This window comes from Phaseolus vulgaris, chromosome 9, assembly GCF_000499845.2.
Source record: "Phaseolus vulgaris cultivar G19833 chromosome 9, P. vulgaris v2.0, whole genome shotgun sequence".
Lineage (NCBI taxonomy): Eukaryota > Viridiplantae > Streptophyta > Magnoliopsida > Fabales > Fabaceae > Phaseolus > Phaseolus vulgaris.
In genome coordinates this window covers 32,881,404-33,136,128 of record NC_023751.2, presented here as the reverse complement: position 1 = coordinate 33,136,128, position 254,725 = coordinate 32,881,404, and the positions used below count along the sequence as shown (strand labels likewise).

Genomic DNA, 254,725 nt, shown 5'->3' with positions numbered 1-254,725 from the left:
TGATCAATTCTTTGTGTTATAACATTTTATAACTATATTATGAAATACGTAATTTGATATTGATTTATATTACTTAATAAAAATCATATTCTAAATTGTGTAATCGTGTTTTGAATTAAGTAATTTGACATACTGTTATAAATTACATTATTCATAATCATATTCTTAATTATATAATCTTTGTTATCAATTACACAATTCAAAATTATCTAAAATACATTTTAGATTATATAATATAAAATAGTAATATTCTGAATTACTTAATTCAAAACTATATTATGGACTAAGTAATATGAAAATAGATAATCTTGTTGCAAATTACATAATTTAAGATATTATTATAGATTACTTGATTCAAAACCATATTTTGAATTGGATAATTATACAATCTGGTAGTGTTATAGATTACATAATAAAAATAGTATTTCAGATTATACAATATAAAATTATATAATTTGAATATTTTATATTTCATAATTTAAAACACATTTAAGATATATTATGATAATAAGAGTTAGTAGGCTTGTGTATTATTTAAAATACATTTCGGATATATTATGATAATGTGAGTTAGTAAACTTGTATACTATGTAGATAAGAGAGATAAAAAAATATATAGAAGTGGAGGGAGAAAAACCCCATATTTTGAGTCTATGGGCTTTCATATGTGACTGTTTCTTCCTGCACCTCCATACCTTATTCTCTCACCTCCATATATTTTCAAATTTCCAAAAATGCCTTTCTATATTATTCCAAATTACATAATCTGGAAGTCATTTTTCAAATTTGTAATTAGTTTCTGGATTACATAATTCGGAAGCCTTTTTTCATATGCATAATTAATTTTTGAATTACATAATCCAGAAGTCTTATTTACCTTCCGGATTATGTAATCTGGAAGTCTTTTTTCAAATGAGTTTTCGGATTACATAATCCGGAAACTACTATATGAGAATGACATAAGAAGGATAAAAATGTATTTTCATGTTGTATATGGAGGTGGCAGAAGAAGATATGGAGGTGCAGGAAGAAACAGTCTTCATATGTTGGTATTTATGTGTGTCTTGATCCAATTTTTTTGAAGGTTGTTTCTTTTTGAACTTTCATAACTTCTCCTAGGATCCCACAGATAAGGTGAAAAGACTGTTTTGTCTTAAAAAAATAAATTTTGAATTCAACAATCCAGAAATATTTTTTTTTTCTATTTATATCTCTTGAATTATAAAAAATGTATTTCCAGATCCAGAATACTTTTCGGATCTAACAGTCCAAAATATTTTATTTTCTTAAAAAAAAAATACATTATGGATTACAGAATTCATAAGGTATTATTGGATCCAAAAATATCTAAAAATACCTTCTAGATTCTATAATCTAAAAATATCTTATAGAAATTCATTTTAAAACTCATAATGTATTTTTTAGAAAAACTCATTCTAAAATATATAATCTGAAAATGCCTTCCAAATTTTATAATTTAGAGTTTTTCCCAATCACTCATTTTAAAATAAAAATATATTAATAGAATAAAAAATATTTTTAATATTTTAAGAAATATGAGGGTGTCACAAGTAGCTACAAGTAGCTATGTAGCTATGAAGACAGTGGAAGAAAGAACTTTAGAATGTATTTTTGAAGTAGAGTAAGTTCTATATTAAATTTAGGTCTTTTTCTTCCTCTATCCTACACCACTTCTTACTCCCAAAATATTATGTTTCATTAATTATTTTATATTACTTTGCAAGTATGATATTTTGATTATAAAGTGTGTACTTTTAAAAAGCTAAGTTTATCTGAAAAAAAATTCATAATTATTTATTTTATAATTATTGTTTATTGTTTCACTATATCCATTAATCACACTATCTAAAAATTATGGTAAAAGATAATTTAAATATATTTTTTTTCTTAAATTTTTTTAAATTTAATAGATTTTAAGTCGGAACAATTATATTTACACATTTTGAAAATATAATATAGTGTGTCTAAAAAACTGTTTTTCGAAATAGGTATCTTCAATAAATAAAACTCATCTGGAAAGTGTTTTAGAATACCTCGTTCTCAGCATATTTAAAATATGATTAGGGTTTTGATAATTTAAAAGGAAAAATAGCTAAACAGAAAAACACACATGCAAAAGTTAATTAGTTTAAAAAATTTGAAAATTATGATTAGATTTTCCTGTTGAAGTAAAAAACAATCAGATATTATTACAAGGTGGATTTTAAGTTTAACTCAATCTCATAAAACTAGTTTATATTGTAAGGTTTGCACTAACTTATATACAATGGAATATCCTAATCTTTAGTCGATGTGGGATCTCCAACACACCCCTCACGACGAGAGTGACAACTTGTACGTGGGATAACATATTATGGGTGGTCCGATAACGGTCTGATAGCGGGTGACCTAATAAACCAACAAACACTCGCTATAATAGGTTCGAAATGACTCTGATACCATATAACAAAGTGGACTTTAAGCCTAACTCAACCCATAAAACCGGCTCATGAGGTGAGGTTTGCACCCATTTATATACAATGAAATGTCCTAATTGCAAAAAGTTGCACTAGTTAAGAAAAAAATACACGTCCTTTTAATGTTGAATTAATCTTAATAATATTATAACTTTTCTTTTATATAATTTTTATTTTTTATAAACAAAATTTAATAAAAGTTTAGACAAAAGGGCTTTTGAAGCACAAATGTTATAACAATCGAATATAAAAAACAAAAAGAAATATAAATTTTGATATTGAAACTTATAGTAGCCTAGTGTGCTACCATCCCTATCTACACGTGTTATCAATTATGGAGAGACTTGAGCTCAATGATGTAGTTTGAACGCGAGGTTGATGCCCTACACGTGTAGGACCATGTACTAAAAGTTAAGGATTTGTTTGGTGAGTGGGGTGACCAATACCATTATTATAGACCAAGAAAAAAGTCTTAGTACAAAATAATGTGAAGTCAAGTACTATCACTTACGTTTGGATGGGGGAGTTTACAAAGAAAGAAAAGGAAGAACTTAATTATTTTACTTTTAGTCAATGTTTAAATATTTCAACTAAAACAAAATATAAAAGAAGATAATATCATGAACCTTCTAATAATCATCTCTTATTTTCCAAAATAATAATAATTGTAAGTTTTAAATTTTCTAAAAGGTTTATGATAAAAAAATTCTAAAATTTTGAAAGTGTTACCTAAACTGGCCAAACACAACCCTAAAGAAAAGGACATGCTCAATTTAATAAGGGAGGGCTTGAATAGATTGGGCAGGGTTAATGAAGGACATGGGGAAAATCCTATTTACCAATTTTCTTAGGACAATTTTTTATACCAAGTGACAAATTCAAAAAACTAGTGCAATGACAATGAAATCAAGAAAATTTTACCATTTATTTTGTCTAGACTATATAACCAAAACATATAAATGCATATAAATAATAGTTTCTAGTGGATCAATTTTCTAAACAAAGTTATTTTTATCAAATTATAAAAAAAAAACTTCCTAGATCAAACCTAAGTTAATTAATCATATTCTTAATGGATAATATGGCTATAACCAAGACTAACTTTCTAGTAAGGTTATAAAATTATTTGAAACTGAATTTAGTATATAAAATTAACTTTTAATTAATATTTGTGTTAACATATATTTTATTTTAGTCATATGTTTAAATTGTGTAAGATACACCATAAAAAAAATCATTAAATAGAAATTAATTTTAGAGATAAAAAATAATTAGTTGTTATATTGATTAAATTAGATATTATTTTAGAGAATAAAAAACATAATTGGTATCTAAATTAGTTTCTATAATTGATAAATATAGTTTTTAAATTGATATCTAATTATCAATAAAATATTGATAAAATATCGAATCTAAATAATTTGTAGCTAAAATATTGGTAGCTAATTATATACCCATTTAAAAATTACTTCAGATACCAATAATTTTTGTAGTATCTAATTTAGTCAACATAACAATTAATTATTTTTGTCTCTAAAATTGGTTTTTATTTAACGATTTTATAGTAACAATAGGTTCAATAATACATTTAATTTCAAATGTGAAATTAAATATTTATATAACATTTTAATCATATTCCTAAATCATATTTAATAACTAACTTGAGTGCATATTCTAAAGGATGTGATGGAATATATGTGAATGTTTGAATTTGTGCACTCACATGTACAAAGGACTTCTAACTTAATCTAAATCTTAAATTTTAAATTCAAAAGTGTCCTTCACGAGAGTGAGTTTTCAATCTCTTCACAATGATGATTTGTTGCCACTAACTCATGATATTTACTCTAAATAGTTCTCCATATTTTCTGTTTTCGATTATCTAATAAATCACTTAATGAAAGTAGACTCTCTTTCCATCAACCTCTCCAAAAATATTTTAATGTCTAAGTGAATGTTTGGATGTGCATCTAAGTAACCAAAATTTGTGAAAAAATTAGTCAATTTGATTGTATGACTTGACTTAGTCATTGTAATAGGTATCTCATTTCATCATATTAGGAACTATCATGAAAAATGTGACATATATAAGGAACACATAATTTAACAAGTGGTAAAAATAACAAGTAGGTTAGAGGCACATAAATGACTTATACACCCATTTAATATGGATCAATAACTCATTGACTTTGAGTTTGTTAGTGCCAATTTATAACTGTGTAGGGCAATGTCTAAAAAAAAGAAAAAGAAAAAAAGAAGGGTCAATCTAAGTAGAATAAAAATTGTAGCCTAATATTTTTTGTAATGTTTTTGACATATGCATTAAAGAGAGGTAAGTTGAGAAGACTGGATTTTGGAAGTTGAGGTGGAGGAAAGTGATGTAAGGAATCATTTATAATGATATTTCAACTACCAGATGATAGAGTTTATAAAACCGATAAGGCTCTTGGGCTATTTGGATCACGTGAATCCATATGACGTGTGTTTGATGTTGAAACAAATTTCTTTTGTAGGATTACTACGAATAACTTTTTATAAAAACGTTAAAATATCTCTTAAATACTCTTATTTATTATTTTTTGTCATTAATGATAAAAAAAGAGTATATGAAATATGTTTACATAAATTAAATTAAATGAAAGAAACAACACTTTGAATTTGTGCAAAACAATATGATTAGTTTCCATTTGTAAGAAAGTATCCTTAACATAATCTTCCTTTAACATGAAATTTTGTTTATATAGAGACAAGTTTAGCATCATTTAAATAAATTAGTTGTTGGTTATGTATATGATTAATTTGATGATAGGTAGTAAATAGTTTGGAGTTTGGTCTTTAGGTTTAGGTTTTGTAAGAAGAAAGAGATAGAGAGGAGGAAGAATTGTAGGACAAAGATGAGGTCCACATTAGGAAAGAGGCAATGTCTTTGATAGCAAGCACATGAGGTGCCAACCATTGGGCTTGGGGACCACAAATAGAGTACCATATTACACACACAACACACTATTTTGCTTCCATTCTCAATGGCTTTGGCTTGGGTACAATATTTATGTATTTGTACAAACCCCACCTTCCATTCAATCACTTATTGACACAATGACACTTAGCTTTGTCTTTGGGTTTGGGTGGGTGGGGACTACCAATCCTAACTCACTAAAGCCTTCCATTCAAAGGGAACCACAACCATCATACGTTGAATTTATATATGTGTGTAAGTATATTTGTGTGTATTAGAGGGAAAGAACCATCTAAATTATAAATAATATTTGGCATGGGTTGACACACACTCTTGATCTTAACTTGGTTGAGCTTTTCTAATCCAAAGAGAGGTGTGAGGATGGATTTAGTTTTACATTACATTCACTCTTATATTATTCAAATTTTTATGGATCTCATATATAAAGTTTACATTAATTTAAAATAATTAATATCTTATTTATGTATATCAAAATTAATATAATTTATACTTTAAAAATATATGAAAATAACTTATTTTAGTCATTATTATTGTTTTTGTTTATTGTTATAAGGTTTGGCATAAATAATCTAGACATTGTATAACTATAATTCAAAATAAAATACTATTTAAAAAATAATTTAATAATAATTAATTTTAGAGATAAAAAATAATTAATCAATAAATAAGTTAGATACTATATAAACTAAAAAAATTACTGTGATATGTAAAATAATTTTTATTATTAATAAAAATTTATAAAATAGTTTTTAAATTGATATTTAAGAGATTTTAATTATTAATTATTTAAAATTTTAAATTAAATTATTATTTAAAACTATAGACAAACATATTATTGATATATTTTTACCCATTATGTTTCCATCAGTAATTTTTATTTATCGATAAATTTTTGACATTATGAATGGTAAAACTATTTTTTTTTACACAATCATATCCAATCCAATATTAAAACTCTTATTACTTTATCATTCATTTATTTATTGGATCCAATACCTATTATTGTAAAAAAATTATAATTAATAATCAAGTCAATTCTTTTTAGTTAAACTTCAACATTTCCATTATAACTTGACTTTTGTTATTGGATATATAGTGTAATAATTTTCTCCTAACAACAAAATTTTTCCATTTAGAATCTACTTTAATTCTAATACTAATTATTGAAAATGTTATCTACAAATTATTGAGTCCAATATTAATTTCGTAGTTGAGGTCTTACTTTGTATTTATTACAGTGTAAGTAAATATGACCACCTAACCTGAAATTAGGAATATAATTTACTCGAACTTTTGAGTTTATTTTTTTAATTATATTACACTTGATTTTTTTTTTAAAATTAACGAGATTTTGATATTGAGAATTAAATGCATGTTTTCACTACATGTCCTTGTTATCAATTCATCATTAAAAAAATATAATAAATTCTAATTATAAAATTTACATAATTTGAATATTAACAATTATTTTTATTTTTTTCACTTTTTTATAAAAGTGTTTTAAGCTAGAGTTGTTCTACAAAATATTTTAGATTTGTCTAGCAATTTTGGGCTATAAAAGAAGTTAACCAATTTTTAGATCTTGTTTTTATACTTTCTTTTATAGGATTTGGTGATTGTGGATTTAGGGTTTTTGTTTAGCTTTTTTCTTCTTAATCTTTGTAACTCAAGGTTTTTTTTATATGGATTGATGGATTATATTTATTAAATTTGATAGGTGAATATTGAGTGAGATTATGAGGTAGTAAATATTTTGGTTAATTATATTTTTCGTCATGTATTGTAATATGAGATTGATTTCTGTTTTTGGTCTAAACTTTAGACCATTCATGTACTTGCTTGTAATATGAAAATCATTAGGATGTATCATTTTGTATGCAGAATTAATTTAATTCAAGGTTCAATTCCATCAATCCATTGGAAGTAGTTATAATGAGCATGTGTTTGCAATTAAAATAATAATGAATTTTGAAAAAAATTAACATTTTTTTTAATAAAACTAAGAATCATTTCACATATACAAAAGCATCCATTCCAATCATTTCCATATTATAGGTACTTGAATGGTTTAAAATTTGAACCGAGGACAAAAATTAATTACATGTTATGTAACATCCTGAAAATGCATTTAACTATTACAATACAGGTTCTACATATTTCTATAAAAACTTAGAGTTTTTTTTTTAAAATTCTTAATACATGATTAGGACTTGTAGAAATAAAAATATTTACAAATCCATTGCTCGTAGTACAATCATCGCATTTCAGACACAACTAGAAAAACAAGGGTAAACTAATGTGAAGAACTTCTATAGCATAATTCATGCAAAAAGAACCAATTAGACTAATAATTTATGAACATTTCTTTAAATGTTTCATATAAAATTTCAATACTAATACCATCTTTCATATAGACCACACATGAATCTATTTTCAATCACAATCATTATATTTCATTTCAATCTCACTTCGTCTTCCAGAAGACTTATTAAGTATGTTCCTACCAGAGACTAACACATGATCCAAAGATTACCAGCGAATCTAAGAGAAAGGATCAGGGTAAGTTCAAACATCCAATACTGAATATCTACAGCGGGACCCGGTGTGTATGAACTCCCTCTCAGCTTCTCACCACCTGATATCTTAGTCTATATGACTTAGATCATCAGTGAAGTTAGATGATCTTTGTTAAACATAGTCTTTTCATACTTAATGCCATCAAACAACAACTCATACATTATCCCAAATGTATGACATCAGTTTCATACCATTTTCATTATTCATAAATAATACATATCATTCAATAACATAACATTTAAAAATTTATACCATTCATGAACTTTTCCAACATAAAAAATAATATTTAACTTTCAAACTATCGAAATATAATATTTATACATGTTCACACAACATAAAATCAAACATTTTTATCAACTAACATCACTGCAAGAGAAATTGAAACTTGGGATCACGTCTCCTCCACATTTAAATCTTCTAACCTAGGGTACCATTGAAAATTAAAGTGAGTTTCTCTTACCTGAAATTTCACTGATGGAAATTCTACCTCAAACAGGAAAAACACTCCAAAATTTAGGAACCTATAGCAAGTTATCTAAATATTATCAAATTTTAGTATGAGCTTAATCAAGTTGAGAGAAACACTTTTCTCAACTGGCCCCACTAATATTAATGACTAAATCATAGAGAAAAACAGATAGTAAGAGAACTTTAGAATAAAATAAACTTACTTTGTTTAAAAATCTGATCGGTAGAAATGTAGCAGCATGATTTCTCAGCTACTGTAGAGTGTAATCAAATTTTAAAATATATGAGGAATGAAAGAGAAATTGAAGAAAGAAAAAAGAGATATTAATGGAGAGATAGTGTTCACGGAATTACATGTTATAGTAGCGAAAAAAAACATATTTAACTTTAAATATTTTTATAAACCTTTTCTTCATGCCATTTTCTTTTATTCCTTAATAAAATAGAACATCCCCTTTTAACAAAAGGAATCAATCATAATTGAACCCTAAAGGTGATCAAATATATTATTGTAAAATGTAAAATGACTATACCTTTACCCAAAACCTTCACTTTTGCACAAAGAGTTTGATTAATGCACTAGAAACAAACAAAAATGACAAAATCAAAATCTTAATAACTTCCAAATCTATGCACTACCAATCTTTCTTTCTTTTATTTTTTTAATCCTGCCACTGGTGCTTATATTATTCTCAATTGGAGACCATGTCCCAATTTGACAATTTCATATTCCATTCTCAAATTGTAACTCACTATAAAAATCAATTACTCTCCTTTTCAAAATAATAATAATTTACAACATACTGATTAAAACTACTTAATTAATATAAATTTAAATATATATATATATATTAATTACTTTTGTATCTCATTTTCAATATAAATCACATTGTATTATTTATTCTTAATTATATGTAGGGGTATAGTTAAAAATATAATTTACAAAATTAAAAAGAGTACACTTTTAGAAAAAAAATAAAAAACTAAAGTGAACAAAAAGTATTATGGTACATATGGTGAGTAATCGCATCTGCTTTTAAACCCTTTTTCTCAATTATCTCTTCCACTGTTCTTGCACATGCATGAACCAAATCACAAATGAAATTTTGGAGTGGTTCCTGATTTTGTGCAAACCCAAAAAGTTGAAGAAACTTGTCTGGAATCATTCCTGGTGCAATCAACACTTGATTGGAGGTAAATTTTAATAATAAGATATTTTGTCTTTCAGAAATATATTTTTTTAAGTTATTTAAGAGGCTAAAATTAACTTTGAAATGGATAAAAAATAAACTTACATACAAAACCCTAAGTACGGTTATGTTGATGATGTTGTTTAGTTATGGATATGTCTGTTTAAATTTTTCTTTTGAAAAAAATGTTTTTTTTTCGTAAAATAATCAGTTATGAAGTAAGAAAAAAAGAGTAAATGAGATAGATGAGAATTTTTTCTTAGAAAATACGGAAAATGTGATTATGATTTTTATTCAATAAAATTATTCTTAAAAATTCTTTAGCGTGTTATAATATTTTTCTCAATTCTCTTATTTTAATAAATGCATTTTTAGAAAGTTACTCCCTCCTTTTTTTTGGTATGATTTCAATGTAATTGGTTACCCAATTGGCATGCATAACGAGAATATCGACATAGAAGCTATCACGTATTTATATAAGTGAGATTGTTAGGTTATATGAAGTACTAGCTAACATTGTATCTTATAAAGATTGTGAAGATTTTGACAAATGTTATCAGAAACTTTGTAAACTAGTTTAAACTAACTTATCATTAGTCATCGGAAGATTATTTTTAGGATTTTATTTGATCATTTGGGTAATTGGGATGTCATTTTTTTTTTGGTGGAGTTCACTTACAGCAACGACTAAACAAGTTTTAGAATGATACCATATGAAGCTTTATACAACACAAAATTGCAGAACACCTTTTGTTGCTATAAAAATGGGGAGAGCATATTTGTTAAATAAAAGTTGTTACACGAGACCACTAAGAAGGTCAAATTAATACATGAGGGAACGAATACCTCTTTGAATGGACAAAAGTCTTATGCAAAATAAGCATCTTTGGAGTTTTCTAGGGGAGAACATGTATTCCTTAGAGTTTCACCCTACATTTGTGTAAGAAAGGTTATCAAGTCAATGAAGTTGACTTCTAAGTTCTTTGGATCCATCACATTATCAGGAAAATAGGTCCAACAACTTATGAAATTGCCCTTCCTTTTCTTTTGGCATGTCTTTCATAATTGAGGAAGTATATACATAACCCATTGTTGAAAATTTGGGCAAAAGCCTATGAACCCTCATCATAATCGCAACTCACATGGTACAAGTTACTCATATCCTATGTAGAAAAAGGACAACCACAAGGCAACCACTTGTATTAGGTTTTAAATTTTGTGCTAAGATTACATTTAGCTTTTCCTTGACGATGAAGAGTTCAACATCGAAGGTGGATGCTCCTCCACCTCCTTCTACTCTGATTCGCATCTAACTTTCATGTCTCACTACCACCACTGCCTCCACATCTTGAAAGAGGTTTTATAAGTTTTGATTTTAAGATGTAACACCTCAAATATTTCCTACAGTAGACTATAAACCCCTTAAAGGGTCTTATAAATCTTATAGTAATTCTAATATAAACTTAACCATATACATCATATATGTATATATAAATTCAAATCTTTACGAGAGGGAGAACAAAATATAATAAAAGTATGTATTCTTTTGCCGCTTTTGCACCTGTACGCATATATGTTTGTGTACATAGTATAGTCATCTATTGTTGGAGAATTTGAAGGTTTCATATACACATTTTCCAAATTATGTTTCAAGTAAGTGAAAAATTCTAAACATCTATTACCCAAGAATGGAGTTATGAAAAAAACATTGAGAAGTTGAGAACATATTCAAGACTCGTTTAAAGAGTTTGAAAGAGTAGAGTAAGATGAAATAAATCAATTCGATTGTACATTATGCAATGAGCATCCCATGTATGTACTAATATCTGTAATATATACTTTAGTAAACGTCTAACTATATTGTGTTTTTCTTTTAAGAGTTTTTAAATTTTAATGATCAATTTTTGATTCAATGCTTTCATCTTTATAAACATGCATTTACATATTATTTAACTACAATTTTACATAGGAAGGGTACATGTGAGCAAAATTCAGGGTAGAGTGCCTTATTCCCCTGAACGTAATAGAGTTCTCCACTACATTTATATTCCAACAGTCTCTCAAAAATTAGGTGCATCCATTTTATTTTCCTTTAAATTGATATTTGTTTTGTATGTGTCAAAAAAAGAAGATAGGAAGGTGATATATAAATATTATATAAATAAAATTGCATCAAAACAATAACTGAATAAAACAATTTATTTTTGTTTTTAAAATAATTTTGAATGAAACACTGCGTCAAAATCGATGAATAGTATAGCAAAACATGTAAAGTACAGTAAAAATCAATGAAAATTACAGTAAAACTAGTAAACTCACAGTACTGTAATTTCAGAAATTTGAAATATGTTTTTACTCTTTTTCTTTCTTCTCCTTATATTTCTCAGTGTTTTCCTGTGTTAAGATTGCAACTCATATCCTTATTTATAAGGTGTTTTGTAAAAATTGCTTATGCTTCCATTTGAATTGCTTAGTGTGGAATTTAATTAGATCTTATTAGTTAGTTTTTTATTTACCTAATTGTGAAGTTGAGATGACATGGTAAAAGCTAATGTGGCATGGTGAAATGATTTAAAAAGTTTTCTACATCAATAAATTTTATTTTTAAATTTATCTTCTCTTTTAAAAAGAATAAGTAAAATCTGATATAACATAGTACAATGATGAGAAATGAGATCAATTACCTACAAAGCTTATTTTATCTCTTAAGAGAGAAGTCCCTTCTATTAATCGTTATACATATTTGTAATTTTATATTTCAAACAAAAACTTTTGTTCTTATTCCATTATTATTTTTTACTTCTATAGTAATAATAATGTAACTATTACACAAATTTGTATTTATATAAAACATAAACCATTATATATATATATATATATATACTAATTATAGGTGGCGTGATTGATTAACTATCATTTTTTATTTATTTCTTTTATCATATTTTTCCCACACGTTCAAGATTTTTGGTAAATTTAATAGATTCAATATCATTTTTCTTCATATGAACTTCAACCTTTTATCATTAAAAATGCTTTTGAATCATTGTCTTGATAGTCAAAATCTTTTCTAATTATATTATTTAGAAATCCTTTTGAGTTTGTATTTTGAAAATCATTTCAAGTTTTTCAAAAAAGTATTTTTAAGAGAATACTAATCACATCAAACAATAAAAATAATTAATTATTATTTGATTAAATTAGAGATCATTTTATAAACTAAAACAACTATGGGTATCTAAGGTAGTTTCTATTATTAATAAAAAATTATAAAATGGTTTCAAAATTGGTATCTAACCATTAACTACCAAAGTTTTAACTATTTACTATTTTATATTCTAAATTAGTCTATATTAGTCTTTTAGAAAATAATTTAGAATCTAAAATATTAGTCTCTAAAACTTAAGTAACAAATTTACATACAAATTTAGAAATCATTTTATAAATTTTTATAACACTTTAGATATGAATATTTTTTAGTCTCTAAATTAGTATCTAATTTAGATAATATAGTAACTAATTATTTTTGTTTCTAAAATTGATTACTATATTTTCTTGTAGTGTTCCTTTAATTTGAAAATACACCACTTTTGATTTCAAATGTATTTTTAGCAAAAATGTTAGGTATAATAATTTTAAAAAACAAATTTAAAGTTTGAGAAAAAATAATGATTTTTTTAAAAAGAGTAAAACCATATTTTAATTTTTTTAATGAGACAAAAACATGCTTTGCCCACAAAACAAAATCTTACTTGTGAAATGGAATCCACCTCCTTGATGTGAATTTGGTTGAACCCTAATATGCCATCACCTTTTTTTGCTTAGTCAAAAAGTTGGATTAATTTTACTTTGATGCTTTTCCCGAATCACGATTGTGTAATGAGAGAAAAAACGTGGTTGACATTGAGTTTTGTGGAAAAGAAGTCAAAAAGTGAGCAGTAAAAATGAAGGAAAATTGTTAGAAGCATTAATGGTGGCTGTCCAAACACAACGAACAACGACAAACAAACACTCACAATCAAAAGTTCCATATTCGTGTGCCATCATCTTACACAAATTCTATCTTCCTCTTCATTTCTTTCCATCTCCAACAATACTTCACAATAATTATCAATAAATACAATTTATATGTATATTATGAATGAGTATATTCAGAGTTTAAATAAAAATAAATAAATAAAAATAAGAAGACAAATAAAAGAATATTATTTAAAAGGAATGAATGATTAAATGTCAAATATCAAATCATATTGATCTATTTGCATATAATGTCCATAATAAAACTTGGTGATAATTACACACCAATACTTTTTCTTAAGTTGACCTATTTTGGATGTTTTTATTGACTTTTACTTCAGTTTTAGGAAGATGTCTCAATTTCTTACATGTTTGTACTTATTATTCGTTTTTACTTAATGATTCATCTTTATCTTTTTAACCCAAACTTAATTATCAAATAATTTTTTTTTAAAAAACTATCAGTCAGGATAATATTCGTTGTTAAGATGGCTAGGCATGACTCACGAGCTTCTTGATAATCTTTTGAAAAAGATTCAAAACAATTTTACAATGTTAAATTATGAGAAACAATTTTACAATGTCAAATCATGAATAATAATTTTAAAAGTAACATCACTACAAGAAAAACGCGAATTACATTCCTTCAGCAACCCTTTAGCAACCAAAGAAAATTTAACCACTACACCAAACAAATTCTTTAGTTTTATTATGATTTTTATTATACTTATTATTATTATTAATATTAATATTAATAATACTAACAATATTAACAATATTAATAATACTAACAATATTAACAATATTAATAATACTAACAATATTAACAATATTAATAATACTAACAATATTAACAATATTAATAATACTAACAATATTAATAATACTAACAATATTAACATATGAATCACATTTAATTTATCTATAATCTACTTGAATCTAAACATAATTTATTATATTATCTATTAGTATGAATCACATTTAATATATGTCATACTCATAGTCATCATATTACCTATTACATTAAAATCAACTATCATACTAATTATTATTTTACGATCATATTGACTTAATTAAGTTCATTATAGGTAGTTGGTTTTATTTGTGTGTTATAGTAAAGAATATTGTCAACAAACAATATTATCTTTTAACTTAGAATGATGACTTTTACATTAACTATTAATTAAATCTCTAATACAGATTACTAGTTAGCTTATCATTATAGTTTAAACTATATTAATTATTCCATAAATCTATGTAAAAAGTTGTTACTAAATAACCTTTTCTACTAATATATAAATCATAATGACAAAGTGATTAAATAACTTATAATTTAAAATATTTTAAAAATTATACATTATATCAATTTTAATCTATGTAAGTAAATATTTGAAAATAAGATTTTTTTTATCGACAAAGAATAAAAAAAATTAAAGGAAACATTTTAAGGATATTTCAATCCTTATACAAGAATCTCAAATCAGAAAAGAAGTGTAAGATACAAGCACCTATATAGCCATCTAACAAAAACTTCACAACTACCTATAATAACCTATATTTGAAAATAAGATATCAAATAATTTTATATTAATATATATATATATAATATAAAAGTAAATTTAAATTTAACCATGAGTTTTAAAAAATTAATGATTAAATAAAAATATATATTAATCAATATATATGTATTTATAGTATTAAAGTTATATTAATATTATATAATTTCTTCCTTTTTCTCTCTATCTATCTATATCCGGATAAAAGTAATATTACTCCAGTCAAATAAAACTACTATACACACACAATAAATATCTAAATGTATATTTATATCAAAATTAATATTAATTATATGAATATAATATTGATAATATGAATAATATAAATATAATATTAATAATATGAATATAATTTATTTTATTATTATTAATATAAATTATATTAATATGTATAAATTATATTAACATGTATAAATTATATTAACATGTATAAGTATAATAAAAATGATAATATGACTAAAGAATTTGTTTGGTCTAGTGATCAATGCTTCTTTGGTCACTGCAAAGACTTGGATTCGAATCCTAGTTGGTTTTGCTAGGTGGAGATATTTTCCGTATGAGAAAATTTATTGGTGCTTTTTCAGCATTTATGAATAGGTTGTATAGTGATGATTAACATAAACCGTGAAAGATAAGAGATATTCTTTATTTAATGTTTATGTAAAAACAGGTGAAGTCAATTACAATTAAAGTCTTACCCTTTGAAATAAGAAGAGAGTTAGAATATGACTAAATCTATTATAACTTTTTAATATAACGATAAATACTAATCTAATAATTGATGTCATAATAAAGATTATGAATTCAATTTTTTAAAAATATTATAATTCTTTATGTGATGATAAATATTCAATTTAACAATTCATATCATAATAAAATTAAGAATTTAACTTCTAAAATAAAATGTTATAATTTTGATGTAATCATAATCAATATTATTATTACTAAAAAATTATTAAATAGAAATTAATTTTAGAGACAAAATATAATTAGTTTCTAGATTTATAAACTAGTTTCTAAATTGATATCTAATTTGCTACCAATGTTTTAGCTATCAATCTTAGAATATAAATTAGTTGGTAGTTAAAACCTTGGAAACTAATTAGATACCAATTTAGAAACTAATTTATAAATTTTATTAATAATAGAAACTACTTTAGACACCAATAATTTTGTAATCTCGAAAATATTATCTAATTTAGTTAATATCATGATATTTCTGATATCTAAAATTGGTTTATATTCAATGATTTTCTTGCAAAGTAATTTTTCTAATTTTGCGAAAAGGGAATCTAACTTGGTTATGAGATTATCTTTTCTAGCTTACTTTGACATTGATTGTTATGTTGCTAAGAGATTTGATTGTTTTAAAATGAGGAATGATATATTGATACTCTGCTCTACTATACAACCTCTAATTGATGATATAAAAAATGATATTTTTATTATTTCATAAAAAAATGAAATTTTAGAAAGAAAAAAAAAATTATATACGGAAGCAAGATTGTCAATGTATTTTTTTATTTTAAAATAAGTGAAAAGCTCAAACAAGGAGTTCAAAAGTTCTATGAATGAAAGTTTAAGAGAGATATCATATAATTTTTCTCTCCGATCAGGTATTGATATTTGAGTGTCAATATTTGAATACTTTAATCACTCTCTTAAAAAATGCACTCAAGTTAGAACAACTCATGTTGATAGAAACATTATTTTCTTTTTATTTAATGAGTATGTTATTATAAGTTGTGGTTTCCATTATGTTTAATATGAAGTGTGGTGTTTATGAAAAATAAAAATAAGATAGGATAAATAATAGTGTAGATATAGGTGATTTAATATGAATCGGTTATTATCAAAAGGGTAAAATTATGTTTGTAATATCATATAAATACTAAGTTACTTTGCAGAATTACACAATTTTACAATTACTAATAATCCTAATCATAATTATAAATATAGTACTGTTACATTTGTAAATATTTATGTAAATACCAAGTTACTTATTACATAATTATAAAATTCCATATTTTCACTTGTAACCTTAATGAAACATTCAAATTGCCAACATTAAAAAGATAATTCAAGCATCTCTCATACCTTAAAGATGATGAAAAACAATAAACATACATTTAATGCTACAGGAAAAGTTTCTCTCTCTTGATGGAATTTAAAGAAAAATAAGTAAAGAATAGCCCAAATCTCCATCATGCTACATAGTAGTTTTTTTGGGACAACCTATATGTATAGTCTCTCATGTCTTTTATCTAATCAAGTCATAAAAGTGTATCCTTTAGGTTGGGAATACTTTGATTATTGTTTGATAAAGTCAATAAAAGTGACATATGAAATAATACTTTTGTATTAGATCAAGATTTAATAGTTATCAAGAACTAGACAAATTTCAATGTAATGAGAGAAATAAATTTCAATGTGTTAAGAGAAATAAATATAAAAATTGTTGTACCTTTATTCTATTATTGTTTTTAAAAAGTATATAGAAAAATATAATTTATGAGTCAAGGTTAAGGATAATTTAAATATATATTTTTTTTTAATTTCACTAAGTCATCTACTTACTGTTATTATGGTATGGTATTAATGGTCAGTTTACAAGGATGTTAATATTCCTATTTTATAGCTACTAGTAATTATAATTTTATTATTTATATTTTATTATGTTCAATCAGTTTCTATAATCTTTGTCTTCTGTTATTTCCTTCAACTAGTTTCAACAACTGATACGTATATTAAAAACAAAACTGTGACGGACTCACGAAACAGACAATATTTCAAATGCAGTGATTGATTCTAACAATACTATCAGAATGAAATTGAGATCAGAATCATAGCATATATAAGTGAATATACATTTTATCTTATAATTTTATAAAGATGACTTAAACTTCAACCGAACTTGCCTTATAAATTCATTAAAATTGAAATTATTGTTTTTTCAAAGTACAAGATAATGAGTTAGAAAATGTTATAATTGGAAGGTGACATGACCCTTTGAGGAATAAAAATTGGGCTAGACTTTGAAGGAGTGGACAGGAACAGAAAGATTCATGGAAAGTGTTGGACATGTATAGTTTTTGGATGATAGAAGATTGGAAGAACAAATGCTTTTGCATGGACACTGTTTGTTGTAATGACAATTTTCGACTTTCACGTGAGACGTTGAGTTTGCAGTGTTAATAGTAGCACACACATTGAGGAATAGCAGAGAGAGACCTTGCATTTCATTTGTCAGAGAACAAAAACAGAATATATAAGTGAACTGTCACTTAAAACCCAATAATTTTATTATTATTCTCATAAAGAATCAAAGAAAAAGTTTGCTTTTAGGAGATATAATGATTTCTGATAACTATAGTAAGTTTTGCACATACTATAAGGACATTTTAAAAAAAATTTAGAGTCAATTATATATTTTATCATTTAATTATTATTATTATTAGTTTATCATCTAAGTTAATTTTCACGTATTTTATTATTATTTTTTTAAAATTGACTAGTAAAAGGCATAAAAATTGAATACTTAAAATGTATTAAACAAACTAGAATGGTAAAATTAATAAAATAATGGGAGTTAAATAATAAGATGTATAATTAATTTTAAAATATATAACATGTTGAAGAACTTTTTTTTACTATGTAATGATGAAACTATGTATCTCAAAAAGAGAAATAAGAGTAATGGCATGTCTTTATGATTAGTAAATAATATATTTTATTAGAAACAAACAAACTAAAATAGATAATAATTTTAAAATTAAGGATTTTTTTAAAATAAATTATTTAATGTAAAGCACATTTTTATATTTATTAACATGATTTTTCAAAATTTAAAATTAAATTATAAAATAAGTTTTCAATTCAAAATGTAATACCCAAAAAATATCCTCTACACTATACTATAAACCCATATATTATTAAAAGAAATGTTTTTTTATAAAAGATATGCACAAAACTTATAATAATTTAAAATACAAGGTATTACACAATTTATTGAAAAAATATCCAATTTGATATATAAAAGATTGAGACATTGACTTATAAGTCAATGAATAATATTTTCGTCATGTATTTAAGCTCTTTTTTTAGTAAACTTTTAACAAACGTTCATATATTATACACTTAAATACACATAAATGTCAATGTATAATGACTCTCACTCTTATCTTGTTGTCCCGTGAAACACAATAAAAATAAGCTTAAATATATGTAAATAGGATTTTTAAATAATTTATTATTTTGTATTTAAGTTATTCTAATTTATAAAATGTTGTTCACTATTTCATTTCATACAAACCCTTCCCTCTTCCCTGTTAGCAAAAATTAAGGAAGAAACAATAAAAAAACTCAAAGAAACATAAATGAACCACACCAGTAATAATTTCATTCCACACAAACATTTAATGTCAGGGGAAGTCAAGCAAGAGTGATATGCTTTCTCCCCTTCTTTTATATTTTGAGTCCCAATTTTTTGAATTGTTTTTTTTTTTAATTATTAAAAAAAACTGTCAACAAACTTTATTATTTTGTTTTCTATTTAGTGAATCTTTTACTTCATTATTCAACTGTTCTTTGTGGGTTCAATATCTATTTTTAGAGAAAAATTATTATTTCTGACAACACAGTGAGTGCATTTGCCGTAAAGTAGTCATCAACATCCATGATCAGACCAAAGATGGACAGTCGAAATGTCAGGAATATATGTAATTTGAATATTAATAATAGACTATTGCATTACACTTTTGTGCGCATCTTGAGTCTGCGAGCCAACAATTTTTCTCAAGTATTGGATGAAGACATTTTTATATTGAGACATGAAAAATAATATATTGATTAATTGACCTCATTGCATCATGGAAAATGATGAAATGTTGAGACAATAACATACCTCTTTCTAACGACATTTTCATTACACAAATCATGACTCAGTACGACGTGGACTTATCCATCGATGCAATTGTGAAACTAGGGTGATCACATTATTTCTGAACAAAAACCTTGAACAAGTATAATACCTTTCAAGTGAACAGTGTCTGGCAACATGATAGAGATCACCATGACAATGAACAAGACCCACCAATACTCGATGACCATGTTGAAGATATAGCATCTCAACCCCAAATTTCTCATGATACTCAAATATATTCACAAATTTGGGGTGATATTCAGGACTTGCAGCCAGGATTAAATAATTTGACCATCAATACGAATAGAGGTTTTGATAGGTTCATAAAAGAATTAACCAATTGCAACAAAGATTTAATGACTTTCAGAACTCTTTCAAGGATAATTGTGATCATATAATTATTGTTTTTTTAATTCTTATTATTATAATTCTACTATTTTTTCCATTATATTGCATTTTACATTGATATATTCAATTATTAATAATAATTAGGCGTTGAATGTTGATAACAATTTTAATATATTTTATTAAATTTAACTACACTCATAATTTTTTATTAAATCTATTTCAATTATTAATATTTAAATATTATTTAATTTTATCAAAATCCATTTTCAACAATAATTGTATCTATCCACAATGGCAATATTTTTTTCAATTGAATTCTTCAACCGTAACGTAATGAAAATGACGTTTTAACCTCAATAACTTCCATACTGTGGGGATATCGTGTGTGGAAACGTGATAATTTCAATCAAAGATTATGAGAAATTAAAGTAACAAGAAAAATAAGAATGATACCATAATTTTTTTAGGTAAAAAACCCCTTTAAATAGAGGCAAAAAGATCACCGGTGAGAGAGTCAAACACTTACAAATGGTACTGGGAGTACAATGAATCCCTCTTAGACTAATAGATAAATAGTCTCAAAACAAATTCTCTCTATAAGGGTTAAACACTTACACCCAAGAAATGAAAAGAAATAAAGAGTAAATGAAAGGAGAGAGAAACAAATGTATGTTGTTATTTGTTGTGTGTTACATTGCTTAAAGGAAACTACTGGTTCTAGAAAACCACAATAATAATTAAAAAACAATTAAAGGAAAATGATAAGTAACCTCTTTGATAACAATTAACTGTGAACCCCGTAAATCATTTTTCTTTGATAACAATTAATTATGAATGGTAAGTAAATTTTCTTTAATTTCTTTGAATATGCTACTTTCAAGAAAACGGCAAAAAAGTGAGTTATATCCCCCACATACATAAATAGTTAATCAAATTTTATTTTCAATTAATTTTAATAACTATATCAAAATTCTAATCTTCCTTTTTATCAATTAATTTTTTTTATAGATCACGACACTTATTTCGTACTTATTCCATGACAGACAAATTTTCATTAATTTTTCCTTCAAAATTTTCCTTAACTTTTAACTATCTTCCTCTAATTTCAAACCATTTATTTCTCTAAAAAATTCATTATTTTAGTTTCCATGTTGAAATGGAAAACATGAGTAGTATGAAGATGGTGGAAAAACATGGTGGCAACGTATGAACATGACTAGTAGTCAGTAGTTACCATCCCCAGACAGTGTCTGTACAATTTGTTTCGTACTTTTGACCATTTTTTGATTTCAGTTTTACCAGAGAAAAAGTGAATTTATAACCTCTAAGATTCCTTTACCATGGCATCACACACAAATTAAGAGAGAGAAAGCGGCACTGTCTGAGCACAGAAACAGCATTTTCATCACATTCCTTCCTAACCTTTTCCTAATTTCCCTCTGTTTGACGCATGCTTTCTGTGGCCACCTCCTATATTCTTCTTTCTCCCCATCTCTCTCCACTTCCCATTTTGCTTCTTTTCTCTCCCTTTCAATTTTTCTTCACTTTTGATGCAAACTTCTCCCAACCTTCAAATCCTTTGACATTGAGCTATTGGTCCACGTGAAATCATGCTGCAAGTTTCGATTTTTCAATTATGGGTTACTTCCCATGGTTTAAGGGTTGATTCTGGCATCTTTGCTGGTTTTGGGTATGTAGCTGTTGTTGGATCCATGTGACTTGGGTTTGCTTTTGGGGTTTGTTGTTCCTTTTTTTGGTGTTTCTAGGTGGTTAAAGTTAGTGTTTTTGGAGGAAGGGTTTAAAGTCGTTGTGGTTATGCTGTAATTTCTGCAATTGGGTGTTGTGTTCTGGTGGACTTGGAATCTGGGTGTTTGGGATTTTGTTGATTTTTTTTCCTGGGGTGTTTGGATTCATGGAGGCTCAATTAGAGGGTAAAAATCAGTATTTGTATGGACCTGTGGTGCCAGAGATGAAGAGTGTTGGGAAGAGAAGTTTGGAGTGGGATTTGAATGATTGGAAGTGGGATGGGGATCTTTTCACTGCTACGCAACTGAATTCAGTGCCATCAGATTGTAGGAGTCGCCAGCCGTTTCCTGCTGATCCTGAAATTCTTGCAATTGGTGGTGCTTCTAACAATTTGTCTTCTGCTCATGATGATGTTAACCTTGCGGAAGGAAGGAGAGAATTGGAGAAGAGGAGGAGAGGTGTTGCTGATGAAGGAGGGGTGGAGATGAATGATGGAGCTGGTTCTCTTAATTTGAACCTTGGGGTCCAAGTATACCCTATCATAGAAGGGGAGGAAAAAAGTGGAAAGAAGACAAAGATAACTGGGAGTACTTTGAACCGGGCTGTTTGTCAGGTGGAAGATTGTAGGGCTGATCTTAGTAGTGCGAAGGATTATCACCGCCGCCACAAAGTTTGTGATATGCATTCTAAGGCAAGCAAGGCACTAGTTGGAAATGTTATGCAGAGATTCTGTCAACAGTGTAGCAGGTCAGTTAGGTTATGAAATGATAGTTTATGGGGGAGCTCCTTTCATATTATCGTTTGTTCATCACACTAACTTTTTGGAACATATTCTAAAGAGAAAGATAATTATTTGGGGTTTGTGTGGGGTAATGTTTTTAACTCTATTAGCCCTCCTATCACTTGCGGTTGATTATTTGAAACCTGCTCTATTTGCATTTTGTAGTTTCCTGAACCTTTTCTTTAGCACCCCAGTTAGTACAATTTGTTAAAACTATGGCAGGTTTCATGTTCTTCAAGAATTTGATGAAGGGAAGAGAAGTTGTCGAAGGCGTCTTGCAGGCCACAATAAGAGAAGGAGAAAAACGCATCCTGATGCTAGTGTAGTTAATGACGGCTCTGTAAATGAAGAAAAGGGCAGTAGCTATCTGTTAATGAGTCTGCTAAGGATACTGTCCAATATGCATTGTGAGTTTGTGTATGTTTAGAAATTTATCTACTTGGCATTCTTCTCGACCACAATTTATGTATTTTGGCTGCTTATTGTATTGTTTGGTCTGTGTATCCTCTGCATGGGACAAAGTGTGATCATCATAATTTTTCTAAAAAAGGTGGAAGCTTCTGCAGATGATACCTTGCTGGCAGGCATTAATTGATATCTTTGAACTTGTGATTTATGCTTTAATGCCGAAAATATTGTACCATAAATAAATTTTTTGAAGAGGTAAAATGAAATAACTAATTATTATCTTCAAGAAATGGCACCTTTGTATATAGCTTACAATTTTGAACTTCCAAGTTTGATGGGAATTGAAAGTCAAAACAACTAACCTTCTTGCGCTTTTGGGTGGATAATTCTCTTGAAATATTGCAAGGTGTCCTATCCTATCCTATGTGATTTTAAGAGGCTTATGATCACAACTGAAATTTTAATGTCCTTTGGCACCACAGAAGTTCACACTTAATTCCTATCCTAGGATTATTTTTCAAGATATATATGTGGAAACTTCTCCTTTGCATTTGTTTGGGTGATATTTTCTCTGAGATGAAGAGTAGAATGACTTGTTCTTAACAATAGAAGTTAAAGGGCATTCCTTTGCTTGGGTAGAGATAATCTCATGTGCACCATTTTATGTACCTAATGGCAACTTTGGTTAGTCCATGTAATCGTCATAAAAGGCAAAGTCCACCCTATTGACATAATTTTTTATGTTTATTTAAATCTCATTGCAAATCAATGGTAAATGCCTTAGGATTCATTTGAACAATAAAATTACTATTGATGCTTGGAATTATAATTTTTATTGAACAATGAATTGAGTACGTTAGGCACTATTTGGGGTTTGGGAGAGGTCAAATGTATGCGGCCTTACTCTCATCAGTGGCAAGGTCATTTTGGTTACTGGAAGCCATGCCCACCAAGTGACTTGGTAGTAACCTTGCTATTGTGCCAAAGCACAATAAATTATAGTCTGAGCTCAGCTCTAGTTTTCTTGTTTGATATATGAATTACATAGTAAACTCAATTTTTAATTAATTAATAATATGGTGAAGCAGATTGGATAGCAGCTGTGCAGGTATCCAAGTAGTGGTGGCAATAAATGGTGGCTGTTCAGGTGATGGTTGTTGAAGTATTGAAGTTAGGTGGCTGGAGGTGTTATACGACATATGTGTGATGTAGATTGCATTTTTTTTATTCTTTTTTCTTGGAAATAAAGTTGCTGTTTAGGTTAAGAGTTGATTTATTCCCTAGAAATCATCATTCAGAATTAGGTCTAATTCTGAAACTGAAATGCATAACAAAAATGAAATTTAGAACTGGCCCTGCTTTAATTTTAAGCACCAATGGGGTCCTTTAGATCGGTTGTCTCATTGATTGTTTTTCTAATTTTGCTAACTAGAATATAAAAGTAGTGTATATGTACAAAAAATCAGAAAAATTTAACATAATTCTTGGTATTTATAAAGTTCCTTCTATTGTTTGATATGATTTGATTATTTTTTTCCAGCATTGGCTTTCTGAGCTTGAATCTCTGTATTTAGTAATAATTAGGTTATCAATAGCAGATGACGGCCTATGGTTGCAATATATATGTTGAAAGGATTAGTGACAAAATAGGTCATGCAGGATATACCGCTTCGGTACCATGTTGAGAAGAAACCAGCTCCATGTGTTGTATACATGAGTATTCTTATTTATGATGAAGAGATACAAACTACAGTACTAAGGAACACAAACAATATCTAATAATCGGAAATATTTAAGAGCATATTTCCCTATCAAATCATATCTCTAACACAATCAAATAATATCTTTAAAAATATTAATATCTGATTATATATATATATATATATGTATATATAAATTAAAAGAAATTCAGAAGAACATAGAACTTGATTTTGGGTGCCTGACATTGTCTAAAAGTGAAAAAGAATTGGGAACAACATTTTTGTTTTAATACAAAAATAGCATAGAACATAACATGATTATGAAATTTTAAAAACAACTAAAAATTCTCTAATTCTATAAGACAACTAAATTTTAAATTTTGAAAAAATAGAGCCCAGAAATATTCAACTGATGAAGAACAAGAACAAAGAGAGAAAACAAAGAAAAGGGAAAAAGAGATGAAGAATATCTGAAAAATGAAAAAGAAGAGAAAGAAGAAAAAGAAATGGTAGGAAGAACAAAAAAACAAAAACAAAGAAAAAAACCTGTTATGGTTTGCCGGATTTGTTCACAGGAAAAGCTTGCCAGAGCTCGGGTGGTGGCTACAGTTATGGTTGGCCGTGGCTTAGAAGGTTCACAAGAGTGGACAAGTGAAATCCTAGGTTTTACACTTTCATGAGATTGATGAGAGAGAAATACACATTGAAATTGGTGTTTGTCTGTGGGGGGGTTAACCGTTAAAACTTTTGGTAGTAGTAATACCTTAAAAGTGTTGTTTAAAATCGAAAATAAAAGGAAATAGGGGGAAGTTCTGTCATGGATGCTGCTGCATGCTGGGTGCCATGGTTGACAATAACGCCATACAACAGAAAATAATGGATAGCAAATGGCAAAGTGATTCAAAAGGGCCATGTTATAGTGTTATGGTGGCACCATAACTGTTAATTAACAACGTAGTAGTAATCGAGCATTACTGTAACTAGTGAGTTTAGACTCCTAACATTCATGAATTGAAGGTGTAATAGTAAAGTCTTGACGGCAATTTAGTGCTGAATTGACAATGATAATGGGGATGATTTGGGATGTGTTATCTTGTGTTATGAATATAATATAATGTGTGACCTGATTGTAGTGACAATTTAATGATGCTAACATGGGTTATTTAAATGAAGAACTTGCTTAGTTGCCATGATGATTTCAAGAGTTCTTTTTTTCTAATGATGCTGTAGGTTTTCTTCACCCAAAAAACTCTACCTGAAATATAGGTGGTTTTCTTGAACAATTTAGCTTGACTCCTTTTCTCTGTTATAGATTTTTCATTGCCAAAAGGATGGGAAAATAATTTGGGAATGAAAGTTACTCTGCCTGGATTGATCATTAGAATAATGATTCAGTGTGCTGTCATTATCATTTCATTTTTGTTATGGTTTCCCATGGGCACATGAATACTGGATCACTAAAAAGTTGGAAGTTTTAGCCTTCTAGGGAGTGTGTTTCTGCTGAAATATTTCTTTGAAAGATAAACTTTTCTTTTGAGCCTATTCTAATTATCTATGCTATGCTGGATTTCATTATTGGTATACTTATTTGACTCGATATAATTGCAGCAAATGGCTCAGATAATATGACAAGCCAGGATGTTCTATCTCATCTGCTGAGGAACCTGGCAAGTGTGGCTGGTACAATTAATGGGAGAAATATAGTGTCTTTATTGGAGGGATCTCAAGATTTGGTTAAAGCTGGAACTTCTGGAACTGCACATAATGTTCCCAACACAAATTCTAGTGGTCCTGAAACGTCCAGACCTTTTGATACTTCTACCAAGATGGATAATGGTCTAATCAGTCAGGACCCTCCAGAGTCTATGGTACAATGTGAGATGACTCCTGCTAATGGTATGACTAAAAGATTTATAGCTTCGGGCAGTGATGGGGTAGGAAGTTCAAAATATCCTTCATTACCACAGCCATCAAATGTACTTCTGTCACAGGATAGTCTTCCACCCCATTCAGTCTCAGCAGAGCCTACGGTTGGAAGAATTGGATTAAGTAATATTGACCTGAATAGTGCGTATGATGATGTACAGGATTATGTTGAGAACACGAGAAATTCTCGTCCTCCGTTGCCTTCAGGGAACGGGTCCCTTGATCATCCTTTATGGGTTCAATGTGATTCTCTCAAGTCAAGTCCACCACAGACGAGTAGAAACTCAGATTCAACCTCTACACAGTCACCATCTAGTTCTAGTGGAGAAGCTCAGGTATATTATTTTAGTGATTGAAATTCATTTCCTTATTACTCTATAAAGTGATAATCTTCCTATTTCTTCTGTATCAAAGAAGAGGTAAGGTAAGTTAATTTATCATGTAGACTATAATGTGTGCTTGGATGGCTATATTAGTTTATTTGGGAAACGACCTTATGATTCATTTTAGTTTTTTTTTGTTTCCATTTGTTTATCAACTAATAGATTTCTCAGCTATTGCAAATCCATGGAATTGGTTATCTGATGTAAACTTTTTGAAGTTATATATTTGTCAAACTTGTGTATAATAGATGTTATGATTGATTCATTTCTTATTGATTGATAAAGTAATGCATTCAGTTCAATGTTCATTTAAGTCATAGTCTACTTAGAGATAGAGTGTTCCTCCTCCACCTCAAGTATAAACTTTGTTTTCTTGTGGCTGTCAAGATTGTATTTGTTGGCATTTTATTTATATTTTCTGTTTGCAGAGTCGCACAGATCGAATTGTTTTCAAACTATTTGGCAAGGCTCCAAATGATTTCCCCCATGCTCTCCGATCACAGGTACTTTATCTTTGCCTTAAAATTGGTATAAACAATTTCACCGAACTGTTTTTTTATATGTTTGATTTATGTTTTTCTTTGAATGTCAGATCCTTAACTGGTTATCCCATAGTCCCACTGAGATAGAGAGCTATATAAGGCCTGGCTGTATCATATTAACTGTATATCTCCGTCTAGAAAATTCCGCTTGGGAAGAGGTATAATTTGATATAATATGATATATTAGTTGCCTACTGGAATCATGGGAACAGTCATAGAATGTCTAAATGTTTATATGTTACTATTTCATAATGCAGCTATGCTATAATCTAGGATCCAGCTTGAGAAAACTTGCTACGCCGAATGATTCTTTTTGGAGAACAGGATGGATATATACAAGAGTGCAGCACTCAGTAGCTTTTCTGTATAATGGTTTGTTCTCTCACTGTGTTGTGTTCATTCTTCTCATGTGATTGTATATCAATTATCATTAGGATTTTATCTCATCTTACTTAGGTAACAACAATCTATTTTATGTCATAAATCTCTCCTGCAGGTCAGGTGGTCATAGATGTACCATTGCGATTCAAAAGTCCACAGAATTGTCAGATTTTTTGTGTTAAACCACTTGCTGTTTCTTCAAGTTCTTGTGTTCAATTTATTGTGAAAGGATTCAACCTTTTGCTGTCCAACACCAGGTAAATCTCTATATGCCTGATGATTCAAATCTGTTCAGTTGAGACTTAGGTAATGTTGTTAAATGGTGTGGCTGTGCCAGAATGACATGGTGGAATTTTCACCAACCGCCATAGACAGTTTGTTGAGGGAGGCCTATTATGGTAGTGCTATAGGCTGCACTGGTGTGTTTATATAGTGGAATTTTTACCTCTACCATATTCCACCATCTGCCATTGATAACAGTGTGCTTATTTCAGTTATTATACTGCAGGGCATACTAAGTCATCCGAAGAAGTTAGGAAAAAACAAAATATATAATGTTTTTGTTGCTCGTTGTAGATACATCATTTGCCTTAGACTTAGGGCAATATGATAAGATAGGATTTTCAGAGAAGTACGACTTCTATGCAATACTTTTCCAGGCCCTGACATTGTTTCAAAGTTGGATGAGAGAGATACACTACTTAAATGTCTAGGGTATAGTTTTTCCTTACTAGTATATCACTTGTCAGTTGTATGGTCAAATTAAATTAAAAATAACTAAAATATAAAAGATGTGAAATTATATTTTTTGATAATTTTTGAAGAAGATATTACAAGAAAAGGAAGATACATACATACTTAAATAAATGTATTCTTTCGTTAAAATAAAATACTTTTGTCTTAATACTTATTTTTTAAGTAATTAATAGTATCTGAGAGTTTGTACTTAATGCATTTTAAATCATGCTCCAAATTTACAGTATAAAAAAAGTGTGTATAGACTAGATTAGGTTAATTAGATCTTATCTAAATATCAAATAAATATTTTTGTCTTTTTGGCATAGTTAGTTGTTGATATTTAAAATCACGTCTGTAATTGAAATGATTTTTTCTAATCATTTCCCCTAATTAATTTTTATAATATAATAATACTCGAACATCATTTCCTATCTGAATAATGTATGATTTTATTCCACAATTTATTTGACTTGTTTATTCTTCTAAGTAACATCTTATAAATGATTGCTTTTGTTAGTTACATAAATCCAATATAGATAGATTTGTGAAGGAAGGGAAATCTGTGGTCTGGATTTTGTTTGCTGCAATTGGACCTGAAGCTAATCCATTTCTCTTGATTTCAGGTTGCTCTGTGCACTTGAAGGGAAGTATCTGGTACAAGAAAGTTGTTATGATTTGGTTGATGCTGATGCTGCCATTGGACGTCATGAGCTTCAGCATCTGAGCTTCTCTTGTTGTATACCAAATGTGGCTGGAAGAGGGTTTATTGAGGTGGTGTACTTGTACTCATAGAAAAAAATATTCTTTTTGCACTGGCCTTCTCTTCAGCAAAATTTATGAAGTAATTTTTTATTTTTTCAATGTGAACTTTTGTAGCTTAGCTTAGAATTAGATGATGACTGCCACTTGGTGACTTTAGCTTTAATAAACTTTGAAGGTCCTCCATAGTTTTAGATTTTATGAACAATTGAAAACCATTCAATAAATGAGACTGAGTCATAGGTTGACATCACCCATTCTCCTTTTTCCTGTCTTGAGACATTGATTTATTATGTAATTATGTGGCTTTTCCCTTGGCGAAACTAGTTATGTAAGTGATACTTTATTCCTGAAACCAACAGATTTTCAAATGGTTTAAGAAAAGGCTGAATGGAGCCAAGTAACCTATCCATGCAAAAATGCATTTAGATAGTTTCTGCTGTTGAAGCGGAGAATTGTCAAGTGTTAGATTCAGATAAAAGATATTCTGCACAAATAGGATTTCACTTTCTCTTGCTTTTAAAGCTATATTTTCATATCTGATATGATAGATAATCTTGACTCAGGTGGAAGATAATGGTCTTAGCAGCTGTTCCTTTCCATTCATAGTTGCAGAGCAAGAAATTTGTTCAGAGATATGTAAGCTGGAGAATGTCATTGAGACAGCTGAGACTGCTGATGACATCCAAATGAAAACTAAACGAATGGAAGAAAAGACTCAAGCATTGTATTTCATACAGGAAATGGGTTGGCTCCTTCACAGAAACCGTATGAAAGTTCGGCTAGGTCCTGTGGCACCTGTACAAGATTGCTTCCATTTCAATCGGTTCATGTGGCTTGTTGGCTTCTCTATGGACCATGACTGGTGTGCTGTGATGAAAAAGCTCTTGAACATTATCTTTGAGGACACTGTTGATATAGGAGAGCATACCTCAGTTGAGTTAGCATTGTTAGAGATGGATCTTCTGCACAAAGCGGTAAAAAGAAATTGCAGGCCTATGGTGGAACTACTGTTAAAATTTGTGCCAGTTAATGCTTCAGATGGTGGAAACAGTAAAGAGCAGCAAGTCAGCAAGTCCCCTAACAGATTCATATTCAGACCTGATTCAGTTGGGCCGGCTGGGTTGACTCCCCTTCATGTTGCAGCAAGTATACATGGTTCGGATAATGTATTGGATGCATTAACTGATGATCCAGGACTGGTAATTCCTTTCTTCTCTGTATGCATCATACGTCTTCAGTTACTTTTTTAACTATTACAAACTCCAGGTTTTAGAATTTGGGTTTGGGTCTGCTTAAGATGACAAAAGTTAGCTCATATGATGAGGACTGCCCCTCATTTATATACACTATTTTGATCGTATCACTAGTGAATGTGAGATTTCCAACAATTCCTATATACCAAGACTAGATATCTTGCACGTAAGTTGTGTTTAATTAGACATTTTTGGATGATCCGATAAGAATCTCATAACAAGTGGTTCGGCCAACTATCTCTAGGATAGACTGTGGTACTATCTTAAGGATCACCCTCATTGGATAAGGGCCGACTCCTGGTATAAGGATCAGCCTCATTCATATATACTATTTGGCCATATCAGTAATTAATATGGGATCTCCAATGCAACGGATGGGAGATGTGTATGGAGATTACAGTTAAACTATTAGTAATTATGGAACATTTGGGTAAACAAAAGCAATTTTTAAATGAGTATATCAGATGAGTTTATTTTTTAAGTTTCACTATGAAATTTATTGAAATTTTTACAAGGCTCATAAGCCACTTTTACGAGCTTTCAAATGCCTTTTTAGAGCTTAAGATGTGATATGCTCATATACGATCCAAGCTCTTCCAAACGCTCCTTTATTTCTGATAATACTTAAAGCATTCTTCCTGTTCCCCACTTTTCACCTTCTTTAGCTAGTTCCTGTGCAGGATTTAGTTAACTGGCTATTCTTAATTGAATTACATGTGGCAGGGTGTAGTAAAAAATATTTAACTCCTTTGTTTTCCATGTTCAGGTGGGAATTGAGGCATGGAAAAGTGCTCAGGACACTACAGGTTTGACCCCTTATGACCATGCATCCCTGCGAGGCCACTACTCCTACATTCAACTTGTCCAGAGGAAAATAAGCAACACATGCAAAAGTGAACATGTGCTTAATATCCCAGGCACTCTTGTAGATAGTAACATAAAGCAGAAGCAATCAGATGGACATAAATCATCAAAAGTTTCAAGTTTGCAAACTGAGAAGATTGAAACAACAGCAATGCTGCGACATTGTGGGCTATGCCAGCACAAGTTGGCGTATGGTGGTGTGAAAACTGCACTGGTTTATAGGCCAGCAATGCTGTCAATGGTTGCCATTGCAGCTGTGTGTGTTTGCGTGGCTTTGCTCTTCAAAAGCTCACCCAAAGTCTATTATGTATTCCAGCCATTCAGTTGGGAATCATTGGAATATGGGTCCATGTAATGTTGTATATCAGATATTCTTTGCTGTAGGCCTGGACTTTTTTTTTTTTTGAAGTGTGAAAGTATTAGTTCTGGGTATATACATCTGTGGTAGTTGCTGTCATCAAAATATGTAGGGAAGGTTTACCTTCACTTCAGATGTTCAGCACAAAATGTTCACTGTGCTATCTAATGTTAGGTAGATGGTGTTATTAGTTCATGTATATGCAAAGATAATAGGGTCAGTTCGCGGGCATTTAGGAGGGTATTTGTATCAATCAATAATTATACAAGTTTTACTACAGGTGAGTACCCTTTAATATTATCTTGATTTATTTATGACAATTATATAAGCAACTAGATTTAGTTTACTTGTAACCAGAGAATCATGTAACTTGCAGGCAACTTTAGATTGAATTTTGGTGCCATTAATATCTTTCTTTCTCTTGATTACTTTGAATTTGATTTCTTTCTCTCTTTTAATATTTTCTTTTGGAGGTAATCTTACTTGAGATACCATTAAATGTTGACAAATTCTTTTAATGAAAATTCAAACTTTGGTACGTCAAGTTGTGCAGAATTAGTCCTTTCTACTAGAGCTAATTGACTTACAATGAGAGATTGTAATTTCAATCTCTTGCGTTCAAATGATTATATCAAAATTGTACAAAAATACAATATGGTATCACTAGTTTTGTACGCAAGAGGTATGGCAAGAAAATACAATATAGTAAAGTAAAGTGGTGCTTGGAGAGAGCTTGACTACTCAATTCAGAGACTGAGTAATGGATGGAAGAGTTTTATTAAGACTGATAAAACTGATAAAATAAAGTGATGTTCCTGTTCCTGCATGTTAGAGTTGAAAACATAATGAAGGGATCATTTTCTCTTGCCAAACTGTATAAAGAGAAATATGCCACAAGATCCAAACCAAACACTACCAGCCATTTCAGTAAACCAACCAGTTTTTCCAATAACCTGACCATGAACCAAACATTAAAAACCACTAGCCTTCCACTTTTACTACCTACTCCACCACAACATACTTTTCCACCCAACCAAGATGAGTAATGTTCGAAAGATGACACCAACTGAGATGCAATTGCAGAGAGATAAGGGATTGTGCTATACTTGTGATGAGAAATTCTCTCCAAGTCATAGATGTCCAAACAAGCAGTACTTGTGGTTAGAACTGGAAGAGGAAGATTATCAGGCTCAAGAATTGGATCCCCCTAATGCATCGGATACTACAGAATTACCCTCTGACCAAGAACATCATTTGTCATATAATGCTCTTGATGGATCCTCAGGAGTGGGAACAATGAGATTTCAAGGGTCTATCAATGGTATGATGGTTCAAATATTGTTAGAAATGGAAGTTCTGACAACTGCTTACAACCTTCAATTTCTCATTGTTTGAAACTTCTGATTGCCCCTATTCCTAATTTAGTGTTAGTGAGTAATAGGAATGCCCTGGTTGCGGAAGGACTAGTTCAAGATTTGGAAGTAAAGGTTCAAGCACATTCATTAACTTTGTTGGTATACTTGTTACCAGTTGCAGGTGCTGACTTAGTGCTTGGTGCAACTTGGCTTTCCACTTTGGGACCACATATCTCAGACTATAATGCCTTGACTGTTAAGTTCCAATTAGAGGATCACTTTGTTACTTTATACGGAGAGAAACCAAAGCTGCCTAGTCCTGCCCAGTTTCATCATTTGAGCAGAATGCACCACACTTCTCCCATTTATGAAGTTTTTACCTTACATGTTCAACATCATGATTGCCCTGCAGATCAGTGGTTTGGCATTCCTACTGACATTGCAGTTTTGCTACGTACTTACAAAGTTGTTTTTGATATTCCATCTGACTTTCCTCCTCCTAGTTCACATAATCATACTGTTTCCTTGTTGCCTGAAAGTGGACCTGTGAAGGTAAGGCCTTATAGATACCCTCATAATAAAAAACAGTAAATTGAAATTATGGTGTCAGATATGTTGAAGGAAGAACTTATAGTTCCTAGCACAAGCCCGTTTCCTCTCTTATCATCTTGGTTAAGAAGAAATATGGTATTTGGAGATTATACTGATTATGGCTTTAAATGCTACTACTATAAAAGATAGTTCCCTATCCCAACTATTGATGAGTTTCTTAATGATTCGGAGCCAAATATTTCCCTAAGTTGGATATAAGGTCAGGATATCATTCTTTACCCTGGGATAAACATAAAACTGTTTTTAGAACTCATCAAAGTCATTATTAATTGCTTGTGATGCTTTTTTGGCTCACTAATGCCCCCCTGCTACTTTCGAGAGTCTAATGAACCAAGTTTTTCAAGGACTTGAAGAAAGTTTTGTACTTGTGTCTTTTGATGACATATTAGTCTATAGTCCATCTTGGTCTTCACATTTGTATCATTTGGAGGTAGTGTTACAGATTCTAAAATAGAACAAGCTATTTCTATCTAAGTGTTCTTTTGGTCTACAACAATCTTGGTCATATAGTTTCAGGTACTGGAGTTGCTATGGATCAAGTGAAAGTAGAAGCAGTTTTAAATTGGCCTATTCCTCTTAATCTGAAGCAGTTTAGAAGTTTTTTTTTGGCATAACTGGTTACTATAGATTTATCAGGGGTTATGCTTCATCGGTTGCACCAATGTTCAGAGTTTTTATTCCCAGGGATCCAAAATTGAAGCATATCCTTGAGTTATGCAACACATGATCAACTTTTTATAACATTTTTTATATCAGTTAAAATCTTACTCAAAAAAATAAATATTTATTATGTCGATTTTAATTAAAACTGATAATAATAAATTTTAACATTATTTACTTTATTACTACATTCCAACTTATTAAGTATGGATTAACTTTATCATAGTAATTCCTGATTAATTCTATCTTTATATTAGTGTGTACTATTTTCTATATAACCCATGCTTTCATTATATAGTCGAGTGCTATTCACTTCAATAATCGTAATTGGTATGTTATTCTATTTTTTTTATGTGTCTTTTTTTAGTTTTATAACTTTTTAAATGAATTGTGAATTTTATCTAATACAGTGTATAAAAATAGTCCTATATTAATTATTTTCATATTAATTACAGGTTTACCGTGCATGGTGTTGTAATGACCCTAAGTTTAGTTTATATTTCCAACATGCAAAAACTAAATATTCCTCCTCTATTCATTTTTATTAAAGTTTTTTTTTTAGAAATCAATAAATATAATAATTTTTTAATTATAATAAAATAGTTGTACACTTTTCTATTTTCCTCATTTTTGTCTCCATCTAACAGAATAATACGTGTATGAATTAGAAAATAGGTATAAAAATAACAAAATAATAAATATAATTTTGAACTTCTAAAATGGCATATGAAATTAAATAATTATTTTTCAGAAAGAGAGTATTAAAAAAATGTTTTGAGGGAGCTTTTGTGAAATGAGTTTTCAAAGTCATTGATGATAAATTTTAATGAGTGCATTAAGATAATAATATTACACAAACATCCTTGTGTTATTAGTGGAACATTTAATTAAAAGAATCGCTATTTTTATTTAATATTTTGTTGTCAAAATATAAAAAACTAAAACTAATTTACGAAAACAAATTATAAATTATTTAGTGTATTCTACATGTAAATGGACCAACACTATAAAAATTAATATGACAACAATGAAATACAAAAACAAACACACAAAAGTTCAAAGTTCAGAGAAACAAAGTTATCTGTGTATGTTTCCTTTCCATGGTTTCAATGTCCCTTTGTCTTTCTTCTTCCATTATTCCTTCTCCCATTCCCCATTCCAAATTTCCCACAACCCAAGATCCGTTTTTTCGGGTCACCCGCTTCTCGGTTCCTGCTGCATCAAAAACCAGTGTCTCTGGCTATTCTACCAGAAAACCAGCTCCAAAAACCAAAACCAGAAACCCAAAAGATAAGGAATTTTCCCAAACACTGTTCTTTGAGGGTATGGAGGAGACACCCATCAAGAAGAAGAAGAAGAAAAAGAAGGAGAAAAGGAAGAGTGATAAGTTCTGGGTACACACTCTCCCTGAAGTCTTGAACTATCACATTCATAAGAAGGACTGGGTTATTGCCCTTGAGGTCAGTCATCACCCCCTTCTGTTTCAAAAACTTCATCTTTTTTCTTTTTAGGCTGAAAACTATGATTGTTGATGAATACTTGGATTTTTATACTCTTATGTCTAATTAATTGAGGGTCTTTTGGTTTATGTTGATTTAATTGGGTTGCTACATTAGTATGCCACTACTACCTTTAATACTAGTTTTGAAAGTTCAAAAATGATCCATGGATAGCCTTTGTTCCTATACACATAGAGAGAGAAGTGCTGATGTGATAAATCAACAAAGAAAGTGATAAAATAATTCATTTTTAAGTGACTATTGTATCAGAAGAAACTGATATGTGTTTGTTTACATGATTCAAAAACATTGGTTTAATTAAAAACAAATTAGTAAGGGAAGAGGAGGAGGGTAACCCTATAGAAGGATAAACTGCCATCACCAAATGTCTGGGTACTTTTTTGTCCCAAAATTGTCATAAAACAACACTCCATGTTTTTTCAACTTTCTTCTATCTTCTACTGCTTATTTAAATAAGTCTATCCAAACATGTAAGCATTACTAATAAGTGATTATTTTATTTAAAAATGTACTTTTTTCTTAACAAAGTTTAAACAAACAGACATAATGTCATGTGAAAAGGACATAGTCACATAAAAATGAGAGGTTTTAATGAAGAGTTTGCACTATAGGCTATAGCAGATGTTATTGAATTTTGAAGGTAGTTGGTATAAAAATCTGCAAAATTTGTCTTACACAGTGATTTTACAATTGCAATACTTAAGTTTATTTTCTCATAATAAAATTTAGATCGAGTTTGGACAGTTAGAAGTAATTCTTCGAGTGCATAAGAGCATCTTACGTAAGATTATCTTCTTTTCTCATGAGTTTAATACTCAAATCTCAATTAGTATTTTTAATGCACAGTTATTTGACATGCTTAGAGGCCAACCCTATTACCAACCCAGACAAGATACTTACATGAAACTCATTGTGTTGCTTGGAAAATCTGGCCAACCCCATCGTGCCAATGAGCTTTTTAACTCTATACATGAAGATGGTTGCCAAAGTACTGAACTTTACACGGCCTTAATTATAGCTTATTGTCGAAATAATTTGGTTGATGAGGCATTGTCGATTCTTGATGAGATGATGAACATCCCCGATTGCCAGCCTGATATTTTAACTTACAGTACCTTGATGAAAGCTCTTGTGGATGCTTTGAAGTTTGAAATGGTTGAGTTGGTGTATGATAAAATGGTAGAAAGATCTATCATGCCAACCACTCTCACCCAGAACCTCCTCCTGAGTGGTTTAGGTAAGGCCGGGAGGTTTGATGAGATGGAGAAAATAGTGTCAAGTATGCTGGAGAGCACTACCTGCAAGCCTGATGTTTGGACAATGAACGCGGTCATCGGCATCTTTCGTGATGAGGGTCAGATCGAGATGATGGAGAAATGGTATGAGAAATTTTGTAGTTTTGGGATACAGCCACAAAGGAGCACTTTCAACATTTTAATGGGAGCTTATAGTAAAAATAGAATGTATGAGAAAATGTCATCAGTGATGCAGTGTATGCACAAGGAAAAATGTCCATGGACAACCCCAACTTACAACTTCGTGATTGAGGCGTTTGCAGATGCAGGTGATGCTGCAAACATGGAACGTGCATTTGATCAAATGGCTGCTGAGGGTTTGAAAGCAGATACCAAGACTATCTGCTGCCTTATCAATGGCTATGCCAAGGCAGGAATCTTCTATAAAGTAATGAGTAGTGTTGTTTTGGCTAAGAAGCTTCAGATACATATGAATACTTCATTGTACAATGCAGTTATATCTGCCTGTGCCAAGGAGGATTCTTTGATTGAAATGGAAAGATTTTTCAATCGTATGAAAGAAAAAGAATGTCAACCAGATGAAACAACATACTCTGTCATGATTGAAGCATACAGAAAAGCAAATATGAACGATAAAATACACTATTTGGAGCAAGAAAAACAGATGATGATATCTGATGAGAAAAGTTTGAATGAGCCTCAGGAGACAATCTTTGATTGATCTGTTGTTTAAATACAAGTCCGAGTGCTAATTCATCTGCCACCATCCTCTTGAAGAAGCAGTTGGTAGTTGTTTTAAATTGACATGAAAGAATCAATCACTTGGGTAGTTTTGCTTCATTTTTTCATAGTGAATGATAACTACTACCTAACTTGATGTATGTTTATAGTATATATTGTTGGCATCATTTTTGGTGTTTTGATGCCAATAGATGTATGGTCCTTCAAAGATACAATGGAATCTTGAGCACCTCAATGACAATAATATTTTGGTGGCATTGAAATTTCTTTTGAAAGCTGGCCTTTAACAGGGATTAGATCACTCAAAGGGTTTTCTGTTCATGGATTTCAATTCAATTTTTTCATCAGTAAGAAGGCTATGAAACTCCTGCAGTTTGAAATATTTCTTTTTCCCTTGTGATAAACATAGCAGAAAATTTGTGGCGTTTTTAGGTTGTTGTATTTGGATGACACTTGTAATTAACCTAGATTTTACTTTATATAAACGGGAGCATTTATATCAATTGTTTACAACTTTGTCATTGCTTCTTCTTAAGAGTTTTCCATAACATAGTCCTCATATATTTATATGCACTCACTATTTCTGCCTTAGAATTGTTCAGTCTCTTCTTTTTCTCTTTTTCTGTTGTCATCTTGAAAATTTCTTCCATTTAAAATATTGTAATTAAATATAAAATATTGTTATTTATTTAAAGTTATTTATATTTTTTTAATTCAAAATATAATTGTCTATAATATTTTTTAGTTACATATGATTATATTAAGCAAAATCCATGAAATTTTATTTCAAATCTTAATTCAAAGATATAAATTAAGAGATATATTTTTTATTTATTTATTTTTATGTTTCTTTGTATGCAGCGGATCAAATAAGTGAAATAATGTTTTCATCCCCTTCACCAGCTTGTTTTCATTCTTTTTACAATTGCATACGGTTCGATATATGATATACATATGTAATTGCTGCAGCTCTCGTATCAGTTATCAGATTGATATTTTAGCTCAGTTCTGAATAACTAATTGACTAGGGTTGTTTCTTCTCAAGGTTAAAAAGGTGCAACTATGGTCCAATTACATCATTTACATCAGAAAAAATTATGTTTCTATTCATTTCTTTTTCTTTTTCCTTCATCTTTTGAGGCAGTTTTACATTGCATGCAGTCCAATTTACCAATGCTGCAGCTTTAATGAACAGTGATGAGCATTTTGGTCAGCTTGCAACTCTTCCTACCTTTTTCATAATGAAGTCCTGGTTTCACCAACATTAGCCTTCGTAAGTTATATTGGTGCATTCATCATGTTTGTTTACTTTCAGATCCAGATATAACAGATGAGGCTTTCAGTTGTTCCAGCTTCTTTCGAAGATAGGCTTGTTTAAGTTTCTCACGATGAGCAGCCACCTGCTCCTGCCTCCGAAGTTTAATTTCAGAAGCCTTCTCTCTAGCTCGATTAACTTCTTCATGAACTTCCCTACAAATCAAGATCAACTGAAGTATTAGGATTAACCAAAAACTCGCCATTTTAGTGAGATAATTAACCAAGAAAAATCATGAAAATATTAAAACATAGCAGAAGCCTACCTTGCCCTCAAAATTTTAAATCAAAAATAAAATTTATAGAACCTTATTCATTTGTAGGCCCCATGTCTATCTCAAACGGACCAAACGGGGTCATCTTTGTACTCTATTTATTCAACAGGCTCAAGCTGGGAAGAATTGATACTTACATGCACTACTACTAACCTTAATATATTATAACACTACATCATAATTATTACAAATTTCTAATATTCTCTCTTCAATGTAGTTTAATCCAATAAGTGAACATGGGCCATGGCCAGTCTACAACTCACCCAGCCCAAGCTAGCAAAAACAAAATATAACTCTGGAACAGTCTACAATTTCAGCACAAAAGTTTAGTTTGGTTATCAATCTCGGATAGCAGCACGTAGTGGCCAACTCTAACAATGCACGACTTTAAATGTTATAATACAAACTAATAGTATATACACTATATAAATACTAAAAAAACAAAAAAAATACCCAAATTTCAAGAAATTCATGATAAATAATAAGTCAGTTTGCACACATAATCACCATCAATATAGGAGCAAGAAGAAGAACAAAAGTACTAAGAATAAACGATGGCGGTGAAATTAATAAAAGAAGAATATGACAAACTAGATCAAAGTTTGCAAAGTCGATATGAAGAACAGAACAGAACACATGGCTAAAAAAGTCTTATTGAGTGTGATGGAACAAGAGTCAAATCAAAGATAACTTTTTTGTAGAATATTTTACCCCGAAAAAAGAACAAACAATGGTGTTCCAGGGTTAAACTGGGTTTTTGGAGGCTATATCATGGATGCGCCACTACATCATGGACAAAATAAAGCCATATGCATCTTGAACAAAACATACAAGTAAATACCAATGACCAACTATTATCTTCTAAATCCAAATCATCCTCATCCTTTACATCTAAAAACTCATTTTTGGAAATTGAAATCTCCATAGTAGCTCCCCAGAAGGTCCTAATAGTCTATGTTCAGAGGGCTCTTCTGCATCAAAAGATGGTGCCACTACACCTGCTATCGGACCATTATTTGATCTGCTGAGCCACAACACTAAACCACTCCCCTACAGCAGCCCCTGTAAGGGGCAGGTGCTGCTCTGCTTTAAAACCCTTCTTATAATACTGCCATAGTTTTCTTATTCTAGTTTTGATGGGAGTGAGAATTCATGAAAAAGAAACTCCGTAAGGCAAATCCATTGCCTACCAATAAATAGGGTGTTTGGTTAAGAATTAGAACCATACAATAGGGATCTAAAACATGAAAACTGGAAGCTAATATATAAATCTTCCATTGGGCTAGGGTATCAAATCAAACGTGAAAATTCATTGAGACACAATCCAAAACACATCCCTTGTACACTGAATACTTCTCCAAGTAACTTACAGGAGAGAATTAAGAACCTGGTGAATACAGTTTCACTTTCACGCCCTAATTCTAACGGTAATTATCATCTAAAGCGCTTCACATGGAATCCGTCCAAACTATCTGGCGTCCGTTTGAACAAGTTTTTCCATGTTCACTTCTAAGAGAGAAAAATAAGAAAATAATGAAATGTTCATAACTTAAAACTAGCTTATTGTAAAAGTTCTCTCATATAGCTTCACAAAATTATTATTTTTAACTTGTGAATATAAAGTAATTGTAATTTGTAGCTGACAGAGAAGCTCATTTCCTTTTTTTTCTTGTTTTGCTCAGACAGAAGAAGTGCTTATAAAGAAATTTGTCCAAACAAACCCCTAATCAAGAACATAGACATTCAATCACATAATGTAACAGAAAAACAAACCCCATACCTAATATTGCGTTTATAATCAGCAGTGTCAAAAGCTCCAACCGTTCGCCCAGGCCCAACAGGCTTCAAGTTAAACTGCAACGAAGCATCACTATCATCATCCTTAACAGCACCATCATCATTTTCTAGCAACACATTGCAGCCCGGTGGCGGCGGCGGCGGCGGTGGCAACTCATCATGCTCAGTGCCCTTACGAAAAAAGTCCACACAATACTTCTCTTGATCCTCTTCGTCGGACAACTCTCCCTTCACCAACTTCTCATACAGCTCAGCCTTCCTCTCCAGCGCAGCATAGCTCGCCGTGCCATCACGCACTGCTTTCAACTCCAGCTTGTCCCTGACACCAAAATCACCATAATTTTTAAATAATCATCAAATCACTGAATAAATAAGAACAGAAAACAATGAGAGAGTAATGCAATGATACGATACTTGTGAGCGCGTGCATCGACGCCACGGTTTTTGACAGATAAGAGGTCTTTGGGAGCGATTATGTTCTTGGCGCGTTGATACTCCACATCAGGACCTGACAATTCTCGTGACTTTCTGGAATCTTCCTGAGACTTGTAGAGTTCGGCCTTCAATTCAACGATTGAGGAGGCGCCAACGCCCTCTATGGCTCGGTGCTTCTTCGGCATTATCGACGATTCCGTTAGCCATCCCAGCGATTCCGTCACCACCCTCTTCTTCCCACCTCCCTCTTCACCCGCCATGGTTTTTCTGCACACAATTTTTCTCGTTAGGGTTTCTGTTCTATTTCGGTTATCAATTTAGATGCAAACGTAATAATAATAATAATAATAATAATAATACATGTGTTCTATTAAAAAAAATTATAATTTTAACTTTATATATTTTACATTTATTTTCTTATTATTTTATGCATAGTAAAATACTAATGAATAGTTTTCTAATTTAATAGGTGTAGACCATCAATATAAAAATATTCTACATTATTATTAAACAATTATCAAGAAATTTTTATTTTACTTTTGAAGTTATCACTGTGCAAGATGAGAATGGTTATGGTTATTATGCAAGTTAGTAATGGTGTAGAATATTAAGCTTAATTCGATTTTGCAATTGAAATATTTTACTTTATGCTAATATTGATATGCTCTATGAAAAGTCATTTAAAAAATATTCAACTAGTTAAAATAAATTTAATTTAATTTAATATGATCTTATCATGGTCACATTAATCTAGTTTTTGTTAATTAAGAATGTATAGAGTTGGAATTAAATTATATATAGATAAATTAATCATTAACTCAATAAAAAAAACTTTTGGTTAGATTAGGTTTATGTTTATTTTTTTGCTAAGATCAATCCAACTGAACAACTCTTAATTGTCAGTTAAATCGTAAGTTATAATTTTATTTTTCGTTTGATAAAATGCGTAATTTCGAAACACTTTTTTATTAGATTTTTTATAATGACTTTTAAAATAATAAATTATATTATTTCACATTAAAATAATTAAGTAATTATTATTATTATTTAATAATTTCAGTTAGATTGAATATCAAATTAAAAATATAAAACTCATCAAAGATTAAATTAAATTTTGATCTAATAGCAAAAAAATGTATAATTCATAAGATTAAATTGTATCCTACAAGTTCAATCAACACTCTCATAGTGCCAATAACATTCAAAATAGTAAAAAAATACATGAAAATATTTCAGCAAACTTTCCAACCTTTTTTCTTTGAGACAAACTTTTTAAGTGAAATTCAATTAATTTCCATCAAATATCATCATCCATTCGATGAATCACATTCTAAACTACAAGCATTTCCACCATTGATTAAGAAAGAAAAAATTCAAAACGAGGATTTGAGAAGAAATTCATCAAATATTCCTTAATAACATAAACTTGCTAGAGTAAAAGTACCACAAGAGAATGAACATGGTGGTGATGCAGAAGAATCAGGCACTGATCACATTTATCTATCTATACAAGAACCTTTAACTTCTTTACATGATAATGAATGAAAAAATAGCCAATACATCTTTGGACTCAAGAAAAGCAAAAAGAAAACAAATACTAAACAGAAACACATAAAAATCAGAATGAAGAACAAAAACTAAGATGAATCCTAGACAGTTTCAATGTTACTCTCGTATCAGACTATAATTCTGATTCAGGAATAACATCAAAAGCATCTAAAAACCACTACCTAAATTTTTCCTCAAAATGAATCAGTGAATACCCAGTTAGCTTGTAGTGGTGTTAGATGAGATTGTAACCATGATTGAAATTGGAATGTTTAGCACATGACCTTGATTCCCAAACAGCCCAATTCTCCCAAAGCTGGAAACAGAGCTGTTAACTGTTGCATTCAAGAACACAGACAATACCTGCCTCTCACCACTGCCAATGCAGAAGTGAGTTGGAGACACTTTCAATGAAACCCCATAAGGAGCAGTCCAACCAACACTGTATGATTCATTTTGAGCAGTGTTTTGAACTGTTCTCAGCACTATTCTAGATTTGTTCAGCTTTGATATAGTGATTGAGGGAAGGTTCAGATCAGGACCATAAACAGTGGAATTGTAGAGTCCACAATTTTGACCAGTGTAGTTTAGCACCACAGGAGCTGAACCATTGATACCACAGAGAAATGACATATAATCATCATAACCTACAAAGAAACATAAACATAACACTTCCACATTAAGTTTAGTTTACATAAACCAGAGAAAGTTAAAGATTAAGTACAAGTGAACAGTTGCAGTTACATTATCCACTCCACTTTCAATTATTGCACAATTTGAAACTTGAAATGCTGAAGTGACTTACTGGAATCAAAAATCAAACCCGGATTCAGTGCTCCACTTGCATTCACAAAACCACTTCCCATGTCAAAAGGAGTTGCCGGAGACTCGTTTAGTTCAGGAGAGGCATACGATCGCTGAGCCATTATTGGCCCACCACTCTTGTCATACAGAGAAGCTGTAGTGGAAAGTGCAGATCCAATTGCTGCAGGACTAAAATTTGGGAACTTTTGCCTAATTAGTGCAGCAAGACCTGCAACATGAGGAGCGGCCATGCTTGTGCCAGACATCAATGCAAAATTCTCACCTGTTGGCAGTGCAGAAATGAGAATTGCATTTTGACATTATGAACATGAATTGAAAACAAAAACATATCAGATTATTCCTTAAAAAGATGTTGTGTGACATATGAAAAGAGCTCCTTAAACTAGTGTAAACTTGTATCCATTACAAACCTAGGAATTCAACGGAATCGGTGCCAACAGAACTCCAAGCAGCCCATATAAAACTTCCAGGAGCTAACAAGTTGGGTTTCAAAATGTCTGCTTGGTGAGGAAGACCGTCTTCTGGATCTGGTCCTCTGGCAGAGTAATACATAACCTTGGGGGCAACACTGCCATAGTTTGCTTTTAGTCCACCACATATACGGGCAATGGCCCCAAATTTCACGATTTTCTTTGAAACTGCATCTATTTCCAACGAAGAATTGTAGTATTGCATTAAAATCTGACCATGTCAAAAAACCAGGAAACTGTCAGGGAATTATTCCTCATGCACATACACAAGTTACCTAACACATTGGCCAAATTGATGCATTGTTTTTTACAAAGACAGCAGGATGCTTTTAAGTAAAACACTGCATCAAAATATGCCATATATTGTAAAATGCAAGCCCAAGAAAAATGGACCATACAAAATGAACATGACATCAAGGAAGTACACACACACGCTTCAAAACAGTAGTCAAATTATCCACATCAGACCCATTCAGGTCAGACATTTTAAATACTTCTCCAGCAGTATATTATAATTCTTTTACTTTTATTTAGTTAAACTTTTATGCCAATACAAATCAGAATGGCATTAGATAACTGATAGCAGTTTAGTATATAATGACTCGTGCTCACTTTTAACATTTGTTTTATGTTCACTTTATACGAATTTTTATGTCGTATTTTAGACATGTATTGTGCCAAGAACACAAGTTTAAATTCCATGTCCTTTCCCTCTGTTCCCCAGATAATCAAGTCCATATAAGACGGAGAAGGTAAATGGATAACACGGCACCTTGGAATCATTTGTGGATGCAAGTATTATGCCTGGCATTTTCATTGGTACAGGGTTAAGCTGAAAACCAATCACATAGGGATCCATATAGAAGACAACACCAGCTGCACTAAGATTTTTGGCTGTTTCTGAGGCTCGTTTGATGGTGGAGAGTCCCAGCACAAATCGAATTGAATAGCTGCACATCAAGAGGTTCCCCTTTATCAAATCCTTGTTGAACTTATTTGCATCTTGGCACTCACCAACATACATATCATCAGCAACCGTTGTGTCATTGCTCAATGCATGATGTGCATGAATCAGTTTATAAAGTTTGCTTTCATCTGTGCCAGCTGAGGAAAATAATGATAATAATAATAAATGAAAAAAAGAGGGTCATATAAATTAATCCCAGCAAAGACGACAAAGAAATAATAAACTCCTATATTAACAATTGAATAATCTAACATTCTTGAGCAGAAATCCTTGACAGCAACAAAAACTGATTGACCACAATATAATGAGTGACAACAATAGATCTTAAGATTTTTTTTCTCTTGTTTGAGGTTCATGTCTAGTGAAGTATAATAAATTAAAAGTGCAACAGTTTGAGAGTTAATTCAAGCATAAAAAATCCCAATAACACAGTGAATCCTAACTCCTTTGTCCAATCCAACCCTCATTAACGTTATATATTTTCCACTTAATTTTATCACTAGTGAAAAATGCACAACAGTCTCATAGAAGCTCTTCACTGCCTGGATAACCCAAGGAGGAAATCCAATCATCAGAGTACGTAATATTACCCCCTGTGGCTAGTTAGTCTACAATAACTTTTTATATCATTAACCAGGAATAGAGAAACAGAAACTTACGTGCAAGACCAACTCCAGGTATGGTCACATTATTTCCAAGAAATATGGAGTTGCTATAAACTCGGTCATGAGAGGCAGCACCAACAGTAAAGATCCATGGACTGAAGGAGAACATACTTGTTGGTGATGGTCCAGTATTTCCTGCTGCTTGCACAACAAAAATACCGGCTTTCACAGCCGACAGCAGAGCCATGTCTATTGGATTGAAGAAAGTTGCCACACCAGGAGGACGTCTATTAGGAGTAATTGACAAGCTTATTATGTCAACCCCATCCTGAGCTGCCTGCAACATCATACTATTAATCTTACAAGAAAAGCAAATTGAAAGGAATTTTAGATAAATAGATTGTAAAGGCAACAAGTGTGTAAATGACAGGGATCCTAAGAGCTTAATAAAAATCCTAAAACAGTGTGAAAGAGTGCTCTTCACCACTATTGAGGTAGGGGCCAAATGGAATACAATGCTAAAAACAAGCCCTTGAAAAATGGATAACAGTTATATACTTTATTAGGGAATTGTAGTATTTTATACAAACATCTAGGGGGAATCAAAGACAGAGAAGGGAAAAAAATTAACCTGCTCAAATAATTATTTGCACAACAATGTATGACTTGTCTGAAAAATTAAAAATGTACCTGGTCAATAGCTGCAACAACATCTGCAGCAAATCCTCCAAAGCTCTTGTATAATGCCTTGTAAACAGCAATGCTGTAAAAGATTGAAACGCGACACAAGCATAAATTGTCTTTTTAAAGAAAAGGAAACTAATTAAGGTAGAATGAAATAACTAAATAGATAAAAACAAAGCTAACCAGACATAATTTCTATAGTTTTTTATAAACTTTCAAAGATAACCTATTTAAAAAGGCCTAGCTGTTTGTTGTTGTCAGAAAACAAAGTTATAAATGATAGAGATATTAATATAAAATCATTCATGTCTTTATTGTATTTAAGCTTTTGGAATGGTTGTTTCTGACAATGTGGTAAATCCCTTTTGCCCCCACTCTTTTAATAAAAAGTTTGATTTCAGTACAAGATATGGGACCTACGGAAGATTCACAATTCAACCCCGAAGAGCTCAAGTAAGGGGCACACTAAAAATGTAGTATAAAATAATTCTAGTCACTTTTGCTGGAAATATGGCCCTTATAAGATTTGGCAATCCTTCTTTCTTCAACTAACTTTGTGGTTGAGCTAGGTCCAATGGATTACTCGATGGGATTTTTCTATACTTTCAAAATTGGTCAGTAGCAATTTCAGAAAAATTGTATGAGAACTAATTCTAGATTTCACTCTATTATCCCCTTTCAAGTTTTAACAGTTTTGGACTGTAAGGATATACAAACCAAGTCAATAGGAAAAAAGCTTTTTTCTAATAGAAAAAAATAGTAAAACATCTGTGGGACAACACTAACGAACTACTAACATAACCAGTTAAGCACTATAGCGCGAAAAATAATATGCACAATTTCATACTTTTGCAAGATCTGTCCCTTAATCATGACACTCCAGAAGCATGTAATTTACATATCACTAAGGTTGGTTTAAAGAAACAAAACACGAAATGAAGCAGAATAATGCACAAGTCGTAGCATCATGCATGTCGATAGATCCAACATATTTCTACTCGGGTAAAGATAATGATACACAAATAAAATAAAATAACTAAGAAATGGTTCCAGATTATTTACTGTGAACGAGGAGCCATCCCACTAGCATTTCCAAAGTGATGTCCAGCAACAATCACTGGAATCCCATGGTTTCCTGCTGCAACAGCAGCTGTATGCCTGTGTATTTTAGTTACATCAGAATGGGCATTTAGTTAAAAGAGAAGTAAAGATAACTAATTACGTTGTGATTAAAAGCAATTTTGGGGACAATCCAATATGAAAACATAAGTTCAGTTTCAAGTCATATTTTAAAAATCATTTAGGGCTATAACAATTCCAATTTCCAGAACAAGCTCAACACTCCAAGGAACAGGAGAAAACACATTACTGTTAAGGTTCTGATGGATAGATATAAGCTGTGATGTGACATAATTCATCAATGTTGAAAGAAAGAGAAAACGTGAAAACCAAAATTAAGGTACAGTAAAAAAATTGATTGATAACATGTGGTAAGGGTAGACCAGTAGTTGTAGACAAAGGCTGACAGCTTAGAGTTTGTCATTGTGGACTGGCCATGGTAAAGCAGATGCCAACAAACAAGCCATATATCCCAATTATGTATCCAATTAGCGGTTGGATGAAATCAAGAGTATGGACCATGTAAGATACTACAACCAAACATAACACTCATAGAGAAAAGCCAAGAACTCACGTGCCATGGCCATCACCATCAAAAGGAGAAGCATAGTCCTGAGTTGAATTAAATATTCCTCTGGTTATGGCAGAAGCAGCAAAGTGACGGGCCCCAACAAGCTTCCTATTGCATGAACCAGAAGGAAAGTCGCGAGTAACCTCACAGATGCCAGAAAAATGAGCAGGAACAGGATATAGATGATTAGATTTACTATCACCAAAACTTGGATGTGTTGGATCTATGCCAGTGTCAACAAACCCAATAACAACTCCTTCTCCAGCAGTTTCAAACCCACCATCTTGAAACCATGCTCCCTGTGGCAGACCCAAAAACTGTGGCGTATGTGTAGTCGCAGTCCTCACAGAAAAATCCAAAACCACATTGGACACTTCACTGCTCCTTGCTAATTTCCCTGCCTTCATGATTCAGTAATTATCAATCAACAGCTCAGAATGTGTTCACTTGCAGTAAATTAATGAGGAATAGTTGTAACTTTTAAACATGGAGGAGCACCGACACATGAAGCCAAATCATCAATAGAAAGAAACAACACATAAATGTATCTGGTCATATTTTTCTTAGCTAAGAGCATGATCACGATGAAGAAAACAAATATCATACCTGTTTCTGGGTAACCAGCACAGCGAATCCATTTATCAGGTAATGGTAGCTATAGAGCTTCAGATATTTCTCTCCGTTTAACACTTTCTTCAACAGAGAATCATGAACTCGGGAAACGTAAGAGCCATATCTCTTATCCGTCTTAGTAGCATTGTCATACCTTCAAAACAAAAGGATAATAAAATGAACAGGACCACATCTGTCAAATTAACCCACCACATTTCATAAACAATCTCAAAACTCTCTAAATTGGAAGAAAAGGAAAAGAAAGGATGAAACACGGCACTGAGAATTGAGAACATCATTGACAAATATAATGCATGTTTCAAACAAACAACCGATCATCTCTAAATGATAAGCAATCATTTATCTAAATACTTTTCATCTTACTCAAAACACAGCTTCCACAAGAAGCCTTAATGATTTGAGACCAAATAAAAATAAAGGAAAAGTTAAAAAAAAAAACATCTGACTTCAAAAGAATCCAGCACAATAGAACACCATCCAACACTTCACAAAAAAGAAATAAGCAATTCCTTTCCATAAAACAACAAAGAAAAGCAAGAGACCCATCAGCACCCTCAACCCCACAGAAAACCTTCAAACCAAGCTTGTGTTAGTGTGAGGGGATACCTTCTTGGTTTGTTAAATTGAGTTCTCCCAGGAGCAGGAGCAGCATCTTTGAAGCCATTAACCTCTCTTCTCAACTCACCATAGTAATGAGAAACAGGAGCATGTCTCAGGGTAACAACATACACAGCAGCGGTGTCATCATCATCTGAATCACCTTGACACAAACAAGGTAAAAACACCCCCAGGAGAAACACCACCACCATCAAATGTGCCACATAAATGTTCCCCATAAGGATTTCTAGGGAAACAAAAACACAAAAGCTGAAGACCCAGTTGGATCCAAAACCACCCCAGCAAGAATGAACAGCAACAATTCCTCAACAACCCACTTGCTCCATTCTCAAGCTCAAGACTTTCCCTTTGGTGTTTTCAGTTCAGTAAAGAAAATGAGACACCCCAAGTGAGAGACAGTGATAAAGCAAGGACCTTTTGGGTTAGTGAAGAACCCTTTGGTGAGTGAGAGAGTGTTTCAGTATTAATAGCTGGAGTAAGAGAATCAGCAAGCAAAAGCCTTCTTCTTGGGGTGTGTGAATTTGAACGTTTTGTTTATTTCGAAGAAGAAAAAAGTAGAAATAAAAAAAGTATGTTGTGTGAGAATAGAATGAGAAAATGAACGTTTTATTTGGTTTTATTCGGCTTTGGACATTTCCGTTCAGGTCGTTGGCTGTCAATATGTGTGAACATTGGAGTTTTCATGTGACTTCTGTAATGACAACAACATTGTACTTTTCTTCTTCTTCTTTTCTTTTCTTTATTTTATTTTATCTTATTTTTCCTCCTTCTAAATATTTCATTTTTAGTATCTATTATCATTTATGAAATTTATTGTTTACATTTACTTTTTCACCTTGTATTATCAATTTTATAATTTTTTTGCAAATTTTATACATTTCTAAGGTTGTAATGATATATCACAAAGAAATAAAGAAAAAAAAAATCAAAATGGTTGCTAATTTAGTGTTAATTTTTTTCTAATATTTTTCTATGTTCAAATAAAAAATTAAATTTTTTTAAGATAAAATACATGAAAAAAGAAGTTAATCATAAAAATTACAATAGAATGATAAGATTTGTAATTATTAATTAAGCTTATAAAAAATTATAGAGAGAGAATAAGTAAATTCAATAATAATTTAATGTATTAATTTAATCATGCAAAATTAATATCATTTATATTTCCCATGATGAGGGTATATAAAATAAATAATCCTATACAGATTAAAAACTCTTATTTTTTATTTTTTTGCAAGTACCTGGTACTCTTGTACTTTCTAGCTTTATACATAAAGTCTTACTTTTTCTTTTATTTTACAAAGGGAGGTGGAATTAATTTTGAAAATATTTATCAAATTTTGCTTGTGAAAAAAAAAACTATTTCACAAATAGTTATGAACAGTAGCACAAGAGCTACACTGAACTCCAAGTTTACCATAAAAAGATAAACTCCAAACAAAATTATCAATAGCATGAATAGTTGAATATTTATCTTCTTTAAGATTGTGTGCACTATATAGAATGTTATTAACATTTTATTCTTGATTATGTGTAAAAAATAATTTTTTGAAAAATAAAACTATTTTATTACATCTTCATAATGTCTAGCTATCAATCTAAAGATATTTTAAAAATCAATTAGTAGGAGTTTTTTTCCATAAATGCTTTTTTTAAATTATAAATGAAATAAAAGTCTAACATTTATTGTAATGTACTCACAAAAATGTTCTAATGCAATTGATTTAATTAACTTGGCTTCTATATTTAGGATCATTAAATAATATGCCAAGTTAATTATTGTCTCTTGACAAATTTTTCCTTTTTTTAGAAAAAAAAAACATTTTAGTCCGTGCCAATTAACAAAGTTAAAGTTTTGAAGCTAAGAGTATTTTTTATCTTAAATGTTTGAGGTGAAAAGTATTTATTATACTATTAAATGTGTATATTATTTTGTGGGAAAAAAGTGTGTGCATACCTTAACTGTAAATAAACCCACACAGTAGTATTTTAATATTTGTTTTTTAAATTTAAAAGCATTTAAATAAAATGGTGATACATTTTTTATATGAGAAAAGAAAATACATAAAAGTCACCTAGTAAATTGAACACTCATATTATTAACTTTTAAGGTGAGAGAGTAATTAGGGAAGAAGATAATCATTACATTCATGACAATCTAATAAATTACTATTTTAATTATATTTATTTTATTTTTCAATTTAAAATATTATTATAAATAGGTTTTCAAATAAGTCTAATTTAATTTATCCAATAGATGAACAATACCAATTGGAATGAGTTGGATTACCTGTTTTATCAATCTTAAATACATAATAATAAAATATTTTTATTAAAAAATATATTTTTTTTTAGTTTCCTCTCCTAAAATGTTTTGAATTCAAATTTCTTAGTTTGTGATTCAACATGCAATGCAAATGCATTCCACTAAATAAGTTAAGTTGGCGTGTGATGTGATGGGAGGAGCCAAAAGTTTCAATAGAGAATTAAATTGTGAACATAAAAACGTGATCATAATCAATTGCTTTTTTCCTCTTAATAATTAATGCACTTCTCAATTTAATGCTTCCTAATTTGCTACCATTTTTAATAAATAATTGCTTTCAATTTCAATAGTCTTTTTACTGATAATTTTAATTTTAATATAAATTCAAAATAATTTTTAATTTATATATCTACTCATTTTGTCACACTTTTTGTGAAAGCATTCATTCTTTTATTTCTGTGTTAGTTTTAATTTTGCTTTCAATAGAGCTAATAAAAATTATAGCTTTTCTGTTCTACTAAACTTTAACCCAATTATAAATGTTAAATCTAAAATCAGCATAAAAGTATATTAATTGCAATATTTATCTGAAAAATATTTTAATAAAACAATACTTTTATATACTATATTGAAGATTCAAGTAGATTTAATGATGTTTTATTGTATAAATTTTATAGTAGATATGTTGATGAGATGTTTGTTTAGTATGTGTTATAATTTTGGTGTTTAATATGTTATAAATAAGTTATCTTTATTAGTTTTGATATAAATATTTTTCAGAAGGGTTAAGAGCTCTTCTTGAAATGTTAACTTTCTTTTAATTGATTAAAAATAGTTTTAATAAGTTCTAGAATCTGTTAGATTTTTAAACTATAACATTTTAGTAAAATAGATTTTTGTTTTATTTAAGTAATTTTAACCAATTTTCATTAAAATAATTTCACATTCTAGAAAACATTTCTTAGAGTTATTCACTAAGAAGCATTGAATTAATATAGTAGTTTGATTATTTTTACGTTGATGACTACTTACTTATTTTTTTCCAATTTTGACCTAAGAATTTTAGGTGATTTTTTTTTTATATTTCTATTATTATGTGTTGATTGTTTCTTTATTAGGGTCATTAGGATATTCTTGTGATAGAGTTTTACAAGAGTTATTGTGATAAAATTTCATAAGATATATTTTAGGATTTAAGATCTTATTGTAGGTTAATTTTCTTGTTTTTTTAAGAGTCTTGTAAAACTTGAAATTGGTGAATTGATTTAATAACATTTACACTAAGTTTAGGAGTTATTTTTTAGTTCAATTAAACTCTTCTATTAAACTTAGTCTTTAATTCTAACACATACTCCTATTTATTTAACAACTCCAATAAAAAATTCTTATAAGAGTTTTCTATCAATTTTTTTTTTAATATAGACTCTACTGACATAAATCATTAAAATTGAATAAACTTATGTTTGTACAATCTACAATAAAACAATATTTTTATTTATTATAAATTATTGTAAAAATCTCTCATTAAATATATTCTAACATTTTTTAAACGAAATTAGTTGTAAATTGTATTATTTTAGTAGACATAAATTAATTTATTAATTTGGATTGATTCAAATAAATTAAAAATGGGTTTCGTAAGAAGATAAAAATAATGAGTGTAGAACGAGTTAGATGAACTAAACATTAAGTTTAGGCTTACCTATTAGAAATTTAACCCAATAATTAAGTTGTGTGTGTATATAAGAAAATAATGTTGTAGTTTGGAGGGTTTCTAATACATATAATAAAAAATAGGGTTTATCAATATGAAAAAAAAAAAACTAAAAACTATTTAGGTTTATTAATATCGAAAAAAAAAACTAAAAACTGATTTATATTATTTGAATAGTAAATCTATAATAAAAACAAATACATATATAATTTTTTTTATAGGTTTTAGCTTTATTTTGGTTCAATATTTTTTTATATTCTATTATTATGATACTTTTTAAAAAATATTTTTAATTTATTTTTTTTAAATGGGTTAATGTAATTTTTTCCATCAAATTAGTAGTGATGACTATATATGATATTGGTTCTCTGTGCCATTCATAAGTAAAAAAATTAATTAATACTAACAACTTTAAAAGTAAATATTGTGTAAATTATATATTAATTATAATAAATTAACTATAATTTTACTTTGGCATATAGTTGATGTGAGATTTTAACTCTCTTTTTCTAATACATTCCCTTATGATAATCATCACAAATATCATGATTATATTTTTTTGATAGAATCTAAAATTAAAGTAACACATACATCTATGGTAGAGAATTTTTTTAAAAAATTATTATATTTTAGGTAAAATTTGAAATTTTATAATTTCAATTAATCCAATTACTCTTATCAAATTCCAATTTTTAAATTTTTTTTACCCTAATAACATATTTTATCTTAGATCATTTCAATTTTTTTATAAATAAATTATTCTCTTAAAATTACATGTTCAAATTTAATATTGAAGTAACGATAAAAATTGAGAATGGTCCTTTATAAAATCAATGATTGTGATATACGTGTGATGTTTATTTAAGGACATACACATTATTAGTGAGTTTTACAAGTTCCTAATTATTACATTATCAAAACATTGGTGTTATTGCCTCAACATTTCTTCCTTTGTATTCCCATTAAATAATTCTATCATTGACATTTATTTTGGACTATGATAACAAACACAACTATAATAACCAATTAATTCCACATTTAAATTAAACATATCATTCCAAGAAGAAAATATCAAATAGAAATTAATTTTTAGAAACCAAAATAATTAGTTGCAATATTAACTAAATTAGAGACCATTTTAGAAACTATTTTTTTTTTTATTTCTAAATTAGTTTCTATTATTGTTAAATACTTTATAAATTTATATCTAATTAGCTACCAAAGTTTTAACTACCAATTATTTAGTTTTTAATTTAATAGGAATAGAAACTAATTTAGAAATCAAAAATTTATTTAGTCCCTGAAATGGTCTCTAATTTAGTCACTATAACAACTAATTATTTTTTGTTTCTAAAATTGGTTTCTATTTCATGATTTTCTTGTAGTATATTAGTGTTATGAAATATATTTTTCTTATTGAATTCCTTAATTTGTTACTAGTTAATATGCTATAAAAATCACATAATGTTAAAATTTTAGAGAAATTACTGTGTTATGGTTTTGAGACATTGAACCAAATAATCATTATTAAAGTTCGAGACTAAAGTAATTTTAATAAAAAGATAGTCTAATGTAATATTAGTTAATTACAATTACATTATAGTAATGAAGGTTGTTTTGAGTTATTAAACTAAATATTCTTCTATGAAGGGTAATTTTGTTATTAAATGAAATTGAGTTTTGAAAAATATTATGAAAAAAGTGATTTTTATATTAGGACAAATTATTAAATATTCACTGCAAATTCTAGGTTTGTGTTGAAAGTGGGAAATAAATCAATGATGAAGAGGTCAATTGTATGAGAATTCAACCTAAATTATTTAGGAAATCAAATTAAATCAAATTCATTTTTGCAAAAATAAAATAAGGGTTATTGATATAGAATTTTTTATAAACATCGACTTATGATATTTTGACAACCAAACCACCACCAAAATACAACCACAACAAATATTAATATTTACAACAGAAAAAAATAAATAAAAAGAAAAAAACCTTTAATGAAAATACACGCAAAACATAAAAAGTTATAATTTTTTTCAAAATTGACAAAATTATGAATTTTTATGAATAATTAAAATATTAATATTTATTAGGTTATAGGGTGGATCACGGTTGTCAAATAAACATTAATCACAAACATCTTATGTATGCTATTAGATATTTATGGATGTTCAAATAACAACTTGATAACAGGTAGCACAATAAGTCAAACAAACATTGTTGGTATAAACTCTAATATTATGTTAGAAAGTAAGTCTAAGTCTAATCTAAATTAGATACTAATTTAAAGAATAAAAAGTTATTCATATCTAAAGTGATTTCTATTATTAATAAAAATTTATAAAATATTTTTAAATTTGTATCTAAATTAACTACGTAAGTTTTAATGACTAATATTCTATATTTTAAATTAGTTTCTAAAAGACTAATAGAGACTAATTTAGAATATAAAGTAATAAGTAGTTAAAATAGTTAGATACCAATTTAGAAATCCTTTTATAATTTTTTATTAATAATAGAAATTACTTTAGATATAATAACTTTTTTAGTTTATAAAATGATATATAATTTAATCAAATAGTAACCAATTACTTCTGTCTCTAAAATTAATTTATATTTCATATTTTTCTTGTAGTAATAAATAATTATATTTTATTTTTTATTTTGTAAAATATATTACATTAGAATCACCAAATCTAAACTCTAATAAGAAATGTAATGTGAACATAAATTTGTGGTCCATGATAAACCTTATGTTATATACTTGGCTACATTAACCTTTGGAAGAAATGTAGAAAAAAAAATCTTCCCTTCTTTGTTGTTTCAACATCTATGATGAAACAAAATTAGAATATTTTTTGTCTTTAGGGATAGAAAGAAGGTGAGGTAGGAAGCTAGGGCAAAAATGGTGGTGGGTCTCTAACAAAAACAAAATCATGGAAGGTTTGGTGACTCTTCTCTTGCGGTTAGTGTTCTCCACCAACCACAACATTTCAAACATTTTATTCATTTAAAAAAAATACTTATTTATAATATTATACTTTTAATATTGTATTTTTATTTTCATTCATCTCTCAATTTTTTTTAAACTTGTTTTTTTTTATCCTCAACTTATATATATACTATCCACAATTACTCAATAATTTAGGTCATATAATACATGTTTGACACTAGTAAATGTGACTTATGAAACACCATGAATTTATACCAAACTTTAACTTTTCAACTTTCATTTTTTTTTTAAAAAATATTAGGTGCTTAAAGCAAAAATTGGTCATATATTAAAAAAGTAAAACTTATTATTTTATATTTGTTGATTTTAGTGGGTTTTTATTCATTTTATATATATTTTTTCATTGGTAACCTTCAAACTCGAAGTGTTAGAAGAATAGAATAAATCAACTTCTGAAATAATTACCCATTTTCTCAATTACTAGTTTTCGTTGAAGAATATGACTAATTCCTTTTTTTAAAAATTTAAATAAGTTGAAAGTTTATATTAAAAAATCAATAATATATAAAAAGAAAAATCCATAAATTCATTACCTTAAAATTTCGAGTTGAAATCAGTGTCTTAATTTTACAATTAATTAGAAAAAACTATTTTTCTTCTAAAACGTTTTTACTAAAAAATTTGGAAAAAAATTCACAAATTTAGTGTGTTAAATAAATTTTTAAACTAAAAATAGTATCTAATTTTTTTATATGAATTTATTTATTTTCACTATAAATTGTTAGAGAAAAAAAGGCTATATTAGTGTCTAACGACTTCTTGGTAGATCCCTTTAATTTAAGGGTGAGTGTCACTCACTTTGTTCTCTTCCCTTTTCCTTTTTTTTTTTTTTTGTTGAGAGAAAAAAAAAACATTATGGGACGGTGGCACGTGATTGGTGGTGACTTTGCGCACATGTGAAAGTGAGTTAGCACTCAACAAAATAAAGTGTTCTATTATGATGCCATTGTTAAATAGCATCTTCTTCCGAATCTTTTTCTTTCTAGATTACTCATAATTCTCTCTTTCTTTTACTATGCTAAATCACTTTCTTCTAATTACACTATTATTATATGCAATTTTCTCAATTCAAAACTTACCAAATGATTCATAAATTTTGTAGTTATTTTAATATTGATCACAAATAGATCAATCGGAAATTATTTTAAAAAATGTTTTAAAAGTAATGTAATTATTTTTTATATTATTCAATAAATATTTGAGTAGGTAGAAATCAGTGTCATATCATATTGTCGTTCTTGTTGAACAGTGTAATAACGTAATTTAGTTTAGTTAAAATGTAATTTTAGGTAATTTTGATTTTTTTTTCTTTTGCAATTTTAGTTTTCTACTTTTACAAATTTCATATTTCTATCTGTTTTTTTTTTTTACATATTTTTATTTAATTAAACCTTACATCTATAATATTCATTTAAGATAGGTAGAAAAATAGTTAATTAAAAAAAAGTTAACAATTAATTTATTTTCTCCGATCGTATTCTCCGTCTTTTCTCTTTCTCTTCTAGTGTTTGAGTTTCGACTTTCGATCGAGAGTGTATTTGCTATAGTTCGTATTGTCTAATTTTTTACAATTCAATTAATGTTAATATGAACTTTAATTAACATGTTCACTTCTATGTCATTTTGTTGGTATTTAGTACATCCTCGAATCATTCGGTCATAAACTACAAATAGAAATAAATGTATGGAAAATTAAATATTACAGGAGAGTTGTAGATTTTCTAAGACTAAAATCTAAAGGAATAAAGAGTTATGATGTTAAAAGAAACCAAAATTGCCTTTTATTCATCTATTTTTTTTATGAGATACACTTGGTTGGTTGTTAATTGATAGATGAATTTTTATTATAATTATCTAAGAAAAATGGTTAGTTATATAATTGGAATGAGATGAAAAAGTGAAGATAGTAAATTGTGTAAGACTTTGTGAAAGTTGTAGGACATGGTGTAGTGGTAGCATGATGTTAGGGGACAAATCATAGGACATAGTCGTTAAAGGGTTTCTTGGTGTCCTAAAAGAACCCAATTCCACAATCATTTGCATCACTTTTCTCTTTCCTATTAGCTCATCATCATTTTCAGCATGTCCTATTCAAAACTACAAAAGTCAATCACCATGATCAAGTTTGAGCACCACACAATAGAAAATAAGTATATTGCAAACAATTTTTATGTCTGTTAATATCAAAATTGTTAGGTAGAAATCATGTTTATTAAGACTTGGATAACTTTTATAGTTTTTTTATTAAGATTAAAAGATAAACAATTTATAAATATTCAAAAATAATAATATTTGACAAATATTATATGTTAATTTATTAAAATTAGCATGCTTTTAGTTAATGTTTATTTGAAAGAAATAAAAGAAATAATTGTTAAAATATAATTAAATAACAACTAAATTTAGAGATAAAAATAATTAGTTATTATATTAGTTAAATTAAATATTATTTTTTAGACTAAAAGATTATTGATATATAGTAATTTTTATTATTAATAAAAAATTATAAAATAATTTATAAATTAATATTTAAATTAGCTATCAAGTTTTAACTATTAATATTTTAAATTTTAAATTAGTCTTTAAAATTGATAGAAACTAATTTAGAGTATAAAGTAGCTAATAATCAGATATAATTTTAAAAATTACTTTATAATTTTTTATTAATATAAAAACTACTTTAAATATCAATAATTTTTTAAATTTATAAAATATCATTAATTTAGTTAATATAATAAATAATTTAGTTAATATAGTAAATAATTATTTTGGTTTTCATCTAATTTTCTTATAGTAAAAAAATAAAAGATTTAGATTTTTAAATTGACTAGACAATAAATAAAGATTTAAATATGTATTAAGTTCCTAACTAAGTTTTTTTTATTATAATTCGTATATATTTTTTAGTTTTTAGAACTAAAATTCATTTAAAGTTAGGTAAAAAAACATTTGTTTCATAAATCTTACTTTTTAAAAAAGTATTAAATGTCAACATTATATTACAAACACCAGTGTGCCTTGTTAATTTATCTTTCAACACATGAACAATTAACAACAACCATTTAATACTAAGAATAAAATTAATGATTTTCAATTTTTAGACAAAAAATATTTTTTTTACAAACACTAAGCATATTTAAGTCTAAAAGTGAAAAATAATATAAGAAAAAAGAAAAATTTAATAAAATTTAAATAAAAACAAATTTAAGAATGTTTTTTCGAAAGCAAAGTATGTCCTGTTTGTAGTGATCTTTCTCACGGGTTGTTTAAGACATGACAAATTTGATTTTTCAAAAATATAATTCGGAGAACATTTGTTTTCTTGTTTACTTTGTTAGTTAAAAAGAATAACAATTTTAGGATTTTTTTTGTGGGGAATTTTTTCAGGCGCATTTTCACAAATTTGCTTGTACATTAATTATGTTAAATAATTAAATTATATATTTTTTACTAAACACAAATGACAAATCTTTAAATAAAAAATGACTATATTGAATGTGCAAACAAATTATGATTCCACTATAATTCTATGGTTTCTTTTTCCTTTTTCACTTCTGACTTTCCATTTGCACAATCCAAGTGTTAAAGTATTGATATGCACTGAACGAGAAATGCATGGTACATTTCTTATCTCATATACCACAAAAGTTGTTTGGATATGATCTGGATACTGACCCATGACAAACCCATTGAAGAGAAGAGAAAATAAAGATGAATTTTGTGATGATTCTGCAAACATGACAGTGTGATTAAAAAGTATCATGGACCACACTGGTTACTGACAACTTGATCTACACAAATTCAGTTCATTCGTAGCCTCAGAAAATTATTCAATATTATTTAGCTTCATTTATCTCTTTTCACTTCTGTGTCCCTGAAGAAAAATGTTATCTAAACCACTTTAAAAATAAATAAAAATATCAGTATTATCAGCAAACTGAGAAGAAACATGGAAGAATTATGCAGAAAAAGAGTATCAGTATTTTACGAGCAATGGAAAGTTCAGAACAGTGTTATCAGGAATAACCAAAAGCACTAAAGCATTGACAGATGACAGCAATTCCAGTAGGTGACAGTGTAAGAACAACATCAATGAAATGTGCATTTCTAATACCATAATGTTTTTGAGGATGTGAATGTGATTATGGTGATGACCCTGATCAACAACTTGAATTAAGACTATACCATTAATAAAGTTACCATAACACTTCAGAGCATGGCAAGATTGTAACAGTAACTCTGCATAAAGTTTTCTCAAACACAAAACAACTTAAAAGAATTACTTTCCATCGCTAATCATTGGATGCTTTTCAGAATTTTTTCTCTTTTTCTAAAAAATATCTTTAATTAATTGACCTGCTTTTATTAAAAAATTAATAAAAATATAAGTCTTTACATATATTAAAGTCTGACTCAACTACTTTACTTTTAAATATAATAAAATAATTTTAGAACAATAAAATAATTTGCTCATTAAATTGGCAACTTCTTTCTTTACCTCCATATTTTCCTCATCCACCTTGGTACTTTATTTTTTTAATTTCAATAATAGATTTATAAGTACGAGAGTATCATGTTTTCTTTTCTATTTTAAAAAATGATGGCTATTTTCAAATGATGGTTGTGGTGGTTGATATAAGTTTTGTAATGTTATTATTAGTGGTGGTTGTATTTTTGACTTATTTTTCTATTTTCTTGAAAACCACAAAATTCAGTAAAAAAAATGAGGTGTAAAAATGAAATACAAAACTAAAAAAGAAATTATCTTCACGTTTGAAAACATTTCTCGTCAACCCTCACACACGCTCGAATGATGAAACTACTATCTCAAACACAATGACGGGAGAAGAATAGAAATGTTACACTTAGAATGGAGGTATAGGGGTGCAATACAATTGAGATTATTAAAAAATTGTGAGATTATGTTGTATTTGAATTGAAGGTAAGGCAGAAAGTATGAATGTGGTGGGAGAATTTGACATTAAGTTTAACTAATTTCCTTAAAAAAAGCTGAATTAGTTAAAAAGTCTTATACATTTTTTTTGAAAGGTCAATATTGGACTGTGAATTTTATGCATTACCCAAATTTTGAAAAAGACTATTTTATTCTTTTGTTTTCTCTCTCTTATATACTTGTAAGAGAGTTCCATACGGTGGCTCATGTGGATGAAAATAATATACTAGTTATAGAAGAGGAAATAATTTAATAAAGGTTTAAATTATTTTGGATTTTTTCAAGAAATTTGTAGATCCCTATAAATAAAAAGATTATCATGCAGAATGTACACAATCTGTTGTAGAAAATTAGAGTACTTTGCATGCTTTACTCACTTAAGTTAGGAAGTGTTAAGATTATATACCTAAAAAGAGTGCAACATACTTTGTGAAGATATTTTTAAGCAAAAAAAAAATTGTTTGTACATTCTTTGATTTGCGAGTAATTGAAGACTTATGTTTTTCTTTTTACCTCAAATGTAAATAGATCATACTAGAATCATTATTTAATTAGTGTAATCATTTACAATTTTGTAATAGATAATTCTATATAATTTAGTGTTAGAGTGAACCAAAGTAAAACTGAAGTGTCTCATAATAATAATAATAATAATAATAAAATATGCAGGGATTATATATTATTTAATTAAAATTGTAATATGATATAAAACAGAAATTGATTACCTTGCATATTGATCAACTTGTCAACTCCTGAACCAGGGACACAAGGTTCTTGTAAGATGACCCGTCTTCTATAAGCGCGCTTTTACACTTCTCACTCATCTCTTTCACCTTTCTTCTAATCTCATCACTACCCTCCATCAGAGACCTTACACCTTTCTCCACTGCTTCCGCCCGCACAAGATCCCCACCCACCCTACAATCCGTGCTAATCTCCACCGCTAATCCCAGCTCCTTAATCATCTGAAACGCGTTCAGATGCTGCTCCGCGTACACCGGCCACGTGGCAATCACCACGCCATGCCACAAACTCTCCAGTATGGAGTTCCAACCACAGTGCGACACGAATCCCCCAATAGCCTCATGACTTAGCACCTTCGCTTGCGGGACCCACCCACACACCAAACCCATCCCAGCCGTTCGTTTCAAAAATCCATCTGGTAGAACATCCACCTCGTTTAAGTAATCAGTCGGGTCTTCTAATTGGGCCTTCGGAGGCTCCCGCAGGACCCACAGGAATCTAAACCCGGCCCGTTCAAGCCCAATCGCTATCTCCTCGACCTGGTTTGCCCTCATGCTTCCCATGCTGCCAAAGCAGAGTAAAACCACAGAACCCGCAGGCTGGCGGTCGAGCCACTCCATGATTCGCTTATACTGGACCGGGTTCGGATCCCATTGGGCCGATCCAGCAAGGTCAAGAACAGGCCCAATCGGGTAAACGCGTGGCAAAAGCGAATCGTCGTGGAGAGATTGAAGCGCGTGGGGTTCAAGCTCTCCAAGCGTGTTCACCACGATACCTTTCGTCTCCCTGTATCTTCGCGCGTGGTAAGAGAACCAGGAGGAGGCGTCGTTCGCATCCAGCACGAGGTTGGGCAAAGCAGATCGCGGCAAGGGGTTTTCGAAACACGGAATGGAGAACTCCTCCGAGTCGAGCGAGTCGGCTCGGGGGAGGTGGAGAGTCAAGCCGAGGAAGCTCGCGGGCGACGCGAAGTAGAGGTAGCACGGGACGGCGAGCTCGGCGGCGACGTCGATGAGAGTGGTGCAGAACATGTCGACGAAGACGGCGGCGAGTCGAACCGAGTCGGTGGAGTTGGAGTCGGAGGGAAGAAGGCTAAGGATTGCATTCTTGACGTGGTGTTTGTGGTTTTGTATGTGGAGGGAGAGGAAGGCGATGGAGGATTGGTACTGATCGGGTGGGGGCGGGTCGACGGTAGGGAGGTGGAGGATTCGGAGATTGGAGGGTGAGGAGGCGCGTGCTTGGACGTAGGCGTTGATGCGGGGTCGTTGTGGCATGAAAATGGTGAGAACGGTTGCAGAGAATCGAGGATCGTGTTTGGTTAGAAGGTTAGCGAATTGGACGAGTGGAACGAGATTACCTAGGGCTGGGGTAGCGATGAAAACGACTTCGTATCTGGTCATGTTTAGAAGATGAAGAAGCTCTGAATCTGGTTCACGTTGGCGCACACTACTAGTAAACGAAGGTCAAATATGGATAACTATTATTTAATATTAATTATGCCCCCACGTAACAATGCATTTCTATTATATTAATATAATATTTTGAATGTCTTGTAATGGGTGGGTATGTACCACTAATATCATGGGCTAACCCATATCATATATCCAATTACATTTAAATTGATTTAGTGAACTTAATTTATAATTAAGAGTTAAGGAATGTATACATGATTCAACTTCTCTAATTTGTTCTAGTAGAAAGATTTATCATAATAATATAAATAACACAATTTTAAAAATCAAGTACGTTATTATACTGTATTTAGAATATCGAGTATTGAATACTTAATAAATCTGACATGAGCGTCAGAGTGCATTTTGCCGGTATCACCGAGTTTGAGCTATGTGAAAATCGAGGAGTGAGACGAGTGGAGGAAAGAAAGGAGCTTGTAGGAAAAGGAACTGAAGTGCAATCCAACCGACCGAGGAAGAAGAGGAATAACTCCAAAACTCACTAGAAGGATGGAGAACTTAGAAAAATCCCACAAAACTCTGAAGGCTTACATAAACTCTTCTAAAAGAACAAAGATGGGTATGATCATGTAAGATTTGAATTTGATAAAGAATAACATGGAAAACTTTGTTGTAATGAATGAAGAGAGACTAATGAGAGTGCAAAATAGTAGCATTCAAGGGAATATGGTAGTTGCTACTACATTCCCACCTCATGTTTTATAAAGTCAAGGAACCCAAGAAAGCTAGACATATATTTTCCTCCAATATGGTTTCCTCTTGATCGCACCTTCCAAAAGAAAAATTATTTTGAGGAAGGGTCAAGCTATGCTTACCATAATCCAAAAAAACATTACGATGTCTTAGATGAGCACTCATGGGCCAAATCAAATTGTAATTCATGCTCATGTGTCCAAAAACCATATGTCTTTGAACTATGTTACATGAGGAAATATGTTTGGAACGACCGCTTTCACAAAACTTCAAGTTACTATTTGGCTTAAAGTTCTATATTTAATGGTGGGAGACATTTTAGATGAAATCATTATCTAATCTACTATAAATCAAAAGATTAACAATTAAAACTATAGTCAAAATTTTATTCTTTCATATATCTGAGTCCACCTTAATGATCTTGATGAAGAGTAGAATATTTCTATTTACTCATAAATTATTTTTGAGTAAGTTTCTTCTTTTTTTTCATGTGGGTGAAAGGATGTCATAAGAGCTTGGAAAATGAAGTGCTAACAAGAGTTTGATGTGCTTGAAAAAAAAATAAGAGATATTACTCTTAAAGTGAAAGAGAACGTTGGAGGTAGTCATAGGCAATGGTTGAAAGAAAGAGTTCAAATAATTAGATTACCATTTCCAAATGACAGAATGTTGATGGAGAAGAAGTTGAACAACCTATAAGCAATAAAGAAAAAATTAGAACTAAAGGCTTTAGAGAACATGGAAGTTGAAAAAATAAAAAGCTTAAAAAAAGTAAAAAATGGTTAAAAGAAAAAATAAACAGTTATAAAGTGAGAATTTTGTTAAATAATTTTTTTTATATCTTTAATTTGTTTAACAATAAAATCTTTGGTCTTTATATCATCAGATTCATGTATTGACTTCAAAAGTATTTGTTTATCCTCAATGGTATAACTATAAAATTGATAAGTGATCTTCTTTGCACACCACACTCATCACTAATAATTGTCACACATGTTTGATTTCGTGAGTTTCTTATTTGTTGTCAAATTTCTTTTGAAAGTAAATGATCTTTCAATTTATTATATACTGACGTACATATTTATCAAGATTAAAAATATTAGTTGCATAAGAAAGAAAATGCAAATGAGTACTTTTTCTTCTTGCTAAATAAAATGGTATCTCCAAACAATAAAACATTCTCACAATACAATAATGAAGAGTATCTCTCACTTAATACAGAAAGAAACTTGAGTTTTGGGTTAACATTGTTAGTCTGATTTCCTTCGTAAAATGCATGTGATAGAGAGACTTTTTTTTCTTCTATTTCAATGTTATTCATTATCTAATTTGTTTAACTCAACAAAATTTGACCACATCACGACAAATTGTAATTTCTCCTAGTGTAACTTTTAACAAATGAATTCTTACAAATCACATAGACTATATTTGATAATTGTTTTCACAACTTTTTCTTAACTTTAAAACAAATATATTTTTTTTTCATCTTTTTGTTAGATAGAATATATTTATCTTAATTTTCCATAACAAAAATAAATTAAATATAAAAAAATTCCTTAAATATAAAAATAAAATAAATTCATCTATCTAACATAAACTAATTTGTTTTTATCATAAATCAGTAAAATAATAAACTATTAATATAATAATATAAATTTTTATCGTAGTAAAACATGTTTGAATAAAATAATTAAAAAACTTTGTTTAAAGTTTTCGCTTCTTGTTTTTTTTTTCTGCAACTACTCCATTTTCTTCATCTTCCAGCGTCATTATTTTTACTCGGTCTAAGCATTTGGATATGATAACTCGATTTTAAACTTAAAAGGTGAATCACGAATTCAACTTGGTAGTCAGTTCAAAATAGATAATTAAAATTAAAGAGAATATTCAGATTTGTTATCCAAATAATTCATAAAATACAATTTTGGTTGCTATATATATTACAACTTTCAAATCACTTATTTTAGTCTAAATCTTAAGATTAAGGTAATGATTATTATAGTATATTTTGATAGATAATTTTTAGAATGTAGTTATTTTTTATAAGAAATTTGAAATGTTTTATAAAAAAATATGTTAATCATGAAATAAATTGAAATTCTAAGAATTATGAAAGTAATTTGATTATTTATAAATTAGGCAATTACAAGAATTAAAGATGAACGGTTGGTATTAATACTCTGATTATAACCAAAATATTTTAACCATCTTTTAGCCTTGGCTTACCAATTATTACATTATTCTTAGTTGTAGTCATTACAAATGCCCACAGCTCCTTTTTTTTTTCTTTTGTTTATCTTCGATATTTGATATTTCATGAATATCATTTTTAAACCTAAGTCACGAAAATGAGATGTTTTTACCAAAAAAATATAATTTCATAAATTAATTATTAAAATAAATATCAACATTTTAAAAAATTATCAAAATAAATAACTAATATTAAATAATATAATTTTAACATAATTAAATTTTAACTTAAATAATGTAAATTTGACACGAATTCAATATTAGACGACACCATTTATCTATTTTAATAATTTTTTAAAATTTATTTATTTTAGTAATTAAACTATAAAATTATTTTACTAAAAAAAAAAATCAGAAAATGGGTATAATTAGAAAACTCATTTTCTTTTAACAGCAGCATGAATACAGTGCAGGGTGTTCTTTCTGTTCCTAACTCAGTATCCATTACTCCTGTTTCAGTTCTGTCTCAGAAACCCCTTCGGTTCTGACATAATAAAAAGGTATCACAACAAATTATTATTAACAAAATAACTATATTCAAATAATAATATTTTAATAATTTTATTCAGATAAGATGCTTATTAATAGGTATATTATTAATAAAAGTATTTTATAGCTTTTAATTTTCTAAAATTAAAAAAAAAAACTAAATTATTAAAGTGGCAATAATCCTTGTACAAGTTTTAAGCTTATAAATTTTTTTTAGAAATTTTAGTATCATTTTAAATTATTATTCTCTGCGTAAGAATAAGATTAAATATTAAGATTTTAACAAAAAGAGACTAATTAAAATTCATAAATAAATTAAAAGAAATAAAATATATTTGTTTCTGGGGAGTGAAATTTCTTCAACATTATAGTGATTGCTATATATGAGTTGGTAGGTCTTTGTGATTAATGCAATAATTTGATCTGAAGGAACACTCAAACTTATAAATGGTTTTGTTATTAATTCATTGCTATTTTCTTAAATTTTAGAATATTCATGCAAAAACCAACAAAGTTTAAGAGAATTTAAAATCACAATTCACAAAAAACCTAATTAACACCACTTTTTTAGATATGGTAAAAGAGAGTAAAGAGCCATAACATAATAGCTATTAAAGAAAGTAGCCATAAAACTAACACAAACTGAAACATGTTTTATTCAACAGACATGGTTTTCTGAAAACAACACACATAAACTTAAACATGTTTTATTACACACATGACACACATAAACTGAAACACAGACACCATGCACACAACTTTAAGCAAACCCTAATAACATAGGAAGCAAGTAGATTTCCCTGCATGTACTCAGGTAGGTGGAGAAGGTGCAGGAAAGTGAGCATCAGTGATTGGTACAGGAGGAAATGGAAGTGAAGGAGGTCTTGGCCATGGTAACCCTGGAACTGGTGTTGGAAGTGGAAACGATGGAGGTAATGGAAGAGGAGGAAGTGGAATTATGGGTGGAAAAAGCTGGTTCTTATCATATTTTTCTTCTTTCTTTTCCACTTTATAGTTGCTTCTTGGATCTGCTTCAACTTTCTGATGATGTTCATCTTCAATGCTAGTTACCACTTCAGGTGAAGTAGTACTCTTGAGTTTCCTTGCACTGCTTGGAACAGCTCCATTGTTCATCACTGCAACAAAACAGAACAAAAGCATAAGATTAAAGGCCATTTTCAAAAGTGGCTTTGGTGAGCTGTGTTGCTAGAGCACATATGTTACATATATATACAAGAACAAAGTAAATTAAATAATAAAATTGTGAGTTTTAAAAAGACTTCAATGCTTTTATTTCCGTAAAAAATTGTAGATTTTAATTTTGGGTATTCTTAAAAAAAATTGAAAATTACTATTTTTTATCTTGAATATTACATGATACTAGATAATTGTTTATCTATTAAAAAAAGTTCAATTGACTATTTTAAATAACACATAAGCAGTGTGATAGAATGAAAATAAGTGATCTTTAAATAAAAAGTCTTATATATTATAAAATGTTATTTATTATTTTAAAATGAATAAGAAGAAAGTAATTTAAGATTTTAGAGACATGAAAATAAATAAAATATTGAAACCAAATATATATATTTTCATAAGGACTAAAAGTATAATTTCAAATTTCATAATGATGAAAAAAATAATTTTTTTTCTCTAAACCAAAATCCAAACTTATTGATTTTATAGGAACTCAAAGTATTTAAAAATTTAACCAATTTAATATACAAAGTGTATTATTAATAGAAAATATGAATTAAAAATCCACAAGAACACCAATTGATATTGGATAGCGAAGCTTGCTAATCGAAAGATTCCTCATTTGGAAGAGAAGCTTTTTCATCAATGAAGCTTAATTTAGAGTTATGGCTCTTAATTTAGAGTTAATTGAAGTCATTGATTAGATTAGTAGGTGAAACAAAGAACTTATATCTCTTAGCAATGATGTATTGGTTAGAAGATTCATTTTCTTTTACGATTTGCCAAAAACAAAAATCAAATATTTGGTTGAATATACAACTTACCATCTTATTATATAGAGGATCTATTATTGCTATAATGAAATAAAGAAAATAAAAATTATTTGTACTAGCAAATATATTTGGATTTGTAAGCCAAAATATATTTGTTGTCTAACATTACTTAATACAACAGTAAGGAGAACAAGTTTTCTTACTTTTCTTCAATTACAATAAAATAAAAACTTTCTTACTTTCTTCAATATTTTCAAAATTATAGTTTATAAAAAAAATATTAAATATGATATAAAATGTTATATATACATATACTTTTTAAGATTAAATATATTTTTATTCCTTGTATATTATTATATGAAATTGATTTTTTTAGATTTTTATATACTTATAGTATTAAAACTATTAAATATAAATTAGGATATTAAAATATTTCATATTAATTTAATGGTATAATATTATAATTCACGGTTTGTTTCTTATACCTAAAAAATATCAATAAAGACATATTTTAATAATTTTTTATTACAAATATAAATAAAATCTAAAGCTTAATTATGCGGATAAAAACTAATTTTGCATAATAATATAAGACAATAAATATATTTAACTATTAAATAAAATTTACTAAAAATTATAAAAAAATTGTGATATAAAATTGGTTCAGTTTACTCTCTCCAATTCTTAAATATGAGACATTTTAAACATAATTATACATATCAATTTTAATTTAATTGTTAGCTTTTAAAATAATGTTACTAAATGATTAAATTTATCCTTTTATATACTTGTATAAGATTTTTATTTTCATTATTTATTAATAAAAACATATAATAGTTTTCCTTAAAGAAATAATTGTCTGTGGCTGCAGAAACTGATATAACATGTTCAATGTTATCCATATACATTTAATAAGCAGTAAATGGAAATAGAGTATCCAATTGACACGATAACACTATTCTGTGAAGGTTGCTGAAGAACCTAGATGCTTCAGAACAGTGCCACCGTTTCGACATAAATTCACTCACCATAATCTCATTCATTAACAAAATTAATGCTTCTCTAACCACAATTTTAAGATTTTTTTTTTTTACTTTTAACTAATTATTTAATAAATCTTATAAAACACTTGTTTCGGTATCCAAATAAATAATCTCATAAAAATCAGCAAAATTGGAAATAGATAATGTTTTAAATATAATTAACCTTAATACTTGAGAGGTACAAGATCCTAAACCAAATAGTAGTACTTAGGAGAGTTAATTAATAGCATTAAATGAGCATTAAATAAACATTAAATAAAGAGCATAAGAAAAGATGATGATCCGTAGCATTTGACAGAAATGATTAAATCACCGATTGTAAAGCCATGCATGTAAGGCACGTACGTACCAAACCCTGCTTCCATGGAACATGCAATCATTTTTACTTTTTACTATTTTTATTTATTTATTGAATGTATTAATTTTTAAATATTAACTAAGAAAAGATGTGAAAAGATATTTTGGTAAAACAATTAATCTTTTTTTTTTTTTTTTTTACTTTTGTATTCAATGTTCATTGATATGTGGCTTATTCCTTTAAATTTGTCTTTGTACTTTAGACAACAATTATAATATTTTTTAAATGTATAGTTTATTCTTTTAGACACAAATATAATAAACACTGTTGTTATTGTAATGTGAAAATATGGTAAATTATACAAACAATTAAAATTCTAGGAGATTCAATGAGAATTCAATAACATTTGAAGTACTTCTATCTACGAAGAGAAAAAGAAACTACAACGTTGTTTAGATGCTTTAATTTTGTTTCTCTAAAAAAATAACATCCCTATAACATTTACATTACTACTAATTATCACAAGATAAATAAACATATATCTAATATTCATATTACACTTCATAAAATAATATTTTCTCCTTAATTTTTTTTTACTCTCCTTTACTTGTCCTTATTGAGATTTTCTTTATGAAATATCATTTGTTCTCTTATAACCCCTTAATCATTGTAATAATTTAAAAATATAAGACGTAGAATTGGTATTTTAAAACCCCACGTATATATATATATATATATATATATATATATAATATAATTCACATCATTTATGTCATCTTTTAGTAACATTATATCATAGACATTTAATACGTGGATTGAATTAGCTTAGGAGAATTTTATTTATCATATCACCTTCATTAAGTTGTTTTACACAACAAAACTACATAATAAAAGCTTATATTATTCACTCATGTAAATAAGAGAAGTGATATCCAAAAATTATCCAAAAAGATAAATATAAGTATTTTTATAATAAAAAACTAGTAAAATAAAAATGTTATTCTTTTTATAAAGAAATCAAATGTTTAAAAATATACATTTTGGGTTTTTCTCTATCATTTATTTTTTAATTCTCGTTTTTTAGAAAAATAAAAAAACAAAAATTCAGGCCCAGCCCATTAAGATTTTACCGTAAAAAAAAGATGGCAGTTTCTTCCTGCACCCCAAATTTTTCTTCCTACACCCAATAATGTTATGCAAAGACAAATTTTTCCCTAATATTTTATGAAAACCTCAAAATGCACATAACACCCATACTATACTCTTTCTTCTTCCTTTGCACACAAACAAACTCCATTATCTCTAAACGACGGTGCTTCTCTATCTCTTAGCACATGAAGGCGTTTCTGTTGTTGGTGGTTGGTTGTGTCAGCACGACTTGGTGGTGGTTCGGTGGTAAGTACTACTTGGCGGTTCTCTCCTCGGAGAAGAAGGTAAGTAAATTTTTTTTCGTTTTCAAATTTGTAGTTCCATTTTTTTGGCGAATTTTTTGTTTTCGCAATTCATATGTTATAGTTTCAAACAATGCAGTCCGCTAGGTTTACAAAACAGATAATCCACACTTTATTTTTAGCATTCTAAAATACTGAATCTGCATTATGTAAATTAATTTTTATAAAGTGACTCACATGACTTAGAGTTTGGGCTTTGGGCCCAAATATGATTTAATAATAATAATAGAATTAAAGGTCCATTGGTTAATGTGAGAAATATATATCTGATGATATACCTAATGGAAAACCTACATCTGATGGAGATTGGGAACTAAAGGCTATAGGGTTCTGTCTCTGCAAATAATAGTTGTCTCATTGTTAACCATCACGAAAGTGTGTGACAAATACGGAATTGCTAAGAGATAGATTGGGACAAAGGAGATAAAGTAACTGCTCAATTAGGATCACTCATGGATAAAGGTAAAATGCCTATTCCTTCTTGATTGTATGATTAAGTGAGAATCATGATATGATAAGATCTATTTGTGAACATAATTGTATGTGTTCAATTTACGTTTATTCATGTTTTAAACTTACACATAAATCCTGAATTGAGACATCTGTAAATCTTCCAGATTAAAGAGTCGGTAAGTTTCCAGATTGAAGGATTCGTAGTTGTCCTTGGTCTAGAGGTCGGGTTAGATCAGGTTTCAAATCTAGGAAACAGTTTCTCTACTTGTGGGGTTAAGGATATGACATCTACCCATCTCAATCCCACCAAGCAGGAGCATTGTACATTGGACCGTCCTTTTATTTTTGAGATGCAGAGACATATACTTCATCCAAATGCAGAACCTGACTCTCTTGAAGAATAATTATGAATCAATGGGATGAGAACAACTTGACATGTATGATCTATGTATAAAAAAATAGAGAAAATTCAGCATTCTTAAGTGTTCATGTTTTCACTTAAAAAGTCATGTTTTCACTTAAAAAGTCACTTCTCTTATCTGTAGGATATCTATAGATACTATTGTTAGATTGATGGATCCACCAATTCGAAATTCAAAACATGCATTATGGATTCATAAATTCATAAGTCAAAATAACTTCCAAATCCATTAATCCTTAACATAAATTTGGCTTCTAGACTCAGAAATCCATAAGTCAATAATTTATTACAAATTTGCTTCCAGAACACTCCTTATCCGAAAAACAAAATGATTTACTTACAGAACGACAAATCTGGAAATTCCATTTTCACTTTCAGATTGATCAATCCGTACTATAATCCTGGATCCCAATTTGGTAACCACAAAAACTCCCAAAAAAGATAAAAAGAAAAAAAAAAGAATGAAGCACAAAAAGCAATGAAAAAGTAGAATGACAAAAAAAAAATATTAAAAAGGAGAAAACTAGAGTCAATTTCTTTCTTCAACTCCATAGTTTCTTCATACATCTCCATGATTATTGAAAGGAGAAGAGGGTGGGGTATATGATATTTGCATGTAAATGAAAATTATTGTTTCCAATGACTACCTATTTTCACTACATTCTTTTCTCCTTTTTCTTGAAATTTTAAAATTGTTAAATATCAACCTAACATGTTTATGACTACATTCCTTTGGCAATATCCCAAAGAATATGATCAATAATAATACCTTTTTTTTATATGTTTATAATTATCTATGTCTATCTTTTTTTCCGTCACTACTAAATCCATACCCTTTCATACATGAACAAACTCAATCATTGAGAAATGAGTTACATCACTTAATAAAACATAGTTAATTTAATTATTATATTAAATGCTGTCCCAATATTGATATTAGCATAATAATTCATGCTAACATCGATCTAATTCTAACATAGAAAGTTTACTACATTCTATAAATATGCACATCATTCAATATAAAAATATGTTTTGAACATTACTTATTATCTCCGATCACTATATTTTAAATACTAATTTAGACATTAAATACTTTTTCAGATACACCGTCTCACCCGAGACCAATTACCAAGAGTTGTACAACCCCAATAAGAACATTCGAAAAGATCAAAACCTTTATGACCATAAAAAAAAGTTCATTTCTCAAGCACCTTTAATTTCTATCGTGTCTACCTAACAAAAAGTTGACCATTTTTTTAATTAAGCATGTACATTTTATGAAAAAAAAAATTATTGGTGTTTGCAAAGATGATTATGGTTGATAACACTCTTTTTATCATCTAAGCCTTTGATCGATCAAACTTTAGACAACATTTCAGTCTCTACATTTCCATAGTTCGAAACTGAGACTATGTTTCTTCTCAACTCCTAGTCAACTTACGAATGCCATTTTGATCATTGCAGTTTCAATCATTCGAGCTTGACAACAATAATGGAAATGTTATGTTGTTATTAAGATAAGTTTAACAAACTATGAACATCAACAATACTACTACTACTTAAAAGATAATAGATAAGGATGACATATTTGACAAGAGAATAACAACATAAAAAAAAAGTAATGGTGAAGTAATTATAAGAACCCTTTTGCAACCATTACAGTGTAGTAGTAGTTTCTTTAATCTTGATAATGGTAATGATACAAATTATTGATAGTGGGAAAATGGAGACCTACACAATGAGTTTGAACAATTGAATATGGACTTCATGGCTCTGCAATATTTTGTTCATGTGGAATTGGATGAAGCAGGGCTGAAGAAGAAGGTCTTGATGGTGAAGAAGGAAAGCAAGGCATAGGCAGAAGCGGAAGAGGGGGCAGAGGAGGTAATTTGGGGAGAGGTGGCAACATTGGAAGTGAAAATGCTGAAGGGTTGAGAGACCCACCAAGTGTTTGTTGGAATGACAAAGGGTTGAGAACATTTTTACTTTTAGGCTTTGAGAACAGTGGTGCAGATGAAGGTGAATTTGCTACCAAAGGCTGTGTTGGAGGCTTGTTTTTATGCAGTAACAAACGACTTGCAGATGAAATCTGAATGTTGTTGGTGTAGAGAAACATAAGAACAAATGTGATTAGTTGAAGCTTGGTGAAATTGAAAGCCATCATGTGATGTTTGATATATTAGTGCCAATGAAACTGAGATTTATAGCAGATGAAGAGTAATACATGAAGATATATTTTTTTTCTCCATAGAGAAATGTTGAGGGTACATTGGGTTTTTCCACTTGAGATTCATCTTTCATGGTATTTCTACTTAGCACCTAATTTTAAGATTGTGCTAGGTGTGAGTTTCACTTCATACATCAAAGTAGTTACTTTATAGGATTGATTAATGGTGATAGCACCTACAAACTACATGTGTTTTTGCTAAATTAAATTTGAGTAATAATAATAAAAATATATAATAGGATATGATATGGTCGAACACAAAGTGTAGTGGTTAATAGATTTTATGTTTACTTATATGAAAAATGTTAATAATAAAAAATACAATTAATAAAAAAATATAATAAAGAGTAAATTTAAAATTAAAGTGATATAAAAATTATTAAAATAATAGTTTTGTGAATTGTACGGTGGTATAATAAGCTTGCATCTAGTCTGTTCTTAAATTTTTTTATTAATAGGTATAGTCTATCTATATATCTTTGGTCTAGTCCCCCATATTTTTGTATTTTCTTTATTTTATTTTTTTTAATAATATTTTTTTCATATGATGGCAAGTGATTGTTGTTACTTGAGGTGTATAGCTTAGATGTCAAGTAACATATAAAAAAAAAAAATTGTAGAATGCGTGTAGAAAATAAATGGATTTCAAATAAAAAATATGATAAAATACAATTTTATTTAACCTTTATAATTATTATAAAATACTATTTCTGTCCTTTATAATTATATTACTCAAATCATTTATAATTTTTAAATAACTATAACATTAACTTTTGTTCATTTAATGATTAAATTCGCACCTATTTACAATGAAAGATCATTTACCTACTTAATAATTAAATAATGATGTAAGAAATTAAAGAAGAATTAGTGTATAATAAACTAGTGGTATTTAAATTCTGTGTATAATAAACTAGTGGTATTTAAATTCCGTGTACTTAAGCGTATAATAAACTAGTGTATAATAAACTAGTGGTATAATAATTAATAAACTTTAGTCTTTAAAAAATCAATAAATTTGATTTAGTCCTAAAAAGTGTATCCCATTGTTAAATTCTGTGAAATCATATTAAATTGTAATGTTTAACATCTAATTTGACACTAATTTATATTTTAGTATGATGGATTTGACGATTAATTTCAAAGTTTAGAAATCAATTATTCTTTTTGCACAACAATAATTGAATCATGTTATTTTCTTTGTTTGCTATATTCTCATGAATTTTACAAAATTGAAGAATAAATTATTAATAATTAAATATTTTAATTGGTTCAAATTTATTAAACTTTTTTTTCTGCATAAAATTTGTTAATTTGTTATAGGACCGAAGTACGTAATTTATTTAATAAAGTGTGCCACGTGGTAGGATGTGTGTGGACCCAAAGAAGCGTGTTCGCTGGGTGAGTTGGCTCGCACACTTGAATCGGAGGGACTGAAGAAGACGCACGCAAGCTCTCAATCGACCAACCATGGCGGCTTCTGATCCCAACAAGTTGCTCACCAAAGCTGATAAACTGTCTGTTCATCTTCTCTTTCCATTGCCTTTTCCTTGTTTTCTGTTCAAATCAATTTCGCAATTTCATTTTCAAATGCCACTGTCGATTTCGCTGCAGCTAGGTTTAATTTTTAAATCGTCTGGGTTTTCGCTGCAGCAATCTTATATAATCTGTGTTTTTTTCACTTCGATGATATAAATTGATGCAGCAGCAGTACACAATTTTGTTTCTTAGGATGATTTGTCCTAATGATGTTGAAATCATAGTGATGATGAAATTGCTATTGATCAAGTCTTTGTTCTTGAGGATTTCATTAATTTGATTCTGTTTTTAAGTTATTTGAGTTAATCAGCTCTCACCATTGTACTTACTTCTTATTCTCAATATGATTTAACTGTGGTTAAGCCCGTTGATTCTAGGACATTGTAGTTATGTTTTTTTTTTATCCATGTTGTTACCTTTCTTTTTCAATGCAGAACAACACTCAGTCTCACGAGGTGGAGTGCGGATTGGAAAAGTGCTACTGCTCTTTATGAGCAAGCAGGTAAAGTATTCAAGCTTCCTTAATATTTGATTATTTGTGATAAAGGAAATTTGGGGAGAAGATTGGTTAGGGGTAATCTGATAAACTCTTTTTCTGTTTCAGCTAATGGGTTTCGAGTTGGCAGGAACTATGAGAAAGCCAAAATATCATATGAGAAAGCTTCAAAAGGACAAGAGATGCTTTCATCGTATCCTTATATCATATGATTTATGGTTTCGTTCTTCGATTTGTTCCATTAAGGAGAAAAACAATATTACTTTACTGTATAGTATTATTAGATTCACTCTGTTAATCTGTCTATATGTCTTTCCTTGACAAGTAAACCAGACCTTGGGATGCAGCTAAGCACATGGAATCTGCCGCTGCTTTGGCAAAGGATCTAAGTAACTGGCAGGAAGTTGGGGACTTCTATCGAAGGGCATCTGAATTGTACATGGAGTGTGGGAGACCACAACCTGCTTCAGATGCCCTTGCAAAGGGAGCCCGGTAAACAGATTGTTTCCTTTACCCTCGTGTTTTGCAACAAAATTCTATGTTTCATTGTAGTTGTTATTATTATCAACCAACTCGCCACCAACTTCTTAAGAAATTCATAATGTGAAAGCCCTAACGGTAACTTGCATCTATCCCTTGGGAACATATAGGATGCTAAAACCTTGTTGTAGTATGTTGTAAATATCGGATTATTAAGATAAAAATCTCCACAGTGATTAAGAGAAAATATCTTTAGAATCTTTCTATTTGTTTCAACATATTTTTATTTCTTTATTTTAAAGTGTTTGATTGTTATAAGTAGAGGAGATGGAAGTGTAATCGGCATGGTTGTTATCAATAAAATAATTCTTTATTTTCTTACATAGTTATAGTTATACAAGTAAGAACAAAACTCACTTTTCAAGTTGATTTTATGAGACTGAGTTAAACATAAAGTCTAATTTAAAGACGAAATTAGAGCCTTTTCTAGTAAGATTTGACCTATTGTGTCACTTGCTATTAAACTACTGACTAGTATATAGTTCTATGCAGGAGAGTTTAGTTCTTTGTGTGGGATGTGTTGAGGTCCCATATCCACTAGAAATATGGGCAAATTATATTATATAAAAACAAACCTTGTCTCGCAAACTGGTTTTGTGATGTCGAATTATACTTAAAGTTTACTTCCTAAGATAGTGGGTATTTTACAGAGTCCTTTGGTAAATATTTTTTGTAGTTTATATATGAAGGCTAAAATATGTTTAATTTATAAAGCCTTAGTCACTTTCGAAAATTTGCTTCTATCGCATTTGGATTGCTTTGGGATGAATTTTTATGCCGTAGCTGTTTCTGAAGGGCTTTCATTTCAGATACGAAAAGGATTGGGAAGCATTCCTGCTTTCATGATCTTTTCAACCTCTCAACTTGTTTCCTTTAGTCTTAAATCACAGCTGTGTTCCCTCCCTTTTTCTCTTTAATAAAATTCCTTTCTACTAAGGAAGAGTTGGCATCAAACTTTTTTTTTTTCAGTTGATGGCTATTACAACAAAACATTTATTTTAGTCAATAGAAATTATTAGAAGTCATGCAAACAAGTCTGTTAAATTCAACACATCATGATGGCTCTCATATCATATTTATCTCATTATGTACTGCAGTTCAGCAGAATGCAGATGCTGTACGTAAAAAACATAATTAGTGTATATATTACATCTATATTTACAATACTGTATGAGTATGATGTCTATATATATTATTTCACCACAATCAATAAGTTTCATAATACCTTCCCCCCCTCTGTAGTGCTTTGGAAGATAGCATGCCTGAAGAAGCTATTCAGCTATATACAGATGCTTGTACAATTCTTGAGGATGATGGAAGAGAACAAATGGCCTTTGACCTATATCGTGCTGCGACTAATGTTTATGTAAAACTTGAAAAGTAAGTTTTTAATTAGAACTTAAAAGTTGAGGCATTACATTTTGATGGTACTTAGAATATGATGAAGTAAACTTATCTTCCACTGTTTTTCCATAAATTTGTTTTACTTTTGTATATTGGCATTGCTGACACGGCATAAGTTGGATACTATAGTTGACTCTTAAAAACACAATGTAACATGGATGGAGTTTGGTATTGCATTTAATGAGGAGCTCTACTCTAGAAAGATCCATAAGTACAAGGCCCTGTGCATCGATTTTTTCCTATCATGTACATATATGTCAATATCCTGCAGAAATGTCTATATTTTCATTCTGTTAATTTCATCCCTATTAATGTTCAACTTGTTGCATGTGATGTACTATACATGTTATTGAGCTGTTTTAATGAAATTGAAATAGAACGGTAAATTAATTAAATAATTTAAGGCCCAAAAGTTGGGGTCTGGGAATCAGATGAATTGGAGTTTCAAAGTATGTAAGGCTTTCAGTCACTTTCTAGCAATGATGTGATGATAAAGTGACAATTTGGCAGTTTGGGTGCTGTGAATAGCAATGTTTAGCTTCTCAAACTCTTCATTCAAACAATCACTGGTTGAAAGAAGACTTATTTTGCCTGAATTCTAAACCAGTCAAGAATGAAGACATTTATCAGAGGAAAAATAAAACTCATTACACATGAAGATTTTTCACAGTATAGACTCTGGTTTCAACTAAACTGAGGGCCACCACTATTTTTTGAATTCACACCCAACTGAAACAACTAATCAATATCTAATCTAAGAAATTTGCTAAAATAACATGAAAAACAAAAAATCAAGAAGACTAGAAGTTTATTTAACCACACCAAGCACATCTGACACCAACAACATACTACTGGGATGTAAAAATAGTTTATCAAAGAGTTGAATGGTTATCTTGCATTAAAATGAGGTCATAATACTTTTCTTCCTACCTTAAGCTTATTATTTTCTTTACCCACTTGCATCTTGCTTTTTCTCTTTTCTATAATTGTGTCTTTGTTCAACACTTAGTTTGGTACTTTGAATTTTCTGGAGTTTTGGGTGAGTTCTAGATTCTTGGACCAGCTCTTGTTGATTACCTTTTCTAGCTTTGGTAGAAGTAAATAAACAGTTTTTTTAGGGAAATATGAAATGTATGCTAATGCTTGGGGCATTTGGCTATGTGTGCGCGCATCTTTTATGGAGATTTCTTTGAATGAGTAATTTCTCTAGGAGAAGATTAGTCATTTGGTTTCTACTTGATGTAAGGCTTGTAATCTTCTAAGAGGGGCTTTCCTTACAGATAGGGACTGGGAAACTCTATTTGTTGATTTTCCCCTTTTTTCCTCCCAGGAGGGATTCTTATAGAAATCTTTTCTCTTTTCTTTTTGTATAAAAAGAAATATGGCAACCAGTTAGGCAAGAACCACTAGTTTTGGAAGCTAAATTGATGTTTTTTGCAGAATGTTAATACACCGATTATTTTCACAAGTGCAAATTCTGAACATTTCAATTCTTGTATGTTGACTTGCATATTTCATCGGGTTTGCTTTCTTAATACACAGATATACAGATGCAGCATCTTTCTTGTTGAGATTGGGCTTGGCAGCTGACAAGTGTAATGCTACCAATAGCCAGAGCAAGGTTTGGAATGTTTTTTATTTTGTTTTCTGTATCATAAGTCATATCTTATAATCAGAGACTTGAAAAAGAAAATAATTGGTAATAGGTAGGCCTTCTGAACAGATATGCTGGAACTTTGTAAGTATGACAAAAAGTACTGAAGACTATGATGTGGCAGTTTTGGTGTTTTAAGTAAGAGTGTCTGCTTTATTGTGTTTTATTTATTTGGAAGACTATATTAATAATATCTGTTCATAGTGGCATTAATTATGCCTGTGGCATTTGGAACTTGAATCTATAGAAAAAGTGGAGCACTGGGATGGTAACTTTTAAGCTTTAATTTGATATTAATTTTGGTCAATGTTGGAGTTGGAGTTGGAGGTTTGAAGCAATGCATTTGCTACCAAAAGAATTAATAATCCTCTAAACTGGTTTTACAGAGCAGTATTTCAAAAAATGTATGGAGGTAGCTTAATGTGATAGTTTGGTATTACTGAGGAATCTATTATGCTTGGGGGGTAGGGGGTTCTTTTTTCTTTCTTTCAGTGTATTTTTTTTCCTTTCTTGAGAGGATATGTCATCCTTTCTGATTATATGTGTTCCTATAATGAAATATATATATAGTATTAACTATTAAGTAATTAGGACACTGTTGAGTGTTTAAGTACTTAGTTTACTTTGATGCACCCAGGATAAACTGTATTCTCCTTTATGGTTTCATATAGTATTATTATTAAATATGTTCTCTGTCATATCTCCTTAGTTTTCTGTATGTACCCAAGATAAACTGCATTTGTGTCTTTATGTCGACATTTTATTAAGTAGAGCTACAGGGTCAACTTATTTACTAAACCATAGTGAGTAATGATTTAAATGTGTTTCCTTTCTGTCACATCTCTGTTTTCTCATTTCTCTGTCCCTAAAATTCTAGTTATTTTCAAGAAATTTGATCCTCAAAGAACCTTACTGGTGGCGCACTTGTGCAGTGAGTTAAAGAAATCATTACCAAGCTCAAGTAAAATAATTTTTTATTTTATTTCTTTAAATAAACAGAATTTATAAAGAAAGAAGAGAAAGATATAGCTAAAGACGAAAGAAATCATCGAGAGAAAAAGATGACAACAAAATAAAGTTTAAGGGGGTGTTTGGCCCGGCATTTTTCCTCCTTAAAAGAAGTTAGGCAGCCACACACTCTTTTCATAAAAGTACTTAAAAATATAAACTGCCTATTTTTTTAGAAGAAACATGGAAAATAAAGGAGCTTTTATAAAGGTGACCCTGGTCGCCTTTTTTAACTTACACAGAATTTTTCCTGATGACCTACTTCCAATCTGGTCATGCATATATTGTTTAATTAGTTATCCAAGTGCCTTCCTACGTTCATATTGTTATTCCGTCATGCGTATAGATTTTTCCATTTTTAAAAATTATAAGTTTTAAACATTTGTATATTGATATTTTTATTATCTTTAAATCAAACTATGTAAATTATACTAATTTTACACATTTTTTATTTTATAAATATACTTTTTTTACTTATGAGATAATTGGTTTTAGAACAAAACTACATTTTTATATTCTTTTACCAAATAGCTTTTAACATAAAAGAAACTTTTAAATTAAAAGAGAAATTAACAAACAATTTTTAGAGAACTTAAAAGTAGATTTTAAGTAAAAAAATTGGGTGAAATGAACCTTAAAATGAAATAAAAAAAGGCTGAAAAAAAGCTCAAGTAAACTAATATTTTAAACTTTTAACTCCAAATTGGTTTTGGACCATTAGCTGTCTGTCAGAAGCTTTAGATTGCATGCATTGTGTTTCTTTTTGGCTTCATCTCTCCAAGTTTAATCCTTCACTAATAAAATCTGAGGCTAAATTTTATGTTGCAAAGTCTGGGCAACAGTCATACTCTACCATGAAATGTGCTTAGCATTGTTGTAATCTTTTAGGTTCTCCAGAACTCATTGCATGATGAATTTCAAATATCTAGAATTAGAGCAGCCGGCACTGTTATTCATCATTGTTGATTGTATTAAGAACATATAAATTAGCACTTGGAAACTTGGATGCAAGTTGAAGGCAATGGATAAGCATCCTTTGTTCGAATATTGTTGACTAAAAATTATTTCCTTGAAACTCTTCGTGTTGTGCTTGGTTTTGTTCCACATGTTTACATGGCCAGGTCCAAGGCTAGAAATAAGAGAGTTGTGTCGGACAGTAGAAGGCACAATTTCTCATATATTAATTTGTGATAAACTTTCTCATATACCTTGTCATAATGCAGGCATATCTCAGTGCAATTGTTATCTACCTTTATGCTCATGACTTTAAGCAAGCTGAGAAGTGCTATAACGACTGTTCTCAGTAAGTTTCTGACTCCTTGTAATTCTGCTAAGTAGCTGCAAACTCGAACAGTGTGTGTGTGTGATATGGATCATTGTTGCATTGAATTTGTCATCATTGTTTTTGTTGGTGTACCTGTTATTGGCTTTTCTTCTTTTGATTTCTAACTCTAATTTTCTCTTGTTCCTAGCATAAATTGCATGGTAAAGTTTCTGCTTTTAAAAAATGGAGACTTTTTTGTTTTATCCTCAGCTATATTGAATTTGATTAAATCGATGAATAAATGGGCATAAATGTTTTTGGTACTCTAGGGTTGATGCTTTTCTCAAAAGTGACCAGAATCGTTGTGCTAGCAAGCTACTTGCTGCCTACACAGATGGAGATATTGAAGAAATCAAACGTATTGCTCAGTCGAGTGGTATTTCACATCTTGACCATGTGGTAAGTGATTTAGTACATAAGTTCTTATGGAACCAGAGTTAAGTGAAAGTAAAACATAATGAATACAATCTAGCTGTAGAAACTTGAGGGTTGTTGTCATGATGTTAGGTTTTCCTCTGATTGAATCCATAAATTAAATAGATCCCAGATCCAATCCAATTTTTTATTTTCCAGTTGGTTTCAAGGGTTACCTGCTATAGTGACTCGATGATCTTGTTGCCCTGCACATTACTTTGCTTAAAATCTCTTAACCCTAAAATGTATAATTCGTGGTAACAATATGTCGTTAGACTTGTTTTATAGCATAACCAGATTATCAGATCTAAAGTAAATGTAAGGGGGAAAGATCTGATACCTGTTGTCTGTTCTGAGAATTCCTGGCATGGCTTCAGATCTTTTTCTTTTTGTAAACTCTAGCAATTCTGAGGAATACGGCCGTCCTGCTATGTTGCAAGCTGCCTCGGTTCTTGACATACAACTTCAGTCTCCTCAGTTTATTTATTAAACCTCCTAATCATTGTTTCTTTCTTAACTCTATCTGTATCCTCCTATAACCCATGGAGCACAATGCATCTGTAAACTACTTTGACGATGACTCAGCTCAACATTGATTCTCTTACTGTTTACACAATCTGTCAGTTCTCCTAGGACTTTTTCATAACAAGAAAACCTTACTTTTCAAGAAGCTTCTCATGGTTTCAGCTCTTGTTATTTCTTTCTGTGCTTTCACCAGTCCTCTTGTTTTAACCTGCCTCTTATTTGACATCCTATTTTGCCATTGTCAACTGCTTGCAAATTTTATGCGACATACGCAATCTTCAACCAGTAGCTACTGATTCTATTACTTTTATTGATGGGGTTTATATATGTGGACTCAACTTTTCATGACACTTTGGAGTGCATTGTCTGCAGATCATTAAGCTTGCGAGGAAACTTCCAACAGGTGATGTGAGTGCATTCAAGGCCAACAATGCTGCTGAAGAAGATGATGACCCACTTGATGAAGACGACCTGACTTAAACTCTGATTGTGTTCTTATATGTGTCCATTTATAGGAGTGTTGATGAACCCATTTCAATTTTATGAGTAAATTGAATTGATCAGTATATATTGGTTTTTGTATAAAATATTTTGTTTTCTTGCGTGTAATGCAGTGCAGGTAATAAGAGGAGAGCTTCTTTTTTTCGTAAGCGTATTTTTATTTATGCGTGTAATGTTAATCCTTCAAATTAGACATCTCATGACTCAAATGTCACTTTTATTACTAAGATGAATTTATGCAATTGAAACTTAAAATCTCATATTTTTATCCGTGAGAATCTAATTTTGATTCAGTTGAAACCCTAAACCTAAAATTTGATAGTTAAAAAGACAGTTTAATTAAGCTAATTTTAAATTCAATCATGGGTACTGTCATTGTAAATATGTTGTCTAATAAAATAGTACTTTGCTATTTATTTTCTATTTATAGTTATATATTAACGAAAACACATGTACTTTTATTTATATTTTTATTATATTAAAAATATATATAATTTTATTACTTTTATGAATAATTAATTAAGAAAAGAAAAATAATACAATTTAATATATATATATATATTATATAATTTTGTAAGCAGTATTAAAAAATATATAGTTATTATTTTTGAAAAGAAAAATCATTTAGTTATTTTGAAATGAAGGTTATTCAATTACTTATTTATTAAATAAAATTATTTTTTATTTATTAAAGAGTGAAATTCTTCGATGACACTAAAAGTAGTTACCAAATATTAATGGTATAAATATGGGAAAATAGTTAAAAAAAACTAAATAATTAAGCTAATACCAAATTTAACTTAAGCAATCCCTTTGAAAATAAAGGATAAAAAGAAACTTCAATATGATCATTGAAATAATTATAAAAGTTATAAAAACATAGAAAAAAATTTGTAGATAAAGTTTCTTAAATATTTATTAGTATTTTTCAATAAGAATCATAACTTCACTTCCTTAACTTAAATTTGATTTTAACACAAAATTAGTAAGATTGATACAAATAAATAAAAACTATCTAACAAATTGCATTTAAGTGTTGCTAAAAGTATTAAGCAGTTGTTGGGAAAAATTGAATCAGCAACTGGGTTATTGAAGAAGCATATAGAACTAGAATTTGAGTGCTCCATTTTTGCTAAGGAAAAGAGAGAACTCTTATTCTTTCTTCTTTCTTCTTTCCAAGAAACACACTCTTCCACTTCCTCTTCCTCTTGCTCACAATGATGCAAAACCTCATCTTCTTCATCTTTATCCTCATAATGGTGAACCACACCACTTCAACACCCGTTCCACCACCACCCTCTCCACCGAGGCAACAAGTCAACAACATTCTCGACGCGTTGATAGGCGCCGGCGACTTCAGCACCTGGGTCTCAATCCTCTCCTCCCCCAACGCCACCATCCTTCCGGTCAGCGCCACGCTCTTCGTCCCACGCGACGCCGCCGTCGACCGTCCTCCACCCGATCCCCTCCTACTCCCCTACCACGTTGTCCCCCAGCGCCTCCCCTTCTCCGACCTCCTCCTCCTCCCCCGCCGCGCCCGCCTCCCTACCCTCCTCGCCGACAAAACCATCTCCGTCACCGACAACTCCCCCGCCAACTTCTCCCTCGACCACACCCCCCTCACCCACCCCGACCTCTTCTCCTCCCCCTCCCTTGCCGTCCACGGCGTCCAGTCCTTCCTCGACTACTCCCTCTTCGGCGACGGCCTCCCGCCTCCTCCGCCCTTCCTCCCCGGCGGCCACACCATCGGCTCCGCCCGGAACCCAGGTGCGTCCTCCTCCCGCCTCAACGTCGTCGTTTTGGTTCCCCTCTTCTCTTTCGTTGTTCCACTGCTACTATCCTAGGGTTATTCAATCTCTTCATTTCAAGAAAATTGAAAGAAATTGAGTGAGCTTTCCAACATTTCTTACTAATTTCAACCATTTTTCTTTCCTTTTTTTAGATTTTTATTACACGTTACGCATTCCATTCTTTCGTTCTGCATGCGCTGCACTTTTTTGTGGGTCCCTCTTTCATCTCAACGACGTCGTTCTATCAAACCTAATTCAAACAACTTTTAACTAATACGTCTCTGTTAAGTCATTTACTTTTTTCAATTTTTAATTCTCTAATGAATTTACATGAATTCTTGTATGAAATTCAATATTTTTTTTTTAATTTTACCTATATTTAATTTATTTTAGAGTACTGATGTGTTGATATATCGTATTATAATTAGAAAAAAAATATTTTATTAAAATAAAACAATTTTAAAATTACATTCATCAAATCATAATTATAAATCAGCACATTTTGAATATAGTGTCAAAGTATCATTTTTTTTTTCTATTATCTTTTGACGCGATTTTGATACGTTGTAATAACTCACTTTTAATTTTATTTTAGTAAACAACTTAGTTTCACTTACAGTATTCATGATGTGATTTGATTTTTAATAAAAAATATATTTAAATTAAATATAAAAATTATGTGGTTTGATTTAAGATATTAATTTTTTTTGTAATCAAGCCAATTTGATTTTATTAGGATTAGTTTTATAGTTTTTTTTTATATATTTTTTTTATCGAATTTAGATTATGTAATATTATATTATATATCATGATTAATACTTTTATTTATATTTGATTTTAAGTAATTAAATGTGTACTTTCTTTAACATTGTGTACATTATTTAATAATTTGTTTAAACACATTGTAATTTTTTTACTAGAAAATAAAGTAAAATAAAATATAAAGTTACTGGCCGTCCTTTTAAAGTATTACACGAAATTCAGAATAAAAACATTAAAATTAATTTCTCTATATCGTTTTTTATCAGAAATATTTTATTTTATTTTAAAAAATAAATAAATTAATAACCTAACATTCAGACTATTAATTTAACTTTTACTCCAGTTCATTTATATGTTAAATATATTAGTATAGTGCACAAATTTAAGACATGATATTAAATTTGTTTGTACCCATGTCTTATCTATAAGTGAAATAATAATTAATATAATAGTATTTAAGTGAAATAATAAGTAATGTAAAAATAAACTAAACCAAACACTCAATTCTAAAAAATAATCCAAATTGATATAAAAATTTCCAATTTTAATAGGTTCTAAATTTATTTTATTGATTACTGCGTAAAATTATCTCACTTAATTTATAAGACATTGGCCAAAAAATAAACAAACTTTAATATATATATATATATATATATAATTATATACAAAATATTATTAAAGTATTTTACTCAATAACTTATATTCACGTAAAATTTTCTTATATTCTTGTAAATATATTTTAAAAAAATTACTTTGACAAGTGTATATATTGAAAACATAAGTTTACACTTATAATATAATACAATAGAATTACAAAATTGCTTCATTTCAATAAAAAAAATCTCTTTAGTTATAATTTAATGCATGATTGTTAATAAAAGAACACTTTTGATTGTCTCACTCTTTTTAACCCACAATATGTTTTCCTTCTAATATAAGTTATTTCTTTTTATCTATAAAATTTAAATTGTTCTTTAAAGTTATCTGTTCTAACAATTTCACACACTATATAAACTTGTTATAAATTTACTAAGAAAAGTTATAAAATTTGAGATGTTAAATAAGTGAATCCAATGACAACGTATTATTACTTGGATTACCTATGAGTTTTAGCATGAGAAGTTGTAAAACCACTCATTATTGCTAATATTCAACTCTAGCTCAAAATAAAATAAAAATAGTATCAAAGTCAATATCTAAGTTTTTTCAAAGTAACACGACAAAAGCTAATGTTTTTAACAGAAGGAAAATATTATTTTCTAAAAAAGACACACCGCAAACAAATTATTAAATAAAAATTATATATTAATTAAATTAAATATTATTTTAAATTTTTTTAAAAATTATTAGTATCTAAAATATTTTTCATTATCAATAAATAGTTTTTAAATTAATAGTTAGTATCAATTTAAGAATTATTTATTAGTAATAAAAAATATTTTAAATAACAATAATTTTTTAATCTTTAAAATAGTATCTAATTTAGTTAGTATATTAATTTTATTTTTAGAATTAATTTATATTTAATGGAGGAAATATGTTTATAATTGTTTAAAAAACAACATTTATAGAAAATAATGTTTCTCAGGATTTTGGTTAAATTTCTTACGGAAACATTCACATTGATTGGCAAATTTTCCGTGTTAACATTAAACCTTTATTGAAAAAATACCATGTTATCCTTATTAAATCATTTAAATGTGTTTATAACTTAAAGTTTTTAGTTAAAGCAAAATTACTTTTTAATCTCTAGAAAATTTATATAAATATTTCAAATGATACTTTTGACCAATCAAATAAAACTTAATCATTTCTAGCAATCATAGTTCGCAATACTTTTAATTCTCACAAATCATAATTTCTCAGTATGAAAAAAAAATCTGGTACAAAACGTCCCCTTAGGTGTATTCGAAAAAATAAATATATGTTAATTATTTTTTGGTAGATAATTATATAATCACGATCAAGTAATAGAAGTATGAAAAAAAGTTGAGACATGAAATTCAATCTGTCTATCGGCTTTCAAAAAGATGAATCTATTAACAGTGGAATTAAATGTGTAATTTTCCGTCAAAATTCAAAGAAATGAGTGAATTCAAGAATACCCTTTACATTATATATACATTTTTCTTAAATAACATTTGATTCTCTCATGATATCCCATTGTATTATCACTGAAGAACTCAGCTAAAATATTCATTATAAAAAAATTATTAAATAAAAAATAATTTTAAATACTAAAATAATTAATTATTATTTGACTATATTAGGGATATTTTATAAACTAAAAAAATTATTGATATCTAAAATACTTTTTATTATTAATTAAAAATTATAAAATAGTTTTTAAATTGTTATCTAACCATTAACTACCATTAATTACCGCATATGTAGCATTGACACTGACACATACGACATTGACAGAGAGATACGCATACAATGTAGAACACGGAGACACAAATTTATATATTATATAATTATGAATTATATAAATACACAATAAAGATTTATGTTTCAGTTCTTTTTAACATAAAAATGTTTATTATGATTTGTTCCTTATTTTTATAATCATAATAAAATTTTATGCAATAAGTTTGAGTTTTTAGAAAATTGTTGGAGACTCCATGTCGACTAGAGATTAGAGCATTTCATAGTATATAAGTGGGTGCAAACCTCACCTCATAAGCCGATTTTATGAGGTTGAGTTAGGCTTAAAGTCCACTTCTTAATAAAAATTAATGTATTTCTCCTTTTTAAAATTGTGTTAGAATTGTCTAAAGTCCAACAAATATTTTATGAATTGGATATTTCACCAATACATGTCCTACAAGTATCGTACGAGTGTCGATATCGGATACGTGTATCCGACATGGACACACCATTTAAGAGGCGTGTCCGAGTCTCATAGTCTTTCACATTTTTAGTTACTTACTACTTTATATTTTAAATTAGTCTTCTTCTAGAAACTAATAACTAATTTAGAAATCATTTTATAATTTTTCATTAATAATATAAATCAATTTAAATACGAAATCACTTTAAATACAAATAATGTTTTAATCTATAAAATAATATTTAATTTAGTGATTAGTTATTTTTATTTTTGTCTCAAAATTTGGTTGCTATTGTATATATTCAACATTATCTTTTCTAAAACTATTTTCTCTATCTATTTTCATCATATTTATCCCACATATATTTCCTGCTCACAATAATTGGGTCACAATTTTTTAAATGGTTACATAATTAATGATTATTTGACGTTTGGCAATTTATCACTCATTAAATTGTGGGATTTTTTTATTAAAACCCTTTATGTTCTAAGTAAGATGCAAGGATTTATGTACGCATTGCGTTTTACCTGAGACTAAGATCATACATTCAAAATTTTGAGCTGAAGCAATTGCATTTGAGTATCAGATGTCCCCATGAATTTTCCCCACCTTCTATCATTTATTGTAACACCAGCATTTTTTTCTAAGTATATACAGAAACTTTTAGAGAAAAGGAAAATAATGTAAACCTAAATGCAGCTACAGCTGATGGCTGACCTGAAATGGGTCAATGGATTTTTCCATCTGTGTATAGGTCACTGATGAAGGGCAAGTAGCAAAAATTTATCTCCGCTTCACCCAGAAAAACTCTTCACTTTAACTTTTCTTTGAAAGAATGGATCTAACTATAATGACTAAATCAAATATAACTATCCAGACTCAGAAAGAATTGAGATCTTCATGTTTCATTGACAAGCTTTTCGGATCTCATCCATCAGTGCCATTAATGTCAATTTCCACTCACAGCACCTTGCATCAGAGCTCAGTAACTTATGCAGTGTGCTTAACTCATCAGGGGTTGCCCTTTGTAGTATTGGTTTCATGTCTCCAAGGAAGCTATGCTTAATCAAATTGATACCAAAAATTTTGGTATTGGTATTACCGAAAGGGCTTCTGGAACCGTAGGTGAAGTTATCAACAACACTGCCTGAAGGGGCAACTTTGTGATTCCAGTACTCTACACACATATGACAGGGATCTTGAACTTCGATGGCCTGAGAAAGTATCAAGATGTAATAGAACATCAGAAGCAAGAACATAATTCCAGAGGAATATTCTACAAGAGTCAAGTTTTACCAAATTGTCTCCAAATAAGTTCGGTATCATTCAACAAAATTGGCCATAGTTAAGCTTGTTAATTTAGTTCAACACAATTTGGTAAATTATGGGAATTAGTTTTACATTAGATAATAAACTACACATAAAAGATATTAGTAGCTCAAGTTGGGCTAAAATATAAGATTTATTTGTTTATGTTACCTGAATAATAGATGGTAAAAGGAAGCCAAACATTCTATGACCATTAATGCTTTTCAGGAGCTCTAAGGTAGGAAGTTCTAGTTCACCTAGACTCCTCCGCCTCTTGATTTCATGATGTAATCTCTTCAGAACTGATTCCCAGCAATTATCTGATGAGATATCGGTGAAAGCCTCACTAGGATATTCTTCCATGGTAACCTGAAATACATTTGATGGAACAAGATAGAAATACACATCAATTGAAATCATTTAAATGCAAATAAATTCTACCATAAAGACTCGGATATAGTTAACTAAGTAGTGGTATATAGTAATGTGATTGAGTTTCTTAACCTAAAGAAACAAAAGATTGTCACTATTTATCAGATTCAATAATTTGAGACAATGATGCCACTTCATTTAACATCTAATTATGGAAAAATTAGCAGCCACATTATCCCACCAAGACATAAAGCAATCATACAATATATTTCAAGATGATTTCATGAAGAAAAGTACATAAGGGAAAAGAAATCTTCCTAGATCAAATTATTCTTCACGTTGAATCTACATTCGGGACTAAGAAACTTTGTGTTTTAATTAATATTGGGCAAAATGCATATGGAAATGGAAATGGGCATCTAAAAATGTAAACTACATGGATTCTAATATTACCAAAAAACAGTACCTTGCAAATATATTTTGTTTTCAAAACTAAAACAGAGGTCAGCAACGATACCTTGAAAAGAGGTCCAAGAAATCCAGCATCAATGACTTCAGAAATATAGCTACAGATTATCGTTGGATCAAGAATGCTAAAGAAGAGAACTCTACTCTTGAATCCTTCAAAAGTATATACCATAAAGTAGACATGTTAATTTACAGAAAAATAAATAATCAAAGGTAAAATATAACCCAGAAAAGAACATACGTACATACCCTTTGGATATATTGCCTGCTTACTGCACCACAGCTTTCCATGAACAACAGATCCCAAACTTACAGGCTCGACAGAAGTACTAAACATTCGCACCAAGCAGCTTTCATCTGTCAAATCCATGGGAGTATCTGCAGTGTCTATGGCTCCTTTTGTAAATAGATTGTTGTGAAGTTTCCCTGAATCTGTTTGCAGATCCAGCTCAATTTTTCCACCATCAAATGTACAATAATTGTGAACACCCCTTGAACTTGACGAGAAATCTCTGTTTAGAACAGAAAACGAGTTTGACAAGTTACCCTCCCCACAAAGTTCCATGCTGTCTTCTTCCTTTTTGGCCTCTGAACAGCATACTTTTTGCTCTACTGAAACACCTTGGTTGTGATGATTATCAGCAATATCCAGCACATGATTTTCATTTTCACCAGAGAAAATATCAAGATTCAAATCCAGATAGCCATCCTGATCCATTTTATCTTCCTTGTCAGTGTCGGACTTTTTATCACTATTATTGTCATTGTGACTATCTATACTGTCATATGTTGCACTAGAAGTTACAGGGTGAGACTCAGACTGCACTATCTCAGAAGTAATATGACTATTAGGACTACATGATGTGTTTAAATTTGACCTATCCTTGGTTCTTTCACAGCCAGATAAGCTATCCATTTCTTCACAATTATTGGTTTTGTAGATATCTTTCTCAACGTTTGATTTATCTACGCAAACCTCACTGACATTGGCAGAAACCATTCCGCAGTTTTTATTTGCCCACACCTTAATAGCATGTGATTCTCCTTCTAATGCTTCAAGCAGTTTAGTTAGCTCATTTCTAGTATATCGTAGCAGAACAATTTTTTTCTCCATTCCACATGAGCAGAACAAATTAGCATGCTTAAGACAAGAATATCTGTCAGGAGAGCACTCACAACCCACGGCAGATAGGTGCAAGTCATAGAAGCAAGAGAAACATTCTCTTTCTGTGTGCAAATCAAAGTCACTATTCATCTTGAGCAACTTAAGATTTGTTGGAAGACAATCTAGCCTTTCATCTTCCATCTTTATCCTTGCCTATCACAATAAGGTAACAGAGAAAATAAGTACAGGATAAAATATTTGCATGGTAGCAAAAACTGTAAAATAAACCAAACTTTATGGAGCTTTCAGCATTTGTGGAAGTGGTATGATCGAGTGGAGTGAGGGTGAGAGAATCATTACCTTAACTGCCTTCGTAAGATCTCCATCTTTCCCACAGACACTTTTCCATTTCAAATTTTTTGGAGATTCATTTCCAAGAGCTAGCTCTGTAATGGCCCGTACAGCTTCCAGTGCTGATCCAAATAACAGCTTGTCATGGGACAATGATGTCTTACGGCATTGTAAACTGTAAAGCTCGACAGCATTCTGTCCATGCATTAACCAATCAATAGGAGCCACATTCACTGCCTCAGCACAATTGAAGCCACAATTGAAGCCAGAATGATATGCCCTTGGAAACGTAATAACAAATTCCCCAGAATGCTGAACTGTGCGATACACAGGCACTCCCTCAGATTTAAGAATAGAAGGAGAAAACTGGGTAACCTGCTCAAAGACGAAAATCAAAACCATTAGAATCCCAGTACTTTCCCAAACAGTAAGGTCCAATAACAGCACATCTTATAGCTGTATGATGGCTGTTATTATAATTAGGGATTTGATTTGCATTCAAGACTGACTCCCATTGTACTTTACTTTGTTACTATACATAGTACACATGAGCATACCACTAAAATGCACAACATTAAGATATATTTTTTCTCCATAGAAACAGTAAGGTCCAATAACTTAACATACAACAGTCAATGAGTGAATGCAACAAAGAAAGTACAGGCAGTATATTATACCAGTTCATTTAGTAGATTTGGTTGTTCCTCAAATAAATCAGGCAAGTGGTTCCTCATTGCATTTTCCAAGGCTGATGCCTGGCTTCCAGGTACTCCATACCATACTTTAGGGTCACCCCAGTGCAAATAGTTTAGTGAGTAAAGGTGATGGTCCTCAACATGCTGTTCCAAGAAGCAGGAAAAGACCATAATGTGTTATCTTTCAAGGAAACAGTTAGGATTTAAAAGGAAAGAAATGCAAAATTCAAGATCAAGACAGGTTATTAGATTTATAGTTCAAATATCAAATATATCAACATAAGTAGAATTCAAAATATTGCAAGGGTAAACATTCTTAGTATTCTATTAAATTAAATTATTTAATGAAGAAGAAGCAGCATGTAGCAACCCACTTCATTCTCTATTACTTTTACTTATTTATTTGGTCACCTATAACTAAATGAGAAGTGATCTAAACTAAATAAAAGATGTTAAAAATTTAAGCAAACTTTCATGAAAAATAACTTAAACTTTTCACGTCATGTCATGACAAAAAATTGGCAATATTCCAACTCATGTCTTAACACTTCACCTTATTCATAAATTCAGAGTTGGAAAAAACTTCTCACCACTTACCCAGCAAAATGATGAAAAACACATGCCAACATACAGCCACGGCACTAGAACTCCTGATATGTCACTTCCTTCATAGCTTAGTACAGAACCTGGCAGTCGTGGGAAATTGTTCAGATTCCAACCAGACAGGGCATATTGAGCTGAGTCACTCGTAGTTATGGATGATGCCTTAGGAAAACCACTTCCAAGTGCTCCAGTTTCCAAGTCAGCTCCATAATACACCTACAAAACAATATCACACAGTAACATATATACTGTTTGCACAGTTCTGTAGCAATAAAGACTAATATAGTAGTCAATAGACCATGATTAATACCTCAACCTCATCACTTGGTTGCCCAACAATTCGCCAGTATTCACCTTCAATTTCTTCCTCAGAGGGCTCCCATCTCTTCTGATGATTACTGTCACTAACTGTTCTGTCTCTATCGGCATCTTTCAACCCAAAATAGCATTCCTTAAAATAATCAGCGTAATGCTGAAAGTCTTTAAGCGTGAAGTCCGATCCTGATTGGAACCCAAATTTCTCCTCAGAATCAGACGCATTCTTAGCTTGAGAAGCTGCATTGGCAGGCTTCCTCCTACATGTGCCTGTTTTGGAGAGCCTTCTACGTTTTCGCTTCCTTCCCCTGCACTTTTTCCTCATAGGTTCCCTATTTTGAAGCAAATCAATTTGCTGAATGCGGGTGGGAAATTCAGCATTTTCCCATAGATCTTTCTCCTTAAGAGGACAGGGTGGAACCCAGCAAGCTGGAGGAACAATTCTACATATGCCATGGGGTTCAGCTAGGGGTCGTATCTTTGCTATGTAACTGAGTGTGTCTTCAAATTCCTAATTCAAAAGAGTAATAATAAGAAATCAAATTACTCAAAATACAATATTAGTATACCACAAATATGAAGATGGCTCTAATAGTAACAAGTACTTCGAGAGTCGGATAAAAAACAGGTGCTTCTTCAATTATAGGCCGACATGCTCCTACTGGATCCCATCGAGCTGATACCTGCAACATGCAACAAAAATCCAATTTATGAATAAAAAAGAAAAACAAATCTCTCTCACTCACTCTCTTATACATAGTCATTAATAGTAGGTTTTCATTGCACTATTTTCTTCGATACTAAAAGAAATATGTTAGAAAAACTGAATTTAGTGGTTGACTTGACTTAATTGATATTCCATAACACTTTCAATAAGATCGGTATCGGATTATTGAAGTTAGACTCACCTCGTGGTTAACTAGACAAGTATAGATAGCTCAAAAGAATGCCAAGGAAAATACAAAGTATTGTTCATGGACCGTCAAAGCATTATTCGTTCTCACAATGTAGGACCTTATTGCATACCTTTCTATTTCTCAGACTGTCAGAAGACTCAAGTGCATTGCTATTTTTTGGCTTGCTCCCCAAAGGGTTATCCTGAAAAATATGATTGATAAAGTTGATAAAACTAGCAGCCCCACTAAAAGTAATCAAGGTAAACAATGAATTCAAGCAAAATATAACTAATAATGTTACAAGCCAAATATTGCCAAAGAAATTGGTACAATCAGGTGTAACAGTTTAATGTCAGAGATAAAAATAACCAATGCCACACTGGTGTATGCAATTCCAAAAAGCTAAACAGAGGCAGTACTAGTCATCACCATTTGATGAAAACTTCCTAATCTTCCCAAACCCCGTGAAAGAAAGGAACCATATAGAAAAAAAGTCAGGGTACAGAAAAAAAGTTAAGCAATTACGGAAGGAAATTAACAATTTAAATCATCCTTCTGAGCAGCAGAAGTTAGCTCATCAACTAAACTGCAAGTGTTGAACAACAATAGCTCTCACAAGTGAACAAACAATGTTATGAGCAGAATAAGAAAAGAAGAAGAAAAATCAAGAATAAGATCACCAGCAATTGTGATCCGTAAAAACAGAATAGAAGATTCGAACAGACACGCAAGATAATATAATATTCCAAACAGGCTTCAGAAAATAAAAAAGATGTGTGATACATTGCTAGGGTTTGAAAATTTAACCTCTTTGGCGTCAGAATTTGTAGCCAATTTCAACTGCTCCATTGAGTGCAATATTATGATATGAAAAGACCAATTGAATAATAATGCCTGCAACAAAAACCAGATACCCCTTTTTCATTAGAGTTCACAAAAGATCAAGGGGATAACCCAGAAACAGTTTTCTACTTCTCTACAAGCAAACTAACTGTCAGAAAAAAAAAACGTTAAAAACAGTAAAAAGAATTAATAAAGAAAATTAAGAGGGGAAAAAGGAAGAACAAATGCAGAACATCAAAATACTCACCCAATGCAGCAAATGATAGTTGGGTTCCTTTCACGTTGTGATTGCGTACAAATGAATTAAACTATAAATTCCTTCAGAGATCAACACAGTGAAGAAAACCTAAATGCAAATTCAATTTGCATGTGTATGCAAATTTCTGTGAAACCCCCTAACAATTACCTACAAATTTAAAACAGTACAAAATCCTATGAATCTTGGAATCATATGAAATGCTCAAAAATTCAAACAGTTCCCACAAAATGAAGACAAAACAAAATTAAAAGGAGAAACAGAAACAACAATTGACTGAGTAAATCTCTTTAATTTATTTTGACAGGTGGACTGGGAAACAAAACTATCAAATTAATAATCAATAAAAAGAAATAATGGGAAAGATATATCTCCTCAACAAAAAGTAAAATCCCAATACTTTTCAAAATATTCTATTTAATTCCCTTTATTATTCTACTAAAACCAAAACCATTTTTATTATTTTAGAGAAAAAATATATATTATAGCCTACAAAAAAAATATATACCTTGCATATGACAGAGAGAAAGAGAGAGGTTAAGATACTTCTTTCAAAGGTGCCTTTGCTTCTTCAACTCTTCCACTCCTTTTATTATAACAGTTTTTTTTCTTTCTTTAAAAAATATTATCAAATTCCCTTTTTTTCTATGAACCTAGAAATAAAAAATAAATTTTTAATGTGATAATATAAGAATTAAAAGATATTAAAATAGTATGCAATATCTATTAGGAATCAATAGATTAAAATTGCATACCTATAAAGACTAAATAAATCATCAAATAAATGTTTAATTATAATTTAATGCGCATTTGAATTGAAAAAAATAATCAGATAAAAGAGTAATTATGTTATTGATGCAAAGTATTTATCTTTCACATGTGAGTAATATTCTATTATCTAAATATGAATATATAATACATTTGTGATAGACTAGTTAATTTTTATAATTAATAATAATTTCAAAAGTTATGGTAGCAAGTACTTTGACCAGTTAACAGTATAAAACTCTTTTATATTAAAAGTCCATAATGACTAAATTATAAAATAATTGAATGAATAAAAAATGAAAACCCAAGAAACCATTGATAGCAGGGTAAGTATAAAGATAAAAAAATATATAAAAAAAAAGATAAATAAATGAATAAATAATAAAGATAAAAAGTAGGAGAGAGTAAGAAAGTGAAATGAAGCCGCTCTAACGCACACAGTATTAACGGAAAGTTGTGAAACCAACCAACCAACTCTGTGTACTCTCTCTGCAAACAAAAACACATTCACACAAACTATCTCAACCTAAAAACTGTGGGTCCATTTTTTATTTTTGTTTTTCTCTAAATTAACATCAAACAAAAAACACAAATAACCACCTATTTCATTCTACTTCCTCTAAAAAAAAGCATAATTATTGTAGATGCATGAATGATACATAGCTAATGTTGTAATGACACCACCTGCTGACGTGGTCGAATATTTACTTAGATTGATCTTACACGAATGATATGAGAGAGTCCGATTATTAAGGAATCAGTAATTAATATTTTGAATGGTACAATTAACATCATCATAGGTATAAAATGAGATTAACTTTGCGGTCTACCTTAATACAGGTTATAATCAATGGTTCATTAGAATCCTATAAATATGCACTACATCTAAAATAAACGTACGTGTTATTAAATAATATTTATTACTTTCATTTATCATATATTGAATCCTAATTACAAGTATTCGTTCTAGTTATTCATGATCGAATAGAGTACCATAAGTGACAACATGTACAATTAGCAACATAAATACCTCCGACCCATAAAAAACAGTTATGTATGCTTTTTTTATGTAAATTTGGAGGCACTAACAACTTACTACAACCTATCAAAAAAAAAATTATACCTAATTAGTATAATTTTTAATTTAATATGTTTTCTCCATTTAAACACAATGTTCTTCTTTTATTTTGGGTATAAAAAATTATATTGAAAAAAAATAGTCATATGGTATGTATTTAAGGTTTTAAAAAATATTTAATACACCATTTAAAAAATAAACTTTTTCACTACAAATATTTATGAAGTTAGGTTTATAATATGTAGAGAAGTTAAATAAGCGTTTGATAATTGACTATTGGACACCTTCAAACCTTAGTGAATGCAAGTTGATGGGAGAACTTACGTGGTTGTATTGTAAGTGTGACTTTAGTATCTATAAAGCATGTAATATTTTCTATTCAAAATTATTTTGTTGTTTTGTTTGTTATTTTTTAATTTATGGCTTCGCACTATAGTCAATTTATTTCTTGGTTATTTTAATTTTTATAAAATTATAAATAATTTTCTTGTTCAAGAAGAAAAGTTTATTTTAGTTTTTTTTTTTCTTTGGACAAATTATCTAGACAATAAATATCAAACTTATTTCTTTATATGTCTTAATCAGTTAATGAGTGAGTGAGAATTCTAATATTAAATGTTGTATTATAAATGCTTGTGGTAGGCTTTAAAAAAAAATATTTGAATTATTTGTAATAGTTACATGTAGTTTGGTTTGATAAAGTTTAATATAAATTAATTTGAATCAAACTAAATCAAATTTTTTATTTGATTTAGATTGATTTTGTAGTTTTGTTTTGTGTGTATATATATATATATTATATTTCATTAAAAAATTAATAATTAAAAATTAATTTTAGAGACAAAAAAAAAGTTGTTATGTTATATTATTTTAGAAACTAAAAAAAGTATTGATATCGAAATTAGTTTTTATTATTGATAAATAGTTTATAAATTGGTATCTAATTAGCTACAAAAGTTTTAGCTATCAACTTTAAAATTTAAATAGTTGGTAAGTTAAGACCTTGATAGCTAATTAGATACCAATTTAGAAATTATCTATTAATAAGATATCAATAATTTGTTTAGTCTTTAAAATAGTATATAATTTAGTTAATATATCAACTAATTATTTTTTGTCTCTAAAATTAGTTTTTATTTAATGATTTTCTAGTAGTGGTTTGTGCTATTTTTATTTTTATGATATGATAATGCAATGTTATATTATGATGAATAGTTTCCTTGTATATTACATACTCGTTTCTTGAATATTTTATATAGTATTAAACAATTTGTTTATACAAATTAATAATTTTTTCTTTTTTTATTCATAAAAGAACTAGACTAAAATATAATAGTAATTTGAGTCAAGAGTTGTTACATTTCAAATAATACTTGATATTTTAGTTAAGAGTGATTATGTGTAATATTATTCAGGTTGTTTTAGTCAAGAGTGACTGAAGTTCAAAGAACACTCACTTGTATATTTGGAATATTAATTTGCTTAGTGAAACTTGATCAAGTTGATAAAAAAAATTAGACTTAATCTGCCATTTACAAAATGAGTCAATATAAAAATATTAAGAATAAATCATTTTTCTCCTTAATCTTTTGTTATATTTATATTGCATATTATTTATTTGTAACTAATGTAAGGAGAAACTTGTGAAAAAGTCTTTTAAAAAGTCTTTGTAGATAATGTCTATGTCCTATTAAAGTTGCATTTAATGACGTTTCATCATATACAATTTTTAACAAATTCACTTGATAAGGCATTTGTTCAACTTTTAACTTTGTCAAAACTTTGCAAAAAGTTTTTAAAGTTTTTAAAACATAATTCAAATCATCTCTTGTGTTTTTTTACATATTTTCACACTTAGTCTTTGTTCCGACCTCAAGTCGTTGGGCAGCATCGCTAGGGTCAATCACCGCATTCGAGGTATTGTCTGCTTTGGAGGTCGGTGCTCCGTCACGGTTTTGTCCTTAAAAGGCGCCTCGAAGGGTGAAAGGAGGAGGGAGTATATAAACTGCCCTTGGCCTCGATTCCTGAACGATGTGGAACTGTATTGGCATACGGGAACAGTCTTAATTAGGAGTGACTACATTCCAAATAATACTCAATCTTAACTAATAATGGTTGTTGTCCAAACAATTTTTAATTTACCCAAAAATGTAAGATATAAAGAATACTCACTTTGTATTTACAGTGATAGTTTATCTAATGAAACTTAATTAAATTGATTAAAAATGCAACATTATTTGAGTTTAAAACTAACCATTGTAAAAACATTAAAATGTAAATATTTATTTACTCTCAACTTTATTAGCGTGCATGCCATTTATATGCTATCTAACTCTAAAGAAAGAAAGTATGAGGAATTATATTTGTAAAAATATCTTGCCAGTGCACCTATCAACATAAAATTGTATTTGATTGTTTTAATAAAATATTGATCTTATGAAAACATCTTAACAATGAGTCTATAAATTTAAAACATTGTATTACTATTTTCATCAAGCTCTGCTATTTCAAAATACTACAAATTGTTAATTACAATAAAATCATTGAATAAAAACCAATTTTAAAAATAAAAAATAATTAGTTATTATATTAACTAAATTATAAATAATTTTAGAGATTAAAAAATTTATTGGGTTCCAAATTAGTTTCTATTATTGATAAATAGTTTCTAAATTGGTATCTAATTAGCTACCAAAGTTTTTGCTACCAAATTTAGAATGTAAACAATTGGTAATTAAAACCTTGATAGCTAATTAAATACCAATTTAGAAACTATTTACCAAAATTAGAAACTAATTTTGAAACCAAGTTTTTAGTCTCTAAAATATTTTCTAATTTAGTCAATATAGCAATTAATTATTTTTTGTCTCAAAAATTGATTTTTATTTAATAATTTTCTTGTAGTATTTTCATTACATAATTGAACCTTTCCTACTATTTTTCACATTAACTAAGATGGTAAAAAACTATCAAACATTTTTTTTAAGAAAACCAACACACACACACAAAAAAATTTGAAACTAAACTTTAAGTTTTATTAACTTACTGAGAATATAAATATAGAGAACATAACTTGGTTTCAAGTGATAAATGTGTTGGTAAAATGGAAGCATCACATACAAGAAGATCCCAACTAAGAGTACTATTACAAATTTTTAAAGAGATGACAATGATATGAAATTTGTTTGTCACCAAATCCTTTTTAGGAGATGTCATAAGAGAGAATTAGTTAGTAATTAACTTACCATTTTTAGTAAGTTATTAGAAAATAGTTGGATATAAAGATAACTATTTTTGTTGATTTTGTAGTTAGTTTTTTTGTATTCATTGTGATTCTTTCTTCTTCCCAATAACATTCCATTCAAAACTTTTATCGAGGTTTTCTATTCTTTTGATTCTTCTATTATTGGTAGTCCTCGTTGTGTGTATGCCACATACACATTTACAACTATTCAAAAATATACACACATACCACTCACATGTGTTTTAAATTCAAATAATATTTCTTTTATAATGTATATGAATTGATATATGTTTGCACAAATTTTTCAAAACTTAACATTAATATTTTATAAAATATTTTTTTTCTTCATAAATTAAAAAATTAAATTTTAAAGTAATTATATAAAAAAATTACAAATTAATTTATGGTGCATAAACTAATTTTACTTAAAAAAATATTTCATTTTTTATATTTTTAAAATCTCACTACAAAAAAATCATGAAATAGAAACCAATTTTAGAGACAAAAAATAGTTAGTTGTTATAGTGATTAAATTAGAGATCATTTTAGAAAAAAAAAATTGGTTTCTAAATTAGTTTCTATTATTAAATAGTTTCTAAATTGGTATCTAATTAGCTACCAAGGTTTTAACTACCAATTATTTAGATTATAAATTTGGTAGCAAAAACTTTGGTTGCTATTTAACAATAATAGAAACTAATTTAGAAAAAAAAAATATTTTTAGTCTCTAAAATAATATTTAATTTAGCTACTGTAACAACTATTTTTTTTTATCATAGAATTTTTTTTAATGATATATATCATATACTACTTAATGGTTTTATTTTAAAAAGATGTTTGAATAAATTTTTTTATGAAAAAGTTTATTGGACTCATCTTACCCACTATCATACTATTCATAAATATGTAATCTTATGACATACGTGTTCATAAGTCTTGACATCAATTTTGTAAGATTGAGCTAATTAAAATTCACTTTTTAATATAAAAAAATTAATTTTTATATAACTTCAAATTAGTTAGGTTATGCATAATTTAATCATAATTGTATGCTCTTTTTCATGTATGTTGCAACGCAATTTTTTTTGTTCAATTTGGAATTTCCTGTTTTTAAATTTTGGAATAAAAAATCTAATATAAATAATAAAAGAAGACTACTATTAATGTTGAGCGTGATGTATATATATATATATATATATATATATATATATATATATATATATATATTATTTTTTATTTTTTTATTTTTTATTTTTTGCATACGTAAATTCTAGTTGTAAAAATAGGTAGTTTTATTTTCCGAAAATGAAGAAAAAGTAAAAAAAATATATGGTTAGTATAAAAAATGGTCTACTAAGAAAATGCGAAAGTGAATGATATCGAAAAGTAATGAATTATAAATTAAGGAACAAGTTCCAATTCCATAAAGAATATAGAGAATAATAAAAAAAAGACTTTCTTTGTCCAAATTAATTTTTCAAAATAGCTGAAGTAAGCTTAAGATTTCAATAATCGAAAGTTGATAAGCAAGTAAGTAAACAATTAAAGAGAATTGGTTCAATAATACCAAAAAATTGGAATACTAATTTCTTTAAATATTTACTTTTTAATATGTACATAAGCTAAATTGATTTAAAGGAGCTATTTGTTATTTTATTTTTATTCTTCGTTTTTTAAATATTTTATAGGAAAAATTGTCTACATATGTTTTAAAAATAATACTTCATCATATATTGTATATGTAAGTTTTAAGAATATGCAAGAGTTATATTCAAGTCATGATTTTAAAACCTAAATCTATAAGACCTCTCTATAAGAAAGTACCTCTTTCATAAAAAAATAAATAAAAAGTATAAAAGTTGGGTCTAATAAAATCATTGAAATAAAAAGTATAAAAGTTGGGTCTAATAAAATCATTGAAATAAAAGTTGTAAAAATGTTTTTATAAATAATATAATACATTTACATTCAGACAAATAAATTAAAACTTCATGTAATAATCAATTCTTATATTATAAATGACTTAAGTGAAGGAAATATCATGTTTGTTTACCTTCAAAAGACACAAAAATAATATAAGAAACTACACATTTTTGTAGTGCATGTGGTCAACAAAATAAAAAAAAATAATTAATTATGTTTGCACATAATTCATTGTATTCGCATATAATTCATTGTGTTGTTTTTATTTTACTCTTTTACATTCAAAACCGTGATAGAATTAATAATCTTGTAAATTTATTTTCTTAATTTTTTTAACATATTTTAAAGATAATAAGAGTAATACATAATTAATGAGAGATATGATAAAAAATTTAAGACGTTCGGTTTAAATAATAATCAAGATTATATAAATAAAAAAATATTATTTCATCTTAAAATATCTCTTCTATCAACAATTAAATGAAAAAGTATTAAAGTGTGATTCTTATAAAATCTGTATTTAAAAAATTATAAAAAATCTTACAAAGGACCTATAGAGTTGTGCTATATTAAAACTCACAAAAAGTTATATTAGTATCTCATGTGATGGTGTTTGCATTAGAGACATGCTTTATTTATAATGTGTTATTTTTAACTCAATCGTATAAAATCATCTTATAAAGTGAAGTTTCTACTCATTTATATACTATAAAATGTTTTTATTTTTAATCCATGTGAGATCTCCAACACACATCGTCACGTTGAAACTACCAATTCGTACGTGAGATTATATATTTATAAATGATTCAATAACAGGTGGCATGATAAGAACTTGATAATGAGCAAAAACTTTAGGCTTTTGGATGATCTTCTTGTTCACATTTTTGTTTCTCAGTGAATCTAGTTCAAGAAGGAATACCATTCACATGGAACATCTTACTTTGATTCTTAAACGATTGACTTAATTCCTATGAACTTTGTCTAAGGTTGGAAGTACATGTGTTATTTTAATTCTAAATATACCCAATGTTTTTAGGATGGATTCTAAATATACCCAATGTTTTTAGGATGGAATGCTGAACATGAAGATTTTGATACTATAGTAGAGTTATTATAATTGAAAGTCCTAATCCACATATGACATACCGTCTATCATTAAGTCAACTTTGACAAAAGTCGATTTCATAAAATTCAATTAAATTTAAAGTCTAATTTTTAATATAATATCAACCTAACTCAATCTTACAAAATCAACTTAAAGTTAAGTTACATATTATAAAATATTATTATTTTTAGTTAATATAGATTTTCTAACCACATCTATACACATTTCTTCTTCAAATAATCACAAATTCACTTTCTATTTTTATTCTATCATCCAAATTAATCATTATTAATATTAAGGGTATATTTACTTTCGTTGATGGAAGAAAGAGGATAAGGAAAGCAGTGATGTGACACTATACAACCCTCTTTAAACAAAAGTTAAAAAAAAGCACACATTTGTTTTGTCTGTACAAAATATAAGAAAATAATTGACATTTTTATTATATAACTGACTACGTTTTTATTTATTTATTTATGTTGAATAATACAATATAATCTTATCTCATAAATTTAAATATAAATAATATAATAATAGAAGTATATAAATAATAAAATAAATAAATAAAAGAATATTATAACAAAAATATTCTCTTATCATTTTTCTCTATCTTTTCTACTTAAAACAGGTTTTATTTTCACTTATTTTTTTTTCTTTCTATTTTTGAATCTAAATAAAACATAGTTGTAGAGGGTTAGTGGTTACGAGTGTAGGGTCGGTCCTATAAATGTAGGTTGTGGTATTAAAGTGTCCTTATAATAGAAAGGTTATTAGGTCTAACCAAATGCCTTGTGATAGGTGATAGTATTCAGGAATATGGTTGGACCATATTTTCATGCCATAACTTTTTTCAATGAATTTTTAAAATAATAAGAAATTTATTTAAGACCTGAAAACTACATCTTCATAAATACTTACAAAACATTACACTTATTTTACTTGAAAAAGATTAATGATTGTGATTTTTAAATGAGGAATATTAATTTGTTTCACTTAATTAAAACCTATAACTTATTTTGTGGCTAAAAAGAGAGGACATACAATAACATATTATCTTGAGTAGATAACATATCATAATTTTATTTTATATTTTATTATCTTATTACCATCTTACCTATAGCCTTAAAGACAATTATAATATAATTACATATTCTAGGAAGAATAGGTAAATTATTTTTTAAAACTATAATTATCAATTTCATCTATTAATTATTCTTCTTCTTATTATTTATTGTGAGTGTTATAAATACACATTGGTGCAGAAAAACAAAACGAGTGCAACTATTTTACATTTATAAGGGCGGCTATATAACCGCATTTGATGAACATGCATTTGTAAATGGAATAGATAAGAATGCGGCTATATATATAGTCGCATTCGTAATAGTCGCATTTATAAATCGCATTTACGAGAGGCATTTAGGGTTTATTTTCTTTTTCGTTGTTGATTGAGTTTTTAATCAAAGTTATCAACTTTGATCTTTTCCGAATAACATGGTCATTATTTTAGCATTTCTTTTGATCTCTTGGTGCATCCATATTATACATTTTAGTATTTCATCCCAATGGAAGTCCAAAATATGCAAATAAAAATTCTCTAATGAAACGCAAATATATGACGGAGCAAGGCGGCAACAACGACGAGGAAGGCACAACAGAAAGTGCAAACAAAAACCTTCCCAAGCATGACCTTAGCAATAACATAAGACAAAACATAAGAGAAATGCAAAACATACAAAAATCAATGGTGAAGAAGAAGAGAGGAAGACAATGCTTACCAATGGCACGAAGACAATGCAAAGAAGAGATGAAGAAAAGAGGAAACACAGTTAATGGATGAAGCACATAAGAGAAACGAAGCATAAGAAAAAGGAGAGTATTAAAACATAAGTGACGCTGTACAAATAACCGCTCTTGTAAATTCAAACGTTTGATTTACAAATGCGGCTTTACTAATAGCCACACTTGTAAATGAACTTAATTACAACAATGACACTACATTTTTTATAAAAGCGTGTTTGAACGCAAAACCGCACTAAATAAATCACATTTGTTTATACATTGCACTAGTGACATTAACTCTGAAAACAATAATTACACCTAGAGTTATTAAAATTGATTTTATCAGAAAGTCAAAAAAATCAATCACCATATCCCAATCCATACTTTTGTGATTTAGGTTTATAGGTTTAGTTTAAGCAACACCCATTTTTATAGCTTTATACATCATTAAATAAATTATTAGATTATTGGATTTTAACTTTTTAATTTTTGACCATGTCATTCATAAAATTAAAACAAGTTTTTAACTAATGTTATTAATAATAAATGACAAAAATAACTAATGTTATTAATAATAAATGACAAAAAAAAAGGTTGAGAGTTTAAAATGTGTGATAGAGAACAATTCATAATAAATATATGACTTCTGCATAATAAGTACAAAACATATATATTTAGAAGTTCATAAGTAAAAAAAAATAAGTTGAATATTTCTTAAAAGAATGTCCCAGAAAAAATCGATCAATATTTTTTTTATCAGCTAGAAGATACCATATATTATGTTGGAATAGTACATTCCAGTTGGTTTAAGTAGAAATAATATAAAATAAAGTTATGTTTTCTCTATCATATTTATAATAAGTTTGACATGTAAACTTTAAGTGTATTATGAATTATAAATATGAAAATAAATAAAATTATTATTATTCAAATATTAAAAATACTAATAAATATCTGAATAAGAATTATAATTAATTATTATATAAATTTTTATAATTTAAAAATAATTTGAATTAACACAATAATAATATTTATTTTATTATTAAGATCAAAGTATATTATTATTTTATTGTATCATATTTTATTTTACTTTTATATTAAATTAATAAAAAAATTTAATTATGATTTATTCAAGATAAATTAGTATAACCTCGCTACTTTAGTTACCAATTTGACCTAAAAATATTTTGTATTAAATTTTAAGAGACAATTTCACCTGAAATTGTTAAATTTTTCTTCTCTTTTCAAATACATCATATTTCAAAATGTTTTATAAGCTTTATTCAAATATATGTTTCTGAACTTTTTATTTTAGTTGGTAGTAGAGTTAGTTTCATAGGATTAATTATTCCTTTTGAAAATTTTGGATGATATGGTTGTCACATTGATATGGCGAGTGTGGTAAAAATATGAAGATATTTTTAGTTTTTGATCAAAATAATATTGTTTAGATTCAAAAGTGCGGAATTATAAATAAGCACATTTCTAACATCCTAACAATACATCTAACTATTATAATACAGGTTCTACATATTTTTATACAAGCTTGAGTTTTTCAAAACATTCCTAATACATGATTAAGACTTATAGAAATACAAATATTTACAATATAAAGTTCAAAAGAAATCCTAAAGCTTTCCGGGACCTCCAACACCTATATGATCATTTGCTTGTGTACATATAGTACTGTCATTGTAGTTCACAACACAATAAGAAAAGTAAGGGTAAGCTAGTGAAAATAAAATTTATAATATACACAATTAAATCAAAAGAAAAAACCAAATTACATGAATCAATTTCTCAATTATTCAATCTTCTTCAAATCCCAACATAAAAAATCATATAAATCTCACATGGATCTACACATTTAGGATATTCAACAAACAAAATAATATTTGACGTCTTTTGGAAGACCCGTATTAAGTAAGTTCTACCAGAGACTAACACCTGATCCAAATATTATCAGCGAATCCAACAAAAAGGACCGAAGTAAGTTCAATACAACCCAAGACGTGTATCTCATACGTCACAGTGTGCATGAACTCCCACATTAGCTTTTCACAACTTGATATCACTAGTATAGAATAACTCATTAATGACGGTTAAAAATGATATATAAAGACGGTTCCCAAACCGTTGTTATTGCGTGTGTCATTATAAATCATCGGTTTATAACGACGGTTCTAGAACCGTCATTATAAACCCACATAAACGTGCAAGTAAAAAAAAGTAAATAAATTAAAAAATAAAAAATACACTTATAATGACGATTTTAGTCTGGAACCGTCGTTATAACTGCCTATGAAGGCTTTTAAAGTCGATTTCAGTGGGAACCGTCGTTATAAGTGTATTTTTTTAAAGAAATATTTTTTATTATATAATCTCTCTAATATTGCATAAAATATCAAATTCCTAGAACATATCAAAATTTCCAGATCAATAATGCAAGTAATATCACCACCTCGTATCATAACTTAAATATTAAAGTGTACAAAAAGTTCTATAAATATATTGAAAAGGTTTACGTCATTATAAAGTGTTATATATGGTTATCTTAAGGTGCATCCAAGTGAGTTTCTTTCCATTTGCACTTGCACTTCTCCCCCCACTCAACATGTTATATCTAAGAATAAGTACTGAAATAATAAGATTTCATGTTAGAACACACATAACAAATTTGTGAGTAATGTATACGAATGTAATGCAATGTAATTATAGTGGTTTGATAAATCTCTAATTTATACTAAAAAAATGATGAAAATTTTTAGAATTTTCTGATAAGTGTAAGTATGAGAACTAAAACATCAAAATATCTAAAAAAAATACCTAAATATACTAAAAAATAAAAAAAATGATAGTAAATGATGGATTTTTGGAATTTAGTGATATAAAAATTTACTTATATCACTAAAAAAAAATCATGAAATAGAAATCAATTTTAGAAACAAAAAATAATTAGTTGTTATAGTGACTAAATTAGTTGTTATAGACAATTTTAGATACTAAAAAAAATTTTGGTTTCTAAATTAGTTTCTATTATTGTTAAATAGTTTCTAAATTGGTATCTAATTAGCTACTAAGATTTTAACTACCAATTATTTAGATTCTAAATTTGGTAGCAAAAACCTTGGAAGCTAATTAGATACCAATTTAGATACCATTTAACAATAATAGAAATTAATTTAGAAACCAAAAGTTTTTTCGTTTCTAAAATGGTTTTTAATTTAGTCATTATAGCAACTAATTGTTTTTGGTCTCTAAAATTGGTTTTTATTTCATGATTTTATTGTAGTGTACGTAATAAATTGATAACTCTCTCACTTATCATATCTTTAATATTACTCAAAAGAAAGCTCAAAATGTTCACAACACTTTTTAGAATGAATAAATAAGTATTGAAAACAAAGTTAGGAATATTCAACATAGTTTTTGAATATTCTAATGCTTTGCATATTTGGAGTTGAGTTCAACAAATTTTTACTTTTCATTTATCTAATAAGGATGATCTTCTTTCTTTTATTAAGAGTGATGGTAGTCCTTTGGTTAAATTGATTAAACTTGTTGTGATAACTTTTTCTATTTGAATTATATGACGTTTGATGAATTATGCTAGATTTCAGGTTAAGATTGAGGTTTCTAAGGTTATTTCTGTAATTAAAGATTTAACTTGTCTAGTGGGAAATTTCGTCTAAAGCTTCAATGAAGAATGATATTTTGGATTTCAACGTGATTAAGTTTTTCGATATTAATACTCGTAGTGGTAAAGTTCTTCGTCCTCTTCCTGTTAGATGGGTTAAAATCCATCAGGCTGAGTTAAAATTAACACTGATGAGGCAGCTAGGGGTATCATAGTCTTGCTACTTGTGGATGTATTTTCCATGGGAGTGTGAAGGAGTTTATTGGTGCTTTCTCTGCGTTTCTTGAAGTTCAAACTGCTATGGTTGCTGAGTTTTATGGAGTTATACATACTATGGAGGAAACTCAAAAGATGAAACTTATTAATGTCTGACTTGAATGTGATTTTGCCTTGGTTTGTGCTGCGTTTACTGCTAGGAATGCGTTTATTGGTAGGACTAATGTTCTGTGAATGCTTCGAAATCGATGAAATACTTGTCTTAAGTATTGTGAGAAATCAGGTTTAGGGTTACTCATATTTTTTGTGAAGGGAATGCATGTGCTGATAAGTTGACTAATTTAACATTTATTCATAGAGACATTGGTATAATAGGCCTTCCATCTAGTTTGTTCTTAGAATTATTTATGAATAGGTATAGTCTATCTATGTATCATTTTTGTTAACATATGAGTTTTGGTCTAGTCCCCCATATTTTTGTATTTTTTTTTAATAATAATACTTTTTTCATGTGATGGTAGATGATTGTTGTTACTATCACCAAAATGTCAAGTTGTATAGTAATGTCTAACATAAAAGTTTTTATAAAAAAAAATTAAAAATATAAAGAAAAACAATGTCATAAATAGAAGGACTAAAAAGAAAACTGATAGAAACTATTTAAAGCAGGGAAGCCAACATATGATATAGAAAAAAGTTACAGAAGCAAGCAACATGTTTATTTGTTGTATACGATGATGTGTGATGTTATGGAGAGGCATGGTTAATGCGATTAGGCTTGAGCAATTTGATGATGGACATGACTGAAATAATGAGGAGGAGAATGAAGCCAAGGAAAGAGACAGCAAGAGCAGCAGCACTTCTGTTGCAATAGCTTTCAAATTTGTCACATATCTTGTCCCATCTTGCATGTGAATTCCCATTTTTTCCCAATTCAGACATGAATGCTGCTGCACCATCTCCAGCTGAGGCCACAGCCATTGCCATCTTCACCAAAATTATAACACATCATTTTTCATTCACTACTTTCAAACAACAAACATTTTCAATAATAATATAATAAAGAACAGGTTTACACAGTACCATGTCTAATATTGCAATGAGCACAAGCCTGAGTCCTTTATAATCATATTGGGGTCCCAAGACCTCCATTGCTATCATCACCAAGTTATGCAGACTGGCATTTGCATTGGCTACAACAAAGAACCTGCATCACCACCAATCATCTCATCATCACAACAAATATGCAACATGAAAATAAACTGTAATAAAAATTTAGGTCAAATTACGTATTTTAAGTCTAACTCAATCTTATAAAAACAATTCGTAAAATGATAAGATCGACAAACTATAACTGTGATATATATATTCTAAATGGTTGTGATATCATATTAAAAAATAAACTTAACCAAGTTTAGTTAAATCCTATAAAACTTTCTTAGAACGTGAAATTTGTATTTATTTATACTACAGAATATTTTTATCTTCTAGTCCATTAGGAATCTTTGAATATAGTAAAAAACATTTACACAGAGAGTTTCAAAGCTAATTGAGAATAGAATGATAGGTTTAAGTGATTGCAGACTTACACAAAAGCTGGAGTTTGGTTAAACTTTGCAGCAAGAGATGCTCTTATTGGGGTGGTACCAACGGTGGCAACTACGAAGCTTTTGGTCTGTTTGTTGAGAGCCATGACAAGTGTTGCAGAAGCAGTGGCCAAAAATGCAACCACTCTGAGGGACAAAACAACCCAATCCTTCTTCTTTGCCTTTGCCTCTGCAACTGCACTCAAACCAACCTCAACTTTTTCTCCATTTTCTGAGGCCATTCTGCTAATTAAACACTCACAAAATTATACTGATTATGTGATGATGCTAAGGTTATTATATAGACAGGGACAGTGAAATTGGTCAACCATATAATTTGTTAAGTCTAAGAAGCGAAGTGAGGGTTCTTTGTGAGGATTTCTTGGGTGGTGTAACCAACACAAAACTTCAGGTGGTTGCTGGTTGGTGAAGAAATACTACACATTGCACCAAAAATTAATCATTTAACTTTCACCTTTTCGGAACTATTTACCTTAATTTAACACAAAACATTATTCTATTCCAATTCGTAGGTAAAGAAGGTTTTCCTACCACATGTTTTCTGCAACTATCATAGCTTACACAGTAAAAATTTAACTTTTTCATTACCAAAAATCATCATCCGAACATCATAAAATAAAAACTAATTTTAGAAATAAAAAATAATAATCACTATATTAGACATTATTTTATAAATTAAAAAAAATATGTTTTAAATTAATTTTTATTATTGTTAAATAGTTTCTAAATTGGTATCTAATTAGTTACAAGGTTTTAACTACAAATTATTTAGATTCTAAATTTGGTAGCAAAAACTTTGGTTGTTAATTAGATACCAATTTATAAACCATTTAATAATAATAGAAATTAATTTAGAAAACAAAAATATTTTTAGTCTTTAAAATAATTTTTAATTTAATCATTATAACAACTAATTATTTTTTATTTCTAAAACTAGTTTCTATTTCATGATTTTCTTGTATTGATCATCTTCTCAAAATGTTATCATATTAAAAAATCACTAAGAAAAAATTAATTTTAAAAACAAAACTAATTAATTGTTATATTAATTATATTAAATACTATTTTAAAAACAAAAAATTATTAATATTAAATTAATTTCTATTATTGATAAATAAATTTTAAATTAATATTTATTAACATTTTAAAAGCTAATTTAATAATTATATAAAAATCAATTCGATTCGATAGCATGAAATGAATAACCTTTTTACAAGATCTATTTGAAGACCTCGAATTTTCATTCTAAAATAATATCAGGCAAATGACTTCTCCAATAGTATTCTTTTCATTCTAAAATAAGATAAAATGAGTGTTTATAATTTTGAAATATACTAGTTGGGGTAATGAACCAATTTTATGTTTTTTTTTTGCAAATTTTTTTTGTCTTAGTCGTTTTAATTTTTTTATTTTTTTTATAGTTTAGAAATATATTACTTTTAGTCCGTCAAATGTTATTTAAATTACTTTTCTTTCGTTTATAAAGTTTTGTATGAATAATTTCAAAGACTAAAAGTCTTGCATTTTAAAATTAGAGAAACTAATAATAAATAACTTATAGGAACTACCAAACTTTGAAAATTAGAAGGATAAAACAATATTTTACCTTCTAAAATATTACCATTTAAGGATATAATATATTAAATAAGAAATATTGAAGCAGGAAAGAGGTCAATACAGTTGTCTGTACTTTTTATTAATTCAATTGTCGAATTCAAAGTATGTCTGGGGAAGACTGGTTTTCCAGATTTTAGTAATTTGTTAGATTAAAAGGTTGTTATTTTTTTTATAATAGTTGAAATTTGTATAAAAAATTTATTTTAAAAAATAAATTATTCTTATAAATCTAAACATTTGTTCACAACTAAAAAATTATTAAATAAAACTAATAATTTTTTAAAATAATAATAAATTACTATGACTAAATTTGATATTATTTTATAAACTAAAAAATTATTAATATTTAATAATTTTTTATTAAATTTATAAAAAATTAAATAACTAAATTATTAATTTAAAAATTTATAACTTTTTATTAATAATATAAACTACTTTAGATAATAATAATTTTTAGTTTATAAAATAATATATAATTTAGTTAATATGTTAGTTTCTAATTTTCATACTTTGAAATAATTTTTTTTTCTTTTAACTTAATAATACTTATTTTTCTTCCATAAATTTGATTTTTTTTTAATTTTTTCAAATAAAATTAAATATAAACCTGAAAGGCTAATCTTGTTAGTTTTATAGTAATTTTTTTATTTTTATTTTCAGTTATGTATTTTAGCAGTTATTATATACAAGGTATGATGGCATACCATTGTTAGGTTTTTGTGAGCAATTATTATGTCAAATTTGTATAGAAAATGTTCCCTAATAAAGAACTGGGTAGCAGGTCGTTTCACAGACTTGTTCTTGGTCACAATTTCTGCTTTGATTTTCTGTTTAATCAATATTTATCATGTTTAAATAAAAAGTAATCATTACAAGAAATAATAACATATTTATATATAAAATAATACACTGAAAATGCTTTTAATATAATATAATTTAATATATTTAAATTGATGAATATATAACTATTGGTCGAAAAGTAATTTTGTAGCACATTTTTTGTTGAATTAAAATAATATTCGTGTTTTATTCTTATGTTGATTGTCCATTGTTTTTATTACATATATATCTTCAGGAGTTACGTAGCTACATTGTGTTATAATTTTTAATGTTTTTAAAATAAATAAATAAATAAAATATATAAATTATTATTTAAAATATAGTTAAAAATGAAATTAAGCAATCAGTACTTAAAAAAAAACAGTATGCTCTGCTAAGAACCAAATAATCTCTTGTAAGATAGATATTATTTTTTAAGGTCAAAATGTCCTATTTCTGTTATGAGTTTGTGTATAAGAACATATATGGGAATTGAATGGTAATAGAAACAAAATATGTACACCACTGGATGATAAAATGAAGCAGATATGTTATTTATGACTCATGAAAGCAACTTCAGCTGCATCTAGGCATGATTAAAAAAAGTTAAGATTTCATTTATTTAGTTACATGGTAAGAAAAATACAAATAAGTATGTAGCTACTCATTTATTTATCAAAATTAAAAGTTCAACATATAACGATTAGGAAGTATGTTAACAGTTTGACATTCCTAAAATGAGAGTGAAATAATATTTTCATGAGTTTTATCACCTACTTATTACATCCAATGAAGAAACATGAGTCAATGTGAGTAATAATGGATGAATTAAAGAAGACTACACATATTCTACCTATGGAAAAGAATTATATGCTTGAGATTGTGCATATAATTGTGTGAGCTAAGAGATCTCAATTTGACAAAAGTGGTGAAAAGATAGCATTGGGTACGGTAACGATTGTTAAGGAAGTTTTTGCTTGGGTGAGTTATGCTTATCTTTTCATAAAGGTGAGGACGAATCATTTAGCTTGTGGTATTGGGTGGACTGAGATGATGGTAGATTCTACTCTTAATTCTAAGCAGATGTCTCTAGTAATTGGTGTTACACGTTTTTCTGAATATAAGAATATTATCGTTCGAGATGAAGAAATAAATGAGCTAGTGATGTTGACACCCACATCATGAGCATTAGAAAGTAAAATAGGCTCTTCCAATAAATATGAGAAGAATCCATTTTGATTTAGTTATACATATTTCAAGGTTCTATGAATTCCATTTCTTTGGTATTTGATTTTTGTAACGACACTTTTTTTATAAAAAGTAGAAACAGTGTGCCCACTATCACTTTCTTCTTCATTCTTCCAAACCACTTTCTCTCTCTCTCTCCAATTCTCTTCTCTCCCTCTCTCTTAATTTCTCTCCCAATCTTCATCTATTTTAGAATCTGATCATACCACGCTGTAGCAGAGGAATTAAGGAACATTTCTACCCGATCAGATTTTCAAACAGAGTAAGTTCATTTTTACTCTAAATATCCTGTGTTCTCTGTTTTTCCTTAGGATTTAGTCATCAATTTTGGTGGGGTCAGTTGAGAAGTTTAATCCTCTCAACTTATTCTATTATATACTGAAATTTTGTTCTGTTTGGATAATTTGCATTAGGCCCGTAAATCTTGAAGCTTATCCAAACGGTGGGGAATAAAATTCTAAAAGTTGCTTGGAAAGCAAGCAATTGAGGTAAGGGAAGTTAAATTTAATTTTTAATAGCACCCTAGGATAGAAGATCTGAATGCGGAAGGGACGTGGTCCCAATATTGAATTTCTCTTACATGGGTGTTATTTGTTTATATATTGTGTGTTTGTTTATATATTATTTAAATTTGTGGAAATATTGGGTTTTGATGATTTAGTATTAAAGTGTATTTTTTTTATGTCAAATAAACTTTTGAATATTGTGGATAACTTTTGAAATAATATTGTATGTCGAAATGGTATGAAATTGAATTCATACATTTGGGATAATGTATGGACTGATGTTTGTTGTGTATTAAGTATTGATGCCTATGTGGTAACAGAGATCTCCGAGCTTCACTGATGATCTAAGTCACATAGACTAAGATATCAGGTGGTGAGAAGCTGATGGGGGAGTTCATGCACACCGTGACATATGAGATGCATGACTTGGGTTGTATTGAACTTACCCTGATCCTTTCTGTTGGATTCGCTGGTAATCTTTGGATCAGGTGTTAGTCTCTGGTAGGACTTACTTAATACGGGTCTTCCGGAAGACGTTGTTTGTTGAATATTCTGGATGTGTAGATCCATGTGAGATCTATGTGATTGTTTTAATGTTGGGATTTGAAGAAGATTGTGTAATTTGTGAAATTGATCATGTAACTTGGTTTTCTCTTTGGATTTAAGTGTGTATATTATAAAATTCTATTTTCAGTAGCTTACCCTTGCTTTTCTTGCTGTGTTTGAACTGCGATGACTGTACTATGTACACGAGCAGATGACCATATAGGTGCAGGAGAGCCTTAGAGGTTACAGAGTTTTATTTTGAGCTGTGGATATGTAAATATTTGTATTTCTATAAATCCTAATCATGTATTAGGAATGTTTTGAAAAACTCCAAGTTTGTATAGAAACTGGTAGAACTTTTATTGTAATAGTTATATGTAAATTATGGGGTGTTACAATTTTGCCTATATTGGTATAAGCTTGGATCGAATAACATGAGCATTATTTGAGATATGCTTGCGAATAGGCTGGTATGAGAAGTCTTTGTTCCTGTTGGAAAACAACAAAGTCGTGGATTATTGAGTTTGGTCACATCAACATCTCTTAGGCAATTTGAATATAACCTTTCAACATAAATATTGTGAAATACTATGAGATCATGGGGTTGACCCAGATCGTCTATTTGAGATGGAAGATAAAGACATCGAAGCATTCATTGGTATGCAATAGGAGAAAGTTAGTCAAACAAAACTTAGTGTATTTTTTTATCACTTCAGTTATCAACAACTATGAGTCAAATTTTGAGAACTGTGATGATTGAAGACATCTTTGAGCAAGAAAAAATCTTATGCAGATAAAGGAAAAATACTTTTAGGTTTCTCTATGGACAAACATGATTTTGTGAAAGTTACACCATTCACTGCTCCCGTGTGTGTAATTACACGATCATCACAGATTAAAGAAAACAACCACAAAACAAAGGAAATGGTAAACTAGCTATTTTTAAAACTTCTAATATAAATATAACTTGAAATATCAACATAAAGTCATCAATTCTCATACAATTTCACAAACTCTCAAGTGTCTATCAAATTCATAAATCATCTTTCACATGCCAGACTTCTACCAACTCAAAATACATAGACACTTGACTCTACTTCGTGAAGACTCGTGTATTGAAATTAGCATTCATAGACCTGCACTTGCCATACTACTCACTGTGAATCCACACAGTCATGCACATAATCAATCTCAATATCTCATCATCTCAGGGTAAATCCATTAGATCTGCTCTGATAAGTTCTTTCAAACCTCAGATTCAGCCAAATGAACCTCCTTCGACTCTCACGAACTGAATAACTTCATCTATGTGATTCCATTATATCAGTAGAGTCAGGATCATCTCATTCACAGGACACTCACAAATCAATACACCCTAAAAACAATTTCAATACGATATTTCCTTTCCTGAAAAATACTATGTCTTGATCACACTTTCCACTCATTACATACATCATTTAACCCATCAATGCACCATTAAATCACATAATAGTTTAAACTTTATAAACAATCCAAATATATCTCAAAATTCACTTAAACGCATAACTAAGTTCCAAATATACGCTCTTTAAATCAATCATCATCTAAAATCAAACAACCACTTCTCATCAAACATCTCATTTAAGTAATTAAACAAAATATTCAAAAACAGTTCAACTCATTTATATTATCATTCAAACACTTTCAATTCTCAATCACAAAAACTTTCAACTCTCAATCACAAAAACTTTCAACTCTCAATCACAAACACTTTCTTATGGGAAAAACGTACGCAGAAGCAACACACACAATCACGAATCTGTTGATAAAGAGTGATCAAGTGCTTTGAAGAATCCAAATCCTTCGTGTTTGATGCAAGACTGTGTTGTTGTTGTGTTTTGGGAGGGATGTAGGTAGTTTTATTTGTAATCCATTCCTTTGTTGAATATAAAGCTAATGTGTTTTAAATCCTTTTTTGAAATAAAGTGTTTTTCAAACTAAGTGAAAAACAACCTGTTGTTTTGTCGAATCAACCGGTTGTTTTACTCTTAGGAGTTTTTGAAAAGATTGAAAACTGTTTGAGTTTGGTTAACCTGTCAAACCAAACAATTGGTTGTTTCGTGGTTTCAACCGATTGTTTCTTTGAAAATCCTAACAAAATTCTGTTTTGGTGGTTGGATGTGCTTTAAATGATTTCCAACTGAATACGCCCATTCATTAAATGCTTTGACCAATCTTTGGAAAATATAAATAGTTTGTTTATGTTTTCAAATACGAAAGAGAAACAAATTTGATTTTTTCAGTTGTGAAAGAGTTGATTCAAGATTTGAACATTCACATCAAAGCTTTGAGTTTTCTAAGAGAGTGAAATATTATTGCATTTGTATTGATTTCAGATTGTTTTGTAAACAAGTGTAATCTCTTCTCAACCTTCTGTATTTCTGGTGTTGTGTTGCCAAGGAGTGTTGTGTGCTCTTGAGGTGGTCAAGATCAATACTCTTGGTGTGTGATTTGCCAAAGTGAGTGTGTTTCTTGAAGGGTTCAAGGTCACTGCTTTGATGGATTGTGTGTTGTAATCTGGTTTGATTACTTAGTGGATTACTCAGTGGTTTTCTGGGGACTGGATGTAGCTCTTGGTTTAAGAGTGAACTAGTATAAACTGTTGGTGTATCTTTCTCTTACCCTTAAACTCATTTACATTTTGTTTCTCTACTGCTTTGCTGTTTTATTGATCTTGTTCTTGGCTAACCTGATTTCTGTTCTGGATTCATACAAAGAATTTTGTTAAACTTTAAAAAAAATTCAAAAACTTCTCTTAAACAATTCACCCCCCTCTAGTTTAAGGCCATATATTCTAACAGAATCAACTGCAGAAAATAAACAATACATGATTTAACGTGGTTCGGTTGCCAATCTGCAACCTACGTTCACGGGTAACTAATTAGGTTTTCATTCTGTTGGTTACAATTTTATTACAAGCACAAAGATCTCTTAAATAAAGATTATAGAGGGGACACAATAATTAAGCCTATTCACTAAAACATGGTGTCTAGTCTGCCCAACCCAATTGGTCCTGACTTCACACTCAACACTTTTAACAACTTATTCACCTTAAAATCAATATAAAATATTCAAAATCAACCATTTCAGCCATTATATTACTTTACTCTTCAAAAGAGATAATCCTGCAAACAAAAATTGGAATTGGTGACCATGTCACCCCCACATCCAGAATTGAAAAGAATAAGACTAGCTTTCCTTACCTGAACTTGAGCAGATGTTCCCTAAGAGCTCCAAATTGCCAAAAGCTTAAGGGTAGCCTAACCTGCACCACAGAGTCATAATAAAAAATCTAACTATACTACTAGGATTCTGAAGATAAAAGCATCACATGCAAGCTTAAACTGAAGACAAATCTAACCAGATTAAAACTAATTCAAGGGAAAATGAGTCAAGAATGAACTTACTCTATCTGAGATTTTAATCAAGCAATCTTGTAGAGTTCACTATCAGGAGTCCAATGACAGACTGCGATCGTCAAACTGATAAGCAAGGAGATTAGAATCTTAGAGAGAAAGGAGAAGAAGAAGGGAAAAAGGAACAAAAATGAGTTCTTTGTATCAAAGATTCTGATCCGGGCAGTCTTGTAGTCTTCACTGCCAGGAGTCTAATGACGTACTCTGATGGTCAAACTGATGAGCGAGGTGTGATCAGAATCTTAAAAAGAAGGCAGAGAAAAAGAAAATAAAATTTTTAGAGAGATAATGGTTCTTTTAAAATGAAACCTGACTGAATTTCTATTTATATATTTTTTTAAATTTAATAATAAAATATTCAAATGTCATTTTAATTATACTACTTCTACCCTAAAACTATTTTTCTCATTCTTTACAAGATTAAACTCAAATTCACACTTAATTTATAACTAATACTTTTTTTTGCATAAGATAAATTCCATTTTATTAAAAATACAAAGAAAATGAACATATATTTTTAAAATATAAAAAAGTAAATATCTTTTAAAAACTAGCAAAAATTAATGATTATTTTAATAAAATTTTAAGAAAAGCTAGTAATTATTTTAAAATTTTAAAATGTCCAACTGTAATTTAACAAAACCTAAAAGAAGATAAGTGTAACTTTTCATAAATTATGGCTAATAATAATTAAAAAAATATGTTCAAATGCTTGGTAGTAGAAAACTTGAGTTTTACACAAGAAATAATAGATTTGTTTCTCAGGTGGATTTATAAAAAAAATTATAGTCTAATATTAATTCAAAACAAAAGCATATTTAATTTTAAAAAATCACACAAGCCCCCTTAAACAATAATAATAATAATAATAGTAATAATTTTGTCCTGCACATGTGCCTAACTCCATTGCAGATACTCTGTTCCGTTCTGTATTCTCTTCTGCTCTTCAATTCAGCATCTCAGTTTCAACCAATAACAAGAAACAAACAAGCCTCAGAAGAGAAGAGAACAGAAGAGATGCAGTTTCCTTACGCGATGGTGTGTTCTTCGAACCAGAACAGGAGCATGGAGGCTCATTCCCTGCTCAAGAGGGAGGGTTTCGACGTGTCTTCTTACGGCACTGGTGCCCACGTGAAGCTCCCGGGTCCCTCCCTCAGGGAACCCAATGTCTACGAATTCGGAACCCCTTACAAGTATATGTACGATGACCTCCGCAGAAAAGACACTGATCTGTATCCTCTTCTCTCTTTTTCTTCGTTTTTCTTTCTACCCTTTCTCTCTCTTTACCCCAAAATCAAATCCCCAGCTCGTGGGGTTGCTTCAACTAAAAAAAGATTCCACCTTTTCAGCTTCAACATTTCACTCTCACGAGTTTTGTTCATTTCAATTTTGTTCATAAACTTGGATTTTGTGCTCTTTTGTGTGAGTTTTATTTAAATGGGTGTATAGGGTTTTTTCTAGTGAACTTACGATGAGTGTATTGACTTTTATAATTATTATCATTGAAGTTCTACTTGTACGATTTTTTATTGGTTGGCAATATAGAGTTTTTTTTATGCTAACAGACATAGAAATTAAACTGGTGTTTATTTGGGGCAATTGAAGCAAAACAAAAGAAAATCAGTTCCTTTAAATATTTTTTTTTTTGAATTAGTTGTTTTGTATTTGCTGCACTAGGTGGGGATAGTTTTGATGGAGTGAGTAACTTATCTTCACCGTGATACCAAGTGGAGGGAATTTTTTGTAGGGGTTGAAGGAGCAAATGGGCTAGTATTGTTAAGTTCTTATTTGATTGTGTGTTGTTTGGGTTTATAGAGTAAGATATTGAGTTAAGGCGGTCAAATGGTGGTGGTTTGGATAGTTTGCATGGGGTCATAGGTATACGTTTCATTGTTGTCATTGTATGCACAAGAAAAGACTAAGATACTGAGTTGATGATCGCATTAATTTATGTTATGTATGCCTATCTGTTTTTATACTTACACGCATGTTGGGTAATGAGTTTACTCTGCACTCGCATTAAGTTCTTCCAAATGTCTCCCATTTAAGTTCTGGTTTTGAGCATTAGCCAGCTTGCTAAACCACTTGTGTTGTAAGACTCTGCTACTTTATTTATTTCAATTGTCAGAATGTTTTCTTGAGGTCGAAATTACTCTCTACAATCGTGAAGAACATACATCATAATGCTGGCAGTTCCATCTATTATAATGCCTCATCCACTAGGTTGGGATTTTTCTCTAGTAGATGGTTTTTGATGTTATTATTATTATTGCCTTTGAACTTTACTGTTGTTTTGTCTTTGATATGGCCAAGCTAAGTTAATTTAATTTGCAATTTTCTATGTAATGCTGAATTTATCACTTGTAAAGTTTGCTATCTAAATGCTTGGTCACTCTTAATTTTCAGGTTATGTTCTGATATCCGAAATTCTGGCCTGTGTTGATTGCCATTCAAATTGTAACAGGTCTACATCTCAAGTGTCTTTGTTTCTGTGTTCTGACTCCACCAATAGAAGAAATGGCCTGCTTGGTGGACCACTTTGTGTGAACCCTTCTGGCAGGAGAAACCTAGTTGGTCCAGCTTCTTATTCTGTGGAGACAAGTGCTTATGATGTGGCTGCCTTAGAACCTCCTACGCATGTTGCTGAAGAAAAAGTTGGTGTGCTACTTCTCAATCTTGGAGGACCAGAGACATTGAATGACGTTCAACCTTTTCTGTTTAATCTTTTTGCAGATCCTGTATGTTAAGTTTGTTTGTGTTTTTTCTACGGTTGGTTATTTTATTCTGTTCCTGTAAATTCCATAGTGGCCTTAGTACATTCATATAATTTGAATGCTATGTGCTTCTTGTATTGCAACAGGACATCATTCGTCTTCCAAGATTGTTTAGGTTTCTCCAGCGACCACTGGCAAAATTGATTTCTGTACTTCGGGCTCCTAAATCTAAGGAAGGGTATGCTGCTATTGGTGGTGGCTCTCCTTTACGCAAAATTACAGATGACCAGGTAGAGTTCAATTTTTTTGGTTTTACCATTATATGCCGCACTGTTTTTCTGCAACAAGAATTCTTTGTTGGCCCTTTTCCTGTTACAATCAATAAAAGTTATCTGCATGGGTAATTTTTCTGGAACTAATGAAGCTTAATTCATTGTGCTTGTGCAGGCACTTGCAATAAAAAAGGCTTTGGAAACGAAGGGCCTCTCTTCAAATGTTTACGTGGGGATGCGGTACTGGTATCCATTCACCGAGGAAGCAATTCAGCAAGTCAGTTTTTCTCCTGCTTTTTTGCCTTTCTTCATTATTCTCCCACACATCCATTTTCTCTTTTCATAACTAAATAACATACTGGACAATTAATTATGAATTATATTATTCTGGGCTCAAGTGGCTCACCTTTTACTTGAGTCTAAAATCAAAGCTTGTCTTGCATGACAGATTAAGAGGGACAGAATAACAAGGCTTGTGGTACTACCTCTTTATCCGCAATTTTCTATATCCACAACTGGATCAAGCATCCGCATTCTTGAGCAAGCATTCAGGTATTGCTTATTCACACTTCATGATGAATGCCCTTAGTGATTCTAGGATTATTCTTTTATCAACTGATATCATTTAATTCAGGGAGGATGCCTATTTGTCTACTCTTCCTGTTTCCATTATAAACTCTTGGTATCAACGAGAAGCTTACATTAAGTCAATGGCTGACTTAATTGAGAAAGAGCTCCAAAGCTTTTCTGAACCAAAAGAGGTAGATTATTATTGTGTTGAATGCTTTCAACTTGCCTCTTACATAAATTGAAGGCTGCGTGATGTATTTTACTGCAGTCTGAACCATAGTTTTTTTCTGTGTAGGCAATGATATTTTTCAGTGCCCACGGTGTACCTGTCAGTTACGTTGAGGATGCTGGGGATCCGTACCAGAGATCAAATGGAGGATTGCATTTTCTTGATCATGCAAGAGTTGAAAGCTAGAGGAGTTAGTAATGAGCACACTCTTGCTTATCAGGTTCCTTTTGATTATGAACCCTTTGAACTTAACTTTTCTGGCATCTTGAGTTAAATGGAGATTTCATATTTTAATGCTGGCTTGTATTCTTGTTGGATGAATTTTCAGAGTCGTGTGGGTCCTGTACAGTGGCTGAAACCATATACGGATGAAGTTCTTGTTGAGCTTGGCAAAAAAGGTGTAAGGAGTCTTTTGGCTGTTCCCGTGAGGTACACTATTATTATGAGTAGTGTCTAAAGTTATGAATATACGAAGAGAGTAAAAGTAATCATGTGTTATTTTATCCCAGCTTTGTGAGTGAGCATATTGAAACTCTTGAAGAAATTGACATGGAGTACAAGGATTTGGCTCTTGAATCTGGCATCAAGAATTGGGCACAACCCCTTCCTTCATCACTGATTTGGCTGATGCAGTAATAGAAGCTCTCCCGTCGGCAAAAGCAATGTATCCACGTATCAGCACTTCTGAAGATGTTGACCATGACCATGACCCTCTCAAATATTTCATCAAGTTCTTCTTTGGTTCATTCTTGGCATTCATCTTCTTCTTCTCACCCAAAATGATCATGGCATTCAAGAATCATGTTATTTAGAAGGAATAGAATCTGCTTCCTGAATTCCATCCGCAAGCATATACAGATGAATAGCAAAAATAGTTTGATTGAGAATAAGTACAAAATATATAAAATATTCACTTAAATATAAATTGTATTCATTGTTGATGAAATACATAATTTCAGCAAGTCCAGAATACAAGAATTATCAATTAAAAAGATACATAAATAATATATAAACATTAATGTCATTACAATTTTTTAGTCTATATATCTCAAATAATCGTGTATAATTATTATCCTTCATTAACAATAGTTACATCTCATAAATATACTAATGGTTGTAAAATATGTGTTGTTACACTGATAGAAAAAGAATTAATAAAATTTATTCAGTCAAATTTGTTAAGACAATTATGGATTGTTTGTTAGTTGTTGTTCTCATCAATAAATATTATTCATATGATATTTTATTAACTGATTTAAAATTAAAACAAAATCAAATTGGGATCATGTTTAAAACAATAAAATAAAATTTAAAATTATTGTAATAAATAAATAAAATAAAGTTATTAAACCCAAAATGATTAATAGTGACGTTTTTTTTTCAGATAAACACGTTTTAAAAAAGTTATCCAAATAAATTTCTCTTCATTTTAACTTTGAAACCATATTTGTTTACCATTATAAAAAAGTCAACATAATCAATAATGTAGTATTTTTAAACAAGAATTAGTATAGAAAAAAATGAAATCACCGATTATGTAGTAATTTTTGAGCATGAATTGTAAGGAAAAACATGAGTGTGTCAACTTTTACTATATATATATTTCACTTCATTCTTGGATGGAAATCACTTGCATTGAATTTTGCGCTGTCTCTTTTTTTCACATAATCAGTCTCTTTCTTTCATATAAAAAATAAGCCAGAAAAAAATATTTATAAAACACCCACATACACATTTACAAATTCCCAAATTTTAATAAAGTTTTGGAACAGTCTAAAATATCCAGTATATTTTTACCAGTTCTTCATGTCCAAACACAAGCGCATGAATTTTTTAAATTATATTAGGTGCAATAGTATAATCTCTGCATTGCTATAGTGTATACAACGATTTGTACATTAAGAAACACATAGGTGAGCAACTGTAGCAGATATTTATATTCTTCGAAGAGAAGCCAATCTCTTTTCAAGTTCTTCAACATCTTTGGATTCTTCTGATCTGCATCCAGAAAGAAATTTTTCTCTTAAAGTACCAGTCAACTCAACAAAAGAAAGTGTTTTAAAAGTTTTAACTGAAAGATCGAACAAGTTGAAGGATAATCTAACACAAAACAGTGCAGTATAAAAGGTTAAAATGTACCTTGGAGCAACATTTTCAGTATTCCTTGAAGCAATTCGCCCTTTTGGAGCAGAAGATAACTAGCATCATAAGAGACCAACATCAGGCTCAACATTCAGAAAACTAAAGTAATGAAAAAATTAGTGCAAAGACAATGCTGTGTCCAAAACCAACCTGGGATGCAATATCCACTCCAATCTCATCAAGAACCTGTCATGAATAAAATGAAAATGTTAGAAAAAGGGAATACTTGTAATAGCAGGCTGTATAATTAAGAAGTTGGTTATTTATATTCACCTGGTTAGTGAGCTCTTCCGTTTCTTCCTCAGCTTCATCTTTGTCTAAAGTTTCATCAATAGATTCTGACATCATCTCAATCTGCAAATATTATAGATTATGTTATAAACTTATGAAGCAAAGGAAAATATCGTCAAATGCCATCAGGCAGGCATCACAACTGTTTGCCAAGGATGCCTTTTGTTTTGAAAATTTATGTTTTGTTTTTAATAAAAAAAAAGTGCACTCTAAAATAATCCTTTCCAGCTCCATAGTCCTCAGCTTCATTGTTTTCGTTCCTATTTGGTTACATGTTTTTCTTCATTCAACTGTTATTTTATTGTTGTTCCTTCAATCAATCTTCTAGTTAAATATATTGATATTAGATATTGATAATGAAATTGACATATTCTCTATTAACCACCGTGCCCTTGGATGGACCAAGCCAGAGTGACACCATTGAAAAAACACTGAACAGAGAATTTAAATAACAGTAATTTATGCTGAAGTGAAAAACAAATAACTTATTCAATTTTTAGTGTGCAAAACCCTCTTTCATGAACTGAGAGTTGCTATTGTAATGCCAACCAATAGACACCAATGTTGATCCTTCTAACAACGTAACAATAATGACAAGTTGTTCAGGCAACTGGGTTAAATGCTACCTAATGAAGACTAAACTGGATCATAGTTTAAAATAAAAAGCTACCACTAATGCATGAGAACACATAAGAAATCTTGGTTAGAAGGGTAAATTACCGTCATGTCCAATTGTGCTGATTGCTTTTGGAATTCTCTGATCACTTTCACCTGTTTTGCCGGTGCCATTTGCTGAGAAGAAAAGATAACGCATCGATTTTAGTCATGTCTGGAAAAAATCCATCAATTTCACAAAAGAATCTCACATATATGAACTTTTGATTCAGTGACAACGTAAAATTGCTGAGAGAAGCCACTGTAGGTTACAGTCAACACAGCCAACGGGAGCTAGGTAACTTTTAACACAGGGTCTTATTATGCTCAGTTCGCTTCCTTGGCAATGGCATGTCAAGTTCAAGACATTTTGGCCTTTAAATATTCAAGTCTATATTAAGATTGTTTTACTGCCAAGGAAAGGGAGCTTGAATAACAAACTGACTGCATTGCACATTTAGTACCAATGAATAAAAGAATTGCATTCCATAATTTGAGTGATATGATGTAGAATCAGTTTGGGTAATATACCTTATTCATTGCCACCATTGCTTTAGTTGCACCCTTCATTCCTGTGGAGATTGAAGTGCTTGCATATAATGCCTGCAAAAGAAATTTGGAAATTGTGAAAAATTAAAAATCCTGTTATCGTTAAAATTAAATCACATACCTGCGTGTGAGTTGCTACACCCCTGATCTGAGCACGACTTCCCTGCAAATTGGTTATCTGTTGACGTAACCTAACCAGTTGACGAGCTAAGATTTTGGTGGCAGCCTGTAACCCAACACTTCTTTATTCAGTATTGCTATGTTGCTAATATCATGAATATCAAATCAAACATGTTTATACACACAAAACACACACACATAACAGTATCATAGAAATAGGTAAATGATGTTACTTATGAAGCTCAAATTAACGTATAAATTAGGCTGTTGAATGACATAAACTAATATACTATCATTCCCCGCAGACAAATGGTGGAGAATACACCAGTGAACTGGAAATCCAAAGTGAGATGAGATGAAACCACAGATATACAACAGATTAAAAGATTATTATCAATATGATCTGTGGAGCACATAGACACAAAACAAGCATGGTTTTATGGCACATAAGCAATTGTGGAGGAGATGCATTTAGATGAGAAACGTACTTCATTTCCTGTTTTTGCTTCTCTCTTAATTTCTGCAACCAATTTTTTTTCCTGCAATTAACAAGGTGGTGAAGCACTAAAAGGAAATATGAAACAGAAAGAAAATCACTAAGAATGTCACTGTTATCATTATGTACCTCCATCTGAAGTGATGTTATCTCTCTTTCAATTCCTACAAGGGCAAATAAAAGAAAAAGGAAACAAACATAAGTGTTGCCTTATGGAAATATGAACTAAATTTGAAACCAACCAATACCTTTAAATGTACATCCCAAAGATAAAAATAACAAGAAAATGAAGAGAAGAAAACAGAGAAGAACAATACACATGAGTGCCACTACATTAAAATTAGAAAACAATATCGAATGTCAAGCCTTACTAATTACTACTAATATTTTTAAAAGTACAGCCACATATGATATAGACCATTAGTGACACCCAACCTATGTTGATGCCAATGTTTGGAAAGAAATCCTTTAAGAAGAAATACATATGTAATTTGAGTATTATTTTGGTGTCCATCTTTTCTGTTGATCCTAGCCATCAAGCATTTCATTTGCTTCTAGTTTTTTTTTTTTTTTTAATTTGAATGGAATTTTAAACATATATTATGGAATTAGCCATTAATAATGTTTGAGAAATCACATCAACTAGAGATATGACCAAGTTATGGTATATAAGTGGGTGTTAATCTCACCTTACAAATCACTTTTGTGAGATTAAGTGAAGCTTAAAGTCCATTTTCTAAAATGCCATCAGAACTTATTCTAGTTAGGTATGTTGAGTCTATTGTGCCATCCATTATCGGCCCTTTCTAATCCCACACTCAAGATTCTAGTCTTCCGCATGAGGGAGTACGTTGGAAATCTCAAAACGACCAAAGATATAACCAAATTATAGTTTATGAGTAGGTGTAAACCTTACCTTACAAGTTAGTTTTGTGAGGTTGAGTTAAGCTTAAAGTATACTTCCTAAGAAATAATAACAAGTATCATACCCATCAAGCACAAACCTCCTTCCAAAAATATTAAACTATACATGCAGGAAATTATAAAAATCATAGCACAGGCAAACAATATAAGGAAACAAAAATGATTGGTCAAAATTCAAGGCAAGGGTTTTAAAGGAAAACCATTAGGGAGATATAGATTACAAGAAACCATTAAGGTAAAGAGTGAGCTACTTAGGAGCAAGGAGTAAGGACAAAATTAAAGTTGAGAAACAGAAATATTGTTGAAAGTTGAGGTAGCCTGGACTTATGTATATCAGCCTGAATATTTTCTACTAAAAATTAACACGGGCTAATCAAATGGAACTACCAATTGGTCTATTGGTAGGCACGGGAACCAACTGAAAACAAATATAATGTTAGGATTTAAGATTATGACCTTCACAATAAATCAGTAGTATTTCTGTTTGATTTATATAAACAATTATGGTGGTTGAGAAGCAAAAGGTAGACAACAATTAGCAACTTTTCCTTTTCACAAATATTAAAGAAAATAATATTTGAAAAGATCAACCAAAATAGTTTGCACGGGAAATTTTAGTTGTACACTTGCATAAAATTGTTTGCTACATTCTCCTATAACTAAATGATTTAACTACTTCTAGCCATCCCAACTATTTTATCACATGAAGTATGTTTGCCTCGCACGATATACATTATATTCAAAAAGGAAATTCACTAGCATTAACACAAAAAGTATTCTTGTAATTCATTAATTGCCAGTGTACATGATCTGGGTCTCGCAGCTGAATTCATAAATTGATTTTATTTTTGTAATTACGCGAATCCTATGTGGTTCCAAGTTTATTCTATTCGAGGAAATCAAGAGTGAGGGAGAGATTACACACAGAAGTAAGGCACAGATTGGATGAAAGTACCATTGTACTCAAGGCAAGCAAGTTAATTATTTACTATTTGGAAAAAATACACATCTCAACGAAGCAATCCCCATTACAAGAGTTATACAAGCAGATAGTGAATGTACAACTTCTGAATCAGCAACCATTCAAGTAATTACCTCTGGTCGCAACAGCCATTTCCCTCTTACTTGACCGCAGAGCTTCTGTCATAAAAAACAAAACAGACGCAAATGAGTGCCACTACCCACACAATAAGAAATTCAACTCTGCAACTTCCTTTACAACTTTCATCAAATTCAAACAATACCACAAAATATGGACCAAAAAAAATGACACCAATTCTACAAAATTAGCAGCACAAAACCCATAACGTTTTAAAAATTCTAAAGACCCGGGTGTATCTTCCCAAAAAAAACTAGATCCAATTCTGAGAGGAAAGGAAAGTTCGAATTCTGAACGCAAATCCAAAGCTTTACGGTAAAAGGGAAATAAAACAATGTGGAAAATTTTGAAAGATAAAAAGAGAAAGAAAAAGGGGTGCACCTTTGGGAGAGGTTTTCTTCTTGAATATGTTCATGTTGGCGTTGATCTTGGAGATGAGAAACCCTAATTGAAGAGGGAGCAGAGTAGAAGGAGACACAGTGCAGAGTGTGAAGTGATTGTAGCAAACAGAAAGAAAGTGAAGAGAAGAAAGGAAAAAAGATGCTTCGAGGAGCGTGCCACGTGTCCACATATCTAACGGTTCTCCTCTAACTAGCCGTTACACCTTTGGTTGAGTCAAGTGCAAATCGCGTTTCGAGTTTTTTATTACATTTTTTAGTCCGTTACGAATGCTTTGATGTTATTGAACTATATGATACTTCCTCAATTTAATTATTATTTTTCAGATGCTTAATTTAATTATTATTTATGAGAGTGCTCAATTTAATTATTAGTGTAACGATAATATAATTTTTTTATATTGTATAACAATCGTAGTTTACTATATGTAATGTTGTTAATTTTATAATTACTATTTTAAAAATTATTGGCATGATGATTTTAAATTAATTGTTGATATAAATCATTTATACTGACGAATAATGAAAAACAGAATTAGTTTTCTATAAAAAAGATTATACATTTAATACATAATCACTATTTATAAACAAGTGTGTATATATATTTGTGTCCGATATTTTTTTTATTAATTTTATCATTTATTAATATAGAATTAGTGTTCTTTGATAAATTTAATATAATAACAATTGATATTCACTTTTGAAGACCTAACCACATATAGTATTATATTAAAAGTAATATAATAATACTTTTATTGAATTCCTACCTTCAGAATTTCAGAATATTAGGAAGGATTGATGTTCAACTTTGTAGGATTATTAAATTTACTATTTACACTTCTCTCAAAAGTAGTTTGAAGTGAGCTTCAAGCCTTTTATACCAATGACACAATGTGCACCAAGATCTCTTTAACATTTATTGTTTTATAAAGTCTTAAGTGTCATTTCTATGTTTATCTTGGGTTGCTTCTTATTGCTTTACATGATTTTATTGAGTTCCTTCCTTTATCTATAAATATAAAGATTTTCTATTATATAAGATATTAATTATCCGGTGGTGGAGGTTAGGTGGTCAAAGTCACACTCGAATTATTACACTTGGGTTGACACACTCTTAAGTGGAAAGAGTTGCATCCTGACGATCAGTTATAACTTTTGACCTAGTGATACGTGTTTGATTCAACAATTGGTGCAAGAGTTAAGTTCAGGAGTTTGATTTCCAACAAAATAATTGTTGAGGGAAAAGTTGTTGTAGGTGACATCAATTGCTTGTGGTGAAAACCAAGTGAAACAAGTCACAATCGAATCATGAAACTTGGATTGGTACTCTCTTAAGTAGGAAGTGTTATACCCTAATTATTAATTATAAATTTTGACTTAGTGGTAAACACTTAATCCAATATTTTCTCCCTTATGATATACTTGCTTGTTTTTGTTATCTTATATTCCTATTCCTAAGCCTTTAGGTGAAACTTTATCCCACTTAGAGTGGCGGCAAGTAACGATTGATGAGACGTGTGACCTTTAAAGTAATGGTACTTAAGAGTCGGTACCTCTTCCAACTAACAAATCCATTGTAAAGGTCGATGGTTTTACACTCTTAAAATAGGACTTGATGGTAACATTTCTCACTATAAAGGTCAATTGGTTGTTAAAAGATACACACAAATATATGGTCAAAATTATACTGACGATTTCTCTCCTATTGCAAAAATGACATCTATTTAACCTCTCTTTTCCATTGTAGCTATTCACCATTGGACTCTGTCTCAACTTGACATAAAAGATGCATTTCTACATGGTGAACTTTAAGAATAAGTATACATTGAACAATATCCTTGATTTGTTGCTCAAGGGGAGTCATTCAATATGGTATATCACCTATGTAGGCCCTTATATGGAGCAATCATATTGTGCATGACTTTCATACTATCATACAGTTGTTTAGAGTGATACAAAGTAATGTTGATATTTTATGTTTTGTCACCATTCTCCCTAAGGATTAATTTCTCATTGTATGTGGATGACATTGTTGTGACAATTAGTGATAAGGATGTTATTAAAAAACTAAAACAATATCTTGCTAAAAAAATTTAGACGAAAGATCTTAGACATTAAAGACATTTCCTTGGTATAAAAGTGGCACAATTTAATGGTGGTTTAGTGATATCTCAAAGAAAATACTCGACATTATAGAAGAAACAAAAATGATGAAGGCTAGGGATGTAAACACTCCAATGGTTCCAAGTTTGTACCTAACTAAAGAGAATCTTATTCTGATCGTAGGAGATACAAAAGGTTAGTTGGGAAGCTAAATTACTTCACCGTGACTCGTCTTGACATACCAATTTTTAAACTCTTCTTGTCAAGACTATTGTAATGTAGTTGTACAAATCCTAAAATATATTAAGAAGACACATGGAAAATGACTCATTTATGAAGATAAAGGAAATACTTAAATTGTTAAGTATTTTGATACTATATGGTCAGGTTCACCAAACAATAGACGTTCCACTTTAGGGTACTAAGTTTTCTTTGGAGGTAATTTAATATCATTGAAAAGTAAAAAATAAAATGTTGTTCAAGATCAAGTATAGAAGTAGAATATAGGACAATGTCATTAGTCACTTGAAAATTCATATGACTAAAGAAAATCCTCAAAATTTAAATTTGAATAAAGTTTCCAAATGCACCTTATGTTTCACAACTAGGTAATACTATACATTGTCTCTAATCCTATTTTTCATGAGATGACCAAACATATTGAGCTAGATTATAATTTCATAAGAGAAAATATGAAGCCTGGAAACATCACCATTAAATTTGTTAACTCTAAAGAAAAATTGACTAACATATTCACCATTTCTTCAAGAGAACTAATGATCGATTATATTTGCAACAAGATGAGCACATACTATCGATATGTTCCAACTTGAGAGAGTATTATAATTATATAAATAAGAAATTTATTCTATATAATCTGAGATATTATTATAATGTGAGTTGATCTATATAATCAAGAATATCTAGATTATATATTTATTTAGATTATATATTTATTGTTAGAAAAATTGTTTATTCATTCTCATTATATAGGATATCAAATTTTCTATGTATTATATTGACTCCTTTTTCTCAATATAAATGGCTCACTCATGTTGTCTAAAAAAACACATTTTCATTGCAATGCTTCTCTCTTCCCTAAAGTTTAATAGTAACTTATCTCGCATTAAAATCCTTTCAATCTTACGTCTAAACCATATTCATTGTTGCCAAAAAATATTTTTGGTAACAACCTTTCATGTTTTTCCTCCCTAATTTCCAATATCATCCCCACCTCCATCCAGTCTTTCTCCACTCTGACAAACTCTCCACCATGTTTCTCCTAAAACTCCAAAAGCATGCCATAAGATTATCTTTTGAATTGAACTTTGCAAGTAATTGAGAAAAGTTTGATCCTAGTTGTTGGCCTTTGGATGCTAGTCAATCGTTTATAATAATCTTTTCTGAAGCTCGATGATTTGAACTCTGACTTGCTCTTTCACAACCAATTCCTCGAGCAGTGCAAGATTGATGTTGTTAAATTTTAAAGTCTTAGAGTAGGTTTCTGTTATTTTTCAAAGTTTCAAAGCTTCCTTTTCAATCTTTTGAGTCTGGAATTCAATTTTGGCTTGGTTAAAAAGTGATATCACATTCCTTACCTCTTCTTCGAAGCTAGTAGAAAATTGTTTTGATGGAAAAGACGAAGTCTCATTAACCATACTTTGAATTTATTTGCATTTTGATAGAGTTTCCTTTGCAAAGTTTCTTCAGACTGTAGCAAAGTCGAACTTGCTACTTTATAAAAATTGGATTGATTTGCAGACCGAAAAGAGATCTTTTTTTCATTTCTTCCGTAATAAATATGTGTTGGGACAATTTGCGTATCCTGCTATTTAATTATTCTCCGCTTCTTATTTTTTGTTGTCTTATTTCCCCAAAAGGCTATTTAGTATAATTTTTACTGCCCTTGATTTACAAAACTTTTAACATATTTTGGAAATTTTCTTCGTTTAAAAGGTTTCGAATCCAAATTGCATGTGAAATTTAAATTTCTACAAGTGTTAGTAGAAATAATATTAATAACATTAATTTATTTCGTAAAAATATTTATCTGATATAATTTCACACATTTAAATTAAAAAATATATTTAATAGCTAACCTAAATAAAAAGAAACCCAAAAATATTTATTTGCTTTATTTAAAAAGTTTTACTAATAAAAAATAACCAAAAACAGAATCGTACTTAATGTGGGAATATCTTACAAAGAAAATATACAACTTTCTACTTAATGATGAGATGAGCAGTGTCTATAGTTGCAGGAAATTGCGTTAATGTTAACAGTTTCAGCACAATTATGCAGCTCCTGCACCATTGAAGTATTATTTGATTAGGGCAATTATCATGTCCACACTTCTCTGTTCCTTGACACTCATTATATATCCATAACACTTTCAAAGGTGTATGTTTGACAATAATTACATTGAGAAGACTATGTTGCTCAAGAAAAACTAAAAGTGTTTTCAATTTAGGGTACTTGTTGTAAGAAACCCAAATATGGACTTAAACAGGACACGCAAATTGGTAATATCGCTATAGATTTCTCGAATTGTGTACATATCGATGCATCCATATCATCCATGGCTGAAGAAGCGACGGGAAAGATTGGGGGTGGGGGGGCAAAACTTAATTCATTCACTAAATCATATCTATTTCAACTTAACATTACAATTAAGGAGACAAACCAAGAATTTTGAATATCAACATCGACTGCTACAAAACTTGTTAAATGACCAACCACGGCTGCACAATGCTCAGAAATGATACATTACCTTGGATACCCACAGACCAACCAAAGGCCTGAAAAAAGAGAGAAAATGGAATTCAGCTTTTGTATGACAGCTAAGGAACGATGTTAATACTCTCCTCACGACAAAATATTAAATACCCCCCTCCCGTATTCATATCCTTAAGGCTTTCTGTCAGGTCTTTAACCCTCTAAGGAAGCATCAAGAAGGGCATTCCAAGAAATTATCAAAAAAGATCATCTTACGGTGAACAATATTTCTATCAATTTGTTTTTTAACAGAACCTAACAATGTCATGATTCATGTAGTTGATGAATAATGGGATAAGGCCATTGCTATTTGTTTCTGTTTGTAGGTCTAACTGCTAAAATAAGAACTAATGAAAAATCTACTAACCAGCCTGCCTAATGTTCACATAACAAATTGCTTACAAGGACATTTAATTAAAATTTGGTACACTATTGTTTTAAAAAATATTACAAGTTTAAATACATGTAGAATGAAAAAGTTGAGTTTGGTTCCTAAAAAATGTGTTCTTTGTTTTGGTCATCTAGTGTCTGTGATACAATGTTAGCATGTGACACTTCTAACAAAATTTTAAGATCCGTAAAAAGTATTATTTATTTATTTATCTTAAAATGAATGTTTAAGACAAAAAAATAATGATTTCAAATTTTAGAGGGATGAAAATGAAAAAAAAAATATTTTAGACCCTAAAATCAAAACTTGTTCGTTTTACAGGGACTAAAATTATATTAAAGTCAAATTGCATTATCAAGCAACAGTGATGAATCACCCAAGCCCCCAAGAGCCCGATACTAATGGCTTCCATGGCTCCCTATTCAACTTTAAACTGATCAAGATAACAAGAATTCTCGTGTAAGCTATGAACAGAATGTAGCAATAATTTTACCTCAATTTAGTGTTACACGAAAATGCAGAGTGAAGAAGGTTTAAATCACCCCCATATCTTCCACAGTATGTTAGCCTTCCCACGGAAGCAATTGAGTTGCTACTTTACAATACAGTTTACTGAACAGCATCATTTCCAAATCTTTTCACCAAGAATTCATCCAGCTGACCCCAGTTAGGGGTATCAGATTTACTCAAATCACCCAATGGCAATGACCGTATGCATTGGAGAATATGCTTGACATCTCGATATAACCTAGCAAGTGTGGAGAATTTAAGAACAAAAAGCAAAATTACTCAATTTTCTAAAGTTCCGTAAAAAATATTTCTACACAATATAACTTGTGAAAAGTAAATACCTATTCTGTGCTTGAGGAGTGCTAATATCAAATCTTGAAAATGCTTCTGAAATTTGTGAGTGAAATATAATGACCACTTGCCTGAAAAATAGAAAACTTGAGAAGTGAGTTGTAGGAATTAAGATGATGTGAGCATATTTTACAATAATTTTTCTTTCTATGCAGACTAAGTTTTTTTCTTTCTTTTCATTGGGAAAATAAGAGAACTTTATTTTGAAATTCATCACAGAAAATAATGTATATCCAGGACATTCATCACCGTCACCTTTTCCCTCCAAATTCCATCCAAAATACCTAAATGGGTTATTACAGTAATACTAAATCAGCATCATCCATTTGACGATCTTCAGATATAATATTTCAACCACGGAAAAAAAAGATTGCTTCATTAGACACCAGAAATCACACCGAATAATTGAACTCAAAGCTACTACTACTTTTCTCAGAGCCTAACAGAAAATAATCTATCACCTTATGTTACGTAGAAATCAATATCATAGAATTAAGAATGAATTTGACCTAACTCAATTCTAAAAGCTTGCTTAATGGGTGAGGATTGTCCAATAAAGAGTACTTTGATCATACATCTGAAGTGGGTTCTTAACCTTAACCTAATATAAAACCCAACATTTTAATATCCCAGCATAAGAAACAACAGGTACAATGTTCAGTAGTGTACTCTTGATTATGATCTGTAATGAACGTACAAGAAAAAAAAAATGGAGATTTCTACAATTCTTACCCGAAAATTGCTTGAACATCTTCTTCATTCAAAGTTCGAGATAGAACACGTTGGAGGTACCCAACTTCCTAATAACAAATTCCGAAAATAATTAAGTTTCAATTAGGAGATTGCTTAAGAGACAGGTGGGGCACAAAAGTAGAACTCAAAAAATGATAATTCCATGTCACCCTACACCATTATCAACATATATATAATGACTAATGTCAAATTTGCTAGCCTATAAGTGTTTAAATTATTAAATCGTTTGTCAAATAGTTTATTGCACATCCGTTAGAGGTTTATCTAAAATTTGATTGTGCAACAATCACTCTACTAATTATTGCAAGAAAAACCAAGTGAAGTGACTAGTAAGCCACCATACTCTCTCAAAAAAGTTATTTTTTCTCTTTGGGATATTCATATTTATGCTTTAAAGTACCAGATAGGAAGATATTCATTCATATTAAAATCCCGGCCAACTTTAAAAATCAAGCAAAAACAAAAGGTCAAAGGCAGAACACGAGCATTCTAAGAACTTATATATAACTATTTACCTTAGTAAGGGACCGGGCAAATTGACTAGGCTGAGGGTCTGCATCCTCAGGTCTATTCCAACTCTCAACAATTTGAGGCAGCCCACGTAAATGTACTAGTAATCTTTCTCGCATTATTTGAACTAATTTACTATGTATTTCATCTCTATGAACTTTATAATCCTGGAATGGAAACATACAATAGTAATGCAAATGTTATGACAAAAACATTCTCAGAAGTTCTTAAAAAAGTAGGGCAAAAAAATGAATAACTTTTAAAAAAAATTATACATATATAAAATGTATTTTATTGGAGAAAGAAGTACAAAAAGTAGGGAAGGGACAAACAACACTATTAAAGGAAGACACTTAAATTTCATTGGTGACAAAACTGAAAGAATTTGAAAATCTCCTTAGAAAAGCAATAACTTCTAGTTTTGCTTTTTATCTAATTATTATAATTTTTTCAAACATGCTTTTAAGTAGATAAAGTCAAGTTTGAGAGAAAAAATAATCTAATGTACTATATAATAGGACCATATTCAGGGATCCTTATTCCTTTCCCCAAAATCAATTTTTGATAAAGGCTGCAAAATCTTAACTGTTGACCACAAGAACGGTGACATAGTAATGCAATTGCAACTATAATTTCTTGTTCAAGTCTCTAAAAATATTTCCTTTTCCTTTCAGATGATAAAAAAGGGGAATCAGAGGAAACGTAATTAAATGTAAAAACTCTTTCCACTTATTCAAGTACAAGTAAATTTTCACTATATGAACAAAACCATCATACTTCCAACAATCATTCAAAAACCCTACATATGATAAAACATCTGTATAAGTCTCCCTCTAACAGAGGACTAAAGGAATAAAGATTAAATAACAATGTAGCACAAACCTGTGCAACCCGATCAATCTCAGAAAGCAATAGTATTTTTCTTGTCTCGGGTACTTTAAGAAAAAGAATCTGCCGAATCTCTTATACCAGAAATGAAGAACAAAGTTATAAAAAAATCAATCCATACGATGAAAAACAATAAAATAAACTCAGGAAATACATTAAAAACTTCATTTAGGTGAGTGTATTTGTACCAGGAATAATAGCATGTACAAAACTGATGACTTGACTTGCCAATGCCAGGTGTTTAGATGTGATGGACTTCAAACCAGACACCTGCACCAAAACTAAGAATTATAAGACACTAGAATGAGAAAGCTCCAAGTAAATTGAAATGGGATCAAGATAGACAGTGAACTGGGGTGAGGGAGGAACCCAGTACAGAAGTACAGGAGAAGTAGGGAAGAACTGTTGAAAAGCTACACTAGTTGTGACCACCCCTAACCGCAATGTCTAAAAAAAGACTACTTATGGAGAGGCTGACCAAAAAGACTGAGTGAAGTGTTGGTGTGGAGCTATTGAAAGAGTAGCCTTTAGTGGGTTAATGAGGCAGACGAGCAGGCATACTATGAATGTCATTGATGATATAGGCATGTAAAATGACAAACTATAGTCTGACACGTGGCATCATAGCAGTCATCCTTTTGTGGAGGGGGATAGGGCAAGAGGGACACCATGAAAGATATCGTGCAAGACTAGAAAGATTTGGAATTTAAATTACATTAAGTTTTGAAAATTTGGATCCAGGATCGAGTGCAATGAACCTAGAATCCATGTAGCTGACAGTATTCGGTGAGAATAAGGCTTGGTTAGTACTGTTGATTGTTGTATTTATGGCCTATACAAACTATAATTTATTACAAGATGTGTCAAATAATTATAAGACCTGGCTAAAAGACCAGTGATACTTTATGGTACTGAATGTTGAACAATGAAGTGCCAATAAGAGCAAAAATTAAGTGTGTAAAAAATGGAAATAATGAGGCAGATGAGCAGGCATAAGATAGATATTTCAACAAAACAAAAAATAGTTAATGAAATAAAAATCCAATTAAAAGATGCATAGGAAGGAAGACCTGAAAACATAAGGAGAAAATATTAAAGACCCACATATATAGGTTGAGGGGTCGATTGGTACATGTAAGATTTGATGCACATGTATCTAAAAGGTACCAACAGTTTTGAGAACAATACTAACAGTACCTGCATAGCACCAGCCCCGAGCACAAGTTGGCATGTTCTTGTATTGAAAAACTTCAAGATTTCTACTACACGGTGAACAACTTCTGAAGATAGTGTTGGCAAAAGGTTGTTCATATCAATGTACTCTGACAACATCTTCAGCAATATTAAGCCACTAGAACCAACATGGCAAAAAGAGCCACTTTAAAATTTACATGATGACAGCAAAAACAAAACTAGGAAAAAAATCATAAAAGACTAACAGATAGTAGTATATTTTAATAAAATAATAAAGCCTACCTACACAAAATATTCAAGAGAGATAGAGAGAACACTGAAAACAGAAACCCAAAGGACAGACGGTGCAACTAATTGGGAAAAGAGAGAAGTTGAATCTAGATAACTAACCAGTTTACCATGTGATAACCAACACCCTTGTAATTAAGAGCCTGAGATGCAGATTTTTTATGGTCTTTCTCAGTATTGTTACCATGTGCTGATGTAATCCTACCGTGACCTTTATTTGGTTCCATTGAATCATCCAGGGATTTGGATCTATCTGATGTTTCATTATTCATAGACGCTTCAATAGAATTAGCCCGCATAATTTGATGTTCAGCACTGGACTGTGCACTGTTTGCCATTGGCATAGAATCATCGTTGGTGACCACACCATTGTAACTGGTTGCATTATCATCCTCAGTGTCATTGAAGTTCTCAGAAGTCAAATTATCAGATGTAAAAAGCATATTGATGATGGATTGAAATTCATCAGGAACATCTATCTCCACCCAGGTTTCCTGGTCAAGCACTGCCTTAATCTTTGACATCTACATGCATAGAAGCAGCCGTTAAAAATGATGTACAAAGATTTCAGGACAACGAATGCCATACAAAAACACAAAAATTAAAACTAACCCGAGATTCATGCTGAAAATCAACAAAAGCCTTGGCTTGTGATTGCAGTGTCCCACGGATGCTATATCCCAATCTCCCACCAATCTGTTATCATGAGCATGAAAAATAAATCAGGAAACAAAAGCCAAATAATTTTTATATGCCAAGTTTTAAATCAATATGAAAATATATACTTTTTCTGTAGCAGTAATGAACTCCTGGGTAATGCTATATATGGCTAGAAACTCCTGCAATTTCAACCTAGGATGAAGAATTGCACGGACCCCTAGAAGCTTTGCCCATCTTCCATGAGCAGCATCACATGCTGCAAAGACGGCTTCTGCGTTTTCTCGCAATATATCAGCTCTGTTTAGAACCAGATTCTTTGAGAACATCAAACAAATGGGACAACTAAAACACAAAGTTATTGCAGAACACAAAAAAAATCTGAAATGTATTCTCTCTTATTTTTTATGATTTTTTATTAGTAAGTGAATTCAAATGATGTCCCCAGTATCTTCATTTTTAAAGAGATGAAAACCCTGAAAGTACCATTTGTTAATAGCAAAAAGAAATTCAGTACAACAGCAAAATAGCAGCAGAAGGGAAATGGGACAACTAAAACACGAAGTTATTGTAGAACACAAAAAAGATCTGAAATGTATTCCCTCTTATTTTTTACGAGTTTTAGATGTAGTAAGTGAATTCAAATGATGTCCCCAGTATCTTCATTTTTAAAGAGATGAAAACCCTGAAAGTTCCAGTCGTTACCAGCAAAAAGAAATTCAGTACAACAGCAAAATAGCAGCAGAAGGGAGATAGATGGGACAACTAAAACACAGTTATTGAAGAACACAAAAAAGATCCGAAATGTATTCTCTCTTATTTTTTTATGAGTTTTAGAAGTAGTAAGTGAATTCAAATGATGTCCCCAGTATCTTCATTTTTAAAGAGATGAAAACCCTGAAAGTGCCATTTGTTACCAGCAAAAAGAAATTCAGTACAACAGCAAAATAGCAGCAGAAGGGTCTAGCATAGCTTACATACTGATTTAATCGTTGAGGTGACAAGGTATTAATCTTGCATGATAAAACAAATTACTCCATATTTAATGTATCGCCTATGTTACAATGTCATTCCCAATTGTTAATAAATTAATGCCAAGTGATCATGAAGCTTGTGTCATCTATCACTACTTTCACAAGTGAATAACAGGAGTGAACATTCTAAAAAATGTCATCCACAGCCTTTAATAAGAAACTGAAAATGTACAATCAAAAAGTTAAAAAACGATGTTTTACCTAAGCTGGAAAACAGTATAATGATGCAAAACTACAACACAAATGTTTTTTGTTTCAATTGTGCCCCCCCTCCCTTTCATATTTGGCAGGCATACTATAAAATGACAGAATAGAAACTGTTAAAAGATATAAAACCATTCATGTGTATCCATCTAATAACTTCAGCTTTTCGGATAAATTGGGTCTTGACATATAGTGTGTTATTAAGAAGCATTGCTACATAACGGACTCTATAAAGGTTTAATCTAATCCTCTCAAATCTATATATCGGAAACAAGAACCAAGGTTTAACCTGAAATTTTTTGACATGTTGTAGGAGCTCACAGCATCAATTGATTTTCCCTGAAATGAAGAACCCTTGGCAACACTTCTTTGTGATGAATATGGCAAAAGTGTAGTACCATGAACCTCACTTTCTTGGGATGTTTCTGCAGCTGCAGCACCATGAGCAATAGCTGCCACAACTGAATCAGCAGCATAATGACCATCACGGTTGTTCAAAATCCATTCAATGGCCCTTTTCACTTCAGCAGCCCGCACTAAATGTGCCTGCAATCACTAAAAGGAAAAAAATCTTATTACATCACTCTTAAAACAACTTAGTTGCAAAATAATGTATAACTGAATTCAGTAACCTGCATATGGCATTACTATGCTTCTATAGCACACTATTGATAACTATGCCCATGCACAGCACAGCTAGCATGATTTCACTTTTAGAGATGGCCAAATATCAGTAAGTATCATCTCAGCTGATGTATATGTATTTATAAAATTATGAGGACAATTATATTTCAAAGAGGAAGGCTACAGCCTATGTTCCTTAACCTAAAGCTAGGTACACCCAAAAACAGTTTTAATGAAAGCTGTACAACAAAATAATATCGCCAATTTCAACAATCCCACTCAGACTGAAGCATATAAATTGTATGCACCAAGCTTAGAACATATAAACTGAATTCTAGACCATGTTAAAGACTTTGAATGTGTGGTAGCTGGTCATTAGTGTTAATGAATGCAGTAGTTAGTTCCTTGGACAACAACTTCACCCTCACAAAATGGAAATCGATCTCTACATGTTTTGTTCTCTCATGTACCACTAGATTGGAGGCAATATGAAGGGGGGATATTTTCACAATATAGTTTCATCTTCTCAACTTCACAAAAATTCAACACTATGGAATAAAAGGCTTTTCACTTGAATATAAGTAACATAGATATATGCATTGAAATGTAGCAAAAAAACAGGAAAATTTATTAGATGTAAAACTGAGAAATGTCATATTACAAGTTTCTAAGTTTCAAATATTTGGAATAAATATTACAAAATGATATGGAATTCAATGAAGATGTCAGACACCAGATACAGGCTAGATGGTTAAAATGAAGAAATGAATCAGGGGCTGTTTGAGACCTACCAAACTCAAAATTTGTTGTATTGCTATACATTCAGCTACACTCTATGATAGTAAATAATGGCTTATAAAGGGGAAGTGTGAGAGAAAAAGGTAGTAGTAAAATTGACAATGTTTAGGCAAGAGAAGTAAAAATGATCATGTTTAGATCAATGTGTGGCCACAGAAGAAAAGGCAGGATACAAAATGACTGTTCACAACAAAATACTGGTTGGCACCATGATGCAAAGACGATAAAAATTTGGTTAAGGTGGATTGGACATCTACAAAGAAGGCACTATAGTGAAGACAGTATATTGCAGGGTTTTTAGCTATGTGGAGAGGGGGACTACGAAGCACATCGGATGAAATTGTTAAAAGCAAGCTAATAGTGAATAATACACCTGGGAATTTGGTCTTGAACTGAACTCAATAGCATCGTGCAAACCATGCAGTAGACCTCACGTATATTGGGATAAAAAAATTGTTGACATTGGTTATTGATTTTGAGTAAGCTTGTAATTTAGATATTTTTTATTTCTGAGCATTTATATATATGTAGATAAATTGTTTAATTTGTATCCATAATCTTCAAAATGGTGACCATCTGTTAGATTCCTTCCTTCAGAAAACAAATTAATTCTTTTCAGGAACCAAACAAGGAAAAAATTGAGAGAAGATAGAAGGAAGGAACTATTTCGTTTAGTAACCAAAAGATTGTTCACAAGTGTACCCAATGGAGCACAATCCTTTCACACTAGATATCCCAGTGGACTATACAAAACAAAAAAGATACGCTCTCTCTTCACTAGGAGGGCTATTTACACCCACCGTTAACTTCCAAAACCTACCAATCTCCCCTCCTATTCTTTCTTCTAAAATATAGTTGTAGTCCGTTTGGTCAGTTCAGTCTCCTCCCTAACACCATCCTACTATATGGCATAGTGGTTGTGTGGTCAGCATGGCCACTCCACACAATTATTTGGGATTGATACAATGTTTGCACACTTGCAATGAGTTCAACACATAATTTCACAACAAAGCTACATGATCTTCTATGTCTTTCACATTTATTTATCTTATAAGAAAAGTAATTTAACAGAAAAAAAAAAAAACTAAATGGAAGATAAGAAATCCTGAGACACTTAAACACCAGACATGACACAAACCCCAGAACACAGCTAATGTCTATAGGACACCATGACACTGCAGAAACACACAAATAGTGAGAATTGAATTACGATTTTCTATTCACCTTCTAAAAGTGAAGGTGTTGAGCTTCACAATGGCACAGCTAAAATAAATCCCAGCACACAGCTAAAAGAAGCATATCTCTTAAAACAACTGCTCAAGTCCTATGGTAATGAGCCTCGTGTTTTGGGTTTATATTGTTACTATTATTATTATATTTTAAGTGATTTTAAATTTTAACATTTATAGTATAGTAAATTAATCTGACATCCCTTGAGATTTTTTCAAAGTACACTTCACACCCGCTTTTTTCACCAGTACAGTGGTCTCCCTTTGCAGACAATCTTAAGGAGATGCATATGTAGTGTGAAAAGAGCTGACAATGGAAAGTTTTTAAAACAAAATGGAGGTTTGTGTAAAATTAAAAAAACTGGGGTCTCGATGTAATTTGAGAAAACTTTAGGAGGCATTAGTGTAATTTATATTTTATAATATAATGCAAATTGAATTTGGCCCAAGTCCTAGCTTTATCAGAGAAGTGTTTAAGCCAAGAGAAAAAATATTTTATAATCCACACTGCAAATGAGTATCCGACACCTGTCCAAAGAGTGTCAGAATTCAAAAAGTGCTGAACACGTGACAACTCTTTAGGAGCCGTGCCAAGGCTTCCTAGCCATAAACACACATCATCTATATTTTTAAAAGTGAATACATTTCAAAAGACTGCAATATTCTAGTCTAGACATCTAACAAATTAACAATTGCCAAGTATAAATTACCTGTACTATCAAGAAAATAGCACTCAAAAGATGAACAAAGCAGTCAGATGATAGACTCCTCAACTTGCTAGCAAGTGATGCACCTCCACCTGAGTTACTATTTAGGATTAGCAAGTTGAAAATAGAACAGATCCCACAAAAACAAAACACAATAGAAGCACATAAAAGTATATGCTAAAGAAATTCTCACCATCTGCATCTACAGTTCTGTCTCCAGAAAAGAACTCTGACTCTGAACCTCGAGAAGCAAGAACTGGAAGCAACTCAGCAACGGCAGTCTTAATAGCATTCTTCATATCACCAGTCAGTGTATCTCGATAAGTCCTCAGAACTGAGGGAAGTTTAGCCTGAAAATAAGGTAATGTTTAACCAAATTAAGCCAAGTCCAGGTCTTAATAGCACTCTTCATATCAGCCCTCGGTGTATCTTGATGTTTTATAGCAATGTTTCTCAGAAGAACACCAAGCTCATGCCAATAAAGAATGTGAAATCACTTAGCATGCATAATTCCCAGCACAAAGAAATACCAAGGGAGATAAAAACACATCAAACAAATGAGTAGCTAAAGGAGCCAGAAGAAACAGGGTAAACTAAAGAAGAAAAATCTTGTCTGGTACACCCACTCATTCAATGAAACATTTTCATCTAATCCAAATAAAGTTTATTCTATTCTTAGCTTTTTTATAGCTTAACAATGCAAGTCTTGCTTATAGATATGAAAATTTTCCCTCAAGCTTGGGCAGTATATTTCGGTCACATAGAACACCATAAGCACGCCTTCATTTAATCCACCCCAATCATATTCTATGGTAAACATCTCTCTCAACATCTCCATTGTTTTGCATGAGGGAGAAAATGATATAGCCGCGTGACTTGTATGGTATGGTGTCCAATTTTTACCTCTAAGCTAAGATTGGTGTGCCTCCATATACTTGAATTTAGAGGATGACCAAAAAATCAAAATGAGTTATGCACTTAGCCTAAAGCTAGATACACTCAAAAAGTATCTTTATATAATCTTTACAACAAAATAATAAAAACTACTTTAACACTCACCCTCAAGCTAAAGCATATAAATTGTATGCACCAACTTTGATCCACCATACTTTATGTCATGAATTCAAGTGAATTGCAAGGTCACAAAAAATAAGCAAGGTGAGCAATATATAAGTCACAATACTCACAAACCTATTGCCTTAAGGTTTTGGGTTGCAGGTATTGTCTTAGTCTCTAATATAGGTTTGCTCATGGCTCATTGGAGTAGGAGAAGAATCCTAAGTTTGTGATTTCTTCCATCAAAAGTCTTCTTGACAGGGGTTTCATGAGAGTGTGTCTAGTTGTGGTGAATGACAGTTCAAGTAAGGATCATCACTAAGGTACTCTAAGTTAAGAAATGTTTTAGCTTGAGAGAAAGGTGTACAAATGTGAAAGGAACTTACATATGAGAGGAAATTATTATGAATTCAAGTGAGTGGGAAGGTCTCACATTCGGTAAAAATGAGGAACATAAGCAATATAAGAAGAAAGACTCACAAACCTATTGCCTTAAGATTTTGGATTTGATGTAGGGTTTTGGTCTCTTATATGGGTTTAGTCATTGGTATCAAATCTTTCGTGTCTCAACGTCAAAAAACCCACAAGTCTTAGGACAACAACTTTTCCCAACAGAATGACAATCTATCATTGTGCATTTGGTTTTCTAATGAAATTATGGATTGGAGGCAATATAAAGGGTTTTTTATTATCACTATCATTTTTCAACTCAACTTCACAAAATTTCAACTCTTGAAGGAGTTGCTTAATTCAGACAAGTTCATAGGAAGCCAAAGCCATAGATCTATATTCCACCCAATTCCATAACACATATCAGGTCTTGTAATAGAGAGATAGATAAGTTTTCCCACCAACCTTATATTTTTCTCTGTCTGAAAAAGTTTCACCTCGGTCCAACATTAGCTTTTGATTTGGGTCCATAGGACTATCAATGAGCTTGTAATTCGTCAAGTCTATCTCTTACAATATATATGTAAAGCATATTTTGTTTATGAAACTACAACACCTTTTGGTTGAGCCACTTCAGTACCAAGAAAGTCTTTAAGATAGCCAAGGTCCTTGGTTTGGAAATGATTGAATAAGTGCTCATTTAGTTGAGAAATCCTTATAGAAACTGAATGATCTGTCTCACTTTGTTTAAATCCAAAACTCTACATAGTGAAACTAACAAAATTTACCAAACCAAACTTTAGGTGACAGATTTAGTTCATAGAGAGACCAACATAATTTACAAGTCAGACCATACTCCCCTAAGCAACAAATCCAAGAGGTTGCTCCATATAAATTTTCTCCTTGAGGACACCACAAAGGAAGACATTTTAAATGTCAAGCTAGTGAAGTGACCAATGATGAATAGTAACCATATTAAGGAAGACATTTTAAATGTCAAGCTAGTGAAGTGACCAATGATGAATAGTAACCATATTAAGGAAGAGCCGAATTGTGTTGATCTTGACCACGAAAGAAAAAGTATCTCAGTCAAGGCCATAAATTTGAGTATATTCCTTCGCTACCAACTTTAAGTTGATCAACTTCACCATTAGGCCCAACTTCAACATAGACCCATCTACAACCAACAACCTTCTTCCCAGGGAGAATAGGGACAAGCTCCCATGTGCCATTGTTTGCATAAGCCTACAATTCATCAATCATGGTTTATCTCCATCCAAGATTACCAAGTGCCTCATGGATTGCTTTAAGAGTGGCAGTAGTAGACAAAGAGAAAACAAAAAAAAAGTATAATTGAGATAGATGATGATAACTCAAGATGATTGGAAACATTTCCCAATAGCAATGGGCCAATCTAAATTGGAGACATAGGAAGATGTTAAGGAGGAAAGATCCATGGTAAGGGAAGTTGTTGGAGGATAACTGGAATCACAAGAAGCTTAAGACATTGTGGAAGGAGCTCTTTGTCTTCTACAATGACATGTAAGATAGGGTGGTGAGACAACATTAAGTAAACTATGACAACTGGATGAAGGCAAATCTTCATTAAAGGACTGGAAAATGGAAGAGGGAAAACCTATTGAATGTAAGTACAGGTTTCCCTAAAGGACAAGAAGAAAGGTGTGTCCTAAAAAAGGTGACATGAGTTGACATATAATACCTTTTTGTGATGATGAATGCATGGACAAAGGACCAAGAAGAAGGCTTGGGATTAGAATATTTTTTTCTATTGGGTCTTCGTATTTGTTTCTATATTGTTTTGTAATCAGAGACTCTTTAAGGACATTATTTTCATTTAGCTAATTAGATAACTTAGTGGATGGGTCAAGTAGTCTTGAGTCCACAACATAAATAGGCTTATATTGACTTTTGTAATTAGTTTAAGACATATTTTGAATAGAAACTTATGCTCTTGAGAGAAATTCTTTCTAGATTCTTGAATAGAATTTGTTGTTCTTATCCTAGAATTGCTAATTTAAAGTGGCAAATCTTTCTCGATTTAGCAATCGTTCTTGATTGTGGGGTCTTCCTCCTTTTTCAATCTCCTTCCATGTTTTTCTTTCCCTAATTGTTCAGTGGAAATTGTCAAGAACAATTAAAAGCTTTCGTAACATCTCTAGAAGTTTCCACAAAGCATTATTCTTCTTCGATAGTTTCAAATCATGCATAGATTTAATTGATTGCATGGATCAATTTTGTATTTCTTACAAAGAGAACTTTAAGCCTATCTCAACTCAAAAAATCAGCTTGTAAAGTGAGGTTTGCACCTACAATAATTTAGTCATATCTCTAGTCGATGTACAATCTCCAATACAACCCACACACCAAGGATTGGATATCTCAAACGTGAGACTAGATATTTACTTATAGGTGGTACAATAGCAAGTGACACAATATATCTAACAAACCTCACTAGAAAAGGTTTTGATACCATCTTAGAAAGTGGATTTAGGTAAAACTCAATCCTATAAAATCGACTTATAAGATCAGGTTTGTCCCTACTTACTATAATTCAGCCATATCTCTAGTCAATATGGAATCTCCAACAAAACCTCCTCACAACAATGAATGGACATCTCAAATGTGGTCCTAGATATTTGTGGGTGATCCAATAGTAGGTGACACGTGATAGGTTCAACAAATCTTACTAGGATAGATTTTACTACAAACTTGAGAATGAAATATGGAAAAAAAAAATAGCTTAAGAGTATGTATCATCTCTTAGCTCACTCATTCATGTACAGGAGTTCCTTACATCAAATATACAGAAAATAATGATAAATCCTACCATATAGGTTTAATAGGAAACTATGCATAAGTTAGCCTATTCTAATAAGCTAACCTATTCTCAATAAGTTACACAATTCTGAAAATGGCATTTAGAAAAGAAAAAAATGCATGCAATTTCAAGAGGTTGGAAATTGGAATCATATGCATTGGATTAATATGGAACACTAAAGACATTGTTTCTTTGTATATAGTAGCTCAGAAACAGTAACGTTCTATATGGCATGAGATCTCATACAAAGTAATTTTTCTGCTTCTTTTCTTTCCTTCTTCTATCAGTTAGTATTTACATGTCTTGAAAAAGGATAATGGACAATCAAACCTCAAAAATAAAAAGGGGAAATCTCACTGCACTGATCTTACAAAAGATTATTCCTCAACAAAAAGTAATACTCAAACTTTCACAACTAGCCTAAACAATAATTTACTCAAAGATAAATACAGCTAATTACTTACAGTTCTGAGCAATCCAATTACAGTAGGAAGCAGACAATCTTTGAAATTATTGCTTTCCTCTTCTTCCAACTTTACCTGATCATGAAACAGATTAGATCACAAACTGCATCCTCAAATTTCACAACTATATGACTTTACATTGTGCGACTTTCAGCTACTCAATCATTGGAAAAAGCCAAAACAGAGTACTCAATTAATTGTTGGGCAGTGTGTAAAAATTAAGTCATTAAGAATCAATAAGAACTTTTTTTTAATAAAAGATGAGCAAAAGCATCTTAGTATACAAGTAGAGATGACAAATAAACCAGTCCACCTGGGTATTATCAGAACCTGTCCCGATTTTGATGGAAAATCTCCGCATTGACAGGGTATGGGTATGAGTAATGCCCAATGTTTTAAATTGGGTATGGGCATAAATATGGGTATGTACATACCCGCCTCATTTGTGTCCCTATATATATCCATCACTATTTTAAATTACTAAACCATCCTTAATTTATTAAGTAACCTACAATACTTTTTTTTATTGTTCTCTTTGATGCTATCTCTTTTCATTTGAAGAATCCTTCTTTTACATTATACAATTTTTCATTCTCTCTCTTAATTGTTCAACTCATTCGATATCCATCAGCTTCACTCATATCCCTATATTAATTTCTCTCATCATCATTCCAAATACACATTTTTTTTCCATTATGCGATTTTCTTAAAATGATGCATTGCATTTTAGGAAACGTAAACTTCAATTGTATCGAATTAAATCATTTAAGGTTTAGGGTTTAGGCATAACCCAAACCGCCCCGCCCCATTGCCATCACCATATACAAGACTGCAATCCCAACTAGATTGACACCCCAGTCTATATCAATCATCTACAACACACTTAAATACCATTAAGAAAAAGGGAACAAAAACAAACCCTAGGCTAGCATCATTTACCCTTCTATCATTACTTTATTTTACTACTCATCTATGTTCCAGCACACACGAAATTGGATTTTGGATTCTTCATGTGTTTTCTCAACAAAAATCTTACTCAAATGCATAAATTTGAAACCTTTGCACTACCCTCCTAAACACAGATCTTTCTTAGAAAGAGATCCTTCATAAGATAAATAAATATAATAATCATACCTCACACCTTAGTTATGCAGCTGAAATTAGTAATGTTTAATTCAAAGGTTTGGTTCAGCTGCAACTCTCCTATTTCTTCTCTCATAGTACCTCACAATAGATGCCAATGCCAATACCAATCATGTGCAAGTTTAATAAGAAATAGTGACCCATTTGTTTCTGCACTGCAAAGAGGCTCTTTTATGACATACTCTGGTTGTGATTCTTGATCAACCCAGGATTTGTCCTTTCTCCTTGTAGATTATTTTAAAAGAAAAATATTTTTATTGAGTAGAAGAGAGGTTATGATATCCTTTAGGGAGATTACCAATGAGGGGGGTATGATATCATTGCAGATTGATTGAGTGTGCTGTTTTAGCAGTTCATTCATGTACATGGCAGAAGAGTAATGTTAATATTTTCCAGGGTGTCTGCTTTCCCATTTATTTGTCGAAAGATGTTTTTATAGCCTCCTGATCCTTGGTAGAGCTCATTTCAAAGGAATTTCTATTATTGATTGATATGCAAAGAGATTGTGAGTTTTGTTGCAAATGAGATAAAAACAGTATCTTAAAAGATAACAATACGTTAAGCAGGTTGTTTATGAAGTTTACTACTTCAAATTCATACAAATAAAAAGTTACCGTTCACTTTTTCTTTAGTAAAGTTAACCTATACGTGTTTACATGAACTCCATCAGAAATGTAAGTTCCTATTGGCACAGTGATAATAAAGCACAACTCATTTTGCTGTATCTTGACCCGTTAAAGCAAAAGAAACCCCATAGGAAACAGTACCCACTCAAAAAAGTAATGGTAAAGATTTGAAAGATTTCCACCACAGGAGTCATAGAAAATTAAAGAAAAAGCATTGAGAAAAATAAACAAAGATACAATCTTACATCATCATCCTTCCCATTCATTGGAAGGGAGGCTGTTGCTTTAGCTTTGGATAAAATTATCCCATCTTTTTCTGCAGCATCTTGTAAGGAAGCTCGAATAAACTCTGCTGAAAGAATGCTACAAAATAATACAATACATTACTAACTGTCCAATACAAAATATAACTTTAGCCTTTTCATTCACATATTTAAAATTTTAGCAATGTATAATAACCAAAAGTCAAGATTTCAAAGTTCAGAATACCAATGGACAAAGAAAACATGTTTAAAAAACAAAGAAGTTTAAAATATTTCAAAATAAGATGGAATTACTTCCTAAACATACTATTGAAATCATTAATTGCATAAAATTATTTGATATGATTTTTGACATAATTGATAGATTGAAGAGCCAATCACACAGTAGTCAGAGTAACTGCTCAAATTGGCAGAATTATAAGATTCAGTACAGAAAGTGAGAGTCATGGACCAAATGTGTAATGAACCAATGCTACCCAAAGCCAGAAACTGAAGCTGAAGTTTCTGTAGAGAAAAGAATAATGATACATTGACAAAAAGCACTGTTCTTCCTTAGTGAGGAGAGAAAAAGTTATTTTATTTATCTATTTCTTCCTATGTGTCCGTCCTTTGAGATTGAATGTGAAGATGAATAGAATAAGGAGACAGAACAAAGGTATAAACTTTGGAGATTGGACTAGAACTAGGTTAAGTTGCTACTGGATAGTAATATTCAATGTATGTCTACAATTTTGTTCCATAGACTTAAGGTTAGAATGTTTTGTGATCAATTCCTGGTTTAAAATTATTACTATCAGACTTATGAGTATGGTAGAATACAATAGAATTACACATTAACTCTATGTATTTCAAGCTATTTTTTCATTGTGTCTAAATCTTATGACTCAATAGGTAAATATTGATCAACCCATCTAAGCAATTAGCTCAACGCTATTATCTTCTAATTATTACTCAGCTCCATAAAATCAAGAAAGTAGAAAGCACTGTTTACTGAATTTTCAGATGCAATTAGTACATCATAAAAGGTGTACCTGTTTATGGATTCTATAAAGCCTATTACATGATCTCTAAGATGTCGAAAGCAATGTAGACCACTGAGCTCATCTCCATCCTGCCAAAGTTACAGGAAATGAACAAGATAAATTAGAACAGAATTTTCTCTTCAACTGTCAGGAATCCCATCATGCTCTGTCATAAACAGTCTATCAAAAAAACTACCCAAGTTCATCAAAATGACTGACATCAGCTAAGCATTAATCTCTAGTTTCATCAAGCAAAATTAAAAACAGTATACATCCCAAGACCATCATATACAAGCAAATACATCTGCACCATATTGCACAATGATTAAAGGGATACCAGTAAATGTTGCAAATCATCAGTCACATCCAGTGCTCCAGCACAATCTGCAGATGCAACAAGCTGTATCACAGCAAAACCACATCAACTTGAAAGCCTCAAAAATAGCAATACTAAAACACAACCAGAATAACAAGAAAAAGGTCAAAAACTAAACAAATAAATGCCCAACACTGAATCAATAAGCATTGCTAAACAAAAACAAATTTGGAATATGTTTATCACTAAGAGGAGAGGAATAATAAGTTCTAGAATTCTCTGTTAGATTCTGTTACTGCTTAGTTGCCAATTTGTTAGATTGGTTAAGAGAAATTCTGTTAGAATAAGCACGTGACCTAGATTAGCTAAATATCATTGTAATTTCCTTAATTGAGTTGCTAAATAGAATACCGATCCTCTTCTTTTGTCCTTTTGGGCTATGTAATACCCCAGCAACTCTCAGAACTACAATGAGATCTTCCGACCACTACTCCAGCGAAATGTGATTTTATTTTTTTTGACAACATGTTGGTTTACAAGGCAATTGAAGAATTGCATTGGAAACATTAAGCATGAGCGGTTTCCATTAGGGTTGCACACCAATTTTCTTGAAACCTCAAAAGTGTTTCTTTGGACAACAATAGGCAGAATATTTGGGGCATATGGTGATGCATGGAACTATAGCCCCTGATCCAACAAATGTACAGTCCATTTTCGATTGGCCACAACCAAATACTTTGAAAGTGTTGCAAGGATTCTTAAGATTGTCGGGATTTTACTGCAAATTTATTTTATTCATCAAAATGTTGCATTCGCTCAATTGTTGACCAATCTACTAAAAGAAATAAATTGTTTTAGAATTCAGAGACTTTGACACTTTGAAACGAGCTATGGTTAAAACTTAGATTTTATCTCTGCCAATTCTATTTTACCTCTTGTTGTGCAAACAGATGCTTCAAGAAATGCAATTGGGGCAGTCCTTCTCCACTCCTGCCACCCACTTATTTGTTTCAGAAAGCTTCTTTGTCCCTGCATGATGCATGCATCCACTTATTTACGCAAACTCCATGCTATCACTAGTGCAGTGAAGCATAGGTGACAATACTTAATGGGTTATTGTTTTATAATCCAAATGGACCATTGTAGCTCAAAAGAGCTCCTGAATGAAGTCATTCAAACCCTAAAGCAACAACATTATTTACTAAATTATTGGGCTACCATTATGATATTCATTTTAAGTCAAGGAAGACAAATACAATTGTTGACACTTTTCCTTGACTCCCATAAATAGAATTTGTGGCGTGTTTGTCCTTCTTAGTCCCTCAATTTATTTTTCTAGGCGAATTGAAGCACAACCTTCAATTAGATCTTTGTTTCAAGAAATTCTTGATAAATGCACCTCAAACTCGAACTTGGACTCAGTTCATAAATTTAAGTTCCATAATGGTCTATTGTTGCAACACAGAAAGATTTGAGTAAGAACCACTTTAACATTCAAAGACCTCCTCCTCAAAGAGCTCCAGGAATCTCCTATAAGAGGCCACACTAGCATCCATTGTTTGTCACCATCATGGTTTCCCTAAGAGCGTCATGTTGGATCGAGATCCCATTTTCATTAGCAAATTCTAGACAAACCTATTCAAGTTGAATGGCACAATTCTTCGAATGAGCTTTTCTTATCACCCACAAGCAGACAAGCAAAAAGAGGTACTAAATCGAATTATTGAGCAACACCTTTGAGCTTTTGCTCATACCAAACCTGATCAACGGCTTCCCTTTCTGCCTTGGGTTGAATTTCACTATAGCACTTCAAATTACTCTGCTTCAGGTTTCTTTTCAAATCATGTATGGGAAATTGCCTCCTTCCATTCTTTCCTGTGTTAAGGTATCATCTCCCATTGCAGCTTGTGATTCACTTAATCAGCAGAGATAAGCTTAGGACATTACTCCACAAGAATTTGTCAAAAGCTCAAAAAGATATGAAAATCGCAGCAGATTAACACCAAAGGGACCTAACATTTGAGGTTGGCTCATGGCTACTTTTGAAAGCACAAAGGAGCCCCCTTCCTACTCTAACGAGGTTTCATTCCAATTAGTGGACAATAGTCCATTAGTTTCTCCATTAGCTACAGTGGGGTTCAAGAAAATATCTGTAAGTGGAAGTTCACTTAAGATGGCTGTAGTGCAGTAGCAAGGTCTTTCTCCAGATGACACTGCTTGGAAGAATCTTGAGGGCAAGGTTGCTTCTGATGGGGTGGTATCGATGTGAACATGCAGAGAGAAAGACCCAGACCATTAGGCCCAAAAGGATTGAAAATCAGAAAAGAAATTCAGAATATGTTTATTACTGAGAGGAGAGGAATAATATGTTCTAGAATTTGCTGTTAGATTCTGTTAGTGCTGAGTTGGCAATTTGTTAGATTGGTTATAAGGAATTCTGTTTGAATGAGCCATGGTCTAGATTGACTGCCTATCATTGTAATTTCCTTTATCGAGGTGCTGAATAGAATGATGAGCCTCTTCCTTATCCTTTCTTGAGGAGGTATCTCTGACCTTGAATACAGAGAATCATTTCCCCCATCAGCATTCATGACACGACAACTAGTAATTAAACAACCACCTTAAAATTCCCAAATTAATCCACAACCTTACCAAACTACAATAACTCTAAAACACAAGCACAGGTTCGCATGGGACAAACTCAGATACAATTTCATAGGTATTTTCGATGTTGCTTATGTTGATCTTTACCGTAAACTTTTATTACGCCAACTACTTATATAATTCTGATTGTATAACAGCTCCAAAAGTATGTGAGGAATTACATCTAAGTTTCTCCTCTAGCGCAAATCTTCACAATCCTACTCAGCAAAGTTTCGACACTCACATCGCTACACTCTTAACAAAAACATCAACAACGGCGGAAAGCAGAAACATCACAACGAAAAATGCAAAAGCAAGAGTACCAATTTGAGAGCTGAGAGGGCCTGGTTGACGTAGAATATAAGCCGGAGTTTCTGTAGGAGCGCCAAGAGGTTGGTCCGGGTGCCATTGAGCTCCTGAATCTGGCGCGCGTCCTGGACCAAATCGGCGTCGAGTAGGCGAATAGTATCCTTGAGATGGCGAATTTGCGTGCAACCGTGGAGGATCTTAGCATCGAGGTCCTGCAGCTGCCCCTGCGCCTCGAAGAACGAGGACGAGCGAAGCGAGATCTCCTTCACGAGATGGAGCTCAACAACATCGAGGTAGTGCGAGAGCTTCTCCTGCAGCGCGAGGTTCTCGGCGACGTTGGCGAAGGGGCAGGCAGCGCGGAACGTGGCTCCGTCCTCGAGGCGGAAGTCCTCCTTGAAGTAGAGCGCGGGGACCTCGCGTAAACAAGCGACAAGCGCCTCACCCTGGCCGGAGGACGCAGCGGCATTGGCGAGGTCGTTGATCTGTTCCTTGGAGGTGTGGTTGCGGATGTCCTCGAAGCGATGGTAGGCCTCGGCGATAGGCACGACGTAGTGCTGGAAGTCCGATCGGGAGACCTCGGAGGCGGCCTTGGCAGCGGCGATTGGCGCGAATTCGGGCGGCGCAACGGCGGAGGCGGATGACCACCAAGCGCCCCAGGAGGCGGCGTCAGAGGCGTGAGGGTTATTGAGGATCGATGAGAGGCTTTGAATGGAATCGGAATTGGAATTGGAATTGGATTTGGAAAGTGAGGCAGAAGAAGAGAGGGAGGTGGGTGACCTTCCCCACGATTGCTGGGAAGGTGGGGAATCCATCACATTACGATTGCGATTTCAATTCAACTCTGCTGATGATTCTGTTACGTTAATGTGATGAATTCCTGAGTCTGAAATTTTTTGGGGTTCGTTGGGATCTGAAAGAGAGAGAGAAGTGTTGTGCTGTGCTTTGCTTGGAAACTGAGGACATTCGGGATCGGATCACACACCGGAGAAAACTGGGTGGGGCTTCAAAAATTTAATCGCACCACCATCTACGAGTTAACCAACATATCTCTCTACACTCGTTCCAAATCTAATCTTATTTCTTAAAATTATAGAGAATTTCTTTTTATCAAATAACTAATTTTCGTAAATCAATATTCTTTTAATTATTATATTTTTATTTATGCTCATGAAATTCGGATTATTCATATTCGGAGTGTCACCATCAAGAACCGTAGAAGACATACCACTTGTGTCTTATGTAAAGTTTATGAAAAATTAGTTTCAGATTAACAATATTAATTAGTTATATATAAAAAATATAGATGCATCTATTTTATATTTTTAAAGTAAACTATATGGGACGACTTAGGCTGAGCAACATTTATCATCTCAAAAGAAGATATTGTGATTAATTTGGTATGTGCAGGGTAATTATTTTCAGACTAATATTAAAATTTTAAAAACCGTTCACAATTGTAATTGTAATTAGAAATATTAAATATTATATTTTTAGGGGTTAAGTATGTTTTTTTTAAGTATTATAATATAAAATTGATTTTTTTCTGATTTAAATTTTAGACTATCTATACATCTATCGTATGATAGTATGGAAATAATTGTAGTGAATTCTTATGTAAAATGTGTTGGATATGAAATCAAGACCAATTGGGTTAGGTTGACTAAACACCGTGTTTAGTGAGTGGGCTTAATCATTGTACACCGTTAAAGCGCAGGTGAATATTGTTCTGTGGCTTCAAGTGGAAGATTGTTGGGTATGAAGTCAGATCAATTGGGTTGGGCTGACTAGACACCATGTTTAGTGGATGGGTTTAATCATTGTGTTCTTTCTATAATCTTTATTTAAAATATCATTGTGCTTGTAATTAGTGTACAACATGACAGAATGAAAACCTAATAGTTGTCCATGTAGATGTAGGTTGCAATTGGCGACCGAACCATGCTTCCGCGTGCGTTTTTCCATCAAAATGATTGTTTGTTTTTTCAGAGATTGATTCGTTGTTTTGATTGGAGAATGATGTTCACTATAACAATTTTTAATTTGATGAAGTAAAATCTCAAATTGAATTAATTCCACGTATAAAAAAAATAAATTAATGTGTTATAATACAAGAAGGAAAAAACATATTTAATCGTATTTTTAATTGATTTTTTAACTTTAAATTCATTTGTTATTGTTTTTACAAATTGTTATTGATGATGGAAAATTCTTTGAAGTTCAATGTATTTTTTAACATGCAAGGGCTTTTTCTTCATGCACCTCATGCGAAACTATCAAATAGTCCAATTTAGTATTCTTACGGAAAGATCATTTTCGAACATCCTTTAATAAGATTTATCATCGTGGAAAGAGCTTTCTTGCAAAGTTTAGAACGCATTCGGAATGTTTTTTTAACAATTTATTATGCTTTATAAATTGTTGTTTTCAGAATGTTTCGGTTAAAATAAACTTTGGATTTTCTGAACAATCAATTCGACAAGCTTTCAAATTGTGTATTTCAACTAGAGCTTTACTTTACTTTTTTTTAACTTTTATTCTTCTCTTCTCCAACTCATTTTGCACCATATTTGTGAAGTTTAATATTCTTTTGAATTAGATATTTTTCAAGATGCCTCTTAGGTTTGTTTTGCATTGTTCCTGGAAGGTCAACAAAAAGTAATTATTTTATTAACGTAGAATTATAACATTCACGGTCGAAATAATATTAGGTGTATAATTATGAAATAAAAAAACTCTTTGAGACAATTGTGAGAAGTTAATCTATATTCATTAAGCTAAAAAATCATAACTTGTTTAAAATATTATAAAATGAACAATATTTAAGGTAGGGATAACAAAGTGTGGCAGGTCGTGTAAGTCGACTCATTGAGAAAAATGCGGGATTGGCTGTCTATTTCAATCCGTCGATCTGTTTAGGCCAGTTCATGGTCTGCGCAGGTACGGGGTGAATGGGCTGACCCGTATAACTTTAAAATATAGAATTTTGTTTCTGCATCTCCTTATTTTTTTCATGTAGCTTCGTATTTCAGATTTCAAAATTTTTAATAATATCTTACTATGCATGTCTCATGAGAATAATATTATGAGATCATTTACCTAATGCATCTAAATAAAAGAAATCATTAAATTTATTCAAAAAAATCTATTTAAAAAATATTTTTTATTAACTTTTAGAAAAAATATTTCTTATAGGGTCAACCTTATGCGGGGATAACAAAAAAATTAGTCCACACATTTTATACGGAGCAGACAAAATATGATATGAGCCTATACAGGATGGTCAGCCTACTTTGTCATCTCTAATTTAATCTAATTTAAGAATAACCAAATTCGTCAAATAAGTTTATACTTGATGGGCGGTTTTGGAGTGTTTTGGTTTGAATACATATATGATAGATATAGTCACGTATATACTTTTTCCAGGTTGAAATAATAAACATGCTAAACTTGGAATTTGACCACTAATATATGTTGTTTAAAATTTATACATGGGTTTTTCACTAACGTTGGTGTAAGTTAAATATAGTTTAGATATATGTATAATTAAAATAAGTATCTATACTTTAATATGATAAAAATAAAAATAATATATTTTTATTAGTTTTACACTACCTGTATACATTTAAATAAATTTCAGATATTTAAAGTTTAGATATATGAATCACATTAAGCGTCATCTTATATTCATATTTTATTTATTTTAAAAAATTACTTTAATAAATAAACTAAAAAAAAATTATTCATAATATATGTAAAGTCAATCACATTACTTAATCCAACAAAGCATGAAACATAAAGAAGCTATGACTAATAGATGTTGTATAATTAACAAAACATATAATACAAAAGGCAAGGGCTCCGTCTGATAGACGATGTAAAACTCTTTAGATTTTTCACTTTGTTTGATAGGTGTTATTGATGATCAAGCAAATAGATTTTATGTTGACTTAAACATAAAGAATGTTCTCAAAGCTTAATTATGTGTTGTAGGGAATGTCTTCACCATTTGTCACCAATATGATATGCACCAAAGTCAAGTCTATATCAAAGATCTTTAGGGAATCGGGCTAAAGTTGCAATGTCTTCCAACTATCCTGATACAAGTATCTGTCAACTCTGGTGCAACTATCTACCTAGTATGGTGTGCACTTTTACAATGTTTTGATGTAAAATGCTATGCAACCTAAGGAGATACACATGTCAGTTATCAAGGATGTTGCGTGAAAAAGAGAAGAGAAATTAATGTTGTATGAAGCATATTCAAATTATTCTCAATTATCAATCTCATTAGATGATAAAAGAAAGGTGAAGATGTTCAAATGGGTTCAAAGCTACTGAACAACCAAGAAAGGGATTGCAACAAATACATTTTGCAAGCGCCTATATAAAGACATGTTTCAATGAGAAGAGCAAGAAGTTATACCATTATTTGCAAGTGCTAACATGCTCCCAAATTTTCTTTGTGCCCAAAAGCTTTATAATAATATTGTTTGTGCTCATTAGCAAACTAAAAGAGATTGATTATCCTTGTAATCGTCAAAAGATGCAATCCCTCCCTCGTGAGAAAAACTTGTGATTTGTTGATCACATTATCAAACAATACTTAGTCTTAGTCATGAGTGATTGTGTTGCAAACAATACTCAATTTTAGTCAAAAGTGGTTGTATTCCAAACAATACTCAGTTTTAGTGAGAAGTGGTTGTGTTCCAAACAATACTCAATTTTAACTAGGAGTGGTTGTGTTCCAAATAATACTCAGTTTTAGCAAAGAGCAGTTGGATTCTAAATTAATACTCGAGTTTTTCAGCTAGGAGTGATTGAGTGTCAAAGAATACTTAGGTTTTATTCAAGAGTGTGTAGGTTTAAATAGCACTCGTTTTTTACTTTGCATCATTAGTCTAGTTAGTGGAAATTGACTTGTTGGTAAAAAACTTGATGTAGTATGTGCTATCAAAAGAACCAATATAAAAATATTGAGTGATGAAGTTTCCTATGCTCCTTTTAAAGTTCTTCAGTTTGATGTGGATTTGATGGAAGGAGAAGACATGGAAACAAAAGATTTTATCAAAATGGGTCAAGAATGGGTTTGGAACAATGGGTGTTGTATGAGAGTGGTGCTAGGAAGGAGGCTAGGTCAACCTTCTAGTTATCTCTAAGGCTTCTACACTAAAGAGTGAGAGCAAGAGAAAATAGAAACTTTAGAGAAAATTTGAAACCAAACAAACATAAATTCACTACACAATTCAAGTTTAAGAATTACACAAGAGAAGCTCTCTAATTATAGAGCTAGAAATCTCCTAAAGTGACTATTACAACTCTCAAAAACTCTCAATTCATGAAGTGACATGTTGCAACTTAGAAATTCTCCATTGATGGATTGCCATGTGACAATCCATGTCTTGAAAACAGTGTTGTTAAAATCGCGATTTAGATCGGAAAAATCACGATTTTACGATCTGTCATGCTAAAAACGTGCTAGATCGGTGCCTGACTCGTTTTCTCAACGGATCGGAGCGATCCGACGATCCAGGGGTTGGATCGGCGATCCATGGGCCTCTGCGATCCATGACGCGGCCCAAAAAACCCTAATTTTTAAAAAAACCTAAAACCCCTAATTTTAGTTCAGAAACCCTAATCCCAAAACGCAACCCTAATTTTTGAAGAACCTGTGCCTCTGTCGCGCCGTTTGGCCGCCGTCCACGCTACCTGTCGTCGCCACCGTCGTCCACGCTACCTGTCTTCGTCGCCGCCGTCCACGCTACGCGTCGCCGCCGCCGTCGATCGTGCCTTCGTCATTTGCCTTCGCCATTCGTGCCTCCGCCTTCGCCTTCGCCATTCGCGTCGCACTGCCTCCGCCACGACCGTCGCACAGTCGCACTGTGCGATCTGCTCTACTCCGCCACTGTCCACTTGTTCTGCTCCGCCACTGTTCAGACACAATTTTCTTTGTTCCGCCACTGTTCACGGGTTATAAGTTATAACTTATAATGGCAAGTGGAAGAACTGATCCAGCTTGGAAACATTGTGTTTCTGTTGATGGAACAACAAGAAAATTAAAATGTAAGTATTGTGAAAAGGTTTTGACAGGAGGGGTTTACAGATTAAAGCACCATCTAGCAGGAACTTCAAAGGATGTGGGAGCTTGTGTATCGGTGCCGGAAGATGTTAAAAAATCAATGTTGGATACTGTTCATAATCTGCAACAGAGTTTGTTAAGGAAATCAATCTCTATAGAAGAGAGTAATATTGGACATACAGAAGAAAGTTCTAGAAAAAGATCAAGTGGAGAAGAGACTGGGGACTCATCAAATATCTTTAAAAGAAAGGGAACTCAAAGTACAATTAATTCAATTTTCAAGAAGAATGAGAGAGAGGATGCATGTCAAGAGATGGCTAGGTTTTTCTACAATAATGAAATTCCTTTTAATGTAGCAAACAGTGAGGAATTTAAGAGGATGGTTGAGTTAATTGGTAGACATGGTCCCGGATTAAAGCCACCATCATATCATGAAATAAGAGTGAAGTATTTGAAGCAAGAGGTTGAGAACACAAAGCACATTGTAGAAGAACATAAACTTGTTTGGAAAAAAACTGGATGTACAATAATGACAGATGGATGGACGGATAGGAAGAGGAGGACTATACTTAATTTTTTGGTAAATAGTCCAAGAGGAACTGTCTTTTTGAAATCTATTGATGCATCTGACATATGCAAGACCGCTGATAAAATCTTCAAAATGATAGATGATATTGTTGAAGAGGTGGGGGAAGAAAATGTCATCCAAGTTGTAACAGATAATGCAACAAATTATAAAGCAGCTGGGGAGTTGTTAATGCAAAAGAGGAAAAAGTTGTATTGGACCCCTTGTGCAGCTCATTGCATTGATCTGATGTTAGAAGATTTTGAAAAAAAAATACCACTCCATCACGACACAATCGTCAATGGTAAGAAAATTACAACTTACATATACTCAAGAACTGGTCTTATCTCCTTGTTGCACAAATATAGTGATGGAAAAGATTTGATAAGACCAGCCAATACTCGTTTTGCCACCTCTTATCTGACTTTAGGATGCTTGAATGATAATAAAGGATCACTTATTAAGATGTTCACATCCTCGGAGTGGCAATCCAGTCAATTTGCAAAAACTAGAGATGGAGGGTTGGTAGAAAATTTGATATTGGACAAGGGATTTTGGAAAAACATTTTAAATTGTTTGAGGGGTGCTCTTCCCCTTATTAAAGTGTTGCGCATGGTTGATTCAGATGAGAAACCAGCCATGGGATTTATTTATGAAGAGATGGATATTGCAAAAGAGAAGATACAAAATCTCTTCAATGGAGTTAGTAAAAGGTAATTTACCTATATTTGATTTCTCAATTAGATATATAGACTTGTTTTGGAGATTAATTTATTTATTTTTATCTTATCTAGCTACACTCCCATTTGGGAAATCATTGATCATCGATGGGACAACCAATTGCATAGGCCGTTGCATGCTGCAGGCTATTATCTTAATCCCATGTTACACTATCATCCTGACTTTAAAGTTGATTATGAGGTGAAACGTGGACTGTATGAATGTTTGGAGAGGTTGGTGGGAGATCTTGATGTGATGGGTAAAGTTGATCTTCAATTAGAGAGTTTCAAGACCAAGTCTGGATTGTATGGTACTCCATTAGCTTAACTTGGACTCAAGACCAAAACTCCATCACAATGGTGGGAATCATATGGTGATCAACATCCAGAACTACAAAGATTTGCAATTAGAGTATTGAGTTTGACTTGTAGTTCATCTGGCTGTGAGCGTAATTGGAGTGCTTTTGAAAGGGTAAGAATTTAAATTATTGAAAGTGATTTCATAATTATTTTTTAGGTGATCATATGATGTGTTAACTAGTTTTATAATTATTTAGGTCCACACCAAGAAAAGAAATCGTTTACACCAAAGGACTATGAATGATGTGGTGTTTGTGATGACTAATTTAAGATTGACGAAGAAGAAAGATGTTAGAAAAACAAAAGAATATACTATTGATGATCTTTCTTCTGATGATGAATGGACTGTGGAGGAAAATGAAACATTATATGGTTTAGATGAAGACATATTACTTGAAGTTGGAGAAGATAATGCTAGTAGAAGAGCAACAAATGATTTGGAGGTTCCTCCAATTGATGATGATTTGGAAGTTCCTCCGATTGATGATAATGAAAATGAAGATCTTTTGGAGGACCAAGATGATTATCCTATGATTAGTGTGAATGATTTAATTGGATAGTTTATTTGTATTAAACATTATGTTGAATCTACTTTTAATTATGTTATGTATTTGGACCATTTAGTTATGTTATATATTTGAACCATTTCATGAATTATGAGTCTATTTTTAATTATCTTATGTATAGTAACTCGGATAGTAACTCTTCCGAGTCGAGTTACGATCCCCGAATTACGATCTTTTTTTCCCTCTCCGATCCGCCTACGAGTTACGATTTTAACAACATTGCTTGAAAAGCTCTCCATTAGCAAATGGACATGTGGCACGAGGGGAGTGGAGAAGGAATGCATGAGGCGCCCATGTGCTTCATGAAGGATAGGAAGAGTCACTTTGTGGAGAAGAAAGGAAAGAGAAGGAAGACACCATATAGGAAGCTCATGTGCTGCCATGTGTGTGCCATCCGGATATTCTTATGAGCTTCTCTAAAATTCCACACTTCTAGTTTAAAATGATCCAAATACAAGACCCAAAATTCCTATTCATAAATTAAAGACAGAACTTGAAATCTTATTTACTCTATACAAATTTGACAAGGCTTCAAAAATAGAATCTTCTAGAAAAAAAAATCTTTTGATCAGAACTTCTCTTCTGAGCCTAATTGTTTAGTTGGTTAGGATGGTCCTCCATAATCTTTATTTCCTTAATCTATTACATTGCATGTTATTTTGTATGTGTTGATTAAAGAAAGAGAACATTTTCAAAAAGATTTTTGAAAACTCATTAAACTATCCTTTGACTATTAAGTATTAGATGTTACTTCACAAAAATAAAATTAAAAAGATTTTAAAACATAATGTAACTCGTCCTTCTTGTGTTTCTCTTGTTTTCTTTAGTGATCAAATTGTTGGTTTCTCTAAAGAAAGGGTGAACACACAGGGATACATAGATTTGTATACCAAGTTTAGAGAAGGCAATACGAATAGTCGAACCATCAAGGTTTGATATCTTATTGTCAACACCAACACATCATATAATATTATTCTCAAAAGACCCTCTTGAACGCTCTCGAAGCCATTGCCTTGACATCTCTTCTAGATATGAAATTCCCTTGGACTTCACAATATATAATTATGGTACATGTTGATCAAAAGACAATTTAAGAATTTTATGCAACGAGTTTGACCATTACTCTTTTGTCTGGCCTTCACATTCACTAGTTGAGAACAAATGCTAAATTTTCGTTATGATCTTCTTAGATCCCAAGGTCAATGATGACATACAAGTAAAACTTGAGGAGGACACAATCCTTTTCCAACTAGGACAAAACATATAAATATGATTGTGCTAATTGATAAAAATAAGATGATGATCTTTGCCATATTACAGAAAAACATACATCCATTAACATGTACCACCACTATCATGCTTGGAATAAACCATGATATCATCAACCATAAGCTCTTAGTGTACAAGAAAGTAAGATTAATATCATGAAAGAAGTGGAAATTAGGCAATGAGAGAAGGATGATAGCCAAAGAGGAAGTAAGAAAACTCATGGATGTCAAATTCATCAAAGAAGTTGAGATGAAGGAGATTTCATCTTTTCCTTAGAATCTTTATGTGTCTATCAATTCTCCACCTTTAAAGCTTTGGTCTTATATTGTGCCTTTAAAGCAAGCAATATTTTTTTTCCTTTTTTATTTCGTCTTATTATAATTCTCTCGTGAACATTAAGGACTCCAATGAACTATTGTTGGGGCACTTCATCTAATCTTTTTTTGACATCATCAAGGTTGTCACCTGTGGTCTCCATTGCTTAAGAAAGCTATGCAAAATTTTATCAATATAATCCTATAAATCACACTGCTTATCTAAATAATTAAGTTTATTCAATATGGTTTGAAATTTATTAAACACATTGTGTATGTTATCATTTTCTTCCATATTAAACAACTTATTTTACCAAAATTATCTTTGAACAACTTCATTTAAAGGTAGACGTTTTTGTATTTTGTAAAATGCCGAAATCCATGTGTTGACATCATTTACTTAAATCTATTCTTTGTACACATTAAGCTTATTAGTGAATTTCGATTACTCTTTGAATAATATTCTTTATGTATTTTACTAAGACTCATTCCACTAACTGCATCAATTAAAGGTGACTATTTTTATATTACAGTAATTTTTCACGAATTTAAATTTGTTAGATCAGAATCTAATAATTCTATTATAATTGTTTCTAATTCAATGATTTTTTACATTATAATAACTGTACTTAACATTAACTGTTAAAATTAAGTTTTGATATTATAATCAACGATGTTAGCTTTAGGTTGTCTTTATCAAACTATCTTAAATCAATTACATAATAAGAATATAAAATTAAAGTTTGCATTTTTACTGACTACGTAAGTTTCATATACCTTTTACTATTCAATTTTTTTAGCTTGTTTTAAAAATTTCAATAAAAATGAGTTCAACTGTATCTTAATGTATTTTTTTTAAAGTTATAACTTTTCATGTGCATGGTACACGAACTACTAATTAAAAATAAATAAATAGTTATATTATTAATATTTAGTTAATAATATTTAGTTATTACACGAACTACGAATTACGATTTTAGTATTTAATAAGTGAATATGCATTATTATAATGGTAAAATTTCTATTATTTTTTATTATTGTTGAATTTCAATAAAATTTGATAGGAATAATTATGATGATACAAATTATAATTACATACTATAATTTGATCCTTACCCGCGAGTCTCGTTTTGGGATGGTGTATTAGAAAGAGTTAATAGTAGGTTGGGTAGATGGAAAGGCAGATTTCTCTCGTTGGCAGGAAGAGTGTGTCTTATTAAGTTGGTGCTTTTTGCCATTCCGTTGTTTTATCTATCCATGTACAAATTGCCTATTGCTGTGTTAAAGGAGTTTGAAAAGGTACAAAGAAGGTTTTTGTGGGGATGGGGAGATGAAGGAAGGAAAGTAGCCTGGGTCTCATGGAGAAAGGTGTGTGAGCCTAGAGAAGCTGGTGGTCTTGGAATTTTGAATTTAAGACTTTTCAATGCGGCACTGCTGGGAAAGTGGATTTGGCGTCTGGAGACTGAGAAGGATGGTTTGTGGAAAGAAATTCTTGAATCTAAATACGGAGGCTGGAGAAATTTGCAAGAACAAAGGAGTAATGCTAAGGATTCCAGTTGGTGGAGAGACTTGAAGGGGGTTTGGGGGATGGAGGATTGGGGTAAATCCTTTGAGAATTGTTGCAAGTGGAGAGTGGGAGACGGGAAGGATATTTTGTTTTGGAAAGATGTTTGGGTGGGCAATGAAGATCTGAAAAGTAAATTCCCAAGATTGTTCTCTTTGTGTGGTAATAAAGAAGGTAGTTTTACAGTCTTGTGGGGAGTGGGTTAATGATAGATGGGAGTGGAAGTTAATTTGGAGGAGAGGTCTGTTTGATCGGGAAATATACTAAGAAGTCCAGTTGTTACAAGAAGTGCATGGAAAGACCCCTATCATGAATTCTGTAGATAATCGAGTTTGGAAGGCTGGTATGTTGGATTGGGATTCCTCAATCATATAATGAAACGAGAATAATGATGATTAAATAATACCTGGTAGACCCGTGATCGTATGGCTGAGGGACGAAGACATGATCTTGATCGGGTTCCCCTTTAGGGTTTATCGCTTAGAATGGAATTATGTGAGTAGAGAGACAAAGAGATGAGAGGCTCGAAAATCCCTTTAGAGAATGAGTTTCGGCCGTGTGATGTTAGAATATGAGAGTGTCTCTTTAGTTGTCCGGTAATCTCTATTTATAATACACCCAAGGGGAAACCCTAATTATTTATGGTAATAGTAATTACGTCCATCAAGTAATTACCAATAATATAATAGGATAATTATGGTAATTGATCAATTAATAAGATAAATAATCGTGAGGTGCTACATAATATTCTTACATTCTCCCACTTGGCCAAAGGATTATTTATTATGAGCATTAGATAAGTCTGGCCAGATTTTAATACTCATTTTAGTCCTAAACTGTAATTGTAGCAGAGAAATACAGTCTTTGAATCAATATTCAACTCAAGACCCCCATTAATCATACTACAATACAAATTTAAAAGTTAAGTAAATTTTAGGATCAATTGATAAGTAAGCCCTTTAGACTTTGATTTGTACAGTTAGTGTCTATGTATATTTAGGCATGCATAAACATATTTAAGGACACACAAATCAAGGTAAATGAGGAAATTTTATTAAACATAAGTAAGTACAAATATGCTAAATAAGGTCTTTAGATAATCCCATCTTCGAAACATGTTCTTCGAATACTTTAGGTGGGAGACCTTTAGTCATCGGATCCGCAAGCATATTTTTAGTACTAATATACTCAATACAAAGCTTATTTTCCTCAACTCGCTCACGTACGAACAAGTACTTTGTATCAAGATATAATCCAGCGCCACTCGAACTGTTATTGTTCGAAAAACTAACGGCAGCTGAGTTATCACAATAAAGCTTCAATGGCCTGGAAATGGAGTTAATGACTTTGAGTCCAGCGATAAGATTTCGCAACAACATTCCATGACAAGTTGCATTGTACACTGCAACATATTCTGCCTGTTGAGGTTGTTGTTAATTGCTGCTTATGACTCTTCCATGAGATAGGCCCGCCTGCTAACATAAAGATATACCCAGAAGTGGATTTCTTGTCATCTTTGCATTTTGCAAAATCAGAGTCAGAATAACCCACCACTTATAAATTGTCACTTCTCCTATAGGTCAACTTATAGTCTTTTGTGCCTTGTAGATATCGAAGTACTTTCTTAGATGCTTTCCAGTGATCTAGACCAGGATTAGATTGATATCGGCCTAGCATTCCAGCAATGTACGCGATATCCGGACGAGTACAGACTTGAGCATACATAATGCTTCCAACTACAGATGCATAAGGTATCATCGCCATTTGCTCTTTTTCAGCCTCTGTTTTCGGACATTGAAAAGAACCGAAAACATCTCCCTTAATTACTGGAGCCACAGAAGGAGAGCAATGCTGCATGTTATAACGAGTGAGGACACGATCAAGGTAGGCCCTTTGGGATAATCCCAAAATCCCCTTAGCTCTATCTCGGTATATTTCGATGCCAATAACATAAGCGGCCTCTCCGAGATCCTTCATGTAAAAATTATGCGAAAGTATGCGCTTTGACTCATGCAACATGTCTATACTATTACTTGTCAATAGAATGTCATCTACGTAAAGGACAAGTATAGTAAAGTTGCTCCCACTTATCTTGAGGTAGGTGCATTGATCCATTTGATTCTTAAGGAAACCTTGTTTCTTCATGACTTCATCAAACTTTATGTACCACTGCCGTGAGGCTTGCTTCAGCCCGTAAATGGATTTCTTCAGTTTGCAGATTAAGTGTTCTTGACCTTCAGGTTTAAAACCTTCTGGTTGTTGCATGTACACGTCTTCATACAAGTCGCCGTTAAGGAAAGCGGTCTTGACGTCCATCTGATGTAGCTCTAGATCAAAGTGAGCTACGAGGGCCATTACGATCCTTAAGGAATATTTTCGAGAGACAGGTGAAAAGGTCTCTTAATAATCAATTCCCTCTTTCTGAGTGAATCCTTTTGCAACCAATCTTGTTTTGAAGCGTTCAATGTTTCCATTCTGATCTAGCTTGGTTTTGAACACCCATTTAGATCCTACGGGTTTTACTCCGTCGGATAATTCTACTAGATCCCAAACATTTTTTTTCTTCATGGAGTCAAGCTCATCGAACATGGCATTATTCCATTCAGAAGACTGATCACTAGTAATGGCTTCATTGTAAGAGGTAGGATCAGTATACCTTCCGGCATCCATTTCTGCTTCAGTCAGGTAGGTTACATAATCATCAAAATTAGTAGCAGTTTTAGTTCTAGATGACCTCCTGAGCTTATTAGCGGGTTCTGCATTGTACTGATGTTTGTCGTTCAGGGTGCCTTCATTCTCGGATGGATGCAGAGTAGCATCAGGTTCTGAGCGTGGAGTAGGTGGTGCAGTGACGCGCGGAGTGGGTACAAGAGGAGTGATCAGAGGCAAATTAGTAGTCGATGTAGATGAACATAGAATCAAAATTAATTTCATTCCAAATAAGGGAATACTCACGAAAATTATGAAGAACACATAACATTCATATTAAATTTTAATTTTCAAAATCTTAAAATAATTATGGATCTCGAAAAAATTAAAATTTATTTTATAATATCAAAGTGGATTTTCGAAAATAAGTGGTTCAATAATATACCAAAATAAAAACATCGAAAATCAATAGGTTGAATCAAAATCCTCGTTTCTTCCAAATTTAGGAAAACAAAAGAAGAATCGATTAAGCAACATAAACGCTCTGATACCACATGTTGGATTAGGATTCCTCAATCATATAATTAAACGAGAATAATGATGATTAAATAATACCTGGTAGACCCGTGATCGTATGGGTGAGGGACGAAGACATGATCTTGATCGGGTTCCCTGGTAGACCCGTGATCGTATGGCTGAGGGACGAAGACATGATCTTGATCGGGTTCCCCTTTAGGGTGTATCTCTTAGAATGGAATTATGTGAGTAGAGAGACAAAGAGATGAGAGGCTCGAAAATCCCTTTAGGGAATGAGTTTCGGCCGTGTGATGTTAGAATATGAGAGTGTCTCTTTAGTTGTCTGGTAATCTCTATTTATAATACACCCAAGGGGAAACCCTAATTATTTATGGTAATAGTAATTACGTCCATCAAGTAATTACCAATAATATAATAGGATAATTATGGTAATTGATCAATTAATAAGATAAATAATCGTGAGGTGCCACATAATATTCTTACATGGTAAGGATAGTGGCTTCTCAGTAAAATCTGCCTATGCTCTTTTAAGAGGCCCTGTGGAGGGAAAAAGTGAGTTTGTTGCTTTGCCCTCAGCACAGATTATCGCTTGGAGGGTGTTGATTAATTTGATTGCCACAAAAGCTAACTTGGAGAAGCGTGAGGTTTTGGTGGATACCAATTTATGTAGTTTTTGCAGGATGGCTGTGGAGTCGACAAAACACATGTTTTTTGATTGCAGGATTGCCTGGTTAGTCTGGAATCAGTGTTATACATGATTAGGGATTGCGTCGGTTGACCATGTTGTCCCAACAACTCACTTCTTGCATTTTAATTTGTTAAATGCTCCTGTCCAGGTTAATGTAGTCTGGAATGTAGTCTGGAATTGTGTTTGGATTGCTGTAGTTAGTGAATTATGGAAGCACAGGAATAAACATATATTCCAAGGAGGGTGATCGATCCTTCGGAAGTGTTCACTTTGACACAATTAAAGGCTTGGTCTTGGGTAACCTCTGTTTCTGCTAGTTTTACTTACTGAGTGGTGCATTGGTCCTAGAGCTTGTATGTTTTCAATAAAGTGAGCTTTTATAAGAGTTACTCCTTCGGTTGGGTTGTTTGTTGTTCTAAGCTTCTGTTGTTCTTTTTGTCCCTTGTTGTGGGTGCAAAGAGATTGTATTGGGTTTGGTTTTGAGTCTATTTGGGTTTGTACGGGTTAGATTTGATTTTGTACAGGTTAGTTTTGATTTTGTACGGGTTAGTTTTTAAAATTGTACGGGCTGTACGAATTTTTTAGTGGTAGATCTGTTTGTCTCCCTCTGTTTACTGGTTTGGTGACTAGAGAATTGGTCTCACTTTTTAGGTATGTATAAGGGTTGAATCACCCTTAAGTGATTCTTGTTATTCAATCTTTATTGCTGATAAAAAAAAACTATAATTTGATCATTGCTTTCTCATATGCATAAAGGTATACCATTTTTCATAATTGTTTTTAGTGTATAATTTTATGTTTATTGTTGCAATATTTTAGAATTATTTTTTACGAAAAACAGTTGTACTAACTGTTATCTTTTAATTTTATTTCTGTTTATATATATTATTGCTGTAATTTGTGGATATATATATATATATGTTTATATTCATGTAGTATTAGGTATTTCAATAATTTGATGACATTACAAATGATTATATATACTTGAAAGACAAAGTTAATAGTCTATTATGTAGTCAACTGTGTGTCGTGGTCAACGAACTCATGAACTAACCATTTGTAAGGAAATTTAACCACTTTATCAACACATATTTAATTGATCATTAACTTCTTTAGACAAAGTTAATCCCATATATTTACAGTTAAAAATGTAATTTATAATAAATTATAAATGATCAAAATCTTATTTCTTTTAATTTATATTTCACATTCAAACAAGATTATGCATTAAATTTCGTAATTTTTAAACTAAACAACATTTATATATTTTCATATTGAAATAAAAGCATACATGACACAATTATTAGATTGCATCTTATAATAATACTGAGAGCATGAGAATGGTAGCATGCAGCAGCTACCTCTTATTTAGCACAAATCACTGCACCTCTAGACATGTATGGCACTACTTCAGAAACATGTGCAATATGCTGGAATGTGAAGTGGTGGTATCTTAAAGGGTGCCACAAAAACCGGTGGTTTCTCAAAGGGTGGCACAAAAAGTGGTGGTTTCTCAAAGGGTGGCACAGAAAGGGGTGGCACAAAAAGTGGTGGTTTCTCAAAGGGTGGCACAGAAAGGGGTGACACAAAAAGTGGTGGTTTCTCAAAGGGTGGCACAGAAAGGGGTGGCACAAAAAGTGGTGGTTTCTCCAAGGGTGGCATCTGAAGTGGTGGTTTCTCAAAGGGTGGCATGTAAAATGGTGGCACAAAAGGTGGGGGTTTCTGAAATGGTGAAGTGTAAAATGGTGATTTTTGAATAGGGGTGTTAAAAAGTGGGGGTTTCTGAAATGGTGCATTGTTGAGTGGGGTTTTCCCAATTGGTGGGTTGTAAAAGGAGGGTGTTTTGTGAGTTGGAGGCTTATAAATGGGAGATGGTGGCTCAGAAGGAGGGTTGCTGCCATATTCAGCAAGTGCTGATTGAATCAGAGATGCAAAGAGGAGCAAAAGGGAGCTTAAGGAAACCATTACCATGTTATTCATTTCTTTAGTTTGGTGAAAATAACACACAACAATCATGCCCTTTTATACTTCTTCTGAGGGCCATAGTAGGTGCAATCTCAGTAGGTGAATTTTATATGTTTTCTGTAATCTTGTTATGGTTGGTGTTGAAAAGTAGAAGGGAACATGCACGTACAACTCCATACCACTGTGAATATTTTTCAAAACCACTCACTTCTTATGTACTTTTGGAAGAAACTTCAAGTTCATATGAATGTGTTTCGACCACAGGCATGTAGAAAATAGTTGTTTCTGAGATTTCAAATTGGGCCATTTAATTATGGTTCTGTATTAATAAGTGATACAGACTTATATATATTCAGATTATAAGTTTAAGAATTTAGTTTCACAAAAAACTTTCTCTTTCAAACATGTTATATCACATTAAATTTTAGATTCTGGATTTTAATTTTAAATAAAAAGTTTGTGAATCTTATACTATAGTAAAAAGTTACAATTAAAAAAATAAATTAAAACTTTAAGTGATAAAGTGTTATAATAATAAAAATGGTTTCATAATTATTGTAAATACAGAATGCATTTAGTAAATAAAAAAAAGTTAATTATCATTTTCCACTGGAGAAGAACTCTGCATGAGAAAAATTCAATAAAAATAACTTTTATAAATTATTTTATGTATAAATGTAAAAATCCTCTATAAGAAAAATTAAAAAAAAATATTTTCTTTGTATAAATTAAAATTAACTAATATTTTTTATTTTAACTAATTTTCTCTAAGATTCTCATAAGGAAAATGTTCCGTGTAAGAAAATTTGTCTCAATTATAGAAGTAAGTGATCGATACCTTAAAGATTGATATCAATGCTATAACACCCTAATACTCAATACTTTAAATAAAATTTAGTAAAAATGTAAAATATATATACATGTTGTTCATCATAAATAACTAAAAACTTAAATGAGTTTTTATCAAAGACTCAACTCAAGGATCTAGAATTGCTCGTGTCTATATGTGAATTATTCGTGTACTCAATACATTTATAATAGGTAATGACATAAGTAAAAAATAATTAGATAATCCAAAAAAACTATTATAACATCACAAATTCATAATAATTTACTTATACAAATAAAATTTCACTTGATTTATCATTATATCGTCATACACGTATACAATGCATACATATATATACAAATTACACATGAATCCACATATAACAAATATTTTTCATTGGTTCAGGATAAGTTTAAGGCTTCCAAAATTCAAAACACATGACATGTCATATGTGCAATAAACCCTTATTTAACTTCTCATTATTTGATGTCTTAGTCTATGTAACTTAGACTACCAGTGAAGTCAAAGATATCTTTTATAGTTCGGATACTTAATACACAAATTCAAATATTAATTCACATAACATCCATACATTGTAATTCACTTTAAATAAAACAATAAATCGTTGAAACATACAATTCAATATTCAATATTTTATGCATATAAATATACTTTTCAGTTCAATATTTTATGCATATATATATATAGTTATGCATGACATACATATTCATAAAAACTAGAAAAATCACTTGAACATGAATATTAAACAATATTTCTTGTTTGAGAAAAAATAGTTTCACTAAGAGAGTGTATCAAAAGATGTATTCACTAGAGTGATTGAGATGATAACTCTAGTTAAACACGTTTGATCTAGAAATACTAAATAGAGTATCTCAAACGATACCTCTTGCATTAGAATTAAGACAATTCGAAAAATAAAATTGTTTTAACTCAAAGCGACATTTTTATTCGAAAAATAAAATTGTTTTAACTCAAAGCGACATTTTTATGCTATGACATAAAATTATTTCCTGTGAAATATAGTAAAATGGTGATCAAACCCTAAATGAATTTACTTTACTTTTTAAAAATGGAGGCTTTAAATTGTCAAACAAGAAAGAACTTCAATTCCATCTACAGAACATTAATTCCCAACTCGATAAGCAACTAAATAACTTCAGACTCATGCATTATAAATGAACTTCAAACTCACGTGCACAACAGATTATGCCATTAAAACTTTCACAGTGAAACAAACTCTATTTTAAATTCATTAAGTAAGATTATTTAAGGTGACTTCCTTTACTTCAAATTTTTTCTTCCTCAGCAAGAAATTAGCCAACACTTATAAGGTCTGATTGAAAAACTATTTAGAATAGAACAATCTTTAATTCTCAAACTACTATAAGGTACAATCAAATTCTGAAAGAGACATATCCAAATAGATTAGGTAAAGAGAAATGTAGTTTGTTATTTATTCTTATAATTTTTATTTTTAAAATTTTATTATTTAGTTAAGATAAAAGTTTTGGGATATAATGATTTCAAAAATTATATGTTACAATACGTTAACGTTTGATTTTTTTTTTATATTCTTTTAAGTAATGGACTTATAACAATCATCTCTTAAAATGAAATGTAGTTTATTAAAAGGTGTTTTAGAATTTGAGACATATTTTTTTTAATCTTATACGTTTTATTTTATGTAACAAATATTTTATATTTTAAAATTCCTATTTATAATTAGAATATATTAAAAATTATATAAAATGTAAAAATATTCTTTATCTTTTCTTTTATTCTTACACAATTTAAAACTAATATAAAAGAAATTCCATTCCTAATATATTAAATTCATTTTGTTATTATTTTTGTGCATAAAATGATAAAGACACATAATTTATAATATAATATAATATAATATAAAATAATGATTATATCTAGCTATATGATTTAACCATTTACGTTATGAAAATAATAATAACTATTCAACAGTATAAAACTTATGCTTAATATTTTGTTAGAAATAAAAATAAATTATAAAAGTAAATTATATAAACTAATATTTCTTGGATAATGAAAAATACATTGATTATTTACATTATGCACCTACAAGTAATCTTTTTACCTTACTTTAAAAAAAAATATCACTTTTAATAATTTTAATTATCATTTTTCCTTTTTAAAATTAACTATAATTAAAAATATTTTTTTAAAAAGAATAATAATAAATTTCAGAAATATAAAATCAACAAAAAAAACTAAAATTACAATCTAATAATTCATTTACCAGCTTGATCACCATTTTACTAACTTATGTCATTGTCATACAATTTTTTCTTTCTTTCTAGTAATGTCCTTTTGCATATAAATTATGGGTTTTGATGACTTTTGTTAAGGATCTACACTCGTTACTATCATCATTTGTCAATTTTTTGGTGAGTCAAATCCTGAATCTAGCTAGTATATGACTTAACTTATCTCTATGTGTTTGCTCAATGTGTTTGCTAGTTGGTCACATATTACATTACTTTGGAATATATTCCCAATTAATTATAATTTTTACTTTTTTAAATAAAATATATAAACATTAACCATTACTTATTTTGATTTCAAAATATATGCTGGATTTAATATATGTTAAATTGCAAACATAATTCAAAGCCAAAATGAACAATGCTTATTACATATTTTTATTGTTGTATTGACTATGTAACCTTTCTTTTTTATTCATTTTGATTTTGTGTTGCAAAACTTTTTGAGTTACAAGTATTTTTATCCCCCGTTTCTTAATAAATTTTTGCTTATAAAAAATCTACTATTCTTAGTTCATAAATTTATACACACAAAATGTGAATTGTATCTATACATAGTCCCATGTTTGTACAATAAGTAAAAATGATGCTAGAAATGTTTGTTTTACTTGAAATATGAAAGTTAGACATTGGAGTAGTATTTATAGAGGAAATTAAAGGTAAAGTGCCTCTAACAAATATGGTTGAGATCTCTCTTTCTTTAAGCTATGTCTTCCCATGATGGTGGTACCCTATTGCGAAAAATTCAAACTTGTTAATTTGAAAAACTTACATTATTTTTCCCCATTATGTGCTTAAGTAAAAATTTGCATGTACATGAGAACAACTTCTACACCAACTAACTCATGAACTCTGGAGAGGGTTATGTATTTAAAACATATTAACCAACTTGTATACACGTATCTATACTTTTTTTTAATAATATAATATTTTGGATTCTATGATATATTGTTCTAATAAAACAACATCAAATTTGTATTAAAACATAACTTAGTAATGATTGAAATATGAATAACTTGCATATTTATCCATACATGTATTTGGTCTCATTTATATGTTACATATATTATGTTATTTCTCTACCACCTGGCAAAGTGGGGCCGAACGTTTGGTCCGCGGCCCGCAGTAAAAAACACGAGACAGGCTGACGTTTTCAACCCGCTGACCCGTATTAGCTCGCTCCGCATAATCCGCTGCCCGCACGGGCCAGCAGCACGGCGGGGCGGGCTAGCCCGCTAGCCCACCAAAAAAAAATTAAAAATTAATTGACTTGACAGCAATGGTCCAGTGGAGGAGTGACAACTTTGAGTGAAAGAAAATTAGGTTTTCACTCAAATCACAACATAGTTACATTGTTCAAAAAAAATACACACAACACACGACACACTCTCCTTTCGCTCCGCTCGCGACTCCGCGTGGCTTCGCCTGCAACTGTTCCACTCCTCCTCTACTTTAAAAAGAAAAAAAAAAAGGGTCGGCCTGCAAGTTCGCGGACCAACCCGCATGCAGGGCGGATCATGAAAACCAGCCCACATTTTATATGCGGGACGAGCCAACCCGTCCCGCATTTTCGCAACCTAAGCAGGGCGGACCGACCCACTTTGCCACCCCTACTACCACCACATATTTAAAGAATGAACAGAGTTAAACATATTCAATTTTCTCTCATACATTTCTCTTATATATATAAATGAAATAATAAATAATATTATGTTTAAACAATTGATTTCAGTTTAGTTCTATTTGGAATGATTCTGACATGAGACTGGAAAATCAAATTTTTTGGTTCTGAAAAAAAATCCAAATTGATACAAAAACTTTTAATTTTAATTGATTATAAATTTTTGATTAAATTTTTAGATCGATTTGGTTCTTAATATACATACTTCCTCCTATCATTAAAAGTGATCCTGGTCAACCTTTTAGTCAACATTAAATGTTTTATTTAAATAGAAACACAATATTTATACAAAATTATGTAATCTAACTTTTAGTTTAAATTAAAAACATCTATAATTCCCTTTTATTTATTTTAGTGTACACATTCTGTTATCATATTTAGTTTTACCATTTATTGATTTTATTACTTTCAAAAACCTCCAATAAATAATAATTATTCTGTTGTACACAAATACAATATATAAAATTAATAAAACAATTATTTTTTGATATATTTTTTCTATATTAATTTCTTATATCTTCAATATAAACTTTAATAATTATTATAATATTTTAATCATATTTTTTATTATAAAAAAAAACAAATAATAAACATGCGTATAAACGCGTCTTTCCACTGATATTAAATAGTATAAATACATTACATAGACAGTAAGAATTTTGACAAACTAAATTATATACATATTTACCAATAACCCTTCTCTGTCATCAACGTTAGTACTCATGACATGGAAAAGATTAATAACATTGAAATCTATGAAATTTTGTAGTATTTTTTAATTAATATTTTATAGAGAAGTAAGCATATTATATTAGTAAGTATGGATAAAATATGAGCTGGGTGAGTAGAGGAGGATATGCATGGATATTTTTTTAAACAGCAGATTCGGAAACCATGGATACTATAATACTTACCCTACCCCTAATCTAAAATGCAAACAAAATTCACAACGCAAATGACCTAAGAATGATTATGGCATTAAAAACTGTTATCTTAATATAAGAAGAGTTGCACCCAGGATAAAGAAAATGTGAGAAAACTGGCCTCAACAACCTACTTTCCTGGAACAAATATGACTATACAATGTAACCGAGTTTATGTGTCTATCTTGAGAAGGGAATTGAGAGAAGTACTGTTGAATCGCTGAGCAAGTCCTCGAATCACAAGAACAATAACATCCCGAATGTGTCGGGAGTGCACCATCAAATCTGCTTCATTCTCACTGTCCACTACAAGCCTAAGACGGTGTTGATCATTCCTGAAAAGCTCCACCTGATACATTCAAAGATCAATACGAGAAAATCAAGGATATATGATAAGCTGAATTTAAAATTATATAATGGATCAGGAAAAATGAGTTTCTAAGTCACCCAAACTTACATGAAAGGGAGGGGCATAACTACCACGAAGTTCTGTAGTTGGAAAAGAAGTCTTCGTGGCAGGCTTTACAACCTTCACCCTTTTCCTGTTAATTTCAAGGATACGTCTCTCGTATGTGCCCACTGATGAAATCTGAAAAAAAAAATTATGACAATTGGCACCAGTCCCTTTTGGGTTTTTCCACCACTTCAAAATGAATACACAAACATTAGAAGACTATAGAATACCTTTTTTGAGGTTTGGTCTTTGTCACATAATACCTGTCAAAGAAGACAAGCAATGAGCTTATGAAGGATTAAAACACTAAAGGTAAAACATCTCAAAACTAAGGTTAAAGAAAAGCATAAAAAGACCAATTTTTCTAGCAAAGATAAAATCTAGAGCAAAACTCAAACAGAATGAATCAATGAGATACAGGAAGACTCCGCAGTGAAGACTTAGCAATCTTCTATCCAAAAAAATATTTTAACATTTCAGGTACTCAGACAAAACAAATTGCTTAGCTAGGCTTGATAGTGTAGGAATATAGTGTATATCACAAGCATTTCTCAATCAACAATACATTTTCAACATGGTAAAGACAATAAATATCCCACCTCAAACTTCACTGATCCAAGTTCAAGGTTGTGCTTCACTTCTTTAAGAACATCGGGCTCTGCATTGAATTAAAGCTCATACAAAATGTTATGTTCTGTCTAGAAAATCGTAAAAAAAATGCTTAACTGAACACGTCCAAAGTATCCATACCCACAAACCAAACAAGCAAAACTGCAAAAGACAGTAGAAAATATAGAGAGAAGATATTCTGCCAAATCCACTATCGTGGCACCTTAATGGCACCCAAGGTGGAATATATTTTCAATTTTATAAACCACTTTTAGGTTATAGCTTTTTGACACTCACTCTTCCCTTATTTAAGTGAAACCACAAAAAGAGAGAAACTTAGTGATTCTCTTTTCTTATCATCTGCAATTCGGCAAACCCTTTAAACTGCAACCGACCACTGCAGCAACCCTTCCATTTACTTCTTTTTCTTTGCTTGTTTTCATCTGTTCTTGATTTCTTCAGACGATATCCCACATTTCTTTTCTCTCTCTTATTCTGTATATGGTTGCTTTTGTTCTTCAATCTTTTATCTATTCAATATATTGATGCTATGGTTTGAATGTTTCAGAATTTTAGTTCTTGGTATTTTTATGAACTTCATAATTTTAGTTGTTTTTAGAATTCCTGAACATGTTATCCTTCTGTTGTTCGTTTAAGATTGCCATTTTAAATTCATTTTTCCTATTTCGTTTAGTTCTCTCTCTCTCTCTCTGTATATATATATGTGTGTGTGTATTTCACTGGCTTCTACCATATAAATATGGTGGATTTTTGGCTCACTGCCATAGACTGTTATCTGCTATTGATAACTTCTAATTATAGACACAAGAAGCAGATCCTATATAATAAAGAATATAGATCAATATGCATTAAAAACGTTTTTATTTATTCCCATATCATATTTTTACTATGCGAAGATATTAAATCTCATGTATTTATTTAATCATTTTTTTTTCTTAAAATAAATAAAGCATCCGTACTCTATCAAAACCACACAGTTTTCAGTTCAATGTCTCTTTCCTATATATAGTTTATCGATAACCTTATACAGTAGAGGAGACAAAAAACAACAGAGATAACTAGCGAGAAAGAGATCGTACAGAATTTGCATTTTATGTACAACGCTGGAGAACAGTGTGAGGAAACAGCATAAGAGAGAAAATAACAGTAAGTAAAGGGAATCCAAAATTTAAAGGAAACCTGGCAATGGAACTGTAATGGGACAGGTTATAATAGATAGCTACTCTATTATCACGTTAAACTCGGGGAAGATGGAGCATATTATTCTATACAGAATTTAGAGATTGAGAATGCTTTATTGTTCAAAAGAATGTGTTGTGCATAGGTTTTGCATATAGTCCATAAGTATAGATTCTTGATAGACATTAGTGGAGACTATTCCCAAGGATAATAATAAGGGATGCAACATCCTAGATACTTGTACATGAACACTAAATTAAATACATCGAAACGTGAGAAACTGTACATGAGGACAATAAATGTGAATCTTTTCAACAAGACACAATGAAGGATCACACACGACATTCAACACAGGGTTAGTTAGTGCAAAAGGACCAGGGCTTAAGGGTAGTAGTTGTGGGATCTGCAAGAAATAGGAATATATGGGAAAAGTCTGACCAATTGTTAAGGGTGCCAAAACAATGGATTAGTTTTCAAATATTTATTGCCTGCTCATCATATTAACGAATTCAAAAACATTTAGCTAAAACTAGAAATGAACAAATATTTCAACACTCACCCTGAATTACTACATAATGTCTAAGGTAAACTATACAAAAACTATGTTATTAATTAGATAAAGATTTTCATCTTACCAACTGCTATTGGCTCTGTGGATACCGAAATTGATTGCCCCTCTACTCCATCATCTCTTACAGGAGTATAGATAGCCACTAGCCTATAGCCAACATCATCAACATTCGCTTCATACATTCTGCCAGTTTCTCCTGTAGTTTAATCATTAAAAAGAAAAAATAATAGGGTTAATGAAGATACATAACAAGTAATATATGAAATAAAAGATATGGAACGGAAGAGAAAACAAGAGACAACTGAATCCGTGTGCATTACACATCAGATAATATTATCCTCTTTTTACTAAAATTGGAAAAGTTATCTTGAAATAGAGCAATGTTAGGAGCTATTGCTAAACAGAGTACTTTTTAAAGCTTTTTTTCTCCAATGAGAACAATTTTAGGGATTTCTATTAACACCTTATCTCTTTGTATCTATCCTTTTTCTAAATTGAATCTCGATATCTCATTCTCCTTCAATGCATGTTGAACACCTCCCCAACATGTTACAATTAAAAAATATTTTGAGCTTGGACACTACATCTGTATATGTACATACATACATGCTTATGTATGAGGTGCTCCAATGTCATATTTTAGATAGAGACGAAAATGGGGCATGGAAGGTGCAAGTTTGACTGTATCCATCCATCACCAAATTAAAACTCATAATCGTCCCCATCCTCGATACTTTATAGATATGAAATTTGTATCTAGTCTCTCTCAAATAAGGAGCATACTTATACCCGCTCAAATATTTACTAAATAATTCTTTACAAAAAATAAAAAATAAAAAACAAAGAAAACATGATATAACCAATAATTGAAAGTCAAAAGAACATATTTTCTTCTTTTCAATGCCAAATAACAATGAAGAAATTATAAAGGCATAAATTTCAAAAAAGAGTATCAAATAAACTAAGAGCATCTCCAATTGTGATTTCTTAATTAGTTCCTTGACTTGAAAGATTGAAGAAATCTATTATTTAAAAGATCCTATGTGGAACAAAGTTTCTTCAACCTAATAATAGTTTATCAGACAAAGAAAAACAATTTCTCAAGTAAAGATAAACAAATTCTTAAATAAAATTTATTTGAAACATAATTAAGTAAAAAAATATATAAAAATGAGTTTTTTGGGTTTCTTGATATCGTATACCATTGGAAGTGATGCAAGATTGTGGAGATCACAAAAAGTATTGTAGGAGCAAAAAAAAATATTTAAGAAACTCTATAAATAATCCCTATTGGAGATGTCTTTAAGGTTCTTTCAATAACTTAAAAACGAGGATGAGTATGAGGATGGATCGATATGTACATATTCGTCCCTGATTTCAAAAGTTGGATATTATCCATACTCATGCCAGGTCAATTCATCACATCAACATAAAGATGAGTTCAAACAATACCCATAGACACAAATTTATTTGTCATCCCTAATTTTAGGCATTAGTCATCTACTAAGGGTTGTGACAAAAGCACTGCTCTATAGTTAAAAATAACTTTCTATTACACTATAAATTGTTAAAAAAATGATTTATTTGCTTAAAAATATTTATAATATAATTTGAAAGTATTTACCTTTTAATAGATGTTAGTTATATAAGATAAACATGTAATTAGCCAATTGGGCAATTACAACGAGAGTACATGTTTAAAGAAGAACTTGAAAGAAAGAAAGAAATCTGAATTGTACTTTTTGACTTGTGCTTTTAGAGAGATTACACATGGCAATTGTTCACAGCATCTCACCTAATTAAGGAAATAAAAAAAAGGAATAAAAATTATACAAATCAATTGAAATCAGTCCAATTAATGGAATAAATTTAATTTTCCTAATTATATTTCAAGACCCCTCAACATAGTACATGGATAATTATCCTTAGCTTGCAAGTAAGATCATAAAAGTGCCACGTGGAAAATCACTTTACAAATATAGGCTAAGCTCTATTTGGAAAATAACTTTGAACCTATTAAGAAGTGGACTTTAAGCCTAACTCAACCTTTATAAGATGAGGTTTGCACCCACTTATAAAGAATGAAATATCTTAATCTCTAGTTGATGTGGTATCTCCAACACACCCCCTCATGCGTGGAAATATGTTATGGGTGGTCCAATAGTAGATGACAAAATAGGCCTAACAAACTCTCATTAGGATAGACTTAAAATAACTCTGATGCAATGTTAAAAAGCGGATTTTAAACCTAACTCAACCTCATAAAACCGGCTTATAAGATGAGGTGTGCACCCACTTATAAAGAATGAAATATTTTAATCTCTAGTTAACGTGGAATCTCCAACACTTTCTAATAGTTTCAGTTCATGAGAGGACCGACAAAGAAGTCCACTGGCAAGTGGCAATAATGAAGGCAACCTGTGACGCCCTTAATTATGGTAATTGGCAAATCTAAGTTTTATATATTTACAGTAATTGGGTAAATATTTTCTCTATAATTATTACTCACTATAATAAATCAAACATTTCATTGCGCACATGAGACACGGATTGGGTAATATCTCCTACTTACTCTCCTCAAACAAGCTGTCAAGTCATTAAGCAGCCCAAACTTTTAAAAATAAAGAAACCAATTTTGAGTCAATCCAGAATATTATTTCTACTAAGTGTGACCTCAAGTTTGACCCTTGTCGGTTGCCACTCCTTCACAAATTCCAATAATCAAACAACAGAACATCACTATGTTATTTGGCATCCAAAGTATGTTAACACCCCAAATAACAATCATTTGCAGCACCACAAGTACCATAAAAACAATTAAAAGTGTCATACAAGCAACTGGAGGGACAAAGCCAAAACCCCAGTAAGAAAACCTATAATATCAAAGATAAGCTTACACAATCTTTATTATCAATAAAAATTTATTATAAATTATGAAAAATTTGTTGGCCTCACTACTTATTTAATGAATTCAACTCATGATTTTGTAGTTTTCAATCAACTTTGACCAACGTTAAAGGCAAAACATAAGAGTGTTGTTGCTACCACTTATCAAACAATAGGATGGAAGATGAGGTTTGTGAGTAGTCCAACAAGAGCTCAATAGCGGCGGCACAATACCCCTAACAAATATGCTAGGATAGGTTTTTTTTAATATGGCTCTAATACCATGTTAGTAAGTTTATATCTCACTCAAACTTACAAAACCAACTAGTGAATCACTAATCGTGAGATCTCCATCATAGGACATGGTAAAATGTCAAAATAAGCAATACGGTCCTTGTGGTGGATATATTGTAATTCAATCATATACTTCTCAATACTTTAACCAGAAAAGAATCAGTTTAAGTAACTTAAATGATTTAGCATACCTGGTATGGAGATCAAGTCAGGACTTCCAACCATTGATCTAAGCCACTGAACTCTACTTTTGCCTTCCTTTCCACCACTGTAAATGCCATGAACAGCGTAGAGATTGGTATGAAATCCCCTTCCCTCAATCTCAAGCTTGTGTATTCTAGGAATTCCTAAGAATGCAAATATAATACTTTAACACAAGAAGAATGCATGAAAAAAAGATCAAGGGCAAATCAATCACAAAAAGAAATGGCAATAAATGTTTAAAACACTACACTCTTTGGTATGTAGGAAATGATAGGATGAAGAATCACATGGTTGGGCATCAGGTGGTCCAATTTCATATTTTCATTTTTCTCAAATTTAGAAACAAAATATATTTCTTCTGTATTTCAATAATGATGTCATTTTTCTCAAAGTTAGAAAGAAAATATATTTCTTTTGTGTTTTAATAATGAGGTCATTAGACCTACAAATACATTAGTCTGTTGGTTACTTTAGAAAATATAGAGAGCTAATTCAAAGGAAAAAAATCCATGTAATTATGCAATCGTTTATAAATACATAATCCTAATATTAATAGCATGATACAATACAACTATAATAAAGTATAGAATTATAACAAGAACAAAATAAAAAACATCATAAAATACATAATGAACAACACAATTTTGACACTCCCTCTCAAGTTGGTGAGTAAGTGTTCTTCATTTCCAACTTGGATATAATTCTTTCAAAGTTAATGCAATTCAACCCATTCGTGAGTATGTCTGCAAGTTGATTTCGAGTGAACACATATAGGGTGCAAATCAAGTCATTGTCTAGCTTTTCCTTGATAAAATGTGTCTACCTCAATGATTGATTGTAGTTTGAATCTCATGATTTATGTTGTGGTCAATATTTCAATTACATAATTAGGAGATTTAATTAGCTAACACTATATTTTATATTTATTGTACAGGAACATTGATCCTGAATTGTAGGGATAGATTATATCCATCATAAATTAAGATTTTCAATTATTAAGTCTTTGTATTCTATTTAAAACAATTGCTCCTCTATGAAGAATATTATAAACAATTCTTCTGACATGGTATCCAAGCAAGGTTTTCAAAAAAATTTATCCAAATGATTAAAAATCAGTTTGAGACAACCACTAAAGAGTCTGCTTAGATAATGCCAAAGATTTTTCAACCAAACATTGTCCTCCTTCAATGAACAAGGAATAATTCATGAATCTTCTTGTGTGAACACCCCCACAACAAAATGGGGTGGACGAATGAAAAATTGAGCACCTCATACATGTAATTCGAGTTTCTCTTCTCCATAAAAATGTTCCAAAACAATTGGAAAAAAGTTGTTCTTACTACTACCTATTTGGTTAATCGTCTACCCTAAAAAACAATAAACAATAATCGTTCCATTCAACTATTCTCCAATTTTCCCAGAGTATAAAGCAACAAATCATCTTGTACCTTGAGTCTTTGGTTGTGTATCCTTTGTCCATGTTCATTCTAATCATAGGGGGAAACATAATAATCGGGCTATTACGTGCCTATTTATTGGTTATCCACATATCCAAAAGGGATACAAATGTTACCACCCTCTAACAAAACGATTGCTTGTCTCATGATGTCAGCTATGATAAAAACAAAATATTTTCAACCTTATTTCCAAGGGGAAACTCGTTCATTGAAGATAAGGATTATTCATTCTTAACAGTAAACCTCATTCTCACAAACTTAAGTTCCATTAATACTCCACCTTCTATTGAGTCTAATATTTCACCATCTACAAAGTAGAGTCCTGTTGCTTCTCCTATTCATTCTCCTTTGGGTCAAACTCAGAGTGCTACCCATCCACTACAAGTATAATCACGAAGGAGAAAGTCTATTATTACAAGTCTATGAATTTGTACACGAAATACTTGACATTAATGAAGAACAAAATGTCAGACATTGAAATTGAAGTTCAGGATCTTCCAATTGCAGTAAGGAAAGGTATTAGAACATGTACTCATTGTCACACTTTGTGTCTTATGACAAACTATTTAGTAATCACAAGAAGTTTTCTTGGTCATCTAAATAGTGCCACTATTCCAAAAACTGTTGAAGTAGTTACTCTAAAAATGAATAAAACTTGGGAGTCGATGGATCTACCCAAAGGAAAAACTCTTGTAGATGTAATTGGGTATTCTCTATTAAATACAAGGCAGATGGGACATAGAAAGGTATAAGGCAAGGTTAGTAGCTAAGGGATATAATCAAACATATGGGATTGACTATCTTGAAACTTTTTCACTATTTGCAAAAATGAATATGGTTAGAATTTTATTGTCACAATTGTCTTTATGCATGTAACCTCAAGGAAGAGATTTACATAGAGATCCTACTTGGGTTTAAAGTCGAGGAGGGAAAGGTGTGTAAACTAAGGAAGGCACTTTATGGATTTTAACAATCTCTGAAAGCATGGTTTGGCACGTTTGTTACTATAATGAAAACCATGGGGTATAAGCAAAGCCTAGGTGACCAAACACTATTTATTAAGCATTTAGCTTCAAGGGGAGTTATTGCACTAATTGTTTATGTAGATGATATAGTTGTAACTAGTAATGATAAGACAGGAGTGAAAGCCTTAAAAAGATGTTTGATAACAAAGTTTGAAATTAAGGAGTTAGCCAGATTGAAATATTTCTTTAGAATTGATGTGGCTCATTCCCATCATGGTATTTTCATCTCCCAACAAAATGTGGTAGATTTATTGGCTGAAACTATTAAATTTGAATGCAAACCAACAAAGACACCTTTCAAACAAAATCACAAACTTGGTGAATAAATTGATTGGGATTTGGGATAGACAATCTTATCAAAGGTTGATTGGGAAATTGATCTACTTCTCTCATACTAGGCCCAACATTATCACAAACTTGGTGAATAAATTGATTGGGATAGACAATCTTATCAAAGGTTGATTGGGAAATTGATCTACTTCTCTCATACTAGGCCCAACATTGCCTATGTTGCAGGGGCTGTAAGTCAATTTATGCATAATCCAAAGGAGGCTCGTCTAAAAATTGTTTATCGCATTCTACAGTACTTGAAAGCAACTTCTGGAAGAGGAATTCTATTTACATTGGGGAATGAGATGATCTTAGAAGCCTACGCAAACATTGACTATGCAGGTTCTATAGATGATCTTAGAGCCATGGCCATAGGGATTTGTGAAATACTATGGCTAAAGATGATTTTAGAATTCCTAAAGATTGATTGGAAGAAGCCTATGAGATTGTATAGTGATAACAAGTCAAGAATAAATATTATGCATAAGCTAGTGCAACATGATAAAACTAAGCATGTTGAAGTAGACAAACACTTCATAAAGGAGAAATTGGATAATTGCACAATATGTACATCATTTGTAACCGCAGAATTCAACTTGCAGATGTATTGACAAAAAGGCTAATTGGTGCCACATTTCACTCTATTGTTGGCAAGTTGGGAACAGATGACATCCACTCACCAATCCCATGATATATGTGGCAATTAATATTTCCTTGCACAATTTTAATTACATAATTAGGAGGATTAATAGGCTGACAGTATATTTTATATTTATTGTATGGGATCATTGATCTAGATCATATCCATCTTAAATTAAGATTTCTAGTTATTAAGCCTTTGTATCTGATTTAAGAGCAATTGCTCCTCTATGAATAATATTAGAAACATGTTGGTATCACTGATTTCAGGAACAATTGAATTCCACATCCATGCCATGATCATAGATTCTTCTCCCAAGATTTGAACTTGACATCATTATCACCAGGTGCATTATCAATCAAGTGACTACCCTTATCTTTTCCTTTTAGGATGATCTTAATGAGTAGACCATTTAATTCTTTCCATTTAATCCTTAAGCATAAAAGAAATTTTGGAATTCTCTAGTAGTCTAGAATCTGTCCACGGTTTCCCTTCCAAAATTCACAAACTCAACCATATAGAAGGATTATACAACAATAAAAGCTGATATCGGGATCAGAGAGGCGCAGCAATGAAGGCTGTAATATGCTTTAAAGTGGCGCAATAATAAAGGCTGTGTTTTAGGGTTGAAAGACAAGGTTAGAGTCTATCACAGATAGGGAGCTCTAATACCATCTCAAATTTAGAAAGATTATATTTCTTTTGCATTTCAAATATGAGGTAGTTTGACCTATAAATTCATTATTCTGGTTATTTTAGAAAATATAGAGAGGTAATTATAAGGAAACAAATCCATGTAATTATGGGATTGTTTTTAAATACATACTCCTAGTATTAACAGAAAGATAAACATGTAATAAAGAATAAAGTTATAACAAAGATAAAATAAACAGCTTCCAAAAATACATAATAGGCATCACAGTTTTGACAATTTGCAAAGCCATTGTGTATTCCTTTGAGTAAGAGAAACAGCTCTATGATGTGAATAACACGAATGGCCATAAATATTTCATAGACAATATCTTTGCTGGAATCATATGTGCAAAGAAGTTTAAAGCACCAAAACAGCCACTATCAATGAAAGCAATTACCTGGCAATACAGGTGTTGTCTCAATGCATACTGCATCACTTGACCTTCCAAACACATCAGTTACGATACACTCACATTTTAAGTGATGACCAATATCCTCTAGCCGCACCTTATAGGAGCAAGAACTCTGATTAGGTAATGGATCATACGAAAGACTGTCTCCAACTTCTGATGAACAAAACCTGAAATTATGTTAATGTGATTAAGCGATAGACATAATCAGCCTATACTACACATAATCAGCCTATACTACAAGAATTGTTGAGTTAACAACCAATATTCTCCTGATAATGAAAATAACTACCCCAATAATTGTTACTTTGTTAGACGTACATGCCATCACCCAAAAGCTTAAGAGTTTGGGAGAATTGGTCATTGACATGGGAGCATGGAACAGACTCTACTGACATGCAAGGGAGGAAATAAACCAGGCTGCCTGTGAGGGCAAATGCCTCTGGCTTGCCAAAGACCTGACAGGGTTCAGGTCTTTTAAAAACCTTTTTAACTAAAAGCAAAGGCTTTTATGCCTTAGAAAAAACCTGTTAGGTATGACAGGCTGGCTTATTTCTACAATGATAATATATATATATATATTTATGTATAACTTTAATATTAATAAATTTTATAACAAAAAATTATGTTTAAATGTATTTGGACATATGGATTTATGAGTGACCCATCGTCATCAATGCTATTGTTTTTCAATTCTATATATTGGTTGTATCTTGTTTTTGTTACTAGTATATCAATCCAACAATCTCAAGGATTTGTTTCCTACAATAAGGAGTGCTTGTTTCAAAATTTATCCAATTAATGTATGTATATATAAAAGATGTACGTAATGAGACTGAATTATACAGAAATTATTTTCTTCTAAACTTGAGAATTGTATCTAGTGAATAATAGCACAATGGCTGAATGGAAGGATACATATGTTTAATGAATCTAATTGAAATTTTTCCTTACTGTATTACTTTTCATTGCTTAATTATGTTAGTTTATAAAACTTCTTCTCATTTATTTTTCTTGTGACAAGATGAGGGCCTATTTATGCTTTGTATTTGTTCTTTTTTAATATAATGGCTTATTTCTTTATGAAACTTTTTTTATTTCCTTTAACACAATCTGTAATAAATAAAGAATAATCTGTGATGAACACAACAATATGACCCTTTTATGTTAGTTAGCCTAATTACTTTTTTAGTTCATTTCTTAAGTTTTTCTATAAAATAAGCTACTAAATAGACTTTCAAGCTAGACAAACTTTTAAACAGGGCGATTCAGGCTTAAACTGCACCCCATCAAAGCCTCACCTGTTTCCACCCCTAGTCAATAGTAAGATCCTTGATGTCCACCACCCTCTTCAAAATTATAGGAAACTTTATGCACATGCATTGTACAGAAGCAGGAAAAAAAATGTTAAATTTAGCTTTCTTTTTACTATTAATTTATTGGGTGTTACATGTTGTGGTTTCCCTAGAGCAACAACTTGGATTTGAATCTTGTGTGTGAAAAAACCTGTAAAAAGAGCTAACCCCGCCATGTAATGGACATTCCAGGATTAAACAAGACTCTCCCTCATAAAGAATAGAGGATACTCGTAATTGTAATAAATGATGGTTCCCCTAATTTAGATAAATACATATAACTCGGAAATTTATTATTTTGATTATTCGAAAGGACAAATTATTGTTCATTTGTTTATGGTACAGAATTTCATAATTGAGGCCTGATTATTAATTTTGCAGGTTTTTCATATTTTTTTAGAAATACTTTAATTCCAGCTACTATCTTTGGTGTAGCAGTGTAAACTATATCACCATACCATTGGTATCTTATATCTTTCTTGTACTTGCTCCAAACATGTCGCTGAGTCTCACTATTTGGAATCACTTCAACAGCTGTAAGAACATCACCTTCAACTGCCTTTCCAGTCAGAGCAAGCATCTCCACGCATGGAAACTCTAAAGGACAATGCAAGGACCATACTTATTTTCCAAGAACTTCAAAATCTTGAAAGACAAAAGTGCTTCACTTCAAAAGTAAATGCAGTGCAAAAAAACAAGGGCTTGCTTAAACAGGGGAAATGGTTACCTGGGAACACAATATTAGTCGGAGCAGATAAAATAAGTTCTCCCACAACTGAATCTGATCGAATAGGTGTATATCTGGGGAAAAAAGGATTAAAATGTTAATATCAAAAGGATATAAAGGTTGAAATTAAAGGGTTTGGACAGGGAGGAAAAACAGAGAAAGGACTGTCTCAATTCTAAGATATTTCATTGATATGGCATAAAACAATATGATACAATACAACCTAATCATCATATTTACACTATTAGTTAGGTCAAGCACCACGGTAATAATACTGGCAAGAGAGCAGCCCAATAATAAAATTAAGAACAGCAAATTTGGGAACTCCGAAAATTGTTTTCTTTTAAAAGCAAAGAAGGTAGGTATGCAAAAACACCAATATATGACAAGCTATCCCAACTACATTGACACTCCAAGTTATATCAATCATTCCAGTATACTCAAATATCATAAAAAAATACAAAAAGAATATGGGGGGACTATACCAACACCCACTCAAAAAACAAACCTATAACAAGGCAAATACCATCTATTCTTATAGAAATCAAACTTAAGAAAATCTAGAATAAGATCTTACCACATAGTACATCTAGGTCTAACCCCAAAAGAAGAAGGTCTGTCGGCACAATGATTTCCCTCCCTATATATGAGATACATGAAATCTCATATTCCTAACAATGTAATTATGGGAGAGAGCTCCCACCACTAGCATAGAATCACTTTTCAAATCATAGACTATGCCATCCTTTCTCAACCACAAATTCAACAGCTTGGATAGGACCAAAAAGTCAATCATCTAATAATTTATATTGATACAAAGCAACAAGGACTTAAAAGAAGAAAAAATCATTCCTTTCACACTTTCAAGTTCAAGTTTAGATAAGCTAAAATGTTTAGCATGGCATACAATACACTATCTTCATTGCCATACATTAAAGGTTAAAAGATAATATAGAATAATTACCCAAACAACAATCGAAAATTGTAATCCGAATCAGTAACTTCATAGATTTTAGAATTTGCTCCATTAACTAGTTCAACAGTTCCCTCATTATTTTCTCTATACCAGCTAAAGAGACTTTCTCCTTCATGTCCACCAAAATATTCACCTTCTCCAGAATAAATTCCGGTAGACAACTCTTTCACGTGTACATTAGAAACTACTGGAGGAGCTGCAAATTACTAAAGGAGTTAGGCAATAAAAAGTGCTAAATATCACATTTTATGTCAGTTAGGCAAAAAATGATAGAACAAATGAAAATCTAAAACAAAATAAAGTTTATCACATGCACACAAAATACAGTGGGCACATCCAACAATAGATGTATGGGAGCCAAGAGGTACACACCCACCACAACACAATAATATTCAAACCATGTGATGAAAAGCTATCATCAGACAGTGAAATGAACTTCCAGCAAAGAATCATAGATATACCAGGGGAAACCGGGGTACTGCTAATTGCAACCAATGGCTCCCCACATTTTCCATCTGCTCGAGTCGGCACCCAATATAAAGCCAAGTAAGCTGCAACATCTTTAAGCAATGGTTTATACATCCTGCCATGACAAGAAAAATAATGGCAAAATCCTCAACCTCAGGAAAAGTTTTTATTCCAATAAAACACATGAACAATATCTCAGTACTTACATCTCTGTCCCACATATTACAACGTCAGAGGCATTAGATATATCTAGCAGTTCCGATCCTTCAAGTTTACACTTTGTCTGATACCAAATATACTCTCCAACCGCTTCATGTCCACCAAAATATTTTCTCAGTGGCATAAGCTCTCTGTCTTCACAGCAATCAGGAATTAAGAGCTCTATTCCCTTAGGATCCGCTGTTCACAGGAGATCATAAAGAAATTACATTAGGAATGCATATAACTACTTTACAAAAATATTATAGAATTTAAAAATTAAAATTGCACCTCATAGAAACTGTTGAAAGACAGAGAAACAAGAGACAAATAAGACAACACTATTTATAAAGGGTGGGTTAGAGAGTTAAGGGCCAGGGGCACAAAAACAATTGTTCTATGTTTGATTTTAAAAATGGTAGTGGGGTATGGGACACCATAAGAGAAAGGATGAAGTACAAGACAAAACTCAAATCTTTTGTTACTCAAGATACTAAACAACAACAAAATTTTCCATGCTAAAATATATTAAAAAAAAAAAACAAGTCCCACAATGCCTAGAGATAGTGCCAAAATACAATATGTTGAGACAATTCTCATCACATAAATTGGTTTTATGGGGTTGAATTATGCCTAAATCTACTATCTAACATGATATTGAAGTTGAGTTAGGCATAAAAAATCACAATCCTACCTTTTAGTATGGACATGAGGGGTTCAGACAAAACCCAAATCCCGCATCAACTAGAGAGGAATTGTGCTCCATTTCATTATAGTTTTCAGTATTGTGATTATTAAGAAGTTTAAGTCTAATTCATCCTCACAAAGTCAGATTGTAAGGTATGGATTGCCCTGACTTATATACTATAAATTGGTCTAATCTCTAGTTAATGTGAGATCTTTAACACACACACACCCTCACGCTGAAGCAGGGACATCTCGTACTTGGGACTACATATTTGTGATAGGCCTAACAAATGTCACTAGAATAAGCTCTGGTACCATTAAGCCTAACTTATCCTCATTGATGAATATGCTATTTAAATGAAATTTCTACAAAAATAATTTGGAAACCATTTACAGAATTAATTAATCCATAACTAAAAAAAGAAGGTTATCATTTAATTAAAGGTCACTGATAAAACTGGTATCCAAAATCCACCTACAAAACTAGAGCTATCTTATTTAATGTTAACAAAGTAGCTACCACTAAAATCATAACATGTCCAATTTCACGTGTAAAACAATCTTACCAGGAGAAATCATATCAGACACAATATGCTTTGGGCTGCCTTTGGTTCCATCTTTGCGCACAGGAGTATATATTATTTCAATGCACGCACCAACATCCTCAAGAGTCAAATCCAAAAAGTCTGCTAATAGTAAATATTAAGCATTTAATTTTCCATCACAAATAAATAACCCTTAGCTGATCAAACAATATAAAAGTTACCATTGCTACTTATTTTCTCTCGCACAGCATTGTCTTTTACCCTAAACCACTCATGGGTACAATCTCCTTGCTCCCTGAAAAGCATGCAGCAAAATTCTTAGACAGGGAAAGTAACCAGATGGATAAAATTAAAAGTACAAAAAGTAGAGAGACATGAAGTATAAGCAATGGATAATAGAACCCTGACCCTCCAGTATACACAGCATTAAAGCTTATGTGCTGCCCTTCGATCATTGATCCAGAAAATTCCAGAGAATGACAAGTTGGGGAACCTAAATTTGTAATGTAAAAATAGTTGTATAATTAAAATTGTGTGGCCCTGAAAAAAATTCTGTATGTCTTCATGAACAATATAAAGCTTAACAAGCACAACCATAAAATAAAAAACAACTACTACCAGGTATTATAGGCCCAATTTGTTGAGACAGAACCATAGGTCCACGTGCCCAATCACTTCGGACAGGCTCGCATGAAACAGAAATAAAGGAGCCAATGTCATCAATTGAGGGCATATATGATGCAGCATTGGCACCCGCGATTTCTCTTTTTGTGCCATCAGAAGTGGTCTACGTAAAGCCATAAAATAGATAGTTGATCACCCAAATATTTAACTGACAATTATAAATAGTAGCATCAACGCAGTAACCAAAATAAAACAAGGCACAGAGGAATCCACTATTTATGGCAACTATTTAAAGTGTAATTAGAAACATATATGCGAGTTCACTACTGTTATTATTAATAAATGCAAGACAATACTGTACTAGTTCAAAAATTTCAGAGTAAGACATAAGACTTAGACATAATCAGAACTTAAATTCATATCAAAGACTTTCACAACACAAAGTTTAAGTTACAAGTACCCTAAGCCAGCGGTAAACTGAATCTCCCTCATCACCACCCCAATACTTTTTTTCAATTCTTAGAATCGTTCCTTCAACAGCATTTCCAATTATGTGTAAAGAAAGCAATCTTGGGCTTCCTGATCACCAAGAAAAACCACAACTATATTAGAACAAATATAAAGCAAATTGAATTACCTATTTTTCCTAAATCAAGACACCAATATTATTGCATCACTGTGCAGGTTATAGACTTAACTAGGATAACCTGTATCAATCATATGCAGCATTTGTGATATTATCAATAGAAAAGTGGGGGAACCAACTCAAACCCACTAGAGAAACCTAAAATATGGAAGACCGCATCTATCTCTACAATAATCATTAAGAGATGCAAAGAGGAACACAAATTGAATGACCTTAATAAAGAAAAAGGCATCAATAAATAATGTGACCGAAAAAGTGAAGCAAATCTTATCTATTAATAATTATCAATCATACAGTGTGATGAGGTAACTTAGTGAGATTGAAAAGACGAAAATATCTTATTCTTCTTTACATTTTTAAGATGATAATTTAGAATTATAAGGAGAAAACCATGTAAGTAATAAGTCAAAAGAAAAATATATTTATACTACATACTGCAATAGTTATATTAGAAACATTCCCTAATTTAGACATGATCCCAGTTCCCTAATCTTTCAGTTTTTGTATCTTCTCTCTGCATAGGTATGCCGGATATTAAAAATCTTCAGTACAAATGTCATTAATGTGAATTTCTTTCTATATTACATGAAGAAATAAACCAAATTCATATTCATATTTTCATGCTTAATCCAATAAATGTTACCAGGGCGAACGCGCTCCTGGCCCATGCAAATTCTTACGTCACCAACAACACCATCATCCCGTACTGGAGTACACTGGAATGAGATGAATTTTCCAATGGCTTCTTTGGTGATACGGTACTGCAGTCCCGAAACCCCTGGTATCCGAGAACCTGAATCACCTTCAACCTGTACATACCAGGGACATTTAGAACATAAACTTTCCATCTAAAGGGCATTTTGCGACTAAAAGGAATATTTTTCTATTTATTTCAGTAGGTAAAATCTCCATCTATTTTTCAACCCCTTAGAGTAAACTTTTTAACAGTCAATCCATTTTATTTTCATACACTAAATGCAATAAAAACTAGAGTAAAAACAATTAAAACATGAGACAAATAGTTTATCAAGACAGCATATAAACGAGCTTTCACTCAACCATAAAGTGAGTGTTGAATGTCAACCCATATACATGATTAACTACATACAGTAGTAAAGAATAAAGGAACATGAATGCCTTAACTAACAATGTGAATAATATTAACCACATCTAAGGCACAATTAACCACTATTTGTCATTTAAATAACTTCACAACACTATTAACCACTTGTGTGGAAAAGTTAACCACCACTAAACATTTCAATAACCTCATCACATTAGTAACTACAAATCAATAACTGTATACAAACACGTTCATTTACTCTTAAATTGAGTCAAAACTAACCACATTTACACATGTAGTTAACCACATGTGATGATCAATAATATCATTATACTAGCCACAGGCCCACAGGTGAAGCAAAGTCAATCACCATTGGACATTTCAATTACTCCATGACACTATTAACCATATATTGATAATGGTGTACAATCATGTTCATTTATTCTTATAACCACTTTTGTGCCAAAGCAAATCATATTTATTCTTCCAATTAACCACATTTAAATATGTCGTTAATCATGTGAGGTGATCAATAACTCCGTGACATTATCAAACATCTGAGGCAAACTTAATCACTATAAGACATTTTAATACCTCGTGACACTATTGACTGCATATCAATAATTGTTTACAAACTCATTCATTTACTGTTGTTAAAATTATGACTATTATAGTGTTGTACAGCTTACATTAAGCTGTTTTCTGGGAGTACCTAGCTTTAGGTTGGGAAACATAGGCTCTCTGAGATGTAGTACTACTTACTCTTTTTTACATATATATGCATCAGCTGAGAATAAAATACTCACTGATTTTTTCATGACTTCAAGTACTCTAAACCACTTTAGTTAGGTTTAATCCTTAAGTTACTCAGAATTTAAGCAATAGATCAGCACGCCTATTTCCTTCTCTATAGATATGGCAAAAACTGAAATTTAACCTTTTAACTAAACCAATATTTACTTGTTTATTCAATGAATTAAATGAAGGAAAAGATTAATAATAAGTGTTGAAATATTGCGTAAATATTGCACATTTACTGTACAATAAATAGATTGATTGGATAATGAACAAATATTTGTTTGTAAGAAATACCTAAAATTAAGGGATTGGGATTAAAAAACTATCTGGTAGATTTGCTCCAGATTTAGAATCTGTGTCTGGAGATTTATTTCCTTTTATTAGGATTTTGTTTTTCCTATAAATACCAATGTATTGTTTTTTTTAGATCAAGAAAAGTAAATCCATAATTATTGCTTGATCTGGCAATAGTCACCAGAAAAGGTACTAGAAACTGCACAAAACAACCTCTCTATCCTGTATCAAATTATGTTTCTCTGGATAGATTATTGGCAAACCATAAAAGGTTCATTGTTAATTTGAATTTCGTTGGTGTCCCCAACATTGTTACTGAAGATTTGACAAAGAAAGAATGGAGAGATGCCATGAAAATGGAAATGGATGCATTGGAAAAGAACAATACTTGGGAAATTGTTGGCAAACCCAAAGAAAAGAATATTGTTGATTGCAAATGGGATATTCACAGTAAAATATAAGATTTATGCCTCAGCTTTAGAGGGTGTTGAAATATGGTGTAAATATTGCATATTTACTGTACAATAAATATAGATTAATTGAATAATAAATATATATTTGTTTGTAAGAAATCCCTAAAATTAAGAGACTGGGATTAGGAGTTTATTTGGTATATTTGCTCCAGATTTAGAGTCCTTGTGTCTAGAGATTTATTTCCTTTTATTAGGATTTTGTTTTTCCTTTAAATACCAATGTATTGTTTTTTTTGAGATCAAGAAAAGTAATTCCATAACTATTGGTGACTGCCAACACCTTTTTTACTATAAGCATTAGTAAAAACTAACCGAAAAAAACAACCCCTAAAAATGTAAGGCTGGTGTAGCGGATACAAATAGAATACTAAGTTGATAATCATATTTAGTCAAAAATCAAATCGAGGACAGTCCCTAGACAATTACTGTTCGAGTCTTGGCATATATTATGTAAAGTAAAGTACTGTAGATGGGCTTTACAGTGTTGTCAGATAAGAATTAAAATCCCATAGCATGAATTAAATAAGTTAGACAAATACTGTGGAACATTAATGTAGATATACCTCATGAATATACCAACTGTATATACTCTTTCCTTCGTGACCTCCAACATATCCATATGAAGCTGTCAAAATTCCATCTTCATTGTAATCCCCAATGATAGATAAGAAATTCAAGCTTGGGGGAAGAGCTGTAAGAAATGCATTAGGATGTTAAGATTATTGGATTTATTCAGTTTATATAGATTCTTTGATTTATTCTTTGATTTATATTCAGTTTGTATTATTGAGGGATCAAAAACAAATGGGAGTGAGAAGAAACAAGTACACCTACTCTCAACTGCTTTATCAGATATTACAAACACTGGTACCCCAGAATCACCATCAGGATTCATGGGAATAAATTTTGCCACAATGTAATAGCCAACAGCTCCAAGAGGTATGCGGAATGCCTGAATAGCTCAAAACCCACAACAAATTGAAACTTGATGTATAGGAGGGGAATAGTGAACTGTACTTTAAAAATCATTGTGTAAGTATAGGTTTTCATCTCCCAAAACAGAGAACAGAACACAAACCTACTTTGGCAATTTTGGAAGTACTTAATGCTTCAAGACTGTTTTCATCCAAAGTTGAAAAATATGTTTTATACCACTGAACTCTGCTAGATCCTTCAGTTCCTCCAGTTATAATACCAGTAGCAGTGACCTTACTATTCTCTCGTAGATCGCCAATTATTTTGACATTTGTTACCTTTGGAGGTGCTGAAAATGAAACAGTACATCATATTCATTCAAACTGTCAGTATAAACCAGGAGCTCTAGAATTTTTTTAAATTATCACCATAAAACATATTCGTATTATCAAAAGAATGGAAAAGAACAAACACGTAAGCAACAGAGTATCCAGAAAATACATTTAGATTCTTAGAAGAATGAATACAGCTGTATCGCATTATATGAAAGGTGGAAGACTTCTTTTCTAGGATGCACAGAGAATGTATTCATAGAGGAAGATATGAAACTGATGAAATTCAATATAAAGCACTAAGTGTACAGAGAAAAGAAAAATACTACCAGATCCCTTGCAATAGAAGGATTAAGCATATCAATATGCTGAAGTCAAAGCAAGATGAATAACGCAAACCCATCATAAATCAAAAGTAGCATTATGTTTACCAGAGCCAACAATCACAAATCAATAGCATTAAGTTATTACAATAATAACAAAATATCACCTTCCAGTTCCATATACAACAAAATGGTATACTAGTAAAACATCGTGCAACAGCACAGAGAGAAAACAGAACAAAAATACAGGAGACATTGGTAATAGTTATCAAGTTACCTTGTTTCACCAGAGGAGACATTACAGATATAGATTTTCCTTCATGGCCTGAAAGATATATCAATGAATATTTTACAAACACACATCTAAAGTATTAGGAAAAGATATATTCATCATGTCTGGATACTAACCTTCAAAATTAATGGGTATGTAAACAAAAGCCAGACAACAACCAACATCTTCTTTGGTCAAGGTATACTCAGATGTGCCAGCTGACACTAACAAGAAGCCTCTGCACAGATTTTCCACATTGAAACAAGAGAAAACAACACAGTAAAGTGAGATAAGGGAGTAAAGAAAATAAACTTTAAACAAAATAAAAGCAGGAAGCAGCCTCAAGTCAATGTAATAAATACAAAAATATACTTTCTAATTAGAAAAAACACATATCAAAAGTCTAGAATAAGAGAATTTATTTTTAACTTAATGAGAAGAATACTGACCCAGATTCCATGTTCTCCCGCAACCATTCAAACTTACTCGGACCCTCCCTTCCACCAAAGTAATCACCAACTCCTTTGATGGTACATCCCTCAACAGCTTCTCCAACTATTTTCACATTACTGACACGAGGAGGAGCTGCCATATGATAAAAGTATGATCAGAGAACAATTAGACAGTAGCATGCTACCCACAAAACTAGAGGATTGGAAGGAGGATAAAAAGCCCAAGCTTGCACAAAGACTTTCAGGATCAATGCAATGCATGATCCAGTGATTTCACAAGCAAAATCACAATCCCAAAATGACCAGTGACTTCTCTATCCTCCACCTTGCACATTTACTCACTTGGGTCTCCCATACTTGGAGGATCATGCAAGTTGGAAAGTTTACCCGCAATTTTGACAACAGCATGAGAATCGAGTGAGTCAAGAATACTTAGGGACTCCATGATCTCCATTCAATTTTAAATCATTGCCAACTTTATACTTCCCCACAATATCACTTATTCAATAATGATAATCTTGTGTTGACAAATCAATCTTCAAATTCAGTCACTTATTTCATGATGCACTATTAATCCATCAAATATATGCCTATCCTTGTTCACCTAAAAATTTACTAGATTTCACCAGCACATAAAAGGAGTGTTCCGAAAATAATTAATAAACTAGTGAAAAGGAGTTCTGTAAAAATAACCCAAATTTTAAGTGCTACATACCCCAATCCATACATCAGTGCTCAGAAAATAAATAATAAACTAGTGAAAGGAGTTCTGTACAAAAAACCCAAATTTTAAGTGCTACATACCCCAGCAATCTCAGGTGAGCAAATCTTATAAAATATGCAAAAGAAAGTCAATGTAATAATATCCAAACAAATCAAGGAAATAAATTAGCACATCAATGGCAAACTTGAAGCCAAATTACTCACTAACAATAAGAAATCATAATTATCATCAACCATATATTCAAAGAAGAGCTAAATATGTTGATGAATCTTGATTAGTATTTTGGAAATAGCTATCAAGCATGTTTACATAAAAATGAAAAAATTTAAATGCTCACCAGCTTTTACAAAATCTGTATATTTGTACTGAGGCTCTCCTTTTGCACCTTCTTCTGTTACTGGTGTGTACATGAAAACTAAACTTGAATCAACATCATCAATGGTTAACTTATACTCTTCATCTTCTGCCCCAACAATGACCACAGGACTGCTGTTCCACTTTCTCCGTAACCAACTAGAGCAAAAAACAAAACACAATAAATGGGATAACTGTATCACAGCATTAAAAGAAAATTCTACAGTCTTATGCTATAGACATGACACAAACAGACACGTGTACAAACACAAGAAATGTCATCCTACCTAGCAACACCTTTTCCTGGAGTTCCACCACACCAAGCAACCTTAGCACAACCCCTGATAATACTTCCTTCAACCAGTTCCCCATATACTTCAAGATTTACAACCTTTGGAATTCCATTCCCTGGAGAAAGTAGAATTATTCAAGATGAATGAAGAATGAACATATTAAGGAACTATTAAAAGAACAGAACATTGATATGGAACCCAACCCTAGACTCAGACAGTTCCCTGTTCTTTGGCCAGTAAGAGACACGTCAGTCAACAATATCTCAATGAACATTGAATATTGTAAGAGTACAGCATTAAAAATTAGACAGCTTACATTTTCTCCACATTTAATGATAAGGAAATTGACTAAAATGGAGAGAAGTATCACACACATGATAAGGAAATGATAAGGATATCACACACATGATACAAGCATGAGGACTAAAATGGAGAAAAGTATCAGGATTCATGTGATCACAAAATCCCTACCAAGCTGAAAGGCATGTTTGATTTATGCCTGATTATACTCTACGATAAAAGGTAGTAGTACCAAAAATGAGTGATACAATGGATGTGTAGACACAAGAAATTGACTAGGATATCACACACATGATACAAGCATGAGGGCTAAAATGGAGAAAAGAATCAGGATTCATGTGATCACAAAATCCCTACCAAGCTGAAAGGCACGTTTGATTTATGTCTGATTATACTCTGATTAAAGGTAGTAGTACCAAAAATGAGTGATAAAATGGATGTGTAGACACAGGAAAGGATAAGAGAAGAAATAATTGTAAACAAGATCTCACTATAACACCAATTGTCGAAAAGAAGACAGAAAACTGGTTGAGGTGATTCGGACATGTACAAAAGAGGCCATTAAAAGCCCCAGGGAGAAAATTTTGTTGCATGGTTTCAGTCCTAGGAAAAGGGATAGAGGGAAACCACGAGCAATGGAGAAAATATTAAGGATTTTTAAGTAAATAATATCTCTAAAAATCGTATCTTTAGCTGAGCCAAATGATGTGTTATCCATCTAACTGTCCTCAAATAGTAGAAAAAGCTTTTGTTGTTGCATATTTTTCTATTAAATTTTGATATATTAACAATGCAGAGTTTCACACTATCAATGAACCATTTGATATAACACACAAAAAGATTCTTAAAATAAAGCGCCTTGTTGGCTGAATTTTAATGACAGTATCAGAAACTGCAACTGACAGCTTCTATCTTAATTAATAGGAGATTCCAGGAATCATATTTCCTTTTCCCCTCTGATTGTATTTACTAATTTTGAGCTTTTATATCTTTTGTAATTAAGGTAATTACGATGCCCCTTTTTAGATGCTTTATTTTAGGTATTCTGTTTCCTTAATGACATGAGAGCATCTGTCTCTCTGATATCCTTTCTTAGTTGTGCCTGACAAACCATGCAAGGGTTCTCCAACTCTGTATAAGTTTCCATATCTAGGGTTCTTATCCCTGACTCTCTGTCTGATTTCACTTCCTAATGTCCAGACCAAAAAGGTAAGTTCTATACTGCCTGTGTACAAACTCAGGAGTTACAAGACTGGATTATGGATTCCAGTGCTTCTAATCATATGAGCAGATGCCCAGAAACCTTCTCAACTTACACCTCATGTTCAGGAAGTTTAAAATCAGATTTGCTGATAGAACCCTCTTGACTTTTGCTGGACGAGGGTCCACTACATTGCCTAATTTGACATTAAATTCTGTTCCTCAGGTACCAAATTTAACATGTAACTTGGTGTCTATTCATAAATTGACCAGAGACATTAATCGTGTAATCATGGTCTATCTTTATTTAGAGTTTCAGGATTTACACTCGGGAAGGACAATTGGCAAGCTAAGATGAGTGATGGCCTATACTACCTTGCCCGAGAAGAGAGAGCTTGGCTCTAGGTCTAATCCATCAATCCTTTCCTGCATCTGTATCTAAAATCATGTTAAAACCTAATACACTTGGTCATCCTTGTTTTCCATGTCTGAAACACATGTACCCTTCTTTGTTTAAGAATAAAGCCATAGATTCTTTTCAGCAAGAAACCTGTATTTTGGCTAAACAAACTCACTTCCTTATCCAAGTCAAGCATACAAATCATCATGACCGTTCTCACTAATTCACGATGATATTTGGGGGGCCTCAAGGATTCACGATATTTCTGGAACACAATGGTTCATAACCTTCATTGATGATCATTCAAGGGCATGTTGGGTTTATCTCGAAAGAGAAAATTGTAAGAATGGATCAGTTTGAAAGCATATTTGAAAAATGCATACACATGTTTTAGTTTCAAACAAAAAAAAAAACAGCAACATGAAGAAGACAAACAAAAAAGGAATCCAAAATACTTTTATAGTAAACATAACACATACTTCCGCAGCTTTATGCTAATAAAGTATCTGGGTCACTTTATTCCTACCAGGCTTAGGATCTAGAAATTTAGCGGTTCATCTAAATTATACAATATAAACAGATACAACACAGGCCTACCTCTCGAAATACGAGGTGAGATGGCAAATATAGGAGGATATGTTATTTCTTCTAAAGTGAGGGTGCATTCCACCTTCAGAACTTTTCCAATGTCATCATGCTTTGGCCAGTAAACCTAAAAATCATACAAATGTAATAAACACAAATAACAAGCAAATATACAGACAAACAAAAGTCTGAAGTAGTGATAATAATGCAATCAACTCATTACCTCACCGGTAGCATCTGGAATAGGGAAAAAATTTGAAAGCGATAGATCACCATAAAACCATTGATATTTTAAATCTAATGGAGGGCCTGTACTAGTTGCACCATCATGAATAATGGTGAAGTGACAACGACACACATCTTCTTCCACGGGTTTATCTATGGAGGCTTCTTTGAGAAGAAAACCCGGAGGAATATGGTCTTTCCATTTATCAACTAAAAAGTGGAAAGTTGAGTCTGCAGCTTGCTCAGGGCGACTGAAATCCCAACCATCTCTAATGCATAAAGCTGTATGTGCAGGATAGCGCTTTGCTAGAGCCACTTCCTCACGAGAGAGATCTGCAAAACTTTTCATATTCAATAAATAAACTATCTTAATACATGATATAGGAGTTCAATGATTCCAGTAGAAATCACTTGAAGAAAACATATATGGCAGGTACTCTTCAACCTATAGTAAGAATTAGGTGTCTATCAGTACAACCAAAAAAGTAAAGATACCAAAGGCTAAGAATAACTTTACTATGCATACCTCTGTCATTGTACTTTTTCAAAGTAGGTCCAACTAGTAATATTGAGGCTGCTTCCAAATGAAGCATCTTAAGTATAGGATTTTCCTCCACTCGCAAATGCTACAGTACAGAAAAAAAATTACTGAAAGTAAAATCAACCAGTCTACATTTATGTATGAAGCCACACATGCAAATATAACACTATGTAAGTCCCTAAAAGTTATTTAAAATTCAAAACTTTAGGTTTAATTACTATATATTTGTCCAATTTTTAATCCAATACCTATATTGTAAATTTTCTAATCAGCATAAATACCAAATGTTTCTAAATGCACCCATACCATATGATTGAGTTTTAACCTCTAAGAAAAACATCACCCACATCATATGACTAAATTAAAGGATGCCTAACGGCAAAGGTGCAATCAACTAGAAAAACTTTAGCAAGTGTAGACTTCAAAATAAAACAAATATAATTTTGATGCATTATTCGTGTAATTTACATTGTAAGCCAATTAGAAAATACCCTAAATATGACTACTAAATTAATTATTAAAAGTCTACAATTTTCAAATATATGGAAATTCATTATTAGATGAAAGCATTAAAAAATTTACATTATCAATGTATTACAATTAGATTCACAACCCGATGTCCATTACTTCTTTCCATCAACACTAACCAGGTAGTAACCCTTTTCTCTTTGAGACAGTTTCACTCATTTATCAATATTCGGTTTGCACCTTAAACTAACCTATAAGTAGCTTTTTCCATAGCCCAATTATAAAAAAGAAACAATAAAATTCTTAGAACTTAAGCACAAAAGAATAGCCCAACCTAAAATACTAGTCCATTGCATAGGAAAACTGATGGCAGCCCATTTTCCCTTCAATGGCTTCACTCACCTATCAGTGTTAGGTTTACAGCTTAATTCAACCTAAAAGTAGCCCTTTCTTAGTCTAGCTCTCAATAAAAGTACCAATTATTAGTACTCAAGCACAACTAGAGAATCCAATGCAAAAGAATAGTCCATTGGGTGGGACAGCCTCCAAGCTTAAGTACCACATCACGTAACGTGGAACTCCTCCTAACATTAGGTTCCTAGACAAAGGGAATCAATGATGAAAATCCTTACAACCTCAGCCCAAGACATAATCTCTGAAACTGAAGATAGAATTTAACCACGCATGACAAATCATACAATTTCCTTGTTACATAGCAATTTGCCAAAACAAAAACCATAAAATTAAAAATTAGAGTCCAAAAATCACTAAAGTAATAATATATGCTTTGAAGAGATAACTAGACATCTCCCAATAACACAAAATGATGAACTATGTCACATAGAAAGTCTACTAAAATAAAAAGTGATATGAGTCAGATCTCTTACTTAGGTGGTTAGACCAAATAAAAAACAGTATCATACTAACCTCAAGAACAGGTAAATATGGGAAACCCTTAAGAGTACAAATTTTGTTTTTGCTGGCAGCTAAGACCTGCACCAAATTATTTCATTCATAAACAATTCAGTTATACACATGTATACACAAACACACAGAATACATATAGCCAATACTCTCTATAAAGCTGAACAACCTGCAGTCGAGGTTGGCTAGCCATAGTGAGAGACTTCAACTTATTCTGAGCTACTGAAAGGAACTGCAAAAGAGAAACACGGAAGACACCAAAAAAATTTGATGAACACTGAAGTTGAATATCTGAATTAAAATTCAAAATGATAGAAAGGGATTCTAACTTGCCTCCAAATTAGGAAGTTGAGGGAGACTTGCCAATGATGTAATTTGATTTCCAGCAAGATAGAGTTGCTGCATACAAGTTAAAGATTTCAAACTACTGTTATTAAACAAGTATTCGCATCTTTTAACCTTTTTATCTCGGTCATGAGACAATATCATCCACGCATAAAAAACCAAATTCAATTGAAGACAACATACCTGCAGTACTCTGCAATTCTCAAGAGGCTCAAATCCAGGCCCCTTAAAATCATTAAAACTCAAATCAAGAACCTGAAAAAGTAAATAGTTACCTTCAATCAGTCTATAGAAATCATTTTTTATATTATTCAAACATAACATCCAAAATGAAAATTATCATTATATAACACCTTCACTCTCGTCAATATTTCTACTCCTTCCAGTGTAGACAAGTGATTGTCTCGGAGATAAACAAACTGCCAAAAGGAATCATAAATTAAATGCTATTAATTATGAAAATCCTCAAAACAGAAACTCTGTCCTTTACTGTTAGAGAGAAAATGCATATAGTCTGTTTACACATCTATATACTACAGAGACTCAACAGGAATCAGTTGTAACAGACTAACCATTAATTATTACAAACTAACTACTATAACTGACTAACTAAGTCAGTTACAGCCAACAGATAGCACCCCTGCTATAATAACTGCAGGAGTTTTATTTGACACATAGGAGTTATACACTCATATTCACACTATGCAGTACTTGGAACAAGCAATGGCAAATTGAAGAACAAAAAACCTAAAGCCATAGACAGGAACAGTTGCAGCTGAACCAACATCAACTCAGATAAAACAACACAGTTTATTCATATAATCACCATCAATTCAGATAAAACAACACAGTTTATTCATATAATCACCATCAATCTAGAAGTAATAAGAACATAACAAAGGAGTAAATGAATGAAACATGGTAAGTTATAATGAGTTAATGACTACTATGAGTAAAATACAAGCAGTGCACTACGATGCAGACACTTCTTGCTTAAGGAGTCAGAGTGTTGAACTCATCTTAGACACCAACACTAACACCCATAAAATATGTGCAAAAAAGTAAGTGTCAATGTTAAAAATTACATATTTTGGTTCAAACACTGGAGTCAACTCCCTCATACTGATGGACACTGCTAACATTTTTAAAACATTCAGAGTGATAGGCTTGAAATATGATATAATATTAAAAAATAACATGTATTATGTATATCGAAGAAAGTCACAATAGTTGCAGTCACCCATAAGCCACGGTGTCTAGGAAAATACTGCCTACAGAGGGGCTGACCAGAAATATTATAATGTGGATCCACAAAGAGGCTGACTTTTAGTGGATTGAGAAATCATATTAACTAGACAATCCTCATCTTATAAGCCAGTTTTATGAAGTTGAGTTGGGTCCTCATTCAAAGATTCTATAATATCAAAATTTATCCCTAATCTATTTGCAATCTCATGCTCGTGAAGGGGGTGTTGGAAAGCCAACTTAGATGTGGTCACCACTAGGTCACAATGTCTCAAAAAGGACAACCACAAAGGAGCAGACTAAAAAGATTAAGTGAAGCATCATACGGTAGAGCAACAAAGGTACAAGACATCAACTCTTAACAGGTTGGGATACCACATCAACTAAAGATATGACTTAAACAATGCTTATAAGTTTTGGGCATTCACCCCACCTTACAATTTGGTTTTGTGAAGTGATTTAGACCCTAAGTCCAAAACTCCAAGACTATCAATGTGTCTTTCTCTAAGGCTTGTTATCATTTAATATACAAGAAAATACAAACCTCAATCACTTACATTACACTGTATATGACACTAGCACACAACATTGCATATATACATACACCAAAGAGTAAACCCCTATATTTTTTATATTAGCCATGTCAATGAGGTGCTTAAGCTTAACAGTTAATACATAATGGTGCACTTTACTCAATACTTCTCTTTCATGCCAGTGAATAATTTGCTCTTACACTGTTTTTTCAATACAGACTGCAGAGTGAGCTGAATTCCAAAAATATAAGGACAAAAGGAAAATAATAAAAAAAATAACCAGAGCAACTAAAAGAGAGCATGTCCACATAAATATATTCATGTACCGATGCTCATTTTGCTAAATAGGACCTAAATAAACTGTGGTCATTCCATAGCATAAATTAAATTGTTGTAAACATGGCAATAAACAACTTTGAACATATTATCTTAGATAAATAGTGAGATAAACAGAAAATACATTTACCTCTAAGTTTGAGGATAAGTTTAATCCACTGGCAGTGAGACTGCGAACTCTGTGTCCCCTTAGATCCAGTCTCTGATAAAATATCGAGATGGGTCAGAAATTAGAATTACATAATGAATGGTCTGAAAAGTCCATCGTAGTTGCTCAAAATACAATAGAAGAAGTTTAACTTCAGACAAACAAGAGATACCCGCATCTGCACCCACCAAACACCAACTAGTAACAGTTACTAAAAAGTGAATGAAACATAGACAAACGGGTCAATAGATTACAACAAGAATGATTCTGCACGCTACTATATTATAACCAACGTTCCCTACTCAGCCAAAAAATCATTCAACTGGCATCATAATTCCTTCTTTTTCCATCACTTATTTCCTTTTCACTGTTCACACCTATGCAGCTATTACTCCTTCTTCCTATTCCTTCCACAATAATTCTACATCCACATGACAGCCAACAGCAACACACCAGTGAGATTCTTAACAGTAAACTTAAAATGCAATCATTATCTCAAAACTTACCAACTCATCGTTGGCCTTAATCTCAACCTGAGGAAGCACAATAAACCGCGAATCCCGGCTATCAGGAGTGCCTCCCTTCCTCCTTCCAGACAGTGCAGAAGCTCTATCCTGCGACGTCGACAGAGAGCCCGTCTTCAACCCGCTGGAAACCGTCGGCGAAGAAACCCTGGAAACCGTCCTTCGAGCAGAACCTCCACTGCTGGCAGTGCTATCCATCGACAAAGAACTAATCCTCCTCGTAGCAGACGAAGCCGAACCCGAACCCGACAATGCCGGCTTACTCACCGGCTTCCTCGCAACCTCCGCCTTACTCACACCAGAAGTCCTAGACCCCGAGCCAACCAGCGAGGCCGCAACCGGATTCCCCGCAGCGCCAGCACGTGAAGAAGTCACAGAATTACGCCGGAGCTCCGGCAGCGACTTCCGGATAGGTTCACTCGCCGACGAAACGCCGCTCTTACCTCCACCAACAGACTCAGCACCGCTTTTTCTCCCGCCAGCAGAGATCGACATCTTCTGAGACAATCCTCCAGTACTGTTCCGTCTCGGCGCGGAAACCGAACTCGCCGAAGCGCCAACCGAACCCGATCTCCTCGACGCAGCCGAGCCGGCACCGGCAGTCGAACCGGTCCGCGGTTCAACTCTCCTTTTCACCGCACCGCCAGAGTCCGCGGTGATTTTCGGAGCTCTCCTGGAAGCTTCTGGAACGTTCCTCTTCGGAGAACCGAAAGCCTTTTCCGGCGCCACATCCTGGCCAGACTGCTCCGACGACACTTCCATTGGAGCGCGAAGGTTCCAGAAACTGAACGAACTGAAAAACAAAAATAGGAAGTGAGAAACAAGTTAAAGAGCTAAACTATCATACGCAGCGTTTCAAACTGAACGCGAAGCGCCATGGTTCGGATCTAAGCGAGAGCGAGAAAAAGAAAAGAAAGATAACGTGAAGAGAGAGAGCAGAATGTGCGTGATTAAAAAGCCGTTGATTCACGAGCTACCTAAAAAATGTAGAGATCTACCTGGAAGCGAAGGTGCGATAGAAGTTAGAGTAACATACGAGTTGAGATTGAAGAAGAGGAAAAGAAGAAGGAGTGGGTAGAAGGTAGCAAAAAAGCAAAGGTGCAGTGAGTGTGAGAGGGACAGAGGAGCTGGAACCAATAAACGAGAGTATAGAAATGAAGGAAAAGTGGGAAGGGACCCTTTGTGGGGTAGGGTAGGGTTCTCACAAAATTTTCAAAAAAAATTGTCGATAACACGCGCCAAAGTAAGAGCGGGTTGTGCGACGAAGGAGCCATTCTTTAACAAAAAAGTTATTTTTTTGTCCTTATCGATTCGTTAATGCTATTCCCTGTATCGATTAAAGTTCCAAATTACAAAACCTTGTTGATTTTGGTTATATGTGATAATAACGACAAAAAAAAATTATCTGTCTTCGGTTTACATTTAGAATGTATTTTAAAACTACCATAGTATGTTAACATTAATTAATCTTCTAAAAGAAATAATGAGAGAGGGTTAATGAATCTTTAGAAGTAAATAAATAAATAAAAACTATGTTTGAATCTCATATTCAATTATTCAATCCTTATAACTTTTAAATAATATAGTATAATCATTATAATATTGTTCAAATTCTTGGGGCAAATTTATTCATACACTGGTCATGATTCTTCACTCATGCCTAATAATTGAATATGACACAGTAACTGTAAAGCTCACAACATTGTACAAGTTTTTTAAGCAAATTCATTCATGGAAGAGGTCATGATTCTTCACTTATACCCAATAATTTGAATATGACATAATAACTACAATTTTGTTTAACATCTTTAATATCAAATGTATACCCATAAAAATTCACATTAAATTAATGTAGTATCATTGCTTACCAAAACAAATTTGATTTACCATGGGGACATCTCTTACACATTATACCATTAAGGTGATATTTTGGTTGACTCCTAACTAAATGAATTATGATGAAAAAAGGTAATGCATTTACATGTTTAAATTACTAAGGCTTTATGCTTTAGATTTTGCTAATTTATTAATAAAAAATTGGATATTTTGTTTTTACTTTATTAATATGTACACAAATTAATGTTAAATTTGAGTATGTAATTTTCCCTAATTTTCACTTAAGAGTTCAAATAAATATAAAAGAAACAATGCAATATTAATTGCAAATAACACTCACAAAAGATAATAAACACATTATCCACAAAGTTGATAGAAATAAATCAAAATATTTTGTATATTGGCTTTGATGTAAGGTATTTAGTTGCAATTCGACATATACAACTCATGCATACAACTAAGTACATCTTACCTTATTTAAAGGATTACAAATGTTTATGTTAGTTAGAAACACACAATAGCCTCTAACTAACATAGTATAACATGTACAAAGATTACCAATTCATCATACACAAACAAACGAGTCTAACAAGTATAAAATCATTAGACAATCTACAACAAATGTGACTGCATAATTATCAAATGTGTTATTTTCACTAGTAAACGATGTTTACAGTTGCTAGAAGCACATCGTGGAAAGATTTTTAGTATACCAAGGTCTACAAACTCCACCTTGGACAATAACATTTTCCTTCTATAACTACTATTAACAATCCATACTTAGTAAATCCAAGCAATGTATGAACTTGTCCCAGGGATGAGCTTTGTGAAGACACATATGAGATGCTCCTTGATGTTGATCTTCTTCACTTTAATCATTTCCTCTATGCAAAAAAAAAAGCATATTTGATATTTATATGTGTTACAATTATCCTTAATTAACATATTGCATTTAAACTATCACTAAAGATGATTGTCTTTCCTTAAGCATACCTCTATACCGTCCATTAAACCCTTCAATCGTATCCCTCATAGTCACATCTCAAGGCCATATATTCTACTTTGATGATTGGTAAGGTCATTGTTGGTTGAAGAATAACTTTCCAACTAACTAAAGACCCATTAATGTTCGTGCTAATTGCATTGCACAAGGATTCATGATTAATAGAACTTTTTATTGCTAATTGTACCACCAAAATAAATAAAAAATGTTTCAAGAAATATTTTTGAAAAATTTACAAAAATGTTGAATCTAAACTCTAATGCAAAATGACGAAGTCTAACTAAGTATTAGGAAGAAAAAATTGTTCCAAAAATTCTACCAACATTAAGAAAAAAAACATAGAAGGAGATCGGAAGATGAAGAAGACACCACAGTCAAAAATGATTGACAAGTTGAAGAAAAATCACTATCTTTAATTAATCAAAAGTTCTATTCAATAATGCATAAAGATTTATCAGGCAAAACAAAACTTCAATTTCATTAAATGAGTCTCAACCATGACAAAAATCAACACAAACTTATTTATATTAGGGATTGAGACTACTAGACTCATTTACTAACGAGGCTCATATAATAAGTTTTCTAATTAGCTAATAAAAAATTAATGTATACAAAATATCCAATTATAAAAAAATAGAAATAGTTACAGAGGTCCAATAAAAAAATATAAATTCATTTTATAACCTCAAACCTCTTCCTTAGTCCTTAATCTATGTAATTGACTTGATGGTTTTTGTCCATATTCCTAGTCATATGGTGTACCACAATTTACCTATATAATAACTTATAAGCATGTTTCTTTTTATCATAATTAAAAAGAAAACCAATGATAAAATAATGTTTTGGTTAGCGGGATCAAACAAGTATTAAGAATAAACCAAAGAAAAAATTAATTGAATAACTAAATAATGTTGAAAAGGAAATAATTAATTGCATGAGTTATATAACTATATAAACCTTTAACAATAAGGTGTTTATCCACTCATGATTTCACACTAATACAAGTATGAAAAGAAAATTAAATATTAAAAATTTATAATACACAAATATTTTGATGTGTGTCTCGATACTCAAATACCATGTATATTTTGGTATGAGGTTTAACCATAAATTTATTAGAGTTTTTATTTGACTTTTTCTCTCTTCACAATCCATTCACAAAGTGTATCCAAGATCAAGTAGTAGCAACGACAATAAGGATAAAGTGCACGTGTAGCCTTAATGATTGATAAGTTTGAGTGTACATGTAATGCGTATCATATAACATCCCAAAAATATTTTTAACTATTATAATACAAGTTCTACATGTTTCTATACAAGTTTAGAGTTTTTCAAAATATTCCTAATGCATGATTACTACTTATAGAAATACAAATATTATTTCATAGCTCAAAACTACATCATAGAGCCCTCTAAACTCTCTGACACCTGTATGATCATTTGCTCATGTACGTAATACAGTCATTGCAGTTCACAACACAACCAAAAAAGTAAGGGGTAAAATAAAAAGAAATTCCATAACATATTTAATTCATGCAAAAAAACCAATTAAACTAATCATTTATAAATATTTCTTTAAATGTTGTCATATAAAATTTTAATACCAATTTCATCATTCATATAGACCACACATCTATTTTCAATCACAAACATTGGATTTCATTTCAATTCATAGCACTTTGATTTCATTTCAATCACAGTACACATGAATCCATTGTCTTCCAGAAGACTCATTAAGTATGCCCCTACATACCAGAGACTAACATTTAATCCATACATCAAGGATCATGGTAAGTTCAAACATTCAATACCGAGTGTCTACAACGATACCCAGTGTGTATGAACTCCCTCATTAGCTTCTCACCACCTGGTATCTTAGTTTATATGACTTAGATCATCAGTGAAGCTAGAGGATCTCTCTGTTAAGCATAAACTTTTCATACTTAATGTACCATCAAACAATAACTCATACATTATCCCAAATGTATGACATTAATTTCATACAATTTTCATCATTCATATATAATACATATCATTCAATCACATAACATCTAAAAATTCATAACATTCAAGAACCTTTTCAACATCAAAACAATATTTAACTTCCAAACTACCAAAATCTAATATTTATACATGTTCACACAACATAAAATCAAACAATTTTATCAAATAACATCCATGCAAGAGAAATTGAAACTTGGGACCACGTCCACTCCACATTCAGATCTTCTAACTTAGAGTATTATTGAAAGTTAAAGTTAACTTCCCTTATCTTAATTACTTGTTTTCCAAGCAACCTCTAGATTTTTGTCCCCTTAGTGTGAATAAGCTTCAAGATATAAGGGCCTAATGCAAATTATTCTAACATAACATAAATTCAGTATATAGTATAATAAGTCGATAGGATTACTCTTCTCAATTGACTTCATTAAGATTGATGACTAAATTATAAGAAAAAACAGAGAATAAAAGATCTTTAGAGTAAAAATGAACTTACTCTGTTTGAAAATTTGATTGGGTAGAAATGTAGTTGGACTCCTCAGCTACTACAGTTGAAAATAAATGAATTATGAAAGAGAAATTGAAGAGACAAAGGAGAGGGAAAGAGAGAGAAAAAAAGAATAACATATCACACATTTAAGTGTCTTAAGACTCGTTTAAGTGAGAGTTCATCGCTCAAGCTACTTGAATGGACAATATTTATTCAAATTTCCATTTTGAGTGAAAATCTTCTTTTGTTTTCATAAAAACTAAACAAATAACAAAGAAAACATACAATCATAATAAAAATAAATAAATTCAAGATAAAACTTACTAAAAAGGCATCATAAAAAAATATAAATATTTAAATATAACAAAAAAATATGGTTAAAATATACTAATCTTTTACACTTGTCAAAGAAAGGGAGTCAATGAGACAATTTCTAAAACACTCTTTAATTTTCTATTTATTCAAAAGTGATTTAAAAATAAGGAATAACTAAATATATTTAAACATGTGTTGAAAATGTAATTGAAATACAAAATATATATTTCAAAATTCAAATTCAAAAATTAGATTAAGAAATATCTCTCTTTTACTTGAGAATCATAATTGTTATCAATTTTGTATCAGACTTTTCATACTTCTTGAGTTATTTGATTTTTGTGTTCTCCTAACTTTTTTTTCTCCACTTTGACTAAACTAAACATGTTATGTTTCCTTGAGTTTGATTGAATATTTAGTCAAATCGAATATAAACCTAACTAGAACTACAATTAAACCCCAAATTACAAGGAAAATTAAAATTAAATCCTACACATTATGCTCAAAAGATAGAAAGGGAAGAAAATAAAGACTTATTTTTTACTAAGAATTATTGCTTTTTGTAAGAATATTGCATTTAGTCTAGTAGTATTTCTAGGAATTATCCTTATGCATTTTTGTTTTTTTTTTCTCCATTCATTCACTCATCGGTATCAAACCTCACATGAACCAATGCATAAGGATTCTATTGAGCATTTGTTCTTTGTACTTGAATTTGTAAAACTCTAAGAAAACTTTCTGAGTTTGACTTTAGATAGATAGAATTTTCATACATTCCTCTTAGTGAAAATATATCTTCACTTTACTTCTTTGTTATCTTATCCATAGAAGTGTAAAAACTGGAAGATATTATATTTCAAGAATATTTAAGTTATTTCTTAAGAAAGCAAATAAAGAGAATGTATGGTGGATGTCAAAAGTGGTCGTTAAAAATTGAACATTGCTGCAATGAGTTAATATAAAAATCTGTCATCTTTTGATTTTTATTATCTTAAAAAATGTTTTTAAATAAAAGCTTCATTTAATTATTAAAAGCTAATCTATTGTATTCTGCTCGTTGAATTTTAGTATAATACTTTTAGATCTAACCATAAGCTTTAACAGGTAATATATTCTTATTAGATCCGCAATTTTTAAAACAAAAAGTGCTATACTTTTTCTTTATGCAATTACATTTTGTTTTACAGTTTATCTAGTTAAAATTTGTTTGAATAAACTTTTTCATAAAAATTAAAAATGATTTTTCCAAAAAATAAAACTTATTTTTACAGAAATTAATACATAAAAGTTTAGAATTATAAAATTAGAATATGCATTAACTAATTCTAATTTCCAAATAGACTAACTTTTTATTTACTTTTCTCTCCTAAAAGATTTTATGGAATTTTGTTCCAACATATACTTCCCAATAATTCTGGAGTTAAACTTTTGGAAACCTGTTTATTGTATATTCCAAAATTAAATATTTGGATGCCTTTGTATATTTCTCAAATTATAATTCAGATTCAGAACAAAATAAATAAATTCTGAAACAATACAAAAGTAGACTTGCAGAATTATAATTCTAGACATATGCCAATCAAAATTAAAAGGCTGATTTGAAAAATTATAATATTGAATATTAAATTCTAAAACTGACCATTCATCAGAGATATTCCTGGAACAAAAAAAAAGTATCAAAGGTACGTAAAAATTGACAACGTTGCCAACAATTAATTTCACTTATAAACAACCAATAACAATGTTACAAGACACCAATAAAAAAAATCCACATTTGATACCACCCAAGGTGGTTGCTATCATCGGGGCAAAATTTCTGACAAAATTTTCTAACATTTTTCATTAATCAACCTCTGCAATCAGTTACCCACCACATTACAAAGAAATGCCACTCTAGTGCGTATGTGAAGATGTCTTGGTTAAATTGCAAGTAGACCGACACACCTGACGGAGGCCACACCTTCAAGAAATTGAAGCTTCATTCAAGGACAAATTCATTAGGAAATTACATCAAAATCCTGTTTGATTCTTCAGAGGTTGCTAGTTGCTACTTGCTAATGATGCTCATCAGGTACCAGATTATCTGGACAGGGATTCTTGAGCAAAGCAGCCAAAATCCAAACATTCATTTCTTGGTACCAGAAGAACATAAATATCTTAGCATATATTCGTTGGAGGAACATGTATCTGCTAGATCCTGATGAATTTTAGTGATTGCTTTCTGCAAAGATTTTAATGATGGTAACAGATTGCGAGAGTTCTGCTGAATAGAATTCCCATGGGCCTTGCAGAGTTCCTGGCAAATCATACCAAAGATAAAGATGATTTTATAGAACTATCATGACCTTGAGAAGCAAACATATGAAAAGACTAAATCTAAGCAAGTAAAGAATACCTGACACCATCTAAGTATAAATTCCAAATGTGGGCAGTTTTCCAAAAGATCTGCAAGTGCCTCCACTAATCGTTGGATATATTTGTAAGGGATTGATGTCGCAACAGCTGGAATATCTGCCGGACTAACCGCAAATATACATTTTTTAATGAAAGAATCCTCATTCAAGCGAAGGCTAAGGATCAAGGCTTTACTTGGTTGATTTTCACGAAGAGCTTCTTCAACAGCCTGTTCCGAATTGCCAGCTCAAGTTATTAACGACATCAAAACAGGAAACAGTGCAGTGAAGGGAGAACGTAATATACAGCTAGATGGAGTGCTATTAAAATTATATATGCTGCATTTTCAAGCAGCACAATGTTGATTTTGATTCCTTGTTTTTCATGATTGAAATGGAAAAACGGATTTAAGACTCTGTCATCTTCATTTATATCTGATGCAGAAATTTTACAATTTTTAATGAATTGCTGAAAAACGAAATTATACTCTGCTTGTTTTATGTTGACTGTCATGAATAAAAAACAATGTGAAAAAAATCCAAATTATCAATTAGAAAATTGCATCCTCTTCTTACAAGTATGTCAACTACCATCTTAAGAACTCAAAACACAAATTATTGGATGTCAAGAAGTTATCAGAGTAGGTGTTCTCTATCTCATTTCTTACTACAGAAAATAGTTTCTGGAATAATCTTATATTCTTTGAAGTAAACAGTGATAGTTCTTTAAAAAAGTTAAATTACCTCTGGTGTAACATTTATGTCGAGGTCAGTGGGATCAAATATGAAAGATTCATCAACAGAATAAACCAAAACTCCCTCAGTTGTTGCTGCAACAAAACTACGCCCTGTAGGTGCAATTCTCAGGCACTTTGTCTGAACAATAGGCCTTCCACGGTTAGGCATAGATCCTGGTAAGTTAAATCCTAGTTTCCCTCGTGTTTGTTTCTCAACGCCTTCTTCAATGTCACTGTTGTCATCATCAATCAAATCTAGAGGGCCAGCATCTGTCATATTTTTTGAGTTTAAAATGTCAAGCACTCCATCTAACGAGAGATTGTGGGTTATCTGGAAACGTCGAAGTAAAACCTGAACAAAGAGATCCCAATTAACAAACAGAACTGTACTACAATATTTAAACAAGTAGATAGAAATAGTCCATTTTAAGTACGCGTCCACTTTGAGAACACAGTAATTTATATCTACAATGCACACATAGGCAAGGGATGCAAACAATAAGACCACTATGGCATATATGAGAGAAGATTTCAAGAGTAACAATTTTTAACCATCAGATGCATTAACATGCAACATAACATCTTCGAAGTGAAAATAGATTTCAGAGAATAGAAACAAAAAACTTTTATCAACCTTAAATGGTTTCTGCCTCTTCAAGAGTAACTGATTTTCCTTTTGAGCAACCCAGGTATAAAATAAATTAATAATGGGGGAGTTCGGTAAAAGATTATTATGAGGTAAGGTACCCATGAAAGGGACACTTTATAAGTGACCAAATGAAGTTCCTCATCATTCAGGATATGAAAAAAATGAGAAAATGGAGAGAATACTGGACAAGATTGATCTATGGAATAAGCACATTTCCAATTATACTGGCACTTACAGATTTTATTGATGATTGGATCCTGGAAAGACGTAATCCTAGGATTGACCCCTAGTGTAAACAAAGTGGTTCGATAATAGAAATGCCCTTATGAAAACTAGGTTACAAGTGAAAATAAAACTTAACATGCACTTTGAATCAATATAGAAGCTTTTCTAGAGGATAAAATTTCTAGAATCAATGCGATGCGGTGACTTTTACATATGTGAAAATCAACCAAAGTGCATGTAGACCAACCTGATCTGCAACATCATACATGCAGATGTATCTGCTACGTCCCCCAGCTAATATGTAGCTTCCATCAGCTGAATAACACAAGGTTGTAAAGAACTTCCCAGAAGTTGACTTAGCAGCTGACCTACGGTCAGTCATAAGACGCCCACCAGCAATATCTCTAGAACCTTCTATGGTGTACATCAACAAACCATCTATTGGGTCCCAAAAATGAATTTGCCCATCTAATGTGCTGCATGCTAACTGCCTTCCATCTGGACGATAAACAACTGTAAGAATATCATGTGTGTGAGGAAATGTTTCAACTGCTCCTTTTCCATCAAAGACATCCCACAACCGAACAGTTTTATCATATGATGATGAAGCCAAGACAGCCTGCACAAAGTGAAAAGAGATGATGCTAAGGTTTTTTGTTATAATAGATGTAAAAAACATTGACCAAAATACAAACTTTAGTACTTCCCTTCATCATATATCTCGAGACAATAATATTATTGATATTTGATGATGCGCTACAAACTTAGAAGATAATATTATTTTATAAACTGAAAACATGAAACATGGTTTCACATAAAGTTCTACAAAAGAGGAGAATTGGAACCAGCTAAAAATACTGCTTACGAAATTAACTTATGCAAGAAAATATCAGCAGAAGAAAAAACTAACATTTGTAGAAGAAAAGACCAGCCCATGAACAGGAGCTTCATGACCACTGAGCACATCCAACAAGCGGCCAGTTCTCATTGACCAAACAAAAATCTGTTACACATATCATTGAGAAAAGGGTGAATGGTAAAATAATAATGATACAGTTAAAATCAACCTAATTTGTGGAAAACTATACCTCAAAGGAATCTGAAGTGCCAGCACATATCACTTCACCACTTTGATCAGCTGTCAAGGAAACAAACTGTCTTGAAGAAGGAGTTGTAAATGTCCTAAAATTCCGGTAGCGTAATAAATCCCATGCACGAATGGTCCCATCAAGAGATGCACTAAGAAGGCAATTGTTACTTGCCATAAAATGTAAAGCCGTAACAGCATTAGTGTGCTCCGAAAATGTAACAAAGCAAAATCCCGACGAAAGAGTCCACACCTGTAAACATAACAACAGAGCTTTCACTTCAGTTTAATTCAAACATTCAATTTAAAAACCAGCGCAAAACATATTAAAAAGGCACAACACAAAGCAATCAGTAATTTCTGGATCAAATTTCAAAACCCCAAACAAAAGTCAAATTCAATCACCTTCACTTTATTATCATCTGCTCCAGTGGCAAGAAGCTGCGAATCTGCCGAATACGCAACACAGTTCACATCAAAGTAATGACCCTGCTGCTTCAAAATGTAGCTCTCAGACCGCCACTCCCACACCAGCAGCTGCCCCAATTTGGCACAGCCAAATGTCAACCAATTCCCAAGTTCATTAAACACAGCAGTGGTAATCTTCTCCCTCGAAATAGACAACAAATGAATGCACACAAAATCTGGCATCTGATACAACCCAAACACACCATTAGAAAATCCAACAACCACCATGTCTAGCCCCCTATGATAATCACATGCCGTCACCTTCGCCCATCCCTGCATAAACCCATCCTTCCTCAATAACTCCCACTTGCCCCAACTCAGGTAACCCTCATCACCATCCTGAACATCAATTTTCTTCCTCTTCTTCACACCATCACTTTCAATAACCTCCAAATTCCCTTCCACGTCCCTCTCCGGAGTCCCTGGCGAGGGCGGGTCCGAAACCCCAGCCTCACCACCACCATCAGAAGTAAAACCCCAGCTAAACAAATAACAATCCCTAGTAACCGTATAAGCCTTACAAACCCTATTAGTTTTCGAATTGACACCAAAGAACGAACCTACAACCGAATCCCTATGTCCTAGGAGCATAAAAGGCTTTTTCTTACCCCCGCTATTCAATTTCTTCAAGCACAAGATTCTCGCGGTTAAATCCTTGGACCCAACGATGAGGTACTTCGAGTCGGGGCTCCAATCGAGGGTGGTTACTTTTGAGTCGAACTCAGCGAAGGTGCGCACGAGTTCGAAGGGGAAGTACTCGCGGCGGAAGGCCGGGGAACGCCAGATCTGGACAAGCTTGCCGGTGGCAACGGCGATAAGAGCGCCGTCGGGGCTGAACTCGACGGCAGCGACGCGGTCCTTGAAGGAGATGCGATGGAGGAGGGCACGGCGGCGTAGGTTGATGAAGAGGCAACGGTTGCGGTCGTCGATGGCGAGGAGGAAGGTGCCGTCGGGGGAGACGGCGATGCGGGCGACGTTGGAGGAGGACTGGATTGGGAGGGTGGAGGTTTCGGACTTGAGAAGGTCGGTGACGGCGACGCGGTTACCGACGGGGGAGAGCAGCAGGGTGTTGTTTGAAATTACCGCGTTGCCCCCTCTGTAGGGTGCTCCCAAGAGATTATGGAACCTGAAGTTCATCGCTTTGTTTCAGTGGTGGTAGTGGTGAGAGAGTAGAACGGGTGCGTTGCTTGCATGAACTGCGAGAGTTCACGGTGGTGTGTGGCGGGAATGGAGGTTTATGAGTTTAGGGTTTTAGGGGTTGTCCGTGTTGAAGCCCAACACCATACGGCAGCGTTTAAGGATTAAAAAAACTGGTTTATAATTAGATAACTTGTTTTACCCGTGTTATTAATTTAAATTAAAAATAAATTACAGTAGTCCCTTTTTTCAACCAGATAAAAAAATACTATAAACGGAGAGGTAAATTACATTTTTCCATTTTTATTTTCTTTTTAATATAATATTATTTTATTGTTTTTATATTTTCTTCACTTAATTTTGGGAATATTTTATTTAACTCATTTCATCTTTAAGAATGTTTTTAATTTAAAAGTCTTGGGTCTTAAAATAATTTTTTATTGAAGCATGCCATAGGATAAAAACGTGAATCTTATATAAGATCTTAGTCTAAATAATTTTGTTGAAATTTTAGTCTTAAGAACAGTAATTTAAGATTTAATTATTTTTTGCTAACTACATTAAGGGTGAAAAGTTATTTGGTCTACTAGTTTTAGAAAAAATCTATTTCATCATAATTTTTTTTAAATATATAATTTTTTTCCTATTTGTGATTGACAACTCATTGAACCAAAAATTCTATAACATACACATTGAGTAATTCTAAAATAAAAACAAGGCAATTGCTTCCTGAACCATATCACTGCACCAATTCCAGTGAAAAACACAAAAATGTCCTAAAAAAAATAGGTGCATATAAAAATACATTCTGATTCCCTTTTTCGAAATGTTCCGGATTTTTTTTTTATGAATTTTTATATAACGGATTTTTTTTTATCTAGAATGGACTTTTTATTTTTTTTCGAATTTTTATTTTCAGAACACAATAATTTCTCTTTTAAATTTTTTTTTTGGAAATGTATTATTTTCAATCTCAAATTTTTTTATCTGAAATAGAATTTTAATTATTGTTTTCGGATTTTTATTTCCAAAACTCAATAACTACTTCTGGATTTATTTTTCCGCAATATATTATCTTCAATTCAGGATTTTAATTTCCAAAATAAAGGACATTTTTAGAAATTTAAAAAATATGTTGGGTGGAGGTTAAAAATGATTGGGTGTAGGAAGCATTTGCCTGAATACAAAAGTTGGAACCAGACTAGGCTCACCCTTACCCTCTTCTTTATGCTTCGTATAAGCCCATCACATTCACTTACTTGAACCCACTCTTGCTCTCTCTAAGCTCTGATCTCAATTTCTTTGACAACTCTCTCTATAGAGGCAGTTTCTTCCTGCACCCCTACATTTTTCTTCCTGCATCCCCAAAAAGTTGCGCAAAGACAAAATTGTCCCTATATAAACTGTACATTTTTTTTTTGTATTCCGGATTATGAAATTCAGTAAATTTTTGGATTGACGCTTCCTGTAAATTTTTGGATTGGTGCATCCGGTAATCTCTCGGATTGATGCTTCCGGTAGTACATGAATGATAGTGTTAATCCAAAATAAAAAAATGCAAAACATCCATAATTGAAAAAACCATTCTAAATCCACCAATCCATAATTCAAAATATGCATTCCGGATTTAGAAATCCATAATTGAAAAAAATCATTCCGGATCCACCAATCCATAATAGAAATTAGGCTTCCAGATTCAGCAATCCAAAAATCAATTATTTATGCAAATTTTGCTTCCGGAACACCCCCTCATCTGGAATGCAACATGATTCACTTCCGGATTGATGAATCCATAATACACTCCCAAATCCCAAAATTGTGGGGTCAGTTTTGGAATTTACAAAATTGTGGGGGTGAAGGAAGAAACTACCCTCTACTAATTATCTCTTCTCATATTGAGATTTGCATCCATCAACTTCTCCTGCCTTTTGTCTATGATTTGATCTTTTCCTTACGGCTTCTTCTTCCTGCACCCCTACATTTTTCTTCCTGCACCCCCACAATTTTCTAAATCCTGAAATTGACCTTAATATTTTATTTGAAAAAGGACACCGTGGTTACCGAAAATAGGAATCTGAGAGTGTGCTACGGATTCATGAATCTGGAACTGAATATTTTTTTTTCCGGATGAGGGAGTGTTCCTGAAGCAATTTTTGCATAAATTATTGATTTCCAGATTGCTGAATCCGGAAGTCTAATTCTATTACGGATTCAAGGATTCAAAATGCTTTTTTTTTAAATTACGGATTTTTGAATCCAGAATGCATATTTCTGTTACGGATTAGTGGATCCAGAATGCTTTTTTTGAATGATGCATATTTTGAATTACGGATTGATGGATTCGATATTTTACTGGAAGTGCAAATCCGAAAATTTTCTGGATTCCATAATCCATAATGCAAAATGTAAATATAGTTCAAGTGCATTTTAGGGTTTTTAAAGAATAATAGGGACAATTTGGTCTTTGAATAACATTGTGGGGGTGCAGGAAGAAAAATGTAGGGGTGCAGGAAGAAACTGCCTTTCCTTACTCTTCGTTTCTTTTTTCATTTGTTTGGGTTGGGGTCTTCAACTTCAACGAAAATTGTGGTTACCCCACAACCACAACTTCAGATTCAACTTCAATAACTCACTCTCTTCGCAAAATGAGGCCTCGAAGAGGAACACTAATTGTGTCTACTTCCTTGCATCTCCTTTGATATGCAAACAATTCTTTATAATACTTTTTATTTTTTTAAAAGAAAAAAAGGTGGAAAATCCTTTTTTTTTTCGTTTTGAGAATTTTGTATTTTAGGGCTTCAAATTTATGTGTTCTGCATAATATTTTTGGAGGATATTTATTTTCAATGGGAAAAATTAAATTTTGTTAAAAAAGAGGGTTGTATTTTAGTTTTTTTATTGGGTTTTTTGATGTTTAGTTTTTGTGAAATTATTATTATTGATCATTATTTATTAAATTGGATATTTTATGGCTTTATTTTATTGTATTTTTCACTCTTTTCTCTTTTATTTGATAACGTGAGGAGAATGAGGGGGAATAGGGTTCTTCAACTTTATTATGATTGGATATAAGATTTTTTTTTAATTTGATAAATCCTATGGATTTTGTTGATAAAGCATAAGGTTTAATCAATGAAGTTTAGTTTTTTTTTTTTTTTATGGTTTAGAATGATATTCAATGTATTTTGATTGTTTCTGAAAGCAAAGCAAAGGAGAGTAGCAGGAGGTCATGTGGAAGCACTGATGCAACAGAAGAAACGGGAGAGGGTGAAGGCGCATAAAGGAGAATGTGGTGGCAGTTGTAGCGATGCAATTGGGTGAGGGTGAAGATGAGGCTCATGAGGGAGAATGGATGGAGGGAAGAGAAGGATGTTGGAATTACACGTGCAATCCCTCTATGTGTCACATCATCACTTAATGTTGTTTACGTTGATTTAATAGAATGACCAAATTACATACTTTTTTTAAAAAAGTATGACGAATGTGATTTTTAAAAAAATCAATAGACCAAAGTGACTTTTGTATTTGACCCTTAATGACAAAAAGGATAATTATTTGATGACAGTTTCTTCCTGCACCCCATAATATTATGAAAAGACTAAATTATCCTTATTATTTTTAAAAACCCTAAAATGTCCCTAACGGAATCTATTCCTAAAAACCCTAAAACTCTCACTATTATTTTCTTCTTCCCACACATTGTGCAGCTGCAACTGCAAAACTGCAGAACTCCATTTCGGTGCCTTTCAATCTCACACATCTCTGGTGGTTTAGGGTGGTCTTAGCAACTTGGTGCTTAAAGGTAAGTAAAATTTTTTGTTTTTGGATTTGTACTTTTGTTTTTCTTCAAATTTTCATTTCCGCACTTCATTTATATCATTCCAGACAATGAAATCTGATAGTTTTACGGAATAGAGAATCCGTATATGTTTTTTCACATTTTAGATTATGAAATCCGCAGAAATTTCGAATTGATGCTTTCGATAAAATCCTGGATTGGTGGTTCTGGTAATATTTCAGATTGTTGTTTTAGGTAATATTATGGATTTTTGTTTCTGGAATATTAATTGTTGTTGTTGTTACTGTGTATTTGTATTGGCTCAAATTAGTAAATCATAATCTATTCTATAATTTGTATTGGGTCGAACTAGAGGAGTTTTAGGGTTGGATTAGTATGCACTCATTCATTATTTATAACCAAACTTGCAAGAATTTCAATCAAGATAATACATTTTTTTTAAATAAGTGATTAGTTTCTTTAATTTTGATTGTTGAAATGAAGTTTTTATTTATTTTTAAATAAATGATGTACTTTATAAAATAGTAAAATTTAGTTTCACACTTTATTTGTTGTTAAATTTATAACTATAATGTTAGATGAATAACATTCCAGATTGGTGGATCCGTAGTAGGTTTTCATATTTCTGAATTCGTACTGTGCATTGTTTGTAATTTGATTTAACTTGAATGGTGTAATTGAATAGAAATGGTGAAGACTAGGGGAGGAGGTTCACAAGGTGATCGTCTACGTCCCACAGTCTCTGTTAGAAGAAGAAGACATGTTAATGAAGATGAAGAACATGTTGAACATGAAGATGCAGAACATGTTGAACCTAAAGAAGTCGAACCCCAAATGGAGGTGGAGGATGAAGGCGCACCTCAAGTAGAAGGTGAAGGTTATCCCGGAAGTCCACTGGATGGGACACTATTGATAGGTTATGAAGACCATGTGGCCATACATTTATGGAATGGTGTGATAAGTAAATATGTTGTAATATGATATTTGTTCATTGTTAATTTTATATGATTTTTGGTTGATTAAATTGTATATTTTATATGATTTTGGTTGGTTAAATTAGGATCGAGGGGAGTTAAAATTGATGTCTCATGGCCGAAAAATGAATTAGATGGGTGCTTCTCATCTTGGGATACTAACTGCAGTAAAGTTTTCAGATTTAGCTGGATTTGTTGGGACAAGCTATGACCCGATGGACAAAGGATTGTTGTGTGCCTTTGTAGAAAGGTGGCACATAGAGACAAATTCCTTTCATCTGCCCATACGTGAGTTGACTATCACATTGGATGATGTGTCGAATTTGTTGCACCTCCTTATTATCGAACAATTTTACACGTACCCGAGCTCCGATGTAGCTGCGATGACTGAGGGATACTCGTGGGCAACAACTCCTTTGACCCACATGTATGAGCAGTGGGAGATGGTTGCTATGTGAATACTAAACAGTTAGTTGGGTATGTCACTTTATTGGCATTGTGGATATACGAGCACTTTCCGACTGTTGGACACCGACAACTTCAGAATGACTATGTTGAGGATGAGTCGCGGTGTATGAAATATGTGGTCAGGAGTAGGATGTCCACACTTCCATCTGTTCGGATGCAATTAGATAACATTTGTATACGTGTTGTTTAATGGATGCCCTATGAAGAGCACAAAGCATTGCGTCATTTTGAGTGGATTGCATTATTTTCAAGGTAGATTCGGTTGAGGGCTTGCAAGCAAATGCATTTTCCTGAATGTGTACTCAAACAATTTGGATATATACAATGTATTGTCATCCAGCCACCGTTCATCATGGCGATCCCTCCACATCTGAGATCGAATGACGATGGTTAGATTTTAATGCTAACCTCGTATAAGATTTTGTATTATCAGTTGATGTTGGAGCCTGTGTTCCAGCATATTTGGAGAGGTTCCGGTCTATATCACACTCATATATTATTCAGATGGCTGAGGATAATCGACCTTCGGTGATTACCCCTGATGGACGACGTTAGGATGAGAATGATACTATCTCAAAGTGGAATCGACTTGACTCGTCTGATATTGTTTGACTCAATTGACCTGATGTGGCCCAACTCAACTTGACATAGGCCCATATCAACCAGTTTGAGATGATGTAGTCTGATTTAACTTGACCTAAATCCAACTTTTCTTTCCTCATACTGAATTTGTATTTGTATTGAGTAAATATTTTTCATATATAAATACTTTTTTAAGTACTTTTTTGTTAATTTATATTTTTAAATAATTTTTGTACTTTAAAAATTAACCCATGAGTTGAGCTTGAGCCCGAGCCATGAGGCTTTTGATACATTTTCACCTTATAGAGTTTTTCTTATGTGAATTTTTTGACCATGGTTCATGTAATTCAAGATCAAACTCTATGGATTGAGTTAAATTGATAAGTTCATAAAATATTCTATCAATTCCCCTCAAATTGTTAAAATGGAATACGTGACAAATTGCCATCCAATTAACAAACAAATCTTTAACATTTTAATTTACGTCTAATAGATTTATAACCAATAAATAGTAAGAACTTATGAAACCAATGATTCAAATTGAAAAAAAAAAAACCACATTGTTACAATTTAAAAATTTTAAGAAATTGATTGAATCTTGAAAATGACATATTATAGTATTTTTATTTATTTAATAGACTTAATTAGGGGTCAAATTAAAATAAATAAATAAATAATAGGTTAAAAAAATAATATTAAGCTTACATTTTTTAATTTATAAAAAGTTAAAACACAAATAAAAAAGTTATAAAAATGTGGGTTTAATAATAAGACTTCAAAATTAGAGCAAACAAGAGAATCTTAAAAAAATGAGGTAAGTTCTAGTTAGACTAAAATAAAATCTCATGCTCCCTTTTAGAATTTTTATACTAGATATATTTTAAGAACATAATTTTTTTATAAAGAAAAGTAAATTTCTTGCACCCAAAGTGTTAGGAAAAGAGAATGATTTATTAGATAAAGAGAGGTGAGTTAATTTTTAAATATTTTTTTTTAAATTCTTACTTTCTTGGAATTCTTTTAAAATTTCTTTAAGAAATAAAAACTAAATGTAACTATAAGTGAAAACAAGGTTGACTTACTTTTGTATAAAAGTTTTTGAATGCATCTAAAGTTATATGCTTCAGAGTGTGTTTGTTGATTTTTATGATTCTCTAATCTTAAATTAGTTGTAAGAAACTTCGTGTATTATATATCTTCACAACTTATATATTATTTTTATTTATCTACAACTTTAAGCTAATTCATCCATTCATACTTTTAACTTCCATATATATGTCTAGAGTTTATCAAACTTTATTTGTCTTTCTTTTATCAGCAATGAATTAATGAAATTAATGGGACACTGAATTACATACAGATTATTACATACGGATCAAAATCCGTATGTAAATATTAGCACCATAAAATAAAATTAGCAGTGAATGAGATTCGAAGCCAGATTCCTTCAGCAATCTTTCAGCAACCAAGTAAAATTTAACCACTACATTAAGCAAATTCTTTAGTTTTATTATGATTTTTATTATACTTATTATTATTAATAATACTAACAATATTAATAATATTAATAATACTAACAATATTAATAATATTAATAATATAAAATATTAATAATACTAACAATATTAATAATATTAATAATACTAACAATATTAATAATATTAATAATACTAACAATATTAATAATATTAATAATACTAACAATATTAATAATACTAACAATATTAATAATACTAACAATATTAATAATACTAACAATATTAATAATACTAACAATATTAATAATACTAACAATATTAATAATACTAACAATATTAATAATACTAACAATATTAATAATACTAACAATATTAATAATACTAACAATATTAACAATATTAATAATACTAACAATATTAATAATACTAACAATATTAACAATATTAATAATACTAACAATATTAATAATATTAATAATACTAACAATATTAATAATAATAACAATATTAATAATACTAACAATACTAACAATACTAACAATACTAACAATATTAATAATACTAACAATATTAACAATATTAATAATACTAATAATATTAATAATACTAACAATATTAATAATACTAAAAATATTAATAATACTAACAATAATAATAATACTAACAATATTAATGATACTAACAATATTAACATATGAATCACATTTAATTTATCTATAATCTACTTCAATCTAAACATAATTTATTATATTATCTATTAGTATGAATCAAATTTAATATATGTCATACTCATAGTCATCATATTACCTATTACATTAAAATCAACTATCATATTAATTATTATTTTACGATCATATTGAGTTAATTAAGTTCATTATAGGTAGTTGGTTTTACTTGTGTGTTATATATAATAAAGAATATTGTCAACAAACAATATTATTTTTTAACATAAAATGATGACTTTTACATTAACTATTAATTAAATCTCTAATACAGATTACTAGTTAGCATATCATTATAGTTTAAACTATATTAATTATTCCATAAATCTATGTAAAAAGTTGTTACTAAATAACCCTTTCAACTAATATATAAATAACAAAGTGATTAAATAATTTATAATTTAAAATATTTTAAAAATTATACATTATATCAATTTTAATCTATGTAAGTAAATATTTGAAAATAAGATTTTTTTTATCGACAAAGAATAAAAAAAATTAAACAAAACATTTTAAGGATATTTCAATCCTTATACAAGAATCTCAAATCAGAAAAGAAGTGTAAAATACAAGCACCTATATAGCCATCTAACAAAAACTTCACAACTACTAATTTCTATTTTGATACACATAGTAGTTCATTTAAATTTTCTATGTTTTAGGCCATTTATAAATAATTTTTGTCTTAGAAAGCATTTATGAATAATATCTTGATCGATATTCTAAAGCCACCTTTTCTTTAAAGAAATATATATAACAATAAAATATTTATGTATTACATTACAAAATGATTGCTAATATTTGGTTTTTTGACCATATGATGGGGTTATTTTTTTTGGTTTTTACCAAAATGGGGTCCGTTTAACAAAAATTACAAATTTAGGCAAATCGTGCCAATTCGGCACGACTTCATATGCAGAAATCGTTCCAATTAGGCACGACTTCTGCCATGTCATACTGAAGTCGTGCCAACTTGGCACGACTTCTACCCTGTCATACTGAAGTCGTGACAACTTGACACGACTTCTGCCTTATCATATTGAAGTCGTGTCAACTTGGCACGACTTCTGTCACGTCATTTTTTTTTAATTTTATTGTTTATATATTGGATAGTAAGTTATGTAATGTTAAAAATTAATTTGATACATAATTTTCTAAGAGTGTTAGTTTTAAGGAACAAAAAATTGGATAATCATGTATGGATCATGTTTGACGGTAATGTAATACAATAACTTGATTATTTGATTAATTAAAAAATGAATAAAATTGTTATTGAATTTGGAAATAAATAGATAAATGAAAAATTATTATATTTGGAAAATAAATAGAGAATTATTGTTGTGAATTTGCAAAAATAGCATGAGAAGTAATGATTTTACAGAACACGTAATGATGAGAAGAAATTAATTTTCAACATTACATAACTTACTACCCAATATATAAACAATAAAATTAAAAAAATAAAATAAAATTATGACGTGGTAGAAGTCGTGCCAAGTTAGCACAATTTCAGTATGACAGGGCAGAAGTCGTGCCAAGTTGACACGACTTCAGTATGACAAGGCAGAAGTCGTACCATGTTGGCACGACTTTAGTATGATATGGCAGAAGTCGTGCCTAATTGGGACGACTTCTGCATATGAAGTCGTCCCAATTAGGCACGACTTGCCTAAATTTATAATTTTTTTTAAACGGACCCCATTTTGATAAAAACAAAAAAAGATAACTCCATCATGGTAAAAAAACCCTAATATTTTGATGTCCAAAATTTCACCAAATTATTTGTTTGTTAGAAAAATGTGTTTTTTTTATATGTTAATAATATGAAAATCATTAAATATATCGTCCGATGAGATATTATTTCCTTAACTATCACATTTTATTTATTTATAATAAATAAATTAAATAAAATGAAACATTTAAGTTATGATATTCAAACTCTTATATAAAAACTCAATAAAAATTTGAATTGATTTGCTCACCTTTCTTTACCTCTGCCTGCTGCCAAACCCATATTTGAATTGATATTATATGTTTGTCGTCCATTCAACATCGTAATATAATGTATGCATATTATATTCTTAATTATAGTGACATACAAAAATGAATCCATAATACTTATAATTGCAAAATCCAGATTGAAACTCTTCAAAGGCATATCCAGTCATTGCGTAAATACTTTTATTTTATCTATCCCCTTGAGACATTGAGATGATCTTTGAAATTATTTTGATAAAACGTCATTAAACATCATTAATATGTTGTTTTTTAATTTATACCAATAAATGCATGTCAAATCCACAAATTCTATTCTATTATATATATATATTATTTATTTTTTCATAGTTTTAAGTTTCACATAATCACGGATAGTTTTAGACATAAAAAGTTGTAAATAAAAATATGTTGTCATACTTAAATAAAAATTTAAATAATATGCATCAATATTTATTATCAGTAATAAATTTACATGTAAAACAAAAAGGAAAATGATAAATATTCAGGTTAATTTTTATATTTTAAAAAAATACAATTATAATTTAATATATTTTTCCGGCCCAATTTTAATCGATTTTACCGAATTTTTCTAATCTTTAACCTATTATTTTTCTGACAAATTTTGCAATTCATTTAAACATACTTATCAAGTTTACTACCAGTTTTTCACTCCAGTTTTCATGAGTACTTTTTTAATTGATGATAAAAATCACATTCTAAAGCACTTAACATATTTTATTTACAGAACAGAATTAAATTGGGCATTAATATAAAATGAAGTGCAAAAACAAAAGCAAAGACACAAAAGTAAAAATACTAGAGAGAGTCTACTACGTAGAAGACACCACCACCCCATCTTCCAAAGTGTTCACCCCCCTTTGGGCACTACTTTGTGCTTCAAACTCCTTAGCTTTATCATAAGAAGCATGCAACCCTAAGAGGACATAGTAAACCAGGAGAAGCACTGTCCAAAAAGCAAACCTAATAAACGAATCTTTATCTATAGATCCAAGAAGGAATATGTTAATAAAAATAGATATGGAAGGTAGCCATGGAACCAAAGGCACCCCCCAAAGTTTTGGCTCCTTTGCCTTTGGAACAAGAAGCCAAAGCCCTCCTGTAGCTAAAACCCAAATTGGACAAAAAACAGCATAACCAATCCAACCATCACTTAGTGCCCAATAAGATGAAATCCCACATGAAGAGCCAATGATCACCACGATGAACACAATGAGCTTGATTTGGTTGCTCTTTGTTGTGACTCCACTCGAGTAGTACCTACGCACAAGCAGAGCAACTGCCACCAACATGAAGATGAAGAGAGTGGAGATCGACAAGAGGTTAGAGAGAACCTCAAGGTCAGTGAAGAAACCAATCAGAGCTGAGATCAGAACCAGGAAAATTGTGGCATTCACAGGTGTCCCAGTGTGCTCATCCACAAAAGCAAACCAAGGAGGCATCATGTGTGTGCGTGAAATGTGAGTCAGATAGCGAGCTTGACCCACAGCAGTCACCAACAACACAGTGGTCATTCCCTTCAAAGCCCCCAACGAAACAATGTACTTAGCCCAATCCCACCCAATAGCACTAAACGCCACCGAAAAGGGTGCGTTCACGTCTATATTGGTATACGGTTGCATGAGGCAGAGTGTGGCTGCAAGCAAGCAATACGCCAATGTGGCGATCAACATTGAGCCCACAAGCCCAATTGGAATGTCCCTTGAAGGGTTCTTGGTCTCTTCAGCCATGGTTGCAACAGCATCAAACCCCACGTAGGCAAAGTAGAGAACAGCTGAGGCTTGGAACACGCCCCTGACACCGAAGGGTGCAAAGGGGACGTAGTTTTGAGGCTTGGCGTGGATAAGACCCGTTATGACTATGAAGACAATGATGATTATGTGTACAACTGAGGCAATGTAGTTGAAGATTGAAGAGCCTTTGGTGCTGCGAACCGCAAGGATGCATACGAGTACAAGGACGAGAACAGCTATAGGGTCAAGGTGGCTATAATTGGAGTTCATGTTATGGATCACTATGCGAAAATCATCAGGGTTTTTGTTGCAAAGGGTGGCGAAGTATGAGGTCCATGACCTTGCTACTGCGGCACAACTTATTACGTACTCAAGAAGGATGTTTCCGGCGGCTATGAAGGCCACAAAGTCTCCTAGCTCCACTCTCAAGTAGGCAAATGACCCACCTAAGGAAAAACAAAAGAGAAACAAAACAAGAAAACAAGAACAAGTTGATGGCAAATTCAAGAACATTATTGATTCATGATGTATATATGTATATATTACGCTATTATAGGTATTGCAAGTATATACTTTATAGAGAAATTCTGTAAATTTGTGGTCGTAAGCATGCTTCTGTTGAAAGTAATTAGCATGCTGCTGTTGAAAGTAAGCAAGCTTTTAGTTTTCTGCATTATTTTATTTTCATTATTACTTAATTCTTTTAGTTTATGATTTTTTTTTCTATAATAAAATGAAACCTTTCCATTTTTTGGATACATTTTTATTATAATAACTCACCGTTATTATTTATTTATTATTTTTAATATTAATATTTACAAAAGTAATTTTTAAATATAATGAACACAATTTATTAATATTTTTAGATTTTTCATTTATGAGTTTATTTATAAGTTTTTTTTTCTATAAAATAGACTGCTAAATAAATTTTCAGATAATAAACTAATGAAAATACACATACTTATTCTTTTGGGTATTCCCTTTTATAATAAATGTTAAAATTTATAAAAATAATTTTTAAAACAAATATTTGTTATTAATTTTGATGATGTTATAATTATAAATAGTAAAATCAACAAAATAGATTATGCTGATAAAATTTAATCAGTAGAAATAAAAAACGGTTAAAAATATGTTTATTAATTACAAATAAATAAATAAATAATATAAAGACTTAATAAATGATATGAAAGACTTAGGTCCACAAATTCTGATAAAATCTAATATCTTCACTTGACTTTATACGTGAGATTTAATATAATATTTCCTAATTAAGGAGGATATAATGTTAGGTAACCAGGACCTGATGTTACTGTAGCTAATTATTAAATCATAATTTCTGCTAATAAGGATACAATGTTATTTTTTGTAGTTGATAATTAGGGATCACATTAACTTATTCATTAAACATTTAATTTTATTAAAAACCCTTAAATTTAAATAGTTTTAACTTTGACCCTCCAATTTTTTTGAAAACAAAATTAGCACTTCGAAATGGAAAATAATTTCTAAACACTAAATTTAATAAATGTAACTGAATGTTTACCACTTCTTTTCCTAAAATTTAAGGTTTAGGGATTAAATTCACATTTTAAGATAGTCAAAGTATTTTATTTTTTAATTCAAGAGATTAAAAAAGATTTATTTCAAAATTTTTAAGGCAAATAAAAACCCTAATTAATTTTTTTATAAATTAAACATTGAAATGATGTGGAGGTATCAATTTTGAACATTCAACGAAATTACCCAAAATTTTAATTTCGTCTTTTACGTAAAAAACTGTTATTTTTGTCTAGTGGAGAATAAAACAAAACTAATTATAACCCTAACAAAAAAGATCAGAATCAGAGTTTGTAAATCACACTAAAAAACAGCGAAAAAAAGGAACTAAAAGGAACGAGTCACGCACCGGCAACGGGGATTTCGACGGCAAACTCTGTGTAACAGAAGACGGAAAGCATGGCGGAGAAACCGGACACGACGAAGGACAAGATGACGGCGGGACCGGTGACGTTCCTGGCCTCCATTCCGGTGAGGACAAATATTCCGGCGCCGATGACGGAGCCGACGCCGAGCCAGATGAGGTCCCACCAGTTGAGCGTCTTCTTCATCTGGTGGCTGCTACGCACCGTCATCTCGCCGATCTCCACTCGCTCATTGGATCGCGTGAGGAATCGGTCCTTGAGCCTCCGCGGCGTTTCCAGCAGCGCCGCCTTGTAGTTCCCCCAGCTCTTGAACGATTCCTCCGGGAGGAAGTCGTTTTTCTGAACGGAGCAACCCCTCCTCTTCCGCACTCCTCCTCCGTCCATCAGTATATGACTCTGCGTTTCGGTACCAAGCTTTCTTCTTTCTATCTGTGTTTTTGGTATCAGACCTCTCGCACTAGCTACTCACTCTTCTCTCTTTTGTCTGTTATCAAAACCTATATATTTTGCAGGTTGGTCATAGGTTTACACCATACAAGTAATATGGGAAATGATGCTTTTGAGAACATTGAGAGTTTCTAAATTTTTATTTTATGGGTTTAAATAAAAATATATATAATATATAATAAATGATAACTCAGTAATTAAATGATATAAAAAATATTAAAATAATAGTATTAGAAATTGTAGTGTGATATAAAAAATGTGGGTCTCGTAAATGCATCATTACTCAAATAATAAATATATACTTAATAATCAATAAATTAATATTTTAATTATATTTAATTTTTATTTTATTTTAAAATATCATTAGATTATTATAATAGATTCTCATGTCTTTTAATTTTTCAGTAACAAAATAATCTTACAATTCTTAATACTAACTGATATATTAATTTTTTACCAGATTATAATTAGGAAGAGAAATAATTTTAAAACTGTATTGGTCAAACATTATAAACTGATTCTTTTCATTTACACTTATCAAAATAATATTTTTTATATTATTTAATCATAAATTTATTTTTATTATATATTTTGTTTTAAAACTGATGTATCAAAGTTTGTATAATTTTTCTTTTTCACCTCCTATTTTATGCACCTACTTACGTGTCAATTTAATAATATTTTACATTTATTTTGAGTTGCTTTTAAAATTGAATTATTTGTGAAAATAAACTTGTACAATTTCTATGATACAATACATTTCTCTTTTGTTACGATGGTACAACATTTTCTTCGTATTCTCTAAAAGTGACATACCATGTCGCTTTTTCTAGGATATCAATCCCATCGTGTTGCTCTCTTCACATGGCGTCGTCTTCTTTATTTTGTCTTCTACTCTAACTTATGTGTCTTTTCTATTTTTGTGTGCTCTTTTTTTTTGTCTCAAAATTATGCCTTTCTTTATTTCATTCTTCATCTACATTTGTTTCTTTCTTTTGTTTGGAAATTGGGTAGCTTGAGATTCCAATCACCATGCATACCTTTTTTATATTTTCGTTTACTCGTTAAGCAAGATAAAAGCTAAAGAGATATAAGCAAAATCATTTTTACTAATGATGTGTTAAAAGTATTCTCATGATTTGAGCAATCTCATGACATTACTTAGTCTATTTTTGTGTAATGAAGTTATACCAAATTCGAATTATGGTAAAAAAAATTAAGATTTAAAAATAATAATTGAACTTAACTATTAAATGGTGCATTCAATACTACTAGTCACGTATTTCAAGGTGTTTGAATTCTTGATTTAGGAGCAATTGATCATATGAATTTCCTATGCTTTTCATTTCGTTTTGACTATAAAGAACAACTCATTACTGTTGTAAGAGATATGAAATATAGAAATTAGCTTTTAAAGAAAAAAATGGTGGCCCAATTTGAAATGAAAGCATTTCCTTATATTAGAGGTTGCTTATTCCAAAAATGAATTTTCATCTCCTAAAGAAAATGTGTACTTGATTTCCTATGAGAAATGAGAAAGTTAAAATGTTAACCTATGAATTTTTATTTAACAAAATCATAATATTGGATGTAAAAAAATCCAATATCAGACTGATAGTAAAACTTAATTATTAAAAAGCCCAGGACCCAATGTGAAGGCTCAAAAAGTCCAGGACCCGACGGTTTCAACTTCAATTTTATTAAAAAGAGTTGGGGCTCTCTGAAGGGTGAGGTCATGGAAGTGATGGATATGTTGCATGAAACAGGCTGCATACCTAAGGGGTGTAATGCGTCCTTCATCGCATTGGTGCCCAAAGTAAGGAACCCAGTTCATTTTGACCACTACAGACCCATTTCCCTAGTAGGAGCTATGTACAAAATACTATCCAAGGTGCTGGCTGGAAGGATCAAGAAGGTGCTCCCCACGATCATAAACGACTGCCAATCGGCTTTTTTGAAAGATAGAGGAATACTAGATAGTGTTCTTATGGCCAATGAAGTTGTCGAGGATCTTAGAAAGGGTGGTCGAAGTGGACTATGCCTGAAGGTAGATTTTGAAAAGGCCTACGACTCGGTTCGATGGGAGATTTTGTACGACATGCTACACAAGATGGGGTTCCACAATATGTGGATCAGATGGATTCGTGGGTGTATGGAATCTGCTACAGTGTCTGTTCTGGTCAATGGAAGTCCGACGGAAGAATTCAAACCACAAAGGGGCTTGAGGCAGGGAGATCCACTAGCCCTGTTTCTCTTTCTAGTAGTTGTAGAAGGACTAACTGGGCTAGTGAGGCAGACAGTAAGGCCAACCTCCTATCAGGTCTGAAGATTGGTAGGAATGAGCTTTAGCTATGTATTCTTTAGTTCGCAGACGACACTTTGTTTGTATGTGAGGACTCTTTCAAGAACGTGGTAACCCTAAAGGCTATCCTCAGGGGCTTCGAGGTAGCGTCCGGGTTGAAGATCAACTTTCATAAGTCTAAGTTAGCAGGCGTTAATGTCCATAGAGACAACCTTCTATGCTACACTAAGACCTTGAATTGTTCTCAGATGGAAGTACCCTTTAAGTATCTGGGTCTTGAAGTGGGCGGCAACCCAAGGAGGAAGAAGTTTTGGGAGCCAGTTATTAATAAGCTGAAAGCCAGGCTCAGTGTGTGGAAAGGGAGGTTCTTATCCATGGCCGGGAGAATATGTGTTATAAAATCAGTACTCACTGCAGTACCTCTGTATTACCTATCCCTGTTCAGAGCACCGAACTCAGTATGCAAGAGTATTGTTAGCCTACAAAGAAGGTTTCTGTGGGGGTGGGGGAAGGAGAAGAAGCCGATCTCATGGGTAAACTGGGAGAACTTGTGTAAACCAAAGGAGGAGGGAGGGCTGGGGATTACTAATATCCAAAAGTTTAATTACGCCCTACTGGCTAAATGGAGATGGCGATGGCACTCGGAAGAAAGAGGAAGATGGAAGGAGCTCTTGGAGTCAAAATATGGACCAGAAGATGAGCCAATGCAAACGCCTTTAAAAAGGCAATCTTGGTGGTGGAGGGACCTCAATAAAGCGTGCAGGGAGGGAGGTGGAGAAGGATGGTTCCAAGCACAAATGGGATGGAAGCTAGGTTGAGGCAATAAAACGAGATTCTGGGAGGATGTGTGGGTTGGGAGCACTAAACTCAAAACGTTGTTCCCCAGACTTTACTCATTATCGCAGAATCAGGGGCAAAGGGTGGAAGAGGTGGGTGCATGGGAAGGGTTAGTATGGCGATGGACCTTAAGTTGGAGGCGAGACAGATTTGAATGGGAAAAGGAGTTGGAAACAGAGCTAGTAACTCACATTTCTAGCGTATGTGTTAACAAGGAGCAGTCAGATGTACGGGTATGGGGAAACGATGAAAATGGGTGCTTCACAGTGAAATCAGCATATCTGTGCCTAGCTAGTACTGACGGAGGGCGTCAAAGTGAAGTGTTCAAGTATCTCTGGAAGGCAAGGGCCTTCCCCAATGTCCTAACTACAATATGGAGAGCCCTTTTGGATAGACTGCCAACTAGAGAGTGTTTGAGTAGGAGAGGGGTGATGCTAGAGTCTACCACGTGTGTACTGTGCCATGACAAGATCGAATCAAGTCAACATCTCTTTATGGAGTGTGATTTGGCGTTGCGGGTATGAAGCCTGTGTCATAGATGGATCGACATTCTGTCTGTAGAAAGTAATGTACTTATGAGCCACTTTGAGAGCTTCCTACTAACTCAGGCCAACAACAAACAAAGCTCCGTGTGGAAAGGTATTTGGGAGCACAGAAATTCGGTGGTGTTTAAGCAAAGTGCTGTAGACGCAGAAGAGGTGTTCCAAAAAGCCCAACTTAAATCCTGGTTATGGATGAAGCACAAGGTACAAAGGTTCGATTATTCTTTCGTTGATTGGATCTTAAATCCAGTGTCGTGTATCGGGAGTTATAAATGAAGGGGGCCAAGATTGGCCTTTTCCTAAGTTGGCCGGTTCTGTTGTATACCTAAACTTTTTGGTGGCCTCTGAGGTGTCTAGGGAGGAATGGTGATGTGTGTGATTTTTGTTCTTGGCAACCTGGCTGAACGTTATCTTTTGGTAGTGCCTTTTGTGGTTGCCACTAGGTTGGTTATGAACAGTGAGGACAATCTGGTGTAGACTCTGTTGCAGGTACCTAAAGGGAAGCAAGTGAACTAAGGCATGTTGGGAACGTTTTGGAAGCAGAGTTGCTGTAAATTCTGGACCAATATAACTCACCATGCGTCTAACTGGTTCGGAGCCAAGGACTGCCAAGTTAATCACCCCTGATGTTGGGAAGAAGTAGAAGAGCCCTTGCACGGCTTGTGCCATTCAAGAAGATTCCATAGCATACCTGACATTAGACAAAAGGCAGTTGGTTTGGTGGTTTTACTGTGACTGGTGATCTTTTGACGCAGAACTTAGCTGAAGCGGGGTGTTCTATTGGTCTCCATGCGTGAGTAGTCGAAGGTTTTGACGCAGAACTTAGCTGAAGCAGGTTTTGGGGATCGCCGGCGATCTCCATGTGTGCGTAGTCGGTGGTCGTCGAAGGTATGCAAAGTCAACATGATCGCCGGTCGATGAAGCGGCGCTGTCAACATGATCGCCGATCGATGAAATGGCATTCCCCATATGTGTGTAGTCGGTGGTCGTCGAAGTTATACAAGGTAAACATGATCGCCGGTCGATGAAACGACGATCTCCATGCGTGCGTAGTCAGTGGTCGTCGAAGTTAAGGTCGCCGGTCGATGGAACGACGATCTCCATGCGTGCGTAGTCGGTGGTCGTCGAAGTTATGCAAAGGTCAACATGATCGCCGGTCGAGGAAACGACGATCTCCATGCGTGCGTAGTCAGTGGTCGCCGAAGGTATGCAAAGATCAACATGATCGCCGGTTGATGAAGCGGCGTTCACCATAGGTCAACATGATCGCGATCGATGAAGCGGCGTTCTCCATATGTGTGTAGTCGCGTGGCGAGGTGAAAGTAGGTGGCCTCGGTCCTGGGAGTTTCGGTAAAGTTGAGTGTTGCTTTGAGGTAACCTGTTGGTTATATTTTTGGGTATGGTTTTCTCACTTTAAGGTTGTTCTGCTTCAACCATAAAGGAGAGCATCTTTTGTGGATGATATAGGAAGTCCACTTCTGGTTACTGTATATGGGTTGGGATACCCCTGAAGTATCCCTTTAAATTTTATTTATTCATTGCTGATAAAAAAAAAAAACATAAGACGGATCATTGCTTATGCCATAATGCAGTAAGTCAATTTAAGCATGATTTAAGAGAAAGAGCTATGCATGAAGTTGACAAATTAATTCCTTAATACTTGAAGTGAATCCTTAGAAAGGGACTACTTTTTAGAAAAGAAGTGACGTGACTAAGAAAATGAAATCTTTAAATAAAGAAAATATTACAGTAAAAAATATAAATTATTTAAAGAAAAAAAATAATTAATTATTATATCGATTAATTTAAATATTATTTTATAAACTAAAAATTATTTAATGTATAAAATAGTTTATTAAGATGTAATTAGAAATAATTTTTTAGTATTTTTAATCTATTTTAGAGACTATTTTTTATTAATAAAAATAATGAAATTAAAAACCATTTATTATTTCTAATTATCATAAAGACTTAAATTTTTAGTTACTATTATTTATTTTGGAGTAACTAAATTTTATAAAATTATAAACTATTATTTTGTGTCGATTTTGTGTCTTAATTGTTAATTTATAAAATATTTTAAATGAATAACAATAAATTTAATATTTTAAATATAACAATAAAATTATTAATTTTAGTATAATACTGAAATAGTTAAAATCAATTTAAAAATTAACATTCTAAAGTAATATTTTAATATTTTAATTTTACTTAAACATGAAATTAAATCTATAATAATAAATTCAAAATATTATTTAAATTAAAAATTCTATGAATTAATTTAATTTAAATGTAATATCAAAATAATTTTTATTATATAATGTAATTAATCAATGTTTTAATTTAAAAAATTCAATTAAAATATTTCAACACTCACATATTTTCTGGCTTTGATGTTGAAAGAGCATGGACATAAAGTATTAATTCTGGCTATATTTCATGTTTCTCTTAGAACATTAATGGCACCTAATGGAAATGCATCCTCATGTGTTCTCTACATTGCTGGTGATATTGTGAAGGTGAGTTAATAAATCTAACAAATTTCAACTTATTTTGAAGTGTGTTATTTTCTTCTTTGCATATAGAGTCACCCCTAAGACTAGCTACACAATTTGCTCATCCATATATTTTGCTTTGTTGCAAATTAGTGGGTGTCTTTTACGTGTTGGAAAGTTACAGAAATAAACTGTTCATTTATCAAGAAATCTTGGACCAGATTAGGGATCGACAAACACCAAAGTTTAGCAGATTTATTAACAATAGGAGACGTAGCCACCAAATGCATATTAACAAATTTGTAAAGGACATAAAAAACATTAGTGTACAACATCATAGGTTCAGCAAGAAAAACCAGAAGGGGTTTATACAGTTTAAGTAAACTAAGCAACATCTCCACAGTTTTGTGGTTTCCCAGTCCTCTAACGTTCCATAAAAAATAAAAGAACTTCATTGTGGTGAGAATTGTCTTAGCAGTTTTTTTGGATTTACCAGTCCCTTTAGGTGGTCTCCCTGGTTTTCTTTTAGTACGAACTATCTTCTCCCCAGTATCACTGACATCCTCCTCCATCTCATTAGGATCAACCCAAACTTTTGAGCCAATCTCATTTTCAACAATGATATGGTCATAATCAAATTTCAACAATGGCAATAGACGTACCAATATAAGGATCACCTACCACATCTGTAGTTTCCAAACCCTCGATAGATGAAAAGTGATTTTGCAGGCCAATGACGGGGATGGTACAATCACAATTGCAGAGGTCTCCACGTGGTGACCATCAATTGGAGTATTGATTGGTGTTGTAGAATCTGTAGGCGATTTAGCCCTCTGAGGAGAGGCGGGGCACAACGAAGATGTAACCACCACAGGAGGCGAGATCTCCACATGAAGATCCTCATTAGAAGCATGAGACACCGAGCCCTTAGCTTGCATAACAACAGGTAACATCCCCTGTACTGGAAAATCCGAAGTATGAGTGGACAACCCTTGCTTGGATTCATGATTCGAGGCATCCTTAAAAGGAGGCATATCAGCAAAATCATCCTCCACTCCTCCTGATTTATCGGAAGCAAGGTGACCCAAGGGTGACCCTGCATTAGCCTTGTCGGGAACAACAATGTTCAATTTATCTGTGGGGTCTTCCACGAGCTTCGGCTGCGAATCTTTCTTTCGATATTCTTTACGTTGTTTAGGAGTCGTGGTCCTCCCCTGATCCCATTCTTTAGAAATTATCTTTTGAGAAGATTTATATTGTGGCCCAGGAACACGACCCTGATAATGAATCATTCGACACTGAGCAAGCTCATGCCCTATCATCTTACAGTGAGAGCAAAAAGGAGGAATCCATTCATATTCCACACCATCTACAAAAGTATAGTTTGAACGTTCAACCAAGAGGTGATCGGAAAAAGGGGACAACATATCAATATCCACTAGCACTCTAGCAAACATACCCCTGTTCTTTCTCATAGTATTCTCATCCAAAGACAAAGGAGTACCAAGACCTTTGATGATGGAAAAAAATCACCCCTGGTCTTTCCACCATTTCAAAAGACACAGGTTACTGCCAAGATCCGTCACTGCCCGCCACAGTCTAGGCAGCGAACAACCACTGCTCACTGCACCACCGCCATGTACGGTCATACCAGCACCGCACACAACCGCCCCCACACTACCGCCACGCACAGTCGTACCCCATGCACGCAACACCTCTCACCTGGTGGATTTCCTCTGCGCTGCAACACATACCAACACTTGTCGTCGCTGCACTCTGCAATCATGCAACAGATGCGCGAAACGTGATCCATACTCGTCTCAGACCACGCCATCCAGACTCGCCTTTGAGCAGTTGTCGCCGTTGCGCCCTTGATTGACCTGCGCGAAGCACCTGGTCATCGCGAAGCACGATCTGGCACACCGCCTCCGCCCCTGCGAAACCCTTGCCACCGCGCATTAAAGGCACTACGCCAATCAACACCGTTTATGCAAAGCAAGTTTAACCTCTGTCAAGTCTGCCTACGGTCTCCTTAAGGGAACGAGAGAAAAGGAAAATTCACGGTTGTACAACTTCTTCTGGAGGATTAAGGCTTTTGCTTTAACTCATGTCACAACCTAGAGGGTGAATGAAAACAAGATAGCCTCCAAGGTTAATTTGGAGAGACAAAAGATTTAGGTTGTGAGCAACCTTTGTTGCTTGTGTGGGGGGGAAAAAGGAGTTTCTTGGCTAGTTTGGAATCTTTGCTAGGCTTAGGAGTGAGTTTGGAAGATCTTCTTAACCATGTTTCAAATTTCATGCAGTTTAAAATTCTTGATGCGCCTACATTTGTTCATTTAATTTTGGGTAATGTTTGGATTGCGTTGGTAAGTGAGTTGGATACATAGGAATAAATTTATTTTTAATGGTGGAGTGGTTAATCATTTTGAAATTTTCTTCTTGGTACAGTTAAAAGTTTGGTCTTGAATTTTCTCAAAGATATCATTAGTGAGTTTCTCCTTCTCTGATTGGTGTCTAGAACCTCTGGTATGTATGCACTCGATTAAAAGTTGCTTATAGGGTGGTCGAGTTGTTTCTTGATTTTGCCGTTGTCTAGCTGGTAACTTTGGAGTAGGTAGTTGGAGGTAACTTTGTTGTTTTTATTTTTATCTGGAGAGAGGACGTTTTGTCACTTTTATTCTGTATAAAGGTTGCACCACCCCTTAAACGGGTCATATTCATTTTATTTTTTCTTGTTGATAAAAAAAAACTTTGTTTAAAAATATCTTTATTATCATGGAGTGAAACCATTTTAGTTGTAATTTAGTTTATACTTTTCACATCAACATACTTTGGTTTCAGATTGCAGCATAAACATGAATAATAATAAAATATTACTAATTTACATGTCATTAAGTTGTTTATTCTTTTTTGTATTTTATTTTTTAATCTTCATATATATACCCCATGAAACAATCTAATTTAAATAAATTGGGTTGAGATTGTTTGTAAATGGATTAAATTTAATCCAACCTGGCTAATATATTTCATTTATGTCGAGTGACGATTTCTATACATTAAAATTGATATTAACCTGATGAAAAATTATTAAATAATACTAATAGTTATTTCATTAAATTATTCAATGTTTCAAATATTAAATAATATAGTATATTTGGTAGAAGAATGTTCTAAAAACCTAAACAGCTGGTTTGAAATTACAAAAGTCTAAAAGAATATTTAAAACACATTACTTAGGCAACTACTTCGTCCAATTTTATATGAAATACCAAAAAATAAATGGAGATGTGCGAAAAAATATACTCATGAAACTTTTTTTTAAATATATTTTTGCATTTAAATTTTTAAAATAACTTTCTGAATTATGAAAACTATTTTTATATATGAATTTTCTGAAAGCATGTTGTGAGGAATACAAAAGTTACAACTTAGTCCTAACAAATAGTGAGAAGTGAAATTTCAACAAGATATGTAAAATTTCTGTAAAATAAAAGAAATATCGAAATAAAAAAGTTGTAAATGATGAAGATGATAATGAAAAAGAGAGTGATTTTCTTGTGTGAGGAGAATACTTTAACGAAGGTTTTACTCTTTTTTTTCTTCTCGGTGATCTCTTCTTTGATTTGTTACTAATTGAATGTTACATCGAAATTCTCAAATGGTAGTAATATGGGGTAAACTCTTGACTTTATGTTTATTTTTTTATAGTAGATTTGATGTAAGTGTGTATGAGATAAGTTTGACTTAAATTATTGTGTTTAGTTTGAAGAATTATATAGGATGCAGGAAGTGTGTTAAAAAGAAAAGATATTTTATAAGAAAAAGTAAAGGAGTTAAGCGTGACATAAGTTTTATTTAAATATAAGGATAAGGATAAGGAAAGGGTGATGGAGGGTTTAGGGTTTCATTAGAACCGTGTGGAAGGAGTGGAAAAGAAAGACGGAAAACACTAAAACAAAATGAAAAGAACAATATTTTTTTTTATCAGTAAAGAATAAATAAAATAAAATGAGACACTTTAGGGGTGTCCTAACCCTTATACAAAACTCTAAAATCAAGTTTTCTAGTACCCTACCAACGAATCCAACAAACATTGCACTACAGATCAAAGATAAATTCCAGACAAAGTACATAAACCCAACAAACACATTTACCTCACCCCACCAAATATGTCACACACTCAATCAAGGACATACATCCAACAATTAAAAACATCTAACTAAAACAAAATCTTTGGCAACAGGTTGGAGTACCATACCCAAGTGACAAGCACAACAAACCAATACAATACAACATCTAAACAACTAATCCATATCTTTGTAGCAGACTGAGATATACCAAAGAACCAAATACTAACATCAACAACCCGATCCTACGAGGAGGATGCGTACATCAGGAAAACCCGCAAAAAACATTTAAAAGCTTCCCAAATTGGCCACACCAGTAATAAAAAAGAGTCACATATCCATTTGCCTCAGCTCAAACATCATAAAGAATCCAATACCAAACCGATAACCATGCATATAGTCACTTCCTTTATTGCAGTTCAGACACCAATCCTACCCTGCCAAAAAGAAAAGACCAAGACAACCTGCACAAACATACAATACCTTCCAAACCTCAATCCAACCATGCCAGACAAGATTTACTGATGAGACCTGCACAAAAACCACACCACGACTACCAGGACGGGAAACAAAACGTTAGTTAAATAAAACAAGGAATTAGTCTTTCAAATACCTCATACAACAGAGAGGTTCCAGACACCAGTCGGAGTAAGAGAAGACAACCCATTTTTCTTTTACTGTGACCCAAGACCAAGTTTTCCTTTGTGCCACGGTAAAGACCTCCACTAGATCCACCCGCCCATTCTCAAACACAACCCTATTCCTATGGTTCCAAATTTCACTCACAATACCTACCCAAATACCCCCCAACACCTGGTAACTGCATGGTTCAAGCCTATAGGTTTGAACAACCTAAAGTTCATTTGTGGGTCACGATGTATCACCGAGATGAACCCCAACCACTCTAGACACATACCCCAAATTCTCCAAGAAATTCTACATTAAAAAAAGAGAGTGTCTTACCGACTCTTCTTCCGCACCACACAGAGGGCACCGATCAGTCATCAAAGTTATGCCACGTCTCGAGAGATTATCCTTCGTGGAAATGGCATTACATATCACCCTCCAAGCCAACAATTGTGCCGAGGGTAATGTCTTTAGAGTCCAAAAATTCACGAATAAAACCTCATCCACTACAGACGTCTCCCCCATGAGACACTTATAAGCTGCTTTCACAGAGAAATCCATGTTTTCTACATCCCTCCAGATCCATTTATCGGGTTTAACTCCACCCTCTCTTGTTAACCTTTTGTTATCCACCAACTACATCAGAAGAACAACCAAACTGGATTCCCACTCAAAAAGATTCCTTCTCCACCGCAACTTCCACGACCAAATATTATTATTCCAAACCCCAACTTGAGAAAGAGTACAATCAGTATCTAAGGAGATTGAAAAGAGCCTAGGGAACTTATGTAGTAGAGGAATGTTTTTCAACCAATTATCCTCCCAAAACCTGATTTCTTTCCCATCCCCTACTTCCCACCGACCTCTGCCTTCAAAATCATTACCCCACCCCTCTAAGTACCATACCTTCCTAAGGTCTCTCCACCACAACGACTCCTTACAAAATTGACCTTGAGATTTTAATCCCCTCCACCCACCATACTTAGACACTAGAATATCCTTCCAAAAACTTCTCTCTTCAGACTTAAGTCTCCAAATCCATTTCCCTAGAAGAGTTAAGTTAAACTTTTCTATGTCAATAACCCCTAAACTGCCTTTATCTTTCGATTGACATATCTTATCCCACGCCACCCAAGCAATTTTCCTGTTCTCTGACCCCCAATCCCACAAAAGGTTTTTTTGTATCCTTTTCACTTCCCTCATCACAGTCATCAGCATACAAAATAGGGAGACATAGAAGAGTGGTAAGGACGTAAGTACCGATTTGATAAGGCATACTCTGCCAGCCAAAGAGAGAGATTTCCCTTTCCACGCGCTCAACCTATTTCGTAACTTATTAAGCATACCTTCCCAAAAAGCACACCTCTTATGATTCCTACCTACCATCACCCCCAAGTAACTGAAAGGTGCCTTCATAATGTCACAATTAAGGATAGAGGCAAAAATCATCGTCTGATTCATATTCACTCCCACTCCACCAACCTTACTCTTGGAATAGTTAACCTTAAGGCCAAATGCTAGTTCAAAACACTTCAGAATAGCCTTTAAAGTCAGAACACTTTGGATTGAGGCTTTACGGAAAATAGAGTATCGTCTGCATATTGGAGCATGCTCACCTTTACCTGCTTTTCCCCGACCTCAATACTTTCTACTAACTTCTTTTCTTCCGCCTGTCTAACTACCCCTGCAAGACCTTCAGCCGCAATTAGGAAAAGGAAAGGGGCTAAAGGATCCCCTTGTCTTAGGCCCTTCATAGGTTTGAACTCAATTGTTGGGCTTCCATTTACCAACACAGATAACGAGGATGACTCTAAGCAGTTTTTTATCCATTCGATCCATTTACCACCGAAGCCCAATCTTCCCAACATGTAGTAAATAAACTCCCAACTTACTGAGTCATATGCCTTTTCATAATCCACCTTAAATACCATACACTCTTTCTTTTTCCTTTTTACCTCCTCAAGTGTCTCGTTGGCCACTAGCACACTATCCAACAAACCTCTACCTTCCAAAAATGCAGACTGCCTGGGATCAATAACTTTGTTTAAAACCCTTTTTAACCTTGAAGAGAGGATTTTAGAAATGATTTTATACACACATCCCACCAAAGAAATCGGTCTAAACTCATTCAAATGTTGTGGATTTGCAACCTTTGGAACCAGAGTAATAAAGGAAGCATTAGTGCCTTTCGGCCAACTTCCACCATCTGCAAAACTTTGTACCGCATTCACCACATCTCCTTTTAAAATGTCCCAACAGAATTTAAAAATCCAATATTAAAACCATCTGGTCTAAGACTTTTGGAACTATCACAATTCCAGACTGCCTCTTCAGTTATAATTCCAACCAATATTTCATTGTCCTCCCTAGATATGCCCTTAAACCGAACATTATTCAATCTAACCAGATGACTTCCCCCTACTAAATCTACTCTCAAAATATTCCTTCACACTAGCTTTTACTACGGTTGGATCTTCGTACCACTGATCTCTGACCTTGAGACCATTAATCCCATTATGTATCCTCCTCCACTTAATACTTGAGCGATAAAATTTTGTATTCAAATCCCCCTGACTTATCCAACTAACCCTTGCTTTTTGCTACAAGATCGCCTCTTGTTTAGCTCTCACTTGTCCCAGATCAGCTAACAATTGTATTCTCTCTTCTCTGTCTTTCACACTCAACTCCCCCTCATCGTCTTTTCCGTCCAAATCTTGGACTCTCTTTTCCAAATCCACTCTTTGTTTATTAACATCTCCAAAGACATATTTGTTCCAATTCCTTATGTCAAACTTTAACCTTTTCAATTTCTCCTTTAAGACGTACAAGCCGTTTCCCCTGATGTCGTAGCTTGCCCACTTATTCTTTACTAATTCCTTAAACCGGTTGTCTTTTTGCCAAACATCAAGACATCTAAACGGTTTTGGACCCCAATCGATGTTTATCTCCTTTAAAATTAACGCACAATGGTCCGAAACCGATCTCCCTTCCGCATACAATTTGCTTCCCGACCACTTCTCTAGCCATTCAAGGGAGACTAAGACTCTATCTATTCTGCTCTTTGCTGTCCCATTAGGTTTGTACCAAGTAAGCTTTCTACCCACCAAAGGAATATGAACCAGACTAGAATCCTCAATAAACTTATTAAAACTTCGTATTTCACTACTATAGTTGACATTGTAATTTTGACCTCTTCTCTCCCCAGCACATCTAATAGAATTAAAATCTCCAGCTACACACCACAGTTTTATTCGGTGATTTTTCTTTATCTCACTTATCTCATCCCAAATACTTCTCTTTTCTCTTAGACTACCACCATAGTAAACATTACCTATTGTTATTTCCATTGGCTTCCCTACCTTCCATATTCCTTCAATAATTGAGTAGTTGTTTCCACTTTTGAACCCTTTCAATTCAAAACAATCTTTCTTCCACATCGTGATTATTCCTCCACCATTATTAACTGCTCCAACCTCAATCCAGTCGATTTCATTTGACCCCCACATTTGATAACACTTTTCCTTACTAATCTGTTCGCATTTTGTTTCCTGCAGACAAATAACTCCAACTTGTTATTTTTTAATGAGCTCACTAATATACTTCCTTTTTATCTTTCCTCCCAAACCCCTTATATTCATACTAATGAGTTTCATCATTAACAACAAATTGTCCATCCCAACCTAATCCCTCTTTCCCATTGTCCCTTTCTTCCAATCATTTTAACTTGTTTAAAATATCATCCTCGTTTCCAAACCGAGAGTATCCTACTTTCTTTCCTGAATTCCAAATTCTATCTGCTTCCAACTTTTCATTGTTTAACCAGACCAAACAGTTTTTAGTATCATTATTAGAACAAGCGGTAGAATTAGATACTAACCTTACATCCATTTTATGAGATAATTCTTTGAGTCCATCGACGCGTGTATGCCCCGCCTCTTGTGACTTGCTGTTGCTACATTCCCCAATTTCCATCAACCTTTGTCCAACACCGGGCATCACTACACCTTTACGATAAATACGCATGTTTCCCACAGGGCTTGTAGCCATGCACAACGGCCTACGGACTACCAGCGAGTACGCATGGTTGCTGCCAGATTCCGATGAGGTTTCCGCCACCACCAAGTCGACATCTCCGACAGATACAAGCGTGACTAGGCAGTTCGGAGACACCTTCGCTTCGCGTGTGGCAGCCATACGAGTGGAGTCAAAGGTACAAGGAGGTGACGCATCAACGGCAAGGGAGGCCATCTTACCAGCAACGCGCCACGGTTCGCCGTCGAGGGCTGCGGAGGAGACCCCGTGCGTGAGATCCTTCGCGCAAACAACGTAAACATTATCATATGTGACTCAGACATTCAACAAAGTGTCCAATTTACGGACATTGATCAAATTCAGAGGTGGGCATTTCACAAGTACTGAGAGTTGTGTTGTAGATAAGAGATAATTCGGAAAGGTCGGGGATGATGCCATGGACGTTAGCTTTTAGGGCAGTGCAAAGGCAAACACCAGCATGAGCTCCCATCCCCTGAAGGGTGTCGCAGCAGTCGGAGGGTGACCCCACTATAAGACTCAAATTCAACAAACCAGAACATGCTCTCAACCCAACCATATTCATAAGACATGTTTGAGAGGTGACCATTGAGACTGAGAGGAGATTGAGACAGAGGAATACAGCAACACAAACACTACCCTTCAAATCCATTTCACTCAACAAACCTAATTCCTTCACCACACTTTCTTACACTTTTCTATGTGATCGATTGTGAATGATCAACAACTGAACACAAGGCTATTTATAGCCCTAAAACTTCTGCATCTGGGGTTTTCCTTTTGTTTTAACTTAAGAAAATAGATGATGTTATCAAGATTATAATAGATGACCTTAACAAGATTTTAATTCAATTACATATCACATCAATAATAAATTACACTGATTTATTGACAGAACCAACACGTCATCTTCATGAATTTGACAAAAAAAAACGATTACATTAACTTATTTTTAGTAAAAATAAGGTAAAATTGAGATGATTAAAAATAGTTAGACAATTAAAAAAAATCATTATATTATACGGGGGTATAAATACTATTTAACCAATATAGATGTGTTACTTCTCATTTAAATATAACACTTAATGGCGGTTCTTAAAATTTATTAGATAACAAAATTTTACAACATTATTTAATCGTAATTATTTTTTATAACAAATTTGTTAAACTTTATATAACTTCTACTAAGTCATATATTCATTAATAATTGTTTTATTATTAGTTGATAGCGTATATAATTATT

The 254,725-nt window shown here is 31.5% G+C and overlaps 18 protein-coding genes, 1 long non-coding RNA gene and 1 pseudogene across 23 annotated transcripts; 8 read left to right on the top strand and 12 right to left on the bottom strand.

Moving 5' to 3' along the window:
* Positions 1-21,676: 21,676 nt before the first annotated feature.
* Positions 21,677-32,647, top strand: LOC137820176 (squamosa promoter-binding-like protein 1). The gene is made up of 10 exons (XM_068624083.1): positions 21,677-23,021; positions 23,278-23,462; positions 26,772-27,424; positions 27,901-27,975; positions 28,065-28,172; positions 28,272-28,386; positions 28,511-28,652; positions 29,757-29,904; positions 30,459-31,094; positions 31,915-32,647. Exons 1-10 carry the CDS (start codon positions 22,441-22,443, stop codon positions 32,365-32,367), a joined length of 3,096 nt encoding a protein of 1,031 aa, XP_068480184.1. The 5' UTR covers positions 21,677-22,440; the 3' UTR covers positions 32,368-32,647.
* A 3,381-nt stretch (positions 32,648-36,028) lies between these two features.
* LOC137820694 (pentatricopeptide repeat-containing protein At3g06430, chloroplastic-like) lies at positions 36,029-38,789 on the top strand. Its single transcript, XM_068624885.1, has 2 exons — positions 36,029-36,457; positions 37,364-38,789. Exons 1-2 carry the CDS (start codon positions 36,098-36,100, stop codon positions 38,492-38,494), a joined length of 1,491 nt encoding a protein of 496 aa, XP_068480986.1. The 5' UTR covers positions 36,029-36,097; the 3' UTR covers positions 38,495-38,789.
* Positions 38,790-39,509: 720 nt separating this feature from the next.
* Positions 39,510-42,655, bottom strand: LOC137820695 (uncharacterized protein At4g18257-like). Its single transcript, XM_068624886.1, has 3 exons — positions 42,315-42,655; positions 41,884-42,219; positions 39,510-39,984 (listed from the first exon to the last, which is right to left on the bottom strand). Exons 1-3 carry the CDS (start codon positions 42,593-42,595, stop codon positions 39,810-39,812), a joined length of 792 nt encoding a protein of 263 aa, XP_068480987.1. The 5' UTR covers positions 42,596-42,655; the 3' UTR covers positions 39,510-39,809.
* A 1,146-nt stretch (positions 42,656-43,801) lies between these two features.
* On the bottom strand, positions 43,802-51,007 carry LOC137820979 (subtilisin-like protease SBT2.2). The gene is made up of 10 exons (XM_068625342.1): positions 50,364-51,007; positions 49,731-49,890; positions 49,128-49,525; positions 48,497-48,592; positions 47,441-47,513; positions 46,805-47,087; positions 45,951-46,282; positions 45,119-45,389; positions 44,689-44,970; positions 43,802-44,530 (listed from the first exon to the last, which is right to left on the bottom strand). The coding sequence occupies exons 1-10, from the start codon at positions 50,591-50,593 to the stop codon at positions 44,103-44,105; spliced, it is 2,553 nt and encodes an 850-aa protein (XP_068481443.1). The 5' UTR covers positions 50,594-51,007; the 3' UTR covers positions 43,802-44,102.
* Positions 51,008-60,967: 9,960 nt separating this feature from the next.
* On the bottom strand, positions 60,968-64,723 carry LOC137821402 (UDP-glycosyltransferase 43-like). Of its 4 annotated transcripts, none has more exons than XM_068625985.1 (2): positions 63,051-64,723; positions 60,968-61,270 (listed from the first exon to the last, which is right to left on the bottom strand). In XM_068625985.1, exon 1 carries the CDS (start codon positions 64,464-64,466, stop codon positions 63,063-63,065), a length of 1,404 nt encoding a protein of 467 aa, XP_068482086.1. In that variant the 5' UTR covers positions 64,467-64,723; the 3' UTR covers positions 60,968-61,270; positions 63,051-63,062. The 4 variants fall into 4 exon arrangements, with proteins under 4 accessions (XP_068482086.1, XP_068482087.1, XP_068482085.1 ...); XM_068625986.1 differs by having other exon boundaries at positions 60,968-61,262; XM_068625984.1 differs by having other exon boundaries at positions 60,968-61,245.
* Positions 64,724-77,181: 12,458 nt separating this feature from the next.
* On the top strand, positions 77,182-85,387 carry LOC137820510 (gamma-soluble NSF attachment protein). The gene is made up of 9 exons (XM_068624634.1): positions 77,182-77,350; positions 77,807-77,874; positions 77,977-78,061; positions 78,202-78,360; positions 79,651-79,788; positions 81,355-81,433; positions 83,698-83,777; positions 84,068-84,197; positions 85,110-85,387. Exons 1-9 carry the CDS (start codon positions 77,304-77,306, stop codon positions 85,215-85,217), a joined length of 894 nt encoding a protein of 297 aa, XP_068480735.1. The 5' UTR covers positions 77,182-77,303; the 3' UTR covers positions 85,218-85,387.
* A 1,001-nt stretch (positions 85,388-86,388) lies between these two features.
* LOC137822478 (FAS1 domain-containing protein SELMODRAFT_448915-like) lies at positions 86,389-87,131 on the top strand. Its single transcript, XM_068627368.1, has one exon. The coding sequence runs from the start codon at positions 86,456-86,458 to the stop codon at positions 87,080-87,082; it is 627 nt and encodes a 208-aa protein (XP_068483469.1). The 5' UTR covers positions 86,389-86,455; the 3' UTR covers positions 87,083-87,131.
* A 4,082-nt stretch (positions 87,132-91,213) lies between these two features.
* Positions 91,214-98,430, bottom strand: LOC137821199 (lysine-specific demethylase JMJ18-like). Its single transcript, XM_068625674.1, has 13 exons — positions 98,345-98,430; positions 97,828-97,986; positions 97,545-97,631; positions 96,868-96,939; positions 96,447-96,524; positions 95,837-96,352; positions 95,521-95,742; positions 94,906-95,067; positions 94,238-94,603; positions 93,022-94,090; positions 92,822-92,925; positions 92,104-92,301; positions 91,214-91,838 (listed from the first exon to the last, which is right to left on the bottom strand). The coding sequence occupies exons 3-13, from the start codon at positions 97,584-97,586 to the stop codon at positions 91,530-91,532; spliced, it is 3,138 nt and encodes a 1,045-aa protein (XP_068481775.1). The 5' UTR covers positions 97,587-97,631; positions 97,828-97,986; positions 98,345-98,430; the 3' UTR covers positions 91,214-91,529.
* Positions 98,431-112,224: 13,794 nt separating this feature from the next.
* LOC137821198 (CASP-like protein 1B1) lies at positions 112,225-113,581 on the bottom strand. The gene is made up of 3 exons (XM_068625673.1): positions 113,179-113,581; positions 112,673-112,796; positions 112,225-112,576 (listed from the first exon to the last, which is right to left on the bottom strand). Exons 1-3 carry the CDS (start codon positions 113,415-113,417, stop codon positions 112,337-112,339), a joined length of 603 nt encoding a protein of 200 aa, XP_068481774.1. The 5' UTR covers positions 113,418-113,581; the 3' UTR covers positions 112,225-112,336.
* Positions 113,582-122,270: 8,689 nt separating this feature from the next.
* Positions 122,271-126,225, top strand: LOC137821405 (ferrochelatase-1, chloroplastic/mitochondrial-like; annotated as a pseudogene).
* A 681-nt stretch (positions 126,226-126,906) lies between these two features.
* On the bottom strand, positions 126,907-131,987 carry LOC137822500 (vacuolar protein sorting-associated protein 2 homolog 2). The gene is made up of 11 exons (XM_068627394.1): positions 131,829-131,987; positions 131,444-131,488; positions 129,554-129,588; positions 129,417-129,467; positions 128,930-129,034; positions 128,791-128,862; positions 128,326-128,397; positions 127,588-127,668; positions 127,465-127,500; positions 127,312-127,370; positions 126,907-127,170 (listed from the first exon to the last, which is right to left on the bottom strand). The coding sequence occupies exons 1-11, from the start codon at positions 131,860-131,862 to the stop codon at positions 127,107-127,109; spliced, it is 654 nt and encodes a 217-aa protein (XP_068483495.1). The 5' UTR covers positions 131,863-131,987; the 3' UTR covers positions 126,907-127,106.
* A 4,396-nt stretch (positions 131,988-136,383) lies between these two features.
* Positions 136,384-159,015, bottom strand: LOC137820182 (vacuolar protein sorting-associated protein 54, chloroplastic). Its single transcript, XM_068624096.1, has 19 exons — positions 157,947-159,015; positions 155,002-155,064; positions 154,674-154,753; positions 153,625-153,742; positions 151,611-151,685; positions 147,055-147,211; positions 146,865-146,953; positions 143,793-144,049; positions 142,394-142,565; positions 142,221-142,304; positions 141,711-142,132; positions 141,324-141,477; positions 140,315-140,396; positions 140,121-140,200; positions 139,244-139,405; positions 138,708-138,775; positions 137,966-138,046; positions 137,608-137,862; positions 136,384-136,746 (listed from the first exon to the last, which is right to left on the bottom strand). Exons 1-18 carry the CDS (start codon positions 158,742-158,744, stop codon positions 137,724-137,726), a joined length of 3,081 nt encoding a protein of 1,026 aa, XP_068480197.1. The 5' UTR covers positions 158,745-159,015; the 3' UTR covers positions 136,384-136,746; positions 137,608-137,723.
* A 4,904-nt stretch (positions 159,016-163,919) lies between these two features.
* LOC137822420 (uncharacterized) lies at positions 163,920-166,212 on the top strand. The gene is made up of 4 exons (XM_068627307.1): positions 163,920-165,286; positions 165,368-165,545; positions 165,633-165,764; positions 165,850-166,212. The coding sequence occupies exons 1-4, from the start codon at positions 163,920-163,922 to the stop codon at positions 166,210-166,212; spliced, it is 2,040 nt and encodes a 679-aa protein (XP_068483408.1).
* Positions 166,213-174,649: 8,437 nt separating this feature from the next.
* On the bottom strand, positions 174,650-175,210 carry LOC137822418 (repetitive proline-rich cell wall protein 2-like). The gene has a single exon (XM_068627306.1). The coding sequence runs from the start codon at positions 175,208-175,210 to the stop codon at positions 174,650-174,652; it is 561 nt and encodes a 186-aa protein (XP_068483407.1).
* A 5,775-nt stretch (positions 175,211-180,985) lies between these two features.
* Positions 180,986-213,200, bottom strand: LOC137823153 (187-kDa microtubule-associated protein AIR9). Of its 2 annotated transcripts, none has more exons than XM_068628299.1 (37): positions 213,016-213,200; positions 212,000-212,810; positions 211,476-211,547; positions 209,585-209,650; positions 209,415-209,486; positions 209,220-209,285; positions 209,056-209,118; positions 208,890-208,955; positions 207,480-207,579; positions 206,952-207,286; positions 206,741-206,855; positions 204,238-204,358; positions 203,934-204,109; positions 202,870-203,005; positions 202,558-202,658; positions 202,427-202,474; positions 201,662-201,843; positions 201,414-201,531; positions 201,143-201,270; positions 198,595-198,760; positions 197,766-197,884; positions 197,300-197,468; positions 197,090-197,174; positions 196,903-196,976; positions 196,703-196,822; positions 195,458-195,650; positions 195,245-195,366; positions 194,772-194,979; positions 193,808-193,881; positions 193,539-193,677; positions 191,714-191,895; positions 187,158-187,313; positions 183,851-183,982; positions 182,006-182,064; positions 181,637-181,669; positions 181,410-181,541; positions 180,986-181,301 (listed from the first exon to the last, which is right to left on the bottom strand). In XM_068628299.1, exons 2-37 carry the CDS (start codon positions 212,777-212,779, stop codon positions 181,125-181,127), a joined length of 5,085 nt encoding a protein of 1,694 aa, XP_068484400.1. In that variant the 5' UTR covers positions 212,780-212,810; positions 213,016-213,200; the 3' UTR covers positions 180,986-181,124. The 2 variants fall into 2 exon arrangements, with proteins under 2 accessions (XP_068484400.1, XP_068484399.1); XM_068628298.1 differs by having other exon boundaries at positions 196,703-196,825; positions 213,016-213,161.
* Positions 213,201-219,345: 6,145 nt separating this feature from the next.
* On the bottom strand, positions 219,346-224,517 carry LOC137820932 (periodic tryptophan protein 2). Its single transcript, XM_068625274.1, has 7 exons — positions 223,159-224,517; positions 222,755-223,006; positions 222,577-222,669; positions 221,914-222,285; positions 220,800-221,144; positions 220,058-220,285; positions 219,346-219,958 (listed from the first exon to the last, which is right to left on the bottom strand). Exons 1-7 carry the CDS (start codon positions 224,356-224,358, stop codon positions 219,788-219,790), a joined length of 2,661 nt encoding a protein of 886 aa, XP_068481375.1. The 5' UTR covers positions 224,359-224,517; the 3' UTR covers positions 219,346-219,787.
* Positions 224,518-227,662: 3,145 nt separating this feature from the next.
* On the top strand, positions 227,663-229,181 carry LOC137821820 (uncharacterized). Its single transcript, XR_011082880.1, has 2 exons — positions 227,663-228,160; positions 228,843-229,181. It is a non-coding gene; the product is annotated as an uncharacterized lncRNA (long non-coding RNA).
* A 5,883-nt stretch (positions 229,182-235,064) lies between these two features.
* LOC137822865 (cationic amino acid transporter 1-like) lies at positions 235,065-238,616 on the bottom strand. The gene is made up of 2 exons (XM_068627879.1): positions 238,040-238,616; positions 235,065-236,576 (listed from the first exon to the last, which is right to left on the bottom strand). Exons 1-2 carry the CDS (start codon positions 238,437-238,439, stop codon positions 235,210-235,212), a joined length of 1,767 nt encoding a protein of 588 aa, XP_068483980.1. The 5' UTR covers positions 238,440-238,616; the 3' UTR covers positions 235,065-235,209.
* A 1,621-nt stretch (positions 238,617-240,237) lies between these two features.
* LOC137822417 (uncharacterized) lies at positions 240,238-242,660 on the top strand. Its single transcript, XM_068627305.1, has 5 exons — positions 240,238-240,822; positions 241,053-241,262; positions 241,710-242,159; positions 242,250-242,387; positions 242,541-242,660. The coding sequence occupies exons 1-5, from the start codon at positions 240,238-240,240 to the stop codon at positions 242,658-242,660; spliced, it is 1,503 nt and encodes a 500-aa protein (XP_068483406.1).
* An 11,144-nt stretch (positions 242,661-253,804) lies between these two features.
* On the bottom strand, positions 253,805-254,134 carry LOC137822416 (putative lipid-binding protein AIR1). Its single transcript, XM_068627303.1, has one exon. It carries the CDS (start codon positions 254,132-254,134, stop codon positions 253,805-253,807), a length of 330 nt encoding a protein of 109 aa, XP_068483404.1.
* Between the last annotated feature and the right edge of the window lie 591 nt (positions 254,135-254,725).

Bases quoted from the DNA above. Each gene is read 5' to 3' on its own strand.
- LOC137823153 (XM_068628298.1), bottom strand. From the start codon at position 212,779: ATGGAAGTGTCGTCGGAGCAGTCTGGCCAGGATGTGGCGCCGGAAAAG. The intron at 194,980-195,244 runs GTATATCTATGA...AGTAATTTGCAG, and splicing joins CAGTACCCCGGTTTCCCCTG to CTCCTCCAGTAGTTTCTAAT. The intron at 193,678-193,807 runs GTAACCATTTCC...ATTGTCCTTTAG, and splicing joins GACTAATATTGTGTTCCCAG to AGTTTCCATGCGTGGAGATG.
- LOC137820695 (XM_068624886.1), bottom strand. From the start codon at position 42,595: ATGGCGGGTGAAGAGGGAGGTGGGAAGAAGAGGGTGGTGACGGAATCG. The intron at 42,220-42,314 runs GTATCGTATCAT...TTTTGGTGTCAG, and splicing joins GTCGATGCACGCGCTCACAA to GGACAAGCTGGAGTTGAAAG. The intron at 39,985-41,883 runs GTATGGGGTTTG...CTTGATTTGTAG, and splicing joins GATTATAAACGCAATATTAG to GGAAGTTCATGAAGAAGTTA.
- LOC137822416 (XM_068627303.1), bottom strand. From the start codon at position 254,134: ATGGATTTGAAGGGTAGTGTTTGTGTTGCTGTATTCCTCTGTCTCAAT.
- LOC137821402 (XM_068625985.1), bottom strand. From the start codon at position 64,466: ATGACCAGATACGAAGTCGTTTTCATCGCTACCCCAGCCCTAGGTAAT.
- LOC137822478 (XM_068627368.1), top strand. From the start codon at position 86,456: ATGATGCAAAACCTCATCTTCTTCATCTTTATCCTCATAATGGTGAAC.
- LOC137822500 (XM_068627394.1), bottom strand. From the start codon at position 131,862: ATGAACATATTCAAGAAGAAAACCTCTCCCAAAG. The intron at 127,501-127,587 runs GTGAATATAAAT...TATTCATGACAG, and splicing joins CGGAAGAGCTCACTAACCAG to GTTCTTGATGAGATTGGAGT. The intron at 127,371-127,464 runs GTTGGTTTTGGA...TTATGATGCTAG, and splicing joins GAGTGGATATTGCATCCCAG to TTATCTTCTGCTCCAAAAGG.
- LOC137820979 (XM_068625342.1), bottom strand. From the start codon at position 50,593: ATGGGGAACATTTATGTGGCACATTTGATGGTGGTGGTGTTTCTCCTG. The intron at 45,390-45,950 runs GTGCCGTGTTAT...TGACATGGTCAG, and splicing joins CATCCACAAATGATTCCAAG to ATTTTAATGCAATACTACAA. The intron at 44,531-44,688 runs GTAAGTCACTTC...GTTTCTTTGTAG, and splicing joins GGGTTTGATTTTTGATTCCA to GTTATGATGATTATATGTCA.
- LOC137822865 (XM_068627879.1), bottom strand. From the start codon at position 238,439: ATGGACGGAGGAGGAGTGCGGAAGAGGAGGGGTTGCTCCGTTCAGAAA. The intron at 236,577-238,039 runs GTGCGTGACTCG...GTTTTTCCTTAG, and splicing joins CGTCGAAATCCCCGTTGCCG to GTGGGTCATTTGCCTACTTG.
- LOC137820182 (XM_068624096.1), bottom strand. From the start codon at position 158,744: ATGGATTCCCCACCTTCCCAGCAATCGTGGGGAAGGTCACCCACCTCC. The intron at 146,954-147,054 runs GTGAGAATTTCT...ATAGTAACTCAG, and splicing joins CAGAACTGTAGATGCAGATG to GTGGAGGTGCATCACTTGCT. The intron at 138,776-139,243 runs GTAAATAGTTAT...ATTTGTTATTAG, and splicing joins TTGCCCGGTCCCTTACTAAG to GAAGTTGGGTACCTCCAACG.
- LOC137820932 (XM_068625274.1), bottom strand. From the start codon at position 224,358: ATGAACTTCAGGTTCCATAATCTCTTGGGAGCACCCTACAGAGGGGGC. The intron at 222,670-222,754 runs GTATAGTTTTCC...TATGTGTAACAG, and splicing joins GCACTTCAGATTCCTTTGAG to ATTTTTGTTTGGTCAATGAG. The intron at 219,959-220,057 runs GTATTCTTTACT...ATGATTTGCCAG, and splicing joins TTATACTTAGATGGTGTCAG to GAACTCTGCAAGGCCCATGG.
- LOC137820176 (XM_068624083.1), top strand. From the start codon at position 22,441: ATGGAGGCTCAATTAGAGGGTAAAAATCAGTATTTGTATGGACCTGTG. The intron at 28,653-29,756 runs GTAAATCTCTAT...TCTTGATTTCAG, and splicing joins CTTTTGCTGTCCAACACCAG to GTTGCTCTGTGCACTTGAAG. The intron at 29,905-30,458 runs GTGGTGTACTTG...ATCTTGACTCAG, and splicing joins CTGGAAGAGGGTTTATTGAG to GTGGAAGATAATGGTCTTAG.
- LOC137822418 (XM_068627306.1), bottom strand. From the start codon at position 175,210: ATGGTAATGGTTTCCTTAAGCTCCCTTTTGCTCCTCTTTGCATCTCTG.
- LOC137820694 (XM_068624885.1), top strand. From the start codon at position 36,098: ATGGTTTCAATGTCCCTTTGTCTTTCTTCTTCCATTATTCCTTCTCCC. The intron at 36,458-37,363 runs GTCAGTCATCAC...TTTAATGCACAG, and splicing joins ACTGGGTTATTGCCCTTGAG to TTATTTGACATGCTTAGAGG.
- LOC137822420 (XM_068627307.1), top strand. From the start codon at position 163,920: ATGGCAAGTGGAAGAACTGATCCAGCTTGGAAACATTGTGTTTCTGTT. The intron at 165,546-165,632 runs GTGATGGGTAAA...CTTGGACTCAAG, and splicing joins GGTTGGTGGGAGATCTTGAT to ACCAAAACTCCATCACAATG. The intron at 165,765-165,849 runs GTAAGAATTTAA...ATAATTATTTAG, and splicing joins ATTGGAGTGCTTTTGAAAGG to GTCCACACCAAGAAAAGAAA.
- LOC137821198 (XM_068625673.1), bottom strand. From the start codon at position 113,417: ATGGCCTCAGAAAATGGAGAAAAAGTTGAGGTTGGTTTGAGTGCAGTT. The intron at 112,797-113,178 runs GTAAGTCTGCAA...GTGGTGATGCAG, and splicing joins AACCAAACTCCAGCTTTTGT to GTTCTTTGTTGTAGCCAATG. The intron at 112,577-112,672 runs GTACTGTGTAAA...ATTTTGGTGAAG, and splicing joins TCATTGCAATATTAGACATG to ATGGCAATGGCTGTGGCCTC.
- LOC137820510 (XM_068624634.1), top strand. From the start codon at position 77,304: ATGGCGGCTTCTGATCCCAACAAGTTGCTCACCAAAGCTGATAAACT. The intron at 78,361-79,650 runs GTAAACAGATTG...CCCCCTCTGTAG, and splicing joins GCCCTTGCAAAGGGAGCCCG to TGCTTTGGAAGATAGCATGC. The intron at 81,434-83,697 runs GTTTGGAATGTT...GTCATAATGCAG, and splicing joins CTACCAATAGCCAGAGCAAG to GCATATCTCAGTGCAATTGT.
- LOC137822417 (XM_068627305.1), top strand. From the start codon at position 240,238: ATGGAAGTGATGGATATGTTGCATGAAACAGGCTGCATACCTAAGGGG. The intron at 241,263-241,709 runs GTATGCAAGAGT...TCATTATCGCAG, and splicing joins TGTTCAGAGCACCGAACTCA to AATCAGGGGCAAAGGGTGGA. The intron at 242,388-242,540 runs GTACAAAGGTTC...TGAGGTGTCTAG, and splicing joins GGTTATGGATGAAGCACAAG to GGAGGAATGGTGATGTGTGT.
- LOC137821199 (XM_068625674.1), bottom strand. From the start codon at position 97,586: ATGGAGCAGTTGAAATTGGCTACAAATTCTGACGCCAAAGAG. The intron at 96,940-97,544 runs GTTAAATTTTCA...CATATTTTTCAG, and splicing joins CAAATTCTGACGCCAAAGAG to GATAACCCTTTGGGGAGCAA. The intron at 92,302-92,821 runs GTATCGTTGCTG...AATGTATTTCAG, and splicing joins TTCTTGGACCTCTTTTCAAG to GTTACCATGGAAGAATATCC.